Source organism: Lichenostomus cassidix, chromosome 3, assembly GCF_008360975.1.
Source record: "Lichenostomus cassidix isolate B80296 chromosome 3, HeHo_3.0, whole genome shotgun sequence".
In the NCBI taxonomy this organism is placed as follows: domain Eukaryota; kingdom Metazoa; phylum Chordata; class Aves; order Passeriformes; family Meliphagidae; genus Lichenostomus; species Lichenostomus cassidix.
In genome coordinates, this window is record NC_139483.1 from 41,906,875 (window position 1) to 42,195,232 (window position 288,358).

The 288,358-nt window shown below is 39.6% G+C and overlaps 2 protein-coding genes and 2 long non-coding RNA genes across 9 annotated transcripts; 2 read left to right on the forward strand and 2 right to left on the reverse strand.

The window, feature by feature from the left end:
• Positions 1-507: 507 nt before the first annotated feature.
• On the reverse strand, positions 508-1,068 carry LOC146439561 (uncharacterized). Its single transcript, XR_014851275.1, has 3 exons — positions 996-1,068; positions 815-862; positions 508-714 (listed from the first exon to the last, which is right to left on the reverse strand). It is a non-coding gene; the product is annotated as an uncharacterized LOC146439561 (long non-coding RNA).
• A 61,240-nt stretch (positions 1,069-62,308) lies between these two features.
• On the reverse strand, positions 62,309-206,743 carry SIPA1L2 (signal induced proliferation associated 1 like 2). Of its 5 annotated transcripts, XR_014850834.1 has the most exons (26): positions 206,402-206,743; positions 179,780-179,852; positions 151,604-153,307; positions 145,309-145,442; positions 143,748-143,936; positions 138,741-138,915; positions 135,097-135,200; positions 132,445-132,522; positions 128,675-128,832; positions 126,475-127,051; positions 122,304-122,578; positions 111,174-111,431; positions 107,507-107,590; positions 105,903-106,006; positions 105,612-105,715; positions 103,804-104,192; positions 102,117-102,341; positions 99,986-100,139; positions 97,754-97,973; positions 90,880-91,011; positions 84,305-84,358; positions 83,227-83,350; positions 81,492-81,573; positions 70,630-70,766; positions 65,147-65,197; positions 62,309-62,800 (listed from the first exon to the last, which is right to left on the reverse strand). XR_014850834.1 is itself a non-coding variant. In XM_085055478.1 (24 exons), exons 3-24 carry the CDS (start codon positions 153,063-153,065, stop codon positions 80,484-80,486), a joined length of 5,229 nt encoding a protein of 1,742 aa, XP_084911604.1. In that variant the 5' UTR covers positions 153,066-153,307; positions 179,780-179,852; positions 206,402-206,741; the 3' UTR covers positions 79,395-80,483. The 5 variants fall into 5 exon arrangements, 4 of the variants coding, with proteins under 4 accessions (XP_084911604.1, XP_084911605.1, XP_084911606.1 ...); XM_085055478.1 differs by lacking the exons at positions 62,309-62,800; positions 65,147-65,197; positions 70,630-70,766 and adding an exon at positions 79,395-80,630 and having other exon boundaries at positions 206,402-206,741; XM_085055479.1 differs by lacking the exons at positions 62,309-62,800; positions 65,147-65,197; positions 70,630-70,766; positions 84,305-84,358 and adding an exon at positions 79,395-80,630 and having other exon boundaries at positions 206,402-206,741.
• Positions 206,744-206,936: 193 nt separating this feature from the next.
• On the forward strand, positions 206,937-208,044 carry LOC146439563 (uncharacterized). The gene is made up of 3 exons (XR_014851276.1): positions 206,937-207,009; positions 207,364-207,678; positions 207,770-208,044. It is a non-coding gene; the product is annotated as an uncharacterized LOC146439563 (long non-coding RNA).
• A 69,111-nt stretch (positions 208,045-277,155) lies between these two features.
• MAP10 (microtubule associated protein 10) lies at positions 277,156-286,373 on the forward strand. Of its 2 annotated transcripts, XM_085055482.1 has the most exons (2): positions 277,156-279,696; positions 283,248-286,373. In XM_085055482.1, the coding sequence occupies exons 1-2, from the start codon at positions 277,190-277,192 to the stop codon at positions 283,318-283,320; spliced, it is 2,580 nt and encodes an 859-aa protein (XP_084911608.1). In that variant the 5' UTR covers positions 277,156-277,189; the 3' UTR covers positions 283,321-286,373. The 2 variants fall into 2 exon arrangements, with proteins under 2 accessions (XP_084911608.1, XP_084911609.1); XM_085055483.1 differs by lacking the exon at positions 283,248-286,373 and having other exon boundaries at positions 277,156-283,235.
• Positions 286,374-288,358: the final 1,985 nt, after the last annotated feature.

A 288,358-nucleotide genomic window follows, 5' to 3' on the forward strand; every position in this document is an offset into this window, starting at 1 on the left:
CCTCACCTGATTAGTCTGTCGTCTGTCTGTATATTGTCTTTGTGGGACACTGCCACTTGTCTAGCCATGTATGAAGCTGGAAACAAAAAGTCCCTACTAATGTTGCTGTTCATGCCTGTAAATCATGTTGGTTGTAAATAAAAGTAGGCTGCTAGCCGTAACAGCTACTTCCTACAGGAGATAATTGATTACTGTGTGTGATGCTTATAAAATGACCAGGATTCCTTTTAGAAAGTAACTCCATCATGCACTGTGATGGATAGCAAAACAGACTGCTGCTAAAATGAAATTCACATTATGCAGCAGGCCGTGGTGTGCCTGAGAACAACCTTAAGACGGTCATCCTGATCTGATTTTTCAAGTTCATGTTGTTATTTTGGCTTTCTTGAAGCAGAAATCCAAATAGTGTGATTAATGTTGGTTTAGGAACCTTGCTGAGCACAAATTTGTAAGAAAATGTTCTGCACAAGTTGTAGTTTTGGGTAAAATATCACACACTGCCCATGATTTAATTCCTCCTCCATATTCATGTGCAGAACTCAAATGATGATGTCTGTTCATCTGCTTCAATAACTACATCTTCAGCTCTTGCTTGTTTCCAGCGTTGTGAATACACAGATGAAAAAAGACACGCTGTTCCATTTACAACCAGCAATTCCTTTGCTTCTGTCTAAAACAGTTTGCAGGAAACATTTTCGTGTTTCATGACTGAGCCTGGAGCAAGAGTAAAGAGCAAGTGGTGGTGAGGAATGGCAGGCTTTTTTTGACTTTCTGGTGGTCTCCACTCAGTGCAGTCACACAGGCTGTTTCTTACCTACAGTAGAGACCCCATCTCAGTCTCCAAGACGTTTGGGCAATCCTGCTGTGAATTACAGATTAGTGATGCAAAGGAAACAGTTTCAAATATGATCTGACATAAAGTCCTCAGTAAATGCAAAACTTCCCTTCCTCCACCTTAGCTTCTTTACACATAAAAATCTTTCTGACTGAATTACCTATTTCCGATCACGTCCTCAAAATATTCCACCCTCACCTTATCTTGAGTACTGCATCCCACTTGCCTTCTACCTTATCTTCCCACCCAATCTACCAACTTCCTTAAGCCCTCCCAAGCCCCACTCCTGTGACACAAGCTGCTGTGACACAACACACCATTTTGCACACCTGTATTCCTCCCCAGCTAACACCCAGACCCCCCACAGCTGCCTTTCTCCCCAGGCTCCTCTTCTCTCCCTCCTCAGCACCCAGTCCTGCTCTTTGATTCCAGTTTGTTCTGTGCTGGTTATACCACACTGAGCAGGGTAATGCTTCAGGGTGCTTCATTAAGCAGTACAACAACAGCTGTCGTGTGCTTGCTCTCTCATCCTCTCTGCATAGGAAGATGTGTGCACAGCACAGTGTTTGCTTTTGAGATTCTTTAACTCTGTGTATGCACTGATGTGTATATATTTGTGTATACACATGTGCTTGTGTGTGTGCATACTTCTGTATGTAAATGTACTTTATATGTATGTATACATATATATAAACACACACTTCGCCTTGAATTTATCTGAAAGGAAAAAAACAGCACAGAAATGTGCCTTGCCTGTAACCACAGCAGGGAATGAGGGCTGGGAATGTCATCATTTTCCAGGGAGGTTTCTTGTTACCATTTGGGGCTAACTCCTGAGACCTCTATCTCCCACAAGAGTGGGTTTTCTCTTGGTTATGGCAAGTTCCACTGGGCTGGAGGAACGGACCATAGATCGCTGCTTTGTCCCAGAACTTTAGTGATAACATAAATCTTTCAGAGACTTACATCCTTTCCCTGAAATCTGAAAAATGAAAGGCATATGAGAACCTGAGTCCATTTAAGATGGGGTGTGGAACTACTCAGCATACAGAGGACTGAATCCAAAAAGGGTAGATATGCTGTTCTGTGCATTTGACATCAGTTCTTTGAATGACTGATATTTCCACTTAGATATTTTCAGGACTGTGTAAGGGATGAAAGAGCACAAACCTGCTGATTTGGAAGGCTTTGGAGAACAGCTGCTTGGCAAAAGCAGGAGTATTTCTTCCATGCAGTTCACCAATTCCACTCATTAGAGTGGAATAATTTAAGGCATCCCAGCTTTTACTCTTACCTTTTCCTCTGACAATTTATTGTGCTCCACTCAAAGCCATCTCCTTAGCTTTTTGCAACATGGATCAATACAATCCAACATCTCAGATGGTGTCTTGTGTACTCCAGGGCACCAAGAATAAAAAAATCATGCTGGGTCCATGCATTTGCTGCTAGCTGTGTGCAGGCAGGAGTGGGTGTCTCTGCACTGGTACATGGCCTTCCTCTGATATAAGGATTGGCATTTGCAATCAGCCCACATGTGTTTTTGCAAAGGCCAAAACCAAGGATCAGGGAATGAATCCACCCACCTTTTCCCTGGAGGCTCTCTGCATGCCCAAACAGCAAGGGCAGGGGCTGCAGGACCAGGGTCTTTGCTTTTCTTCTATCACATGGCAAGGTTGCATGGGCTCCTTGGCACCCCTATGCCCCTGACACCTGGTGCCCAGAGTGGTGTGTGGACATGGAAAAATAGAAGTGGTGGAAGTCACAAGGTGAAGTTTGGGGCAAGATTTCAGTGTGTGATTGAGGAGCTGGATGGGAGAAAGGCTTTTACACAGTTACAGCCCCAGGTATAAGCTTCTGTTTCCTATTAACTATGCTTCTGGTGGTCATATACAAAATGCCTCATTGTATAGGATATTAAACACAGTTTTATCATCAAGAATAAAATTGGTTCATTTTAGTGAGGTTGAGTTAAAACTGTTGACTGTTCTCCCTTCCATACCCTTTACTGCAGACTAGATAATGATGTGCTCTTATCCCTTAAAAATATCATAAGCTTGGACAGGACATATGAAATTTTCCAAAGTAGAAATAGGAAAGAGAGGAAAAAAAGGATTATCTCAAAAGTACATTTTTGCACACAGGTCTCCAGTTATACAGTGTGGGATAAAGCTAATCCTTCACTTCACTTCTGTTCACTTGGCTTTATTTCTTGGGGGTATATTCTTCCATCAGATCTACAGGTGTATCTTTGTTAAATTAGACAAATAAAGGATGTTCTCAAGATGCAAAGTTCATTGCTGCATGATCCTAGACTCCAAGTAATACTTTCCCCTAGGTGCTTTACCATTGCTGCTCTGGGGTAAATGGATGTCAGAGAGGGTCTACAGTTGCACACAACCAGGATATTTTTAGTTCAACACCAGCTGAAATTTTGGCTGTTTCAAGTACAAAATGCCTGAGGTGAAATAATTGCCGTGCAGCAGTGTCCTCAGATGTGGTGCCAAGAGCCACATCAATGGCTATGCTGGACTGAGCTGTGTTGCTGCAACCTCCTTGAAGTCACAGCCCAGCCATGCCACCCACCATGGCTGGCTCCTCACAGGGGGCATCCTTCCCCACATGGCAGCCCTGATCCCCAGCAGCTGCTCCCTGGCCACCCCAGGAAGGCACTGGCTTGGTGAGCTGCATTTCTTCATGTTCCTTCCAGCAATGCCTTCTTGAAGGCACAGTCCAGTGCTGCCTCATGACACCTGCATGTGAAGGAGCTGGGTTTGGACTCTGACAACATTAGTGGAGGCCCATGAGCTCCCTCTGGCCCTTTTTGCAGTTTCCAGGTGAACACAATTTTATCAAAGAAACTATTTTGGGAGGGAGCTTTTCCTTGTAAATGCAATTCAGTTTAGAGGCTCTAAACCAAACCAGCCCAGGCTGCCCTTTAGCCCTGCCCATCTGGGGAGGAGGAGGAAGCAGTCTGCCCTCACACAGGTTACAAACAAAAATTGTGGGCACCTGAATTGGTTATGGCTGGGGCCAGGTGTTTGGAGCTAGACTGGATTTGGGTTTCCTTGTAGATTTCGTGGAGACACAAAGCTAGTTTTGAAGAGAATTGAGCTCAGCATTTCTAAAGCTGCAGTCATTTAAACCAAGCATTATGTACCAGCACACCTGAGCATCTCTGTGCCTTTGTAAATTAATTTACAATGAAATGCATTTTAAAAAAAAAGTTTTGTAGGTGAACAAATCGCTTTTCATTGATAAAATCCAGAGGCCCCACATCTTGAATAACTTTGAATCAAGACATATGCATGCCTTTGATAGCGACTTGGTATAAAAGGCATGCAAAGCTAGTAAAACATGACGTGACTTAGGAATTGTTGCTACAACTGGGAGCACTTACTGGGGAAAATTGCAAGTTTTGTTCCAGAGAAACAGCAGACTGTGACTGCCTCCAGGCACCTGGTGGAGATGGGCCCTCCTTATTGCAGGACGTGTGGGCTAGGAACTTTCCAAAACTCATGACAGGCTGTGCCTCAACCCCTGAGTGGGGGCAACATGCAGGAACCTCCAGAGGCATCCCTGCTTCCTGAGCCCCTTCCACAGGCTTCCAAGTGGCAGGGGGTGGATTGCCACAGGGGTCACACACAGCATTACACACATGAGTTTAGTTAGCAGCAGGCTATGCTCCCCATCCTCCCTGTACAGCTGTTTGATGGGACTGCCAGCCCAACTCAGGCAGATGCAGAACTATAGCAATTAACAGCATTCATTTCCTCTTCAAGGAGGGGACTCTCCTGGAATCAGCGTATTGTTTTCGGTCAAGTAGAAGCTCATCCAGAGTCTGGTTGCAAGGAAAGAAATTACAGCCAGAGTTGCTTTGGCCAGACCAGTGCAGTGCCTCCGTGCTCCTGCCTTACATCTTGGGTCCCATACATTCTCCAACTCTGTGCTTGTTCACACAGCAGGGGAGCCTCCAAGCACATGGGCTGGGGTTCTTTGGCATGAAGAAAAACCAGAAGACACATGCCAGTTGCTAAGGGAAGCTCAGCCTGCTCCAGAGTCACCACTGCTGCAGAGAGGACATTCACTTCTGGACATCTTTTCTGCTGCTTTGGAGTCTTCCTGCTGTCCCATGCTGGCCAGTGGGGCTAAGCACTGGAGGCACCACCCCTGTGGCCAGCTCTCAGGTTCTTAGTTATTCACTGTTTCTGAGGAAAATGATGCACAGAGTAATATGTGCCAGAAGGACAGCATGGCAGAGCTGGGAACAGAGCCCTGACTATCCTTGCCCAGGACAAGATATCATTCAGTAGCCTTCCCCAGTATCTGTTCAAGACATAAACCTCCATGGACACTGTGCTTACAAGGGACAAGCCCCATCAGGTGGACCACAAAGGCAGTCCTCCATGTGTGCCAGTCCCAGCCTGCTCTTGTCACTTCACCCAGCAAAGGCCAAGAAACACTGGGACACTGACTGACACTAAGTCCCCTTCTGACAGGGAAAACTAAAGGAAAGAGAAAGAAAAAAAGTAGTTGTCTGAACTTTATCATGAATTCTTCAACCTGTTGTCCTAAAGGCATGAATTCTTCAGCTTGATGTCCTACAGAAAAGTTTTGGACAGATGAGTAAAAGCTTAAAAACATTGGTAGAGTGATGGCCTTTGTCTGCTTGCTTTTACAAAAGAAGTTTGTGGAAAAAAAATCTATACTTTTTTGTCCCCAAAGGCACTATCTTTCATTATAGCAATGTGTCAGGTTTGCAGATTTCAGCAGTGGAACAGCTACTCTGCAGTTAATTATCTGTGTTCCTACTAATAGGCATAAAAGTCAAACAAAGGGAACAACAAGCAAGCTTTTGTACACTTTTCAATAATTGTCCGTGACTCTAAAACTTGAATTTGTTGACAGACGACCTCTAAGAATGTGCACATATGTATGTTTGGTTCTTAGCCATGCAGCACTTATTGCTGCATCTGTCTCGGTAAGAAGTGCAAGACCCCAAAAATATTGCATGAAGTACTAATTTTTTAACCTTCTCAATAAGCACCAGCTTTAAGGTGCTGCTTTTCTTTACAAGGTCATTACTCCAGCAACTGCCCTCTGCTTTGATTTCCAGGTAGTACAACAATACAGATTAACAATTATAAATAATCTGCCTGCTCAGAATGAACAAACTGTGCACTGATAACCAGCTTTAGATGGTATCTGTGTTCAGTGTTGCTCAGAGGATATAAGGAACACAGTGTGTGCACCTCAGCTTCTTCTTGCCCACCTCTTCCACCCCAGACTTTCAAAGGAGATTCTCCAGTGTAGCATGTTTGTGATGTCTGATAGAGGTCCATGGGAAGAGGGAAGCCATTGTAATGGCAGCTTACTACTCACCATCATACATCGCTGTCTTGAGCTATTCTTAGGGATGTTTGGAAAGCAGTCAGAGCAATCTGTGAAACCAGGCAGTGATGCTGACAGCATCTTACCACAATTATGATGATGTATACAGTGCTAGCTAATAAGGCTAGGGAAAGAAATATACCAAAACCAAAAGAACATGCTCTGTTTTCCAGGGTTTTTTTTCAGAAGCATTGGCATGAAGGATTTCAGGTAAGGGCGGGAGAGAGTTAAGACTGAGGAAGGACACTAAAAGGACATAAAAAAAATATACTAAACAGAAAACCTTTCTTCAAGATTGCTTCTTGTTCATTATAGATAAATTTGATTGTCAATAATTCTGACTCAAAGGAATGAGAATTACTGGGGTGGATTTAAGAATGCTTAAAATTCAGCATGGCTTCAGAAACAAGAAGTGAGAAAAATTTAACCTTGTTATGCAGGGGGCTGAAATTCTTAGGGAGGTATCCTTGCTGATGTAAATGAGTGCAAACTTAATGCTTGGCAGTGAAACCACACTGATTTATGGCAATTGAGGCTTTGGCCTGGGTAGAGGAATCTGCTGTTGCATTCCTCCCACTGCAAAGGTTTTCAGAGCTTCACATCTCTTGTGATGCCCATTATAAACAGTTATTGTCAAATGACTGTACTAAAACCTAGGCATAGAAATAAGCTACTGGCATGAAGAGAATGCAGGGGAGGCATCAGTGAAAATATAGTAATGATGAGATCTATTAAATTTTTGAATGCTTGCTGAGGTAGCTGCAGAAGCTTACTTGAATCTATGGTCTTTGAGGGGCCAAATGCATATATTCCAGAAAGGAATAATCCTGACCCTGTGTCGTGGAGAAAAGGACATCTAATTTTTTGCACTGCTGGCTTCTACTGTGTGTGGAACAAAGCAGCTGGGAGAAGGGTCAGTCAGTGTGAGGGCTTAGTGAGCCTGAGGCCCTTGAACTGTCAGAGGTGGTAACAAGATGAGCAAAACACAAGACTAATTTCTGTCCATGGCAGTAAGATCTGAGTTCTGATTAAAATGTAGGATTTTTTCAAGCAGTTTGTAGCTGCTTTGGGAGCAAAGGGGATGCCCACCAGAAGTTAGCTCTTCCACCCAGAGATTCCATTGTGCTGAGAGCACAAAGCTCCTACTAGAGCAATGAGTGTACCACTCACCACAAAAACCCCTGTCCTACTACTGGACCATGGATACAACAAGCATATTCTAAGCTCTGTATTGCTCCACAGGAGCTGATCTGATGCTAGTAACAAGCATTTCCCCAGTACAGACAATTTTTGTTTGCAGAAAACAACAACAACAAAAACCAAATTGGTAAAAAGTTAAAGAGAAATTGTTTAAAAAATAATTGGTCAAAAGTTAAAGCTGACTGCTTCTAAAGCTCCAGATGACAACAGTAAAGCTCTGATCAACGGCCTTGCTGTCACACATTGTGCTGGTTCTTCCACCTCAAATAAGTCTGATGTTACAGACCCATTTCTCTGGGCATGAGTAAGAGAAGCACAGGAATAGCACAGCCCAGCAATTCAGTGTGAGTTCTGTCTTGGGCAAAGGTGGTGCAATCTCCTTGAAGATGTGAAAGTTGCACGGGAGTGCCCAATTTTTCAACAAGTAGCAAATGCCTCAATACAAAAAATGTGAAGGTTCATTCTATTTTACTGAAGAGGTGACTCCAAACTAGCTGCCCAGTTGGAAGGGAAATGGGGATGTGTCTTCCCATTTGCATGATGCCAGTACTTAAAAATGTAGTGCCAGGATCCCATTGTTCCAGCTACTGCACAAATGGAACAAAAGACAGGCCCAACAGGCAAACAATCTGCTAGGGAAGAGGCTACAGCTATGCCAATCCCACGAGGACAGACTGTTGTTGCCTGCTGGGTGAGATGTCAGTGTCACCTCCAGCCCTGCTGATCTTTTGCCCAAAGAAGGGCATGAGGGCAGACTGGAAAGAGGAGAAATGAAGTGGCTTTGCAGGTGTTTACAGGGAGCTTCTCCAGAGGGATGAGAAGCCTGGGAGAAAACCTGAACCCTCGAGCCACGCACCAAATAGGACCTGAAGATCCTGTTAGCAGTGCTGGTTCCCTCCCACAAGCATGCTGCAGCTCTCCAGTGTAGTGCACAGCACAGCCCCAAGGCAGGGTGAAGTGGGCTAAGCAGAGGGTGCTGTGCCTTAACCTGCAGCTTCCCAGCCTTTGTGGTGGGTTTAAAACTTTGCTACTGGCTTTTATGTTGAGTATACTAGAGTTTTTTTATTCTAATATATTTTCAGCATGTCTTTGTTCTTTGCCAGCTCTACAGACACACATGTATAATGCAGCTCATCCTCCAACCAGAAAACCTATCCAAACATTTCTCAGCAGGATTGGTAGTGGAGACAGGAGATAAAGCACTCCAAGCAGAAAGCAAGTGGTTCACTACAGCGCACTACTGTGGGAGTGTGAAGGGCACAGCCTGGAGCAGTTAAACTAGCACATGCTACTGAATTGATGACCAACCCCAGTAGGATGCCCTCTCTCTATTCTACACTCTTCTTCTGTTGGTGGTTACTGCTACAGATGCAAGCAACAAAAAAAGCAGTTCCCAGAGTCATACAGAGGCTTTTGTGACCAGTGAGGAACACTGGGAAAAGGGGAGTTTGAATTCTAGAGAAATTCCTGCAAATCACAACTGGTAGGGGACATGGAAACAAAGGAGCTATCAGGCACCACTGTATGGAGATAAGCCAGCAAAATTCCTCATTAATGTTCTGTCATGTTTTAAAGTTCAAGAGATACTGCAGCTTAACTTGTTTCCCTTGACTGGAATTCATCACTGCTAATAGATCAGAGCCACAGGGTAAGCTGTTAGACATGCACTGGCAAGAGCAAACTGTTACTGCATGAAAAATCACAATAATGTCCTTGAAGAGCCAAAGTCTGTGTGGAGGATGCACTTGCCTGCCGTGCCCAGGGCAAGTTCTATTTACTAACTGGCTAGAGGGGCAACAGTGCCTTTTTTCTTGACTTTCCAGTGTTAGAGATTGTCTTTATTTCCCTCTGTTCAGCTGCACCCACAGAAAAATAATGTAAAGCAGAAATCAAAATACTGAAGCTTCGAAATCCCCAGGCAGGGCATTTTGTGTGTGTTTGCATGTGCATTCTTAGAAGGACTGTAACACATTTGAAGGAAGAATTTTTTCTCCTCAAAGAGCAGAACAGTTGTGAAATGATTTTTGCAAGCTTTACTTTTCTGACACATCTAAGGAGATGCAGTGTTATGCCTCCAATCAAACATATACCAGGTGAGAAGCCTTTCGTGTGATTCAGAAACAAACTGTACTTTCAAACTGTGGTGCCTTTTGTTTCCTGTGTACTTGCATTGCTAAGATCATGACTGTGCCACGCCACAGATCACCCATTTTGTCCTTGCTGCTGAAGCCTTCATGTGGTGGAGATGTGCTGTGCTGCCTCACATTGAGACCTAACTTTTGTTTTTTCCACTTCTCTCCTTTTTTCTGAGTTAAGGCATAAGTTAGTAAATAAGGCTGCTGGTTTGTTTATAGAAACTTTCCCTGACAAATCACTGTGTATGTATGAAGCTGACTGTCAGTGCTACAGGCAGTGGGACTGAGCATCCCAGTGCCACCGGAGCCCAGGAACTGAGTGCTCAAGGCTTGTTTATGTACAGTAACTTCCCTTCCTTTCCTGCACAAAGTCTTCTGTGCCATTCAAAGAAAGATAGTGTTCTACCAGGATCGCCCTCTCCAGGAACTGAAACAGCCTCTGAATATCTGATCATCTGGTTTTTTATCCCAATTGCATGGTCTCTTTATACATTAAAAAAAACCTCTGGAAAACATCAACACAAACACTAAGCATACAAGCACTCCTTGAAAACCAACCTCAATTTGTAAACTAATTTTCCAGAACTTGATGTTGCAATAGAGACTCTTTGAATGTGAGTATGTATAAAGGGAAGGGAAGTAAGCTGTGAAACCAAAGCATACATGCATAGAAACCTGATTTGCACATTTATGATGAACTACAAACTCTTGGAGTGTTTTGAAAGCATAATAACATATTTACCTTCAAAGAGCACTTAAACAGTGCATCTAAAACAGATTATGTGCTGTGATTGATGATAAGGCTTTTCCTCTTGCAAGCACAGCATATGTAATTTTTCCTTTAAATTTACAGAAATTAAGTAATTATTTTATCGTAATATGATTTATTATTTTCAAGCCTAGCTGTTAGACTGCAGGCTGAATCTGGATCCACCAACAATATTTCTGATTATGTGTTTGTCCAGCGTGCAGCTTCAAGGAAGGAAAAGCAGCGTGCAACTATAGCGAGAAAAATCATTATTGCCCCCAGAATCTGCTGCAGAAGAGAGTTCACAGGAGATAACTAAGCCAAAGGCTCAAAGATCTTAACTCCTACTTTTTCAAACCATGAGACATCTCTGGATACATTTCCAACTCTTGCTACTAAGAGAGGAAGGTGAAGTCCAGTGTTTTAAAGCTCTACTACATGAGTGTTCCAGTGCTCATAGGACAACGCATGATTGATCAAGAATTTTCTGAATTAGCTAGGGAAGGAAAGAAGCACAAATCAGTGACATTTTTGTGGGCCCATGTACCCCAGTGCCTCAGACATTGTCACAAATCAGGAGTCCCTCTTTCCCTCTGTATTAAATTCACCCTTCATCTCAGGGGAGGATGAGCTTCAAGGGCAAGCAGAATATTCTAAGAGAAAATCCACGAAGAAAGAAAGCAAAAGCAGGGAAGGATTGGTGTCTCCAAGGAACTCAATCTCCAGTAGTTCTTTCCACCAAGAGAAATGAGACTGTTTTCTTTCTGTCATACAACAATATGTAAATCAATCTAATTAGCTGCAAAACATGCTTCTATTGGATGCAAAAGATTTCCTTTCATAAAATGAAAAAGTAATATTTAGAGAAAGACTCACAAAGACAGTGGATTTTTTTCCATCTCATTTGAGTTGTGATTTGCCATTCATTTACAGATACAATGGCTTTCCTATGTAATGTTTTTGTAAGACATAATTAATAATATGCTCTCAAACAAGAAAATAGGTCAAAATGCACATTACTTTTCAATACCCAGGAAATTTAGAACATTTTTTACAATGGAAAGCCAAACTATTTTTTGTAATGATTTGTTTGCTTGCTAATCTCTTCAAGTTCTTCTGCATTTATTAACAATTATTCAACACTGATTACAAGTGGAGTTCTGTTACTTTGTTCAACCCCTTTTAAAACCTTTTTTCAGCAAAATCCCTCACTGTATTGTTGTCCATGAAGGAGTGCAACCTTTTTTCAGCGACCAAGTGGAAATCTGTGAAGTGATCCCCAAGCTGGGGCTTGCCTGTAAATGTGTCACAGAGACAACACAGACCATTTGCAGTGTCACATAAACAGTGGTTTCTGGAGAGAGACAGTGATTATTTAGAGAAGCTGTTCATGTTTGCTCCAAATTGAGAAAGCAGGATTGTGACTTGATATTATTTTTCAGCCACACAAATCATCAGCAACACCACTGGAATTATCAGGCAATGCCTTCAAATGAAGTATGGAAAACTGAGACTAGAGTTCACATTTATAATTAAGCTTGGCAAACAAATGTTAATGATGCCAAGTGCAAAATGCCCAGTTTTGTCATCTTCACTGTGCACATATCACCTGTTCAGATGCTTCCAGATGTACTTTGAGATTTACATTCTCTGTCTGCATATTCCCATCAATTACAGCACACTTCACTCTTCGGTGAGATTTATTATCTTATTGTATCACTGGGGCTTGGAGACTGAAGAATTATAATCCTACAAGCCATTATGAAATTATTTCCACTCGTTGGGACAAGTTCTTTTCAGGAAGAGCAATTATTTCTTGTGGGTTTTCAGTGGCATTCAAACCTTAGCCAGAGGCTGGCCTTATGCTTATGTGGGTACAAATCACACCTAGAATCAGAGGGAGGTATGCAGGATGTGTGCTCAAATGCAATGTTAAGATCATCTCATCTGTGTTCAGAACTGTTTTAAGAACAGCTGTTCTAATCTAGCCTTTCTCTACATTTTCAGAAGAGCAGATGAATAAAAGGGATTGACTATTCAAAGAGGTTATGAAGCTTTGGGGCTTTCAGAGATAGATTTGCAAACTTTGTGGTTTGCAGATACCTTTTAGGACAAATGTGTGTTCTGTATTATCAGGATAGGGCTACTCAGGAAAGAGAAAAAGAATTGACTGAGTGTTTTTATTGTTTGAAAGGCCAGTTAACAAGGTCAAAATGTTCCATACTTTGCTAGTTTTAGAAAGAGTTTTGGCAGAGCATGGATTTGGCTGAACCCTGCTCCATTTTCCACCAGCTCCTCTGCCCACAGGGATGCTGCTCCCTCCCAGGATGAACAGCAGCCTCAGGGGTTTCACTCCAAATCCAGACAAAACCTGCTTTGGAAATACTGAAATCTCCTGACAAAGGGATTAACCTGTCAGCTCAGCTTCCACTGTTTGATCTATGCTAGCAAAGAGTATTCAGATAAAGGCTTTAAATTACAATTCACATCGAAGCTCCACATAGCTCAGTCCCTGGGTGTAGGGGAGTGCTCTGTATTTCATTGTATATCAATTGTATATCAGTACAATGCCAATGTATTGAGGAAACAAACCTCTGCCTTGGGTCAGGTGTCCAGGGTGGCCATGGCAGAGGTGCCTAGGGATGTCCCTGAGCCTCATGTCTTTGACAAGTGGCTTTAGGGCGAGCCATGCCAGGACACAGAATTTTTGCATTGTCCTGGGAGGCTCCCAACAGGGGCAAGAGTAAATAAATTAGCTATTTCCTTGTCTATGATGGTTGTTTCTAAACAGGCACTCTGCACCTCAAGGTCCCAAAACACCTTTGAGGATGGAGGCTGGAACCCATTATTCCAGGAAATGGTAATGCATTATTATGATAATGATATAATGATAAGCTCTTATGACACCTTTTCATCCATAATGGTCATGTAAGACTTAGGCATCTTTGACCTCATTTTACAATTGAGGGAAACCAAGGTTTGGGCATGAAGTGAGTTTTTCCCCAAGGTCACCTATGAGCTAGAGGTAGATGTGCTCCCAGTTCCCTGAAACTCAGGGTGGAGCTCTGTGCTTGAGAGCACAACTTCCCCAAAACCAATTCAGTGCGGAAATCCAAGCTTTGCCCATTCTGTCTGTGTTGCAAAGAGAAGGCAAACAGGGCATCTGCAAATTCCTGCTTTCCATCATATGTCTCTGAGGTGTGACTTTTGCCTGCGTCATCTTTCATGAAAGGATCATAATCTAGTAGAAAAGAGCAAAAGAGCTGATCTGGCTGCTGCTGAAAGATGATAATCCAGAAACAATTAGGTATCTATCCACCCTTCTTTGTTAAAAGAATGAATAGCACATGTGGGGAACATACCCACTCAGATGGCTGGAAAAATAAGTTGTCTATTTTTGCAGATCTTTTATTTAAATCTTGCAAGTAGTAAGAAAAGCAATTTTAATAAAAAATGCCATGCATAGAAGAATTACTGCTTTTCATCTGAGAAGTGAAGAATTTTCTTTATTTTTACTAATTTTGAATTTGATGCAGATGTGATTCCAATGCTAATTATGCCCCCCACTGTCTCTGTGCTCCAGTGAAATGTGACTCCCTGATGTTTCTCATTGTCTTTTGTTTACAATTATGAGAAGTTGATGGAAATCATCTGGTTTTTGCTCCTGTACTGCTGTGGGATTTGTACAGCAGCAACCTGTCACACTAATGACCTCTAGCACGAGAAACTGTGACCAATTCAGGCTGCAGTCAGCTGAAATCTTAGCGTTGCTCTGTTTCTCTCTTATCCCCTACATATCTGTATGAAACTGTTCCTGCATGGAAGGGTGATCTCAGAAATAAGGGTAAACAGTAGGATCTTCACAAGAAAATGTCAATACTCAATTTTGCTTAGTGCTGTCTTGCTCAAGTCTTCTTTTTCTTGTGCCTCAGTTTTCTTCTAGAAAAGAAAAAGAGATAATAATGCAGATGTGCTGTGAACATGATCTCATTAATGTTTCCAGTGCTTTGGGACAAATTGGAGACCAGAGGGCTCTCTCAGCACCTACCTACTGACTCCAGGACCAGGATTCCTTGAATGAAAATTCCTATAGCATAATTTGCTGCTGGCCTGACAATTTCCAGTCTGGACTGCCTGTGAATCTCTTTGCATTTTCTGGAGCTGTGTGGATGTATGAGGCGTCTGTGCATCAATCCTGTATCCTAGGGACAAGCGAAGTTAACATTTTAGGAAGATAAATAATTGGATTCTCTGTTAATTATATATAATATATCTTAGCATCTTGTGCATAGAAATAAAATTACAATCTTTGTACTGGCAATGAAAGCATTACCAGGAAAAGCATTCTGGATTTCAGAAACCACGAGACAAATACTGCTTACTATCTAAAGGGCTTGTTCAATTAATCCTAGTACTTTGAAGTGAAATATCAGATTTCCTTCTACACAGAGGAACAAGAGAAGGTTCTTTTCCCTATTTCCTTGGGACTTTTGTCCTCCTTTTCCTTAAACCCCATTCTCGTTTTTCCATAGTTCTCAGTTCTTCCATTATTCCCAGGCCTCTCAGCTCATGCTCTTGGCAGGGTGATGGTCAGCACAGGGTGGTGGCAATTGTGCTGTTGATGCCATCATTGCAGGGCCAGCAGGTGAGTGCTGGGCCAGGTGGTGGCTGCTCCTCTGCACGGAATGGGAGTCCCAGTTACAGCTGCATGGTGCCAATGGGCCTTTATTCACCTTGCTTTTGCATTCTCCCACTGATTTGCACAAAACAGCTGGGAATTTAACCCAATTTAGTATATCAAATCTACCTATATAGTCCCATCTAAGGTAGCTGAAAAAAGTCTAACTTTTTTTGGAGAGTAAATAATAGCTCTGCAGAGGTGTATCCTGACATTCAACCTGCTGGTTGTACACTTTGTGGTATACACCTCTTTATATGAAGTCCAGAAAGGGTGAAAACTAGAGAGTTGAACACTGGAATTGCTTATTGGTAATTTGTCTCTGTTCAGCATCTTTGGCCACCCCTGATGGGTCACAGCTACTTTAGAGAGAATATGAATATTAATAACATCTAATAATAACAGTAATGACATCACTATCTACATTTCATAGGTGCCTTTGGGACCACAGATAGTCAGCTTGGGTAACAAAGTCAAAACTGGATAAAGCTTGCAACTTACTGGAAAAATGTGGCAGTCGGTGTTCAAAAGCAGACAGACATTCACGTGACCCCCTGTTTTGGCATGTTCTTCCTTTAGAAGAAACCAGGGACTGAGCCAACATGAGGAATGAATCACCTCAAATTGCTACAGGGTAAATCTGAAAAGATTGCAACTTTATGTTGCAACTTGCAATCATCCACACTTTTCCAGTGCTATCCCCCCCAAGACTGAAGGCACAGACCTTAAATTCACTGCAGTGTCACATTGGTGGTATGATTTTAACTTCAATATATATTTGAGATTTAAGCTACTATAAATAAGAGAAAGTCAGACACCCATCTTAAGCATACTAATGTACAAACTTTTATGTTAACTTTTCCATGAACCAATTCACATGTGACAGGAATTTTTTTCATAACCTGAAGTTTATGGCTGTGCATTTCTGAGAAATCTATACTTCTGTGCTATTTTCCTGCCATTTCAACCAGTTAGGAGTAATGAATGGCCAGTTTCCTGCAACCTCTAGCCAGGCAGCATCTTCCTTGCAAGCCCCCAGGATTCAATATTGGTTGAAGGATCAAGGATCAACATTCCCTATTGCCCAGCTGGTTCTTCTCTTCACGTTAACGCTGCTAGAAATGGCAGTATGTGTGTCTTTGCACATATGACTCCCTGGTCAGCAGCTTGAACTTCAGAAGTCCTGTCCCACCTGTCTATAATTGCACCAGGAACCATACTCAGTGAAACTTACTGTTTTGTGCCCCACAAACAAGGATTTGAAGCATCTTCCCTCTCAAAGACAGCGTAGCAAAACTGGGGCTCCCTGCAGTACTCAAGAGCTGCAAGATGTACCCTCTGCAGTCTGCAGGGAGGGAGGTGAAATGAAAAGGCAACTGGAAAAATCAGTTCTGTTAAACCACTCTCCCTGCTGCTGGTAACGATGCAAAATACGTAACCTTTCAGGGAAAAGTGAGTTTCAGTAGCTCAAATATTATCGATCCCTGCTGTTGCATCCACCTGCTGCTGCCCTCCTTCAGGCCTTTTCACCTGCTGGTGCTTTGATGCTTTACCCTGTGGTCTCCAACACCTGCTGGCAGCTGATGAGAACTTCTCCTTCCCTGCTTGCCCTCCCTGTTAAAAAACGTGCTCCATTTCTGTTGGGAAACTACTCTGCTGGGAGCTGCTCACACCAGGGAGGTGGCTCCAGTTCCAGTTCTGAAGTCCTAACATGTTTAGGTCAAACCTCTCCAGTTTTTGGAGGCCTTCATGTTGTCCAACACAAGCCTCCAGCCATCCAGGCAAAGCTCCCTACTGCACTCTGGGGTACAAAGGGTCACAAAGTCAATCCAATTGCAAGAGGAGACAAAGCTCATCACAATCTGTTCTGTAAATGTGTGAAGCAGTGGGACTGTGGCTCCTCTTGTGCTGGTGAGTGGGCATGTGAACCCAGGCCATGCTCCCGGGGGCATCTGAGCACCTGAAGGGCTCTGGGTGTCTGCACAGGCTGTGCAGCCTGCTCAGAACCAGCACAAGGTAAGAAACACAGTGCAGAATGAATGTTTTTTTAATTCACTGAAAATTAATTTTTACTGAAGTTACTGAGCATCTGGAGATCCCCATTCCAGGAACTGACAATGTCTTATCTCGTGAATCTTGGGCAGGACTTCTCCGTGTCTCTGTTAGCAAACATGCTGTGCTCAAGCAGGATACCTGAAATCCATGTCACACAGATGGTTTCACAAAGGACATGGAACACGATGGCTCTCACTTGGCACGGGGGTGAAAGAGCCCCAGAGACTTCAAACCAATCACCCAAGGTCAAACAGCAGCCCAGTGACACATCTGGTACAGCAGATCTCCAGTCATTTAATAATCCTCTATTCACTAGATTGTATTGTCTCCCTAAAGCCAATATAATGATATTCACTAATGAGGTTGTTAAGTTTAATTAAAGCTGGTAGAGCACATTACGTAGAAGGAATGAGATTATTGTTTCATTATTGTACATTACAATAATTACAGAATAACTAGACTTATGCATTAACCACAGAAAAAGACTAACCAAATTCTGTATCATATAAATTTTTTGGACACATGACATAGGAATTCCAATGGACAAAAAACCTCATGTTCTCAATGTCATGCTTAACCACTTGCAGTCTTCTGGCTTATCAATGACTGTATTTTTTAATAAAATTTTTTAAAATAAAAAATTAATTTAAAATAAATTTAGTTCAAAATTAAAAACTACTCACTTAAAAGGCTTATTTCTTGAATTTCCATCTTATTACTGAGGGTCTTCTATGCTCCATCCATTGCCACATGATAAAATACTTGGGGGTGAGAAGACTTCAAAGAACTGGAATATGAGCTATAGGATTCTTTCATTTTTTAATAAAATATTCTGTTTTGTTTCCTATTCAAACTGAGACCTAGCTGGAAAATGTAAATGAAATTTAAGGAAAAGCTGAGGATGAAATGGTTAATATTGAAATAGAAGTTTTCTAAATTACACTATTTGGATCCGTTTAGACCCCCATTATATCTATACAATTGCATTACTATGGAGTGACGTGTGTTATTTCACCAGACAGATATCCGCAAGGATCAGAGTTTAATCCTATATGTGTACTTTCAAAGGAGATAAATGCAATTTGCATAGGAATATCTGCAGTCTTGTCTCTTGCCAAAAGAACCTTTTTCCACAGAAATCCTCCCTGAGACTTTTTGTGCTGCTTTATGTAGGGAAGGGTGTCCGAAACAAATCTATATCTTATTAACTTAACAATTCACTCATCTTTTTTCCCTGAAATTCTATCCATCATGGCAACAGCAATAATCTTGTTCACATATTTTCTCCCTCGTCAAGATAGTCAATGTGATGACCTTGACCTGAGGGGATCAGAAATCATCGCAATGGTCATGCTTAGGTGTAGCCACAGTGCTGAAACAGAGTAATGCAGCTTGAACCATCTTCAAACTCAGTGAAAATGGCATGAAAGGAAACAGACAAACTAGTTTAGAGCCAGCAGCTTGGGCACCATACAAACAGCACCTTTTTTTTCTCTTCCTGTCCCTTGCACACACAAAAAAACCAGGAACAGGCACAACAGACAGAAGAAGCATGCAGAAGAGTATTGCTCAAGTCTCCTTTTCTTCACAGGAGCTAACAGAACAGGCAGCCAGAAACTGCTGACAAGACATTCGCCCTGCACAGTGTCAATGCTCACATACTTCAACCCTCCAAAATAAGGCAAGATCCTTAAAGCCTAAGCATACTTCCCATATTCACTACCCTTAACGTTCACCTCCTTCCTCCCATCTATATTAATGAGACTTCCCATTTCTGTATGACCACTTGGACTCTTCTTGGTTCACAGCTGAGTCATACACATTTGTGGTTTATCTCAGGAACTTGTTTTTAGAGATCCCTTAATTCTCCAAGCACATCAGACAGTTTCAGTCTTACACTGACTGTGGTCAAAAACATGCCAACAGAAGCTTTCACAGTCATGTGAATAAAGAGATTCATATTCCTGGGTTCTGCCTTCTCATGACAGATAAGGAAGTGTGCACGTGTGTCTACTGCTGGATTTAGGTGTGCAGTTTCCTACCAGCTCTCTTGAAAGATCAGATCAAAACCCCAAGAAGCACAGCAGAAAACTTTTAACTTTCCTATTTAGGCATATGCTGTAGTCTCCATTTCCTACAGAGAAGTTGAGTTCAATGTAGATCAACATATGGAACAGAAACACTCCATAAATTACAAGTATCTTAGAGCACCTCACAGAAACTGTGGAAAGTCTGAGAATGTGCCTCCAGTCTCTGAAAGCAACCAGAAAGCCAAGCAGGGACTCTGTATCCAACAAAAGGGTTATATGATGGTGCAACATTCAGGTGTGCTCCTGCAATGTTAGAGCCTAGACTCCAAAGTGCGATTCAGGCATCACACTGATGTTTCCATCATTTGCATCCCAAAGACAAAGTCCCAAAATCTGCCTGATGTCTAAGTCCTGGCTGTTTTTGTAAGGTAATACCATCTCCCAGTTTTCTTGGCACAGACAAGGCTGGTAAACACACCCTTGGGAGGTCAAAATTCTCCTGGAATGATGAAAAATACCTTCTATGTGGTTGCCTTCTTTGGCCATGTGGTATCAGGGTTTTGGACAAGTGCATCTTCACTTCCCGAGCAGTGCATGGCCACAGCTTTGCACAGCTCCCTGAGTTACATGGTGCTGAAGACCCAATGGTATCACTGGCAGTTTCCCCCATGAACCTCATCAGGGAATCCACAGGGACTCAGGAGAGTCAATACATGGTCCCACAGTGTAGGAAACCCAGAGCAAACCAGTACAATTCAAGGAGAGAGAGACCCTGAAAACAGCTGATCCTTGTGAGTGGTGAGGTCCGACAAGCATTACCTGGAAAAAGGGAGACACATGGTGCTGGAGCTTTGGAAGAAGATATTTGTCCCTGGAAAGAGTGCTTTACAGGGAAACAAACACCACTGCTTTCTGCAAGAAACGGTTGATCTAGTTCAAAGGCTGAGCTCACAAATTAGCTTCATGCCAGATCCACCCCCTTTCCTTAGCATTTTGTTTCCTACCATCTCTTTTAGGTAGTGTCTGATCAGCATGCTGGCTTTCACAAACCCCATTTGCAGGCACTCACCTCATTCCATGAGTTCAGACCTCTCATGGAGCTTCTTCTCCAGTGCCAGAGGCTGTGCCTTGGGCATGGGGCAGGAGCCAGGCCACAGCACTGTGCTGCAGACAGGGTGAGAGGTGACCCCAGAGAGAGCTGCAGGGCTGGATGAGGCTCAGAGTCCGACTCTTGCCAGGTCTCTACATCCCAGCAGTGAATTCCAGAAGGGCACCTGAGGTTACAGCACAGAGCCCAACCACCTGCCCAGACTAAACCCTTCTTTCTGCCGAGATCAGTATCAGTCAACACACAGCCCATATGAGTGATCCCTGCATTTAATCCTATTATTAAACACAAGGAGTTGAGCAGTGTGTCACGCTGCGCCAGGAAATGGGGGAGCTTTAACAACTTGTGTTTGTGCAGGAAGTGTTTCTGTGCCGGTGGCAAATCCACATCAACCCACAACCCAAGACAAGCTTCCAAGAATGATGGAGATAACATCTTGTTTGCAGCAAATACAAAGACTTAATTTAATTATGATATAGCAGCTTTTCAAAATGTCTGGGAAACCTTACTAGAAATGAAATACAATACAAATGATAGAACAGGTAAATCTGTAGGTATAAAGCAGGGGAAATTATAGGTATCCACACTTTTCTTGTTCTAACTCTGTTCCTGCCTCCCCTTATTTGCTCTTCTCACCTTCATCTTCTCTTGGAACTGATTGCATGTTACTAAGATGAAAGGGAGAGAGAGGGGGAAATCATGAGGAAGAGATAGATTCCTCATAACCTGTGTTTAGCTTCATACTAAAGTTGTTCGTAATGAAAGTGTTAATCTGTGGCCTGGAGGAAAGCCTGAGAGGAAAACAAGCAAAGCAGGCAAAGAACCAGTAAAGCAGTTTAATTAAGAGTGTTAGAGAAATATATTGAGCATCATTACCTCTCTAAATAAACATCCATACTGGTTCTTATGCTATTCAAGGGGCTGTTTCTGGTTCCATCCTAAGACTGAGAAAAAAACTCTTCTGTCAGATTTACACCTCAAATATTCAATATCTTGTTCTTCAGTGCTTCATATTTATAAAAGGTGCAAAATATTGCGGTGGAGATACACTGTGTGGTAAAGATCCAAGAGGGAATTTAAATTCATGACAGCTGTGATACAAGAAATGTATTTTTCTTTTATAGCTGGATTTATTTTTCTCCTGAAATAAAAAAAAAAAAGCAGAATAAATTGCAGACAAAAATATTTTCCTATAACTGGGCCACCAATAGTTATTTCTTCCAATCTAACCCTTCACTTACAGACATTATTCAAAAGAAGCATAGAAAAAACCTTTTCTTACATTACACAATATACCAATTTCTAGCAAATGGGTAACTTTGCATATAAGACCAAATTCTTAAATCCACGGGGCTAATTCTGAACTGTATCTTCTGCTCTTCTTTTCTATACTGTGAAGCCTAATGATGACAATAATGAAGCAGAACACAAAAATATTATGACATTTGGTAGGCACTTGTTTTTGCAACATGAACCACATGTGCTCTTTTCAGACCAATTTTGGGTAGGCAGCGAGCTTGTGAAATGTCACCAGATTAATGGTATCAGTAGCACTTGGCAAAATAATGAAGGACTCTACTCTCCAGCATACCTGGAGGGCGACTCCTCCAAAGCAGAGTGAAGTCACATTATCAGGGCACCAGCTGCCCTGGAAAAAGCCTGCTAGGCTGTGCAGACTCAGTATCTAAAGGCTTGGGTCTTCAGGCACACACTCAGGGCAATTCAGCACAGTCTCTCACAGAAGATCTACATTTATCTAAATAAATTTCTTAGAATGGTCTCTCACAGAATTGCCACCCTTAGGTGTAATTCAGCAAGGTTTAGAATCAGATCCAAGCTTCTCTCCATCCTTATTATTTCACATTTTCACACAAGACTTCATGATTATTGGTTTGGAACATTAAAATGCAAATGATAGAGGAAGCAATACATATTTAAATGTACAGTGTCAGCTTGGTATAAAAGCTCTTCTGGAACAGAATGACACTGTTTTCTTCAGTTACTTCTAAAAGTGGCAAAATAAAAATGAAAGGAGGGAAAAAAACTTCAGGCCTATTTGCATTCATGCTTTATTGGTCATGCTGAAAGAAAAAGCTTAGTAAGCTTGAAGGGGGAGGCAGAGGGAGAAAAACAGTCATTAGTGTAAATGCAACCGGCAGCTCTCTGAGACTTCCCAGGCAGCACAGGGAGGAGGAGAGCACACCAGGAGTGTTAGATTTGGAACAATCTTCCCTATGGAAAAACAAAGAGGCTCTTTGAGTTACCTTGCCTCTGTCACTTCTGGAATCAATATCCTCTTCATGAAAACACAATCGAGGAAGAGTGAAGAAAGGGCAAAATCCGGGCAGAATACAGAAAGCCTCTCTGTCTCCTATCCCATCCTTGTGGGATGCCCTATTATTTTCCAAATTTAACTTCTGGCTAAGGAGTGACAGAAGGTCACTTATGATGGTTTTTACAAAGCTTGTATGGTTATCAGGGCAATAAAGAATGGTTCTCATTTTACTTTTTTAAAAACATTTCCCCACTGCCATATTCAGTGTTTCCTGAACAGACAAACCGAGACTTAAAAAGTGTGGAAGACATTTTTCATAGCCTAAAGTGTCAGCTCCTAGATGTGTGCTTTTGCATTCCTCATTTTCACTCCAGACTCAGCATTAAGACTTCAGTGTTAAATGCTGTATTTTTGGGTAAAGGATGCAGGTGCTGAGCTATCACTACTAGCCATTTCTGCTCCTCTTTACTCATGCTGCCATAAAATATCCATGCTAACTCCACTTACCTTCATGGGCACACTTCTGCTTCCCATGGAAGGACTGCAAAACTGGGTTCTGTTTTAGCAATAGCAGGTGTGAATAGAGATTACAGACAGTCCCAAAAGGTAGCTCTGTGTTTAGTCTTTAAACTCTGTGAAGCTGCAGAGCATCTGGACACAGGCCTGGACTGGCTCTCTGTTGTGGAACAGCATGTCTCGATGAACTGACAAAGTCAGCAGAAAACCTAGTTCAGACCCCTCTCCTGCATGCACCCACACACTCAGGTACAAACAGTCCCTCTCAGGTAGAGCTTAAATCAGTTCCCAGAATTTAGTCTTAACATGTCAAAAAGTGTTTTTGCTGGAGGACTTGTGTCTACATTAACTTTTGGCAGCATAGTGAGGAGAGATGGGAGAGCAACACCCTTGGTTGAGGGAGCTAATGAGTTGGCAAAACTCCTGTCATGTGTACCAGCCTCCAGTGAGAGCACAATTAGGAGCTTTGAAACTTGTAGCCTTTGCAAGTATTTACATTTCAATTATCACAGGATTGGAATCCAGAAGATTACAGCAAAACAGAGTTGAAAGAAAAATAGGAAAACCTCCTCTCAGGGAACAACCCATTCACGATTTCTTAGCTGCACTTGTTTCTAAGTTGTGGATAATCAAGTCTCAGAGTGAATTAGCTTGTTGGAAGCCACGGCTAGTATTTCCCTTTATTACCACTTAGGCTGCCTTGTGCTCACTCCAAGGATGTGGTCACTTCAGCTGGGCTGCAGCCAGCAGCTGTGGGTGGGTGCCTGGGAGGGGAGCTTTGCTCTTTTCTCTGCTGTTCTTTCCCTTCAGCACATGGAAAGCTGAGACACTTTATGGCTCTTACCCTTCAAAAAGTCATCTTCCATTATGCGGATTTATTCTTTTAAATGGAAATACATTGCAAACAGTGCCATCCACACTCCTCTGCCTCATCCCTGCTCTGGCATTATGCAAGTGAAAGGCCAGCTGTCCCCTGCTGTCTGAGCTCCAGTCCTTTCTGCCCCCAGCTTGAGACAGGCAACACTTGCTGCTCTTTGCCAGTACATGAATCACACTGGAAATTATGATGAGTGTGAATTAAAATAGCCCATGAAAATGCATTAAAAATCTCCTCTTCATTAGCTGAATGTCAGCAACAGGGTAACAGGCACCAAAGGGAATCCAAGGCTACACCCCAAAGGATCCAGCCAGTTACCTAATGTCTTTCTGGAGGAGACACTGTCCCAAAAGCAAGTCAGTTACTCATTTGTATTCCCCTCAGTAAGGGTGAAACTGGGTAATCACCATAACTATTTCCTTTAAAACTAATAACCCCCTTCCAAAATTTGCTTTGGTTTGGCCTGTTCTGGATAACTTTACAGTTAAGTTCTGGTAATAAACTTCCTTCAGAGACCTAATTACAAATAGTACTGCCTAGACTGAAGTTTATCACCCACAGAAGAGGTTTCTCTTGCTTTCTCCATCCTAGAGACTTTTTCCCAACCAGGGTGCATGGTGGTATTGCCCTTCATTTGTACTTACACCTTTTTTCTTCATATGTATGTATGTCCACATGTCTAATGTAATTTTGTTATATGTTCATGTGTCTGACTTTTTTCCTGGATATTCCACAAATTGCCGAGATTTTGTGCATCTACTCTACTGGGTGCTTCTGCAGAATTCTCTCTTCCAGAGGTCAAATCCTAGCCCTTGCATTCACAGCTCTTGACCTCTACAACCACTTTATTTGACTTCTCCAATTATATTCTCTGAATCTTTTTTGGTCTGTTTTATTTTCTGTTTCCTACCTGCTGTTGTTCTCTTCATTCAGTAACTTGCTTTCAATGTAAAGAGTGATGGAAACCGAGAAAAGTCTATCTTGTATTTGGCTAAGAAGCCTCCAGAGGTGCAGTTAGCAGCTGCATTAGTAAAATGGAACAAACTACTGTTAACTTGAAACACTCTGAAATCCCAGGAACAGCGAAGACAGCGAGGTTCACTGACAACCAAAATGTAAAATTGGGATGCAGATTCCTCACAGAGAAGCAGAGAGAGTTAGACTGATACTGTTACATGCCCTTGTTCAGAAAAGTACCTGTTTTCACAGATATATCATTGCAGTTTCTCAAAGAGAGGTATATGTGGATAAAGTGGCAATTCTCATTGTCAGGGTACAGATTTGAGGGGAATATAATTTAGCCAATTATTAAGGATAACCAGAATGCGAATTAGGTGTTTCTTTATAGCTTTCCAGGATATGGGATGCATAGTACATCTGAATCTGATGAACAAAGCATTAATTTTGCAATATGCACAATAATGTGATAAAGATCTAGTCACATGATACTTTGATTTTTAAGGAAAAATATTCTAGATGCATATATGGACAGTAAACCCACTCAAAGTTACTAAAGTCTGGACATTTTAAAGCAGGGATACCCAGGTTTATGCTTCTGTGGATAAGTTCCATTATGAGTAGCTACAGTTCAATGACAGAACACAACAAGTACTTTCCCCATTGTGCCTGAATCCAAGAGGGTAAATATGACAATATCCTTTGTGACTGAGGACCTCCAGGCTTGGACAGTGTGGGGAATAATAATGATTATTATTAGGCTTGCCTGTATTAATCAGCAATGCTGTACTTCTCTGTCTACAGCCTTATGTGGCTTCTGCTCCCAAGTGGCTTGTGGTTCCCCTGGGAAATACTCTTTAGCCTATTTTGCTTTTTATTTCAGGAACAGCTCTGTTTCCCAGACATGTAGGGAATTGGCCCAATGTGTCACAGGGAGACACATCAGCCTACACGTTAGGTGAACAAATGGGTTGGCTCAGCTCCCTCTGCTTCTGCTTTAGTCAGAGGAGACACCCAGGCTCAAGGATCCCAGGAAGGTGTTCCCATGAGCCAGGGGGAGTCTGGCCCCTCAGCCAGCACACAAAGGGCTTCACCTCACCCAAATGTACCTGGCCAGAAATGAAGTCTGTCGGCCAAACTGGTGTCTGCACTGCCTTTGTAGCCAGCGGCGATGGAGGGAGGCAGCTCGGGCTGATTCATGATCCCCTTTTATTCCAGGTATATGGGTAGGTGGGATGAATCATTGTCTGGCACCACCTCCATTGACTGCAGAAAGAATTAGGCAACTAACTTAGGTCAGATGCTTAATTTCTAAATGAGTAAAGTGAGGTTAAAGTAATCCCTCCCTGTAATGGAGAAGGCTAATGACTGCACATTATTTGAAAAGAGAGGCTGCTCTTCACCTCAGTGAAATATAATTACTTTGTTACTTGTTTTCATCTGTGCTATTTGTTCTGATGGTGGATCGCTGCTCTGTAGCACAGGAGGTAAAATGAGAGGAGACATCTAAATCAGTGATACAATATTGCCAATTTCTGGTATCTTGTTGATGGCATCTCACACCATGTTCTGTTTCTTAAAGCCTTAGACACTGAAAACAAGCTAGAATACCATCTTCCTTTTTAAAAATATAAACCAGGACATTATGCTTCTAGTCATGCAGAAAACAGGAGTGAAAAAGCATGAATATGCTGTGCAAAGAAAAAAGTCAAAAACAAATAATAAGTACTCAGGATATACTAAAAAATAAAAACTCTCCCTCATTTTAATGTGTTTTTCAAGTCTGACCCAAGGTTTTCCTCTTTTTGCTTTCAGTAATTTTGCTCTATAATAAAACAGAATGAATCCTAAGCTTTCTTGTAAACTTACAGTTTAAGAAACCAGAAGTCTCGAGCTGAAGTATCCACTGCAGCATGGTCAGTGAATGACAGCGAAGGCATTAGCTTTGCCACCTGCTCCTTCACCAGCTGGACCCTCCAAGAGTTTCCTTCTATTTTCTTTCACACACAGGGGCCACGTGCAAAGCTCAGAGAATGTCTCTAGCTGTTGCTTGTCAATTGGGCTGTTGTGTGAAAATAGAAGAGAGTTCAAAAAGGTTGGACTGCAACAGATGCATCCAAGGTTACCTGGGTCCCCAATCCCATGGAAGGGTCACACAGTAGTGTGTCAGACAAAATACTCCTACTTTGACTTGTTACCTCATTAGTTGTCCATTCCTTCAGGCTGCAGGTCTCCTACAGTCAGCTACAGGTCAAAGTTTTTGTCGCACCCAGAACAAGAAAAGATATTGTATTTCAGCATGTAGCAGGGTTCTTTCCAAATCTTGAGGAAGCCAGTAGAAGTAAGGCTTTAATAATGAGAATTAAAGAAACAATGTACTTTAGATATTGAAGGGCAATTCAAAAAAGCACAACCAGCCCACAACAGCTTCTTCACTTGGGGACTTGGCAGAGGGAAAACATAGAGAAGTGCAGTTCTCAATTTGGAAGCAATGCTGCATAAGCATGGGGATGATGGAGTAGGAGTCAAAAAGTTTCTCTTACTATTTTTCTGACTTCTAAGTGGGGTTGCTGGTACATACATCTTAAAGTGAAATTAGGAAGAGACTCAATGGAAAAGGAGTGTTCATATCACTCAACAGCTGGAGATTCAGGACTCAAGCCTTGACAGCTGCCTTCTGTCTCACTTGGGCAAATCACTGCTCTCTCATCCTTCATTAAGTAGCTACACTTGAAATGGACTTATTCCACTTTGTCTTTCATGGATTGTGGATATTTTAAATCATCTTTGAAACACTCTTTGAAATTCTGCAAGGCAAGGAATTATATGCAGTGCAAAGTATGACTAATGTTTGTGTGAGTCATTGATCGTGTTACCAAAGATAGTTTTCGAGAAATGAATATGCACAAAATTAGGCTGATCCTGCAAATTTCAAAGATCTCCTGCCATGTGTAGGGTGGATGTGAGTACATCAAACAGAGTGCTGGGATTTTCCCAAGCACCCCATGATAGCCTGCTCCAGCCTGCTGCCCAAGAGGGAAAACACTGACTGCCAAGCCAAAGCTGAGTGCATTGGATGCCCCGCCATGACCTGTGGAAAAACAAGGAAGCCTGGAAGAGCAAAAAGGCATCCATAAGCAGACAAAATTTTGGAAGTACTGACCTAGAATGCCCTGCCTCGCCATGCTGCCTGCAGAAGCACTGATGGAGAGCTGACCCAGCCAGCCAGCCATCTGGTACACGCAGCATGCTGCAGTGGGAAGAAAAGGGGTGTTGTGTTCCAGCAGTGCTGTGGCCAAACAACCAGCAGCAGTAACAGTCAGGGAAGTGGCTTTATTCTTTTGGCAAAAGCCTCTCCATGTATACATATGTCTGTTCTCTCACCCACCCCCTGTCTGAATGAGAAATCAGGGCCTTCTTGACATGAGGCAGCACATGCCAGATGCTGAGCAGTCAACAAGACAGATGCTGCCAGGGGGACAAAAGAGGTAATCATATAAATACTTAAAAGCTCCTTTTAATCAAAATGTTCATTGTCCTTTTTAAAAGGAAGGTACTTTTTAATAGCTATTTGATTCCTTTCAGAGGCAAGGAAGGGGTGGAGGAAATATTTCTTTACACAGATGAAGAATGCCCCTTTTTCCCCATAAATATAATAATTTCTTTGAAACTTTCTTCCTTTTCTTTTCATTGTGTTTTTTCCCCATGGGAGTCTATAAGGAAAGCGAACTTGGGACTACTTCTTTGCTCCTACATATTTCAATTTTGTGTACAGCATGAACAGTGTTTATTCTGAGTAAGAGTGTTCTCTGGACAAGATGGCAGAGCCTTGGTAGGAATTGATCCCCCATCATGCCCCCAGCCTTGTGCAACACCCAGAAATTTGCCAGTTGCATCAGACCCGTGACAATCTGCCTAACAGTCTCCACTGTCCCTTTTGCTATTTATTTCTAATACACCTATGGACTCCCAGTCTGGCTTGTAAGGACAAATAAAAGATAAGCCTTTCCTCAATACAGAGTAAGCAGCAAAGGGAAATGTCTGCCTCACCAAGCAGTGCCTAGACCATCAGCAGGCAGCACAGCCACTGCTGCCCTAGATCCTACGAGCCAGTGCTCACTGAAATGGAATTTTTTGCTCTCCCACTGCCAGTTGCTGCTGCAGTCGCTGCCTGGGCTGCCAGAGAGGACAAAGGTTTTAGCGAACGAGAAGTGCATACAACACCTAGGCTTGCTGCTCCAGCACCAGAGCACCTCCTCTCTCTGAGGAAGGCAGAGCAACAAATGTCTGAAAGTTTGGCTTCATTTTAAAACCCAGCTGCCCTCACAGTCTTTGGGAATGGCATCATTGCCTTTGCCCTTTTCAGCTGCGCAGAGAAAAGGCAGAGAGGCATGGCAGCAGGACGTGGCGCTCCCAGTCTCACAGAGGCTGCTTTCTCCCAGCCTCCCTGCTTCCCTCGCCTCTCCCTGAGAGGATGCTGGCATGGATCATGAGCCGGCTGAGGTCCCAGGGGATGGCACCATCTGCAGTGAGGCTGATGAATTAGATTCTGCTCACCAGTGGCAGGCAGCACAGACAGCACCCTGCCTACTCAGCTGAGGCAGAGGTAATGATGGGGGAAGAAACCTTGTTTTGTCATTGTGTCTCTTCCTGAATGCATTCCAGACAAATGTTTCCCTACCTTTTCTCATTTGTGAAGGCAGTCTCTGCAACGACTCCCACAGCAAATTCACTGCTAGCAATGCCAGCTTCCATCTTTAGCATCCTGCAAGGCCTAACCAGGCTCTGTCATACCCAGGGTACATAAATAGTGTAAGAACAGTCATGTCTTTTTTTCTCATAGTCTGTTTCACCCATGAGTTAAGTTCCTCTTTAGTGTGGTGAAAAGAACTCATAAGTAGTTTGGTTAATAATCACAGTCATGTCCAACACTGGTGCTCTTATTCAGGTTTTACTTTGCTTTTCACTTAGAAATTGATGCCAGACTTTTATCTGATGATGGATATTGTCAAACCTGTGGAAAGCTTTGCAATGTGACCCCAGATGATTACTCAAGAGTGTATTCCAAATGCGTCACATCTCCATGACTGATGGCTGCCAGATGGCAGCTTGGGTGAGGGCAGAAAAAGGTACCATTTTAACATGTTTTTGTCTAACTTGACCCCTTGATCCTCAGGAGGAGGCAGACACGTTTTATACAAGAGGTGGTGTTCCTGGAGAGGCCAGATTAAGTACAGAACCTCAGGAACACCTCATTTTGACTCAGACCATCATTGCTTTCTAAGCCCTGTCCCAGATCACAAGGGCTGGTTTTCTGCATACCCAAAAGCAGAAAAGCAGGGAGAAGAGGGAAGCCAGGCTGTTCTCATCCTGATGGGAGCTGAGTCCTTGCAGCACACAAACCCCAACAAAACCCTTTACAGGAATCACAGTGAGAATCACTGCTGGGGCAGATGCAGCCCTCAGGGGCTACATCTGGGTGGTCAAGGGATGTTCCGGTGATGGGACAAGGGTGCTGCCAGCTTGTCAGGGTCCTGCCATACACGAGGGGCATGGCCCAGCTACATGTTCAGGCTGGCCTGAAGGGCCTTGGTCATTGCAGTTCAGGTTTTCTCATAGCATCCCTCTCTCTGTAGGAAATGTCATTCACACCACATTCACAGAGCAGGAAAACATTAGATGTTATTTACTCATCTGATATAAATAACATCTAATATAAATATATATAACATCTAATATAAATAATATCTAATATAAATAACATATTTAACAATTGCTTCTTGATTTCACACTTGACACCCTCTCTTCTGAGGTACTGCCCCTCCTAAACTTCTTAAATTCTACATGGAATAAAAAAAGCAGAAAATTTGGAAAAAAATTATTTCATTTTTATTCATTCCAAGATCTAGAGGTGATATTGTTGGCTAGCAATGCCAATAATGAATAGCAGTTTGTCTTTCTGCACAAACCTCGCTACCAATGACTCGGGTGAAGAGACCAGATTGTTCCAGTAGAGACACCATGAGTTAACAAGAGGTAAACCTTCCTGTGGTAAAATTTCCTGTGCTAAGTTTTCTTTCTGTGCCTGCTAAGTACACAAAGAAAAACTCAACCTGCAATGAACAGCCTGATTTGATAGAATAGCAAAGAGCTGAAAGGTACCTGTTAATAGCAGAGAGCCCTACTGTGTGGAGGTAATTCCCATCAAACCTTCCACAAGGGTGGTCCTTCTTCCCACCCTAACCTACCTCTTTGTGCCAGGGGAGGAGAGGCTCCTACAAAGGAGGCTCTCCCCTCCTTTTTGCCTCCAGACCCAGACTGCTGATTAAGATTCTGGGATAGCTTCTTGCAGGGTCAGAATTCTTTCCCACTAACATGGACTCTCAGGACTAGAGCACTTTTAATTATTTACTGTTCCAATCTATATAATGAATGCAACTTTTTGTTCCCATTCATGAAGTCTCCACAAAGAGGAAGTGCCTTTTACAAGCATGTGCTTTCTTACAAGAGTTTGCATTAGTTCAGGGTTTGTTTTAGAGTTAATGGCTCTGAGTATTAGAAGTCTTTTGCTGTGCAAGCTGCGACAAAAGCTGCCATCCAAGTTCTTTGGTTGGGACAATCAAAGAATTGCAACTAGGACTTGCATTCTCTCCCACTCAGCTTAATTGTTGAGTACATCTACCATGAGTTTTAGAGTTTTTTAAAAACAGACTCAGGGGTGTTGTGTGGGCACAGCTTTTTTAGACTGCTGGTATTTATGATGCTTGGTTTCTACAGTAATTTTGCAAGTCAGAACCCATTCATGCCTGTAAAAGGTAATAAAAGGGACTAGAGGCACCAGCGATGTGAGTCAACAGCTTTTATTTTTACAGGCATTTTTGAATACCCGTCAGTTGTATTAACCAAAGGGTCTCTCTTGCCAACTAAACAAAACATGGCAAGTTGCATGGTAGAGGAAATACTATCAAAGAGGTTGTATGCAAAATCTGTCCAAGCAGACATCCAAGATTTTGTGTACTCAAATTCTTTTGTGCCAGCTGTAGATGGCATTGCAAAGTGAGTGTCCCTCCAACCTTTCTGTCCACTACCTGAGGAATGAATGGGTCAGCAGAGGGGATCCAGAACTGCTGCTTTGCCTTGTAGAGCTCTCGATGGTTGGCCACGCTCTGCCGTAGCTGCACACAAATGTGGAGGAGGCAGTTGCATGCTGCTTCAGGAGTCCTGGTAGAACTGACTGGATCCAATGCAGACAATCCACACTTCTTACTTCTTCAAACAGCACAAGTGATGTCAGTGACTCTTGTAGTGTCCTGACCCAAACACTGCAAAATCTCCACCGAAGTATCGTTGAATTCAGTGGAAGATGGATCAAGTCAGACTTTTCCCTGCTACTAACAGCCTTTCACAGTTCTGAAAAGCATCTCTGAAGGCTTGATTTCAGGTGCTGATTTTCAAGCTAGTGTAAAAACAAAAACTGCAGAATGACTGTCTGCAATAGCACGTAAGATATTCAGCTATTCCTTGCAGTAGGAGGCAGCTGATTCATGCTTCATTAACCTGAACAAAATTTGTAATCTTCCCTCTATCCCTAAGCAATAATTAACAGCTGAGTGCTGTAATGACTTCATGTTTTACTAAGACTTCATTTTTTACTAAATATAAACCAGCACATTTGCTAGCACATTAAGGAGTATTACCATTAATAATTAAAAACTGAACTACAACTGTCCAAATAAATGAAAAGAGTATGTTTCATAATGCATTATTTTTTCTCTTATATTGCATTTAGTCGCTTCCTAATTTGCAGCATCTACTGGTTAACTGCAAATTAATGCTATTCTGATGCACATATGTTTTACCAATGAATTTTAACATCTGTAGCTATTCTCTCTCTATGAGGAGTACCTGTGAGTGCAACTGGGAGAGAAAGGACAGAAGAAAAGAATGAAGGGTGAAGAGAGCAGAGGAAACCCACAAAACAGCCAGGAAATGTCCTACTTCACATCTTGTCTTTTAACCACCAAGACTCACTGGAAGATATTTTGCTTTACAGTTTTTTTGAGATCCTTCACCTTGTGGAAAATTACAACTTCCTTAGGACAAGATCTGACTTTACCCAATTATTTGGAGAGCAAAATATAGATTAACATGTGGACTCAAGAAAAAAACAAGAGATAGAAAAAAAGATTGATAATAGTAATTAAAAGTCTATGAGACACTCATATTTGATGCTTTGTTACCTAGGTAGGTTGTATTGTCTCGGTGCCAGTGGAACTTAACAGCAAGTCATTAGCCATCAAATCACTAATACTGATTTTAAATCAAATAATGTCTCTTTGAGATTTATCTGTAAGAGCTTGGGTGTCTGAAAAATAATGTGGTACTTAATCATTACACCAATTAGGGGCTGCAGGTTAAATATGCTACATCAAAGAGAGTGTTTTCTGTGAGACAGAAAAATCTGGCTCTGATTTCATTTACCAAGGAAACCTCTGCTAAGTCAAATATTTTTTGTCAGATCTATGAGATCAGAATTGGACCTAGCCTTTCAGATTTTTATCTTTTTACTCCAGGAGATTGGAGACAAGACCCCATTACATGTGATCAGCTGCTGGGGTGTATTATTTTAAATGTAAACCTTACAAAGTGTGAGAAAGAGACAAAAACAGAGGATTGAAAAAAAGCTTGTGCCTTTCTTTTTTTACCTTATAGTATAATTTACATACACTCACCTTCCTGTTTATATTGTAAAAATAGTCAAAACCAATGAAAATAAAATAACTCCCTAGCTAGTGCTTTAAAAGAAAGCTTGAGCCTGGAGGGAATTTCACAGCTGAGCTGTAGGCTCATGGGAAAAAAGAGGCTTTATAATACCAGTGCTGCTGACACAACCTTCAGTGCAGAGATGCTGGCAGTTCTTACCATGTGTGCAAGGTCTTTTAGTTTAAGAAGTGATAAAAAAAATTGAAGGCAGTTTTCTTCCAAAGGCATCTCTTTCGGTCTTAGTATGGTGGGGTTGCAGTTAGGGGGATTCATAATTGCAATTCATGATCTCTCTGACCAAACCCTCTTTAACACTTTTTTGTACAGACAGAACTTCTTTTGAAGTGAGTGAGAGGTTCTGAATAGAGTGTTATTATATCCAGTTATACAGCAAGGCCCAAATTGTTCGATATAATGGGGAGGACCACAAAAGCTGCAGGCACCTGCATTAAGGAGGAGAGAAGAGTCATAGATAAAACTGCTCCTCTGCTTCCAGCAAAGTACAGGTTCTCCTATTTGCTACATCTCTATGGAGGACACTATGGCACTGCAGCTGGCCTCCTGTTCTGTTGGGCCATACAGTCCTATGCATCCTGCTGTATGACTCTAAGGTATTTAATGTCACCTGACTGAAAATCCACAGCAGCTCTCTAAGATGCATTTGACTAAACTTTTACAGCCCTTAAGGCAGGGAGAGGGGCAGGAAGTCAGGATGGGTGGCAAGGTCACAGAAGCAATCTTACATGATTTTAGAGCTGCACTGCTGTAATGTCCACCAGCAATGATTCTTCCTCCACCACTGCCCTGCAGCTCCACTCACAAACAGCACCAGCCATGCAGAGATCCCTGTTGCCCCTGGGCTTATTGGTTTAGTACTTTGGCATGAATCATTATGATCATTTCCCACTGGCACCTGCTTGTTTGTGACATGTTCTCATGAGAAGCATAATGAAGGAAATGCACCCAATCCACAGCAATGCATAGCACATGGCATTAAACACATTCCCTTTAATGCCACCTAAGGGACTGTCATCAGAATACCTTGCAATACATCAGCCAGGGGCATTATTCCAGGCCTTACTCTTGTTGGAAGTCTTTGAGTCTGAATAGAGAGCTGAGCTTTCTTAAATTATAGCTACCCACTGCCAAACCCACACTACTTTTAATGATGTGAGCTGTGGGCCACATTTCTAGATTACATGTTTGAAATCTAGAAAGTAGAAATCAAACATCCTCCTTACTTGTCATTTAGCCTGTAGTTTCTAAAACACTCGCTTTTATTCTCTACATTGTTAACTGTTTCCTCACTATTTATCTGTTACAGGATTTTTGCTGTGGGAAAGCATTCATGTTTTGCACCAGCATTTCACAGAAGCCAAAGCAGAGCCTTGAGGCTATGTCTGGGATGCAGGCGATCTCTGCTGTGTCACTTGTTTTCGTATCTCTGCGAAGTCATGAAGCGGCGAAAGCCCAAAATGGAAATGCCCTTTCCATGCCCAGGGGTTATAACCCCGTCTGCTGCCTAGGCCACTGACCTCCAACTCCATGCCATCCATCCCCAGCTCTGCTGGAGCTCCTGCCTCAAGGACTTGACTGCAGATGGTCCATGGGAGCCATCCTGCTTCTTTCCCTTCTTGACTCCATCCCTTCAGGGAGGAAGCACAGACCTAGAGCTGCAAGAAGAGTCAAGGACATGGTTCATCCTTACCTTAATTGGAAAATGATGGAGGGACCCAGCCAGCCAGCTGGCTTCTCCATCAGGTTGTTAGCACTGTTTCACAGAGGAGACTTTAAGGCCAGGAAGCAACCCTGGATCACTGGTGAGGAAAGGAAGGGGCTACTGGCCAAGCATTTCTGATTTCAGTTTCTTGTGACCCCAAGAATACCACAAATCTTTGCTGAGGGTTACAAGTCAACCCATCAGAGAGATAACTTTTATTCAGAGACAAAAGTTACTTTAAAGATCTGCATTTTGGAAAGGAATGAAGGAAAAGTGAAATATTCATTCCTGTTCAGCATTTCTTTCCATCCACAAGAAGCCCAGGAGTTAGTAAATCTGTCAGAGTTGTTTTAATAACTCTCAGCTAAAGCCTAATTCACTAAATCTGTCAATACAGAAAAGCTTTATTGCTGTGGAAAAGTAGATCCACTCAGGGCAAGCATGTATTTTGCTACATGTGGGAGAATTATGGACACAGATAATCTACTTCTGCTGCTGGTTTATATTGTTTATTAACTGTCCCCTGTTCCAGAAGTCTCTCTTTCCATTTGCTGGTATTTTCTTCCACATGTATAATTAGAGAGAGACACCTATACACCCAGAGTTGCACATATATGCATACCTACATGTACAGTTTTCTACATTGCTGAAAATGCTGCTCAGGTATCTTCATTTAAAAAAAAAATCATATTACTTGCTGAAAACTTTCTCAGTCTTTAAACTTTCTGGCTGAATTGTAACAGATCTGAGCAAGTTGTTTGATCTCTCTTCTTAGTTCTGTGGCTGGAAAACAGGGAAAACAGACCCACATATCCAGCTCTTTGAGGTGCCTTAGGAGCTAGAACGAGGACGGAAGCTCCCAGGATAAAAATAGAGGACATGACCTAGGACATGTTCAAGGGTGCATAGAAGTTCCTGATGACTGATGCAGGCATTTCATCAGGCTCTGCACGAGACATTGGGCTATGCATTTTCTGATGAGGCTAGAAAGAAAACCAGAACAGGTACACTGTTCATTGCACAGCTGCACAGTGTCCATCCTTCCAAAGGAAGAGGTAAAACTTCTGACAAAACAATTATGTGGGTGTGAGGTGAAAATCTGTGCTTGTAATGGGTACATGCACATGCACATGCACGCACAGGGTTACTGGTGTAAAAACTCCAAGAGCAACTTTATCACAGTCATTTCCCTGCAGCTGGCCTTGCAGCCTTGAAAACCTATATGTTCTTCTAATATTGGACTTTTGCTATGGTGTTTTATGACTTCATTTTTCATATAGTTTTTTCTTAGGTACTGCCTTTATTTGTGCTTTAAACTGGAGGAAATGCGGAGAAAGGGTGATAACTTGCCTATAATAGGGGGCAGAAAGAACAATTTCCCTGCCTATTTTTGCACAAAACAGAGGCAAAATATTCACTGTAAGAGAGTTTTGATGATACCTTATCTTTCAAGTCTTTCTCATATTTTCCAGTAATGGTGCTATTATGTATCTTTGATTCTTTTTGTGATTACAGCCTGTGACATCCTAGTGCAGTGCATGAATTTATCCGTTTGCAATGATATGGAAGCTTTCATTTCCACTTCACTGCTTCCCTTATCTACCAGCTGCCCATCATTCTCTGTCTCTTTGGCGCCTTCTCTTTTTCCTCACTCCTTACCCCCCTTCTGCCAAAAAGAAGAAATCAATTCTCAGTTGAAAAATAATCTTGGTGTGATAACTTTCTGACCCTGGGTGGAAATACTTGTTATAAATGAGACCTGCTTGCCCCACATCAGTGAAAGGGGAGATGAGCTAGACAGCACCTAAAATGGAGAGTGCATAGAAGTCCAACAGATGTGCAGCAGGACTACCCCATGCAGGACTGGGAAGGCCAGAAAAAGTCTATCTTTTTGGTCATGTTGGTGCTTTAATGACAGTGGCCAAAACAATAAAGTTTTTATTTATGGCCTGGTAAGGACGCAGGTGGCCTGGAAAGACTATTATTTCGGTGATAAACAGGAATAATAATGATTCGTAGATCTGAGAGCTCTGATGTATCCTACCTAAACCCAGATCCCTAAAACCCCAAGGAGTTCTCTGCATGCTGGGAGAGGGGAAGGGGAAGGGGAAGGGGAAGGGGAAGGGGAAGGGGAAGGGGAAGGGGAAGGGGAAGGGGAAGGAAGATGCAGTAGGTACCATTGAAGTGGCCCACAGACATGGCACAGAACTGGGAGCTGGCCTGATGCAGGATGATCACACTCTCTAGCTGCAGGCAGCTAGTGGGAGGGTTTTGGTTCTTTTTTTTTTTTTTTTTTGAGGAAATCCTCTCACCTCTCTGACCATAGACAGAGTCTAGGAACAGGTCTCTAGCCTTGGCAAACAGGTCTCTAGCCTTGGCAAACAAATTAAATCACTGTGAGCATTTACTCTTCCAAACCTCATTCTTCTTTCCCACATGCCTGCACTTCTTTTAAGAGAAACGGTTTATTTTCATGATATGGGATTTTTCTGTTTGTTTAGAGGGTTTTTGGTATTTTGTTTGGCTTTTTTTTTCTTTTGTTTGTTTTTAAAATAACATGGATAAAAATGACTGAGGGAAGAGTTGGGCTCTGTTGATTTCTGCAATTACAGACACCGAGAAATTTAACTCTCCATAGGGAGGTCTGCAGGCCTGAACCTCAGTCCTATAATCTGCCTGCCACGAGCTGCAGAACACTGCTGGTGGTGGCTGGGCTTGTGCCTTCAGGGCTGCTGCCAGTGCTCCCCTGTGTCACTTTGGCCAAGTCCCTAGAAGGCTCCCAGTGCCTCTGCTTACTGCTGTTTTGCTGCACCCCATCTGCTCCTGGCCACAGAGGAAAGACTGAGCTCCACATCTCTCTGGTTCACATCCAGTGCAGTGCCAAGGTAAGAGCAGCCACAGTATCCTCACAGTGGAGCTCCTCTGCTTCTCTGCCCACAAATAGCTGTGTGATTCACTTAGCAGCCTGCAGACCACAGCCTCTGCTGCTGTAAAAGGCTGCTTCATTGATTCCCGTGAGCACTCCAATCCTCTCCACAAATAATTTAACCACAGGTGTATTTTATCTCCACATACTTTCCTGGAGTTACACATGGCCTTCCCAGAAGGAAATTTGGTTTATTGGGTTTTATCCTTTGATATATCCCCTTATGCAAAATATAGCTTAGGAAATATGTATTTATCATGTTCTCAGTAAAAGTAAAGAGAAAAAGCCACAATTTCTTCAGGGGGAAAAAAAAAAGCTGCTCAGTCTTCAAAATTTCCTGGACGAAAATTAAATAATCAGCTTAAGTTCTATTTCCTATTCCCTTCCCCAGAATAATATTAGTTTCTGCTTTCACAAAGCACATAGATCATCCTCAGCAGGAAGCCAGGTAGAGTGCATTAAAGAAGAAATTATATAGTGGAATGGGGTTTATGAAGAGAAGAGCAGTGCCTGGTGGTCTAACCATGAAACATTGTCTGTCTGAGGTAGCTTTAATCTTCTGCTACACAGATACCTTCTAAGCAACTTATCTTCTTATGGGATATTTTTAATAGCTTTTTGGAAGCAATGAATAAGGTCTTTCTCAGTGCCATGCAGTGATCCAGTATACTGCAAATCATTCTAGCTACTAAAGGTTCACAGACCTCAGGAACTTCACATTTAAAATAAATATTTGCTCACTGAGTCTTGCTTAGAGCTAGTCACAAAGCAAAGTACTGCCCCAAAACAGAACTTTGTTACTGCAAGTCCGATTCAGGTAGATATAAATAAAATATATAAAATCTAGAATCCTGTCCAGACAAAAAAACAGCCCAAATTTAAGCATAATTTGGTTTGAAAACATTTTTAAGAACATGCAGTAGTGATAGGCGATAACTCAAACACAATTTCAGAGAGATGGTGGTCAACAAGAGATGTTTATGTCTAATTCAGGCAGAACACCGAGATTGGCCATTTTTCTGATGAAAGGAATATCCGTGTTCTAGTGAGAACTGGAGAGGCTGGGCAAGAACAAAACAGCAACATTTTTAGCACAAGCAAACCAAAAAGTCTATCAATTAGGGAGTATGACCCTGGGCTCTGTCTCTATTTTCCCATCATTTACCTCTTCCAACATAGATCTGAGGACTTTACTCTGAGAAGAAACCTGTTATGCCAGCCTCATTGACATAATGGCTCAGAAGATGACAAAGGTGTTGGGTGCCTCTTGCACTTCTACCTTCAGTTGGTGTGATTCAGGAAGAGACCTTGTGCTGGTGCTGATGATACATGAGCCAGGGGCACAGCACACAGCTGGAGAGCTACAGGTGCTGAGGTGGATGGAGCACAGACACACCTGGCTGGTAAGCTGGTGACCCCCGAGGAGCAGATCTATTTAATTAGAGGCACCAAGCACCCATGGTCTTCATGCATAGCTGTTATCACCCAGTCAGGCCTGGAAGTGCATTTTTTAAAACAAAATTGAGAGGAGAAGTTATAAAATCAGCCTTTTCTCATCTTGCTGCCATTTTGGGCCATGATACAAAATCAACCAAAAAATCACTGGAGTTGGATTCCTCTGAGTCAGTTGCCCTTAACTCGCTTTATGGCCCGGGGAGAGAAGGATCCATGTTAGGTTAGCTAAGCTTCTACTGCTTCCGCGTGTTGACACCTTTGAAACAAACCGTTTGTGACAGGTTACTGCTTTAATTGCCACCTTCAAAATGGGAAAATACTGTTGCCTGTATCCGTCTCCCAAAGGTTTTGCAAGACTTAATTCATCCACTCCTCTGCTCACCCTCTCGTAAATGGCTTTGAGATTCCTGAAGAGTAGGAAATTAGCAGGTATGTGTAAGGTCACGTTAGCTAACCCACCCTTTGTTATGATGTGGCTTTGTGCGATCACGTTTTAGAGGAAATATTGTGCTCAGACCAGCAGTGCTAAACTCAGCAGGAGTGAAAATCTTGTATTGCTTAAAAAGTAATATTTCTCTTTTGGCATACTCTAATATACTCATTCCTCATAAGTGTTCATGTTATCACTTCTGCTTGCCTTGAGACCTCAGCTGTAAGTAAAAACATTGCGAGAAGAAAAACAAAAGAGCTTTCTGGACTGATCTGTTATTTGCATTTTCATTGTTGCAGTCTCTGTGTATTGAGATGTAGAGGTTTTCCCTGGAAGTCGATTTGGTCTGAGGAGTGTCCTTTTTCCTGCACTGTCTTCATCTTCACAGCTTGTTGTGCTCTCCCTGCCAGCCCAGGGACTGCCTGAGTGCTGGCAACACCTCAGCCATGGTTTTGTTCTAACAGCCTCAGAGGGCCTGGTGCTGTCAGCAGGTTGGCAGCAGTAGGACACCTCCAGCAATGCCCCAGGGAAAGTGTTATTGTTAGGAAGCATTTGCAATGTTTGGTTTTTGGCTGTGGTTGGTGGTAGGGACACAGGCACAATGGCAACTGGTGAAGCCAGGCAATGCACCTGCTTCACTCACTCCAGATCCTGTACTTTTCTCTACCTTCCAGTCCTGGTGTTTTTCCTTCCAACATGGGAAATGGGGCTGGAGTGGCTACCCAGGAAGATGTGGGATGCCAGTGACTGCCTACATTCTGACAGACCCTGCAGCTGCCAGCTGTGACGTGCCAAACCCAAACCTGAGCCTGAGTTCTCCTGAGGGGGCTGAGCATGAGGACAGCATGTGCCTTATGTGAGCTGTCCAGGTTCCTTTCTCCCCAAGGGCAGGTGACTGATCCCCCAGCAAAGACCCTTCACCAAGTTTCCTTGGCCCTTGGTGCGTGGTGGAGCTCCTTCCTCCTTCCCAGAACTTAAGAAGAAGGAAAACAACAGCATCATGCTTTCAACCAGGGCAATTCTGCATTGGCATCAAGTTCTGTTGTCATCCCTGTTGTTAGCTTCTTATGATAAAGCCACTGAACTGGATCCTTCACTGCATGCACACAGCCAGCACTGGCTTCACTGGAGCCCTGGCTGGTGCCCTGGGTATGGATGCCACCAGAAGCACAGCGAGGATGCAGTCACAAACCTTTACTCTTTTGTAACTCCAAGATTAGAAACATTTATAACCATTCTTGGAAAATGAAATGCTAACATTATGCTACTTCTGAGGGCTTTGTTAGGCTTTTCTTCCAGCAGGTTCCACATAATGTAGTTAAACCAACATCAGTGGAGCAAGAAAATACAGGCTCACAAAAAATGGCCACGATAGGGTTCATATAGACTATATGTCTCTTGGCTTCCCCTGTGTGGCGGTGCTGGTCTGAGAGCATCCACTTCTCTGTGAGAGCAGGGATGTACTGCCTGGGCACAACTTTGTAAGAGTGGGCTCTGCTTCTTGGCAAAGCTCCTAAAGTTTGCTTGCTTCTGCACAGCAAGCTCAGGGAGCACTGCTAATGCACTGTTTTTTCCAGGGAAGAAAAATCTTTAATCTCTTCAGCTGAAATTGTCATTAGGAAACTTCCGCTGCCAGGCTATATAGGTTGATATGTGCATGTATTTAAGGTACCACCAAAAGCAAATATACTGACATGAGGAAAATGTCTAAGGAAATTACAACGCACTCTAACAATGATCCAATTTATTAATGGTAAGTGACACGGGAAGGAAACGTTTGATGTGGGACCATCTGCTTGGAGCTGTGGCAGTTCTGCAGCGTGGGGCGAGCTGGAGCACAGGAGTCGTGAGTAAGCAAGGGCTCCCCGCTGCACTTTGACGCAGGTGGCTCTGTAGCTGTGAAAGGAGATTTTTGAAGGACATGGGAGTTTACTAATTAAAAAGATAAATCTCCTGAATTGCACTCCTATAATTACATTGTCATTACAGCAAACGCAGCTAAATTAACTTACAGGAGCATGGCTTTTGCCTTGCCCGTTATGTTTATGTACAAATCCCTTCATGTAGCAGCCCCTTGTCTGCTTTGCTGGCTTGTTTAGTACCATATGTTTCATCCTGTATGCTCCAATGGGCAAATACAGTCATCTTAATAATCCCAATAACTATATCACAAAATCCAGAACATTGATTTTGGTCATATGGTGCTGAGCCTTCACAGTGACAGGAGAGTCTGACTCACTGCCTGAATTCAGTTCACCTGTCAGAATTCATCTTTTCTCCTTAAATCATTGTATTTGGTATTCTTCTTCCACAGCAATATGCTCAGACCTTTACTTCCCACAGAGCTCAGCCATGATTCCCCACAACTCAGCACTGTGCCTTGGGATAGCTGTGAAAGGTGGGATGAACTGTGATTTTAGTGAGGCTGATTTGCACCATGGGAAGCTATGCCAGTTTGTGTTGAAGCTGGGGAGGGAGGGAAATGTTCAGACCAGGAGTGGAGGAAAGGAACAGTAATACCAAAGTCTCAGGCTTTGCAATGAGAAACACAATCATGGTTAACAGCCAAGTTTCTCCTGCTCTGCCATTTGGGTGACGTTGTGGGTTGACTGCTGTCAGCTTATGAGCTGGCAGGAGGGCATAAGGGATGTGCTGCAAAGAGCATCGTGTGGGACAGAGAAAGGCTTGTTAAATGTGTTTAATATCGAATGCTAGAAAAAAAAATGCACCTGACTTTCACTGAAATATATACGTGAGACAAAAAACAGTACATTTCTAGTCCTCTTGCCTGCAAAGATAACTTTGAAAAGCTTGATAGACTTCAACAATTATTTAGCACCACAAAAAAGGTGCTAAACTAAAATTGTCTGATGGTCCTGTAAAGCAAGATTCTGCTGGAGAATGCCAAACCCATGTAACCTCTGGAAGAGCTGGGTTAGCTGTGGGCTGCCAGCTCACTTAGCAGCTCACACATGCTGAGCAGGGCAGCACTGCCTGCCCCAGTTCACCAGAGAGTGCACAGTGGATGAAGCCTCTGATGATGCCCAGCATGGCCCAGCTGCATCCCCTGTGCCAAAAGCAGAGAGCTCCCAGCCATTCTGGAGTCACTGTGAAGGCAGAAACAAGCTCTCCAGAGGCTGATCCACTGCCAAACAGAGTGCCAAGCACACCAATGGAATCACTGGCCAGACCTGAGCTGGGAGGCAGGAAAAAGCAGAGCAGAGTTAAGCACTGCTTCCCTGGAGGCCTGAGGGCAGTGGCCCAGCTGCCTGCCACTGCTGCTGGCAGCAAATATGAGGCTTGGGGCTGAATCCTGCATCCCTATCTCCCTTGAGTAGCCTTTTGATGGAGTGGAGAGGGGAGCCACTATTTAAAAGCCTTATTAAACTATCCAGGGTCATGGAATGTAACAAGATGAGGGAATAGGAGTCACATAAATTTCTAATCCCAAGGCTTTTAAAAGGGGGGCACTAGGGAGGAGCCCTTCATCTTATGTCACTTTGTGGAATCAAATGTCAGTGCAGCTCCACATTCTTTGTATGTCTTTGCAAATCTTTCTTTTCTGAAACGAAGCAAAACAAAAGGATGGTAACTCTTGCCGTTTGGCTGGCTCAACATCCAGCTACATGTCAGAAGTAGCCACAGGTCAGCCAAGTCACGTTCATACTGGGGGAGACACCCTCACTGTCTGCACTCTTTTATAGGTATAGGAGTTTGATCCTGGGAGGCAGGATTTTATGCCTTACATAACATGCTGTTAATAATCAACAAGGTAAAATACTCCACTAGGACAGGGCTGTGGATTAATCGTGGCCTTTGGCAGCTGGGTTTCAAGAGGAGTGACGCTGCCCTCCACCCCTTCTGCTGCCCTGCAGGAAACCTGGGTGGATGGAGAGGAGAGAACAACAGGAAGGAGGACAAGGAAGGCACAAAGGGGTCACAGCTCATAAAAGATCTGAACCTGCCACTCCTTTTCCAGCATTTAACTTGCTCTGAAATGGACAATGGGCAAGTTTGGTACTGTCATTCAATGGTTTGGGCTTTGGAGGATCTGTCTGCCGAGAGCCACCCTGGGAACTTCCTTCAGATATTTTCATTCCTGACTTCAGGACAAGAAACAAAAGCTGAGTGTTCTGTTCCACCACTGGTGGCTGCAATGGCACTTTGTCTTGGGTGACTTTTGTCTGGTCCACTGTCTTCAAGAGCTTCATGTTGTGTTCAGTGATGACAACTGAAAATTATTTCTTCTTCCATGCATTTTTTTCCTATGGGACTCAGAGAACAGGATCATCATAAAGAAGAACAGAGAGGTCACCACCTTTCCTTTTAACTTGTGGAAAAGTCTATACATTGCACACTTCACTGACCTTCAGTGTCCACGAGAAAAGTAAATGTATGAAGCTTTGCACTGGAGGTGCACAGGTACCATAAACTGGGTGCTCATAAACACAAATATCAGTTATCCTGTTTCCAGGAGCCACACACAGAAAGCTGACAAAGGACAGCTCTGTCAGCCCCTTGCTTCATATTTCTTCTCCACAAGTTCTGTCATCCAAGCAGGTTAACAACACAGCCCAGCAAAAGCTTTTCAGCACTACCTGTAAATAACCTGGAATTACCAAATTATTCTGCTATACTCGTTCATCACTTGACAAAGCAGAGACCTTTGCAGCTCCTCACACTGCCACTATGATATATTTGTATGCAGTTCTTGTATCTGTGCATTGCCCATTGGCTCTCCCCATGAATCCCACATTTTTAGCACCATATGGATATAAAATAAAAAATGATCTGGCATACAGATACAAATAAAAGAGGCAATCACAGGTGAAAAGTCTGCTCTATAGATAAAATAGAAATAGGATGCTGGGAGGAAAGCAGTCACTGACTGCATTGCTCTTGCCCATTCTTCCTTCCTCCTGTAAGGCATGGGCACATCCCTGCTGGTTCCCCCTGGGCTGTGGGGCAAATAAGGTGCTATTCTGAATGAGGAAGTGCCTCAGGGCACAGTCCACTCCCTAGTTGCCTCTAATCCCTGGAGGACCCACTCTGCAGCTGTCCTCGGCCAGGTGGTGAGGGCTTTCTCCTCTGCCCAGCCCTGCTACCAAGCTCAGCAATGCTGATGGCTGTAGGCAGTGTCAACACAGTGGTCAAAACTTCCACACCCCCTTCCCACTGCTCCCCTGGCCCAGCTGTGTGGGAGGCTCAGGAGTCAGGAATCAGAAAGGCAGGCATCCTCAGCACAGCCACCCTCCAGGACTTTTTCCTACATGGCAGCATGGTAAAGGCTCATGGCCCTGTCCCATCAGCACGTGATGGAGCTGCAGAAGAAACCATGGTGTCTGGCAGTTTGGATGATGGCCAAAACCAGATTCACCCCCATTGCAGACTAGGGAAGGGGAGCTATTCCCTATGGGGAGTGTCCAGGTACTGATGTGTGTGTATGCTTCTATAAATACTCAGACAATGTGGTTACTGTCAGCCACTAAGACTGAAAAGAAAAAAAAAGGGGGATGGGGAAAAGAAAAGCCAAGCCTTTCCATGCTCATCACCATCCAGTCAAACAAGTCCTGCATTCAAATATGGCTTCAGGCCTGGGTAGAGCAGTGTTTTTACTTGCAGCACTTCTCCATTTTTACTCTGCATTTTTTGCACAGTAACCCTGACAATGGAAGGAGTGACAGGTCCATGTTCCTGTCATGCTAACTTGAGCTGTTTCAGAGACCTCCTGGAGAAAACAGCATGCTGTAAACCTTTGCTTTTTAGCATATTTTACTTCTGGGATTTTCTTCCTGAAATGTATTTATGGGTTACTTCTGAAGAGTATATCTGCATTGCTGTCATGCAACAGATGTCCCTGTGGTCTGATCTGAGCAACACCAAGCTCTGTGCCACTCCATCTACACAATTATCACTGCTAAGCTACTTAGACTAGTCCTGGGTCAGGAATGTGCACACTAAACTGTGCTGCCTGACCCAGCAGAGTATTGCAGGAGTGCACTGGGAGCATTCCCACACCAGACTCCTGATAGCAAAGGTGAGAGCAGGGCTATCTCTAGTAGATGTGGCCATGGTGGGAGGTGTTGTCACTTTCCCCCTCTCTGAGGGAAGGAAGAGCTAATGATGCTACTGTCAGACAAGTGGAAGAGGCAAACAATAATGCAGATTCCCATCCCCCTGTCTTCCAGTACAGCCACCCTTGTGTGGAGACCCAACACCACTGCCAGAGCTCCTCAGCACATTGTGGGGTCTTTTAAAAGCCACAGGAGAGGGTTTCGAGTATACACAGCTCTGCCAGGAACATTGTCTCTAGTTACTGCTTGCCAAATCACACACAGAGTCCAGCTTTTCTCAGACCTATTCAGCTCTAGTTTTCAGCCTGTAGGGTCACAGCTCATGAGCATCTTGATAAGCTGTGGTGCCCCTTCTCATAAAGGTTTTTTAAAGACAAAATGTAAAAGCCTGGAATATGTTTGAGACCTGTGCACTTGGAATGTAAAAGGCTAGAGATAGAACTGGTAAAATTTCACTGCCTTGAATTTTTAAAGACAAAACCACACTGTCATGCCCTCATTTTACTTAGCAAGCAGCAGGCTGGAAATTTTTTTTTTTTTTTTTTTTTAGTATATTTGCAGCCAATGTGCAGAGCTTGATAATTAAGAACACCACCATATTCAAGACACATCCACCAAACCTTGATTACTATAGATGCTTCTCCTCAATTTAGATTCAGTTGAATCTATATTTAACAGGTTTTGTGCTATTGCTATTGTCATACAAAAGTTCTTGGCAGCTGCAGGGACCAGGGAGAGCTGGCTGACTGAAAAGAAAGAAGGCGTTGAGCTCTTCTTTCACATCCTCTCCTGCTAACTCTTGCTTCCCCTGCTGCCAGAAGCCCACACACTTCTCTGAGAGGTAAAGTACATTAGTACTGTAGCAACTTAATCTTGCAGAGTATGGGAGGCCTTATAAAATACATTGTATATGTATTTTAGGCTGAACTGGTAGAATTATTTATTGTTGAGACCATCTTATGCTTCATGGTATAAGCCCTTTTTGTCTGCTGATTAAAACTTTGACAAATGCTTTAGGTCCTGAAATTTTCCATGATCCAGTGTCCTTTCCACAGTGAAGGAGAGATTAGGCCAAAAAGTCTTCTCTGTTTTTTGAAAAAGCCTCCAAAGCAGCATAGCCAAGCAAATATCTTCCTCTAAAAAATCACCTATTTTGGGTTTGGTTTAAAGAACCCACAGCATCATAGCTCAAAGTCAAAGCCTGCAGCAGGAGTTGCCTTTTCTGGGGGACAATTTTCATTTTATCATTCCCATCCAAAGCTGCCTCAATTTGACCATAATGTCAGTTTGATGAAGCTCATTAAAGACTGCTGGGTGTTGGTTAGCTGTGGGAGGGCCTGGCCCAGGGAGAGCGTGACATTCCCACAGAGGTTGTTCTGTGCTCACAGCAGCTTTGGCAGCAAACCCTGCCCTCCCCCAGCACGTCTGGCTGCCTTGTGCCAGTGTCGTGCCCCATACCAAGTCCCCAGAGGGGCTGATGGGGCAGAGCTCCTGCACAGCAGGTTTTGGTGTGGAACCTCTGCACCTCTGAGACTCTGGAAGAGCTTGCAAGACCCTGTGGGGCCTCCAAACCTTCACACACCCTTGGTGCTGCGAGGGGAAGCAGATGGTTGGGCTGTGGCAGATGACCATTTCAAACCTTTCTAGTGGCAGCAGGAAAACCTTTGGTGGGGAATGGAAGCTGTGCTGCATCTCCCAGCCTCAGGCACAGGGGAATGACTCCATGTTGCATAGCTGAAACTTTGGTGCAGTCGCTGCTGAGGCAAAGTGAAGGTGCTGCCCAACTCCAGCTAAAATGGACAAGGAAAGTTACTTTGGAGGAACAGGGAATTTAGGAAAGGGAAAAAGGTTGAACCATCCAGCACACCTGTTCCCCTCAATGTGTCTCCCTCAATGCAGAAAAGGGGACTCAGAGAGTAAAATCCAGAAGATGCCTGTGTGAACCCAGTTTTTGGTTTTTTTGTTCACTCATTAATAGCACACAATCTTTATATCCAATGGTTTGGCCCCTGTAGCACACAGTATATGGACTCCTTGTGGATACATCACGGCTGGGTAGGGAGGAAATCTCCTTTGGTGAAGAAGTTGTGTAGTGAATAAGTGAAGGACGGACTGCAGGAGAAGGAGCAATTTCATGGTGGTTAACTGCTCTGAATACTGCCCAGGAGCACTAGACATTAACACCACCTTTGCCACAAGGTTACCACACAAAGCAAAGGTCATCACACTTTCCGGTTTTCTGTGTACCTAACTTGAAATTTGGGCGTGGTTTGCAGCAGAGATGAGCCTTCAGAACCACAAATATTTCCTTTTATTTCCTGTTTCTCAGTCTCACAGAGCTGTTCTGAAAAGATTTTAATTGATGTCTGAAGTCCTCCCATGTCATACTGATGAGTCCCATAGAAAAGCCTGGAGGAAGCAAATAGCTCCCATTTGACATCAGTGCTTACACAGCAAACTGCAAATAAGGCACTGGGCCATGCACAAAATAGTCTTCCTTTTGAGACCACTTCTGTCTTTTCTGTGCACTGAAGCAGGCAGGGGTGTGTAAAAGCAATTTAAAATTTCTCTTCCTTGCAATGCCTGCAGGAAATTTGACAAATGATAAGGAGACTGGTTCTCCAGGCTCCTGGCTTGCTTGCCAAGCTTTCCTCCTCTTCCTCTCCCTCTCATGTTCAGATCCATCGTTTGCTTCATCTACCACTTTGGGGCAGGGAGGGGGCAGGGGATTGCTCTGAGCACAGTGGGGGCCCCAGCTAAAATCAAGTTTCCAAGTCAACTTCAGGTGTGATTCATGGATGCGTCCTGTGCAGGGCCAGGAGTTAGTCTTCAGTGGTCCTTGTGGGTTCCTTCCAACTTGGAATATTCTATGATTCTGTGATTTTTTGCATATCTCAAACGACTGGGACAATATAAGCACGCATCCAAACCTCATGCCAATCTTTTCTCACACGTGTAGTTTCCTCTTTGCCTCTTGTTTTTCCTCTTTGTTTCAGTGAGTCTGTAGTCCTGCAATGTTATAACTTGGATCATCTTAGCACTCTGGCTTACAGCCAGACAGGGAAAGAGTTGTGACAGGAGAGCTGTCAGGGCACAAGGCTGCAGCGGGGCATGGTAGGCATGGGAATGGGGGAGCTCCAAGCATTGCTTACTAGCAGCATGCAGCAAACCCCTGAAGAGAGATTTGAGTCTGATATCTTGAGGAAGATTAAATGAGAGCCTCAGATCTGGGACTAGTAAAACTTAACATCACTTTTTATCTTCAAAGCACTTCATAAACATCAACCATTTCACCCTCATAATACTAACCTGAGCAGGGTGAGAAAGTTAAAGGCTCAGTAAGGGCAGAGCTGAAGGAGCTGGGTGCTTGTAATTGATTGGTAGGGTTTCTAAAGAATTTAGTTGCTCTGAAGGGCCTCACCATGAGTCAGATTTTGAGATGGGCACTGAATGCAGCTGCAGACCTGCACCAGGGCTTCTGCACTGCTTCCTTCCTTCTGCTGGAATATACTCTGGGACTTTGTCTCCAGCTCAGATTTGCACAAGGAGGCAGCATTGCCACCTCTCACAAGGACTGCTTGTCCCTTCTCAGGTACAATTCCTAAGGCTCTTTTTTCCTGCAGTCTTCCCCGGTTCTCAAACTGGGAACCCTCCTGGTTCCCTCCACACTGAGGATCACTGACCCCCGGCCAGGCACTGCCCTGAGCTGAGCTTTATTATGCAAGAGCAGTGCTGACACCAAGAAGGCCTCACAGCATGAAAAACGTGCCCTCTGGCCTCTGGCTCACCCTGCCCTTGCCATCGAAGCATTTCCTCTCCACCACTCTCAAGCTGTTGCACCAGAAAAGCAGAACCTCATGGTTTCCCCCAGTTTCCTGCAGCCTGTCTGCCCCCATGCACAGCTCCCTCCCCTTGTCCAGCCAAAAGAACACTAGCAATGGGAATGTACCCATGCCAGAAAGATCCAAGCCAGGGAAACAAGTGCTTTGCAACCCCTCTCCAGCCTGTGGAGAGGTGAGGAGAAGCTGAGTCCAGGATTTTGGCATTTGGGAATGGTAATAATATCCAAAGGATTTTCCATTTTGTGGAGTGCATCCTGAGTGTGCAGCCCAGCTCAGGGCTCCTCATATAACACCTGAGGCTATTATTTTCTCCCATGCTCATCCCAAGAGTCTCCTCCAAACAAGCAGCCAGGGAAGATTTTCACGAGCCTGAGCACACTCTACACTGGAAACTACATTCTGCAGTTCCCAGAGGTTCAGTGTGTGAGAGCTATCACATTGAGGGGACAAGTAAGTTGGGACACAAAAGGGGCTGCTGGACCTTCCCACAAAAAATAGAAAGACACCAGCAGGAGCTACGCCTCAGTGGGACACAGCAGGTGGGATGGGATTTGGGAATATTGCAATACAGGCAAGGGTACTATGCAGAAGGGGAGAGAGCTTGCCAAGCATCACAGCTTCAGTAGCAATGCATGGATCCAGCAACAAGAGAGGCTCCCATGTATTTTGGGTTGCATACATTGGCCTCTTGCAGATTTGGGAGGAATAAGACTGTCAGACAGAGAGACCTGCCTTCCCTCCACAGTGAGACCAGGAAAACAGCAGTGGGAGGCAGGGCTCTCCTCCCCCCTGCAGGGATCTCAACACTCTCAAGCAACCACCTACAGACAGCTGTGCTTGCTCTGCTAAGGCACCAGCTTAATTGGTGACATGGCTGTTTATCTTTAAAAATACACAGTTGCCCTTCCTGTGCAGCCTGATGTCAAGGAACACAACAGCTCTGACCTGACCCAGAGACTATCAACAAAAAGCCCTTCCCTTGCAGTTCCTCACTCTCTGCCTGCCTTGGTGTGGTGCTTTGTCCTGGCAAGCCAAAGCACAGTCAGCTGTGCTACTCCACAGGGAAAAAATTCTGCTGGCATGCCTCCCATGCTGCACCCAGGCATCACCAAGAACTCTGACAATGCCTTACATAAAAGGTGCTGCTTTCACCCAGCTAAATATTGCAATTTGCAGAAAAGAAGTACAGGTGTTCTTGAAATTCCACTAGGCACCTACCCTTAGGTTGCCTAAATGCTTTTGGAAATATTGGCCCAGAGATGTTTAAACAACATCATCAAACCCCCCATGCTACCCTGACTGGCTTCCACACATTTCTCAAACTGACCCTTGGCAGCTCTCAAATGGACTGAAATGCATTGCCTGGACTCAGATTTTTAAGGAAACAAAACAGCAGCTGAAAACATCAGTCACAGCAAAGCCTGTTTTGGCAACACAGAGAAACTCTGGGTTAGGTCATGTGCAAATGGCATATGTGTGATTGCTCTTTTAGTTACAGACTGAAATTTATGTGTGTCATACAAAAACACCACTTCTCCCCCTTTGCCCAGCTCAGTATTATAGGAGTTTTAAAGTTAAAACAGCAGAAGGGGAGCTGATGTGAGGGGGTTTTCATCATGTAATTAAGTGGTGGTCCTCTCATGTGTCATATGTCTCCTGTGAGAGGATGATGAGAAAGGGAACATGGCAAAAAAAGTCCCAAGAGGAAACGACATTCCCAAACACAACCAGGCAGACGTGTGTGTGCATGTATTTGCCTGTGCATGGAACACTGGCAGGATCCAGCTGTGCTTACTGATCCTCCAAGAGGTAATATTAGAGCATGGTTTTTAACCAGGAAAACTACATCCCTTTGGGCCAACAGAGAGATAGGCAGTCATGGAAGTTAGGCAGGGAAAGGGAGATGCCTTAACACCAGAGTGAAGGGAGAAAAGGGTGTTTTGGTTTCCTCTGCCTTTGCAGGAAGGCTGGCCTTGCATAGTGCAATGTAATGAGATTCTGCACCCCTTCTCTTTTACTTTTTAGTTTTGCTGGGGAACAGCAGGATCCAGACAGCACTACACTTTCAGGTATAGCCATTACAAAGATCCTCAAGGAACAAGGGTGTGCAGTGGTATTTATTAAACTATTGTAGCAACAATGATCCGAATATACACAGAAATCTGTGTCACAAGGCTATTCCTAACAAATGCTACTTCAGTCTCATTGAAGGTGCACATCAATATTCCTGCACTGTCGTGCTGCTATTCAGGAAGGGATCCTGTCTTTCATCCCAGATGCACAGCATGGTGCAGGATCAGACCCACAGGAAGTGCTGAGAGGCAGGGAGGGAGCAGAGAAACAGGGTATGTTTCCAACCCCCACAGAACCACTGCATGGAAAATGCATCTCTTCAAGTCCTGGCAGGGAAAGGACAAAGGAATTGAACTGTTACATAGAAAAGTGTAAGAGAAAAAATTATGAGTAAAATCAGTGCTGTCAGGACACCTCCTAAAATGAGGGGTTTGTTCCATTTTCCTTATTTATTTTTCACCATCCAGGTTTTGTTTTTAATTTACACCTGCTGTGTGGCCCCAGCAGTGCCTTTCCTGTTACAGGGATCAGACTTCCAGCCCCCACAACACACCTCCATGGTCCCACACTTGCACAGAGCTCCTGGGACACACTGCTACCCACTGAGCACCCTATGGGGCCACCAAATTTCCCACTGGGGCCGTGGGAACCAAGTCAAGTAGTGGCCCAGGACAAGCCCAAGGCCAACTGTTTCACAGGCAAAATAGTGGCTCAGCAAGTATCTGATGTGCATAGCTCAATAAACAGGCAGTAAATCTGCTGTTTGGATAATGATGCTCCTCCTTATGGTCTCAGACAAAACACCACTGAACTCTCACAGAATCAAATTACTATCTAGTTTTTCTAGTGCCAAGCTACAAAAAGATCTGAGATTGCTGGAAGGCTGAAAGGACACAGCACTGCAGCCTGTAATGCCTTTAATGAGGAGTTATTTAAGATTTCTGCCATGTGACTCCTGACAGGAAAGCAGGCCCCTCGGGCTGAAAGGTTCCCAAGCATCCAGCTTCTAGGGCACAGCTCCCCTGAGTTCACATATTCAGTAGTACAGCAAAGGAAGGAGTGGTAGGATCACCAAATGGGGACAAAATGGTGAGAAGGGGGAAAACATCAGTCCCCCACCAGCTCTGCCTGTTTCTGTATTTCCCCCAATGCCTTGGAGATAGCACAGCCACCTCTGCTTGGGTCAGGAGTAACAGTCAGGTTTCAGCACTTGAGGTTGGAATTCACCTTTTAGGGGTTTAAGGTTCAGTCTGCATAGGTGCCCTTAACAGTCATGGGAGAACAACAGACAATGACTTGTAAAAGTCAGTATGTGCTACCAATTTTGGCAACCTATTTGATGAAAATGACCCTGGGTGGGCTGATGAGAGATTAAGCTTCAGAAAATAAATCCAAGAAGCTAAAGAGCCTCTGTAGATAAAAGAAGATCAAACATGAGCTATATCTTTCAGACCTTCAGTTTGTCACTGACCAGCAGCAGTATCATGGGAATGTGAGTGTTCAGTAACAAAAGAAGCACTGTATATTGAACTCTCTTCTTCACCTCCTCTGAGTTAAGGAAGAACAATTAAATGACTGAAAATTTCAAATAAATAGAAGGAAAATAGAAGAGAGTTGTTAATTTTTTCTGCTTGCTAGAAGCCTCAGGGACACCTTTTGCACTAGTGACAGACCAAAATGTTTTCTATTTGCCTTGGGAAAATGGCATCACATAGCAGACAAACATAAAAAAGCAACATATGTGGGCTTAGCATTGCCACTGCAGTGACACTGACATGCACAGGAGAAGAAAGTCATCAGTAAGTCTGCTTAAGTGGAGAAAGGCAAAATCCAGGCCAATTAGCTTCTGAGGTAGCTCAGAAAACCTGGCAGCTGCACAAGGAAAGCAAAGGAATCAAGAGAAACACCACACTGTGAGGGATCAGCCATGAGAAACACAAGCCAGGTTCTCAATCCTTCTCTAAATAATACTTATGGAACAGAGTTAATCTGTATGATACTGATCTAATGTAATACTATTGCTGTTCCTAAGCCTATAGACAGAGGTGGCTGTGCATGGGACTGGAAAATAGCTGTGAGTCCACAGCTGTCACAGGGCAGAGCATGGAGCAGCTCCTGGTCTGCACACCACCAAGGTGCTCCTGGGAGGAGCTGGCTCTGGAATTGGAAGATGGGAAAATCTCACAGATGAAGGAAATTCCTGTCACCTGGGAGGTGGCAAGGCAGAAAGATTCTCCTCAAGGTTCCTCTCTGATTTTGGACTCCTAATACTCACTTTAAAGCACAGGTCAGTTATATCAAGTTTTGCTCTCACTGAACCATTGCTGAGTGTAGACATTTACACACAAAAGGCCACCTGTCTTTCCTGGTGGTGACATGGCCTTCCCTCCCCTTTGCTTTGCTCTCACTGGGAGTTTCCCTCTTCTGCACCCTCCTAGGGGTAAGTGGTGCAGGACACTTGGGCTTTTCCTCCAATGGGAGAAGGAGGGGCTACGTCTTGACGTCCTCCGTGGCATCATGGAAACCTCAGTGGCATTTCTCCATCACTGAAATGTTAATCATAGAATAGTTTGGGTTGAGAGGAACATTTAGAGATCATCTAGTTCAATCCCTCAGCAATGAGCAGGGGCATCTTCAACTAGATCAGGTTGCTCAGAGCCTCATCCAGACTGACCTTGAATGTTTCCAGGGATGGGGCACCCACAACTCTGAGCAACCTGTTCCAGTGTTTTACCACCCACATTGTAAAAAACTTCCTCCTTACACTGAATCTCAATAAACCTTCCTTCAGTTTAAAACCATTACCTCTTTCCTATCACAACAGGCCTTGACAAGAAGTTTGTCCCCATCTTTCTTTGTGAAAGGCTGCAGTAAGTTGTCCCCAGAGCCTTCTCTTCTCTAATGATGAGCTGTTTTCTGTATCTCACTCGTAGAAATACTGGATATCTTCAGCTCCTGAGCTGTTATATCACTTTTACAGCTCTCACACTTGTGGGATGCTGGGCTGCATCATCCAGCCCAAGACAGGCACTACACACTGCTTACCTCAGCATGTCAGAGCAGGTGGCGCAAGGAGATATGACTCAGACTGAAATTGAGGTGTTTACCTTAGGGGAAACTGCAAGAAAAAAAGAACACCACCCAGATTTAGAAAGCTTTTAACACCATAAATGAAAGGTGAGCTCACCACAACAGAGCTCGGGGTAGGTGCTGGCTGTGGGAATGTCCCTGGAGGGGAGGACAGCAGAGCAGGGGCAGTATTCCAGCAGACAGGTGCAGTGTTTCCCCACTCACCCCATGCAGGAAGGCACAGGCAGGCTGCAGCTGTGAGCAGACAGCCTCTGACTCCCAGCAGGGCTCCCTCGTCCCTGGGATGATTAGGAAAACTGAGTAAACACATTCTTGGGTGGAGTAGTTGGCTACAGATGATTTCAAGGAAAACTGGGGAAAGCTTTACCCCTTTTTTTGCCAGAGCCTGACTTGCCACGGTGGTGTTAACTCTGCCCAAGGACAGTTAACTCTGCCTGTACCTCCAGCTCTGGATGACGGCAGTTCCTTCAAATGGATCCCCTGAAGAGCCCCAGTCACACTCACCTGCTCCTTGCTCCTGGTGCAGAGGTTAAAGCAGAGCCTGCCCATGTCCCTAAACTCTGCTGAATTAGCACTCTGCCTCATCCCTTTCCCGAGGACTATCTTTGCTGCATTTAGAAGTGCTGTTTCCTTATGAGTACAAACAGCTGCTGTGCTTTCCAGGGGAGAGCAACGAGCTGTGCCTGAAAGCTCTCAGGGGACAGGAGTCTTGTTTCAGAGAGGAGAGGCAGGCAAGAAAGCAAAGCTGTGAGTGACAGCCCAGCCATCAGGCCTGAGGAGGGAGGTCCCTCTGGATCTCACTTCAAAGAAATAGCTGAGAAAACCCCAAGTGGAGAGCAGAAGCACTTATCCAGAAGGTGCCTGGCACCTCTGCAGGGGCAGCATCAGTGGGAACGAGAGAGGAGAATGGCCTGAGAAGAGCTTGGGAAAAGCAGATATTTTCTCACACTGTGTTTAAATGCTATTTGGTGGTTCAGCAGCACTGCATTTGAAATATTCAGGTCTCTGCTAATGTTAATGTCTTTGTCCTCTGTTAATGAGCTTCACACTCGGTTATTGCAGACTTCTCCTACAGCTGAACAAGCACCTTTGTGAGTGGGCTGTGTTCACCTCCCAAGGACAGAGGTGAGCAGAGCTGTGTTGGCTTCCTGGGATGGGTTGGGCCCAAGGAGGTGGAATACCTGCCTGGTGACACCATAACAGAGCAGTGGGGCAAATTTCTGTTTTGCCATCCCTGACCCTACAGCATTGATACCTCTCCTATCTCTAGGAGATACTCAAAGCTTGTTCAGGGGAGGCCTGGGATGTACTTAATGCTGCTCTAAGTTCCACTGCTTTCTTGTCCCAGAACCCAGCAGTTTTGCGGTTCTGCTGAGACTCAAAACTTGCCAGCAGCTGGAGTAGCCAGCTGATGATATTCCCCTCTTTGTGCATGCTTTTATATGTATATTTATGAGCATCCTCATCCCATAATGGATATCATTGAGATGCCTTTGTCAGCCAAGAGAGGGTGAGGGTTTGTACAAATGCTGGGAAAGAAGAAAGCATTCTTAGACTGAAGAAGGATAGGCAATAGCAATTTTGAAGAAAAACAATAACAATTTTAACAGTAGCTGACATTCTGTTTGGAAAGACAGCAGGAATATTTGTTATCTTTTCTGCCAGAATGGCCCAGTCCTGATTTATTGATATTATCTTGAAGATGACAGAAAAGCGTATTAATCTACTTGAAATGAGAACCTGGGCTTTGAGAACAGCAGTTGACACTTTCTGAGGAGCGAAGTGATTGAAATCAATCATATTTTATAACTCACAGCAGTTTCTGTGAGCAACTTGAAGATCCAGCTGCCCCACTAGTACCAGGTTTCCATCAGTGGAAATGCTGGAAATGGCTGCAATCCAGCTGTCAGAAACAGCTTCTTAGTTCAAGTTATCCTTACAGGAATAGTGGCAAATGGACAAAACCACATGACCACTCCACACAAATGTCTGACCAGATGTGCAGTATTGGGAAGATGCAGACCTGACTGAAGACTAAACAGAATTTTTCATCCCAAGACCAAGGCATACAAGAAGGTATTCCTGGCACATGAAGGGTGAGTTGGAGGAAGGAGAAAAGGCTGAGTTATGCAGGCTGCAAGGGGAATGGGAAGTGACAGTCCAAACAACACAGCCATGGAGTAATTTTTTGTGGAAGGAGCTTCTTGGGTTCACCCACCTCTCAAAGAGGCCCAACTTCAAAGTAAGAGCAGGTTGCTGAAAGCTTTGACAAGCTGACCTCTGAACATCTCAGTTCAACATGTGCAGTTGGCACAACAGAAGGAAGTGATGCCATCCAGGGCCACCTGGACAAGCCTGAGAAGTCAGCCCACATGGACCTAATGAGACCCAACATGTCCAAATGTGGTACTGTACCAGGGTAGACACAGCCCCGGATGTGAGTACAGACTGGGAGAAGAACCCTTTGAGAGCAGCCCTGTGGAGAAGGACTTGGGGGCTCTTGGGGATGAAAAGCTGGACATGAGCCAAGAGTGTGCACTTGCAGTTCATCATGGACTGAAACAAAAGTATCGTGGGCAACAGGTCAAGGGAGGGAATTCTGACCCTCTTCTCTGTTCTGGTGAGATCCCACCTGCAGTGCTACATCCAGCTCTGGGGTCTGTAGCACAAAAAAGAAGAGGGACCTGTTGGATGGGTTCAGAGGAGGTCCATGAAGATGATCACAAAGGTCTTCCAACCCAAGCCATGCCATGAAGTCCACCAGAGAAGGAGGTCCAGCCACCTCAAGGGGCAACAGGCTGCAGTGATGAACTACTGTCACTGCCATTTTTTTTGCTGACAATTAACCCAAATGTCCCTTGTTGCATCTTGTGGTGGTTGCATCTTGTTCTTTCTGTACCTTGTAGAAGAGTCTGGCTCTTCTTTCTCTATGACCCCCCATCAGCTCATGGGATTCTGTAGTTATTTCTTCATCTTAACTGCTCTTATCCAGGCTGCACAAGCCCATCTCTTTTAGCCTCTTCTCATTTGTAATGTTCTCCAGCCCCCTAAGTGTCTTCATAGTCATTTTCTGGCCTTGTCTCACTCTGTCCAAAACTGCACCCTGCTCCTTAGGTGGCCTAGAAAGTGCCAAATAGAAAGGCATAATGTTCTCCTGAGCTGCTGGAATGCTCCTGCCCACAGTGTGGTTGCCCTCTGTCTCTGCTGGGAGGTCCTGCTGGCTGCTGAGCAGCCTGAGCTCACAGGGTTCCTGGTCCTTTTCCATAGAGCAGCTCCTGAGGCAGTTGGTTCCCATCCTGTGCTGTTGTATGAGCTTGCTCTGCTCTACGTGCAGGTCTGTGTTGGTCTTCATAAGGCTCTTATCAGCCTTATTCTTATAAAGCCATTTTCTTTGATGGTTGAAGTCCCTCTGAGTGACAGTTCTGACATCCAAGGAGGTGATCTCTCCCCACCACCACAATTTGCGGTCATTCACATCTCTCCCAGTTTCTATTTTCCTCCTGTGTAGTCTTTTACTTGGTTAGTATTGCATGGGAAGGTGGACAAAATGACTGACAGAATGTGCAAATGTATCCCAGCATCACACATTTTTCCTGCAAAGTAACATCTCCATTTGTATGTCTGGCAGCATGGCCTGTGCAATTCCCTTCTGATTTATTAACACTATCAGCAGGAGACATCAAAAATTCCTAAGCAATACAAAAACCAAGACAGTTGTCTCAGCAGGTACCAACCTCACATGCAATGCACATACTCTCCTCTATTGCTAAAGCCAAAAAGTGGCTGATTATTAGTTCTTATCAACTTATTTGCATATATACACACAGACATCCCACTCAAGAGACTCAAAGAACAACATTTTTATTTATCAATGGTCCAACTGCAGCAGAAAACCACCCTCAGTGTTGCCTCAGCTCAGAAACCCAGGGGGTCTCTAAAACATTCAGCTCCACACCACACAGGGTCCCACACTTCCACTGCGGTCATTAATCAATGCTTCACTATCATGGTGATGTGGGGCAGACTGAGGAGAGAGAGTGCAAGATGAAAAGTGCCACTTAGTGCTAGGTGGGATACAAACTCCTGTCTACCCTTACAGGGACTGAGGCTCTATACCTGCTTGCCAGTTTAAAATTTTACTGGTTTTACCCGTTTGCATGGCGTGTGTCTTGCCGGGTGCACTGATGGGGCTGATGGCAATCTGAGCTGTCTGCTGTCAGATGTACAGCCACAGCCTGAGCTGATGGCTCTGATACTATACCTCTGACCCCTCCTGCCAGCAAAAAGTGACAAGGACAGCATCATGGTAAATCCAGAGGGTTAACAGAGAGATAAAACCATGGACAGATATATTTGTGTATGGCAGCTCTTTACCATATAGAGTTACCATGCCTGTGCTTATGAAGAGCAAAGCATGCAGGAATTAAGCACAAGCATTTTGTTATTTCCATAATCTTCTTCTTATAAAAAATACACCTGATTTATATTGGGCTGAAATCAGAGACTTCAAGGAATTAATTTTCAGTCCACACTGCACTCTGAATCAGTTTTGATTGAGCCAAGGCTTCTCATACCAGGCCCTCACCCTGGGCATGCAGGGAGGAATGTAGGAATATGGGAATGAAAGCCTCCCCATGCCTGGGGTGGTGCACGTTCTGCAGCCAGTGGGGTCAAATACAACCATCTCACCAACGGTGTCAGCTTGGTTGGCTTTGAGGCAGCACCCTGGAATGTCAAAGTACTTGGATCAGGAGAAGGTACGTGCAGGGGTGTGAGGAAAGGAACACAGGCATCAGCATGCTGATGCAGCTGCCACAGTAAAAACCTCAGCCAGCTCAAATGTACATGCCAGCCTGCTCACATACTCAGCCTGAGAGCTCCTCTGAGAGAGAGGCATGTAATTAATTAATTAGTCAATAAAAATACACGGTTACTGTCTATTGGTCACTAGCATCTTATGGAGATCCATTCACCCAATACCACTAGAAAGACACCAGCAGAAAGCCTTGACCCCACCCCTGTTGACTGCTGACTTCAGCAGAGATCAGGTTTAGGGACTGCTGCATACTTGTGTGATCAGCTGTTCTGCCTTTTGGGAATGGTTGAACCAATCCAGACCTTTGCTTTGGGGAGATACTTGGTTTGGACAGAGATATTTTTTTCTTGTGCAAACTGGGTATCTTTTCCCTCTGGAAAAGTTGGGTCCAGCCCTTTATTTCTTGTTATGTTGGCAAAGGGACCCCAGATCTTCTTTATTCTCCATCAAGAGGAGTTTAGCGAAGTGGAGTTGATCGCTCATCTGCCCACTGCTCCCTTTCCCACCTGCACAGGAGTGTCAGATCCACTGCTGATAACCCTAGGAGCTTCCTAGAAGATAGAAAAAAATGGTTACTTTTGTGTCCTGATGCCTCACAACTGGGGCTGCAGTAACTAAACATTTAATCCTTGCCATTATCTTTGCCTTGAAGAATGTAGTAGTAGTCCTTAATCCATTTTAATTTGGATAGGAACAACATGCTCCTGGAATGCAATGCTTCTCATGTTTTAATGTGCTCACTCAACTGCAATATTCAGAGAAGTGAGTAATAGCAGCAATGTATAACCCTAATGTATAATCCTAATACAAACTATGTGGTGGAAGAGTAATCTAAATTGTGTTTCTGAACCTCTTCTTCATTAAATTCAGCTAGGAATTCAGGAACAGCCCAGAACATGGCCTTGGGAGTTTTGAATTCCATCTGTCAACACCCCTAGTGAACTGGAATTTGTTGGTCTTTCCAGAGCAGCATTGGTTGTCATCTGCACTCTATGCTTTCTGATGAAGTTATTACACCCAAGGTAGCATTTTTAATATATGACTCAATTTTTTTTTCCATTACTTTGTTTCTGTCTCATCAGATGGACTTGATTACATTATTTATGGCTCAAATCCAGCCAGTTTTCAGTGTGTATTACATGGACTTGTTACACATGTCCCCAGTAATTAATTGCTGTGGATGGAGCAATTCTGCCCACTCTGCAAGCCTCATCATAAACATGCTTTGTCACACCACACATCAGAAACTGAAGATACCCGCAGAAATTTGGAAAAGACATGGCCATATAATTTCAGCCTGGAAGCACAGCAGAGGCTTAAACTGACCACAAGCCATTGGACCCGAGGCAGGAGAAACTCTTTGGCCCTGTTTGACACCAGAGATCAAATGTGGCAGCTGCTGTGCTCCATTTGAGTCTGACCATTTATGAATCAGCTCTGTCTCCCTAAGGACAGCCAGACCTGGTCAGTCTGCAGGGGAAGAGCAACACAAGTGACTCATAAGGGATGATTCACTCCTGCTGAGAATTCAGATGTCCTGATGGAGATGCTGCAAGTGCTGTACTGTGCAAAACCCTTAGTGCACCAGAGGTTGCTGTCTGGATGCTCCTAGAAAGAAATGCCAGACCTTACAGTGCATCTATAGCTACAGTTTTTTCTGCCTTTGTGATCCAGGGTACCATTGAATCAGAGCCAAAGTCTAGCACAGCTGATCTTGTACCTATTTATGTTGTGTTCACCACTTCCCTCCTGAAAATAAAGCAAGGATCTCTTAGCCAGGCACACCTTTCCCCATAAGCTCATTTTTGTGTCCATTACATCAGGTGGCAAAGCAGCATGGCCACCAGTGCCCTGAAAACAGTCTCTTGCTTTGTATTTTGGGGTGTTTCAGGTTCTAAGGCTGCTGCCTCTGGAATTCAGCCCAGATGGCCAAATCGCAGCTCAGCTGCCTGGAAGGTTTGAGAGGTGTGGGCAGGATTTAGGTCTCTCTCCATCCTTCACCACCCCTTGTACCTGCAGGTGCTCAAATCTGCACCTCACAATGGCCATGTTCCCTTATTATTCTCGGAGGCTGCCAACTTTGGAGTAGGTTAATGAACGAAAATAACATCTGTAGTAGCTTATAAGTGAGCTAATTCTAGAACAGACTGTTGTGGGTGAAGACAAGGTATATCTGTAAATCAACATCTCTCCAAATGCCAAATTCTAACCATCTGCTATAGGCAATTACAGAAAAAGAAATCCCTAAGAAAATATAATCTCTTTCATAGGAAAACTGCAGCAGCCCAAAATGCAGCAGCCAAGCTATATAGTTAGGTATCAGCAACCCCCAAGCTGTACTATTTATAGAAAAATTAGGAAAATGGACCTCACATGTCCTTTTTCACAGAGGAAAGCACCTCACAGAAGTCTTGCTTTACTTGAGTTCCTGTGTTTCCAGTACCACTAGAAGAACAGTATGAAACCTGTCAGTAAAGAGTTACTTGGATATTTATTTTTAAAGAAATGCAAGTCAAGCTAGTGAATATGTTGTCTGTGCTGGCATACAGACATTATTGTCATGGTTATGTAGATTTGAACCTTCCTTACTGCAGCTCACTGGCTTTTTTTTAATAGCCTTTTTTTGAGTTTCCTCCATGGCTGTGCATTGACTGCTGGGCAGAAATCCCCACAAACCCTACTCAGGCAGCACTCCTGTGTAGGTGCTGGCAAAACCCTCAAGTGTTCTACAGGGCTTTCACTGTTGCAGAGATGTCTGAGGACAGAGACCACAGTGCTGAACTGGAAAACCGGAGAGGAGCTCTTCAGGCTGGCAGTCAAGGAGGCCAAAAAAAGAAAAGAGAAGCAAAAGAAAAAAAAAGGAAAATATTCTTGTGAACTCTGCATCACTGAGCACTTAACAGTATGTTTAGTAAGGGTTCCTATGACTTTGGGGGCAGATACAGTTTTCTTCATATCCCCCCAACACATACAAACACACACTTTAAGACACTGGACAGTATTTTTCTGTTGTCAGATCGCATTGAAGATTACAATAAGCAACTTTACTAATATATTATTACTGCCATTATTCAAGCAATTCCCTCTTTTGAAGTTATGAAATATGGATAATAAATAGAATCTGAATAAGCACATATTTTCTTTGTTATGTTAATGGCCTGGCTGAAGTCCACCAGAACAAGCTTGTGTGTGTGACTGATTGCTTTGTTTCAAACCTCTGGATACTTTATACAAACAGGCTCAAAAAAGGGCACTGTGCACAGACCTGTTCATTTGGTCCTACCTCAGCTGGGAGAAGCACCCAGTCTGAAAACTGTTTTTTAACCAAGACATTCTTACAGTAATGAAAATAAATTCATAATTGGCTTTTGAAAAAGAATTCTCCTAGAAATAGGCAATGAGAGTAGTGTTTTTGGGCTTCTTCTATAAAACAGTGTATTTCTTACAAAAGTTTATCAGAGCCCAATCCATGGACAACGGATGATTCATTTGGATGAGCCAGTTACTCTCATAAGTCCTAGTTTCTCGGATATGAAAACTTGACCAGACAATGAAAACACATTTAAAGTACAAGCTAAAGCAATGGGTGTAATTCCTAGAAGTGACTAGGAATGTGACCACTAAATTCATTCAAGGTATGCCCACCACCTTGGCTTAGAAAAAGTGCTGTAAATAAAATTTCCTCCAAGATTCACAGCATTTTTTGCCTGATTTGAATAACACAACAATAAGAACATTCTCAGTTTCTCTGCCTCCAATTTTGGTGTCCTTCCATTTTAACCCCATCATCATCATCCCACCTGGATCAGCATCCAGGTTTATAACCATGTTTTCTCAGACCTCAAGTTCTTAAGAACCTGGCAAAAACCATAATGAACAATTTTTTTCCCACAAAGGAGCTGGACAGGCTGTACAGCTAAATCTTGTGCAATGTTCAAACACCTGGAAATAGAGGACTTGTAAGTCGCCAAAAAATTATAACTGCTCTTCAGTCTTTGAAATTTTCCAGGAGGAAGTGAGATCATTTCCTGAAGTGTTTAAATGGCAAGGCCTTTTCATCCACAAAGTAATCCTGTGAACCCTGGCAATTTGCTTTGGAATTTGCTTTGCTTTCATGAGCTGATTGCATCCAGCAGGATTAGCAAGAGCAGCTACCCCAGATAATCTCTCCTGCCACATGATGTTCACCTCTCTACATGCACTTACAATGAACAACCACAAACATCTGATCAGAGCCTCCAGTTCCCACTACTATGGGAATTCAGGCTGGCAAACTCACCAGCAGCCTTCACTTTTGTTTTGTTTTACTGACATGGACATGGAGACTGTGAGAGCCTCCCCACTGCCAGCCCTGACACAGCAGCACTGTCACAGTCACACAGGACATGTGGAGCTTGAGCAGCCAGAGGAGGAATTCCCTCACTCTGTGCTACAATCACATTTCATGTCGGAGCTGAACAAGCACATTTGGGTTGTGTCCTGTCTGCAGCTCAGCTTTTAGCCTCTCTTTCAAGACTCAAAACAGAAGTGCCCACTAACATCAGTTTCAGTGATATTGATACCTTCTAAGTACCTAGTTGGAGAGTGACAACATATTAACCCATCGTATCTAGGCTACCAAAAATCCTGCTGCTTTCTTTGCTCCCTGCAGCTCAGGGAGGAGCACAGGGAGTGGGGTAGGGAGGAGGAGGGAGGACTGTTGCTCTAAGCACTTCAGGTACAACCAAACCCCCGAATCCTCCTCTTTCCCTGCTACTTACTTTATTCTCAAGCCAGAAGTAGTTACTGTCTTTCTGAGCACAATATTAAGTCATCAAAGGTGTTGTGCCTGCCAAATTGTTCACTAAAGATGGAGTTCCTTTGGGTAATACTCCTCTGAAGCTATTGTCTCCTCAAAGCACAGTGCTGACACCACACCAAGTAAACAAATAAGAGAACAAGTTCCCAAGGATCTGCAGGTTATGGGATCTGACTCTGCTTTTATATCCTTTTGTTAATCAACAGTAATGCCTGAGCAACCTTAGATCCCAGCTCCCAAGTGGAGACATTCCACCTTGGCTCCTAAGAAGAGCAGTCACAAACCCCTGAGCTATAAAAGTGCAAAGCATTTGATGAATTTCCCCATACGAAAGTTTCAGAAGACATAAATACAAACCTGCAGTTTCCCCTTGGGGCAGGACAGATCCCATGTGTCCAAGGGAGGCACCTGGAAGTAAGAAGAGAGAAGAGTGAGCCCATATTAGACTTTTCACCCAAAGCAAATGCTGTCTGCTCTGCCGAAACTGCTGTTTCGCCTGCCACATCCTGCCTGCCCTTTTCTTCTTTCAAGATCCCATGCTGAAGCTGGCAGAGACAAGTGAAACTCTCTGTCTGAGCCATCCTGTGGGTGAGAAGCTTTCTTCAAGGAAGTTATTCTACTCAGGGAATCTGGCAGTCCATAAATCACAAGAGTAATGTTCATTGTAAATTAATGCAGAATCAGCCAGGCAGAAAACTCCAGTGGCTATAACATTTCACGCGTTATAAATAGGAGTAGTTGCTTTGTACAACATGAAATAACCAAGAAACAATAGGATATCTCTTACAAAGACTGCCTCCATGCACCTGAAGAAATTAATAGTGTCACGTATTTTATGATCAATGCTTCAAAGGCAAAAATCAACTCCTTCTTCTTGGCCGATCTCAGGTGAAATTGAGTTTGTTGTTTACCTCCTGCACTAGAAAGGGAACAAAGCTTTGTGCATTGTTCATCTTTTATCATCATGGAAAAGAAATAAACAGATTTCAGTATAACATTTCCCTGGTTCCAATTCATATCAAAGTGCCACTGAACCTGCTAACATGCTGAGGTTCAATGACAGACTGATGGAACCATCCAAATTTGAGTCAGGGCTTCTCCAGGGTCAAGAGAGAGCCCTAGGGCTCAGGCTTGGAGCAGCCTGTCAACAGAATATATGGTGGGGTGGCAGAGGCTCTGGCCTGCAGCATGGTCTCCCCATGTCCTGCTCAGTTTAATCCAATTTCCCCTCCTAGGTCTGGCTGTCCAGGGCTCTGGGATAAGCAGAGAAAACACTGGGACAACACCCATTTAAAGACCGTCACTACCCCAGCTGTCTGCAGCTCCAAGCAGCAATCAGCTGTTGAGAAAAGAGATATATCCCTCTGGGAACAAGCTGGATGTCTGGTATTAATGAGTCATGTCACTGCTTTTTCATTCTTAAAACAAAAATTGGAACGCCTTTATGCACAGTGAAGGTGCTTGTGTCACATCTGGCTAATCAAACTGCATTTTGGCTGCTCCTGGGAGGTGTCACAGCCTACTCCACCTGGGGTGGGAAGCCACGTGGGACCTCCAACAGGGAGGTTGTTGCATAAAAGCACATCAGGCCAGAGTTCCAGGAGGAAAACCTGAACAGACCCTGTCATTCCCATGCTCTCCATTGGCTCCCTGTTGTGTAGCTGCACTTAGCCTGTGTTCCCTTAGCCCTTACTTTCTATTTTTAAAAAAGCTCTAGACCTTCACATTCAACTGCCTTTGAAGCTCCCCTGGCCTTCCCATGCTCTTGCTGGTGCCTTAAACAATGAAGTTAACATCAGCTCAGTAAAAAACCAGATGAACACCCTCCAAGCAGGCAAAGTGGAGGCAGAGTGTTTGCATGGCAGAACACCCAGAGAACATGTAACCATGACTCTGTGCTGAGGAATCTGCTTTCATTGCCCACCAGTGGCTCCTCTGGCTTACATCAGCTGCCAGCTTGACCCCCCGTCTCAAGGGCTGAAGTTATTTATGAGGGACCACAAAGTCACAGCAAACAGGGAGGTACCCAACTCCACTAGTCAGTGGGGGTTAGACAATGAGGACCCCAGAGTTCAAATGCTCTTGCTGTATCAGGTGCTATGAGGCTTCATGTGACCCCTCGGGGTCAGCACAGGGAAGTTGCTCTACTGGGGCCACTTGGACTGTGTGGCACTGGCAGCACAGGGGACCCTGCACCCTCCCACTGGACTGTAATTGGAGAGGTGGAGATGGCAGCTCAGCAAATCCCATCATTTACAGATTCCCAGAGCAGAGTTGGTTTTTTGCTCCTTATTGCACTCTTCTTTATCTGTGGGTGTCGTATTTCTCTCAGCACTGGTGTTGCTTACTCCAAGACTATCAATGAGCTCTTCTTGAGGTCTCAGGAGAGGAAGTCACTCTGTGAAATCCTATACTCTTTAAATTGAGAAGGACATTTGATATATTGCTAGGGATTATTATAAAATATACATGTCTGGTCCCAAATCTAGCCTTGGAAAACTCTTGTATTCCTTCCCTGGAAGATAGGAACCTGGTTTAGACTAGAAGTCAGGTACAGTCAGGTTTCCCATTCTCAAAACAGGTCTCTACCATGAGACTTGCAGAGTGTATTTGTACTTAGCAACAAAATGGGTGGGGATGGGGGAGAACCACATGGGTTTCTGCACTAGGAATCCAAAATATTGCATTCAGGCTTTAGCTGGTTCAGTTTTCTTCTAAAGCAGTGCCTGAAAAGCTTTCTGAAAAAGGGAAATAGACATTTTCTCAGACATAATCAAAGAAACTCATGATTCCACAGAAACACTGTGACTTTGGCTGTCATCTGTGTGTAATGAGGCAAGCAATGGAAACAACCTGTCTTTTGCTACTTATGTTTTCAGTGTGTCAACACATTCACCTATCTGTACCTTACATCATACTGTGTATATTGGCTCAAACACAATTATTTAGAAAATCTGTGGAAAGACTGTGTGACTGAAAAACTGAAATGTGGTATAATCCTAGTAACTCCTAGGTAACAGCACAGAGCTCTTATCACAATCTCTTCATGCATTTGATTTTGCCACTAAATCCCTCATGCTCTCCCAAGCTAGTTATCCTCACAGGCTGGAGGTCAGGTTGCACCCAGAATGGATGATTCTTCTCTGATAGCATGTCCAATATGAGGGAGATTCCCTGCCTTCAGCAAGTTTTTTAAATGAGATTATTGATTTCATTTTGCAAGCGAATCAAGGTAGATCACCTGACCAAGAGTGCTGGGATTTCATTTGAGCGGTAAGGACAAAAGGTGAAAGTTTTTCTGTTATGTGGTGAGCACAGTGAGCAAAGAGACTCCTCCAGTTTTGAAACTCTCAGCTGTGCCCTGGCCTTTTTTGAAGGAAACCAAGAGCAACAGAATCCCTGGTTCTTTCAGCAGCTCACTGAGGTGCAGTTGCTTAAAATGATGTAAGTTTTCCCTTAAGTCATTCACCTAATACAAGGTTACCTTCCCTACATTGGTTATCAGATCCAATCTGGAAGTTCAAAAGGACCTTCATCTCTGAAACAGTGCAGCACGTGGGAGGAAGGTCAAATGATCTGAAATACAGGATAGCCCCAAAAGGAGATTCTCCTGTGAGGTTTGGCATGTAAATTGCTGCATTCCCTCATAAACCTGTCTCTGGGTAAGCTACTGGAGAAAGACTCATAAAAGAAGAAATACTTTATAAGCTGAAAGTGGTCTTGCAAAAAGTAACTCATTTCAGAGAAACAAATACGGTCTCTTCACAGGGGATTTCATACACACTGTTTCCATAATTGCTGTTGGATTATGGATCATTTGTGCCTGGCACCAGTGCATTCACCTCTGGGGTAATGGGCTCTATCAGCAAAAACAAAGATGCTCTGCCCTCTGTTTTCACAAGGGAGTGACAGAACTCAGGCTCCACAGAGCTGGGCAAGTTTTCCTGCCACAGCACCAGTTTACATCAAAGGCATGATGGTGTTTCCTGCCAGATTGAAGGCAGTGCTTTTCGATGCCTGTTCTATTTAGGGAATGCATGTAGCTCTCTCCAGGCTCTGGAGAAAGGAGACTAAACTGCAGCAGCCTGGCCTGCCCCAAGCACAGCCCCATTTTACTAAGTCAAAGTAAGTACATTCCCAGCCAAACTCTTCACTGGTATAAATGGGAGAGAGGGTGAGCCTTCAACCCCTCGACATGTTGGTGGGTGAGCCATTCCAGCCTGCTGGGATTCCAGTCCATGACACATATCCCAGGCTTCAGCAAGGAAACCCTGGGCATGAAGAGGGGGAGGCAAGCAGACATGTTGCTCTTTCAGCTACTCTGGCTCCTGTGATCCTGGCTCTGTTCCCCAATATAATTTCCATTACCTTGAAGAATGATCCAAACAATCCAGTAACACAATCAACCGAGTATGAAAAAGACCCAGAGGTGACTCAGTATGTTGGTGCCATGGAGGCATAAATGTAGTGGTGAATCTCAGTAGCTCCTGTTCTCTCTGGCTCCTGAGCAGCCGAAGGGACTCTGAGCACCAACCTGCCTTGCAGAAATCCCCTTAATGCATGTTCTAACTGCTGTATTCAGCCACTGATGGCTCTCTTTGCAGAAAGCCAGAAATGCTTCATTGTTTAACAATGCTGTGTGTTAGAAATAACCAGAGAATTTAATTTCCACACACAGGTAACGTGGTTTGTATATTTTTGCTCTTTGGAGAGTTTTATCTGTGGAGTGTAAGACAAAAGCATAGGTAAAAAATCCCTGTCACTGCCTATTTTTTTGTTCAGTGGCGCTTCTGCTTTGCACTTTGTTTTTGCACTGTCATTTCCAAACTGATCACAACAACAAATTCATTTACTGTTTACTTGAATCATGTAGCATATTGAGTTTCATTACAAGCATCCAGAAAACATTTTTACTCAGATAATCCTTTATGGCCCTAATGTTCGAGGATCAATTTGTCTCACTAGATGAAACAGAGGTCAAAAATTCAATGCAATGTGACAACACTGTTATTTCACTTACTATTATGGCAACATCCTCTGGTACCACAAGCGTTAAGACTTGCATAAACATTCCAATTTGAAATCTTATTTTGAGAGATCTGCAGCTCAGTCACAGAGATTTGCTGTAGGCAGAACTTGTCATACAAATATTCAGCCTAGAACTAATTTTCTTTAACATGTTTTAACATCTTCCAAAACAAACAAAGACTTCAGCACTTTTAAAAATACAGTTCTCTGTATCTTGATCAAAACATAGGACTTGATTCAACAATGAGCAGCTGCAGTTTAAAGCTAACATAAAGTATGGTAAGGTTAAGTGAATTGACTTACTCTGGAAGTAAACTAGAATAGCACACAAGTAGATCAGGCTCAAAGTCACTTTGTTTATTAGATACTCTGTAAGAGCCTCTACTAGATTTTACTTTAACACCAGCTTGAATCCAGCTGAATTCTGCTCCTCAGAATAATGTGTCCGAAAAGGATTGAAAACCTTGTTTATAAAAATCTGTTTCCAGATGATCATATATCATTTACTGAGGCATCCAACAATGTTTCAAACTTGTTTCAGCTAAGATAAGTTGGACGAGTGCATCTCGCATCTCCTGTTCTCATTTACTCAAAATGAAAAATCACCTTCAAGGGATAATACATTGTGTTGAACACAAAACAGGGCTGACTTCAAATAATCCAAACACTGATCTAGCTTGCTAGCTAAAGCAGGTCAGGGTGTTTTGCATTCTGTTTAAGATCTTCATAACATTAATCTAAACATTAAAGGCAACAAAAGCAATGAACAATAAAAAATTCCAGAAAACATACTGTACTGCTGAACACCACACCTGTGCTTGTTTTCTGGTGCTGCTCTCATGCTGAAGGGAGAGAAAAAGGGGCTGTCAGTGGGTGACTCACTTCAGAGGAGCTCTGGGATATCGTCCAGCTGAACCACCTTCTGCAAACCCTTGTTTTCCTTCTCCAGCTATTAAGAAAATACACATGATGAGTTCAGATGTAGCAAGCTTCATCCAGACAGATCTTCCTTGAGAATCTGTAGCAGAAACACAAGTGAGAGGATTGCTACCAAGCACCCTTCTTGGATTTGCAGCAAATAGCAACAGCATGTTTGGAAACAGCCTTAAACTAAAGTTTATTTTCCTTTCAGTAACCACACTCCTCTGGGAGGTTTCAGCAAATGTGCATCTCAGAAGGTGTATGCACATGTTTTTTACTTCAGCCTCTGCCCAACACCAACATTTTTGACTGTCTATCAGGAGGATGTGTGCCTCTGCAGATGTGACCTTGTGGCCACCTCCCCAGATGACATCAATGGCAAAGCATCTCCTTTCCCCAAACTGTAACCAGACAAAATCTCAGATGTAACAAAAGGAAAAAATAACATTGCTGCATCTCCAAAGAGCATTAGGGTTGGTGGGAAAGAGCAGGAATGGGGCAGAAACTACAGTTATGCTGCATGTCCCTGGAAAACATGGGTAAATAACTGAAACAGAGAACTGCTAAGATGGTCAGGGGCCTTAAGTATGTGGGCAAAAATTGGCAGTTGAGAGTAGTGAATTGTTTAATCTTCTTTAATCTGATAAAGAAGGGACTAAGGGCTGATTTAATAGCAGTCTACAACAATTTTTAGAGTACTTACACAACTGAAACAAGCCAAAAATTTGGTAGTGCCAGCTGATAGCAAGGGGCAACATCCACAGAGTGTGGCTGGGATGGACATTAAAAACCTCCAGCTTTATTGGGGGATAATACAGGGTATTCAGGGAGGCTGTGGAACCTCTGTCCTTGGAGGTTTGCAAGACTTGGCTGGACAAAGCCATACCTAACCTGGTAAAGTGGCAGTGTTGGTTTAGGAGGTTGGACATGACGACCTCCAGACATTCCTTCCAGCCAAAATTTCTGTCACAAATTGTAAGTCCTGTTAATTGACAGTAACTGAAACAGCTTCAAAAGGAAATGAGGTCCCTCACGGGGGAGGAGAAAATGTCTCTGCATGTATGAAAAATGGACTCTGAACCTTCCAAATCCGTGTGGACCAAATGATGAAAATGCACTTGGAGATGAAAGAGACGTTTACTTTTCTGGAAATGTTGCCTTAGCAAGTTTAAAGTCATCAGATAATTTTAAAAGAACAAAAAGCAGCCTCATTAAAAACCAGAAACCTCCATATGTCTTGCTCAGAGCTGGAACATAAAGCCCCAGTCATAAAAGGTTCATAAAGAAGGGCATTTTTAAACAGTACAATACCTAATACATATTGGGAGTTAAATATACTTTCAAAGGGACAGCTATTCAGCTGTACAGGCCACTGCTTTGGATGTCAGAAAAGATACTTCCTGCACTTTAAATATAGATATAGCTCCTATGGTTACTTCCAAAATAACTTAGGAACCCTGAATTTATTTGTCTGCCACTAGAAAAAAGTTCTACAGTCAAGTTTGAATAATCTCATGGCTTCTGCAGAAGTTTTGTTAAAACTAAAACCATATATAAAAAAAGGAAAATCATATTTAGCCAGTGAAGATCATGTGGCCAAGAAATAAAAGTATCTGAAGTTTCTTGTGTCACACTCCAGTGTGTAAGTAAGCAGCTGCAGCACATGGGGCAGATGGAGCCAGTGGAGGAAGGGGAGCAAGAGAGCAGGGAGCCTGCAGGCTAGCTGGGGACCCACAACAGGAATGGGAGACTTGTCTGTAACAAAAGGACTCACAAAACAATCTGAAAGATGCTAGAAAAACCCCCACTTTTCTCAGGTGCCAGATGGGACCATGCAATTTAGGAAGCTGCTCAAAACTCCACAACAGGAACAAGAGGGAAAAAATAGCCCTCATGGGTGGGGAGGAAAGATCTGATTGTGAACATTGGGTAAAAACAACCTGTCTCCATCAGATCAGAATATCTCTGTCAGCAATTATGTTGCTCTCATCTGTATTCTGATCAAATCAAGTATTAGACACTAGACAGCCTTTTGATATTTCTGGCATATTCCATTCAAGGAGAAGGTGCAGGTTTATCTGCAGCTCTGATGCCTCTGAGCATCTGCATTTACTGTCAGCACACCTTAGAATGAGCTCTGAATGCTCACTCTCATTCACAACACTGAGGGATTCATTCCATCAACAGTAAGTGAATATTTCCACATCACTCTAAAAAATGCAGCTTGGGTATTTCTGAGAACTTTCCTTGAGATGAAAAATAGTGATTTTTATCGAGGGAATTTGTAGTGTTTCTTGAATACATGGACAATTATCATTATTACCATATTGTTAGCCATTCACTGCAATGGGGTTTGCTGTACACATGGTGTGACAGAGAACCTGGGGTGCATTCAGGAATTATACACTGCCTGTTACACATGCAAGCCTAGTCATTTCTCTCTTCTTCACTCTAAGAGGATTATTAAACCATCTCTGTGACATTATAAAAACATTTTAAATGGGATGCTCCCCTGTGCTAGTCTGTAGATTGAATTCACTTGCTCTCCTTAGGCTTCTTTCAAACTCTCTTCTACTTCATGTTTGATTTATAAAGAAAACCCCAAACCAAACCAAACCAACTAAAAATAATCAGCAGCTGAGCAATGCTGTGTTGTTCTGCAGTAACAAACTAGGACAGACTGGGAAGGAAGGTACTGGCATGCAGTCTTAGCAGGAATTCACACTTCAAAAATCCAAGAGGATTTTATGCATGAACTTTAATAAGGCTATTTAGAGATGATGAAACTCTCCTGTCAGCATCCCTTTAAAGTTTCTGTGTATAAATATCAACAATCCTGCTGGACAATTGGCGAGACATTAGGAGGCTTATGGCATGCTGTGCTCTAAAGCTATCTAGTTTTAAAGAGAAAATTACTCATTTAATAGATATGGTTCTGTTGAAAGGACATTCTTCAGAGCTTAGTAAGAAGTTTAAACCACATTAACATTAGAAATCAATAAGCCAAACCACTGTGGACTACTGAGGTCACGGTTAATAAAGAACGACTTCAATTTTATTTTCATATCCTGTTTTTGGTCTAATCACTTGACCTCATTTTAAAATATGGTCTGGATGTAATTCATTCCACACAAAGAGACTGATTCTTTTCCCAGTTTTACTCTGTTCAGTAATTTCTATTATATTAAATCTGATTTACACCAGAGGAACTGAATACATTTTCTAATATTTTTAAGGAAATCAGCCACCCAGCTCACAAAGCAGAGCTCGATTTAATGGTGCCATTTGGAGTTTTTCTGGCTACATATACAGCTTCTGTTGCCTATGTAACATAAAAATATGTAGGAATGAGCCCATTGTTTGCTTTCTCCTTTGAATGGCAGATTACCCATTCCTCATTGTCCCAGCTACGTAGACTGCAAAGATGGTACAGCATTTCCCCCATTGGAAACAAGGTTGCCTCTGGTCTGCATACAGGCTGAAAGCATGCTGAACATATTTATATATTAATTAGAGCTTATGCCAAAGATCATACTCATCCACAAGCATTTCAGCAAACAGGCTTTGAAGTGGTCGAGTATTAAGCCTCCCTGAAGTTCCTTTCTAAGCTTTCTGACAGGAGAAGCCACAGAAAGCACCAACACAGGATATTTGTACCTTTACAAAACCCCATATATTTCCTAAAAAATGAAGACATTGCAATTCTGAAGGAGCATTTTGTTTTATGCTTGTTTTTACTGAATGCTCTACTGAGAAACTCAGTTCTTAGCAAACAAAAGGAAGACCAAGAATCCAGAAGCTGTGTGGCAGAAGACAGTCAGTCAAATTTGAGCACAAACAGCTTAAAGTTGCACTACTGCAAGCATATTCTTCCTGTTTCTCTGGTCTTACATACAGGAGAAACGTTGCTTGTTGGAAAGAAACACTTTGTCTTGGATTTGGGAAAGGAATATCCATCATCTTGAATAGAATGTCTGTGCAGAAGCAGAAACACAGCACTGATGAGAATGCAGATACCTCAGGTTTCCACCAAAAAAAAAAAAACCTTATATTATCTATCAAATTTATGCCTGAGCTGAAAGCAAGACTACAGTGTTAGTGGTTACAAGAATCTCAGTTGGCCAGACTACTATTTGCTACTGGACAACCCTGGGATCACTTATTTTTTCTATTATTAACAGCTCTTATCACTCAAGGAATCATACATTTTCATCCATTCCAAAATAGGAATTAAAAAAAGAGAAGAAATTAGTTTCTAACACTTTAAATTTGTGTTCAGTATAACCAAGCCCCACAGTGTAAATTCAGTCGTAACTACCTGAGTACTGCAGAGCTTCTCCCAGGTTCCTGATCAGGGCTAACACATGGGTTTTCTCAAGGCAAGCTCACAATTGTTTTCTGGGTTCAAAACAGTGGATTTATGAAATATAAAACAGGTTGGGAAAATTTCCTATTCTTTAAAGTTCTAGTCTTTGGACATGGAGTCATTAGTCAATGTATTGTCATGATTACTACTGCTGCACTTCACATATCCCACTTTCTGACACGGCAAGGTTTTGTCTCCTTACTTTCCCATAGTCACTCCTCAGAATTATTTTAAACACACACTGCTGATGTCTAGACACAAGGGCACCTGAATTGGTACCAACAGCATATTCAGTAATTTTTAATTTTTTAAAAAAAATTTTATGACTTTGGTCAGAAAATCCCCATCAGCTGTTTTTTAGCTTTTGAGATTTAATTATTTGCTATTGTATAGGAAGAACACATTAAATAGATGTACAACCTTTCTGCAAACACATGAGTATCCTTCCTCTATCAGCCCTAGTTTATTCCAGAGAGAACAAGGTCAATATGACTGCTGGGGAACACACCTGATCCAGGCAGATTGAAATGAGGTTTGAGCTCTGTGTGAGACCCTGGGGACAAGAGGCTGGGAACTATCAACCTTTGGGATAACAAAGGCTGTTATCCCATGAAGGCAGGTGACACCAGCCAGGTGAAAGGACACTGAGAAACACAGTGGGAGTGGGAACTGCTGACCTTTTGGATAACCAAAGAGATGTAGACAGGTGAGCCAATGAGATGGATGGACACGGAGAGGGAGGCAAGAGCCAAAGACTCAGGAGGAACAGCAGGACTTGCACCCAGGCAGATTTTGAGGGGATAAAAGCTCAGGGGGCTCATCACTGGAGGTTCCTCCTCAGAGGCAGCAGCTCAAGGTGTGTCTGTGTTACTGTGCCATGGATAAATGGCTTCATGGAATGAGACATCTGAGATTCTGCCATGGCAAGCTGGTCTGACTCTGTGAGTGTGATGTGTGGGGAGCCAAGCAGGGCATCTCTCAGCTCTCTGGAGCCATCCTTTTGAAGGGGCTTTGGTCCCAGCAGTGAAAGTCTCTGGCCTTGGAACAGCCAGGGAATCTCATGAATGGGCAGACTGGGAAGTTTCCTTAACAATGACCACTACAAGAGCAATTCTGTGATGCTGTATAGCAAGAAGCTTTTAAATAGCCACAGTTAGTGGAAGAAAATAAAAAATGAAACAAAAGACATAATACAATTTCCCCCAAGAAGTCAATAAAATTAATGGGATTCCAACACTAATATCTTTGAAGCTTTCCAGTGATTTCTAAACTAGAAGGCTATGAGCAATTTGGTCTCTTCACTCCATTCCCTGGTCCTGCTATGACCCTTTTAAGACCATGTAACAACCAGAGCTGGTTGTCTGTCTGAAAGGAGAATCAAAATAAAATTTAAAAAAAAAAAAATCCTCTCTATCCTCCCTCCCACTTTTTTAATTGCTTCCCTTATGAAGCTTTTGGAAATCTGCTAGATGCAGTTATTATGGAAATACATATTCTTGATTGGTTTTTTTGGTATGAGTTCTTGATGAACTCATACCAGCCTTGCTTTCTGTTCTGCAGCCACTGGATAAACAATGTGAACACAGTGAAATGTTCAGGCCCTGCTGCTCTATGGCTGGCCAGACCATGCACCTATTGCAGAACTTTGCCTTCTGCCACTGGACTCTCCATGAGAGAGAACAAAGGCAACATGCTGAAAGAGAGAAATAAAAGGAGTGCAAGGAATCAAAGGAAAAATACAAACTGTGTGTATGGAGAAAAGACCTGAGATCAAGATTTACATTTGCTTTTGAGTTGAAAGACATTATAGTCTTTGCTGTGGAAGAAAGAAGATGGGATGAAGAATAATTTGTTTCAGCAATAATTAATGGCTCTGATGGCTTCAAATTGCACAACACAAATTCATGAGTTTCACTGACTTCCTCATGTATTAGAACCAGTCAGCACAGAGCTCAAGAAGTGCTGCAACAACATAATGCACGTAGCAATTCTCTTTTTTTTCCCCATACTGAAAATTCTTTTCCTAAACAACTGCTCTACAATTAGCTAGTTTGTATGACAAATATTCTAAAAATTTTCCCACATAACTAGATTTTAGGCACAAAAAAGGATGAACTATTTTGAGTATTTACAACAAGTAAGACACAGAGGATCTAAATAGCTTCTGTATAAAGCTATCACATGCCTAAACCAAGTATGACTACCCTCTCAGGAACAGAAAAAATACTAGAAATTATCCCTTATGTTTGTAATAGTGGTCTCAGAAAAAAACCTCTACATAATAAAATACAGTCCACATTGTAATAAATGTCTCAGTAAGGATTCCGTAAATAAAGATCTGCATATAAATCTTGATATGTCACCTCTAGAGCAGAAGCAAAACATTTTGTAATTTTGCCACGGTTGGTGTTTTTCCCTCTTACAGAAGTAAACATCTGCATTGGCTCATATTTGATTTTGGCATCTCAGCACTGCTGGGAGGACTTTGTTGACATTTTAAACACTTCCATATAACTGTTTTAATTCACATCACAAACACATCTTTGAAGTCAATTTCCCAATCACCCCCACCTACTCGGCTTCAGATCATACAGAATGGTCTTAGAGCACACAGCCTTCTGACAGAGCCAAACTTATATGATTTCAGCCACTGAAAGGCATCCAATTGTGGAAGTGGACAAGGAAGAGCCTGAAAGATCTTAAAAACTGGGTTAGCAATACCCTGAATTTTCTGACTGCTCCACACTAGTTGTTCATGTAAATGTAGTCTTTGCCTTCATTTGTCTAAACTGGGAATTTTTGTGAGCAAAATGCTTTCAACAGGGTTATTCTTAAAAAACCCAGTTAATTAAAATGTCCAATTAAATGTCCTAGACCTATGCCAAAACTGTATTATGGTCTCTGATAAATACTGTATTCTTGTGTCATTAAAATACTAACAGCCAGACTAAGAACTTTTCCCCATGGTGAAGGTTAATTAAGGAAACACCATGTGCCCCCAGTGCAACTGCTTTTGTCAGCAAAAGATATAGGAGATTTGTAGACAGTTTTCTATCAGTTTTGGAAATCAAATATTTTCAATTGGATGGGAAAAATAGAAAAAATAACTACTGAAAGTCTGTTTATGCACAGTTATAATTATTACTGCTGGTTTTCAGTAACTGAGATATAAAGAACTAAAATGAATAGTAGACTATAAACTCTTCTACAAACATAACAGTGTCCTTCAGAACCAGCTTACCCTCAAGTTCATTTCAGTTAGCACAGCTTTTCAAAGGGAGCAGACCAATCCACACAGAAATGTGTTCACAGACAAATTGCCCAAGTTGTTCAGCACTGTTATTTGGCAAGGTCTCCAGCCAGATGGGTTTGCTAATGACTTCTATAAGGTGCTTAAATCAGAAGCTACTGTAACACATGACTGCCATGTTTAATTACCTGGTTAATACAGCTTAGTGAATATTGTTTGGTATGTAAAAGTCAGAGTTTTTGATGAAAAATACAAAGACGAAATGGTCTTTTTAATTTTAATGTAAGGATACCAAAGGCTTGATTATCTGTGCCTATATAACCTTTCCTGAGAAGTCTCTCAGAACAATTGTTACAACAGTGACAGACATTTGTTCAACTTATAAAACATTTCTCAGCCAATGTGCACTAACAATGAGAGTGGAATTTTAGTTGCATGAGTTGAATATATTTTTTAATTATTCAACAATTCTCTATAGGTTTGTCTGAAAGCATTCAGCAGCCAAGAGAAAACTGGGATAAAACTATGATCTTGAACTTTTTCCTTTTTCTTCAGGATAACTCAGATGTGCTCACTAGCTTCATTTCATTTTGCAAAGGTGTCCTTTTTTGGTGTAGACTCTAAGCTCAGCACTGAACACAAACCATCTCACATATGCTAACACTGCAGTCAAGTCCTCAATTGTTGGCACAAGAAAATGGCAAGTTATTTCCTGCCACAACTAACACAAGGTAGTATGAGGAAACTAGACCTCTTTTGAAAATTTTCTCTAGGAAAGAGAATTTTTCAGTAAAGCAGTTGTTTTTCCTTCTAGGCCTATGAACAGTCCAAACAGCTTTTGTTCCAGGTGAAGAGTTCTAGGACTGGATGTACCAAAGAAATAAACTGTGATAATATTGGCAACCCCTCCTTGGTAACAAGAGATCCTGAGAGCTCGGAGGGGTTGGACTGTCTCTGGATGGACAGCCCAGAGATTGGGCTGAATGGAAACCTGAGCTATTACGGAAAACAATGATTACAGATAATACAAGATAAAATAATTCAGGTTTAGCTTTTAAACATTTATTAAAAAAGCAGGATGTATGTTCATTTCAAATTAAACAGTTAAAAATGTTAAAGCATACAAACAAATCAATTGTGTACTAGCAGCATCCAATTGTTAGAATTTTCTAGAACTCCTCAGTACAGTCTTGGCAAGCTAAAAATATTACAACTTGCAACCAACTGACCTCACCATAGTGCAGATAAAACAAACTTTATAAAAACAACAATTTAAGGTTAAATAAGCTTAAATAAAGGTGTTAAATACAAGACACTTGATCAAAGCTTCTGTACAAAGATAAACAAATTTGGCATTGTACAACTGATTGGCTGGCTCACACCATACATGATTTCAATAGTTAAGCAGTGTAACTGTTTAGCTGAACATCAACTATACAAAAGTAACTGAAGTTGGGAATGGGCTAACCCCAGTGAGCCATTTACAAGGCATGTGTATTTTTAGAAAATCAGAACACTGTTTATATTCAGGCACCATTTGTTCCTGCAAATAAATAATCTCTAATGTATCTGCATCCAAACTAGTGTTAAACACATCAGTGCTAACATTTTATAAACACAGCTCTGTGACTATTCACTATACCTCCATTCTTATTGCTATGACAATGTGGACTGTGGAAATAAAACTACTGTACATACAAAAAAATAGAGCACCTTTTAAACATTAAAGTATATGTCTGGTTATTCTTTTTATCTTACAATACTGAAGCCCAAGCTAATTTAAATTGCTTTAACATCTTCACCAGCGCACCTGAAATGCAGGAACTAAAACCCCAAATATTCCTCTTCAGGCAAGCCCCAGCCAGAGCAACTTCTAAAAATGTCTAAAATGACACTAAGGATTTTTTACATTCATCTGCACACAAACAAATATCTGCTATTCTCTGCTTTCTTCATACAAATTTAAAGACAGGTTGCCACAGTTCTCTCTCCTTTTCAAATGAATAAAGCTGGATAGAGAATGTAGCAGAAACACCTAAAATGGATTGTGAACACAGTGAAATTATTACCCCTCTAATTTAAAAGATACAGCTGTTAGGTTGTTCAAGTAAGTATTTTGCAGGGGATTTTTAGGATTTTTTGTCTATCGTATTAAAAAACCATTCCGTAAATTTCCTCAGTTGAGCAGCTGCTGTTTGAGACTCCTCCTGAAGTCTCATGTTATCTTGTCTCAGGTGCTGCACCTCTGCTTGGAGAACTGCCTTGTCCTGTTTTTCCTGGTTAACAAAGAAACAAGTTCAGCAAAGGGAGTAGTTGTGATGACAGCATTTATTTTTGTTGTTAATATTTCTATGCAAGTCATAACAGCTATATTTTGTTGAGCTCCCTGATTCATTCTGACAGCTATCAAGTGTAAGTTAATTCCCCAAATATGCTCCAACTACTTCATTCATTCTGAGAAAATACTGCAAGCTAAAAAGAAAACTAAACGTTACTTTAATAGAAAAGTTATAGTTTACTCTATTTAACAAAAAAAAAAAAGAAAAATCAAGCATTATAAGAAGCTTTAAGCTATAAACATAAAATCATATGTGAGAGTCCAAATTGAAAGTAATTGATTTCAAGCATATGTTAAGGAAGAAAAATATCTTCTTTCAAAACTTTCCTTACATTATTTTTTTTTTTTACTAAAACCAGCCTCATTTCTATCATCCTGGCATGGTCCCCTGCTCAGAAATTAGACACAAATCAAGTCACTGCTACTTGAGCAAGACAGCACAAGGCAACAAGGATGACAAAACTGGAGTGCTACCTACTTTGCAATAGTGCTTGTGTACCTGTCCCTATCCTTTGTTAAATCCAAAGTACCATAAATGAAGATAAAGTGCCTCCTTCTTTCTGGGATGTGACTGTTTGTAGGACAGCTGTTCTGGAGTAAAGACCCATAAACTAGTTAGCTTTGGGCCAATTTCTTCACATAACCATTCCCACAGGACCTTCTACACCTGGGTGTTCTGACCAACCACTGAGCTCTCCTGTCTAGTTCAACTGATACTTCTTTCAAGCCCTTGATGAACTCTGTGTAAAAATGAAACCATTAAAACTGGGGAGTAGTTATGGTGCTAATGGTCTCTTACCTTTCTCAGGTCTGTCTGTAGCTGCCGGAGGATGACTTCTAGCTGGTTTACTTTTCCAGTCAGAGTACTTGGAGCATGTTCCCTGTAAAGTAAACCACTGCCTTCACTCTGAGTTAGTTGTAAACATTTTCTTCCCAGCTTTAGCAGAGTTACACTTTTAGTAATAGCAAAGGAAACCAATCGGTTTAGGTATAGTTAGGAAAATAGAGATGAAACCATCATCAGCAAAAGACTATTATTAGACCATAAATCCAAACCTGCAATTTCTGAAATATGACACTGCTTCTCATGCAAAGACTTTAAGAAGGAATGTTTTAGGAATGATTTGCACATAACCTCACAGTGCAAGTCACACTCATTGCTCTATGGTGTGCAGGCACATTGGTTAACAAGCTGCTTTCTGATAAGGACTGTACCAATCTTAAGCAAAATGCAGCAGCAGTTACTGCAAACCAAAAGAGCTATAAAGAGTTCTTTTGTCTGCTGTGCAGTAGTGTCATTTTCAGTAAAGGATAAACCTATGGCTTAATGGAGACAAATATTTTGTTTAAAGGTCAAAACGCATAAAATATTGCCACAGGTTAATCACATGCATGACTGAAGGGAAATACTGAGAATAGCTTCTGTTTTCTGAATGACAATGAGCACTGTGGGAGACAGTTTCATGTACATTATAGATGCAATTACCCATCACGTGAGTAATTGTGTATAAAGGAGAGAAGGTGAGGAGAGAGGCTTTACATACAAAGCTGAATCAGCTGCTTCATGCAATTGCACAAAGCTGACAGGTTTGCTGAGGCTAAAAGGGGAACATCTTTAACAGTCTTGCAATCCTTACTGATCATTAGCCTGTGGAAAGATGTGGACTTAGAAGTCATTACAATAAATGTGCTTTACCATGTAAGCAAGCTAATTTGTGTAAAATTGGTTCAAATTAAAAAGTGATAGTCTAACAAGTAAGAAGACTTTTCCCTCCATTTCCCATTCTTCCATTCCTGCAACTGAAGAGCAAAACTAATCCAAGATGTGTTTTTCTTTTAATGCATGGTTGTGGGAAGATTATACTGCTGAATCTGTATAACAAGTACAATCTGTAAGTTAACAAGTATAGTCCTTAGAGCAGGAAAGGCTTATGGAGAAAAAAAAAAAAGACTAATTTCTCCCAGAGCACTGGGAAGAATTTGAAGAATTGGGTAGCTTGGCATAAACTCTGCAGTCTTCAGTCACACATTCTCTTGATGAATTTACCTCTGCATAAGTGAAAAATCATGGTTTTGTAACTAGCAAGTAGTTGCAAAGATAGGATAGACCCTGTTCCAAGGTTTGAGACATTTGCTGCAGATCAGGTTATGACATCCTACAGAACTGAGCTCCTGTAATTGGTTCTATTGAAATGAAAACAGAAATAAGCATAACACAAATTATTGGTATAAAGGAGGAATACAGTGAGAAATTTGATTATCTGAAACTCTGCATCTAACCCTGATCTGCATTGCAAACCTATTACAGTGAGAGAACCTTATCTGACTATACTACAAATTTTCTAGACAGAGATGCTCAGAAGTTAATTCCAAGAAACAATATTCTTTAAAATTAATGAAATGATCAGTCAAGGCAAAAAGTCTGCCATCAAGCAGCCATGAAACATGCATACAGGCATTTTGACATGCAACATTAAGAAAAAAATCTCTCCTTAAAATACTTCTGTAAGAAATATGTTTTAATTCCAACATACCCAGCCTCCTCAAGAAAATCTTTTCCATCTGGGGGACTCTCATCCAAAGGTAACTCTTGTGTTCCTTCCAAGCCCTGAGCTTGCTGCATATCATTCAAGGTGCAAAAAGATGCTACTCTCTGATCTGTAAAAAAGTAACATAAGGATACATATAAAACTGGACGAAACAAAAGGCTATGTTACAGTCATTATCTTGGTTCAGTTAGCAAAATGGATGTAGATTCCTACATTTCAGCTTTGAAGATAATCAGCAGATGTATGTACCAACTAGTTGGCTTCCCCACACCTGCATCCAAAGGCAACCCCAAAACAATTTTTGATGTCAATCAGCAGTATGACAGTTTTGTCTGGACCAGTTAAAGCTGATATGAACAGTAAATTGGTCTTGATGAAATCTGCAGAAAACCCTTTCAGAATTCAGGGCCACAACCAATGACAGTAATAATTCAGCAAAAAGATTTGCATTTTTTCCATGGACTTTAAGCCCTCAGATTCCTCAGAATTCTGCACTGCTCATTTCGTACTGCTTTACTGTCTCAAGCATTTGCAGAACCTGATGGTAATCTGCATACTTAAAAACCAATAAATTCATACTATTTTTATCAATTGAGATTTTATTATATATATTGCTAAGGCACACTATTATCTGCATTGAATTTCCCTGGAACATAATCTAACAAGCACAGATGTAATTACCTATGGATATACAGTGTGGTTGCCAAAATACATCAGTCACCACATAATAGAAGTATGCCATGCAGATCATCATTGCACAGAACAGGAGTAAATGATGCATTCATTAGGATTTAATTTGTCTTCTTAAAAAAAAACAAAACAACAAAACAACAAAACAACCAAAATCCATATTCTGTGGAGATTGATTTAGCTTATTTCTGCCAAACAAAATCCATGTCTGCAGGCTTGTGTGAATTCTGGCCACAACATGCCTGCCTTGCCCTTTCTCCCCTTGCTCTACCACCCCACCAGGCCCAAAGCTTGCATTATCATGCAAACGTGCAAACAGAGGAAGTATTAAAAAGTTTACAAAAGGCAAAAGCCATCAATCCCAGACCATCACCTAGAAACGGCGTGTGATGACAGAACGGCCCAAATTCTTCATCTGAGTCAAAACCTGGAATAAGATTTAGAATGTTCCTATAAACAAGACAGTCCATCTCCACTGGAGCAGCTGTGGCCCTGGGGCAGTGCACTCAGTGGGATGTTCCCCGTGCAATTCCTGCTGGAGCTCATTCCCAGCCTTGCCAGGCCATTTCTACACCATCACAGTAAAGCACGAGGTGTCACACCCCACGTCCTAAGAGCAACACCCAGACCTGTGACACAGCACGACAACTTGGCAGGATACGTACGAGGACAACCCTTCAAACTCTTCAGGACACACACAGTGAATACGGGCCAGGTATTTCCAAATAGGAAGGACATTTTAGTTTAACAGCTCCATCAAACAAAAATAGGAAATCCCTAAAAAGCTCTTTGTCACTTTAAAAAATCCCTTCAGTATAGCATAGATCGTCAATTAGTTCTATAATATAATGTACAAAAGTTGCATGTTGTATTTTGCCTAATTTTAAAGACTGCAGCTCACTTCCCCTGCTTTTATCCTTATTTATGACTAGTGATGAATCTCAGCCAATACGGACATGACTTTTCCATATGTGCTGACAATTAGGTAAGAATGTAATTTTAAACACATAATCAATGACATCATTTACAGATTTGAAACCTACTAAGTTAAATAGATTTACTTAGTATGGATAAACTAAAGTTGGTTTCCCAGAAGAAAAACACAGTATGTAGGCCAGGAACAAGACAATGTAAACAAGCAGTCTGAAGTACACAGATAATTATTGGTTTCACCTTCATATTATTAACATTTCCATTGTCACTTGGTAGAAACAAAGGAACAAATGTTATGGTATCGGTATTTTCCTATGGCAAACAAAATGTGACACTGTGTCTCAGAAGAAATTCTGTTGCAATATTAAAAAAAAAAATCCACATTTTTCTCCCTCTGATGACTAAGCTTAATGAGTCTGGCCACTTGTCTGGTTTATTTTGTCAGCTGAGGAAGTGCTTTGTCAGTTTGAGCTCCACAACATCATTTTAAAGCACCTTTTTCTTGATGGATAAAAACAGGTGCAAAACCAGGTACAAGCAGCTATTAATGAAATCACATTATGCCACTTTTAAACACAGTATTTTAAAATATTTTTCTATTATTTCAACACACGCCAAAAATCTAAAAATGTGTGCTTGCAATGAAGTATAATGTGTGGATTAACTTTTCCTCCCTTGTATAATCTCTAATGAAGTTCAACTCCACTTAATTTAAAAATAATATTAATACTTAGAGTAGGAAATAAATTGTAAAACCTTTTCTATTTTTGTAGTATAACTTAGACGTATTTCCCCATACTCATGTCTTTCTAAAATATGAAACCATACTCTCACATTCACAAAGTGAGGACAAAAGTCACTACACGGCCACTTATAATTTAAAATCTCAAATTATGCAACATTCTTGATAAATCCCTGTGTTACTCTTCAAAGATCAGTTCCTTCATTTTCCAAAGCCAAGTTAGTGTCAAAATCATTCTCTGAACAAGTTAATAACACAATAAAATCTCTCTAATAACTAGTACAACTAGTTCCTGAACTAGGAAAATATTTTGCCTTTGAATACTTTTCAAGTATTTTTCTAGACCATTTTTATTTTCAGTAACTATATAATATGTAAATATTCATGCTTAGCAGCAGCTTCACCGATTTACTATTTAATTCAGAATTGTGGCAAAGGCTGAACTTGTGCTTCAAAGAGCAAAATCTTTCTACTGATTTTTGGTTTATTCATTCTTAACAGAATTGGCTTGAGTCCTTATTAATAAAAATGAAAAAGTCACCTTCACCCACAGCTAGTTTTTATAAAGAAAAATCAAGTGTATTTCTGGGTATGATGCTGTAGACCTATGTTCTGCTTCTTCCAAATTACAGGGACCCCTCCTATTCAATTGAGGTGACAAGAATATACAAAACAGAAGAAAATATATGCAAATCTCAGAGCTCCACTTTTTTAACTGAGATGTCCCTGCCAAACTCCAAATAGAGCCCATCCACAGAAAACTGTTTGCAAAAAATATATTTGTCTTTATATCAATAGTTTTAACAATAGCCGACTTAGCAAGACCAAAGATAAGACATAAATTCATGTTTTAATTTACTGTAACAGAGTGGTACAACTGTAACCACTAAGAATTTGAATCTGGATTTCCATTGTTCCAGACCACTAACAGAGGCCAGGAAAAACTCCAGGCAATTTTGGTGTACTGGAAATCTGAAAAGGCTAAAATGAGTAGAGTGCATTAAGCCACTCTCTCATTGTTAAGGTAAAGTCTACCCACAAACATACACTGACATATGCATTGAAGCAAAAAGAGTTACACATGCATGCCCTTGAAATCACCAAATGTTAACTAAATATTTTCATTTTTTTCTTTTTCTAGCAGTTTAACACACTACTTTTGTTAAAATAATTAGCTGTCATGCTAAATGATTCACTTCTTTCTCATTATGTTATGTGTAGCATTACATTTAGCTATGAAGATTTATATCAAAATATTAAAATAACATTAATTATTATAGCACAGATGTTTCTGCAAAGATAAATTTGCATTAAGGAACATTGCATTCTGATTGGCACCAGTAGACGTTCATAAAAATCACCTGGAAAAAAATCAGGAGTTGAAACCAACAATTTTAATGAACATCAGAAGGACTAACCTAGGCTTTTAATGCTCACAATATCACTTAGCAAACACTAAACAGCTTTTAAAAAGCAAAATAAATCCAGTTTGAAGTAGTACCAATATTACATAGTTCTATTAACAACAATATTGAATATTTTTATGTGTGTCAGTTCTCTTTTATAATTACAGCAGCAGGTATGGACATCCAAAAATGCTTCTCCTTTTAGTCCTCAAAAGATGGAAAAGATCTAAAAAGTCATCAGCATCACAATACACACATTGAAGGCCAGTCCTTCTTCCCTAACTTGGAGATCTATTGGAAGGATAATATCAAAAAGAGAATAAAAAATTAATTCTCTTATTTTCCCTTAGGCTTTTCTGAGATTTCTTTGCTCTCCTTTTTCAAATTTGTCTTTCAAATTTATTCTGTAAATCTCCATATCTTTATCTTTACTCAGTCCAACAGGCTTTCTTTCTTTTTGCTTCTTTAACTTTTTCATTTTGGTTTTTTAACTTCTCTTTTTTCACCCCAACTGCCCTCCCTCCTTTGCTGTGCAGTCACATCCAGTCCTATCTATTTTTTATTGCTTGCTTCAGGGGTGGATACAAAAACATTACAACAGAGTATTTCCATCATGTCAACTGCCCCTGGGTTCCTGTGTCTCTGCAGTTCCCAACGAAATAAGAGACAGGAACTGGAAGCAGCCTATCCATGTATGACAGAAATGGAAGGATTCCCCTTGCTAGTGACTGGACCGATGTTAGCATGCATGCAAAATAGCATCTCTGGAGAAACATCAGAGTCAAAACTATGTCCTCCAAAGGAAGGCAGTGTGGGGTGTTAAAATAATGCTGTGCTGTGCTGTGCTCCAGCTGATGGATGCTGACCCTCCACAGAGGCAGCTCATGCAAAACCCCTCCTCTGATGCATCTTCTGGACCCTGTGGAGCTAATGCCTGCACAGCTCCCCATTACACTATGAAGACCTGTCTTAGCAATAATAGAAAATCTTCAGAAAAAAGTTTGAAGTGAACATTCAGCTTCCTACAAAAATTCTTGTCAAATAAAAGCAGTGAAAATTAAATCCTCACAAAGTGAAAAGAATTATCATCATACTTTCAATTAAAAATGAAACAAAAATAATAGCTTCTTCCACTCTCATGGACCAGTTTAAAAACTGCTGTTCTACACAGGACCAAGGCTTCAGTTTAATAAATGCTAATATAAATAAACAACCTTGTCCACTCTTCATTTGAGAGGATGGAATAAAGTGAAAAACGAGACTGCTGCTCTTGTTACACCCATAAGTAAACTCTGAGCACAGATGATAGCAAAAATCTCGCTACTATATATAATTCTTCATGAAATTGATGCCCACAATTTAAGCACACAAAAAGTCTACATCTAACATTAATCTGCTTCTTAAGACAAACTGATGAAGGATCACGAGGCCTGTGTTAGGGATGTTGAACTGATCAAATTATGTAAATTGTCCACATATAATCTGGAGAGATCACAAGAGAAAAACTCTGACCTTGGAATCAGATTGGTAATCCTAACAAACTGATAGTAATAAAAGACATTTTACAAAGAAAAATTAAAATTAAGTCTAGTATCTAGGTTCTAGAAGAGAACACAACTTCAAAATATCAGGCTACTAAAGCCAAACTAGAAAAAAACCTCTAATTTCACAGATTCACTATTAAAAAATTCTTATCTTTTTAGTGAGCCTTTTCATTGAAAGTGGGGGGGCAGGTGTGTGTTTACTTTTGGGTTTTTTTATATGTGCCTACATGAAATGTGATCCCATTTCCACTCAATTAAAAAAAAAAATCAGAACAGTTTTATATTCAGAACTGGATAAACTTTAGAATCATGCACTCTTTTTCTCATTGATAGAATGCAGAACAGTAGTTACAAGCTTTTTTTAAATAGGAAGCTGAAGCAAGTTCTAAGTCAACAACATTAAAACACATATGGAAACTGCATCTGCTAATTCATATCCAACACATTTCCTTACAGTGATTTTTCATGACATGCCTATTAGTTATTCTTTTTTAAACAACTTTCAAATCGCAAGACATAGGATAAAGTTGTTTACGGGTTTAAAAATTCCATTCCTTGCAAAAGTTTCTAATTGCAGCATTATGAATTTAGTCAAAATGTTGTATAAATCATCTAACATACACACATACAGATGTCTTAGTGTATATTCTGTAGAGTCCTAAACAGAAAAGAATGACATCCCTTCATATAAATATAGATTGTTATTTACTACTCAAATTCTTACAATAATTCAAAAAATGTCCAATAAACAGCTTCTATCTCACAACTCAGACTACCAGTTCTTCAGCATTATCTACAGATATAGCTAAGTTATTTGCAATTTAAACCCAACCAGTGAATACCCTTCCTCCCTAGGATAGAGCACTGTGGGTTAGCTACATTGTTCTACCTCTCATTCTCAAATTCTAATGTAATTACACTTACATAACACTTACCAAAGCGAAATTATTTTCACCATGATACTAGATAGTAAAAAAAATGAAAATCTATTAGTTTTCAAAGAAAGCTAAAAATACAGGAGCATAGTTGGTACAGAATGATCTTTCAGTCAGCTGAACTCAAAAATTTTATTAGCTTTTAAAAATATTCCTCAAGTACAAAGTTACAGAGCTAGTCATTTATGATCCAAATCTTTTTTCAGTAGTTTAAGATGTCAGTAATAAATATCAGGGTGTTCCCTGAGCGATCAAACATAGAAATGCATGGGAAGGGCTGTCAAGATTCTGAGTGTCACAGCATTTCCTGCCAGCTACCACAGCCATGTTTGAGTAGTACTGAATAGTAATAAATGCACATACAATTAACCAGGTCAAGAAATGATACAGTTCTTCAAATTCCTAGTTATCACTGTTGGTTTGGGTTTTCACAATGCCATTTTAATTAGTATAGCAAGCAGCTCTGAAGAGCTTTTGGTCAAAGTGAACTTCAATCACTTCAAACTTTGAATCAAGCACCACTAAACTGATTTCCACTGTTGCTTTTAGTTAAAAAAGACCCAAGTCACTAACTTCACAATCAGTTCTCATGAAGTTAAGACCTTCATCTTATCTGATGATGACTGTGGTAACGTCATCCTAATTCACAGATACTTTTGACTTTCCATACATTGAGTAATGCAAGCAACACCAGTTAATAAACGTCAAGACATTTCAGGACAGCACAACAACGTAAAAAACCACCTCTCAGAAGCAACAAAACACAAAACACTCAACTGTGTATATTCATATAAACATGCAAACCAACATCCATTTTCTCTGCTTTGACATTAAGTGTATGAGGTTTTCTAAGCGGATGAAGTTTTCTCCTTAGTTAATCTGGTTCCATAATTGAATAAAGCAAACCTGGTCTATATCCTGCACCTCAAGTTCTGCTGCTGGAACATATAGTGTGTATTTCTGCTGGTCTTCAAGGGATCATGAAAACTGAGAGGGACTGCAACACCATTTGGACTACACATGCCACTTTATTAACAACACAATAAACTCAGGGAAGTGTTTCTCCCAGTTTAATTTTAAATATCTAATTTAAATGCTTTGAATCTCTCTTACAAACACCTGATTTTTCAACTGATTAAAGGAGGAACTTAGGCACTAAAGTGGAGGAATTGCATCTAAAACAGATATTGAAAGTATCATGAAGATTGCAAATTTTCAGTGACAATCTTCCACACTGAGAATTGATACTGCCGAAAGAACTGAAGGGCTACAGAGGCAAACACTGGATTTTTGTAATTCAAAATGTGGCTATACAATATATATTAAAAAAAAAAAAAAAGAAAAGTTTGTGCACTGAACATTGATCTTTATTCAAATTTTCCTGTTACCTTCAAACGCTCGTGCAGCATCTACCAGGTGAGACCAGTCTAGCCCTGTGGCAGTGTCTGGCAGGGGCATCAGGCCAGGATCATTGAATTTGGCTTTATCAGATAAGGACCCATCTGAGAACCAGAATTCATCTAAACAATAAACACAATAATTAGTCTTCCTATAACAATTATGTACAATTAATTTTGAAGCTACTATAATGATCTGTAAAAAATATATAAGCTAAGAGTGCTTATCTTCATTTCTCTAGTGTCTGTGTTTTCCTGTTCAATACTCAGTATGGGTGGAACAATTTCTAAATGTTGGCAAAGTAAGATGGGAAGGTTTCTAAAGGGTTTTTTTTTTGGTGCCACTTTGCATATGATGTGTCCCTCACATTTCCATATAGACACTGTGTGAGTAGGCAACATCCATTCTTAAAGCATAGCATATTAAACCTGAGCACTGAACAGAAAAGTTGCTAGATATACAAAGTTATATTTGTGAAATGACATGCAAGATCTTTACATGCAGAGTTTTACTCTGAAACTGAAAATATTCCTGTTCCAGAAGCAATTAAAAAAATATCACCTCCTTTTATTTTAATGCATTTGTGAATTCAAGCCTATATCCAAAACACCCTTTTACACTGAAAATATTACCCTTTCAGTTTAATATTCGAAGTTGTATCTCTGAGGATGTAAGACTTGTATGAGATTTCAGAGTGAGCTGTAACATGTTGTATACTGTACACAGATAATATATTAAATGAAATGTATACACTATAAATTGCTCAAACAAACCTTTCAGTTTTACAGACTTCCAGAAAGGTATCACAAACATACATTTTAGTAGAGGAGATGCTAATTATCACAATTATCTTGCATAGCTTCACATTTTCCTTATCTGTCCATAGCAGCCTTCACTCTGATCAATGTGAACATGTTAAAAAGAATTCTGAACAGGCACACAGAGTTTCTTAAAACTGAACATAAACAAAAACTACTATTTGCGATCACATTTCATCTTAACCATAAAGCCAGCAATGGAATATAATAATTTTATCACATAGTATAGTCAGGAAAAGAGAATTTTTGCTTCAAACATATCTGCTCCAATTAAACAATAAGATCAAAATACTAATTTTTCTGCAAATATTTCAGAAGGAAATTTCCATCTGGTTATTCCAGTGATTTAAACTATAATATGTAAGACAAGTATTTTTTTCCAGGAAAGGTCAAACATAAAAAACAATGAAGGAAGAAATGGATTCATACAAGTGATACATTATAGTTTAAGGAAACGGCATGCTGTCATTGTCCTCATATTAATATCCATTTGACTTAAAGATCCTGACCTAAAAATCCAAAACCAGTAAGCTGTTACAAAGCATTCTACTGCAAGAGCAATGATTAAAGCATATCATATGCTCTATTCTTTGCGGAAATCTTGCTTAAAAAGAATACTGAATAATGAAGAAAAGGAAAGTGAAAGAGGCTAATAATCATCTGTCAAAAATTAGAAGTCCCTGCAGAAGAGGCAAAAATTCTATTTACTGTGGAATTTATCTTGTTCCACAGTTACATGGCAGATGCAGTATCATTACACAACAGTTGGAAGTGGCTTCACAAAACCCTGTAGAAATATTCTTCTTAATACCTACCCTTAGTAGGTAAAAGTGGATGCTATATGAAATGGAAAATATAATATAGACATATATTCTACTCATATATCTGTACTAAGATTTTATTTTCAGTTCCTTATAAACATATATAAAGCCATATAACCCTTAGGCTACCTTTGTGCAAATGCATTGAAAGCTGAAAGTCAGAGCAGTCTCTGAACTTTTGTATATGACTTGGGAATCATAAGAACCTTATTTATGCAAGCACAAATGCTTCATACATCCCTGTTGTGGAAAACACACAGAATACCTCATTTGAAAGACTGGCAAGCCAGCTTTTGGTTCTAGACCAGCAGGCAGGCCCTAAGGGATAGCCTTTGCTTTTGTGTGATCAGCCTACAGAGGCTGATTGTGAAACCTGTCAGGAAGAAGCCTGCTCCCAGCGTGATTCTGCTGGCTTTCCAAATTGAAGTGTAGGAGTGATATATTCACCAGTAGTCATCCTTCATTATGCATTGTCTCTGTGAGAACCTCACTTCACCTTAGGGTGGATCCTATTCAGTCCTGCATAAGCCCTGACAGAGCCACTCAACTGCAGAAAGCCTGCCAGAGTAGAGATTTGAATATTGATAGCTCTGAAAATGCAAGTGCTTGTGCTGATGGCTGAAATCCTAAGTGGTATAACTGAACAGGCATGAGTATGCCACCACAGAATAATTCATTTTCAAGACATAAACTGTGTTCCTCTGCAATGGAGGAGGGGAAAGAGGGGGAAGAAGAAAAGGAATAAAAAAATCAAACATGAGCTCTAATGATATAGGCCTTGGTGCCTTTGAATTTCAGAGAATATTGTTTGTGTTCTGGGAATGCTCTGGTGAGATAAATTATTTCTAGCCTCCTGTATTTGCATTTCTTCCCTGCTTGTCTTACCTTGCTTTTGCCTCACTCTTTCTGTGCATGACTGCCACATCAGTAGCTGTTGCCTGTTGTCTCCCTTTTTGATTTGTGCAGAGGTGGCAAGTGATGCTTAAGCATGCCCACCTCTGTGTGTCCAGGAGGATATGCCCAATCTAATAGGCCACTGCTTTACTGCACACAAGATTGGCTTTTGAAGCAACACCGTTTCCTTTGAGAAACATTTTCAGTGTTATTTTCAGTTTTAAAGATTATTGTATTTGCTGTACTCCTTTAGGCTCAAACTAATTGATCTTATAGTTTAAGGTCCTTTCAGTTATGTCACTTCCTACACTAAGGAATTTTATTTATTTTTATTATTGATGTATAAAACTATGAAGCATTTTCAAGAGTCCCTATTTTCAATAAAATTACATGGTCAGTTCAATTTCCAACACATCTTTTGAAATTGATGGTTACTGGCCCCATATACATATTCAAAGAGTAACTAGTTATGCAGAAAGAAGATTCACCTGGCTTAACCTTTTTTACTTCCAAGACAATTATCCTGCTTCAGTCGGAACTGCTACTTTCATGCAGAGATTGTAGATCATGAAAAAACTATCTGCTAAGTACTCCTCACTTACTGTGCTCAAACTAGACATGTCCTTTAAAACGTAGATTATCTCCAAAGATGCTGCAGGTGAAGAAACATATCAAATCTCATGCAAACACAAATCCCACTCCCTGTGGGATGTCTGTTTTTTTTTCCTGCAATCAGTAATTGTATCTCTAAAGTCCTCTTAAGCTACAGCTTCTGCCTGCTGAACCTTTTCCTTCTTTAGTATTGCCTAGGTTTGCCCAGAGTCTCCCTTCAAAGATGTCAACCTGCTCATATTGTGGTCCCAATAACTACTTTTTCCTTCTCTTCTGTTATTGAAGATAGTCTAATGTTCTAAAAAGGTAAACTATTCACTGTGTGAGAACATGTAATAGCAAATGTTCTCCTTTGGTTGTGTGAATTAATCAGTAGCCTTTATCTGCTCACTGAAAAACTGATTTCCAAATTTCCCACATCACACATCACCAATACACAGCACTGCTCTTTCATTTTAATAGTGCTTCTTATCAGCAAGTTTAGTCTTGGACTGAAGCTAACATGGGTGGTAAGGCAGTTTGAAGATAAGACTTCCATCTATGAGCATGGTTGCAGAGACAGTTCCTGCACTTCAGGCAGCCTTTTCCCTGTGGCAACTATAATCTGAGCACTTTCAGAATTCATCAGTGTATCACTCTACAATCTTCCCTTACTTTTGACTCTCTTCACTGCAACTATCCTGCACCTTGCTCGTTTCCTCATAGCACAGGAACATCCTGCCAGTTTATCTCTTAGGGAATTTTCTTTCCCCTCTCTTTTTCTGCTTCATAATAGAGAGGACCATGGTGCCTGCAGTGGAGTCAAATTGACTCCATGTGTCTTCAAGGGTTCCTGACTTACGTTACTACTCTAGTTCGGTATCAGTGGTTCTCCTTTTTTACCTTCTTTCCCTGCTCATTCACCTGCCATGAATTTGCAAGAAGGGCACAGATTTGTACCTGTAACTACAAGCTAGAATCACTCAGCATGAACAACACTGTCTCAGTCACGGAAACCTTAATGTCCCTAAGGTAAAATTCCTGATTTCTTAGCTACCCAAATTCTCCTTTCTGGTTTAAGTTAAAAGTAAGATAAAATTAAGTGAATATTTATACATTTGTGTACTGTATGCAATCAACAGCACTCGACAGTCAGACTTTGCATTTCAGACTTTACTGAAAGCAACTCTTTTTTTCATATCACTTCTCCAGTGACAAAACAATAATTAAAAAATCCTATAGCTTCACTTTTCCCACCATCTTCTTACAGTCAACAGCACACACAGATGAAGTTTCTGTTTCTATATTTGCGTGGTCATTCTGTCTCATAATTCTGATTTCCCAGAAAACTGAAACCCTTCAGGGTTGTCTATTACTCCTTGGTTTTGGTACTGCCTTGCTTACCTATTAATCACACTCTTTTCCTTGCCAGAGGGGTCTCATGAGCTTTGGTGCTGCCACAGTCTTTCATGCTGGATAATAACGTGCAAGGATATATCTTTCTAAAATTAATTTCAGCCCAAACCGTGCTACTTCCACTGATTTCTATAAACATTAAATATCAGTAAAATTAAAATGCTTTGAGATCACATAAAAAAGACATTACTATGACAGCTAGGAATCCGGATATCTAAAACTATAACCTCATGTTAAAATTATAAATGAAAAAGAAACGTCTCATATCACTGCTATAGAATGTAAATACCTACTAAGCACCAACTACAGAAAACGTTCCTGAAAAGAGCCAAAGTCAGTTTCTTATATGGAAATACTGACTAATCTTATTTTTGAAACATAGGTGTGCAAGCCATGATATTTTTTTTCAGAGTGTAATTACAGATAACCAATTAAATCTTCCTTGAAACAAACACCACAAAAGATTCTATATAGCTGGCATTGATAAGCACTTTTAAAATACAGAACCAGAAACATAAAATAGAGATTGCATATGAAATCAGCATGAATTGCCTTGGATCAGTTTTTGACTGACAGCATACCGATTCTGTGGGGTTTTTTCCAGCTACATGTATATATAACTTTCTGTATCTAAGAAGCAGCAAGAATGAAATATGAGGTGTCTAAGACAGAGCTAATACAAAGCCCACTAAAACATCAGTGCTGGAGGAGCAGTATAAAGCTTCCATGTCCACGCTTAATTGCCTTGTGCCAATCTCCTGACAAAAAGCAAGCTGAAGATTTGATCCCATTGTATGTTTACATTCACAAGAAAGGGCTCTAAAAACCAAGGCATAACATAGTGGAAAACAAAAAAAGGAAACACAATCAGGAAGCCTAACAGTATGATACACAGCTCCTTCATAGACTACCAAAATCTACTGAATTAATCTCCAGTGAAACAAAATGGCTCTCCCTTTGCTATCCATAAAAGAATAGGATCATCTCAGATTAAATTTATAGTAAAGAGTTTCACTCTGAAAGGAGAATATTTTTAGAGTGGCAAAAGGTACACCAAGCATGCATTCCCATCTGAGACAGGAATTTAGCACTCATTTGAGATGCCAGTTCAAAATCAACCAGTGGTTAGTGACCAAAACTCAGCCTCACAGCTGAGGCCACCCTAACTAGAAAAGTGTTGTATATATAAAGCTTATTTCTCAAAGTTAGGAAATGACCGCTAGTTCCTGAAGGACACAATGAATGACAGAGCCCTTTTTATTGCTACTTCTTTAAGTTACCTGGCTGCATTCTCCCTGGACATGCACCTAAAATGTCCTTAATGCTTTCAAGAAATTCACCCACAGCTTCCTAAGTATGGACTTCAGAGTCCACTTTTTTTTAATCGCAGTCAGCTGTGATGCCATATTAGAGTAGCTATAGAAAAGAGGTTTTTTTTTTTCTTCCAGATTGCATGTTAACTCCAGGTGTCCACAATACATCAGCCTAAACTAACTGAGAAGCATATATTTCAGCATTTTTGACAAAATAATTCACTCTTATTAAGTTAACAAATACAGATATGTAATCTTAATATACATATCTGTCGGAGTAGATTTGGGCTTTTCATTCCATTTTTTTCCAAAAAGAAAAAAAGGACTATAAACTTCATAGCTCATCCTGGAATTATTGCAAGCTATGCATATATAATAAAGGTCTCACGAAAACCTCACTAGTAAATAAACACATTCATAAAATAGTTTAAACTTAGCACCTCAGACTACTCTTTTGCTGCCATTAAAACTGAAGTGTCATTTGTAAAGGTTTTACTAATATGTTAAAAAAGAAGTGTCATCAATTCCAATTTGGAAATTTTATTGCACATTTCCTTCTAGGTTGTTACTAAAAGGATCGTCTAAATAAAAGGTCTTCCATTTAGCTATTATTTCAAATATATTTGTGAATGTTTCAATAATTTGAATGCATATAAAAGTAAAAAAATAATTAAAACAAAACAAGCATGGCATAATTAGGTCACCAGTGGAAAATAAAATGATAATGGGAAGTACCTTCAGACAAATGTTTGTTGCCTATCACTGGTTTCATGAAAATTCTTTGGGAAGTAAAGCGAATGCTGTCTCCAAACATGACAAATATGAATTGAACACTTATGGTAAGCATGAGCATGTACTGCTGACCGTATATCCTTCTAGTAGGATAACTAGAACACTGATTTGACATGTCTTAATTTCACCTTAAAAGTAAAATCTCACTTAATAATTGGTGATTTGTTTGAGTTTACTACAAATATTCCAAAGTCAGCAATGACAGTGACAATCACTTACTTCTCAGATTTCCCATTCCAGGGGTCAGGCTCATTCTGGGAGGCAATGTGCTGTGATACGGTGGAGTAGTGCTGAACAAAATATCATTTGGCAAGGCCTGCTCTATCATTGAGCTCCGAGAGCTGCCATAGGAAGATCCTCTTCGATTGCTACATATACTTTCATCAGAGAGGGTGCGATAAAGTGTCCTCCGTGGGGAGAGGTTTCCATAAAATGAAAACTAAACATAAAAATAAGAGCACACATTGCTGGTTGAAGTGATTCATACAATCATATCCCATCATCAGTTCTTGGGAGTATTTTTCTGGACAGGCACTCTGGAATTCTTGATCTAATGCAGAAGATCAGAGATTTCTTCCACCATATCAGATCTACTGGGGCCTCAAAAGAGTTACTGAATTGGATTATCATACTTCCTCTTGATATTTTGGAACATATCACCATGAATTAATCAGATGCTGTGCAGTTTTATTAATTCTGAAATGTTAAATGAAAACTTCATAGCTTTCTGACAGCAATGTTTTACAGAAATGTATATAAGGTTACCAACTCTGGAAACATGTATGCAAGACTATATATAAAACTGTTTGATTTTAATTCTAAATGATCATGCTTTAATGTTAAACATTCTGAATTGATATATGCTGCCACATAATTCATTGGATGATAAAAGTGACTTGAGACACTGCATCTCTCTGTATATCACAGAACAGGCTTAGCAAAGAGGATAACAGAGTTCAGTGAAAACTGCTTATGCATTTCAAAAGGCTACTTAAACCACAACCCAAATATCTACAGCAAAACAAGATGTTACTGTATTGTAAAACTGGACCATTCCTCTTTGTAAGTCATTCTTCAGCACTGCAAACCCAGTTTTCTTTACACCTACAAAGGACAGGTATTGCCGTATTTATTTTAACTGGCTTGTCCAGCATACAACAATTAAATGTCTCATTTTCTTTGTAATTAATTATGTGCCGCACATTCCCTATGCAGAACAAATGCTTATAGCTTCTGAAAACAGTGAATATAACATAGAATCTCCCATATGCAGAAAATTCCTTTCTGACTTCACTGTCAAAGGTAACTGGCTCACCAATATCAAGATTACTACCCTCTATGAAGGCATAACCAAAGACTGTACACTGCCAAGCCCTATGGCTGGGCTCCCTTGTGAGTCAGAGCCCACGGCCTCTCTTACTCTTTTAACTTTTCTTTAGGTGTCTTGGAGGGGAAGGGGATAGCAGTCATTTATCTCAGGACAGCCACACCTCCTCATTCTTTATTGATTCTTATTTGGGTAGTCAGAAACATTGGCAGTTCTTGAGATCATCACAAAAACCCACCAATTGTTGTATCAATAATAAATTGTAAAAACCTCTAGGACATTACTCATGAAAATTCAAGCACATATAATGTATACTTAACATACCAGATGTTAAAAAATATATATGATCTGAATTTTAAATTCAACTCTGCACTTAGAGGATTCCCATGTGTTACTTTTGTTCAGACATGATGATTATGCTATTTAGCATATCGTATAAACACAGTGGGTTAAAGGAGCATTGAGTTAATATGGAAGTGTGATAATTATCTCTAGTAATTTAATTGCTTTGTTCTTTATTCCACATTAAGCACAGAATTCAGAACCATTTATGCTTTGGGGAGTGGCAAATTTTAAGTTCACTATCCACTTTTTGTGAACTATTAAGCATTACCAGTTATCTTCATACTATAAAGATTAGATCTAGGCTGTTCAGTAGCACTGATAATTATGCCTTCTGAGCAGCTGCCACTGATACCTACATGAAACTGGTATTTGGATTTATAGCAGAATTGTTGGTACTGACTGTTACAGAGCAGAGGAGTGTGGGATACTTTTATTAATGTGTTTTAATACAAAACAAGATGCATAAATTTAGGCATCTTTCATTGAAAATGTCACTTTTAACCTGTCAAATTATAATGTAGTTCCTCAACCTGCATCCACCTCTGGTCAAGCTAAGTAAAGACATTCTTAAACACACACTGGATTTTATACATAATCATCAAACAAACACTTCCCATCCTTGTGGGAAATGATATTTTTGGACTTATGGTCATCCCCATGGAATAAACTTAGCTTGTACAAAACAATATTGTATTCTCTGTAGCAATTTTGGCCATACCAGAAATCCATTTCTAAGTTAATTATGACTGAAACACATAGAGCCAAAGAGAGTAGCCAACCTTTCTTCTCCCTTCCTCCATAGAGAGGCTGTCTGGCAGCATCAACTTTAGAAAATCTTCTTTGGACAAGACTTGCTGGCTTTCAACAATGGCATTCCTCACAGAAGTTTGGAGTGGACTTGAGGCAGACACAGCATCAATATCATCATACACTCTGTTGAGAAAATTGGTGGTTTTAGGAAGAAATTTGATTTGAAAGACTGCAATCATTTTCTGTCAAAGTGAAAATTGTTAGAATTATATCCTGACACAGCCCACTCTGTTTAGAAAATCTTTTGATCATTTTGCCTTTATGAAACTGTTTGTTGGTACAAAATGAGATTCTTAAACCACTGAAAAACCGAGTTTAGAAATTCTAAAGAGCAATTTTAAATAGCATAATCCTTGTTTCTCCTAGCTTGCCTCACTCTTTTTTACACACCACAATTTTCTATCAATATAAAAGTTATATTTATTGCAACATTTCCAAAGGTTCATCACAAAATACTTTAACTTTTACTTCCACAGCAAAAAAAAAAAAAAATCAATATTTGATAGTACAATATTGCCTCCAACTTCACAATCTGGCAAAATTACTATAGTCATCACAGCAATGGTTGAAGTGTATTGGTAATTGATTGTCCAATGTGCTAAGTATATTTTATTATCAGTAATCACATGAAGCTATTTAGATAAATAAAACAAGTGTGTTCGTTAATTATCAGCACATAAAAATCTAGTTACAGTCTACAGCAGACTGCCAAACTGAATTATTAACCTTCTGCTCCTTCCAGTGAGAAAGGAGAGACAGATTTTAAGAGGTTTACTCTGAAAATGTAATCGAAGGAACTGGAGATTCCAGGTCACAGAGAACACACACTGGAAGCCATTGCTTACTGCCAAGTGCAGCCTAATCAGTGACTGTCTTCAACAGAGAGGAAATAAGCTTTGCTATGGTGAAGTGTAATTCTCAGTGAATTATAACCTATAGTGGCACAACATTCAGCAATTGACCTGATGTTCATCATCATTGCTAATTAGAGATGTTATTTTATTTCAACATAATTATCCTCAGAGAGATATTTCCTCTCTGTGATACAGAGAGCTTTCCTAGAAAGAAAGAGGCGAGGCAGTAGTGTATGCCATGGAAAACTCTAAAATATTTTTTGATATATGAAGTGTTGTCGTTTTCAATTAATAGTTCTTGAATAGAAGTATCTCTTGAAGATAATTTTCTAAATTGCCGTTGTTTCAGTCTAAATACCATGATCCATTATGCAATTTTATTTCAAGGCTGTCATTCAAAATAAGGAGAAATTGTTCCAGTACTTCATCAATTTCAAAATCCAAAAATTTGTGGGAAATCCTGAAGTTACTACATTTTAAGTTTAAATGCTACTACAACAGAACAATTTGTGCAATTAAAACATTGCAAGGGTGGGGGGGAATGAAATCACCCATATGTTAACACAAAGAAACACAAATAACCAGGACAGGACAGTAACACCTTCTACTTTTGAAAATTAGGAATTCAAGAGCTTGACTTCAGACTCTTATTTCATAGCATATATATTCTAGCATGTATTTTTAAATATTACTCTTGCCATAAATATGCACACATATGCAATGTTAGGTATCAGATAAAAATAACCCATTCCCATTAAACTAAGAGTAATCCCAATTAAACATTCAAAAATCAGGTACTGCGTGTCATCTTGCCAATTTATAAAGATAAATAGAGGATGACCATGGTTTATTGAGAAACAGCACCAAACAGCTCGTGCACAAAAGGAAAGCTAGGAGATTACACACAAAGATGATTTTGAAGCCAGCAGGAATTTAAACGTTAGTTTTAAACAGCAGATTCAAACTGTACTTATGCACCACTGTGAAAGTATCATCTGTCTGTATTTGAGGTACTGCATGTTTCCTTTAAACTTCAAGCCTTTTTCTTCCACCTAAGGACAACATATTTCTCATGGACTATTCCAGTGTTAAGCTGTACATTGAGCTGTTCATTAGATACACAAAGGTACAGAAAAAACCTCTGAATATTTGAAGGCAAAATAAAATCTGTAATTTTTTCCTATCCTATTTTAAAATTTATTTTCACTACCCTTCTTCCCCCAGTGAAGTAAAACAGAGTGCTTACTCATGACATTCGGAAACTTCTGATTCCTCTGGTGTAGGACTTCCTTCTGATTTTTTCCATCCAATGACATATTTACTCACTGCTCCTTGTCTGTGGTATGGTTTTGAAATCGACCCAGACATCTGTTGACCACTGTTCTGCGACACTATATAGACTTTGGAGGTATCTAGGGAGCCACTCTTTTTAGAGCAGTGTGTTGATGGGCTCCCTGAATGATGTGACCCACTGGAAAAGTGAACAGAACACACAAAAGGGAAAACTGAATATGCTATGCAACAACAGATCAGAAACGCTTCGCCTGGTCTGCAGCAATAATTCTCACTGCTAAGCTTTTCTCAAGGTTAAAATCAATGAGGCAAAATTGGCACAGTAATTTTCTGCAGACCAACTGCATATACATTAAAGCTCTTTGAGAACAGAATTGTGATGAGTTTCTAGATCAAACAATGTATGGAATTCAGCTTGCTGAAATGCCAAGGCAAACTGATGTGAATCAAAACTAAAAGCCTAAATTCAAGATATATATGTTCAATTTGTGTGTGCAATTCAAAGTAAATATGTACACATACATTTACATCAAGAAGTACATAGGGAATTACTAAAATATCTCTCTAATCGTAAAACCTATGTGCTTTTCCATTTCACAATGATTTTGCCAGTTCATGCCAGATTAAGCTGTGCCTTTCAATCAGACACATTATTATTAAATTACCAGCAAATTTAACAGAAGTAAATTTTAGTTCAACAAAACAGTCCTCTAGATAAATTTATCAGCCCCTTTTATAATGAATAATAACACTAGCAGGCACTAAGAAAACCTTTTAGTGAAGACTCTAAAAACTATTTCAAATAAAGTAAAGCAAACACTTAATTGGAGAATAAATTTCTTCAGAATAACCACACAAGACAAATCTGGTCATGTCAGGTATACAAGGAAATTAGAATACAAGGTATTATTTGGTTATTTTCCTCTACTGACTGACACTGAAAACAGGAAAATCAGAGGGAAAGAAGAACAAACAATTTCCTTCTATCCTTTATGGAGTAAAAACCTTAACACATAGACCAAAGCTTCAACTTCAAAGTCACCATAAAATGGGAACTGGAAGATAAAGGCGACCAGCTGTAAAAGTGTTCTTTCAAATCTTGCTTTACAACAGATGCACACATTTCATTGGCAACAAAAAGAAGAGCTGAAAATCAATCAGAAATGCAGATCAACAAACAAAACTATAAAGCATACATCAGAATAATGCAAATTTGGGGGGATGGTATGGAATGGAATTTCACTATATGCAAAAATGGTCGAATATTTCTGATATCTCTCAGCATTAATTCCAAGGTAATATGCCGGACTGTACTGACAAAACAAAAGTAAGTGAAATAAGTTATAGGTGCAAACTTCTGTTTTATTCAGGGATGTTTCCCAACTTTAAAAACCTAAGCAATTTTCACGGGTCACATACAAACCTCCATCAGATCTGGGAGGGGGCCTGGCTATGCTTTTCAGGCAGACTCATTAAAAATTACTTGAAAACTGCTCATATAGGTATTTGAATACAACAGAAATATCAAAATCTTTAAAAGTGTCGTTTCCAAGAAATGTAAACAGAGTAAAAACAACACAAAAGAGTTATCTGTATGTTAATCTATAATCCATAACTCCTAATTTGTAAGGAACGCATACCTGGAATGAGAGGAGATTTCACTCAGGTCTCCCATGCTGCCTTCAGCTGTGTGACTGGTGGGAATAGCAGAGGCATAGCTATGAACAGCATAGATTTTAGCTGGATCATCCTCCGGCCCCGGAGCCTCGGCAGCCTCGGTCCACTGCTCGGCGCGGCAGTGCACCGCAGCCCTGCTGCCGGCCAGGTGCAGAGGGGCCAGCAGAGGCGCAGGCATGCAGGGAGCAGTGTCGATCCCGCTGTCCGTAGAAGCCCCCTTGATGTACGTTAATCCCAGCAGCTCAGGATCCATCAGATCTCCGGAGCCAAAGTGTTTTTCATCACTGTTGCTGGATGTGTTACTGGATAGGGTGTTGCTGCTTGAGTGGCTCGAACAGCTTTTGTCCCCAGTCTTAAAACAACAAGAAAACAAACCAAAAAAGACCCCCTCAAATTAAATAGTAAGAGATCTATTTTCATATAAATCACTGCATTTGTGCCATTCAAAGACCATTTTATTTTTTTTTTACAGTATGCTATCTCATAACTGCAAAGTATGAAAAGAGCCAATTATACCACCAGTTTCTGTGAAATGAATTGCACAGCTGGCTAGACACATTAAAGGTTGATGTCACTGCAAATAAAAAGGCTCTAGTTCCATCTTCTATCACAAATCTTAAGATCAGAATTGAATTTTCTGATTATAGGACCTGCTTAACATCCATAAAATTGCATTTCTGAACAGTTAAAATAAGCATTTGTTAAAGGTAGAAGCCTTGGTAATTATTTGTTTAAACAAGCTCTATTGCAAATCTGAAAAAACACCAAAGACTGAATTATTGTTGGCTTTTTTCAGTGTGGGTGAAATACGCAGCTCATTGGATCAAATCCAATTGGATGTGTGGCTAGTTAAATTGAAGCCAATTGTGATGTATGTGCACCAGATGAAAGTAACTTAAGTCATAAGGCCCGAAACTAAGCATGGCCATTGAAATGGAGTAATTATGTCAGACATTTGTGCCAATAAAGTTTGGCGGTTTTGTTATTTACCTTTTAAAATAAATTTTATAGAGAGTTGGATTAACTTGTCTCTGTGACAGAGCAGCCAGAATAAAGGCAGATGGACTTCTATTAGGTATAATATAATATAAATGGGAAGGGTGACTAACTTTTTTATGAGATCCATCTCCTAGCAGCTGCTAGGAGATGCTGTGGCACACACATAAAATATAAGTTTACAAACAGTGTACAGATTCCTACTACATATAGCAGGATTTTCCATGTAACAAACATTATTATTAGTGTACTTTCCATCACTAGGCTGTTAAGGATTTTGCCATTACTGAAGACAAGCTACTAAACTAGGTAGACTAGAGAATCTGTTCAGCATTCCCAACATACAAGCTACATTTTTATAGTGCTTATTGATAATTACACTCCGTGGGTATTTCACACAAGATGAAAAGCGGTATGGTAAATATAATTTTATTTTCTTTTAAAGGGTAATTAAATACTCCACAGATTAAACAAGCCAGTACAAATGAAGCTGTAAATTCACAGCTGAGTGGAGACTATACTACTTTTATCTCCTCAATGGCTCAGACCCAAACCCTCATGGAATTCTGAATTCGTAAACACAGAATTAAGCATACTTTATTCAACCCACATCTAGGTGAGAGTAATCTTTTGCCTCCCTTTGTAAGTTACTAGAATTTATTTTTAAGATTTATTTCCATAAGTCCAGAGCAGGTTTTGATTGTTGCTGTTTTGTTTTGGGTTTTTTTTTGTTTTGTTTTTAGAGTGCTGAATGACACCCAAGTAAAAGACTTACATGTGAAAGCTTGTTTGGTGACTCCTTGCCACTTCCTTCTTTCTGTAAAGCTCGGTCTTTGTAGGAGCTCAGGACTTTGGTTGATGGTGCATGCCACTTGGCTTCTGCCACAAATAAAGGAAAAAGGCACACGGCTCAGCATCAGGTTTCAAACCTGCACACCCTTTGGAATCAGACACAGTCCCTGCTTTCACTGTCACATCACATGCTCCACATGGGGAGGTGGCTGCATTTCAACAGGAATTGCATTGCAAAGAACATTTACTTTAAAGATACAGTGGGTCTTATTACCAGAATGTCTAGTTCCTTCCAAAGTTTCCTCTCGTTCTCTGCCTCCTTCACACTCCAGTGAGCCTGAACCTTGGTGATGTTCATGGAGTAAAGGGGACTGGCATCTTTTAATGTAAGCAGAAAATTAAGCTGTTAAGGTTTTTATCCTTTGAGATTAGTTACATGATGAACAACACCACTTTTTACTCTTAAAAGCAAGTATTTTGTAAGTGACCTTTTAAAATAATCATCATTCCCAAACATTTCCAAGCCCTGCATAGAAATATTTACATGCATTTCTTTTCAACAGCACACTATTATATCTGAAGTGTGAACATGCCAAGAAGACACTGAACTTTAAGAAGAGCTGCAATTTTGGGGCTATATAGCCAAAGGCTTTTGCAGTGAAGAACCATGATAATATATGCTTAACCTCTTTGTGATCTTAGCCCCACAGAAAGTAATTGTAGTTTTGCAGTTTCACACTGAGAATATGTAAGCTAGTACCAGATCCACTGCCTTGTATTATACTGCAAAAGTTTAAACATTTCACAAAGCAACAAACTAAAACCTAAGCTGCTGTTAGGAATAACTGTGCTGGAAAAAATGACACAAGATGCATTTTGATGAGTTGACTGTCAAAAAAAAAAAAAGGCTATGGTTTTGTTTGAATTATTAGCATCTATTTAGCTGCCAGAGATTTCACTGAGTTATGTGAAATTCCTTGAAGAGTCTATAAGATACTGCATATATATCTGCTACATGGAATATCTTATCCACAATCAATCATGCCAAAGCATTAATAAGCTTCAAGGAGTCAAGCTGATGCTTTCAATATTCACTTTTTTTTTTCTGAAAAGTAGCTTCTGAAAGCCACTTGGCAAGTCTGGAATGATTTTATATTACTCTATTGTAATATATTATCTCTTGTAGATACTGTAATATATTATCTGTTGTAGATACTGCCATAGCTCAACATTTTGTAATGTTTTCAGCAGCTGTATATATACAACAAAGTCATAAATTTAAAGTAGTTTAGAACAGATGTCTCACATTATATTCTTACAACATGAGTTATATTGGGGTAGTCTTCTATATACAGAAAGCTAACTTCTGTCATTTCAGTACCAAGGGATGAACAGGGATGTGAAAGAACCATCTATGTACAGCCTTTCAGGGAGATGAGACATCTGAAATTCCTACTGTTTTGAGGAGATATCCTAGGGAATGGGTGTCACTGAAACAAACATAGCAGGAAATAAAACCTCTGAAGACCATAAAGATTTTTTTTAAATCAAACACCTTTCTCCCGAAGCAGAAGGAGGAAGTACTATTATTTTATTCTAGTTTTGAATTACTAGCTGATTTCTGGCCTGTTTCTGAAAAAATAAACCTAAGAACCATTTCTTATTTATCTGAATTTGAAAATATGATTCTGAAGAGTTAAATGAGGATGACTTTAAAATCATAGTTGCATGCATCTTACATCAAACATAAGTAAACCTGTGTATCTTAGAAGATATTAACAGTGTTTGAAAAGAAGATCTATTTTATTTTGCTTAAGAAAGAAGATGCAGGGGAACTACTGCAAGATTTCAATAAAAGTTTTAAAAAATCACCGATACCCGTCATATCCCACTTGCTGTCTCCAGTGGCTGCTCCCGCTGGGTCCTGGGTCACTGGATGAGGACTGGTTGCTCGGAGAACTTCTGTAATGTTGACCAGAGTCATTAACAGTGCACTGAGGGATTTGTGGGGTTTCATTGCATTTGTTTCATTTGAAATGGGCTGTGCTTCTTCTATAAAATACATTCATTTTCTCAAATAATACAGATGCAACATGAACACTTAGTTACATCTGTTTGAGGAATTTAAGAGGTTTATCTCAGTTTCATAAACCTCTAACAAGAATTTTAAAAGTATAGTATTTATTCACTAATATTTCCGACTGAATATGTAAAAAAGGCACAAAAAGAGAAAGACTAAGTGCCAAATCCTATTTTCCTTAGATCTGGCTTTAGCTCTGAACAAGTGGGATTACTCAGGAGTCAGAGCAGCTGGATTAGGTCTCTAAATTTATGTGTGGGAAGCTCTCATAGTGGATCAGAAATGATTGTTAGTTCCTTGGCACTTATTCCAATTTAAAAAATAGGAAACTTAGAAAAGGCAATACTAGGGTTTTTTTTTAATTTTATTTCATTAATTCTGTGTCACAGAAAAGCAATTAATTTTTTTCATGAAAAGTATTATTTAAACTTTTGAGTCTTGTGTCTTAAAAATTTTGCTAAGCAGTTTTTTTGGATTTCCAGATGGTTGAAATGTAATGCTTAAATTTAGTTTTGATCACTGTCCTTTCCTCCACTACTGCACATATCATTCCATAACTACAACACCATTTCCTTCAGTGACATTATCTGGAATTCAATGCCTGTATTTATATTTTTTTCTTTTCTCTCCCTTCCTTTTTTTTTTTTTTTTTTTTTTTACATGTAGAAATGAATGTAAGTACCTAGGGAAGAAATGAAGAGGTTGTTTTTTCTTTTTGCACAATACTTTCCCAAGGACATGACCTTCAATATGACCTTCAATAAGCAACTTTACTGTTCAGCTTGAAAATTTTAATGACATTAGCTATTATATTTGGTTTTTAAAGACATTAGCTATTGTATTTTGTCTAATAGCCAAGGCACAATAAAGAGTGTAGTACCTAATTTTTCAACATGTCTGTCTCTGAGCAGTATTGACAGGACTGAACCTCTCTCAATTAAGTGAAGTAGTCAATAGGTTACAGCTTAATTCAGTTCCACGTACTTGTTCACGTACCACCAAGAATTTTGCATTTTGTGCACAGATTAAGAGACCCAGCATTAAGGAAATGGCAAATTATAATCCCATGTGTTTCCAGCCTCCAGACTGACTTTTTTAGGACATTGTCCTCAAAACTAGGACATTGCTTTGTGCTGTTCCAAGGCTGAAAAATATTTACTTCCCATTTGTTGGACAAGTGTGAAGCTTTTAGCCTAGTATACGGAGCGGCTACAAAAGGAGAACCACACAAATCTCATCAATGAATGCCTCACACAGTTCCTTCACACAAAAATTCCAGCCATCTGCTCTCAAGAATGGATTCCAGACTCTAGGTATTGGGATGCATTGCCTGCAAGTGTGACTCAGGGACTAAAGTACACAGAGACGTCTTGGTGCAAAAATCAGAAGAGTGAGCCTGACTGAATCTTCACTTAGGCACATGCTATGAGTAGCTGTTACAGAATTAGCCACTTTGTGAAAAGAGGGGCAGAGCTCAAGGATATCCTTGTATTTCTTAGTGACTCATTAGAGGGAATTCCTTTAACAACACAAAAAAACTTGGATGGCCTTCTCAAAGCACTTAATTCTCAGGAACTGTATAAGGAACATAAGTGTTCAGTTTTTAATTTCACTCCAGGGACTGGGCACCTAAATATTATATGTCACAGGAGCTGAATTTTTGCTGCTTAAGTCTTTTACTAGATCTAGTTCACATTTCTTTTGCTTCTTCCTCTTTTTACCTATGAACCAAACAATTTCATTGCTGACTTCACCCTTAGCTCATTTTCAGATCAGCTGTTGAAGTTCCCTGTTTTATCAACCTACTTCTTCCTGCTTTCCCTCTTCAACCAATACTAAGTCTCCAACCCGCTAAAACCTCTTCATCATTTTCATGGCTTGAGTATACACTTTCACCCCTGGAAGACTACTTATAAGCATTAATCCATCTTACTTCAAACTCTTCTATTTTAAGCTCATCTCTCTGCCAAATCATCAACTATGCCTCTTCCCATGTAGAAAGACCGTGCCAGTTAAGCACCTTTCTTTACATGTTTCAAGACCTACATGCCAGAGTCCATAATTTGCTCTCTTTTCATTATTTATATCATGTCTTCCCCAGAACAGCACTTCTCCATTGCACACGTTTTGTTTAAGTGATACAGGAATTTCTTCACGATAAGAGTAGACTCAGTCTAAGCATTTTTTCACATGCTTTGCTGAGTGTTATGAGAGTGCAACTTATGCTTGTGAAGTCTTTTTGGAAATGAGCAGCATGTCAGAAAGCTTTAATTTCTTTTCTGTATAGGCATACAGTCTCCTTAATAAAGCTTCATAAATGAAGTATATCTAAACATTTGATACATTGTCTCCTTATGCTAGATGTTATTGAGAAGTTAATTAATAAGATATCAGGAAAAGCTCAAGTTCTATAATGGTATTTAGATGCTTACAGAAATGCACCTCTCAATTTTTCAGGGGGTAGGGGAGAAGGAGAACAAAATGATCAAATGGTCAGAACTGGAAGTCTTCCTTCCCCAGACCATGAAGCAGCCATATTTTCAAATATGTACTACTATTACTTGCATACATTTCAATGTAAAAAGTCACTAATTCTTTTCTACTAAATAAGGTAGTCAATGTAGCAATAGTGATATTGCATTATTTCATCCAGAATTTTTTTAAACCTATTTAGGACTAGTATTTAAGATTTTTCTTTCCATCCGATATTTTCAACATGCAATAACTATTTCTTTGGGAATTAAAACTGCATCACCCCATAGATAAGGGCATAAGCTGAAATAATTGTAAACAGTAAAGAACAGAGCTCTGCTCAAGACATATGGTTTTCCTAAATAATTCAAAGGTCAAATGTATTTGCAAATTTTTGTCTTTAAAAATGAAGCTTCATCTTATGAAGAATTATGATTAAATTAGAACAGAGCTAACATTTAGGGATACCATCCCATCATCTAAGAAGTGTTACATATTCAAATCACAAGCTCTGCTTTGTTTAATTAAAAGCAAAGCATAAGGGCTGGTAATGAGTTACAGAACCCTTTGAAACTATACCAGTAGCTTGGTAACAAGATTAAATAATTAATTTTTAAAGGAATGAGTTCATTTTATTTACACTCAATATTTGTTTAAGTAGTCTTCCAAAGGTGGGGAACAGAACATTATTAAGATCCAAAAGTCACAAGGCAGTTTCCCACTTCACTGATTCGGGACTGAAGGGAAAGGCCAGCTGTCCTCAGCAGTAGGATCCTCAGTACAGCCCACCTCTATCACAAACACCTAAAGTCACTTGTTTCAAGCAGACTTGTCCAGTGAATGCACCCTAATACAAGCTCAGAATTAAAATTTTACTGTCAAAGCTCAATAAAATAAGGTTTAAAAAACAAGACACCAAAGTTCGAGAAAGCAGAGATTTCAGAAGTAAGGCACATGAGGAAAACGCCAGGCATTAAGCAGAGAGTGAATTACCTTGCGCCATCTGGCAGCTTTCTATCAAAGGAAGTGCTACGAGGAATGGCTGTCTGAGCCTGCTGGAGAAGCTGCTGGCACTGCAGTCTGTCAGATGTTCCTAGGATTGGAGAGGCACGAGAGAGAGGCTGCCCAGCGGGAGTCGGCACCCGATGCCAAGTGGTATTCCTTCTGAAAGGGGTTTTATACTCACATGGGGTGCCTTCACTGTCAAGTTTGTATTCCACCATGGGGATACGACAAAGTTCTGAACAACCCCTGTGGGACAAATAAAAATGCTCATCAGTCTCACAGGAGAGAACAGAGAGAGAAATCTTGCATTCACAGTCAGAAGTATATATATATTTTAATTCCAGGTGCCCAAAGGTGCTCTAACAGCATTGTACTTTAAACACTTAAACACTGTTACATCAAGCAGCTAGAGAACATTTCAAAATAAAAGATTTGCTGTCATGTGCTCAAAGATCTTTGAATTGTCTTCTTGCCCTTCAAAAAGGAGAACATATTACACTTTTACAAATTAATATGCAGCTTGAATTTTACATACTGAAAACTTTTAGAAACAAAGCATTTAGAAGTCCTGAAGCATCAAGTTCTTCTAAAAGAGCTTTGGTTAGTTTAAATTTCAGAAATATGTTTGTTGCTTTGCAGCAAACTAAGCGTTTCTTAGCGGGGTTGAGAACTCTCCTTTAGAATCCAACCTTATCCCCAGCAAATGACAGAGCACATAGACTACAATGCAAATGATTAATTGGCACCTAAATATTTTTCCCTGTGTTTTTAAAGTGTACTTTATAATGTCTCTTTTCTTGGAGATTTGTATGCCTGGAAGAGAAACAGGGAAGTGGAAGGAAGAGACAGCTCAGAAACAGTCTGGCTTACCACCTCTGCTTGAAGTTTACAGTGTGGTTAAATACTAACAGCATTCACAGACAGTGTAAACTCAGGTAAAAGTACTGGTAGTGTTCCACACAAGACCAGGGTGCCTGTGGGATATCTGCTCTACACTCAAACTGGTTTCAATAATTAAAGGTTACTGTTTCAGAAATTGTTTAATAGACGCTTCACACATCCTTTAAGTCAGCACTGATTATCACTGGAGATTATTTTATATTCTCAACATTCCATCTCCATTACTTGTCTGACAAGGCAGTGTGTTCTAAATCAGTATCTATAAAGACAATACCCTAAAGACTTCTAAAGCAATACATTAAGTAAGAAACAGTGAAAATTTGCTTCTCTGTCTCAACTACAATTCTGCTCCATTCCCTGAGCTGAGTCTTGATCAAGCTTTGCTTTTTTTGAAAAACCAACACTTACCATTCCAACTAAATTGAAATCACCTAGAGAAAGTGCAATAGAGTGTAAAGAGTTTACAGTCTTAATCCTGAAAATATCTTCACATAAATGACTTAACATAAATGTGCAGTGCCAATAAATTGTATGAATTCTCACACATTAAATTACTGTGCATTAAAGCTTCTGAATCAACCCCCAAAAGGATATTTTCATTAGTAGTGCTCTGGTAAACAGATTAAAAGAAAAAATATCAGAAAAATGCAAACTGTCTTATTCAAGGTTGTTGAAGAAATCAGTGAGCAACTGTAGCAATTACATTCTAGATACTCTGTATACACTCAGTCTGATCCAACAAAATGCTTCACTCTGCTCAATTTTTTAGACGCAAACAGGCAAGTTCGTCCTGTAGCATTAAATCTCTGCCTCTGGTGGCACTCAAACACATGAAGAAGGTAAAGAATTTTAAAATATAGGGGATAAAAGTATTGAGAGTGGAGATTAATAGCCAATATAGGGTGGAAGGCACCTTGATGAAATGAGCTGAAGAGCTAGAATGCTCCAAAGCAGAACTCAGAATTCCTGGTTTTTCAAGGTTATTGTTTGAGCAGAAATATCATTGTTAGGTTCATCAATAAAATTTGATACATGCAACCTCTCCTGGCAAATCATAGTTGGACACACTGGAGGCATCACAGAATTTCAGAGTCATGATTTTCTAGTTTGAGCTTCCCTAAGGAGGTAAAATCACCCTAATAATCTCTTCTCACAGACATGGAATGGTGCTACAGAGAAAGCATTGTTACAAAATTATCACACCATTTCAGAGGGTCAGTTTGATCTATCTCTAGCCTTCCCCTCACCCTGAAAGTGCCACAGTTATTCAGAACACCACTTCAAACTGCCTCAGCCCATGTATCAATTTTTAAAACTTTTTTCACACTTCTGAGAATCCCATGTTGGGCTCTTTAAATGAGGAACACCATGGAAAGGTCAAGTTAAGCGAATTGCACAGAATTGTGCAAACCCTTTTACTGCTCAAGCATACACAGAATATATTTCTCCAGTGTGATTTTCAACTGCTTATATGCCAAGATTATTCTTTCCTTCATACAAGTCCCTGCCTCATTCATTGTCTGCAACAAAGAAGGTACAGGAGACAACAACAGCAATGCAACCGTGATCCTTTTTTTTTCTAATGTAAGTTTTATCAACAAAACAAACAGATCCAAGAATGAAGAGATGACACAGCAAGGTTAATATTAGTTTGGTGCACTGCAAAACTTCATGTGGTCATATATATACAGTTTTACATTATTGGATGAGGAAGTTGAACAATTATGTAGGCTGAAATTTCAATCTCCCTTCTGCTAATTTCTTAGTATTGTTTCACCCCCTTCTTCATTCCTATAGGCTTTAGACATTAGAAACAAACCACCCCCTCCCTAATTTTTGTTAAGATATCAATTTCACAGTCCATCTTGGTAATTGAGAAAGTTATAGCATGTAATTGTGATTGTATCCCTCATTAGATACTCCCCATAAAGTACTCTAAATGGTGTAAAAATAGCCACAGGTTTTAAAAGCAAAAGGGACTGTCACTACTATTTATTTTGACTTAGCTGGCTGACTAATTAAGAAAAGCATGATTTAAAATAGCAAACAACAAGCCTTCTCAGAATGAGTAAGAATTGAGAACTTTGTAAAATTTTGTGTTTGTTTGCATCAAGAAAACATATTCTTCCTACAAATGAAAAAAAAAGTATTGAGGATACAGTTCCAACAGAAAAAGGCTTACAAAACAACCCTGTTTAAATCACTATAAAAATTAAAGTGTTGCTTATGAATTCAAAATGGAGCCCTAGCAGGCTTGTTTTAACTGGCTCAAAAAAGAATTTCCATGGTTTCACATAGCTTCTTTTGCCACATAAGACTTTTAAATTTTAATTTAAAACTACCAAACCAATCACTTCAACATTTATATGAAAAAATATGCTTCACTGCTTCACAAGCACTGCCTAAAAAACAGATACTGCACTATACTGAGATAGGTAAAATCATAATTGTAGCTGCCTCCTGTATCAGGAAGAAAGAGAATCAATTACTTCATGCCTGCAATACCCACCTCCACTCCCCACCATATATCAAACTGTAAATTATATTGCATGCAAAAAAGCCTCACAAAAAATAAATGCAACTTCCTCTTAAATATGCAATTTCACCTTTATATAACTTCTAGTTATAATATTGTTACTTATTCAACCAGTGCAAGAATACACATTGGTGCTGGTATTGAATGATAGCTTTTAATTCACTTTTTAATTTAAATTCTATATAATTTCTTAAAATTCACTGTAAAGGATACATAAAGACAAATCTCTCTTTTATGGTCTTAAAAAGATACTTAAATTTATGTTAAACAAGTAGAGGATATCAAACATCTTTTGCAATTTTATCCAATATAACATCAGAAAACCAGACTTAAGATATTTAACAAGCAAATGTGACCATATCTTAACCACAAATCAGAAATTATAGCACTTCCCATCCCTTACTATAGTTGCATATTAATTAAATCAATCCTTCAACATAAAGCACAGACTCCTACTAATACCTTTGGTTCAAGAGCCATATTATCCTATAAAAAATTTGGTTAATAAAACCTACTCTGCAATTACAGAGACCATGACTCTATGGTACAGTTAGCAGGTCATGACAGCATAATAAAATTTAAGAGTCCACTATAAAAATCTGCTATATTCAAATGTTCCTGCAAGGAGCATTATGTTCTGAAACAATTATCAAGGAGTCCATTAAATTTTTCAAACTACATTAACCAAACCTTTCAATATTAGTTTCAGATTCCATATAAAGGTTCTGTAATAGGCTCTGTGAAGGGCCTACATTAGGCAGGGATGCTGGTTAAACTAGGCAAATAGCCATCTCCGCGGAAAAGTCAGAAGTTTCCATGCACTATGATCAGCAGCCTGTCATCTTGATAGCTACACAAAAGCCTTCTTTTCTGCTACTTCTTGTGAGTATCAGCTCCTGGGTACAACTTCAGTATTTGGAGCCCAGCTATCTACAGATTTCAGGCCTCATGAACAATTTTTTAAGGTATCAATGAAATTAGAAAAGCTGGTTACAATTTAACATTAGTTCAGCATTAGAATTGCAGGGAGACGTAAGGATAGAGAAGCAATCATTAGTGTGCATTGGTTTACTACACTGATGAGTTATCCCTTTCCATCACCATTCCAAAACAAAACACCTAATCTTGCTCAATAAAGTCTTTACTTAGCAGTACAGTCAGTAATTACATCCTGCCAACTCAAACTTTGTTTTTGAAAACAATCACTTCTATTACAGGGCATGTTTGTCCTAACACTACAGCAGTGCCCACCCAAAGTGTCACAATGAGACTGAGGACTCATTGTGCAATCTATGAAATCCAAAAAATAAAACATAGATTAATTTAATATCATTCTAGGGGCTTAACTGAAAAAGCAGAATTTAATAGATTAGTTTTGCTTAGACTCGAGATGTAGTTAATTAAGACATATATAGACTTTCCCTTCCTGACACTGTGAAGTACCTCCTGGAGGGAATATCTTAACTCCACTGACTCCCTATATCAGTTACAGCACAAGTCCAAGACACTGCATAATACTGACATGGTCTAAGAGGATTTTGGTCCAAAAGTCAAGACAAAAATTTCAAGTTCTGACATCCTAGAAACCTATTAACATTAAAAAAACAAGAAAAAAATTAAATCAATTTTGCTTTTAAATAATTTCATACCACAACAGATGTATGAGATTGCTTACAGCAGCCTCAGACAAGGCTGCTGCTCACCTTATCACTTTGGTTTAAGGCAAATGATAACTCTGGCAGTCCCTCCATGGAGATAAAGAGTTGAAGCTGCCAATCCCTCCTTCTTGAAGATAAATTCATTGTCCTTCTGATCTTTATTACTACTCAGTTTTAAAGAGAAGCTTTGCTGTTGGTGAGCTGACAAGCAATTTGGAGGACTCCTAAAGAACATCTATGTCTGTACTGTTACATGAAAAAGAAAAATACAGACAAGAACTAGATGATTTTTAAGGTCCTTTCCAACCCACAACCATTCTGTGATTCTACGATTCCATAGCAAGAAGAAAGAAGAAAAGAAAAAAGGAAAAAAAAAGAGTCAAGAATGCTTCTTCACATCTTTCCATACAGACAAACAGAGCTTTGCGAGGAATTTCTGGGATTTTTTCTGCTTGACTGTAACAACTGTACACATAATAAACTTTAGCAATGATAATTAACTCCTGCTATTCATTCATAACTCAGTGTAAGAAAAAAATCAAATACTTTTCTACTAGGATAGGAAATACAGTTAAGGATTTTCTACCATTTTATTTTTTGTTGGGTAGAGAGTATTAACTTTTGCAAGTAGTACAGCTTTCAATTAATATCATTACATTTTCTGAGTGACAGTTTTTTCAGTTACCTCTACAAAACATCATAATCTATAGAGTTTTCAGGTATTTTCAGCCTTATTAGATTAGTAGCAGGGATGGTAATTAAAAGGTTTGGTACATCCAAATTCTTCTATTACAACCAAACATTCACCTTCAGGTGCTTCTGCTTCAACCTGCCTCAGCTGATGTTACACCTGGCTTCCTTCTAGCTCAGGTGGCTTAATTTATTAAATAGATTTTTAAAAAATTAAGAATCTGAAGGCCCTATGAACTATCCCACCAGCTTATGGCTAACACCCCTGCGACAATATTCAAACTCCACCACACAGTAACCTCTTCCATTTCCTAAAAGCGTTTCCCAAACAAGCCATACTCTGCTGGTTATCTGGTACTTAAAAAAAGCCCAGAAAGACAATTATTTCAAAGAAATCACCACTGTTGAAGGGGAACAAGCATCAGGACTATAAAATAAGTCATTACATCGATTCTATTTGTAAGAAAGAGTTTGCAAGGCTCAAGAGAATAAAATAACCAGAAGAGAATTGCAGTAGTACTTAAAAACGGCCCACAAGCAGCTTCTTAGTTACTAAAATATTTCCATTTTCAAAACTACTTACAACAGCAGAAAAAGTCTTTTGCTTGTTCAGACCAACAGTAGAAACTACTGCTGATACAGGTCTCCAGTTTCTGTTTCTAGCCCAGCCCTGAACATTTTGCTTAAAGTTTTGTTTGCTTTCTAAATTTCCTAGAAATGGTTTCTTAAGCAGTTCTCAAGCAGTTTCTTTTTTATATATAATTGTAGTTAAACTAAGACAGACACACCGGTAAAATGTAGTAAAAAAAGAATCTAGCAGAATCTACAGTTTAAAATGGATTTAGAAGTGCCTGAATTCCTTGATTGGATGTGGCTGATTAAGGATATAGTGTCCTTGAGCACTACTGTAACACCACCAGCAAAAGCACATTAGAATGAACATCATTACCCTCCTGTTCAAATGTACACAATCCCAGCTACTGCACTGCAGCACCATGGAATGTTGGCAACAACAGAACAAATCAACAATTCTGAAGGGATAGACCTACTACAGAAACAAATTTGACACAAGAATACTTATTCACATCTGAAAACAATGGCCAGCATGTTTGTTCTAACACTGCTTTGTAATTTAAAGAATTCATGTTTTAAACAGCAATTTCTTCTTTCTATCTAAATATCAGCCTGATGCCACACAAATAATTTTGATTTCTGCATCAATTTGTGCATGATTATTTAATTGCTGGAGCAAACTGAAAACAGCAGGAGCTTTGTCTCAAGTTCATTAATTTTACAGGATAGTAAATGAAAGGCCTTATTCCATGATTGCTTTTGCATACACTGCTATCAAGACTTCAGTAGAAGGATCTACATTAAGTAATGGAAGACATTTATTGAACAGAATTTTCCTCTGTAATTTCCTAATCACTCTGTAACATTCCTTTGTAAGCACCTTCAACATTCAAACAGTTTATTTTCATGCTGAAATAAATTAATACAAGACAGTTTAGAGGGAAAAAAATTCCTTGTTAATAGTTTATTCCTAATAGTTTATTCTCAGTGGGTGCACACTTACATACTGTTGGTTTTCTTTTAAAATATAAAGGGCTGATGGATTGAAGATTATTTGTGGGTAAGCTGACAGACAAAAAAAATCAAGCCAAGAACTTGATTAAAGATCTCCACTTCAGCTGATGCTTTTTCAAGGGACTGCTTTGGAAACACCCTTGCACACATAAAATTCATTTTCACTTGAAGGGTACAATTTCCAAGACACTCCATGGCACTCACGTCCAATCTGTGTAAACGCACTTCAGAATTTGATCCCAGCATGGAACCAGTGCTAGTAGGCAACCCAAAGAGAAATTCCTCATTGCTTGCTATTCATAAAACCCAGCAGACAAAGCTAAGCAGAAACTACTCCTTCAAGCAGTGGAAATCAGCTGATTATCTCCGAAAATGAAAGACAGACATTAATAAAATTATACATATGGATTTTTTCATGGAACTATGGATTTTTTTTGCTAAAATTATATTAATATTCTTGTAAATGTATGTAAATTTTAATGCAACTGATATTTTTAGAAACAAAGATGCATGTATTTTTATATCTATGCACTGCGGCCAAAAACTTAGTGTCTGAACTTGAAACCCTAGATTATAGCATTTGAAGTAGAAACAGACAAAACAAACCAACAAACCACCAGCATGTACTCTGAGAAATCAGGTTGAAATACAGAGAAGAAAAGTCTACCCAATTGCCAGAAGATCATACACTCTGTAGCATGAGTCAAACTTTCAAGGCAGTTATTTCAGCCTCCAACTGTACAATCCTACATATGTCAGATAGTCTGATGTATCATTTCTTAGCAGAAAACCTCTAAAACCAACTGTGAATAAAAGCAATAATTACTGGAGCAGAGATGTAAAGCTTTCTCCTGCCTTTTAGCCATTCTACTACACACATGTAATGTGTGGGTCAAGGACTGATGGACCCCCAAATATGACAAAAATATCTGTATGTCTGGTTTGAGTGTTATTTGATAATTATTACAGCTACTTGATACTAAAAAGGTTCTCTCTGGATGAGCTGTCACACCTGCCTTAAATGTTTATCAAGGTATGGGTTTGCAATCACTCACAGAGGCTTGATTCTATCCTATTTAGCCATGCAGGGATTCTTCAAGGACAGAGACATTTCTTGTCAAATGAAGGTGAAATGGATTTTAATTCTCTGGATGCTCCTGTTTTACATCCAAAACTACTACCTGTAAATTTCTGAGTAAACCTGATCCCAGAGTACAAGAGAGACACGAACATATGGAACAAGTCCAGCAGAGGATCAAAGACGATTAAGGGATGAGAGCATCTGAAACACAGAGAGAGGCTGAGAGTGCTGGGATCAGCCAGGGAAAGAGAAGGCTCAGGAGGGATTTTACCAATGTGCATAAAATGCCTAACAGGGTGATAGGGAAAAAAGATGACAGACTAAGAGCTGTATCCAGTGAAAGCATAGGACATAAAGTTCAAAAGTGAAGTACAGTAAATTCCATTTAAGTCACATAAAAACTTTTGTTATTGAAAGGATGATTGCATACTGAAACTGAAATATTGAATTGTTGAATCTCCATCCTTGGAGATACACAAAACTCAGTGAAACATGTCCATGAGCAATCTGCTCTGGCTGACCTCACTTTGAGCAATGGGGTTGGACTCAACAACCTGCAGAGGTGCTTTTCAGCCTCAACTATTCTGTTTTTATGACAAGACACTGCAGAAGGCTAAGAGAAGCAATTGAGTAGGAGATAGAAAGATGGATTTGCGCAAGTTTTAACTAGTAAGTGGCAGTGATGATAGGCTATGTTCTTTCCACAAAATTCTGATAATTTTTTACTTTCTGCCTGCTCCTCTTTCCCTCATTCATTAACATATTTTACAAACAATTTCACAGATCATATTTGTCAACTGAAATTCTCAGACTCCTCACCCAATACCTATATTGCTTTCTGTCTACTCTGTTTAGGTTATAAACATTGCAAAAAGGCAAGCTTAAAACCCTCTGGAGACCAGGCAATCAAAATCTCTGATCATATTTTTGGGGATATAAAGGGAAAATAAGCAGATTTCTGTTTCAGTGAGAAATTGCTATTTGAGAGGAAGAGACTTTTTTTTTTAATACTAGAAAGGTGAAGCTAAAAAGATCTGAAATAAAAATGTTTTTAAAAAAAATTTAGAAAAGACACAGTTTAAAAAAACTCTCTTTTTTTAAGTAATTAGTCACAGTTTTAAAAATGTTTAAAAATTATAAAGAGGAGCAGCTTTTGCAGATTTTTCCTAGTGTGGTAGCACTCAGTTCAAACTCCTCCTACACACAGACTTGGGTGCTATGTATCACACTGATCTGGGATTTAAACATTTTATCTCTAGAAGAAGATTTATATCAAAGGAGATATAAACAGTTCATACAGTATGAATTTTTCTATCAGGGCCTATAAAATACACATTTTTACCTTCAATATAATAGGATCAGCTCATTAGGCTCATATTCTGTAAACAGCTTGGAAATGTATACCAAACAAGTCAGTGAAAATTCATACCCAGAAGCAGATGGTGAGAATAGCAAAGCTAAGCAAAGAGAGGCTTAATTGCAAATTTCTATCCAACTAAGCAAAAGGGTGGTATTCTCCATTCACAGGCATTTTGTTCAGAGAGGAAGGCATCAGCATGCAGGTTGAGGCAGGGGACAGCACTTGTGTGTCATACATCAGGCCAATGACTACTTGGAGAATTGCCACCAATTAAACAGCATTCGTATACAGTTGGCATCGACTTCACAGTGCTGCACGCTACGTAAAATTTTATTGCTTGTTGTCTTGCCAAAAGCAACACATCTAATGTTTTTTCTGTTGAATTAAAAATCAACAAGAGATTTAAAGTCGGCCTGCTACAAGAGGAGGAGTAATTAAATTTACTCTGGTACAGTTCTCATTTAGAATGAGCCAAATTAACACTGACTAGACAAGGTGTGTGAGAAATAAAGTCCCACTGTTACAAAGTTCAATTTTTTCCTACTTCTCTGCCTTGTGATATTCAATAATGGAGAGGAATGTCTTATCAACAAAAAAGGAACACTGATTAAAGAAAAATGCATTTCATCCCTGAAAACAGTGGTAGTCACTGTAATGATTTTTATTACAGTCTTTCCCTGAGTGTGAGCATATATTTCATGTTGCAACAAGATTACTCTGCTTTAAATAATTAACTCATTGATATAATTCACTATTTAATGTGAATAAATTAGATATCTGTATAAAGTGAGCAGGACTCTAAGACTTGATATCATGTATGTCCAGAACCAAGTAATTCACTACTTTCATTAAATTTCAACATAAGAAAAAAATGAAACAAATCTTTTTCAACAGTCAGGAGTCGGAGGCATCTCAAAGACAGACAAGGTACAATTTTAAGAGAAGGATTCCACATTTTTAAATTTAGTATTAAAATATAAAACTCTCCTATGGAAGAAAAGAAGTAACATCAGGTTTCAGAACAGCTCAGTCATGATGCACTAGTTACTTCTTACCCTTTTAAAGTCAGACAAAAGTAAATTTTCTATTTAATTTCTTATAGGGTCTTATTTTATCTTCTATAACCAGTCAATATGGGTTTTGGGGAAAAGACTGCATTAAGAGCCTCAATAATACTATCACAAAAAATGACAGACAATATCCATTTACTGAAGGCCTCGAATAGAAGAGCTATTGTTTAAGGAGGAGTGGAGGGGAAAAAAGCCAAACAGATACAAATGTTACATTAAGAGCTGCTGCTGGTTACCTTCTGGGCGCTCCATCCTCATGTGGTTGAATAATCACCACTTTTACTGTCACCGAGGTGCGTAAAAGGTCAATCATTTGCTCATGAGTCAGAGTTGCCACAGCCACTTTGCAGATCTCAACCAGGCGGCTCCCTTGCCGTAAGCCTGCTTTCCATGCAAATCCAAAGGGCTCCACGTCTGCCACTATCCCTTCAAAGTTGACGTGGAATCCAAGCTGGCCCAGCCCATTCCTCCGCAGGGTCATTTCTGTGGTTTCGCATCCTCTGGTCACTATCTGAGGAAGCACCGGATTGTTACGCCATTGTCAGGACACACAAACAGATCTGTTTACAAACACTATGAAGTCATCTATGGCTTGATATTGAGTATATACTAACATTAAATTATTTTAACATTTATTTTTGAACGGAGGTTTCTGCATAAAATAAAATGAATGAAACAATTCATGATGTTAAAAATCTTACATCTCCAGGGCAGGCAGCTGACCCAGGTCAAGCTCCTCTCCCTTGCCCAACATTAGCACAATGCCATTTACATCTCACTAAAAACATTACAGCTGGTTTAGTTCCAAAACACAAAGCAAGAAAAATGCTGCCCTGTCAATTACTTCATTCTTTTTCACTGACTGCAGGTGTGCAGGCATTTTTTATTCAGTATTAAACAGTATTAAACCCGAGATATAATATGAGCCAAATTGAGTGAAGTGCTTCAGTTTTAGCAGCTTGTTTTCCTCAAGAAAATAGCAATGAAGAAAATATTAATTTATGTTGCTTCATAGGCAGATTCCTAACTACCATCATCTCCAGATGTGGATATCACTAAAATGGGATGAGAGTTTTCATGTCACTGGGAAACTTAGAAACATAAAAATTACTTTCCTCATATTCAATGAAAAGTAATTCTGTCATTATACAGAGTAGCCAAAATCCTTCAAAATCAGATTTTGCTAAGCAGGTTCATTTCTATATACTGTGAAACAAGTTCTCAACAGTTTTGCCATGTAAAACATAATCATGGCAACAGCCTGTAAGCTGGGATACTGCACCAGACTGAGAAGACAAAATTCTAGCCCTCATTACACGGAAGTTTGAGAGTTACCCCAGCCTTCCCTTTTGTCAGTGTCACAAAAACAGTTAGTATTTTAGCTTCATTAGTACAATTAGAACAAAAACTTAACCAACATGAATAGCATTATCAAAGATCTTTGTTTGTAGCACATATCAAAGATCTCCCATAAACACTCCATCAAGGCAAATATCTGCCTTTTAGAGATGCATATGTTACAATACAGACCAAGGGATTTTCCCAAGGTCATGCTACATTAAGAGCAATTCCTGAGGAAGCTGGTGTATACCCATGCTTTTAATCTGTGAGAATGAAATGAAATACAATTAGCCGTCATTCATTAAGGGACCATCTTCTGTGAACCGTGAAATACTGAAGATATTGCAAGGATCTGATATTCTGAGAATCATTGCCTGGAAAATTTAGGATAGCTGAATGGTAGCACTTTGATTCATAATCTTTCCAGTTATTTCTGAAGATGTATGTTTCAAAGTTAAAATGTGAAAGACATTTTTAAGATGACCAAAATGTACTTTGGAGGCTTTGTTTACAAAGTCACATTCTGGGTTTTCATAACAAACAAACAAAAAAAATAAAGCAGCTATTTCCTTTGCCATTTTTGAGCTCTGAGGTTTTGGTATATTTCAGAAAATTTCCTTTTTAAACAGAACTTTCTACTGTGTTTATAACTGTGCATATAGTATTAGAAGTATAAAGTATACTGAAAACTTTAACCTACTGTTAACCTAGCTCTTTTATTTTCAGCTCTTCAGTCATGACTAAATTTCAGTAAGACTCTCATAATTTGTGAACTAGATAAGTGAAAAGGCAATTTTCAGCTCTTCGTTAGCTACACTTCTGTCACTAAATATATATTTAGTCATGCACTGAAAAGAAGAACACGCTATTACAGTCAGGAGCCCATATGAAGGATGGAATTTTATCCTTATTAAGCTACATAATATTCTTTTGGGGGGGGGCTGACACCTCTTTATCATTATGTCACAATTATAGAATACTGCAAAATGAATGCACCAGCCAAAGAGTATGGATTTCCCCAACTCAGAGTACTCAAAATCTCTTCTTCAAATTAGTTAAATATTCAAAAGTTAAAAGATAAGAAAGATAAAGATTTCTGCCAAAGATTCACCAATTCCCAATTGGCAGTATTCCAGGAGATCTAGTCCTCCCCAGGCGTATATCCCCTAAAAGTTAACACTGCACATTACACAGTAATGTCACATTAAACATAGTGCTGCTCCACTTCAAAACAGGGCATTCTGCTCATGTGGCTGCAGCTTCACTGATCTTGTGGCCACAAATGAACTAAAAGCTGGCTTCTCTGAATGCACTTAAAACAGACCAAGTTAAAAGAGAGAGATCCTTTAAGTGTCAGGAAGAAGGTGAAGAGTTTTCATAATATACAGGATAGTAAGGAAATTTTGTCAACTCAGATTCTGGTTTAAAGATCCATTAAGTGTTTCCATTTCATCGTTTATCACTCTGCCATTCTCTGTTACCTTAAAGCACAAAACCACTGCTGTTCTTGCCTTCAAACACAGGCCTGCAAGTTAATCCATAGTTTGTCACTCTTTCTACTTTCTCTAACTAGATACTCTTCCAAAAAAATACAAATTTCTCTAGACTAGCAAGTCACAGCTCTTTTTTCAGTCCTGGACTGATTGTTTCGGTTCAAGCCAAAATCATGGTCTTAGCCAGCTTTTTACATCTTTTCTTAATCTGGATATTCAGATAGGTTTCCTATTTGCCCGCATGATTTAAAACCAGGCAATAAAGTGTAGTTACTCCTTTGACAACCTCATTTAGTAATTGCAACATTTTACTCCCTGGTTTTAAGAAACGCTTTAACTCATGACTGAAAAGGGTTAATCATCTGGTCACTGAAGTCTGATATTACATCACAGTTTGAGCTTTTATGTTTAGCATCTGCTGGTACATCTGGCTGTTAACCTTAGCTGTATTCTGAGTCATTTAAAAGCTTTTAAAAGCTTGTGTATAAAGTGTGGCATCAGAGTTTTAAATAGTTTTAGTGGTTCTAATGGTTCTATACCAAATGTATGTAAGGACTGTAGAAAGCATTCAATGTTATAAAACAACCAGGAAATAACATTATTATGCAGCTTTCAAAAGACAGGAAGAAGCAGGAGAAAAGGAGAGAAAGATTAGGCAAGAAAAAGGGACAAAAATTGTTTTAAAACAAGTAATGATAATTAATTCTTTTAATTAGTGTGAAAGTTGGATAGGTGGCAGGGAAAGGGAGATACTGAGCAATGCTAAATGTGACTGCAGTACTACACAGGCCCTAAATCATCAGCTGCAATCACAATGTTCAGTGTGAAAACTGTAAGCAGACTGGTTTCTTTTCAGTGACAGGCTTTCTAATAGAAAAAAACAACCTAAGACCATCTAAATCACTTAAATCAAGATCACAGAGTGAAGTGCAACCACTAGATGCATCAGCACTTTTACCTTGGAGTTCCTGTCATTTCATTTGTACTGACTGAAGTAGTTACAGGACAGCAGTACTGACAGGGTCATCAAGTGTCTGAAAAACTTTATCCAGTCACTGTTAAAACTGGCATTAGCTGGTCTAGTTTTCTTTACTTCCTGCAGTTGTTCAGTACAGAGGAACAAATCAGCAGAGTCACTTACATAAAATTTTCCACTAATATTCTCATGGATATTTACAAAACGTCAAAGTATATTTTACACATTCAGATTTTATATATTGTTAATTAACGATACTTCTACCTACAAGGGTGTGATTTGAGAACAGGCTACAGCAAGAGGAAGCCAAAGCTTTTCAGTTTTTCAGTCCTAATTTCAACACTGGCACCATCCATGGCCTTTGGCAAGTAATCAGATTAATCATATCTGCCTGATATGAATCCTTACCACTGAAAAACTGATTGATAACATTTATCTCACATGCTGCTGTGAAGATTACTATTTGTAATGCTTTCTGAAGACTGAAAACACTCCTGAACTATAAACATAGAACATTTTTAATTATACCTCGAAGAAGATGAAGACAAATAACTGTTCATAAAGAAACTGGAATTCCAACTTAGAAACTGTACTTACTTCAAGTCTTTGAACAATTTCTCTGATGTCTTCAGTACAATTATCTGCTGCAGACAGAAGAATACATTCTCCTCTTTCATAAAATATTTTGATGCTCATTAATCCAGACGTCCATCCAATAACATCCCTGCAGGAGCAGTTAAACACGACATTTTTCGATTCCTTTTCAATCAACATAATAAACTCATTGGAGATCCCAAGGAGACATTCAATGTCAGCAGACTGGCCAAAATCTCGGGCAATCACATTCCACATAATCGCTCCAACACTGAATAGATGTGCATCTTTCCTTGGTTTCACTTTTTCCTTCTTTTTTGCCCCCAAAGTAATAAAGCTGAACTTGGCTGAAGTATCCACTGTGGCTGTGGTGACAAAGTTTTCTGCCAGATCTTTCAAGTATTCTTGACGTGTCCTTGTGGCCATGGCTCGGAACTTTTCTGACTTATGTGCTGCATTTTCAGCATTGATGACTTTGGCTAAAAGGAAGTCCCTAAAGACTGCAGACTTGGGGAAAGTTACTCCTTTGGGAATGGGTGGACCAAATGGGGGAACATCTTTTGATCGTGAAACACCAACACTGGAAATAGGAAAAAAACAAACAAAACCCAACAAAATTATTAACTCCATTAAAATAAAAAATCATCTGATAAGCAGAACTGTGATCTCTGCAATCCATTTACACAATTGAATACAGCTTTGACATGCCAATTTGTAGATGTTTCAGGCACATCAAGGAAACTGATTGGGCTGTTTTAAAATGGCTTTCTTCTTTTAAATATATAAAAGATATTATGGATGTATCTCACTAAAAAAAAATCAAAGATAACTTCTTAGGGTGTCAATGTCTCTGTTCCTTAATGGAATAAATATAAAAAAGCATTGTGAGAAATAAATGAGAGAAGTATATTTTAAAATTATTTTTATGTAAGTCTATCATTTTCAGCTGTCACTCAGTTGCATCATCTTAAAACTAAAAAATGAATAAATAGAAACAGAAAAAATTTATCCTCAAATCTTTTTCTAAAATAAAGTGTGAATATAAAGAAAAAATATTGGTGTCAAATGTGACTATAATGGAGCATTCTACACACCTGTTTAAGATGCCTACTCTGTGCTCATAAAATTGGAAGATATTTGCAATTCTTACTCTAGACAGTTCACAGCAAAATTTAGAAGAAACAGGAGTATTTCCCAATTGATAGTTATACCTCTAATTGATATCTACGTAATGTATTTCAACTGAGAAAGAATTTCAAAATACTGTGCACACTACCTACAACTACTATTTGTTTGACTGAAATACAGTCACATGTGGGATGACAGATATAGTTAAGTAATACAAAAATTGTAACTTGGAAAACATCATGTAGCAATCAATACAAAACAGTTACTGAAGAAAAATCAAGTTCTAAAAGATAGTTAAAATTCTAGTAGGCAGCTAAAAGACAGTAATATGACCCATCCTCATGACTTATTTTAAATTCATTCTAAACAATGAATATACAACATACATGCATAAACCTGTGTCATTATGCTTCAGGTCTTTAGCAGTATTTGCACAATTCCCAATTAATTCACAACTGTGTTTCCTCCTTGGTTACCTTGCTAAAATTCATTATGCAGTCACTTAAATGTGAGAGTTAAAATCATCTGAAATTTCTGATGTTTTTACAGTCTCCAAAAGTCCTCATTCATGTACTTAAAGGCTATGACTCATCATGGTGTCATATTGTCATACTCAGGGATTCATACCGGTTAATGGCTCTCTGAAATACTTTATTTTAAATCATTTAAAGGAAATCACTTTATTTTAAATCATTTAAAGGAAATCACTTAAAAAGGAAATGTGCAATAAAAATTTTAAATTCATTTTAAAATTAAAATTTTAAATTAATTTCTATTGGTATGGCTGAAAATCTTATTTTCACTAACTTGTTATATCACCATTTTGTGGCCATAAGTCAGCAACACAGTTTTCTGCATTTAAGTCTACAAAGTGTTCTCTGTAACTCTAGATGTGTGCGACAGAGACACTGGAGTTTCCAACTCACAGGAAGCACATCAGAAATTTTAAAATTTTGAATAATTTCTATAAGAAATTCTATTTGAATAATATCTATCAGAAATACAAAACAACTAGAAAACACAGTTCCATTGTAGTCTTTGTAAAAAACTTAAATAGTTATAAGGCTCTACTCACCTATAACACACATTTTCAGTGCAAGGATTATGCACTTTGACTATGACAAATACATGTTGAAAGTGGGAACGAATATTTTTTGGAGTAAAAGGAAGTGCTCCTGGCTCTTGGAAGACAATGGTAACTATGTCATTTCCTATATGCCTTTTCCTTAGCAGCTAGACAAGAAACATGCATTGAAAAATTAGTTATTAAAAATTTTTTTTAAAAAATCACAATTTCATCAGCTTAGGAAAAAAACACAATCAAGCCAAACCAATATAAATAAAACATAGTTTTTTGGAAATGACTTTTATTTCATCATGGGCAAGTACATATAAAGAATATCAGAACTGCAAAAATATAGGGAATGGAAATTGGGCTAAGTCCATAAAAATACTAGTGAATTGTCTCACAATTCCCATATTAGTTCTCCAAGGTTTCTGCTCATTTCTATTTTATTCTATGAGAAAAATGTATTTCTCTTATTCTTAGTAATGCATCACCTCAGTTGTAAAAAATGTTGCATCATTTGATAATTCTCACTATCCAGAAAACTGTACATCAGTTCCCTCTTTACAGTGCAATATTTGTCTTTACATTAAAAATATAATATCACTTCTGTATCTCAATATAACTTACTTTTCCATGTTGCAATTTTATTAAATATTGTCCCTAATATTATGATCTTATTTTTAAAAAACATATAGTCATCACAAATTTTAACAACTGCATACTTGAGGAACAGAGCTAGGAGTCATGGAGAAACAATGTCTATTAAGAACTCTTTAATTGAAAACTTATGCTTGTAATTGGTAGCTTTGATTATCAAAATACATTTAAGAAATATTTTAGAGTAATAAATCATTGTTATAGGCTAAAACATAGTAAAAATTACAAAACATATCCAGAAACAAGGGACTACTACTCTCTCTCCCTAAAAAACCCAACAAAACACAGTACAATGATGGCTACTTTCCTCATGGAAGTATATTGTAACTTTCAAATTTTATATATGAACAGACAGGAAAAAGTAGTCTACCATGTGCTGCATCTAAAATATTTACTCAGTCTGCCAAAGACCTTGCAATGTCAACTAATAGCATACAGACACTTAAACCTGTACCTTAGCTCAGGTGTAATTAAAAAGAATATAAGAATAAATTTATTTGAAAACTTTATGACAGAACAAGCAAAATTTTCTCTATCAAGCTGATTTCACAGAACAGAATCTTTCCAATAAGAGTATTTAGTTGCATTTTTCCAGTTCCACTAAAAGTTATATTTCACCTACCAACAATTAAAAGCAAAGTTGCACATGCTAAAGCCTAGAACCCCTAAGTATGTTTCATTATAGCTCCTAAAATAACATAAAGGATGATATTCTGAAGGTAGTAAGAAGGGCCAAACCCACAATTTTAAAGCACTCAGTGTATCTATATTATTTTAAACATAATCAAAATCCCAAATACAGATTAAAAAATAAGACTTTGTATGAAACTGTACGACAGATGTAAGAACAGAAAGCAGTATTTGGTAAGTCATGTGGCTCAGTCAAGTTTTCAGGCTTTTAAGACTTGAATCAAAATAACTGGTTATTTGAGCCATTCAAGATACACTTGTATCATACAAACTACAGTAGAAGTATACTATGAGGAGCTGGTCACAGAACTAAACGTGTCAGTTATACTTTAATTTGCTCATCTAGTGAGCCATACAATTAGATCATAGTAGTGCAGCACAAGTTCATCTTTAGAAGTTATTACTATCTCACAGGCTAGAATTTACAACTCAGTTAAACTTGTAAGCAACCTTCCAATTATGAGGTACAGGGTGATTATTTTCTGCCCTTGTTATACAACTAAGTACCCAATTACTCTTTCTTGCTGTAGTGGCTCATGGCTATACATTTCCCCAGAGCAGATTGTGAAAACGAGAATGCAACCCTCTTAAGTTATATTTATTTCTCAAGACAATCACTGTTTACAAGAGTATTTTCTGCTTCTGTAGACCCCTTTAGGAGGTTCTGCTTGCCATCATACATAGCTTAAGCAAGAATAGCATTTACTTAATAGGAAGTAAGTTTTAAAAGCGCCTGAAATTTTACTAGTAAATGACTTTTCAAAAGTATGGCAGTTCCCATATCCTATCCCTAGGACATCTTTCAAGAGCAAAAACCTCTACAAGGCACAAAAATAGAAATAGGAAGACAGGGCATTATCTTTAAGATCCTTACCAAGACTGTAGAGATCTTAGTGACTTCTTCAACAATTGAAAATAAAAGCAGTGTAACACTTATAAATAGTTGTCATGCATAAGTGGTCAGTTAACTTCAACACAATGCAAAGGCAAAGCACAGTTGTGGCTGTGCACAGAGGATCATAACGCAAAGAACTTCTAAAGGGGAGAGAAGTAAACTGGGGTGATCTGGAACATGGAAAGAAGTGCTTTGGATAGGATAAAGGAACAGGAAACAAAGTATTGAATGGAGAAGAAGGAGGGAACACATATTTCTCTGGGAAATGTGAGATAAGGATAGCATACTGAAAATGAAAAAGGAATTGAAGGAAACTGGAAATAAGCAAAAAGATCAATAAGAAACCCTTTTCTAGTTTCCATTCTGTAACCTAGATTTTCCTCCCAACTTTTACCTCCTAGTTTGTTTGGGTTTTTTCCAGGTTCTCAGTTTCCCCTTCCTCTCCCATTTTGAGGTCTGCTCAGGTTTGGGGTTTTTGGATGTTTTACAATTATTTTTTTTTAATCTGCCTTTCTAACATACTCTGGAGTCTCATGCCAATGTCAAGCACAATAGGAATTCTCAACTGGGTGCAGAGATTACAGAGAATTACTTACAATAAGGAGGCATCATTGTCATGTTAGAATTTGAAAATGAACCTAATCAAGTACGATTGGCAGTCAAAAGGAATCAGTGAAGTGTTATGTAAGAGTACAAGACACACAAAGGGGAGTCCAGTAAGGAAAATATGTTAGAAAAGCAGAATCCATTAGATTAAAATTATTTGCATTAAATGATAGCTATTATACTAATTCTCAGATTTTAATGACTCAATTCTTAATTTTCAGATATGCATCTCTCAAGGAAAAAACTGTCTTAAAACTTAGCTTGTGCTCAGCCTTAAAAATTTACCCACTTCTGTAGAATTAATTGCTTTGTCAAACTGCAAAACAACAAGGAATTCTTGCTGAAATAGCAGTTAAATACACTCTTTATTCAATTAAATGATGAAGTATTAAGAGTCAAATAAGAAAAAGTTCAAACTTATTTAAGTACATTTCTAAAATAAGTGGTTTCAAAAGTTTTATTTTCAATCTGTGTTCTTAGCCAGTACCAAAACCAGAAATGAACGGCAAAAGATCTTTCAACAGATCTGGTTAAACCAAGTTTGGTATAACCACAGGTCTTGTTACCCAACTATTTTAACAGTGGTTTAAATGCAACAAGCTTATTTCATATTGCATATCTGTTTCATTTTTAAGTTCTCATAAAACCGGGTGAAAACTGATTATTTGAACTGATTTGGATTAATCAGGTCTGACCACGTGTACACAAGCAGACTGCAAACGTGTGAATGGGAAACTTGCAGGGGAATGATTTGGAAAGGGACATTGCAAGGTAAAGTTTGAAAGGGAAAGCCTTGAACTGCTTTGAAGAAAAGGCCAGTAAAGGAAAAGGAACTGGCCACACCAGGGCTGGTAGTCTTCTCTGTCCTAGGGAAGGAGCAGCTGAATTGAAGGTTTCCAGCCTATGTTGCAGCCAAAATTAAAATTACCTTGCTCTTTGGATCTCCTGCTGGTTCTAAAACTAGAGGGCTGTCCTGATCAGGGACCAAGCAGGGCGTAGTTATATCCTGGAAGAAGCAACAAACATTTCTGGTGTGGCCTATTTTTGGCTCACAGGTATTTGGAACACAAGCAATGCTCAGTGCTTGCTCAGTGAAGGTCACCATCGTAGATTATGAGGAGTGACTGAATACCTTGCCCAGTCATTACCAAACAAGGGACACAGGGATAGGATGCAACAACCTCAGCCAGTACATACATAATATGCTAGCAGAAAATAACTATTGAATCGGGGCCTTCATTGCTAACATAACCTAAAAGGAAAATTACCGTTGTCTCTAACTTCCCCTTACTTGGGTATGGAGGGAGCCAAACCCTGAAGAGAGACTTCATTATGTATTTTGGAACTAAACAATAAGAGAAGAAAAATAAACAATTATTATAGATCTGTTTGGCACATTAAGGCTGGCTAAATTCTGGTAATTTGGGTGCACTTGTCACATTTCATTAAGACAGTGTACACGCTGTGCAAACACTGATAGATCTCATCACCTGAAAAATAATGTGGTGGGTCTTCAGATAGGCATACTGCTTGAACTTGGAAAACTGCCACATTATTTTGATCCCACAAAAGGCATGAATAATAACATAGTGCTTCTGTTAAGTATTGAACCTGGTAAAGGGACAATGATGAGAGCTTACTAAAACACTGTGGAAAGGAGTGCTTGTTGCTAGGGAAAACCATGGAGTTAAAATTAAAAGATTTTGCTGTACACGAGAATTGGCACCTGACTATAAAGAAAGACACATAAGGAAATGATAAGAATGAAAGGAAGGCACAGGAAGAAGTGAAAGGACAGTAATAGGGGGTGGCTGAGCAACACAGCAGTGAAGCTGACAAACAGCAAAGAACGACGAAAATTAGTGGATCACAGCAAGAGGATATCCTGTTCTCACAAACAAGAAAAATTCACAAAAGACAACAACAAAAGTAATAAACTCCAAGTAAGGCCATATTTACTGTCAGTGCCTGTGATTTGCTACGAAAATATCAATTTTATTCTTTTAAGGCAAGCTCATTCAGTGTATTATATCTTCTTAACAGGGTATCATTTTCCCTATTTACATGTACTTTCCAGTCAAAGACTGTTATGACTGATTACAGACAGAACAACACCTACTGCATTTACTAAATTAATCCTGCATTTACTAAATTAATCCTGTTCTGTACTAAGATGCAACTGAAAGTTTAGAGAAGCAGAACAATCTGAAATCAGTGATGAAGATCCAATCCGATTACTAGCTGTGTCACAGTTGAGTGTCTGATGTAGCTGAACATTCTGTCTCCTGAAAGCCACACTTTTTAAGACATGAGTCATCTAAACTTTGTATTATTCCTGTGGTGAAAAGTTTGTCTTTTGATTCCTAATTAAGTTCCTTTAAACCACATCTAATCCTCTGTGTAATTTCTTAACTGTTTAATTGAAACAGCTTTTTAAACTGTTCAGAGGTTTACACACTATTTAAAATACGTAAATACATTATATACTTTCTTCCATTTTTATTTTTATTTATCCCTTCTGAAGAATTTCAATACTTTTCTATTATATTTTTCTTCCTGCTTTGACACATCTCTTTTTCCTCACACAAGACCCATTGATAGGATAGACATGAAAGATAAAACTCCTACGTTCAACAATCAAAAGCATATTTTGTGTGCTGTTTTAAACCAAAGTGAGACAGCATCCTTATTTCATGACAACCTTCCAAAATGGCTGAAATTATTGTATCTTGCATGGCAAGGTGAGAGTATTCCAAAACTAACTAAATAAATCAACACTTATTTCTGCATACCTGGAAAAACACAGAGTAGTAGCACAGAAAGTTACAAACTACCATCAGTCTGATCTATGAGCAATTCTACTGCTTTTCTTTCAAACATTAATACTGATATATTATACCAAATGTGCTTGTATGTTTTAATTTAGCCACAAGAAATATCTTAGACAGGCAAGACAGAGTAACCTTACTGGTGCACTGCACCCTTTGGATGCTGTGCTGGTTTTTAGCCATCCTTAATGCTTTGAAGACATTCTGAATTATTACATAAGCAAAGGGAACTCCCTAGAAATTGGAAAAGTGCACTGCAGTTTTCTGTTTTCATAGACACCTTGAAGGATACAGTTAAAAGTTATTATTAAGTGGACACATTAATAAACATTTCAAGATCTGTAATATGAGCATTAAGTGGAATAGTTTTAAAAATCTTATTACATGCATATTTTAACCAGAAGACTATTTTCAAGATTCATTCCATTCAATGTTTAAAAAATACGTAAGATGTGAATTCAGTCCAAACTGAAAATAACTCATTCACCAGAGGCAATATTGCCTTTTAATTATATAATGAAATAGGGTAGATGGGATAAGTTCCTAAATTATATAGAATAAAAATCCTATTTTTATAGGATTTTTATAGTAAGATTTCTAATGTCTTACAATATTTCAAGAAAATATATATATAACTGAGTCATACTTCTTTTAAAACAATTCAATTCTCAACCAGTACAATTAAAAAGCCCCAACACTCAATGTCAAACATTTATAATGTAAAATTACAGTGAAAAGCTAAAAAAACATACCTGTTGCCTGTTACTGGGCATGTATGGAAGCATTGTTGATACATGAAACATTAATTCATAATCTTTATAGGTAGTATAGAGGGAATGAGTTCCTGTTGAATCAGCTGAAAATTAATTTAATCGCAAGAAGGTCAGTAAATTAGAACATTCATACTACTTTTTAGGACACCACTCTTTGCATGCTATGATTTAAATCTATTTAAGCAATTTATATGCTTTTTTCAAGACAACAAAACCAGGTTGCACCAGGTAAAAATCTACTCTTTAGTTTTATATTATGACACAGAGGGGTCCTGCAGAAAAATCCCCAAAGAGTTTGCTGTCTCTGAGACCTAAATAAACTAATTTTGAATGTATTGGCATTTCACAAAAAGCCCCACACACATAGCTAGTTGAGTGTAGTTTTATATGATATGTATTTTCATTATTTAAATATTAATAAGGACAGTTGACTAAACCCATACTTTACCAAAACTGAACTGGCTACTTCAAATCTAACATTAAAACACTTGTTTCAGATCAGACATTTTTAAAACATAAAACATGTGCAAATACACTAAAACTTTAATGGGAATTGTCATATATTTGAAAATTATTTTAATAAATTTATTATATTAATTAATATTTTATTTCTTTTATTTAGAAAGTTTATTAAAAGTTAGCATTACACAATGTTTACAGTAAATTAGTTTTACGCTTTAGTCATAAATTAATCCTTTTTATTCCTTTTCTTCAATTTGTACAGACTATTTAAGTAATTACAATAAACTTTTAAAAAGTTTAACTCTATTGAACACCCTATTGAGTCAAGACAACTCCCAATTTTTCTTCTCTTTTTTCATGTTCACTTATTTTTTAACATAATTTTATGTTATCTACACCAATAAACGTTCTCCAGACCACTCTTTAACACACTGCTTAGGATTTTGGGGTTTTGCTTTGTTTTAAATAGTAGCTATATTCCGAAAAGAATTCAGTTAGCCATGTTAGTTCTTCAGTTAAAGTATATAAAAGTATACAAACATACGCTTCTTTATCTGCAGCCCTAATTCTAAAAATATTTGTGTGGATACAATTAGGAGCACATTCATATTATAACTGGGTTCATCAGTTATGTCTGTGAGATAATTAAATTAACTTCATTTATTAATATCGATGTAACACAGATTACAGTTGCATAAGAAATAGAAAGCATCATTTCCACTGAAGTTTCTTACTTAGATTTTGCTAAAGGAAGGCAACCTTATTGCACTCTTCTACTTCAAAATCTTAGCTGAAAATCTAATTCCATTATAACCTTTTGGTGGCATTTTAGAAAGACAGATTTGAAGAGACAGAAAGATAAAATATGTTCCAATAATAATAGTTTAACTTCTCGTTTCTAGTAGATTGACATGCTTTAAACACATACTAAACAAATTATATAGTACTGCATTGGTAAAGTTTAATTTCATTTTCTTATTTCTTTATCTTGGGGTTTGGGACTGCATGCCACTACAACTGCCCTAAAGAAAGGCAGAAGAGAGTTTATAGTTAATATATTCCATATGTTCTTGACATTTGCTCTGGGTCTGGCTTGGATGCAGCTGCCTTTCTTCACAGCAGCCCATATGGTGCTGCGTTTTCTCTGTGTGATCAAAGTGTGTTGGTAACACACTGATGTTTCAGCTGTGGCTGAACTGTGCTCACACAGCATCAGGGTTTCTCTGCTCCTCACAGCATCCCCTGTCCCGGCAAGTGAGCTAGAGGTGGCCAAGAGTTTGAGAGGAGACGGCCAGGATGGCCAATCAAATTGACCAAAAATGTATCCCATACCCTATAAACTGGAAAACTGGAGCAGGGAGAGTTTTTCATGGTAGCTGTTGCTCAGAGACTGGCTGGACATCAGTCAGCTAATGGGAGGTGGCAAGCGATTGCCTTTGCATCACTTGTATTTTTGGCTGACTGTTGCAGTGGTGGTTTGAGAGGTTTTTGTTGTTTGGGATTTTTTTTTTTGTTTGTTTGTTTGTTTTGGGGGGTGGGTTTTGTTTTTCCTTTCTTCCCTTAACTCATTGAACTGTCTTAATCTCAGCTCACAAACTGGGAGGTGAGTGAGCACGCAGGAGGTGGGGGCTTGTTTGCCAGACTGGTCAACTCATCACAACATTCTACTTTCTCTGTTACATAAGAAACAGACCAATTACTTATCCAAATACTAAATAAACAGGTTTTTAAGAGAGAACTTTATAGAGAAAAACCTCACAGCTAGTCAAGCATTTGAGAATATAAAAACTTAATAAATGTGACTCCTACAAGAACTGAGCAAGATTTATTACTGAAACATTGTGTCTACCAAAAATATAGCTCCCAAAGACTAAATTATTACACACTCCTGAACCTGCAGCCAGTCAAAACAATGCATTATCTAAGTATAAAAACGATGCACAGTAATACTTGTTACATCATTATATTTAAAAACATATAAAACAAAAATGTGATGTGTAGGTCAGTACTTTACATTTAATATAATACTGAAGACTATATCTTTTTAAACCCTTAATTCCATTCTGCTCGTTGCAAACTATGAGAACACACAATGACAAGACAATATAGTTAATGGCACACACTTAGTAAAACATTAAAATCATGTTACTGACTGATACATACACAATGCTGATCAGCAATGTAAGTTCATACTGAAGCACAGCAAATACAGAAACTGAATTTGCTTGACAGACCAGCATTTATTTTCATATCTACAACTTACTAGGTAACATTCAGTCATGTTCTGATTGGGGAAAAAAAAATGGAAAACCCAAACACCCCATGCTCCTTTCAATTTTTTGTCCCTATTTATCATTCATTCCAGAAGTCTGACATCCACAGCATGTTAATATGTATTTCTAGAAATTAATTTGAAAAATTAGTTGTTATTATTCTATACTAAAATAGGATGCTATAGGCTCTAACAAGTCTGAATTATTAAAGTTTTACAAGCATGGACTTAAGTGAAGAGGCAATGATGTCATTGGAAATATATGTGCTGTTTATACAGGTTGACAGTATGTTAAAAAGAAGCAGATGAAAAACTAGATATCCTTAGATCACAGCTCATGCGATCAGTTGTCAAAATCCTGTTAAAACATTGTTAAACTAAGAATGAGTTAAGTTAAATTTAAGGGCAGTGAAAACAGTGCTAATAAAGAAGTGTGTTTATTACTGACTTTTTTTAACAGCAATACTTCAGTTCCTATTTTTGCTACAGAACCCAACCAATTTGTGCAATTAAATTTTTATACTATGGCTCTTAGGGAAACTGAAAGACCTGGTGAAATGGCAGTATTAAAACAGCACTGAGGTAGATTAATAAATATCAACTGACATGATTACTGTGCACACAAGAGAAATTAAAAACTTGATTGCTCCACAAATATAAACATAATGTGTATGTTGGTTAAAAGTAAGCATGAAAGTTTGGCTGAAATAAGGAAAATTACTCCATATTTCGAAATACATATATTTTTTATTGCCTTCTTAAGAATAAGATGTTTAAGTGTACCTGGGGAAATATCACTCATATAGTATGATTTTAACTAAATGGAAACAAACAAAATAAGTTGCTTTGATATCTTACCCTCTGTCCCATAGCTTGAAACATAACTTACTTTTATTATCTAGCTGAGCCCTGTATTTGCTGAATCCTTTTAGCCGTACTCTCTGGCCCAGCAGATCAAGGAACTCTTCAAAAGCTGGTCCTGCCATCTCATTGTTATACATTTCTTCTTCTGTGCTTTGGCCTGCTTTGCAGTAAAGGATACCAATCTTATGTTGAAAACTCAGCTGAAATTAGAAATTAGATAAAGGAAGATTTACAGAAGTGAAGGAAAGGCAATACTAGAACAATTAAAACATAGTGTTGTTATAACCCCTGACAGAAGGCATTTGAAAGTGAAAAAATAAGTGTTCTAATTTGGGAAATTAAGTCACCACAGAACAAAAACAACAACAACCAAAACCACAAAAAACACCCTCCAACTCTTGAAAGAAAACTGGATTGGTGCTATCCAAACACAGATAAAAGCAGTACAAAGACTTTTCACTTTATAATCTATAAAAGCACACTCTACTGTATGCTACAGTATGAAAAATTTAATTGGCATTATTTGTATATTGGTCTTTTTTCTCAGATTTAAAAGGTGAGCTTATCATCCCTAATTTTTACCCTTTAAAGTTCACTGTAGTTCAGTTAAAACAGGCTGTCAGAATGGTAATTTTGTTTATATGTATTCTTTTGCCTTCCTCATAAAATCATGCACTGTTAAAAACTATTTCCCTTTTTCAAAATATACTTTATGCAAGCAATCAGACTGCAGTCAAATAGTTTTGTTAAACAGATTCTCAGTTATGGAACATTAAACAGATAAATCACTTCTATACAAAAATAAAGAATAAAAACTATAAAACATCAGGTATAAAAAGAGATGATTGCTCCTTGAGCAGACTGTTGTCTTCTTAGCTTTTAAACACACTTAAGCTGACAAACAGGAAACCTTCATGTGAATGGATTAGTCCTATTATTCTTAGCTGACAGAGACCATCAGTCACACTCGATTCCCTTCAGACATTTTTCTATATTCGTGACTCAAATCAACTCTCCAGCTGTAGACCTCTCTTAATCAAACCTCAGGATTAGTGTCCAAAATGCATGTTATGCAAAGGCTGTATAAATTTCTGTTAGAGCAAAGGTGACAGCAACAGTCTGCTTCTCCTTGGTCGTAATGAGCTAACTGCTCTATGCAGGGCTGAGCCCCTGTGGATCGTGCTCTGGCAGGATGCCATGGACCAGAGAGCAGTTAGGAGCAAAGGACAGGCTTAGTAAGGACAGGAATGAGGAATGGTGCTGCAATAACGTTTGACCTGGCCAGCCTAGAACACAGACTCGCTATGAGCTGTGCCAAAGTTTGATGTGGAATGGGAGGGATGGCCATCTGGGATAAAAGGAGATTCTGGGTTATGGATGCACTGTAGGAGCTGCCCGAGTGAGACCAATGAACTCTGGAGCAGGGCAGGGTTAAGATACTGGCTTGCTCCTGTCATTTCCTTTTGACTGGCATTAGATGCTATCCCCATCCAGAGTGCTTCTTTGCTTGATCCCTATTTTAAAGAGAGTTAGGAATTTAACCAAAGTCCAGACTGCACACTGGTGACTATTTTATTCAGCAGAAAGCTAGCACGAACAACTCACGGAGGAAATGGCAGGATAACTGGGCATATAAACATTAGATTGCAGGAAGCAGTGCTGTTACTTGACACATCCCAGAAGAGACTTTAAATGATGGTGACCACACTGTCACCTCTATTCCAGCCCTGTGTCAAATAGTTTAACTTAAACCACAGGGGATTTAAATTGATTTCCTTGACTTCACACTAGAATTGAGAAGTAGAGAAGTTAAATGCCAAATTGAGCCACTGACAATAGGGACAAGAACTAAGAGTAAAGAGGCACCTAGCAAAATATTCAGTCTAGTCACACTTCTTCACGCTGTGGATGCCAATCATTCCCGCATTTGTTCATGAATATCAGTAATATTCCAAGCAGAAGTGAAGTATACATCTATCTTAAAGAACAATCTAACACCTCATGGTTTAAACATTGAGCTAAGAGACATTGGAAATGAGGATCTGAAACTCAACAGCCCTAGACATGAATTAATCCTGGGATTTGACTTCATGGACAAGCACTGTAAATGCTATACAATTCTGTATAAAGTCGGTTCTATCAATACCACTATTGCTAAACAAGCTGCAAGCTCATTTGCAGTACTCTGAACCTCCTGCCCCTGTGCTAGAACTCTTCACAACTATGAAATTAGAAGACCTAAGTAAAAGAACTCTCAGCCAAGATCATGGGGGGCTGTGCAGAAGCAGAGATCAAGGTACACTTAGAATGTCAATGCCTAAAAAAGAAATAACTCGATGAGATTTGGCAGGATCTTTTTATGTGATGCATTTAACTGGCATGAAGAACTATCGAATATTTAAAACTGATAAAGTTTGCCAGTTTTGAAATGGTACCACATGCTTATTCGAGTCATTTTAAGCCAATAATTGCAGACAGAGTTCTGATCTCATTATTTCCAAATCAGAAATTTTACATTTAGTTATATTTTACATTGAGAACAATTTAATAATGTGACATCACAACATAATTTCTAAACCGATTTAGATACTTGGGTATGTGATATATACTGAAGGTGCATATCAGTTCTTCCTGACTCAAAATGATTGTGTTCTTGTCAGAATCCCTCAGTGATGAATCTTGGCATTTTGTCAACTTTTTGCACACATTATTTACCATGTAACAACAATTTGCTGACTTTGATTATGGTAAGATTTTAGATTTTTTTCTGTCAAGGAACCTCAAGAGATTAGACACTCAATAGCCACTAAATATCACTGCAACCAATCTTAATTTTTTTGCTCTTTTTTAATCTTCATCATGTATCTTACAGAAAAGTGAACATCCCTAGATGTATGTGAGGGGAACCCAAAAGCATATATAATAAACAGCCAGTAGCAGAAATTAGAAAGGGAAACCAAGAGCAAATTGGAGAAAGGTTAAAAAAACCCCAAACAACAGTAGCAGATAAACAGTTGACTTTCCTTGCAAATTTACAGCTGAATTCAATGACGATCATCATATGGCAGAAAAAATTGGGAAAAGGCAAGTTCTTTATATATTCAAATTAGGTCAACCATTCAATTTACATCTAGTTTCTACTGTCATTTATAGAGACAAAATTTAGCCACATGTGTCCTCCATAATCCATATTAGATCTCACAGAAAAATTATAAAACAGGTGGAAAAGGAAATCAAAATGTCAAAGTAGTCTTCAGACGGCTAAGGACCTATGCAAACATTTAATACTCTGTTACACAAAATTCATATCACTCTGGTGATAGTACTAATCTTCTAGATCATAATTCATATTTTTAAATTCATTATATTCCCACTAGTCATCACCTTTGTTTGCCAAGCATAACTCTTTTTGTATTTACTTGATTAATAAACTGAAAGCATTAAGTACCTAAGAGGATTAAAAACAAAAATGGATCTCATACCAATTCTTTGCACAGCTTTCTGTCTATGTTCAAGTAATTTCTTTGTAATAAGTGGTACATAAGATACTTTAATATTACATTTTGTCAGGTGACAGCCCATTTCATAACAGGACTGAATTTTCAGAATTGATCACACAAAATAAAAGGAAGTGCTATGCACTGCTGTCTCTCAAAATGAGGAGTTGATGATTAAAGAATCACTTTGGTCAGCTGAATGGACAATCTGCATTTCCAATTTTTGGGAAATACCATAAGTAAGTTTGGGAAATACTGAAGTCAGGTCAAACACAGTCATACTCAATACTGCCTTGAACATACTGCCCCTCTGAGAGTGAATATTACGTATTAGATTAACCCAAACTCACTCTGAAGCTCAAACAGCAGAGAGAGAGCACGTCAGGAATTCTTTGATTCAGAATTCAGTGCTTCTGCTTTCCCTGTATTGTTTTACCAGAAAAACTGACAAACACAGAGAAAACAACAACACTTGGCAAAATTAATTTCTAATTAAAAGTCCTCCTCAAACACCAGTGTGAACAAAAGTAGTAAAATTAACATACAAAAACTAGCTTAACAATCCATCCAAAAAAAGCTAATTCTGTTCCTCTAACTACATATAGTTGTTTCATGCAATTGCTACAGGCACAAGGAAAGAAAGAAGAATTTTGGTAGATGCCACCAACATTAGATGCAATCACTACATTCAAAACTGAGTGAGCAATAAAAAATTAACTATAGCACCATCATAATTAACTGGTTCAATCATCAGATTGGACTTCAACAGATGGACACTGACGTTCATCTAGAAAGTAAAATCTTCAATTTAAATGAACATTCTTTTAAAAAACAGGATTTAAAAACCATCATAAGCCTGTCCTTCACAAAATGTTCAGAAACCATAAATTTAACTACTAGCTTTGAATGAAGCAGATTCAATTTTATTAAACCTAATAAAACTTGCCATTTTCTCTCAAAATTTAAGCCATATGAATATTTCATTGCCATGCATTTTACTAATTAGTCTCAATCACAATTTCAATTGTATGAATGCAGCAGTATTCTATTCTAGTAAGAATACAGCAAGTTAATCATAAAATGGTATTGTAAAAAATAACCATAAATTTTAGATGTAGGGACTTAAGAAATAACATGCTTTTGCCTCCTTATCTATGCACAATATTAATAAAGTGTTAATAAATGTATTTTCATTTGCCTACAACATTTGTACACATTTGAAATGCAAATACAGATTGTGAAAATCCCTTCTTACTGATGTTAAAACTTCATAATCTTTCTCTCACTCAGCCATTGAAAGACAATCTCCATAGACCAGTATTTATTGCCTTCAGCTGAAACTATTTTATGAAGACTTTGCTTGGAAAGGCAAACCTAATTTTGTCAGTGAAAATAGACAAGTTTCTCTAAAACCAAGAAAGTGAATGATCTGCATCACAGATCCACATTAATTAGCACTGTCTGCAAAATATTTAATATTTTTTTCTTCTATTTATCTAAGAAACACTCTTTAAAAAAAGCCATGTGCTACATACCCCTTGCTCATCCAGTTTAAGCAGCTGCTCAGGTACTTTGGGTGAGCTGGAAGCCTGTCTCAGGCACTGAATGCTCAGCTCTGGTATTACATACTCCAGCACCTCTTTGAGAGGCAGACCCCTTGCCGTGCCATGACGAGCAGTGGATGGTATAGCATCTTCTAAAATTGCTCCTCTAAGTGTAGTAAGCTGCAGTAAAGGTAGAACACACAAAACATTTTTAGCTCTAATACTCTATACTGTAAAGAAAAAGACTTTGGGTTTTAGCACAAGCATGGAAAAAAGAAATGGAATGAAAAAAAACTAATTTTTTTTTAACCAATAAAAACATTACCAAATAACTTTCAAACAGCACACAAGCTTTCACTGACTAAGTGACAAATAAATTTTTTGCTCAAAGAAATTCACAAACCATGTTAGCAATTCATTCCAATTACTAAGGAAATTTCCCTTTTTTGGGTGGGAAAATATTAAAGACAGTAAGAAAATGAAAAATGGTTAATTTTGCCATACTACCTTAGCAAACACAGTTATCAAATGTGAGACTGGACAGGTGAGATAAACTATAGCTAATCACACCTTCATTTAACCCATTCACCTATTTTTTAATCCATGCTGCTTTATCTTCATTGGATTTGACAAAAAGAGAATAACTTCTTAGAACTGAGTCACCTGGATCACCTCTCTACACATACATACATGGACACCCCTTTTTTGGCTATAAAAGAAAAACCTAGACTGAAAATATATATATATATCTATACCTACATCTGTTTTTACATGTCTTTGCAAAAGAACAAGAGCCCAGTGATATCAGGAGGTCTAGCTACCACTTCTCTATATCCTAATCAAAATAAAAAACAACAGTCCTAAGGATTATGAAATTGTTTGCTGCAATAATAATATTGTGTTTTTTCATACAAATCTAAGGTAGTTGCTGTGATAAAGAAATTAGGTAGCAAGAGATATTAAATTGCTTAAAATAGAAGTTATGGGACTTGTCCTTCCACAACAACCACAAGCAAATTCTTCTTTCAAGACCATGACTTTATGAATGTAATAATATTCCTTCTGCAAATCATGCATGTAGAAGTACATAGAAACATCTCACTAAAAAGGCTTCTAAGAAAGTATTTTGAAACAAAACTACAAAAATACAAATAAGTTATTATACTAGTTTTCATATTTTACTGCTCCTTTCCCCCTACATTTCTTAATCTTTTATTTCTATCATTAGAAACAGCAGCAGCCTGATCCACACTTATCTTTAACTGTGTTCTTAACATCTGTTCCCTTGCTTGCACCTTGCAGTTCTCTACAGCCTACTTACCTCCTTTTGGGTGTTCGCTCCAAAAGACAAAAATTTTATGCTGTACAGAAAAAAAAAAACTTTGTTCAGGAGCAACTATATTTACTAATGGTACAGGAAACATCCTTTCCCATTAACTTTTTTGAAAGATTTACTTTCAAAGGTATCAATGTACCCACAGACAAACAATTAGTATCCTAAGCTCTCAGTTATGTTTTCCATTCCTTTGCAGAATTACTGAACAAACATTACCTCACTTGTCCTGAAAACTATACGATAGTTGAACTGAGATCCTTCTTTCTCCTTAGCATCTTCAACCTTTTCCCTCCGGATGCTGACTGCTACAGGTCCAAGATTTTCATCTATTCCAAAGTAGTTCTGATGCTCTTTTGCAGAAGAATGAATGAAGAGATAAGAAAATAGTAAAGTATGAGTCTCCTAGAAAATGTTAATCAAATTTCAAAAAAAAAAATTCTGCAGCAAGAAAAAAAGATTATTTTTAGTTGAGCTATGAGATCTGTAAATACACTGGCTTGTGATCTCCTAAACTGTACAAGTACATAATGCTAGTTTTGACAAGGGGAATGGTCACTCACACCGCACAAATTACTGCAACTGCTGCTACTATGAAATCTTTTTTTCCTTTTTTTTACTATGAAATTAATCTTTTTGCTTGATGCTGTAGGAAGGTAGTATGAAGAAACTGTATCTACACATAATCTTGAATAAAAGTTAAGAGTCTTCAAACAAATAAGGTTTATTCTTATTTACAACTTTACATTCAAAGCAGCAACTCGGCCTCAACAAGGGAAAACTGAGGCTAGTAACTCTTCAGTGTTTGATGAATAGTGAAATTAATCTTTTAACCAGCTGGTCCAGTCTGGAAGAGTAAAGCACTATCAGCTAGACAGAAAGATCACATTAGAGACCATTCAAGGAGACCAGACACACTCAAATCCATGTGACCAAACAGGACCCACGTTGAGGCTCCTCTTTACCACCTTTGAAAAGTCACAGTGAGCAGTTACAGACACCTTTAAAAAAAGGCAAGAGGGTCTGGGAAGCCACAGAACAGTCAACACAAATCTTAGTTCCCAGGGAGATTAAGGAACAAATTCTCATGGAAGACATTTCCAGGCACATGGAGGACAAAAAGATGCTTGGAAACAGCCTGCATAGATTTAAAAAATGCAAATCATGCATGACCAATCCAGTTGTTTTCTACAGTGATGTGACTGGCTTAATGGATGAGGAAGGAGCAATGAATGTCACCTACTTGGTACTTTAGCAATGCTTTTCACGGTCTCCCACAGTACATCTGTGTAGCTAAACTGAAAAGACATGGTTTGGACATGCAAATTACAAGGTGGATGGAAACTGGCTGGACAGCTGGCCCCAAAGGACTGTGATCAGTAATGCAAATTGCAGTTAGCAGCCAGTTACTAAAGGTTTATCAAAATTTGATAGTGGAGCTGTTATTCTTTTAATAGGGATTTTTGCATTATCTAAATTATGGAATGGAGTGCATCCTCAACAAGTTTATGTCCAAGCTCTAAGAGAAGAGTTCATGTGATGGAGGTCAGGATTGAAGATGGGTGCAACAGATGAAGGGGAATAACCAGCAGGCTTTTAACAAATCAGGACTATGTGCACAGGGCAGATATGGAAATGCATAATCCTTGCAGTTTTAACAAAAACAGCCAAAGGCAGAGCCACACAGGTAGAGTCCTACAGCTGCAGGGTGTCTGTGCTTCACTTCCCACTCTTCCCTTCTCCTGGAAGCAGCTACTGCTGAGCTGTGACAGCTGAGCTGCGTGTGAAGCAACTCCTAAATCACTGAAGTTTTCAACCTGAGACTTTAAAACAAACTCTGATTTTGACAATCCAAGTAAATGGACTGAAAAAGCCTTATGAAGACCAACACAGACCTGCACGTAGAATAGAGCAAGCTCATACAACAGCACAGGATGGGAACCAACTGCCTCAGGAGCTGCTCTATGGAAAAGGACTGGGAACCCTGTGAGCTCAGGCTGCTCAGCAGCCAGCAGGACCTCCCAGCAGAGACAGAGGGCAACCACACTGTGGGCAGGAGCATTCCAGCAGCTCAGGAGAACATTATGCCTTTCTCTTTGGCACTCTTGAGGCCACCTAAGGAGCAGGGTGCAGTTTTGGACAGTGTGAGACAAGGTCAGCAGACAGCTAAGAAGACACTTAGAGGGCTGGAGGATGTAACAAATGAGGAATGGTTAAAAGAGATGGGCTTGTGCAGCTGGAGAAGAGCAGATTAAGGGGGGAAATAACTGCAGGATCTCACAAGCTGGTGGGAGGTTATGGATAAAGGAGAAACAGACTCCTCTTGAAGGTCCCAAGTGAAAGCACAAGATGCAACCATGACAACATGCAGCCTCGTAGTGAGGGGAATCCAGCACAAACAGGTTGCCAGGAGAGTGTGAAATCCCCATCCCTAGGGATAATAAAAAGCTAAAGGGAAATCAATTTTGAGCAACCTATTCAGAACCCACATTTAAAGGGAGCTTTAAAGAGGGAATTAGACTGGATGGCCTCATGAAATGTCTTCCAATACAATTTTTGCTACAACCTCCTATTTTAAATAACAATTAATTGACTAATTTCTCCTTAAATATTTCTGGATTAAAGAAAAAAAAACATTTTTCTAGAATTTTTGAGCCAGTTTTATACTTCTTTTTTATAATGTATTTATAGAAATGTGTAAAGAAGTTTTTTGCAAAATGTCTTTCACTTAGAAGTTATCCATACTCTCAGAATTAATACAAAAGAATGAAGTCATCTCTACATAAATGTCAGTCTTATTTCTCAAATCAAATTTAAATTAGGTTTCCAGTAGTCTTTCAAAAATCTATCTATGAAGTATGTAGGTGGCTACAATCCATCTCCCAGTAGAAGGAAAACGAGCAGCAGCGAACTGCAACTTATTTTGGAAGGAACACCAGGAATCAAAGGGGAACAGACAATAAATTATTTGCTCATGCTCACCAACTACATCCTTTCTCAGTCTGAGCATTCTACCTGCATGGATAAATAATGTACTTTATGGATTTCTCACTGTTAAATTAAAACCTTGAGTCTACATGGACAGTTTTACCAAATGGAGCAGGACTTTAAAGAGAGGACAGAGAGAGGGAGAGAGAGAGAGAAAATTTCAGAGGTCATACACTTCCGATAATATAAAAACTTCTCACAGCTGCATAATTCAGGCTTTGACATAAGGTAAACTCCTCTGTTAGAAGTCTAGAGCTTTCCATTTTGATGGAAGATCTAGAAAAGTAACACAGTTACTAGATTCCTTGGCTGCAGTATTACTGAGCAGAAAAATGCAAGCTTGGCAGGTGCCTACTAATTTCTTGTACAACATGAAAGACACAAAACCAAAGACACTATTTACATGCATTTAAAAAAAACAAAAACAGTTTCAGAAATGGAAAATAAGGCAGCTGAAGTGAATCAAAAAATAGCATGGCTACTGATATTCTGGGATTTGGGGAGAACATTTTTAATTCAAGGCATCTTTTTTTTTAATTTCAAAAAGTACAAACTCATTAAGCTCATTTAAATGTATTTATGTAGGTTTAAAAGAACCAGCTGGGTAGAAAAGAAGAAAATAAGTGCTATTTTCTAGCTGAAATCTATAGAGATGCTAAAATATTTGCCATTTTTAACTTTCTCATTTTGAGGAATAATCATAAATATTTCTTCTAACACAAAGGTCTTACTTGTACAAGACTGAGTTAATACCAATAGCTTGCTAAGCCTGTACATTTCTTCTAGGACACTTTTTCAATCCCATATCAGCAGAAAGACACAGAAACATTAAATGGTTGCAAGCATCCCTCAAATGTAAAGCATGGTAATAATAAACAAGTCTTGAGGTATTATGAGGATAATTGCACAAGGGGAAAAGGACAAATCAGTGATAATCAAAACCATGAGATAAAAGAATATATTTGAGCTTTTACAAATCCCAACTGAAAACTGAGAAGATATATTCAATAAACATATTTTATATCAGTTGCCTTGGATTTGATTTTAACAATAGTTACAAAGCTTATAAATATGCAATATAAAACTACAACTCATTTCAGAAAACACTGAATCCCAAATCTCATATTTCTTGAAAGGGAATGGAATAATTAGTGCTGCACATGCCAGGGTGTTTCTTCCATGCATCTTAAAAGAGAAATAAAACTTGTATGCTGACAAGTGCCAATTATAAAACTGTGAACAAAATCAAATATTCAGAAAGCTATTTCTTTTTTATACATATTTTCTTAAAGGCAAAGAAAATCAGTGGCATTATGTGCAAGTAACTATTGTAGGCTAAATTTTTATTTCATCCTTCCACCATTATTTTGCTAAAATTAAACTGTGCAATTAAATCTACAAATCAATTAGCAATCAGCTAGGAGAGCTCACTGTCATGGAAGAGCAGCAAGTAGACCCATATGCACATAAATGTCCATTTTTCTTATATGGAAAAACAGGCCAGCAGCAAGACATCTTGGTGCCCAACAAAAATGTCTGGATTATTTCCTCTAAGCACAATAAGCTTTGCTTAGGTGAAAACTGCGTTCAATTTGAATTAATGTGGAGATTCCTTACGTACTTGATCCCTCAAGGCAGAAGGTATTAAAAATTAAGTTTTTAGTTTCATCAGTGTGTTTGCCCTGACTTGCAGTATCATAAAAGCCATTAAATACAGATTTCTGTCATGTAGCTTCTGTCACAGCTCTATAAAAAGATAATGCACAGCAGGCCATGGCTTACACATCATTGTAAAGGTGAGAAGGCAACAGTTTATTACCGGATATTAAATACATCACATCATATTTAGTTTTGAACAACTCTACCTAGAGAACATATAGTAACAACTCAAGTTTCCTAGTATTACACCATGTGATATAAAACCTCTGAGAAACTCTGAAACTATTTCACAACAGAAGTTAATTAAAACGAATTACATCCACATCAATTTTACAGAAAGGTCATTAGATTTGTTTATATTATATTATTTAAAGTGGCCTTGAGTATGATCTGCATTTTCTTTTCATAATTTCTCTGACGAGATTTTTCTTCACAGAAGTGTTCTGCACTTCAGCATTTGTAATTCATCCAAGATAAAAGCACTTCACAAACAAGTCCTCTTTCATTTGGCTTAATTCTTGTCTTCCCCCACCATCCCCTGCCCCTCCTGCCACCACCTTTGTCCATTGACAGTCTTCATTTCATTCTCGTGTATGCCAGTCTTGCATTCTCTCTGCCCCTCAAAAAATATGCCACCCTTTTGTTACAAGTTTCCCTTCATTCTCTTGCACTCTGACTCCCTCACCACTTTTTACATATTTTACAACCAGTCTAGCTTGAAATACATTCTGAACCTGTGAATCCACTGCCCATTCCTTGCTTAGCTGTGGATCTTTTTCTTTCTCTTCCATCTCTGATCCAGATTCTTCTCTTCCTTGCCTTTTAAATACAGGGTTTTTTACAGCAAATATGTTCTCAGTGTCTATTCTGTTGTGACCAGCACAATACTGGATCCTCTTTTGAGTCCCTTTTAAAGGGTTACAGGAGAGAGGAATAACAGTACAGTGCTTATTTCCTGATATTCAAATATAGTTAGAAAGCAGAGGAAGTATGATTTCAAGAAGAACAAGAAGAATCGGGCTGTAACAGTTTTTTCAAAACAGAAACAGACTTTTTTTTTCTTTTGGAAAAAACAAAAAGATCTAGCTGTAATTCATATTACAGAAAGGACAGAGACAGGTATTTTGGGGTTCTCCCAGGGATTTCATACACATTGCACAAGCCAGCACTGAATACAGGCTGTCAAAGTTGATCACAAAGTGGAAACACTTTATCTGAATAACGATTCAAGCCAAGATAATTACACTGCAGACAGGAGTATCCTGGCATTTTTGGAGAGCAAACACACCCTAAAAGAAAGGGTTGTAAGACTTGGAGAAAGGCGTAAAACATCGTTCTTTAAGTTGGAAAACTAAATAATGTCAGGAGCTCTCTATTTAAGGAGTATGTGTGTGTGCATACAGTATGAAAGGCCCCAAGACACACACGAACGTAGTAAAATCTAAAAGAGAGTCAGAAGCCTCAATAATATAACTTTCTCCTTTGGAGTCACCTTTTAGGAAATAATGATTTCTACGCTGGGTATGAGTATTTTGAATGCATTTACTGGATATATGTGACACCTTTTCCTCCTGCTGATCAAGAAAGTTTTGGTTGGAGAAGTTAGCTTATGTGTAATTTTACATGACCTTTCATTAAATCACTTAATGAACTCACACAGGTATTGCATAACTATACATAACCCACTGCTTGCTGACTATCCCCCTGAGAGAGCAAGAATAACAGGCTTATTTCAATAAAGAATTTCAGGATCCTCTGGAACACCTACATCTCCCTCTAGAGAAGAAGGAAACAAAAAAGAATCTTTACTAAACTACTTAAATCTAGTGCATGGATATGTCGGAACAGTTGCATTAGAAAAATTTACCTTTTCCATAGAAGAACTTGCGGTAATAATATGCTCCAAGATCAATGTGTTCTATGATGTAACGCTTCACTTTCTCTCGGTGAATGGACTGGTTTTCTCTCGGTACTTCCAGTACTGAAACACCAGCATTTGTGCAATGGGAACTCAGAGAGGACTCAAAAGAACAACTTTCACCTGAAGAAAATGATGCTGAATTCGCCCTAGAAAGTGCAATCCGTCTATCTCCTTCCCCACCAGTTTCATTCCTGAAGTAAGGGCAACTCAGTACTAAATCATTGCTTTTCCCATCACCCTCATCAGCATCTAAATTCTCTTTTGAATTGAGGTCCTCTTTGCTTCCCAAAGGAGATTCACAGTTTCCAGTCTGGCCTGCTGGCATCTGAGTTTGTGATGCAGCTGAAGCCCCAGTGGTTATATTTTTTCTTTTTCCTACATTTACTCTGGTAGCCATTGCTTCATTTATGTTAAACAAAATGCTCTGAACATCATAATGTGCAAAACATTTCTGACAGTTCCAAGAACGAACATTTCTGTCAAGTCTGTCATCCAGCTCTGTTGAAAACTTAAAAGTTTCATGCTCACTTTTAACTGTTCGCAATTTTCTAAACAGAGATGTTTCTACTGATTCTGATTTAAGTCTCCTCTTGAAAGATTTCTCCCTGTCTCGGCCAAGAAGTAGGGCACTATCCATATAATCCAACCCAGAAATCCTGACAAATTCTCCCCTAGAAATCTGTGCCGCAGCATGTAGACTCGGAGAAACCGTAGGATCACAGTGGAAAAACTCAGGAAATCCAAAAGGAGCAAGGCTTTTATGTTCAAAATTTTCCACTCTGTATCCTCTTAGCATTGCAAAAAAATTTTCTCCAGACAAGCCTTGTCTATCAATTGAAGAAGTACTGCCATATTCTCTGTGGAGAGCTGCTCCAGTATTTGGGTTAACAGCATTTTGGTCTAACACATCCTCAGCATCAATATCACTTATTGTCACATCACTGTTGCTTCTTTGCCTTATGGGATGAAGTCCCCTTTGAGGTGAATGAACAAAAAGGTCTCCAATTGAATATTTTCCCTCCGTAAATTCCAGTTCTAGCTCTTCTTGCTGTTCATCACTTTGGTCGTTTTGTCCATTTGGAAGTACTGAGCCAACTCCTTCATAACTGGCTGCAGGTCTGTTTTCCCAAGCAGCTTTACTCAGTTCCTTAGAGCAATCCTTTTTAGGAGGCCATTCAGATACCCTCGCTCGAACACCCATTTTAGGCACGGCTGGTGTACCATTTGTTTGATTATTTTCAGCTTTGCTAGAGGCATTTGAAGAAACAGGAGGACCCATGCTACCGTTCAAGGCTTTAAGTTTTCTAGCAAAATAATCATCAGATTGCATGCTTCTTGAAGACTCCCTGAACTTAGAGGTTCTGCTAACCTTGTGCTTATCTTCTTGCAAAGACCTTTGATCACTCATGTCCAGTGAGGGGGAGTGTAACCACTGCTATTGCATAAATTTACTGTTACATTTGTTATTACATTGTCTTTTATGGGCCAATAAACTGCAATATAAAAGTACAGTCACAGTCTTCCCACAGGTGCAGGCAGAGAACTCAGTGTACCATTTTTGCACAGCTTCTGTCAGGAGAGCAATCTCAGAATACTTCCTTCAGTTCAGATGCATTCAGCTCAGTGTTAATCCAGAAAAGTTTCTTAAATCTGTTCATTAAAAAAAAAAAAAAAGAGAGAAAGCATATTAAAATGTTTATAGTCAATAACAGTAAGTTTCCACTGTTGCTTGTATATACATAACACCCCATGAAACTGGATGGATCTAAAGTGACTTGCTTTGCACCATTCTCTATCCTTGGACTCCTTAAAACCCAGCAAATGCAGTAATTCCAGTTTTTCATGCAATAGCTCAGGATGTGATCAGCTTGAACCTGCCTCTCTCATGCGATCCCCAGTACATGCACACTGAGTAGCAGACCAGGTGCTGCCAGGCAGAACAGCCACAGACAATTCTCTCTGCATTCCCTGCAATGCTGACAGTAACTTAGCTGCCTATTCTCTGTCTAATCACTGGGGTTTGTTTACACAACATCTAAGACACTTTTTTGCAAGCTTTCTGGGAAATGGTTAATGCACACAGGAGGGTTGGTAGAAAACGTAAGCAAAATATATGGAGCAGATAGGACCTTATACAGAAGTGTTTTACCCCATTTAAAAGAACATTTTAAAGGTAAGTAATTGTTCCACTATGATTAATTCAGTGAATTATTGTATTTAATTTCCTTCCTCCTCTCTCTTCCCAAAGGGAGGTTTACTTACATTCCTTTCTTTGGAGTGCAAGGTACTATTTAGCTGTGTAAAACAGTTACAGTTGTCTCTGTTATTTTATATTATATTCCTCTGGTTGGAAACCCAGACTGTTAACGCAGCTATTGTGCTAAAGAACATGTCTGTTTTCTTCTGTAAATAAGAAAAGACAGTAGCCCTACTGATAAGTCTCAATTTGATTACAAAATTGGAACTGTTAAGATATAAAAATATTCTTCAACAGTCTTAAGAATGACCATGAGTCATGCTTTGAAGATTCATTTGCAGGCATCCATTAATCCATTGCATAAAAGCAGACTAAAACAAGACACAAGACTTCCTCAGATTTTATTCCTCGAACAAAAATGCCAACATAATGATCTTTTGAGATGCTGCAAATAAGGATAACGTGTATTTACCAGAGAATAAAAGCAGACAGGTTAAATTAGCCTGAAATATGAATCCTCCCTTGATTTCAATGAAGATATGAGGTAGTAAGGAGAGTTAATGAGTGTTTTTTTTTCCTATATTTAATGTGACAAAAGCTCCTTGAAGGACAGGGAAGAAGGATGAGATGAGGGCCGAAGGAACAATATAAATTAAAACGTGACACCTCAATTTTTTTCTGCTCATCAGAAATCAACAAAAATTGTGTTTGATATAGCAAACTTTAGAAGTCATATGCAATAATGAGTTAACAAACAAAAGTTAGATTTAAGGACTCTCATAGTGGCTATGGTTTTTATATGACTGGTAGGAGAAATTGCTGACAATAACAATGTATCACTGCAGCTTACTTTCACTACATATGAATTCCCTGATGGCTAGCAAAGACAATTAAAGTTTCGGGTTCCTTACAGGAGTCCAAAAGATTATGTAAACAACTGACATGTTCAGAGAAACAGCATTTGAAAAGTGGCAAGTAGAATTTTTAAACGCTGACTTATGAAAATATTACACAAAAAGAAAAATATTGGTCAAAGAATCATAGAATGGTTTGGGTTGCAGGGGGACTTAAAGATCATCTTGTTCCAACTCCCCTGGCAAGGACAAGAGCACCTTCCACTAGACCAGGTTGCTCAGAGCCACATCCAACCTGGCCTTGAACACTTCCAGGGATGGGGCATCCACAGCTTCCCTGGGCAACCTGTGCCAGAGTCTCACCATCCTCACAGCGAAGAATTTCTTCCTAATATCTAATCTCTTTCAGTTTAAAAGAGTTAATCCTCATCCAGTCACTACATGCCCTGTAAAATGTCCCTCTCCATCTCTCTTGGAAGCCCCTTTTAAGTACTGGAAAGGCAGAACTAGATTTCCTTGGAACCTTCCCTTCTCCAGGCTGAACAACCCCAACTCTCTCAGCCTTTCCTCACAGTAGATGTTCCACTCCTTTGATCATCTTCATGGCCTCCTCTGGACTTGCTCCAACAGTTCCACGTCCCTCCCATGTTGGGACCCCAGCACTGGATGCAGCACTGCAGGTGGGATCTCACCAGAGCAGAGCAGAGGGGCAGAATCACCTCCCTCACCCTGCTGCCCACACTGCTTTGGATGCTGCTCAGGATGTATTTGGCTTTCTAAGCTTAAGCACACATTGCTGGCTCATGTCCAGCTTTTCATTCACCAATAACCCAAAGACTCTCTTTGCAGGACTGCTCTCAGATGTGTCAATATGCTCAACGTTTTTGGAGCACAAGTAATATTGCAAAGTTTCACAAGAAAGTTCTGTGTGAATTAACATGAACAGCTGACAGCTTTTTAATAATCTCTTAGACTGTTCTTTACACAATCACAGAAGTGGAAGAAACCTTTGCTAAATAAAAACTCTGAAGGAAAACTAAAGCACTCCTGAATCCTCTTTTCTGTTTCTGCCAGAACACAGAAGAGTGAGAACACAGTAAATTTAATTCCACATACTGGGAAAGATATTTAACTTCTTATTAAAGGTTAATTTAATTTTCTTTGAAATTATGGTGAATTACATCTTCTAGCCTTCCTGCCCTTTTCTACATAAAAACCATTCTTAGAAGTCATTAGTTTATGCATTTTTAAATAAAAATTAGTATTTTAAAAATAGAAAAAAAAATAAGGTAAGAAAAGGCTATCCTGCAAAAATTCGATTTTTTCTTCTCTTGTGTTAGCCCTTTTTCTATCATAAGCATTTGTGCAAAAGCAGTGAATTGGACCAGGAACAAAATGAAAGTTGAAATGAAACTGGAGATGAGGTGGTGGGAGCCAGAAGAAAAGAGCAACTACCACCCCACTTATTTTCAATTCAAATCCACAATGTGATTTGCTGTTTGGCCTCACAAACATCTGTATTTGTGGACAGCAGGAGAGAGCCAGAAGGCCATGGAAAACAAGGCTTTTTTTTCTCTGGTGGTGGAGGTAGCTTAAATACTTTATCAAGTATGGCCTGAGTATTTTAACAGAGGTACATTGCAAAAGTCAATACTTAAATAGAGAATTCATGCTCTTTATAGTGTAAAGATGGTGTGACAGAAGACTAAAGAAATGCCTGTTTGGAAATGCAGATTGATATTTTATTGGAAATTGTAATATTTGAAGAAGTGATGCAGTATATTTCAGATCTACTGTTAATTTTTTTTCTTAATCTGAAATTGGCCTAATTGAAAAAAAAAATCTGCCTGTTTTTCATGTGACAGACCCTTTCTGTAAATTCCTGTAACTCAGTACAGAGGCATGTTCTGACTGACAGCTGACTTATGCTGATGGATAGCCCTATATTCTCCTGTATTTGTTGTTAAGGATTCTCTCTTTCCACAGTAAGAATTTACCAACTCACAAATATTGTACTGTACATATTGATACTATTTATTATAAACCAATTTTTTAGCTGAATTTAATAAACTATTACTTCCATAGAGAATGCTGTCAATACGATCACGAGTACCCTTCAGACCTGTACAGCTCTTATGGTCAAGTTCTTCACTTCCCTCTCTTTTCATCTCATCCTAGCATTGAAAAATGGAATCAGTGACAGATAAGGTCAAAAAAGAAAAGCTGGATGCCTACCCTGCTGTTGTGCTCCTGCCAACCCTTCCCACTAAGACTGCTGGATGTTATGCAAATAACTTAAGTTCCTTCCACACAGCTACAAAGACTTCCTTCTGAGCTCAATACAGCAGCTGGTTTGTTAGCTACAGTTACAGTTCTTTAACATGGAATGATTCCAAGTTTCCTGGGGACCTGGATACATGCCCACAAATGTTCCTGTGCCAGTAGCAGAGCAATGAATAAGAACTGTACTATTGGACTATCCTGTCAAAAGGAGGTTGTTTGGTAACGCTGCCTCATGTCAGCCTTGATAGATGGAAATGAATTATTTAAGAAGTCTTTCTGTGATCATTTTGTTGATCAAGACGCTGGAAATCTGCCCCTATTATTATGTAATGTTATAATCCTAAAAAGAATGCATAATTTGGATGAAAGCATTAATCTCCACTATTTATCAAGATGACAATTCTATACACCATGACTCTCAAGCTCTACTAACCTTAAAAAAATGGGAAGTGCAATTTGATAAAATAGGAGTACAGACAGGAATAATATGCCAAAAGCTGAAGATCAGACATTTAATTTGCATTCAATTGGTTCTACGCAGCATTTTCTGTGTCCCCCTCCAGTCAGTTTCCAGTCTTCAAAGAAACACACAGTGGGCTAGTAGTATTACGTATTTGGCCAGTACAGCAGAGCAGCAGCTACACAATAGCCACTTCATGGGAATCTAAAGTTTGCAAGAAAATTCTGCATGTGGTTTCAAGTGCAATGAAAAGGAAGAGTGCAAAGGAGAAATTAACATGGTTTCTAAGCTGCATCTATTTTTACAGGTTCTGGAACAGATAACTCACTAAACAAATCTGTCACAGGATATTTCCTAAAACTAAGATTGCAAGTAGAAAAAAAAGAGGTGTCTTTGAAAAATGACAAAATAATAGAGAAAAGTTTTTAATGCAAGTTCAAAGTTGTTTGCTTGTTTTAAAAATCAGACTACATTAGCAAATGTTCTCAGATTACATATTTTAATACAGCTATTAATGGCATCTATTTCTTAATGATTTCTTACTAGTCTTAATGGTTCCTAAAAGAAGTATCCTATCCAGTTTTCAGAAGCAAAGTGACAGCTCTGTCTGGTTTTCAAGCAATGCTGTTTGTGTGCTCAAGTCAGAAAATTCTGATCACATTAAATTGTGGTATCATATCACATGACAGTTGATTATGATGTCACATAGGAGAAATATTACTGCAGATAGTAGTATGAAAACGAAAAATGAGTTCTTCATGTTTCTGCCTTTTTTCATGCAAATGTCTTTAGAAAACGATGATATTTAAGCATAATTGTCTTTAAATAGAATATTTCTTTCAAAGTTTTCCATAGGGCTCAGTGAATATTAAAGAATAACACTAACTATAATTGAGCCACTTATTCAGATTGCAGCTGTGGAAAATGGATTGGAAATAATACAATGAACAAATCATGAGCAGAGCTCATGAAAAAAAAAAGGGTTCAAATTATTGTACATCAAATTTACAGCTAAAGCTATAACTACTACAGTATAAATGGTTACTTCTCATATGCATATTTCAGATACTTGATTAATATGCAGACGTAGACAAGAGGCAGAAGAATGATGGAAAGACCCTAATTTGACAAATGGGAATACAGATGAACTGCTGTGTAGTGAATATTTGTTGCACACTTCCTCAGCTATGCTGTATTTCTGTACATTTACAGTCTCTGCGAGAGAAATTTCAGAGCAGAAACTGAAAAATCCTTTGTCGAAGTAACATAGTTACACAAATGTGTTCACAAACAATCCTGGGGAGTAGGAGGGAAGGAGCTATAGCTAAGAGTGACAGCAGCCTACATAATTCTCAGTGTTGGTATGAGAACATCACATTTCTTTATCAAAGCAGTGGAATTGCACTGGTTTTGGACTGGTGCAAGATTTTGGGTAAAAAAGAAATAAAAGTAAAAACTTAAAAAAAAAAACCAAAACAAAAAAAAAACCCCACCAAAAAAACACCAAGCCCTAAAAAAAAAGCATACTCCATTCTTCAAACATACTCCCTTCTCCAACAAAGAAAATGGCAGATGCATAGAAATAGTGAGACATAGATGCAACAGAACATTGAATTCCACACCTGTTTGGTGGTGTTCAGTGAAAGGTGTTTTACTTTTAAGGGAGAGACCCCTCCAACCATAGCTGTTGTTCTTCACTAACAAGCTGAGAAAAATCTCATGACCTTCTACAGGAATAATTATGTACGATGTAAATAGACCCTTCAAAAATGCTAGACTTGTTTATCTTGTGGTCAACATCCCCCACCTGTCATCTTGGCTTTTCCAGAGAAAATATTTTAATAAATCTAACCTTCTAATTGCTAAATACAAAACTCAATGAGTCATTTTGTTTGATTTTAAATATACTGCATCCATTCAGTGAGAAAGAAAAAAAAAAAGCCATTACAAAAGATACACTTTCTTTGGTATAACTCATTATATCAAAGAATATCTATCACAAAGTTCCAGCAGCTTCCCTTTGGCTTATCTTCTATTACTTTTCCTGAATATTTGGTCCTACATGTTTTGTCTCAATTCATGCTTTGTTTAATTGAAAAACACTGCTTAAGCTTTTCAGCAAGCAACCTAGGTTATCTCTCAGTGAATATCAGTGTTTTATACAGACCTATTACTGTATATTATATTATAGCCTTACCATCATTGATTTTAAACTTTGTTAGACATCACCTTCTGTTACTGAAAAATACATTTAGATAAATTTTTGATTGAGTGTTTTAGCACTGCATTTTCTTAGAATATTAATACCAATATTCTATTGTTCCATTAATGCAAGATTTGACAGAGATGCATTAAGGCTAGTTCTATTTCCAGAACCCACTGGATATCCTCCTATTCTTACAGCTCTTACGCAGAATTCAAAGCTGCATCTTACTCAGGTTGAAGCATGTAAAGTAGTGGAGCTTAAACAATAGCAAAACTACCACTGACACACACTGAGAATCTTCCATTTGCATTCTTCTTCAATTCGGTTATTTTTAAATGAAATTATGAAACTTAAAATACAGTAAAGCCTACAACATACCCCCATTAATGAAGTAAAAAGGGAACATTTTAACAGGAAGTCTCAGACCAAAGAATTTTTCCAGAGAAGGATTGCAAAAAAAGCACTGACCCCCTATTATCCAGGGGCAAGGAGACATGCAGGGTGAAGGCATCAAACTCCTCATAGATTATTATTATTAACAGTTACCATTTTTTGGCAGTCTTTAATAATTGCAAATAGAAGTTATATACTTGCCAGTCAAGTTCTAGCATCAGTGAAATTTAAAAAAAAATATATATTCCAAATTCTCTTTGTCTCCCTTCATTCATTCCACTCAAGAATCTGGGTGTCAAAGGGTAGGAATAGCAAAAAGGAACACAACTTACTGAGTTTTAAATAATCTGGTTTCTACAGAGAGACTAAAAAGACATCCAGAATGTCAGACCAGATGATTCTAAGACATTCCCTACTTTAAAGAATTTAGAGGTACTTATGCCTGTTCCTCCAACATTTCACAGTAATTACAATTTCTCATAAATAGATGCATCCTTAAAATACTAATGAAGCAGAATTTTAATTCTAGCTTCATCTTTGAGAATGAAGAGTCTTCTACACATAGTGGTACAGGTATGTCAAACATTCATACAAAGAAATATCAGTCAGCAGATAAACACAAATTTTGTATAATACTTTGTATATTCAGTGTAATTCAAGATCTTCGAAAGAAGGGAGCAAAAATCTGTTTGCATGACATGTGCTTTTCCTCAGCCAGTAGAACCTATTCATTAAGGGAGTTCACATTAGACAAAGCACGAATTATTCTGAAAGGGTAAAGATGACTCATTTTCAGTCATAATACAGAAACACTGCATTGAAGCAAGTTCCACTCAAAACCAACAAAAATAAAAAAAGTAATTTTCAGTAGTCTTCACAAGCAAGCTGGACAGCATCTGAAACCTCAGTAGAAACAGTAGTGTCTACAGGCTCAGAAATTTTCAAAAGTCTTGAATTGCCCCTTCCTGCTTGAACACATGTATTCTCATTTAAATAGCATAATCCACAAGGCAGGGACTATTCCTTTGTCCTGTTGGAACAGTGTCCTCATACGATGACCCCACTGTACAGAATGACAAATATTATGATAATCCACTTGGAAAACAACAAGTGGTGCAGGTCACTGTCAGATGCAAAGCTTAGAAAGATAAAGGACTCGTGCAGCCCATTCCTATCATTCAAAGATAAGAAAAAGGACAAACAATTGTATGTGCATTGGGATAACACCAAAAGAGAAATACAGCATCTGTAAACCGACTACCAAAAGATTATACAGAAAGGAGAATATTCATATTGTATGTTGAGAAAGGAACATACACATGCTCCATGTCAAAACAAAGTTTTTACCTTCACGTTGTTAATAAACATTTACAAATACTACAAATGCTATCTTTTATGCAGTGCTTATAAAATAGCGGCAGAAACAAAAAGCAACTCAACAATTTAGAAGAGTATTGCATAATTTTAAAACAAAGAATATATTCTACCTTTTCCCAGAATTAGTCACATCAGAAATTATCTCTTCTAATTCTAGCTTAGCACAGAAAATGCTTATTGAAATTCCAATTGAAAAGCACTCTGCCCAAGAGCAGGCATAGAGAAAACCAGAGAAAAAAACCCATCAGAAGTAACCCACTTAATGTTAAGGATTGTCTTGTCCATTTCATTAAAAAAGCCACACTCTAAGAATTTTTGTCCTTACAATATACAACAAATTGCTACAGCTGGAATGGTGGGATTGAAAAATTAGAAGTAGTTGAATAACTACTCATAATTATCTTAATAATTCTCTTACTTATCAGTCTTCAAAATTTAAAACTTCATGAATCGAGATAGATTCAGACTGAAAAAGATGTTCAGGTATATTTCTGCCTGAATGCACTAGCGCTGTGTTTTCTACAGAAATTATCAGACACTTTTGGGATATTTATGTAAGGCTGTTCCCACACAGTGCACACAATTTCTTTTGATTATTCTGGAAAAAAAAAAAAATACTGGAGTTGGCACCTCCTTAGCTATCTGAAGAAATGGGTTTTAATTAAAAGTTGATAGGAAAGTAGAGATGTGCTAACATTTTGACTATTATTTCACATCCCAAGGTAGAAATTTGGAAGCAGGTTCAGAAGCTGCACTGAAGTAGAGTAAGGAGTCAAGTACTGCAAAAGGATATATTGTTCAGAAAGAGTACAAGATTGCAAGCTTTGCCTTTTCAGAGTCAGTATGTCACAAAAATTCATGAGGCAATTCCACTTTTCAGAAGTCAAGTACAGTGAGGCCCAAAATAAAGCTTTTTCATCCACTCAGTGAAAAGATAAAACAATACATCTATTAAACAGCTGAGGCTGCCTATTCCACGAAGTAGGTTGCAGATGGTGACACTAGTCAAGAAAGCTTTTGAAATGCACAAAGCCATTTTTAGCCAGAACAAGAAAGTTCTTTTACATATTTTCATTACAACTGCGTTTCACAGTAAAAATGCTGCTCAGGCAGGAGCATGGATTAAGCCTGCCACATTCCCATTGGTTATGTCAGACTGTATGTGTTGCCCTAAACATTCACTTGGCTTCCATGGCATGACCTTGCAAACCTATAAACGGGACCTACCTCTAGAGATCGCCAAATTCCGCAAAACAGCAAACCACTTACAATATTAACGCCACTTCTACCAGAAATTCTTGCTGCAATGTGTACAGCTTTTAAAGGCATCTAATTTTTTGAAGAAGAAAGAAACAACCTCCCTAAAGCAAAAGTACAATCAGTACATTCATTGACAAATGAGACAATCAAAGAGGGTGCATGGATTTTAGTCACAGCCACACAACAGCTTGAAAACTCTGTTTCATTCCAAATATCTTCTGTTTTGACATATTACCACCAGGAAGACTTATTACCCAGTGGGAACAGGCATTGCAAAGGGGTTTCAGTGGTATAAAATGTAAGGACTCTAAACTCTAAGTGATAAAAGGGTGAACATTCTGCTTATGTTCATGGGAAGTGGGTATGTCATCCAACAGGTTTCTATATACTTACATCAGACCTTGCTGACTCAAAATAACCAGATTTTTGCATTTAAACTGTATGTAAAAAATATATATTTTTTCCAGATAGCCTTTCAAATGTCCATTAGCTGTATAAAACCTTTGGTACTAGAGAACACATGGCTAGGAAACTAATACTCAGTGCCTACAACATTACAATATTTTGTTGAATATACTATTTAATCCAATTTCCTGTTGTACATAGAAATTTGAGAGAAAATGTAATTATTAAAATTAGATACGGGAAACATTTGAAAACATATATTTTGTTTATATTTGTCCTCTTATTTACCCTCAAAAATCAAAGATATGTCCATGGTCTTTGTGAGTTTTCCTGTAATAACACTATGATGATACTCAAGTTCGTCAGTTTCTATTTAAGTCTTTCTATTAGGAAGGGTCACACAAAGCTAACATGTTGCAAAATCTGGGTCAAGAGGGAATCAGAAAGTGGATAAATGCAGTTTTAGAAGTTCAAGTTAGTTCACTTCTAGGGGAAAAAAAGTGCTTGGGTGCACTTCCTTGCTAAAAGCAAAGGAGAATTTGAATAACCTCTCCCATTGCAAAAGTTCACAGCAATAAAAAACACCCAAAACCACTGCCTGTGACAACAGAAAAACACTGCTTATAACAACTCAAAACATTCTAATGTACTAGTTAAGGGATCTTAGCTATTCACCAGGAAGAAAGTACACAAATACATTCTAAGGAAAAATGGAAATATTAGCTTTGTTTCTCTTTCTTATGTTTTCAAGAAAGTAATAGGAATAGGTTTTTGGCCATGTCATTTGGCAGTAGAGTGGCTCTGACATCACAGTTCTGAATTATTTTTAGGAGTAATGAAGGAAGTGGTTGATTAAAGTAAAATAAGTTTTAAAGAAAAAGGAAACATGAGCATAAGTCTTTATTGTTTTTTTATGGAAACTGCTTTAGTCTGACCTTGACTCTTTATCAACTGGCAGGAATTGTGAGGTAGCACAAACTGATAATATTACTCGCCAGTTTTTGGAACCTTAGCTTCAAGCTGACTGAGGATCTGCAGTTTCAGATGTCAGCAACTAGTTTCTAGGCACTTCTGCATCACTGTAGAGCTCTGAAGTGTCACTTCACATCACTGTGCATCAAGATCTTTTTTAAAAGGTATATTTTGAGAACAGAGATTTCACTTTTTTCTGTCCTTTCTCTCTGAAACAAAAGAGCAGGAATTCCATCTAGAAAGAAAACACGTTGAAAACCTATGGTGGCCATAATGCACCTGATTCATACAGTCTTCCTACATAAAAACAATTTTATTCTTAATTTTACACTGTAAATTTGGACAACAGGCTTAATAACATTAACAATATACATTAGGTATTTTGGCAGTTATCAAATACCTTGGAAACTTGTGACATTTTCAAGCGCATGCAATTGGGCCTGGACCACCTGGCACTGAACCATAGAGCTTGGACAAACAAGTCCCTCTCTGATACAGCCACTTGCTAGGCTGCTTGTTCCACAGCTCTGTAGAGTAACAGTTCTTTTTCCAATGAATAAAATCTTTTCACATAATTCTAGATATAAAAAGAAGAACAGTAGCTGGAGTGAGGGAGTTGTTAGCAGAATATTGTTCTACATTTTTCATCAGTCCACTCAAATTTGGCACAACTTGACAGCAATAAAATGTCACTGCCATCTGTTCAGTGATCATTTGATATCCTATCTAGAAACAAATTGCTGTTAAGCTAAAACTCTTGTTCTCAATGAGACTTAAGAGGGCTATAATTGAAAATAATTTTGTTAAAGTTTTATGTCAACTTTATGGAATATCTCCTTCTGCTCCCCCCTTAAATTAAAAAAAACAACAACAAAACACAAAAAACAACCAAACCCACCCCAAACAGGAAGATAGCGTAATCATTGCTCTACAGTTTTGCTTAGTTTACTGCATTAAAGTACATGGCAGAGAACTTTCTGGAGTTGTCCTGCTGAGAAAATATGCTATACATACACAATTTAAACAGAAAAAAAAGAAAAACCCAAACTGTCACCAAAAGTACAGTGGGGAAACACATCTTTCAATATTCTGAGTCAGAGAGGCAAGATCACATTTTTCTAGATTGGAAAGAAGACTCCTTGTTGTATTTATGCATTTTCCAGACAAAGTCATCATCATGACTGGGGTTAAGGAATTCAGTGTTGTATTCCTTTATGTTAGAGATACACTAGAGAAAATGTCTATAAGCCTTTCTTGATTCTTAACTATAAGCCTCCATAAGCATGCCACCATCTTCCTAATTTTGCTGCCTTATGATAAAGAGCTAAAAGGCAAATATTTTTGAAGGAGAAGTCTTGCTTTAAGGTGACTTACTGAAATGTTCAGTAATTTATTAATCAGTAATTTACCTTTAAATAGATCTCTGAGCACACTAAGAAGCAGCACCATTAGGAACCACGAAAAACATAACTGTGGTCCACTTTTGGGAAGCATGGCGAATGTTAATTTTAAATTCATATTCATTGGGAATGGTTTGCTTTTATATGGCAAATTTTCTTTTAACTTGTGCTTTTAAAATTCTGATTACATAACACCCCATCCAATAAATCAGACACTGAATTTTGTATTTGATTTATCAAGTCCTGCTCCTTATGTAAATGAAAACATTCAAATAGGAGGGTATAATTAACTGATCCAAAGTGTTCACACACAGGCATAGTAATGCAGTGTAGGCATTGTAAAAAATCTGCTTCTGAATTTCATTATTGGCTTTGATTTAGCACAAAGTTTTGGGTCAGCCAACAAACTGTATATCATTTATACAGACCACACATTTCTGGAACTGTGTTTTTACTTGCTGTCAGTGCATATCTCTCTCTTTTTTGCAGCATATTTGCATTATAGAAACTACAGATTTATTTCAAAATCCAGATTTAGAAAGGAACAATCACATTCACTGTGTTTCTGACTCCTAGAAAGCTCATATTAGATTACAAAAGAAGTTACACATTTGACATATAAACTATCTGAATGGCATTCCCTCTCCTTCCCCATACATACTCAACTACTTACCAGTAAAATCCATAATTATTTTTCCCCAAAATACAGATCATTATCATATAAATCTTATTTTCTTTATAACCTAAATAACCTTTATAACTGACTGCATATTTGTCAACAAATTATGAATTGCTTACAAAAGGTCACAGGTATGCATGTCAACATTATGCATGACCCTTTTAGAAAAATATCCTTACCTAAGGCAATTCATAATGTGAGTGATTTTAAATAATATTCTACAGAATCTGCTCAACTGCCTTTTCTAAACCCCATGAATGCATATGAGGATAAAAAAAATACCAAGTCTTGAGGAAAAAAACCCCAATGCCAAAGTCTCATGAATTTCTATTTCAGCATATAGCACCATTAACCAGGCTGTCCCCATTTCACTGGGAAGATTTTTTAATGCATAGTTATATTCACAAAACAAATAGCACGGATACAGTTTTATTTCCATTCAAGGATAGTGTACATCTGCATGCCATGTTTGGTGTATAACACCAGGAATTTTTTGCCTCTCATGATGTGGTTCCCATCCACATTTATATCCAGTGTGCTCCTTCACTTCCTCTTTTCTCTATTTCCATATACTAGGCACCACATATTCACCAAATCATACCCAATTCATGCAATATTTTCCATCTCAATCCACACGTATATCATCTTCCTTTCAAGGAGCACAAACCACACAAGCGAATATGCGCTAGGATCATGACACTCTTTGGTCTGGAAAAAGAGTGTTCACAGATAATTCTTACTCAAGTATAGTTAGTCAGAATGAAAACAGGCCAATAAGGTAAATTAAGACGCCAGGCAAAGTTAGGATGGATAGTGGTTGTCGTCAACCACCTATTTAATTTGCACACAATTACAGAGATGGCAAAAGTCAGCAGCTTTGCTAATCACCAGTCAAAAACTCCCACACTATCTTCTTTCTGTTTTCCACCCAAATCAATTGGTTTCTGCTCACTAATGCCTAAAACCAACCAAAAAAACCTCAGAACTAATCAAAACCCTTGTTCAAAATAGTCTGTTATCAAGGAGTAATCTCTTTGGCCCTGGCAAGTTCAGATTCCTGTAACATCATGAAAGGAAAAGAAACATCCTATATCATTGTCTTCACCCAAGCCCATTTCTTCCTCATTTATAAATATCCTTTTCCTTGTCTTTTCCAAGGCCTACTGGTCTGACAAAAGTCCAGCTTTCCAACACAGCATTTAAGTTCAGCTGACTTTAAAAGCATGCCTGTGCTATAGCCTTCTTATCTAGAAATACTCACTTCAAGTTCTATTTAATTCTGACATTTCACTGTTCATTTCCTCTCTGAATGTTTTGTCCTCTTTGATATCACTATTGCTCCTCTACTGCCACTTCCTTTATCTCAATATTTTCCCTTCTCATTAGTATCTTCCTAAAGTATCCTTTCCAAGATACATCTTTTTGGTATCCAAGTCAGTCAATCACTGTACAACAGTACTAGTATCAGTTACCTTGGTTTCCTTTATCCTTTCCAGCAGACTAGGAAAGCTATGGGATTTCTATTTAAATGTTCACTAAGCTGTATGACTATTTAAATGCTTTTTTTTCCTCTGAATAAGAAAGGTCTGTACCTACACTCAACAGTTAATACCATGTGTTACTCTTAGGTGATAATCCATTCCTCCACATCCTGTCAAAACCAAGGCAAAACAAATATGTACTTCAATATGTTCCTAAAGTCAGTACATTATCTAGTTCAAACAATAGCCTAGAGAGGATTCCAAGGAACAAAGCCCTTCAGAGAACACCCTGTCATCAACCCTGTCAATTACAAAAGCAAGCAAACAAATAAGATCTTAAAGAAAACAAATTATGTATTTTTAGTATAAATAAACTAAGACAAGACCATAAAAAGGCAAACAGAATATATAGTAGCCTTTGTGGTATTATATCACACTTTTTTAAACCAGAATTATTTTTTAATAATCTATTTCACTTTTCAGCTATTATTTTTACAGTAAATACAACAGAAATATATAGACTTTGCTTTAAAAAAAACCTAATAATTAAATACTTCATAAACTCATTAAAGCTACTTGAAACTGTTAAAATAATATTTGAGTTTAAACACAGGTTGCGACTTAAAAACTTCAAAGATATGCATCAAAGCCATGAAATCATTCAAACAAAGGGAATATATATGAGGAAAGAAAACCAAAAGCACTTGTATCAAGAAGAGCTGAAATACCAGTTCTTGGTCAAACTACTTCATGAATGCCAGAACTCATCTTGCAGATAAAATGGAAATACCACATTATTTTGCCACATCTTCCTGGAAAACTGTGTGACCATTTCCCCTTGGACTACAAGAGCTTCATTGTGCTCCCCATCTCTGTCTCCAAGCTTCACTCTGTTCTTCAGGGTATCCAAAGAACAGCTGGTCTTGCTATTAACGACTGAGGCAAAGGCAGCATTAAGTGCCTCAGCTTTTTCTTCAGCCTTTGTCACTATATTTCCCCCTGCTCCCAATAAAGGCTGGAGAAAGCGTCTTGATGTAAAAGCTTTTTTTATACTTGGCTCTCAAACAAGTTATAACTCTAAGGAGTTGTGTTGGTTTTGCTTAGCCCAAATATCAGCAGAGTATCTTTAGCACCTAAGAGAAATTTAAACCCCTCAAAAGCTGTTGTGGCAGGCCTGAAGAAGTGTCTGAAGGGTTGGGAAAAGACATACCCCTGGTGTTCATGTGTTGGTTTTTCCTAGTCCAGTTTTTGCTGGGGTGGGGAGTGGCACAAAGATAGCTCCTGTGTGTCCTGAGTGAAAGTTCTGGAAGTTTTTCACCAACTCCAGCAGAGCCAATCTCTGATGGCTCTGAAGGTGATGGACATGCTGCCAGCCAAGCCTGGGCCAATTAGAGGTACTAGTTATGCCTCTGTGAAAATATATTTAAGAAGAAATCAAAACAATGTGAGCACACACTTCTTTTTAACTAGAGGAGGAGGAGGAGGAGGAGGTAAAAATATGTGAAGGGAGAACAGCATGGAGACACCAAGGTCAGTGAAGAAGGTGGGGGAGGAGATGCTCCAGGCGCCGGAGCTGAAAATCCTCTGCTAGCCGTGGTGAAGGCCATGGGGGGAGCAGGAGGTCCCCCTGCAGCCCATGGAGTCCACAAGGACGCAGAAATTCACCCATAGCCGACTCCAGAGGAGCAGATGGATGCCTGGAGAGAGCTGTGATCCAGTTTGGTCTCATTGAAAGAGTTAAAGCTACAAAACCCTTGCAAATGAGAGAAAGGCCTTTTCCTTGCTCCTGGCATGGAAGCAGCCTGGCCTCGGCTCAGGAGAATCTGCACAGCACCTTATGGACAAAAGAACTCATGTTGCAGCAGAATTCGGGTGGGATGTTGCTCATGAGATTGGACCCACGCCAAAGAAGTTCCCAGAGGAATGTCTCTTGTGGGAGGGACCCCCGGCTAAGTAGAGAACCCCTCTCCCTGATGGACTGACCAGAGAACCCCTCTCACCCTGCCCCCTGTCTGTGTTGCTGGTTGGAAGGAGGGAGGGGGTGAGCAAAGGAACAGTGTCTTAAGAGCTTATTTTTACTTCTCATTTATCCTCCGACTCTGTTAAGTCAATAAATCACTTTGCAACTTTAAGTTTTCACCCTGTTTTTCCCTTTTTCAATGTGCCCTCCCACCAGCATCTTATCTCAACTCATGAGTCCAGTGTGTATTTAAGTTTATTTTTTCTTCATCTCTTCTGCACAGCTGCAGCAGGAGAGAGAAGAGAGAGAGCAGAGGTCATAGGTGCCTGACATTTAGCCAGGGTCAAACCACGACAGGCATATTTGCTGAATCTCTTAATTTTAAATAAATTTTAATCAACCTAATTTTTCAAGGAGATATCAGCAACATTCATAACTAAGTTAGAAAAAAAGCACATTTTTAAACAAAGACACAAAAAATTGAATTCAATTTGCAGATATACAATTAATTGTTCTTCTACACACAATGGCTCTACATTCGAATGTGACAGAATTCAATGCATGATGCAAACTGCTTTGCACATAAAAAAAAAGTTGGGTGAAACTACTATAGTAGCATATTGTGCTTAAGCTAAACAAGACAGGCATTATTTCCAGTGAACTCTACAGAGCCCCAGTGACAGTGTGAAGTAACTGGGGAAAGAGTACACATTAACATAAAAATTCTGAGTCTACTGGAGAAAAGCAGCTTTGTGGAAACTGTAGAACCAAACTACAAATACAGAAAAAAATATTCAATACTTCTACACAGTACAACACAGAAAACATCTTCCTACCCTGAAATACTCAGATAAAAGTGAGTTTGATTTGTTTTGGTACTGTTCAGGTTGGGTTTTGTGTTGTGTTTTTTTGTTTGTGGGTTGGCTGGTTTGCCTTTTTTTGTGGGAGGGGTGTTTGATTTTTGTTTTTAGAAAAAAAGTTATTTTATTAATTTAAAAAAGAGTCTGTTCAGTATACAGCTTACTTTCTAAGTAACATTTTTAACCACGTATTCCTGTTTTGTTGCAATATCATTTAGATTCCAGTAAGAAATAGGCTCTCACTTCTCTGTTTAATACAGGGAAGTACATTAAATCTTGTTGCAGCAAACCTACAAAATAGAACCTCAGCAATCAACGCGCCAGTGAAATACGGAAACTACCAAGCAACTGGCTAGCACGACATAGGGAGGCATCTTAGAGGAAAGTTTGCATCCTCCACCCTCACCAAATACAGAAACACTTAGAAACCAAATTATTCACATAAAAGGAAAACCAAAAAAATCTTCACAGCTCTAGCTATAATGAACATCTAGTAATTATGGACAAGACAACAGAAGCAGATCCTGAGTCTGGGCAAGGGACAGAAAGAAGGCACTTTACTGGAAATGTTTGCTTCCAGAGAAGGAATGAGTACCACTTGACAAACCACATATGTGGTCAACCAAAAGTTTTTTTAAACATGAATCAGTACCAAAACCAGATGTCTTCTGATTCAATTAAAAAGCAGATTTCATAACAATTGAATAAAGAAGGTAGCATGTACATTATGGAATAAAGCAAGTATGAATGATACACTACAAAGATTCATCCACAGAATACATACAGACACTTCTGTCCTGCTTTTGTAAAGGCATTTTTTATAAGGGAACACAAACTAAAAGTGCTTAATAAAACCTTCCAACCACTCACCCCCAATCCATCATACAGATAGCCTTCACAGAAGGTATGGGATACCACTAATGCCTCTTTCCAGAGGCTACATCTTTCTAGTTCTGTGAAACAAGAGAATTCGACAACATTCTGTAATTTTAACATAAATAGAGAAACATCACTGCTTAGCTCTGCTTCTGGTAACTGGAGAAGACAAGTAAAGGAGGATTTTAGTAAAATCTTCACTAAGCAGTATACCCAACACAGTTGGGCAGTTTCTGGGGTGAACACTTCACGGAAATACACTATGTAAAAAGGACAGAGCATCAAGGTGGTAACAACTGAGTCTAGGAAATGGGGGTTGCTGTCTGCATGCAAATTAGCATGGCTATCAAGGGTTGAAAGGAGATTAAGTATATTCTAGTCTAAACTGACACTTAGAAGTCAACAAGAATAATTAAAAAAACTAAATCCACCAGTTAGAAAACCTAAGCTATATGTTAACATTCGAGGCACAGAGTTGGAAGAAGGTGGGGAAAAGTAGAAGAAAAAAAGTGAATTAACTATAAAGAGAATTTCTAAATAAATTATTTCTAATAGGATTGGAAAATTAAATTAAGCACCATTAATGCATTCTAACTAAAATTACTATTTTCTTATCAGTGTTTCTCTCCACCTCATCACCTACCCATTGATCATATGGCCAGCACTGAGGGGTTAGTATGACGGACTGATTTTTCTCACAAAAGAAATCTAAAATAAATAAATAAATATATAACCCAACCCAGTTTAGTTAAGGGTTTTTTTTCACTCAGCACTACAGTAAAAGACGAAAACAAAAAAAAAACCCAAACCCCAAAATAATTTCAAATCAACCAGAGGAGTGAAACATTAATACTACATCATCCATTTCACCTTGATATTCACAAAGAAAAGAGATGAGAAACCAGGAAACCTGAAGCTTCCAGCAATGAAATAATTACTTTAGTACACAGTTTAGAAGCTATGCACACAACCTCATAGTATACACACACATTCAAAACAATGGAGAATTCTGTTTTAGTTTCCTGTGTGAACTTAATAACAAAAAAATACAAGGGCAACAGGAATACAAACATGGGGGTTCAAGGCAAAAATCACCTTTCTTAATTAAACACATTTGTCAATTACAACATAATTTCAGTATGCAGTTTGTCAATTTTTATATTTTCACAATTACTTCTGTAAAGAGACACTCTGCTAACACCCCCCCCCAAAAAAAAAAAAAGGAAAGCGAAAGATAAATTAAAAAATAGCCTTTTACTTTTTAGCTACACAAAATGTCAATCCCAACAACTCCTTAAAGTGGTAATAATCCTATGATAGAGCAACTTTCCTTCCTAGTTCATCTAGTAACACCATACTTCAGTAACTTGAAATCTATCATGGTTGCAAACACTTACTTATATGAGAACAAAAAAAAAACCCCAAAAAACCCCCCCAAACTATTTCAAACACCTATTTCTAGTTTAAGAACACTGTTTCTAAGTCAAACTATATAAAATGCAAAGTAGGAGTAAGTTTATCTTGCTAAATCTAAAAGTACTGTAAATTCTGTCTGCCCTGGAGACAAAATTAGCTGAAATGCATTCAGCTGGCATATAATCCACACTCTTGCTCCTGCTCAGACAAAGCTAGCAACTGCCAAATATTATCTAATAATTAGCATATGTAAAGCAAAAGGGCTGGACTATGCCCTCAGTTTATCTGTCCTTAGAAAAGAGTTTTGAATTAAACCTGCAGCTCACTCTGACCTTCAAAATTCTAAAAAGAAGGTTTGCCAAGGAGTAAAAGGCAGGCAAAAACCCCTCAAAGAAATCGATTGACAGGTGCATTCTAAATCTCAAAAATGTGCAGGAAGAAATTTCTAAACATTCTCTTCTTAAAAAAAAATAATCCCACTTAGGGAAAGATGAAAAGAGTAAAAAAATCAAAGTCACATTCTTTGTATCTGGTTTCCAAACATGATACAGCAATAACGTCCATCCCTAAGTAAGAGAAATTAAGTAAATATCTGTGAATGATGCTTTGAAGCCAACTGAAAAATAAAGAAAGGCAAAGTAGAAACAGTCTATCTAATCTGTCAGTCACCTAAACATAATTAGCTGCTATCATCATTAACAATAACAAAGATCACTTTTCTATAATTTCCAAGACACAAATGACAAAAGGAAGGATGTCACATACAGAAATGTCTCAACTTCTCTTTTCCCCAAAGCAGTTAGCATATATGCTTAACAAACACTACATGAGATGGAAATATGTGTTCCCATCCCCCTTAGAAATAACTACTTCCAAAAATGCTTACAAATTTAGTTTATATTTTTGAGAAAACTTTGTTGCTGCAGCAGACTTTGATCTTCAGCATTTGACGGCACGTAGCCCTGCCCTTCCTGAAGCTGTCCAAGGCAGTTAATGCCACTAGTCTTAAATAGGAAAAAGAACCTCAAGAAATTTCAGGAATAGAATTTTTCTTTTTAAATAAATTTTACTTTTAAGTATGATTTATTTTCATACATTTCACTTTCCCATATTTGCCATAAGACAAAACAGAAAAACTGTATACAAGCAGACACTAGATGAAATGGAGGACCTGGAAAAAGTTTGTATTCCTCCTTCCCTCTTCTCACAGGCTGCCATGCAAGACAGAGTACACACTCCATTCACAGGTAAGAATTTGACAAGGCAGCAAATCAGGTTACCAGGCTAAATGACAGGAGTGAGATGACAAAAGGAAAAAAAAAAAAGCCTCAAAAAAAGTCTAACAGCTAAGAACTACGAGGTTCACATGATATTCACAACAAGTGAATAGCTTTTTAGAGGAGCATAGAAGATAATTAGAGTACTTGTGAGGTTTCTATTTTTGAAACTAAATGCTTCCTCGCCTCTCACCCCCTCCTCCCCCCTCAACTTTGCAAACAGACAGGGCTCAGAGTGTGCTGGGTTAATAACGAGACCAGGTCAGCCTGCAAGAGATTATTTTAAGCTGTCTGCATTTTTTAGATAGGAGTGGATGTGACAGGCTACCCAAGAGAAGATCAAATATAACAAGAGGTCATCTGTATCATATTATCAATATTTTAAGACTAAAATGTACTGAAAACAACAACTCAAAACTTGCGTAGACAGGGTAAAAAATATTACAGCATTGCCAGTTTCACCAAATTCAAAGCTTTCATAGATTTTTTAGACAATCAATTTTGACCCTGAAAAATGCTTCTAAAACTTCATTAAATTTTTTCCCATCCTAATTAACCGAGCCTGAAAAATATTCTGATGTCTATTGCCCTGCTACCTAAGCTCACTAACCAAGGAATGAGCAACCTGAGCATTTTCCCTACAACTCGATTAAGAAAGAGCTGCAAGTGACCTTGACTTAATCTTTTTAATTAATGGAATTTATCAATGTTGTAGCTTTTTATTTCTGCTTGGAAAATCTACATCAATTCTTCCCCTCTCCTATGTTCTCAGAATCACACAGAGCCTTTGAGGCTGGAATGGACCACTGGAGATTATGAACCCCAACCCCCCTGCTCAAACTGAGCCAGATAGATTAGCTGCTCACGGCCATGTCCAGTCAGGTTTTCAATACCTTCAAGGATGGAGAATCCACAACCTCTCCTGTAAGATGGTTCCAGAGCCCAACCACCCCCAAAGTAGAAAACCTTTCTTACGTTCAGATGGAATTTCATATGTTTCAAATTATGCCCATGGCCTCTGGTCCTGTCACTGGGCACCACTGAAAAGAGCCTGCTCCATCCTCTTTTCACCCTCCCTTCAAGAATTCTTACACTGATGGGATCCTCCTGAGCCTTCTCTAGGTCAAACAGTTGCAGCTCACTCAGCCTCTCTCTCTATGAGAAATGCTCCAGTCACTTAACCTCCCTTGTGACCTGCACCGGATGCTCTCCAATATGTCCTTATCTCTCTTATACTGGAAAACCCAGAGCTGCACACAGTATTCCAGGTGTGGCCCCACCAGTGCTGCCACAAGGACACTTTGCTGGATCATGTTCAGTTTGCTGTCCTCCCAAATCTCCAGGTCCTTTTCTGCAGTGCTCTTTGCAGGTGGCTGACCTCCAGTTCTGGTTCGTGGGGTCATTTCTCCCCCCACTGCAGGAATTGGCATTGTCCCTTTTTGAACTAGGAATGTTCTCCTCTGCCCACTCTTCATCTTGTTCAGGTCCCCCTGGATGGCAGCCCAGCCACCTGGGATATCAAACACTTCTGGTTTTGTATCAGCAGGAAACCTGCTGAGGGTGTGCACAGTCCCAGCCACAGTGGTCACTGAACAAAGACATCAAAGAGTATTGAACCCAGGATCAGTGCCTAGGGTACATCACTGGCCTCCCACTGGAGCTAGTGCTGCTGATCACAACCCTCTGAGCCTGGCAGTTCAGCCAGCTTTCAGACTATCTCACTGTTCATTTATCAAGGCCATCTCCCCTCATCCACCAAGCCAGCTATTTCATCATAGAAGGGTATCAGGTGGGTTAAGCAGGATTTATGCTCACTACTCCCAGTCATATTCTCGTCCTTCATGTATCTGGAAATACCTTCCAGGATCACTTGCTCTGTCACCTTCACAAGGACAGGCAAGGTTTATTTATCTGTACTTCCCCAGACTCTTCTTGGACACAGGCTTTTCTCCAGTCCTCAGGAACCTCTCCAAATTGCATGACCTTTTGAAGAAAATCAAGTGTGTCCTCACACTGACATCAGTCAGCTTCATCAGTATTCATGGCTGCATTCTTATCAAGTCCCATGGACTTCTTTATGCTCAGTTTGTTTAAATATCCCTTAATTTAATCACCCTCCACTGAAGCTAAGTCTTCCTTTCTCCACACTGACTGGCATTCTGGAAGGCCAGTCGTACCAGTGAAGACTGAAGTAAAAACCGTATTGAACACCTCATCCTTTTCTGTGCCTATTGTCACCAAATCCCCTACCCCACAATCAGTGGGCTCACATTTTCCCCAGCATTCCTTCTACTCCTATGTACTTGAAACAGGTTTTTCATGGGCCTTCACATCCTTCACCAGCTTTAATTCCAGAAGGGTTTTGGCTCTCCCTGAACCGTTTTGAAATTCTTGTAACTTTTTCATTTCTCATTTTCCCCATGTTGTTACATATTTTGTTTCTCTAATTTTCTCTGAGAAGTCTCTCCTTCACAAATGTGTAATTCCTTTTTCCAACTTTCTCACTCATCCTGCACAGTTCTAGTACCAACCAGAAACAGGATTTGCTTTTAACCCATTCTGCAGTTTATCTTCAAAAGTATTTGCACTAATTCTTAATTATTTCAAATATTTCATTAGAAGTCTTTTTCTGCATGAGCCAGAAACAAAGGATTTCAATTAAGATAATTTATTGTAATCCTTCACTTTGTATAAAAGAACAATACACAAATCATTTTACTGAAATAAATTAGATTACATTAATTAAGAAATCAGGATGGTGTGCATCCTTTCCCCCCCCCTCCCCCAACAACTTTCTTTCAATTCCTTTTAAGGTTGTTAAGGCATTTGTTCTTTTTTTCTTATATCTGTTTAGTTAGCACCAGGGGCACATCAGCCTCTCCCTCAAAGAGAAAATATATACTACTCTTGCCAAGGGCTAGGGAAAGCAAGTTTAACACTAGCTTCTCCTTTTTTTTTTTTTTTTTTTTTTTTTTTAAATTAGCCATCTCTTTCCCTTCTAAGACTCAACACTCTCCAGCTCCTGACCCTAACTATTCTACCCAACCTGCCTCCTTTTTTCCCCCATGCCCTCTCCAAAACAACTAGCACAAAATGTACATTAGGAAGCTCTTCCATTTTATTAACATACATGTTATTTTACCCTGACTTCTGTTTTGGAGGACCTCGCTAATGCTTTCACAAGTAGTCAACTCATGCTTCTTACTGTTATGTCTTTATTTAGAGGGACGTAGCATTTAAAGAGGTGAGAGATTCCTACCACTTTCCAAGCTCCAGTAAGTCAAATGGAAAGATCCAAACAAACCCATAAACCTTTCCAGAACCACAGACTTCATAAAGCACAGCGCAGAGACATAATCTAGCATAGGTATTTTTTTGGCTCATTACCTTTAGGAACCAAAACAGCCCTCTCCCTGAACTGATCAGTCCTGACAGATTTATGGCAGTCAGAAGGGAACCAGATTGGGAAGACCAACTCTGCAGATCAGTGTGATTTTACAAACACAACCAACCAACCCACAGCATTACTACCATTTTGTAGTATGCGATCCAATAACTTTTAAGCAATTAAAAGTGAACCAATGTTCATTCACCCCATGGCCTTTCCATCTAGGTGGCAGGTGATAGAATTGTTAAGACTATGGGCCATACCAAAACTGAAGCACACATGCCTTGAAAGATAAAGTAGCTTGATATTTTATTTATACCGAAGTATATTTTAATTCTTCTCACAGAGGAAATAAAGGATAAAAATTTGGAGATGGAAAAGGGGTATTTGAGATATCAAACACCATACAGAATTACTGAATATATTTGCATTGCTATTGACAAAAGCATTAGCTATTGACATTGTTACTATTACTCTAAACCACAGAAAGAGGGCAAAATATACAAATTATATTTTTCAGCTTCTTCCAGATCTCTTTAAACATCTACTATGCACTGGCCAACTATACAGCCAAAAGATAAAGCAAATGCATTAGTAGAAGTGGTTAGCACACAATTCTAGACTAGAAGTACCAGTGTGCCCCTTTTATGGCATTAGCATTGTATCAAATGAGGATATTACTGACAACACATACTGCAAAATATGCTACAATATTGTCCTCTCAGCCTATTTCCAAAGCAAAACACATTGTTTATATGAAAAGTAGGAGATAAGATTTTCAGAGATAGGTTCTGCACTGATGTTAATAAACAGGAGCTTCATCAAGCTCAGCAACAAGGGAGTCTGGTGATCTTATTTTGTATAACAGAACTGACCATTTATTGAAAAAATGAGATGAGATCTTCAGATGAGAAGGGGAAAAGAGCTATTAACTTGATGTGAGCAAAGGGAGCCACTTAAAATCTGATAAACAATAACATAGCTATTGAGTATCCACCTAGTTTAACTGCTGTAGCACAGGGATGGCTGAGGGGCTCAGGTGGCTGGACAGAAAATTGGTTTTTTCCTATCATCAAAGCATATGGCAAACATGGCAAGGAAGATCAATTATTCAGACTCTCCTAAATCTATGATTCTTTGAATAGGTTGACAAAAAGCAGTTATCTTACTTCATACAAATCACTGAATGCATAATAAATTTTAAATAAAATTTTTAAGAATTCTTACTTCAGATTTCTTTTCGTCCTTGAAACAATATGTAGTTGAAAATGAAAGTTAAAAGTTTTACTGGTGTCAGAAATATGACAGAGATGGAAAACTACTACACTGAATGTGTTTAGATGACAGATTGTGTTCAGCCAACATGAACTATTTCTAAACCTGGGCCATACCCCAAAACTAAAAACAATCCAGTTGAAATAGATCTAGGAGTTTGTAGAGATAGGAGGCATAAAATGACAACTGCAACTCCTGATTCTGGGTGCAACTCCTGATTCCTGGTGCAGAAAATATTTAGATGTCATAATTTTTGGCAGCTGGAGGCTCAGGATTGTCTACAAGCAGCTAAATTGGCCCTTACAAAGGACATCCTTTCATCCTACTATGCTAGTGTCTATTTCTGGTTGTCGTAGCTCTTCTCCAGAAGAGCAACAAGCTAAGTATTTCCAAATAGCCAAAACCATTATTTTATTTTTAGCTTATCTGATGCATTACAGAAGACAATAATCCTTCTGTATAGTTACAGCTGTATAATATTGATTGTACCATACACTTCAGTATTAATGAGATGCAATCTGCCAAGTTACAGATTTAAAAAAAAAGGCTGAACTTTGTCTGAAGACAGGTCTTGTTCAGCCTGAAGAAGAGAAGGCTCTGGGGACACCTTCTAGAAGCCTTCCAGTATCCAGAGTGGGCTACAAGAGTGCCAGAGTGGGACTTTTTACAAGGGCATGCAGTGATAGCACAAGGGGGAATGGCTTTAAACTGACAGAGGGCAGGCATAGATTGGATATTAAGAAGAAATTCTTTACTGTGAGGGTGGTGAAACACTGGAATAAGTTGCCCAGAGAAGCTGTGAAAGACCAGGTTGAACACAGCTAGTGGAAGGTGTCCTGCCCACGGCAGGGGGGTTGGAACGAGACGATCCTTAAGGTCCCTTCCAAACCATTCTATGATTCTTTATTCACTTGCATGCCAAGTGAAAATAACAGATTCACTTAGGGTTTTTTAGGGTGCTTTAGATATCCCAAGGAAATACGATCTGTGAGATGTCAAACATTAAGAAAGACACTAGCACAGCTGCCTCTTTATTTAAAAGGTAGTGTAGTACTACAAACATACCAAAACTATATTTGCCACAAATTAATAATTATGCTTACCTTTGGCTAGAAGAATTCACAAAGGATGCCAACTTGAGTCACTCTTTTTCTGATATCAACAAAATGGAGATACCTGCAAGTCAAATGAGAAAAGTTTATTGGTTTTTATTGTTTATTGTTGTTAGGTGAACCTATCCACTTATGATATTAAGAGATAAGCTAAAAAAAAAAGAAGCTTAAATGAATGCTTGTGTAAAATGAAAATCTACTAATTTCTACATGCAAATAAAATAGCAAGAACAACTCACTGGCTTTAAAATTCAGCATAGTGCCATATGTATGTGTTGCAGCATAGAATTTAAAGGTGTTATCTGTGCAAGTTCCTGGCAATAACTGGAAAAAAGCGTTGCTAGGGCAAAAGGTCATGAGCCAGTAGGTGCTGAACCAACAGACTGTTTCATTATGGCTCTGCTTCAAAGGTCATGATAAAGGGTCCACAGCTATTCCTAAAACTGTATTGTAAAAAGCAAGTAGCTTAGTAATATTTTCAATTGCAAGGATAAGAAAAAGTCATGAAGTTCCAAAAAATCTTTTGAGAGAAGGGAGTAGCAAGTTGATCCAAAAAGTTTAGAAACATGGTCTGAGATTCTGTGAGATAACTTACAGCCAAGAAATTATCTAACACTGCAAAATTTACATTTGACAATTTTATATTTGCTTCTAAATGAAGGTAAATAAAACCATATGTAATATCAAAATATTTTAGCTAGGTCTGTCTGATCAACATTAGAAAGAGAGAAATCATAGAACTGTCATGTACCAATAAGGCAATTTGGCTATTTTATATCTGAACTAACGAAGTCTGAAAAGGAGTTCATTTTATCATGATCTCAGTTAGTAAAATCTGGCTTGAAAACACACAATGTTATATTCACACCGAAAGAAAGGAAAAAGAACACACACAGCAGGAACAGATGTTATTTCCTGTACTAAATCACCACCATAGGGATAAAAATAATTCTAATAGGTATTTTACAGAATAGTGCATACAATGGAAAAGAACACAAAGCCTCCAAATCCCACGTCAGCTGCATATCTAGGTATTATAGACACCAGTAACAAAAACAACCAAAAAGCCTATACAGATGGAATGCAGGACAGTTTACTACTATGCTCATTTTAGGTCTAGTGAAAACTAGGCAACCACTTAAATCTACTTTTACCAGTATGCTCACAGTATTAAAAAAAACCCGTCTCCTGGTGTAGTTACAGCCTAAAACTTGAGCAAACACATTTGCCAGTGTGGTTGTCATGGAAAAGCTAAAGAAAGCTCTAAACTCTATCTGTGGTAGTGGTGACCAATATCATTAAATAACTAATCTGTTTGCTAACAGAAGACAATTAAAAACCCCCAGGATATTAAACAGAAATTTCTCATTCCTAACCAAAAAATTACATCTGAAGACAAATTTCACACATAAACCTCACCCCAGTAAAATCTGAAACTAAAGCCGTAATAAATACTAAAAGTCAAAAGTAAAAACATGAGAAGAAAGCAACTGTAAAAACGAAAAACCATTTTTTTTTAGAATGGCTACGGAATCTGGACGACTTTCCAAAAGAAACTGCTTTCTGTTTTCTATAAATAAGTTTATGAGAATATTATCATTATTAACATCATTTTTCTCACAAAAAAATGTAATCATACATTCAAATCACTGAAAGAGCAAGCTTAAAATATCTGTCTCAAAGACAGTTTTTACATTGTCTGTTTATGGGAGTAGAAAGTGGAATCAATTGCTCCTCAGAGTAAAGAAGGATTTAGAGGATTATGTTGATCTTTTGTGAGGCATCCAAATGGGACAACACTGGGCCTTGTCCACATACTAATTTTTTTCTTTAAATTAAAGTTCTTATACAGAACACTGCATCAGGAAAAGAACTTAAGGATTAAGAAGAAAAATTATGTTATATACTTAAAAAATAATTTATTATTTCACCAGGATTCAAAAGTTCTCTATAACATCTTGACCCTACATTCATGAAGGTCTACAAATGCAAAAAAAAAAAAAACCAAAAAAAACAAACCCTCAAGATTTCAAGTAAGGTATGTTCCTTTAAACCCACAAGTAACAAATTACAAATCAGAAATAATTGAGCTTATTTTCTTTCGTGTACTTCAAAACTCATTTGTAATACTGGACATCATAACTCTGCTGTGCATTAGGGGATTATCACAGATCTGTTTTGCCTGGAAATCTCCTCTTTTACTACTTGTGGAGTCGTATCTGGGTTGCTTTATTCTCCAGGGAGTAATACATGGGCTCAATTTGCTGGTTTCTTAATCTTTATCTAAATGTCAACTGGAATTCAAAACAAGTACCTTGTTTCTACAGGGATTGTTACCAAAGAAGTCAAGTTGGCCAGAGACAGGGCAAAGAAGAGTTCACATCAAAAGATACTTGAAATGCAGGTAGAATTAATTCCTACATAGGAAAGTCAATCCTGTTTGGCAAAAAGTCAGACATTCATAAATGTGGCCTGCCTTATACTGCACCTCATTTTCAACAACAAAAAATGATTTTTGGTAATACTTGTGTCCCAATCTTTTAATATTTTCTATTCTTATTTTGTTGTTTCACAAAAAGCAGAATATGAGAATATTGTCAGTACAAAATCTTATTTTCTCTGGGCAAGTTTTCTTTCTCTACCCAAAAAATCTTTGGCTATGCAGAAGAAATTGATTCCAGAAAGAATTAGGCAGCATCCTAATCAGGAAAGCCTAGTTCCAAGCAGGCTTCCTAGTGCTCCAAAACACTGTACAGATGGTCACTGCAGAGATAAGCTCCACAGCAAGCTCAGTATGGCCAGAGTATCAACCTAACACAGTCAATCTACCCAGTTAATCTGATGTGCCCTGGATACGCTCGATTTACATTGTAGGAGTCATATTTTTTATGAGATATCCAAGGAAAAATATAAATTTCACAAAGGCTAGCTAATGCCTTGTCAAGTAATTTCTTCTAGATTGTGGGATGCTGTTGATATTTGTGTCTTCAGCACTCCAAACTTTCAAGAAGAAACCTTACACTTTACACCTAGACAAAGTCTGATTCATGACTGCAGTAGCCCTTTTGGTAAAACTCTGCCTTGAACAAAGAATTAGGAAACTACAGAGAGAAAGCAAACAAGCAGACAAACTGTTCTGGTCTAGAAGAACACAAACGCAAATACAGGCAGCAAATGAATAATTCTTTTTCTTCTACTAGGACAAAGACAGGCCACATTCTCCTTTCACCAAGACATGCCAGAAGATAAACCATTCTCAGCTGCCTTTAACAAACACACATGCACATCCTGCAGCCTTATTTGCCAGCCTAGGCTGAAATATCCAGACCTTAGGATTTCTATCTTGAGAGAAATGAAGAACTGAACCCATCATGCAAGAAAAAAAATTTCTTTAGCAGATAACAGTGCTATTAAAAAGTTTTATTTAAGTACCTCTTTTGAAACAGAAATGGAGTTCGGTATCTATTAAGAAACAAGATTCTTTATTCTTTCTCATTCTTAAAACTGCCTTTTCATGATATTCAAGTATTAGGAGTCAACTTGAACTTAACACATGGAGTAAAAGAAACTACAAAAACTGCTACAATGAATTTCCATTTTCAAGTATGGTTTAAGCACAAGAACTGCAGATGAAAGAGATACAACTAATGACAAGTATTATTCCATGCAGATTTTTCTCTACCTGCTCAATTTTATTGGCAAAGCTATTGTCAGTCCTATCATCTTGTATACCTGAGGTTTCAAAAAAGTTACATTATTCCATAATGCTTATGCAGAATTTAGAGTTAAATACCTAATCCACAATTCTTACTGAAGATAAAGATTCTTGCTGGTGCTACAGAAGATAAATGAAAAATCAAGTAGCTATTCACAGAAATTAATTTTATAACATAGGCAAGAATAGGATTACCTGGTTCACGCCACACTTATAGTTAATGTATTTCATATGTAAAGCAGAACTTTGAAAATATATACTCTTCAAGTACATTGGAAACCATTACTTCCATGAAAAATCCAATTATGACACTTGTCTAGAGAAGACAACTGTATTTCAAAGAGATAAAGGGAAAACAGATGTGCAAAAGTAACTTGAACATTTAGTTAAAAGTACAAGTATCAAAAGTGCTTGTTTATAAATAAAAGCCATACTGCATAAGCTCTTAGTTTTATTTTAAAGTGTAGTCTCTCTCTGATCTAGTTCTTACAATGATCACAGGTTACACACAGGATCTGGGATCAAACCACAGCACTCCATGTCCTAGCTCCTGCTCTGATTTCAGCAACTAGTGGGGGAATCTAACACTTTACAGGGTCAAGAATAAAGTGAATACATGTATTTTGCCATGTATTTCCTGTCCAAGTACTAAACTCAGTTTAACTCTATATAACTTTCCATATTCCCAACACAATAGACTGATCTCTGTAAAGGCCTTTTCCTTCCTTTCATACAGAAAATATCCTGTAAATAGATTATTTCCCACTATCTAAGTGACTCCTTTTGTTTACAGGAAGGAAAGGGAACAGAAATCTTGCCATAAAACAGTGAGAGCTAAAAAGTTCTGTTTCACTTCCTACTGTGCAGGTGTTTCATACAAGAAACCTATTTTAATTATTCATTTCAGAAAGAAAATATGCTGCTGCTTTTTGAAATACAGACTGAGAAATAGAAAACAATAAGGTTAAGGAAATACCAGCATGCTTTACTGCAAAACTAACCATTGCTATAAAACTTGAGAAATCCCTGGCTTTGGACACCACAATTATTTTACAGGTTGACTTGTAAATGGGGTTTTTCATCTAAATCCCTAAGTTCTTTCTAATATTTTCCTGCCCAGATAAATGTGTAGAGATCAATGTTCCAGATACTTTTGACCAAAAAAAAACCCCAAAAACACCCAAACAAAATAAAACCCCTCCAAAATAACATAAACAATAATCTCAAACTCCTCCCTTATTTGACAAGGTAATTGATTTTAATACCAATCCTGCCTGAAATGTTACAATGTCTATTTAAGAGCCTAAATGGAATTCCCCAGTGACAGATCCTTCTTCAACTCCATATTCTAAACCAAATCCACAAGCACAATGAAAAATAACTTGTGTTGGTTCAGGATGCACGGTATCTCAGTTTGTACACTTGTTTTTGAGTTTCAGAAATACCAATATCCATCACAATAAGAGTAAAATTCATCTCTCTAAAATCTGTAAATTGCCCGGTGGTCTGCAGAAAAGCCAAATTCCAAAAGAAGCCAAGCATATGAGGGCACTAATCATCTTGTAGGCCACACATTTCACTCAGTTCAAAAGGAAATTGAGAACTTTATCACTATCACATACTATTACAGTACATCTATCACAAATGCTGTCACAATACAGAATTATATCAAATATAAAAATATTACCACAAAGTTATATTTGCCTCTCTATGGAAGGGATCCCTTATTTGATCCAGGCTGGCTGAACCTCACAAGCTCCAGGTCAGATTACAGGTATTTCACCATCACAGTTAATGCTATTCCTAATGCTACATACCAGTCCCTGCACAGGCAGCAGTGGAGGGATGCCTTCCCAGTGGAGGCACTTCCAAACTGTTCTAGCTGAGTAGCACAGAGAACAGCATTCATTTCTCAGGGAGCACACTGCCCAAACACCCATTTCTTATCTTAAAGCAATGGTAAGCCAGCTGGAAGGACTGGATGGGCCCAAGACAGATTGAGGGTCATCAGATAAATCACCACAGTTTCAATCAAAACACCTTCAGTGAAACATGCAATTACTTGGAGTTTGTTAAAAGCAGCTTTCCATACTTTGTGATCAGTTACCTGGGAAAACAAATTACATCACTGCACTGTGGATACTTAAAGAAAGATTTGCTAATTAAGCACAATTAATTACACAGCAGCACTAATTTGAAAAGCAATATCCATTCATCTTTTGTCTGCTTAAGTCTCAGATTGACTGCTGAGAAGAGCTGCTTATAAAATCTACAATTTTGGATGATTCTTTCTCTGAGAAAGATAACAAAGAGTACTTGCTAAGAAACATGTATGGTGAACAGCAAATACACACTACTGACACTTTCTAATATCAGTAGCAGCATAAATAGACCTGTCCTTAGGCCATCGGAATTTTCTTACATACACTCAAACATAACCATAGCTTCATCCTGAATATGAAAAAAATCAACTGGCCCTGCTCTGACCTGTAAGAGTTCTACCACATTTAGAATATAACCCCAAGTACAGAATATTCTTTATTATGACAATAGAAGATGTAAGCTTGAGATAGCTCTACCTTTTGAACATGCTTTTTCAACTGGGAAAGGATCTGTGCATTACATCAAAATGATTTTGACAGAAATTAACAGAACACCCTATGATGCCCCTCATTTCAATAGATGTCTTCTTACCTGCAATAAATCTGCAATTAATATGGAATGTAAGTATCTTTAATAAAAGGTAATAAAAAAAGAGCTTAATCTTTATCATCTTTATTTTCAACATGACACTCTGCACACACTGCTATTTACATACATAATGTGAACATTATCTTCATTCCCACCTTTATTTTTCTCCTATGAAACAATGTTCAGCTCCAGGCATTGCTTTCTCCCTTTGCAATGCCTCATTTTGACAACACAGCAAAAGCATGTAATAAGCAAGATCACAAAGAGAGCACGAAACAATATCAATTCTGGCACTACCAAATGTCACATTTGGACCACAAATTATAGAAAATACAATAGATTATAGAGATTAAATAGTATAGCTATTTAACTATTAAAAAGTTGTTTCTGTTTGTTTGGGGTTTTTTTAAAACTTTGTATTACCCCAGACTTCATTATAGAAGAGATAAAGAGCTTAAATGTGAGTAGGCTGGTATTGATGCCAAACTGATTTTTGCTTTTTTATACTCTTTGTATATTCTTCATATAAGCACATCAGTATAACCACATCAAAGTTGAGTGCCACACTCCACAATGAAAGAGACAGGGGCTCTTAACTTCCCTGCATTTTCAGAATATAGCAGTAAGCCATTTGCAGTGCTTTTGATACCACCTGAACATAAAAAATAAGAAACCTCATGAAAATAAAAATGCCAAAAATATTAACAATAAAGGTGAATTATCAGCCCAGAACTGAAGTTACAAAACAAGGCAGAAATCATTGATTGTATCCACAGAAAAGCAGATTAAAAAAAAAAAAAAAAAATCAGCCAGATGATGAGGTAGTACCCGACTATTTAAATTAAAGAGAAGTGGAACATGGCAATTGACTTAAGGCAACTGCTTAAAAGTAGGAAAGATACAAAAATTATTCAAAAGTCATAAAATGGGTGTGAAAAAACCCATAACTAAACCACAGTTGTGAAAGCTATTCACAGAAATAAGATTAAGACTTTTTTATATTGCTCCCACAGGCCTGCTCAATATTTTATCATTGGCATTTGTCTGGGGTGAAAAAATATCTTTTGTCATTTTTGAGTAGAAAGCAAGTTATTAAGTAACATGGAAAAATCCCAAGCATTTCTTTAACAGCTTTGTTTTCATCAAGCGTGAAAAGGAAGATGGTTTTCAAATACAATCAGTGGAGGAAATTTTTTTTTATTATTTCCTCTCAAAAATGAGTAGAGCTTTGTGAATATCATCTGTAAATGCCTCAATGTGTGTAGGATATGCTTTTTAACAGTGTCATTTTCTTTTTCAAACACACGCATGAGCGACAGTCATTTTAGAATGAGGCAGTAAAAGAAAAGGGCAAAGGATGAACAAAACCCCAATCAGTTTAAGTTTTAGAGTGGCTGAGAGACACTTCTGGAAGTCATGCAGTCAAATCTTCTGCTCCAAGTAGGACTCTCATCAGCGCTGGAAATGGCCAGGCATGGTTCGGTTCTTGCTAAGTCTTCAAGACCTCCAAGGATGGAAAATTCAGCCACTTCTCCAGGCAGTCTGTCCTGGGCCTGTGGTGGCTTCCTGGTAGCGTTCTTCCTCACGTCTGACCTGAACACACCAAATCATAATTTGTGGCCACACTGGTGACAGCGAGAAAAATGCACCTCCATCGTTTTTTGGAGCTAAACTCAAGAAGCTATAGGATATTCTTAGGTCACTCAATAGCTGTTTCTTTGTCAGAGTGAGCAAGCCTAGCTCAGTCAGCCTCTCCTGCCAGCTCGTTTGCTCCAAGCAAGGGCCTTCTACCCTCCTTGGTGCTCCCCAGTTTCTTGAAATGCAGGGAACAAAGTATATATTTAACATAAATCAAGATCTTTAACATTTCATCCAGCTCTCCAACTGAAATATCCAGTAATTTAAACAAACTGGTTTGCAGAATTTAAAAATTAATTCCTCATTCAATTACAATTTCATAGTGCTTTCCATGCACATTGAGCTCATGCATTTGATTGGAATTCCTATCCAAAATTCTGTAGTCCTCTTTTAACCTTAACTCTGAAATAACACTGAAAAGATTGACAATGCCCAGAACTGCATTTGAATGTCTCCCATTTCCATTAGAGTATCAGAGGCAAAAATAGCATAATTGGTCATCAAATTCATTCCAAGAATATGAGTCTCATAATTTAGTACCATTGCTTTTTATAGTCAACACTCAATTACACGTGGTAATAGCAGAGTGAAATAGGCCAGATTAAACACACACAGGGCAAAACTAAGAGGAATATACAAGGCAAATGCACAACAGAAAAGAAAGAATTAATGGAGATCCTTTCAAGCAGTACCAAGACCTGAGCTATCACCCGAGCTGGTAATGATACTATAACACACTGTAAGAAGAACATCATCCCTCTTAGGTCAAGAAGGACTAAACTGGAAGCGGCCAAAGACTTTCAGCAGCCCAAATAACATTAATCCATATCCACAGATCAACAGGATTTTGTGACAGATTTTTGGGTACATGTTTATTCTAGGTTCACATAAGTCCAAGAAAGTTTGCCATAGATAAAAGTCACTCTGGTTTCACCCACTAAGTGAACTGGAAAGAATACCTTTTTTGAAGGTAACACCAGACGTTTCAGGATACAATAGTTGCCTTGTATCAAAAAAATCTGAAGCCCAATCAAGTGTAAATTTTATATAGCAACTTTGATTTGAATAAGCATTTTTGGGAAGTTGGAATGGGACCATAGATCTTTACATGCTTAAAAAAATTATAAATTATTTCTTCTTTTGATTACTTTTGACTAAGGAAACATTTTCACTACATTTTGAATTCCCATTGCAACTAGAGCCCAATATACTTCTACTACAGCCTAGGGTATATTCTGTTTGCCTGACCAAAAAAAAAGAACTAAAATTGTTGTGCACTACTCTTCCACTCATCCAATGTCTGAACTGCTACTAAATAAATAACTGATATTACCTGTTGGGGGGCAGAGGAAGTTGTTGGTTTTAGTTTGTTTTGTTCTGTTTCTCTTCCTCTCCACCCCCCATCTCCCTGATACAGCTGCAGAGAAAGCTTCTCAACAAAGCATTTTCAATATGGGCAATTACAATTACCACCTCTACTGCTCTTTACCTGACCTTTTTTCTTTACTGAATGACAAAACAGAAGGATAGTCAGTGAAGTAACTTAAAACTAAGGCTTAGTCCCACGCCAGGATTACCTAATTTTGATTCCTTTTCCATTTATTTTTGACAGATACTTTTCCATTACAAAAAAAAAAAAATTTGATTGCACACATTTTCCAGTTTAAATTCTCAAGGCCATTGTTCTTGCAATTGAAACTTCAATAACTTACTTCAAATATGTCATAGTTTATATGGTTCTGAAAAAAAACCCCACAGAGGTTGTATTTCAGACATGCATAAATATGCCAGCCTGCCAATCAAACTCCCAAAAGCACTACTGCATGAGAAGAGAGATGAGGAAAGGCACAGATAATGACAGGCATCCTGTAAAACAAAAAATTGCTAAGAACCAGGTTTGTTTGCTGTAGCTGAAATATGTGAAAGCATTGTTTTTCATGGATTTTTTTTCAGATTTGACTGTCTGGGGAAAAGAAAAAAAATACAACACATCTAAATTACTGAATGATTAGCAGGGATAAGTTTCACTTCGCCATGTGCCATACACAGTAGTTTTTTCTCCTTCAGTAGGGTAGACCCTGGGTTTGTGTATTTAAAAAGGCCTTCTGCTTCTGAACTTACATAAATGCCCTTAACTGTGGAGTAGTTACAGATATTCAGTATTTGAGAAACTGGAGTAATAGCCACCTATGAGATCAGGGAAGAAAAAAGTTGGCCAGGAGACAAATGCCCTCCCCATATTTCTACAAACAATTACACAGTTTAGGCATCAGCACACATCACAGCAATAAAAACAGTGTTAAAAAAGGCATTTACAATCTTAATTTAAAATCCACCAGTTAAGATTTAATAGATTTCAATGTGATTCAGATATGACCTAATCTACTTCTAAATAAAACAAAAGTTAGCAGATTTTGGGCATATTTATTTAAGGAAGTCAAAATAAATGAAAATATAAAACTAGGAAAATACATTAAGATAATATGATTCAATATATTCAAATAGGTTTTCTGTAAAAAAAAAATTACCACACTTATAGAAAGAGAGCAACTCACTCTTTTAATGCATTTTTTTTAAATCATAAGTTTTAATTTCTTTTTCCTCTAACATTAGTTATAATAGCTCTCATTTAAAGTTCACACTCCTAGTCCGCATATGAGACAGAAGGCAAATTATAATAATCAATGCTGCATATCTTAACTGTGACCTAAAAAGACTCCAAGTTTTTTGCTGTCTTTTATACCCAAATGTGCAGATACCCTATTTGAGAAAGATAGCAAGGCTCTGCACCTTGGTGCATTCTGCTAGCTGGTGAAGGTTGAGCACAGGTTTGGCCCCAGGCCATGCCACATCTTCTGCCTCTAAACTACGTCTGCCTCATCCATTCAGCACCTAGCTCTGCCATGTTGCTGTCAGCACAGACTTTTGGTCTTGTTAAAAAATTCAGTAACTAAGAATTTAACCTAACTAGAATTTAACCTAAAATTCCTCAGGACAATTTAACCTAACTTGAAACAAACTCAAGGCTGTCAAAGTTCTAGAAACACATCCTTTATCTCAGCCACTGAATCAAAACTAAACCAAGACTAAAGCTTCTATTATAAAGCTTCATCTGCTACTAGGAAGAAGACTGGAATTAAATATTGATTTACAACTGAATTAAAAACTACTCATTTACAAACTACATGTGCACCACACAGTTTTATCTCAATAAAAATTATATATTTATATGACAATTTATACCCATTAAGGATGTATGATGTATTTAATTCTAAAAGCTGCAATAGAATGAAAGAGTAATAAAACCCTGCAGCCAAACAGGATAGCATTTCTGCCAGGATTCGACATCTAGCAATTAAAAAAAAAATTCTAAATCATAAACATGACAGACCAAGGATAAACTGTCTCTTTCTGCTGATTTACAAACCCAAAATCAACAACAAAACTCTCACCAGTGTTGTGTTTCAGATCTGAGAGTGTTTTGCTTCTTTTGCCCACTTGGAACAGACAGTGAAACAGTCACTCACAGTTATGTCTTATTTCTCTTTCTACATTTCAGATGTGTGCACAGGCATGCAAACATACACGCCTGAGTCACTCACCCCCTCTCTCATGTGGCAAAGATTTCCCTGCTCCCCAACCCAAGATCATTACTGTTGTTTTATTTCTTTTCATGCTTGAGACAACTCTTCAATTGCAGTATACACACTTTGCCTCTATCACAAATATCCTAAATATCACCCAGCATGTCTTTCCCCTTCCCAGGAAAGGGATAATATTTCTTGTTTCAGTCATGATTATCATCTATAGGATTTTCAAGCAGCTCACGCTTTTAAGAAAAAAAGCAGGTACACAACTGCTTTTTGCAGAAGAACATATCATTCTCAAGTTTTAAGAACACTTTTAAGAATAATAGACAAAAAGAAAAAAAAAGGAGAACATGAAAGACCATCTAAAATACTTTGGACTATGAAGAAGCAGAATATTTTTGCTTGACAATTTTCTCATCCCCTGCCACAAGATAAAAATAGTATCCAGTGTTCATTATTGAAACAAACATACTTTAAAAACTGACCATGAACTTAGAAAACACAGAAAGGTCAGGATTCTAAGCCCTGGTACTCTGGTGGGACAAATGGTCAATAATCTTGCAGGCATCAGACACTGCTTTAGATAAAAATCAGACTAAGACAGTGGGAGTAAGTTCAGGCACAGGCTTTGTCTCTTTTGTACTGAAAGTGACAGCTGAAAAGAATCTCTATCAGCCAAGCAGAGCAGTGACAGTTCTGTACAAAGAGAGACTCACTTTGCAAGTTTTTCATTTTTTCTCATATATCCCTCAATCACAAAAGACAGCATTAAGTTGCAGGCACATTTTTTTGTTCTGTGAAGGCCACAAGGTTAAGACATTCAGAGCAGTTACTCACTTGAGCACTACTACACAAATAGGCTGTCATTTTGTTATAAACTGCTCACAGTATAATGATGGAAAACTAGTCTTGGGAAAAAAATACAGGGAAAAGATATACAAAGCAAGCTTGACGTTTGCTTAATATACAGCCCAAATTTTCAAATATTCTACTCAAAATATCAGTGATGACAAAATAGAGAGCTGCATTACCATCTCTAATTATCAAAGAGCAGTCAGGAAAGAACTGAATGGGATTCTTTTGATAAAAGGGAAAAAAGCCAAACCACCATCTAAATTCATCTAATCTAGTGCTTAATATACAACAATGAAGCTTGAAGTGATTTATTTTCTTTCAGATGAACAATTCTTTTAATTTAACAAAAATTGAGAGCATTTTGTATAAATGGAGGTATTCATAATGAATATTTTCACATTTCCCAGGTGTTTCTATTCACTTGGTCTTCTTACTCTCCCTCAAGAGCACCTTGAAGGCAAAAATATCCACCTATTCTTCAGCCCATCAGTTTGTGGAAAGAAACTGTTGTTAATATATTAACTTCCCAGAAAACATTGCCTTACACCTTTTCTTGCTTCTTAAACATGAATGTTATCAAGTCTTCTAATAAGGTAATGACATCTTTATTAACTTGGGCTCTCCATGTACTAGAGGTGTGGAGGTTCTACAGATTGCTTATCTTTGATTACAAAAATAATATTAATACATACCAGTGGCTGTGGTAGTCACATAGAAGATAAGAAAAAAAAGTGAAGCTATTTCTGTCAAGGATAGAATTACCATAATGCTTATGAACAACTTCCAGAGTACAGCTACTAACTCTGTGTTTCAGGCAAGATGTTTAAACAAGGAAAAAAAAACCCTGATTCTACATGAGAAAAAAATCCTTCTGTCAAATTATTCAAAATCCTGATGACATAGACACTCAAGAGGTTTTCATTGCCACTATACCCAAATGTTGCACCGTTTATTCATTTCAATACTTCATCCATGTGATAAAAGGTGTTAGTCCTATAGGTATTAAATGGCTGGGGGGGGATGTGGAGAAAAAGGCCAAGATTTGTATCCTGAAGAGTATTTAAACATTTAAAGTCCTATTAAAAAAAAAAACCTCCAGCCCCCTCATCCTCCACCACCTTTGTAAACCATATACAGAGTTTCTGGTCTTTGGAACCACCTGGAAAGTTTTTTACTTCCTTTAACTGCTGAGACAGAAAATCATTTGAAGTCCAAGTTATTTGCAAGGACAGAACATTCCCTATGTCTAAAAAACATACTCCATCTACTCCTCTACTCCATACTGTACAAGTGATGCTTTAAAACGCATGGCTGGAAAAGGAATTTCACTAATTTGCCAGTGGTCAAGGGGCAACCTGTGCTGCTGGACTACTCCAGCAGGGGCTGAGAGCACATCCTCTTGGCAGCAATAAACATGAAACCTTATGGGTAGGAAGCAAACCTAAGCACACACTTCCCAGCCAGAAGGTGCCCAGGAGGTGACAGCCAGGAAGTGTGCTCTGCCTCCAGCCTCCAGAGAGACAAACCACACACTGGGCCCCTTTGGGCACAGTAAACCACCCAGAGTTTCAGTGAGCTATGCAGCTCTACCACAGGCCTACGCTTTTTAAACAAAGAAAAGTCATTTTTTTGTTCCACAAGTGGGTAATGGCAAGTCAGGAGAGGGGTGTGGGAGACAGAATAGAGCACAAGTGAAGGGCATGAAAACTTTTACTGCAGAATGAAAGACTGTATGTGGGAGGAGAAAAGTATTAGGGTAGAAATTATGTCATTACAGTTTAAGGAAAAAATGCATTCTAAACAGATTTCTCTTCTTAATTTATTGCCAAAAAGGTTGAAAGCCGTACACACTTTATTAGAAGCTCAGCTTTTAGGTTTCATAATATCTCATAACTGCAAGGTTTTATTGTGGTCAGCTCAACTATGAGAATTTTTATATTGTTGCCATAAATCAGCTGGGCTACTGGCAATTAGTTGCAATTTTGCTGAAAGCTACTTTAAATGAACAAAAAAAAAAACCCAGTAAAGAAATAGAAAAATACAAAGCAAATATAGCAAGCTGTGTTTTTATTTTGGTGCACGTAACGAAAACAGTGGTATGTGATCACATCTATGAGTCAAACTACTATAGCAAGCAAAAGCCATAACAATTAAACACTGGAAAAAAGTCACCATTACAAGATAGTAATCTGTAATCTTTCCATTAAGAATTTAAATAACAGCCATACTGCCTTCATGAGGAGAAAAGGGAGGATAGGTGAGGGGACAGCCCAAGGGATATATATGTTTTCCACCTCAAGCTGAACCTTAAAAAAGCCAAAAAAAAACCCTAAAGAGCAAAGTAGGGGCAGCTGATGTAATGTTTTTAAACCTGCAGAACAACAGTTCTCAATCACTTTCCTTAATAGTGGGGGGAGGGTTTGTTTAAGTACCCTTCCCATTCAGTAACCACAGCTCATTTACTCAAATCAATTTGAGTGAGCTTGACAAAATGAAGACACGATATTTTTATAATTCTGTCCAAGTCATAGCAAGTTAGAGAAAATATTTACTTCCTGAAGACTGAGCAATAAGTGTTTACTCCATAAACTTTGTTTCATCTTGCTATTTGCTTTCTTCTCAATATTCACCTTAAATTTTTGTAAAATGCATCACCTTCAGCAGTGTTCTTTTTAACTCCCATTTCTCAATTACTGTCACACTGTATAGCATTCCAAATTAGAAATGCAGTTTATGTTAAAATCAACATTTTATTTGGGTTAGTTTCATTTCAAAGGAATATATTTTACATTCTCTGAAACTTCTCCATCATGCAAACAAAATATTAAGTGGAAAGATCAGGAGATTAATTTTAAAAGCTTAGCCCTGCTCTGAAAATAAAATGCCAGTGAACAGACCTTTTAAACTCACTAATGAATTATTTAGTTCTGAAGGTTTTACAAGGCACATGTAATTACAAAAAGCAGGAAATCTACAATGTCTCATTTAAAAGCTGGCCAGCTAAAGAACTAGGTTTGACATTAGGTTCCATGAAGATCTGCTTTCTCCTCTATATCCCATTTGCCACTGTGCCAACCTTGATAAAAATCAAAAGATTAGTTGGACTGCATGAAAGAACACATTTTAGAGGAAGGAAGCTCACATGTCATAGCTATGAAAATTCTAGGCAGATTGTATTTTAAATTACTGTCACTGCTTGGTACATAAGCCATTTTCAACCTATTCAGGAACTCAGCAAGAGCTGCTGCTTCAGCTGGGTTGCCACAAGCATCAAGGAGAAGCTGGTTCAAGAGCTGCAGCTCAAATAGAAGAAAGATTCTTAGATCAGGTCACCAACAGTATTTAAAAGTTGCTTTTGGTACAACCTGGAATTAAGGAAGTATCTGATACAGCACCATACTGAAAAGAGAATAGACACAATTGTAGTTCTTTTATATAGCAACTGGATTTTAAAAGAAACAAGTAGCTCAGTTCAGGGCAAAGGCGGTTTCAGGCTTGGGCTGCGGATCTGTACCAATCATCAGTCTCAATGCAACAATTTTGGGGATTCATCAGTTTAATAGAATTAATGTTTTAATTCATTTTGCTGAAAGTATGGCTTAAAAAGGACATCTGACTGAGCTTTTCCATGTTCTTCCACTTTCAGCAAAAAAATCTTCAGAGGACAAGTCCTAACTTTCCCTGCCAACTGACAAGCACTGTCTATCAGGGTTATTTCAACTTCAAGGAATTTTACCCTAAAGGAAATTCTTTCCATTCCCTTTCCTGTTTGTTTTGATTATCTCAGCATGTATTTGCAACCTCTCTCACACTGAAGCTGAATGTTATACAAACGCCTGAAATTTTAAACACTTAATAAAATGGATTCCAAAAACCCAAACAGGGATCTGAAGGTCTGGTTCATGCTTTGGTAAACACAGAAATACTTGAAAGAATAACCACTGTGAAGCTGGATGAGCAAGAACAGGAATCATCTCAAGCTTCTGAGGTTCTGCTGGCTCTTGTTTATAGCTAATGAAACTAAGAGGTTAAGGCTGAACATAAAAATGCAAACAGAAACTGTTTTCAGAACTGAATCATTTTAATTTGTATTTTTAAATATTCGGACAAATTACAGCTTTTTTTTTTGCCAGCCACATGGGTACCTCTAGCACAGCTTATCACAAGTTTGACAGTACTAAAATTACTGGCCAAAGCAAAAGAACCAAGGAGAAATCTAAGTTTGACTTGCTGAGAGCCAATTTCAAATTCACATCCTGCTAATCCTGTTTTAAAACTTTCAGTGACAAGGTGAGCAAAGTATATCTGAAGCCAAATGTGAGAGGACATGTTACTGTCTTTAAGCACTTATTTTGTTGTGAAGTTCTATAGTTATAAAGTATTTAACTGCCAATCATTTGTTTGGGAGTTCTTGTAAACTGGTTTAAGCAAAGAATATATACTATGAGCCCATAATACAAGACCATAATGAGTCTTGTAAAAAGATCTTCACATTGTAATAGAGAATTATTTAGTACAAATTCTGTATTATAATAAAGAGGAATCACAGTACACTGGAATATCCAACTAAAATTAGCAATTATCAGAGCAACTGATACCATAAAAAAGTTGTGATATTTCACAGATTAATTCACACTGGAAGTCACAACAGCACTGTATTTGGACTAACTTGCTTAGGGCTTTGTCCAGTCTAGTCTTAAATAAAATGGAAAGGATGTAGATTTGACAACCTGTGGTACCTATTCCAATTCCTCAGCGTCCTTAGGGTGCTTTTTATCGGCAAGTGTCACATCAGAACCTCACCTGTTTTAGGCTGTGACCACTGTCTCTCTTCCTCCTGTCAGGTACCCCTGGAAAGGATATGTCTTCTTGATAACCTCTTAGGTGTCACCTTGTAAGGCAGCTGTTAAACATCCCCTGAGCTTTCTGAATCCCAGGCTGTGCAAAAGCACTTCTCCCAGCCTCTCCAAGCTCCTCATTTTGCTGACTTTCCACTGAACTAGACTCCATTCACTCAATGTTTCTCATGTATTTAGGAAACCAAAACTGGGTGGGGTGTATCCAAAGTGGTGGCCCAAGGAATACTGGCTCTGCTTCTGCTTATCCAGCCCAGTCTGCTGCTGGCATTTTTCACTGTCAGTGAAGCCTGACAGGCTGACTCGTGTGTCAGAATGTGTGGTTCCCTTCCAGCAGAGCTGTTTCCCAGGAAGTCACTCCCTGGAAGAGGCAAGGGGTAGGAGCATGCATTTTTCCTTGTTGAATGTCACCAGATTCATCGTGGTCTGTCCCACCAGCCTCTCTGAGCCACAGTGCAATGTCCCCAAGCACGTCAGCTGCTCCCACAATGTGATGTCACATGCAAATTGGATGAGGATACACTGCATCTCCTCCTCCAGGTCATTGATCAAGGTACTAAACAAAACAGGTCCCAGTACAGTACCCCACTTGTACCTGGTCTCCAGGTGGAATACAAACCACTAAGTGCTATGTTTTGAACCTGACAATCATGCCAAAAGCCTAGATAAACTCAAGATCAATGATGGTCCAATATTAAAGCAGTATCAAATCTAATCTAATGGCATTTACAGTTTCATTAGTACGCAGAAAGGTCCCAGGACTATAAATAACTATATAAAAGATGCTCAGAAACTTCATACAAGGCTATTTTAATTACTGCTTAAGGGAAAAAAAGAAAACAAACCTAAACACAAAACCAAAACCCAAACCAAAACAACTCCAGTAGATTTCTTCCTAATAAGGAAGAAAACACAGGACTAAAGAAAAACATGTTTATGTATGAAACAGAAGGGGTTTAAGTTTCAGAATCTGTAAATATAGGCCATGAAAATAAAACCTAATTTCACCACCCAGCCAAGGAAACTGAAGTCATTATCCACCTTACACACGAATCATGAAATGGGAAGGACTTCACACTATAACAAACAAAGCAATACATATAATTACTTAAAGGAAGTTTAAACTGATTTATCAATTTAATTGATTAGTATTATACCTACAGCTGCCACAGATACACTGACCCCTACTTAGGGGATTTCTAGCTGAGCAAATGTTCACAGCCACTGTCAGAAGACAGCATTTGCTGAGAACTATTTATACTGTGGAGGTGTTTTTGCATTCTTATAACCTGTTGTTAAGTCACAGAGAGAAATAACTAACACATTTTAGATATTTCTTTTTATTACTTTCCCCTGCAGTGATTACTGTAGCTGCCATAAAGAATTCATACAATTGTACTGAGAGATACAGTTGAGACAGCTGACATAGAAAAAAAATCTCTAACTTGCAACTTTAAACACCTCTGACCTACACGCACACTGAACACTGTAAAATGAGTGGATAGGAATATTGATACTGTTGGGTACAGCCTACATAAGAAAGAGAAAAACATTACCATTAAGCATCTATTTTCCCCAAGAGAAATAATTATTACTATGCATATATTTAAATATACTATTTTAACACTCAGCCACACAAAGCAAGGGTAGACACTCAATTGTAATTTGTGTATACAAAGACAGAGTTTGTACACCCATGACCAGGCATAAAGGTACACTCTATACATTGATAGCATTGATGTAATCTTATATATATAAGAATACTTTAGAAAATACAGCAGTAAAATACAAAGTAAAAACAAAACACTTTTCCAATGTAGTATCTATTTGGTGCAGATCAGTGCAATGGAAAGAGTGGTCATCAACTTCTACTTCCTAAGGAAACAAGCCTGATGCAGTCATGCAGTGCAGCACCTCCCTCCACCTCAAGATATTTTGAGCCTGTTTCATTCAGCAGAATTTGACAGAAAAAGGGTAGTTATGCTCATGGAAAAATCATTTCAAAGGTTAAACAACCAAAGAGAAGAAGCACAAAGCATCTTAAGTGTGACAGAAACAGACATTAACAAAATTATCAAATGTGACAATCTCACAGACTAATGAAGTACTGCTTGCCCTTCACTCAGAAATCTCTTCCAGAAGCAATGATTTCCAGGGGTCCAGGTTAAGCAGCCTGGCTCAGAATGTCAGTAAAACCCTCTGCTCTATCAGTAGAAACTTCATCCTGTACAGAAAATATTGATAGGCTGAGGTTTTTCAGTGCAGCACTCTGAGCAACCACCTGTACAGCTCTTGACCAACGTAGATAATCTCATCTATCCTGATTCCTTCCTGTAACAAACTGGTCAAATTCTACATTTAATGAGAAGTGGAAATGAGCAAACCTGTTCTCATATTGTTACGGATTACACCAATCACTGTATTTACTCCACCTCATCTTACCAACCTTAAAAATAATCTTTTGAAATGGTTTCCTATGCAAACGAGATTGTGTGATTCAAAGACACGTACAAAGATACTAAGAAAATTGTTGGGGAAGGGGATGGAAAGCAGCAGAGGATCTGAGAGGGGGAAGACACCCACCTCTGGAGTACTGGACTGTTCTCAAAAAAGTGGTATTCAGACAAAGGAGAAAACATTTTGAACACTGACAGGTTTATCCCAATAGCTTCTAATTCTGCCAGGCAGCTTTCACAACTGAATGCAGACGCCTATGTATCTCTGCCAAATTACTCTGTGAATGGACTGTTGTTTCAGTTGTCTGAAAAAGGAACTTGAAATAGAAGGTCACTGTTTTGATAAAAGGATTTTAAGTACCTGGACATCACTTAATTGACTACTATAGCTCAACCCAGATCGAGGAAGTTGGATCAAACTAAGGAATATCTCTATATCAATAACATAAAGGAGGCTATGGAAGTGCCAAAATAAGTCCCATCTGTTGACATATTTCATGAAATAATAATAAAAAATTCCTCAGCTATTTAAAAGCTTTCTTCATGTAATCTTCCCTGCTGAACATACCAACAAGTATTTGACCCCTGAAAATCCCAACCATCTAAATGTTATTACAGTTGAAAATATTTGCACGACTTCCATATAATGACCACAGTCAGAGAATGACTTAGTAGTTATTTATTTCGTTTGCTGTATTTAACAACACGCGTTCTTTTTCTCATTTACCACATAACAAGAACAGAGCGGTAGCCCTTCAAAGTGCCAACACCTCAACAGTTACTGTGTGGCTTATCATTGAACACCAACTTCATCTGATGTTTTTGTCAAAGACATCACAAACTCAACCTAACAGAAATCCCCAGTTGGTTTCACTTGTTAGCTCCACTGTCAGACTGTAGCACACTGACATAACATAGCTTTAAACTAATTCCTACCTTGTCTCAACTCTTATCACAGGTTCCATACTGTCAAACTTCAAACATTTTTCTCTGAGCCTCAGATGGAAGAGAACAGAAGATTAATGACAATAGTGAGGAGAAAACAGGCCATGGGTTTGTAAATACAATGGGTTGTTTTACATTAGTCCAATGAACAAAATTATTCTCACACTGGGTGTGCATTCATCATCAATTAGAATTTTTACATGACAAACCCAGAGCATCCTGCTGAACCCAAATCACAGCTGGCAATCCTGCAGCCCAGTGAGGCGAGACAGCCACTGCCTTTGAAACAGCTCCCTCCATTGCTATAGGGAAACACCACGAGGAGCAAGAATAATAAGCTGTTGTCCTGACAACCTTACAAAGTAAAACCAGGGCTTACTTTACTCCAGCAGAACACCAAGGACAACCTGATCACTGTAAACTGTGCCTAATTCTTCAAGAGCAGCTGCCACTGCAATAAGCAAGACCAGCACATACATAAGCAAAGTACATATGCTTGCTTACATGCTGTAGATGATATGCACATTAGGCATGAGAATGTATGCACAGACACAGCCACGCTGTTCTGCTCTTTCTTCCCCCACACTTCTTTTCCACTCTGTGTCACACTAGTATTACAATGAGATTTCATGCTAAAACATGTCAGGTATTCATTTTCAGTGCTGAGAGAAGCTAGAAAAACACTAGAAGCACAAGAGTGCTCTTTTCCTTGAATGAACTTTAGGTGCCTAAAAGTAGAAAATAATTAGTTTCGAACAGAAAACCACAAATGAAAAGAATCAGAGAAGAAGAGCAATTAAATAACTTGCAACTCTCAGGTGGAAAAAAAAAATCTAAACAACAAACTTGGGAAAAACCCAACTGACTAAAATTTCCTCTCTTTCACAAATACCTTCTTCACAAAACAGAGGAGATAAAGCTGCTTTTCTGTAGTGACAGTTTTGCTAACTATGCATTAATTGCAGCATTTCTTTTTACTCTCCCACATGAAAGGGGAAAAACTAGCAAAAAATATTTTAACAGTATGTGCCCTTGTGACACATACTTTAGAATGCTTTACTCTGTCCTTACTCACCTTAATTGCCATTTCATTGTCACATCATTTCACAATTTATCGGATTTGACTGAAGTGACTGTAAAAATCCAAAATTCAATACAAGGTGGCCCAGAATCTCCAAACTACCAGAAAAATTTTATAAAGGTATTAAACACATTTTATTGCATTTAAATAAACCTGCCACAGAATGTCTAGTGTTCTCAGAGTACCTTTCCTTACAAAAAACATTTTAAGTACTGTAATCTGTTGTTTCTGTAATATGTAAAACAGGTGTATAATTTCATCACAGTTTGTATGAGGTTTAAAAAAGGAGTTGGTGATCCTAAAGGGAAATGGAAGGGCAAATAGATGAGTTTTATGAGAGCTTTGCATCCTTAATCTTTTAGATAGTCTTTGAATCATAGGTATTTCACAATATGACTTTTCAGGAGTAAGTTATGTGAAAATGATTTGATGGGATTTATGTTAGAGGACACATGATACACACAAATGCAGGCAGGCATTATCACAATCCACAGCCACTGTGCCAGTGAGAATTCAGGCAGCAAAGGGAGAGGAGGAGGAAAGAAGAAACAGCAAATAACACAGGAGTATTACACAAATATCTGCAGAGCTGGGTATGGGACTTTGCAGGATCCATGACAAAAAATGAAGATATTATATAAGAAAAGATTCAAAGTCAATGGCAAAACTCCAAGTCCTATGCTCAAAATTTTATTTAAGCTGCTGAGGGGGAGGGGCAGTCATGACAACTTCAGCTACTGCCACCTTCCAGCCTCCCAGCTACTACAAGCCAATTTACTACTGCTCCTCTAGCCTCCTTCTAGATTCCCTCACTTTCAAAAAATAGCTATGGTATCTTTCTATATTCCACATCACAGCTCTAAAAGAAAAAAAAAAAAAGTAGCTACAGGTCGTTTTCCAAAGGAACAGAGAATCCCTGGTTAACAGCAACTAAAATAAATGCCTATTTCATTTCAAACATCGACTGTTCTTAAAATGTCTTTCAAGCATCAAATCCAATAAAGCTGTTTGCTTGCATATCCAAAAAGACAGGACAGCAGCTGCTTACATTTATTACAAGTTCAGAACATTACCTCCATAATGATTCAAGACATTTTTTAAAACAAAACCTTTAATTATGTATGCACTGCTCATTACTTAAGAAATTCCAGAAAACCAGAAGAATCCACTTATAAATCTTGAGTAGCTAACTGCTGATGTAATTACAGTTTCATGATCCAAACAAGAGCCTACATATCTTCTACTAAGAACTATGGTGCAAACTAATCACAATGACATTTCTGCCTACTGCTGTCCTGTCTAACTAAAAACTAGAAGAGTATCACCAATTATAATAATCCTTTTCAATCTTCTGCTCATTCAATTATGCCTAAAAGTGGCTTTAAATCTGGGGTCACTGCTTTACTACAAAGGAAGACAGGTTCTCTCTCATTTACTTCTGTCAGGATAGATCAGATGTTTAACATTAAGTTTGCTCTTTCACAGCAAACTTAAAAAAAAAGACAGCTATTCATGTGAAGTCCCAACAATTCTTAAAAATCTAACCAGTCATATGGCACCATCACTGAATGTCATCAGGAATTAATGTTATTCTTAATGCAATTTATGTGAACAACTAGTGCTTAACAAACAAACAACTGTGAAACATTACAAATTCCCTCAAAAATTCTTCTTATTGGACTATTGGATTTGGTAGACAGTCCTCACAATATTTTCTCAAAATTCAGGTAGAAAACCAGGGTAGACTGTCAGGGGCACCCTACCTTTAACTTCATGAACTGTCCAGATTTATAAGAGGATGAAAATTCTCTTGAAAATAAAGAGATAAACTGAAGTTGGTCTTGACTTTGCAAGAGGCTACATTTTAAAGAATCAGACATAAATCATATCAACTAATACAAAAATTTTCTACTCTGAGCACAGTATCGCAACATACATAAAATAAACAGCCATCTCCACTGATTCAAAACCCAGCTTACCCAAGCATTTTAAAATTGCAAAGCATTTAAAATTACAGAGCAAAAATTGCATGGAAAGAGAAAAGAGCATTTGTCAAACCCTGAGTTCATTTCAAGCTGTCAAAACAGCTACTGTTGGTAATCTTGGATGACTAACGTGAGAAACTAGATAACCCAGTGCCCCACCCTCCTTCCACAATCTGTAACTTGTATTATCATAATAGCATAGCATTTCTCCCTCAATATTACCAAACTAGATCTCTCAGCAGTAAAAGGTGGGAACCTACTGAAAACAATTAACATCCAACCGTCTAAATATAATCCTAACTCCAGCCAAGGCAAGGAGAAAATACTTTCCCCTGCGGTTTGAACTGGTGATCTGCAGATAAAAAGCTTTAGCTGCAATGCCTGCTTCCAGTATGAAGCTAGAAGTGAAAAAATGAACTGCCTCGGTTCAATCATTAAAGCCATAAACAGAAAAGAAAAAGAAAAAAAAAAGAGGTGGTTTTGACCACTGCTTTGCTTAGTTCCTCATTTGACTCTCTTCATTTGCAAGAGTATTTCACAATGCACTTGAGTAATGGCATGTCAGTAAATGCCTACAGAAAGAAGACAATATTATCTTTCTTTCAGAGCAGTGGAATATAAACCTTTAAAAACGCTCTGATATGCACAGTAAGCAAATACCAGCCACAAAGAATTGAGGTTTTGTTTAGTTCTAGGCTTCACATTATATCCTTGGCATATATGAATGAAATGATCCTTAATTGATCCAACAGGATTGGTGAAACAGTCTGGCACCCTTACAAGTATTCCTTCTTGTTACATCTAAGTGCTGCATGACCTGCTAAGGTAACCCACTGAGCATGCAAAACCAAGACAATACTTTCACAGACCTCTCTGAATCTAGCTTTATGTGCATGCTACATAAATTATAAATCAACTGTTGTGGACCCTAAGTGATGTTTAAATATCTATAATGCATTAGAGCTCTTGATGATTTAAACATGTTTGCATTAATAATAAAAGATATTTCAAAGATCAAATTTTAAGATTGAAGTATTTCAGAGCTACCACTGAAGAAGCGAATGGAGGGCAAATAATGCATTCCCACTGACAACAGGCACAGCTTTGAAAAAACACAAGAAATAGAGTAATAAGGCATCAAGCCTAAGCCTTCCTATATCCAGCAGGCTATGAAGCACTGTGTTTCTAAATCCAACTCCAAAATGTTTCAGTCTAAGGTAGCTAGGTACAGAATCTGGGGAAAAAATAACTGAACAAACAATATTAATGAACTAGGGTCCTTTTTAAAATAAGTCCATCAAACTAAGTAACAACTGAGATTGAATTATTGGCTTTCCCCCGTTTTTAAACATCCTGTCTTATCCAGCTGCCTTCCTTTAAAGCAACATAAATATTTTGCAGAGTTACCTTCCAACTAAACAAACTTTCTTTAGATGTTAGTAACACACGTGTAAAATAACGTTTAAAGCAGCAACATGAGCTGATCAAAACAACGAACTGTGTCAGCTAGTAAGCAAGCTTCAAATCTGCTCGTGTCTAATCAGTACAGAACTGACCAGAAGATAGTTTACTATTAACGTGAAGGAAAAAAACCAGACAAATACAGAAATAGCAGGCTGCAGAGACAGATAACATGCTTTCCTTCCCTGCAGGATAGCTGATATAAGAAAGCCATCTAGTGTTAACTTTCAGAAGTGAAAACCGCGCACAAAAGAGCTCGGGGAAATTTACATGTGCAATTTTCTTTAACTTTGCATGTCTTTTGCATCACAAAAAAATAAAACTCGTTTCCTCTAGAAAAGCCAGGCTGAAAGCAAGTACTCAAACTACCGGTGTATTAAAATAATGCAGCACCAAGTACTACGGTAGTTTACTGACCTACTTCGTGAACCTTAACAGCCATATCTGAAATTTGTCAGCTCCGGAGTTGCCTTTGTCAAGGCTGCGCAACACTACTTCCCTCCCCATTGGCAGGGGCTCAGCAGCGCTGCCGCGCAGCACAGCCGGGCTGCGGAGCCACCCGCACGGCATCCACCGCCGAGCTGAACCCGGCTGCTGTGGAGAAGGGACCCCTCAACAGCTATCGGAGCATTACAAGGTAACAAAGAGTGCAAAAGCATGCAGCTTGCGCCTTCTATCCAGGAACCAAATGAAGCAAACAAACAGCGTTTCTAAGTCATTTAAGGAAACTGCACGGGCTGAAGAGCTTTTCCCTCTGCTACCCCAGGCGCTCGGCGGTCCCCGCTGCACCGCCGCGCTCTGAACAGCAGCTCTACCCCAGAGACGTCCGATCCGGGCAAACTTACTCCCTAATTGCCATTATTCTTGGAGTGAGGTTCGGAGAGGGCAGCGGAGTGCCCGGGCTGCCGCAGCCGGCGGCAGAACCGCCCCGCAGGTGACGGGCGACCCGGCGGCCACCCCCGCCGCCCCCGCGGCCATTCCCTACGAGGCGGATCGCATCGCATCGCTATTTATGACGGCGACATGCGGGAGCGAGCCGCCCCGGCCGCAGGCACCCCGCCCGGCGCGCCGGGCACCGTGTGGGGCCGGGGCGAGGACGGGGTGCTGCCGGGGACGGGGGGCCCGCGGCTCCCCGCCGCTTCCCCTTCACGCCCCAGCCCTCCGTCCTCCCGCGGAGCCCGGAGAAGCCGAGACTCCCTCCCACCGGCACCTGAGGGGAGAGGAGATGGATCTGCCCTCACGGCACCCCCGTTCCCTGAAGTGCTCCCGAGCCCTCGCCGGGAGGGAAGGCGCTCGCACGCCCGCGGGGCACGGACGCGGCGGCGGGCGCCGCTCCTTACCTGCTGCTGCCGCGGCCGCCGCTGCTGCCCGCGCTCCGGCTGCTCCGGCTGCTCCGGCCGCGGGACCCCCATGCCCCTCCCCGCACACGGGCTCCGCTCCGCTCCGCTCCGCTCCCCTCCCGCGGGACGCGCCAGCCGCGGGGCGCCGGAGCCCTGCACGGAACCGGGGAGCGTCCGCCGGGGTGCCGCGGGCTGGCGCGGGCGGCTCTGCGCCTCCTCTCGTTCCCCCGCCGCCCCCTTGCCGGCGCTCCCCCGCGCTCTGCCCGGCGCTGGGTCTGGAGTGCGGCTCCGCGGCCGGACGGGAGGGCGGGGCGGCGGAGGAGGGCGGGGGCAGCAGCGACACTCACACCCGCGCCTGCCTTCCCCCGCACGCCCGCAGCCCCGCCCCGCCCGCCGGCCCCGCCTCCATCGGCCCCGCCGGCGCGGCCCCGGGGGAGCCCAACTCCGCTTTGGCCGCCCGGCTGCCGCGCACCCCGAGCCCCGCGCCCCGCCCCGCCGCCTGACACCGCCTTCCCCTCCGCCCTTTGCCGCCGCCGGGGGAAGCGGCAGGGGATCCCCGCGGCGCCCTGGGGACAGGCGGCCAGCTCGGGATCGGAAGCGAGCAACAGGTGGGGTGAGGGAGGGAGGGAGCGAGGCAGAGCGGGAGGCCCGGGAGTGGCCCTTCCCGGCAGCGAGCCGGGTAGCGCCTGGTCCTTCAGCCGGGCCGGGCCCCGCAGCTGCTGCCGTGCCCAGCCGAGCGCGGCGGAGCAGCGCCGAGGCAGAGCGGCCTGCCTCCTGCCCTTGCCCCGCACGGGCACTGCACTTCGCTTTCAAGACCTTGGACAACGCCGCCCAGCCCGGCCGCTCAGCCCCCCGCCCTTCCCCGCTGCCGCCCTCGGGCTCCTGAGACCCCCGGCTCCTTCCCGCGGGAGCTCCGGGGGTGGCGAGCAGCGGGGTGACCGGGACTCTGTGTCATCCTACAGGCTCTGCATTGCCTCAGTCACAGCCTCTCTGAGAGCCTCCGGGCTTGCGGCGGGGATGCTGTGTCCACATCCCGGTAGCGCTTGCATTTACCCACATTTTTAAACCGGGGATACCTATAGCAGTGGAGTGGCATGGCAGCCGAGTCCTCGGAAATGCCCTGTGTGCTCTGTCTCCTGAGTATCACTCCTACGTTTCACATGGTCAGGAGCATGGAGCTTTCCCTCTGTGTTGTGCAGCCCTGAACAGGTTATTTTGCCTGCCAAATAAGCCATGGCTAGGTATCCACATTTCCTCCACCTCCCCCACACGTTCTGGTAAGCAAACCAAAGGCTGTTTTCAGAATTTGAATTTCCCTATTTCTAGTCTGCAGACTAGTTCTGCAAAGAACCATATCTGTAATCATAGGACCCACTTCTACATAGAGGTTGCAAAATAGAAGATGTTATCAGGGCTGATGTGGCTGCTCCCATCTGCTACCCCAAATGACGAGGCCTGCAATACCATCGGAATAAAGTCTACTCCTACAGAAACAATCCAGGATTCTTTTATGTTTTTCCAGTTCTCTCTTGCTTTCTTTCCCCTCCACCCATACCCACCTCTCCGTGGATAAGTAACTTTCTGGTTGTACCAGTTCACTCAGCTCTGGCAAGCAGGTTGAATGTTGACATTTACAAGTATTCCACTGCCTAGTAAGCTTCTCCTCATTGCCTACCTTTTGCTGGAAACAGAGCACAAGGCTTTAGTGGAAAAGAACTGCCACGTGTATGCTAAAGATACAAAGGCCAAATTTTGGGTTACTGTGTTTAACTGTTCCTTTAGTGCACATTTTACATCAAGAAATACAGTCCACAATCACAAATCCAAGCATAGGTTCATGCAGGTTTATTAGAACAAACTTTGAGGTGTCAAGATTAAAAGCACTGGTAAATGTTACATTCATTAGTTCGGGTTTGGATGCTTGCTTGAGTGTTATTGTTCTGGTTAAAATGTTATTTTAGAATGTTATCATTTCTGCCCAAAATCACTAGTCCAGTTAGGCAGCAGACTGTCTCTGTACCAACATGACCACAGGAATAATATTGTTACTGTCCTAACAAAAAGCCTCAGAAAAAACACACCAAATGTGAAAGGAACGGTGTATTTTTCACTTCGTCCTGTTATAGGCAGTGTCATTCCTGGAAGGTTCGTTCCTTTAAAAAGCAATGAAATGACAGAAAATACAAAAGGAAACACGGAATCGGGAGAGGTCTGAGTGTGCACAGAGTATGGCAAGCAGTGCTTGCCTCTGATTTCTGTGCTGACCAAATCCTCAGTGCTAGAGGGCTCTGGCTGCCTGTTCCGACGAGTCCCTCTCATCGGAGGGAGGACAGACTCTGCAGCAACTGCTTAATTTTCTCTCCTTGTTATCATTCCTCTCGCACGCTGCGTCTCTCGCGCCGAAGGGAAGCTGGATGAGCAGAGCGCTACGAGGAGCTGGATGAGCGGAGGCCGAAGGAAGGGAAGCTGGACGAGCAGCGCGTTGCTCCGCAGCCCCCGTGAGGACGGAGCGAGGCTCCGGGAGAGCCGCCCGGGAGAGCCGCCCGCCGCCGCCAGGCGTCCTCTGGCAGCTTCTCGCTCTCGCTCCGCTCTGCCCAGCTCGCCCGTGTAGTGCCTGACCCACCTCTGCTGCGGCTGATTTTCTCCTGCCTGCACCGTCAGTGCAGCTAAATGGTTCTTTTATAAGCTTGGCTTCCTTTCATGTGCAAACTTAGGAAGGCGGTAGCACACTGTACTAATAGCTGTAATATTTTGTATGCTAAGAACAATATTTGCATATACTTACTCTGTTTTCTTTTAAAGGCTCGTTTTATAATGCACTTTGGATGCAAATCGGCTTCCTCCACGAAAATATCAGTGTTTCACCTACTATCCTAAGGAACACTATGCTTAAAAAAACCTGACAACTTATCTGTAATAATGGCGTTTCCTTAACCTCTGAAAAAATGCTACTCAGTCCCTGCCTACTTCAATGGTAAGATTAACTCCTTCCTGCTCATAGGGTGCATTCACCGCTCCTGTCTAAAGGGGCTTAACCTGGATGTGAGAAATGCTTAGGCATACTGCTGTGTGGTGCCTCTGAGGCTGACATCCACCATTAAAGAACAGATAACCTGTGGTATTGCCAGGGAATTTTAAAAAAGAAGTATTTCTCAGCTGTCAGAAAGAACTTTGTGATGGAACTGCGATACCTTACTTAACAAGTCTAAACATTTGCAGCCAACACGCTAAATGGTGTTTAGGTTGTATTCTCAAAAATAATCATTACCTGTATCTTGACAAGATCCAGCATACTGATATGTATTGGGGTTTTGCTGTTAGGACAGTCTGGAATCTTGCTGTGATCACTTTTTCTTTTTTTTTCCTTTTTTTTTTTTTTTTAATTTCTTACCTTTTTTTTTTCTCTCTTACTCCTTTTCCTTCTCACTCTCTCACTCCTCCAGTATCATTCCTTTTGGCTTCCAGGCCACCATCTGTGTACCCTCAGGGAGTCAACAAGAGAAGAACAAGGGCCAGAAACCAGAACACAGGTGAAAAGAGGTAAACAGAAGCTTCTTGCAATAATAAAGGAAAGTTCAAGCCTCAAGAGCACAAGAGCAAATGGGGCAAGAGGAATCTCTTGCCCAAACTAAAAACTGATAAACATACAATTGAAAAGGGTGGGGGAAAAAAAGAGGACACTGACTTTTCATTCAGGTTCTAATTCTTCCAGGATACATGTATTAATTTGAATTGCCTAGTGAAGGAGACTCACTGCAGATTTGGGATAAATCATAGCAGGACAGTTCAGCCTTTGAAAATATGGACCCAGAAGGTATTATAACAGCTCAGCTACACAAACATGCAAGCAGAAATCAGACAGAAGACTTCCCACAGGCTACAGGCTGGGCAGCTAAGATTAAGATGGGTGCCACCTTTTTACTATGGTACCTTTTCTTCACTTCTGTTCATATTTAACTTCAAAGTACCTAGCTCAGCCACATGTGAAGCTAGTCTTCACACAAGAAATTGTTCCAACATCACCTACTAACTGTTTGTTTCCAGTGACGTAAAGACAACTCTAACAACAAAAGTGGATTTTTTCATCTTTAGGGAAGTGGGGTCTTACTAGGATCCTTGGAAGTGGTGCAGGAGGTGGAAAAGACATCCGGTAGCCACATGATGAGGCTTGTTTTGCTGACACAAGGCACTCAGGAACAGGCAAGCTGAAGAAAGTTTAGATTTGTTTCCTCAGCCTTGGGCACAAGCCTAGAATCCAGATGAAGTAAGCGCGTGCTGAGCACAATGTCTCACCAATGCATAGAGATGTCATCTCACTCACAAATCTTTTGCTGAGGTTGCTCAGTATTTCCTGAAGCAGTTAATGAGGTGAGGTGCTTTATTTGGGAATTCTGGCTAAGTCTTTGGAGCAACTGCAACTCCCTCTGGTCAACCAGAGGAAAGCTGTGAGCTGTGAGCAGGGCAGCCGCTGGTTTCACACACTCCCAGTGAATCACCATGCCTTCTGCAGGCTGGTCCGAAGGTCAGCACTGCAGGCAAATCCCCAGACTTCTTGTTTCAGTGGATCCAGCAGCCCTGGAGCCACACATACATAGCCTGGTGAACACAAGAGCTCCTTTTCCAGTAACCACTATGATTTGACAGTTTGTTGTACCTCAGAGTAGGCTGAGGGTGGATTTTGTTCTTCTGACCCCGAGCTGCCCTTTCATTTGGACATTATGTGTGTGAAACCATGTACTCACACTCTGGAAAGTGCTTATTTTACATGTTGCTGTAAAAGTGCAAGCGCAGTTTACCACAATAGTAATATTTCATTCCAGTGGCTTCCCTAAGATATGAGCAATTCAGTGAAACAAAACATCCTTTGTATCCTCTGAAATTGGTTTTGAAAGCCCAGATGGCAGAAAATACTATTGGTTTTAATTAGCAATATCCTTCACATGAATCCCCTATTAACCAAAGGAGCATACTGTATTTCATCTCACTTCCTCTAGTTTACTTACTACTGCCTCTCTTCTCTGTGGTTTACCAGCAGGAAACCACTGGAGGGGGGACATATCCAGATAAGATTAAACAACATAATATTATCATCTTTACTATAACCAGCTTTTCTGCTCGATGCTGAAATGAGATTCACAGCCATTTTGGCTTCCATTCACTGTGGAAAAAAAAAATTATTTTGAGTCCACAATATTTCACTAATTCCCAAACTATCTCACTTGTGACCAGCCTTTTTTTTAATTTTGTTATTTTTTCACTGAAATGCACTTCAGACAATAATCCAGATTCACCTAGTTGAATGTAACAGGAAGCAGAAGCAGGATGTCCTGGAAGTGGATGTATCTCCAAGGGTAACACTATTTTAGAGCAAAGCAGCTGTGGGCTCTGCTCTGCTGAGGAGCTATTGGAAAGTCACCAAGTGGTTTCCTTCTAGTGGCAGTGAGACAAGAGTGTGCCTGGCTCCATACACTTCTACCTCAGCTTTCCCCTGAGGGTCTTCCAAGGGACAGAAAACCTCAAGAGTATGGATGAGAAAGAAGAGATGCAGAGAGAAGCAGGAAAAAAAGGTGTTCTTTTCTTGCATCATGCTGATCTCACTGCACCTGGGATATTCTCAGTCTGAATTTTTTATGCCTTGTCATACTGGGTAATGTACAAACTTCCTGCAGCAGCATGAGTAGCCTTTCATGAAGCCTGTGAAATTTGCAGCCATTGTATACATCACTTTTCACTGAGACTGGAGCAACATTAACCAAAACCTAACATGGACAGTCAGTTTCTACTTGCAAAATATCTCCCACAGTTTTTTATGGGGCCAGTACTCTTCTGCACGTCTGGCAGAATGCTGCTGTGGTCTTTATCAGAAACCTTCAGTGTCTTGAAAAGGCATCTCTAATCCCTTAGCTGTTTCACAGATACTGAGACTGCATTCATTCCCAAGGAATTTCTCCTGCCAGGTAACAGAAAGTTCACCCAGTAAGGGAATCTGCTCACTGTAAATAGGTTGCAATATCCAACTGCTGAGGAGGGAGGGGAAAGGACTGGAGTAAATTGGCATGATGAGGCATGTGAATGAAGTCAGACAGGGAAAAAAGACAGTCTAGGCATCAAAAGACAGGCTGCTTCAGCACTTCTCCAGGGCAACTTCTGCTGGCAGCTCACTTAATGTCTGCATCTTAGGTCAGGCAAACTGATAATATGCACTAAAATTCCATTATAATTATCACTGAGTTCAGTTTTTAATATGACCACTCCTCTTCTTTTTTTTTTTTGGTTGCTATTAATTTGACAAGCTTGTTTTCTGGGACTGACATTTTCCAGACTTCATATTAGCACATCACAGGTTTTGAAAGATGAAAGAAAATCAGCAGAGCTATTAAAGCATGTAAATATTATTTTTCACGTGGCCTGACCAAAACTTTTGCACTTAATAACTCAGAAAAATCTGAAATTAGAAACTGTAAATAAAATTATTTTTAAAAATACTTAGCTTTTGATAGAAAGAAGTCCAGAGCTATTTTTTATGAAGTTTTAAGGTTTTGGCATTTCTTAGTTGGTAGTTTTACTCTGTTAAATTTTCATTTTAAGATGCTGTAGTACGGTATAATTGGGTGGGTTGTTTCTCAAATGGAATAAAAGATCGTATATATTTAGACTAGATAGTTTTTTCAATAACTGAGGTAGGGGGAAGAAGAGAAAGCACTATGAAATCACTATTGATCTCACTACACCAAACTAATTTATTTGGGAAAGATTTAAGACAGTGATGAGAAGTATAGAAAATCCATTGATAGATACAGAAATTGATCTTTGTTAAGGACATTCTACTGGGAGAAAATTTGTTAATGCCTTTTCAATGTTCTCTAAAGTCCTAGACTTTAAAGCTCTAAAGGCCCATTTTTGATAATATGCTTTGACCTCCTGTATATGACATGTCATTGAACTTCTATGAATTAATTTTTCTTTCAATTAGGTGTCTTCTACAAAAATTTCCAGTCATTCTATACATAATCTCTCTAATGGAAAATTCACTGAAGTCCTTGGTACATTGTTTCAATTACTTTCACTGTTAAAAATGTGTGCTTTATTCCTAGTTTGAACTGTCTACCTTTCAGTCCATGTATCTTGTTATACTTTTGTCCACTATGCTGAGAAGTTCATTCACACTGCGTGCTCAGTGCTGGTACTTACTGACAGTAACTGTGTTAGTCCTTTCATAAAGGAAATAGATACAGCGATGAGAGTTTTTTGCTATGATCTGTTTCTCATTTCCCATAATAAGTTTCGTGGTTTCTCTCTGAATTGTTTCCCTTCTGACCTCATTCTAAATTCCTGAAATGTAGGAGAATGTAGATGCCATACTGTCAAGAACCCCAGGGAGATGCCTTCTGCAAACAAGGATCTTTGTTAAGTTGCTATTTAACCATTATCACTATTTTTGAAATTATGCCAGTAGAATCTAAGCTCCCATTCCACCTCACATCTCCCAGTTCTCTTTTTAAAGCGTTCCATTTGAAACAGCAGAATGGCAGGAAACAATCACAGCCTATTTTGTGGGCCTATTATATAGCATTTTTCTGCTGACCACCATTTGGAGCAGAAATACAAAATATTTTAATTCATGGAAGGAATCACAAATCATAGAGAAGTCACTTGTTTTAGTTCACCAAACTATATCTAGTGTAATCAAAATGCAAATTCACTTACTTTTGGTGGTTCTCACATGGCCCAAAGCTGTATTTAATTCTTTATCTTTGTGCTGTGTGGTAGGTGATGAAGCCTTTCTTGGATCACGTACACATGAAATACCTTTCACTGGTTAATCCAGCCCACATGAGAGAAGCAAAAGTGACAATTCTTGAACCTGGGCCTCCTAATAACCTCTGAACTTCTGCTTTAGTTCACTGCTGTGACATCCCACTAATAGCACTGTTTTCTACAGTTTTCTAGCAGAAAACACTTTCTGCCCCTAAAATTCACAAAGTATGCAAACTGAGGATCACTAGAGAATCCATGTTTGCTTTTAATTTGGTGCCAGACACTGCTTGTATCTAACGTACTTACTAGTGGTCTTTGGAGAAGGCACCTGCTTCTGCTCACTGAAAACAATTGGCAAGAATGATAACTTGGATTTAATTGCTCAAATGCTTGAAGAAGTGGGACACACCCTGTACCCACACAGTGTGTCTTCTGGTATTTTTTAATTGCTGTATCATGTCTTTCATCTACCCCACAAGCTGTGGGCATTTTTCACAAATTATCTCTTCTTTGTCATCCACAGCTCCATTTTCTCGTTTTGCAGCCTGCTAAATTGGTAGCAGTATAGCAGGAAAGAAAGAGTTTCTGACTCATCTATCATGAGTCATCTAACAGTTCAGTGAGGTTTGTTTTTCTGCTATGACTCTGCACCTGGCACTCGGAGTACAACCTTACCTTTGTGTTTCTTCTGACACTGCATTAAAACTTGTGAATTCATTGAGTGCTCTGCTCAGAAATGAACAGGCCACAGAAGAAACATTGCAAATACCCTCCGGCTTCTTTGTGCTTAGGTTATAAGTCTGTGTACTCTTTGTGCTGGTTTTGTTCTGCACCAGTGAGTTATTTGCACTACTGTGGCAGCAACGCTTGGCACCCCAGGAGAGCCAGGGCAACATCAGCTTTGCTCAGTTGTGTGCCTGTTCTGTGCAGACTCTCTTTGCAGGGGCAACAACAAGCTTGAGCAGTAAAATCTGGGTAGTCAGCCCAAGCTATTTAGGTGGCCACAGTGTGTAAAATGATGGAGTCACCAGGAGACACACACGCTCTGCCAGGCCTGGAAAAGAGGTTCTCTAGGCTGGTTGCTCCCACTGGTGGGGCACCACAAGGGAATTATGACACATACACAAGGCCTTAGTTGAGCCTTGATATTTTCAGTTGTAGCTACTTATCTTTAATTACTTGTGTAATTGAGAAATTTAAGAACAAATCAACTGTTTTGGTTTTTTTTCTTTTCGCCCTCGGTTTTATCATTTGTTACTGTTGCTTTTTTCCATTTTTTGCTAGCAGCTTATTTCATGTGGATTACTGGATTTGACAGCCTGCCAGTGTGGACATTGGAAAACTGGAACAGCCAGACAACCACATAACCTTGATCTTTTGGCCTGATTGAAAGCTCATTGATGTTGTAGAAATCTTTTCGTTTTCCTCAGTGAATTCTCTATCCGAGTCTTACAGCGAGTCTGGTAGACAGAAAAGGAAAGAGAAGTAAGGTACACAGCTTTCAAATACCAGACATAATTGGTCTTTTTCCTCTCTTCTCCTCTTCACATAAAAAAGTCACACTGGTTCAGAGCTTGGGAACATTTACAAATCGCCATGGAGTTGATGTGAACCTGGGGAGGCTGCCCAAGCACCAGTGCAGGAGCTGTGCCAGCCAGGCAGTGCAGGGCAGCACCCAAAATAAGCCCTGCTGAGGGGTAGGTCTGTGCACTCTGGTAGAGCAACAATCACAGGGCTGTGATGCTTTCAGGGCACAGAAATCCATGCAGGGCTATACTTAGTCACTTGCATTTCTCAGTGCAAATTTGGTCAAAAGTGTGACTTTGCATGGCACCTCAGAACAAAGCAAACAGCTCCATCTCCTTCTTTCATGGTTTTTCTGCTTTTAGTTTATGTTACAAGTCAGATGCATATGAAATTAAAAGGTCATTCATCCTTTTAATAAATCAGTGAAATGGTAACATTCACCATGGGTTTTTGCATGTTTGACTGGTTGGTTGATAATGTAATTACTTTTAGCATAATAGGAAAAAATGAGCAGGCATATGGATTGAGTTTCCAGATAGTTTTTCACAAATTTGGTACATGAAGTAGTGATACTCAGGTAATCTCCTTACTATTGTTGCTTTTGAAAGGTTGGTATTTTGGTAGATACTATCTTATCAATTTTGTTGAGCAAGAATGACTGCATTAGGAGACTTCCTCTGGCCTACTTTCCTTTTCACACACACATTACAAAGGCATATTCTGGCTACTCAGAATATCTCCCTCAGTACAGTGAGCTGCACTGCCTCTCACCTGTCAAAACAATGTCACTCCATGGTGAGTTACAGAAAAGCTGTAAATTGGCTTTTGTTTTTCCACTGCGCTTTTCACTTTTCCCCAAACAGGAACTCCCACCTCATTTTGCATCTGCTCTTATTGTGGATGGAACCAAGCCCAGATACTGCAGGTGATCACCCACTCTCTACTTCCCATTACTCTAACTTGAGAAGGATTGGGAAAACAGCTCTGAAGGACCACTGTAGCACTCAGTAAAGGAACAAAGACAACTCAAAAAAAAAAAAGGAAAGGAAAATGCATTTAGTCTGGCTATTTGTTTTGGCAGTCAAAAGCTAATTTTAATTACGCTTAATGCCTCATGAAGTGCTGTCTTACAGCCAGTTGAAATAGGCCACTGTTGAAATAATGAAGACATAGTAACATGAGATAATGCTTCTGTGCATACTCCTAAATCTGTCCTGAGCAGATCCATCTTTCCCCATGCAAACTGAGGCTCACTCTGGTTAAGTGCTAAATACAGCAAACCAGGTTTAGCTCTGCCATCTTTGGCCACCTTCGTGAACACAGTCCCTTTCACTGGGTGCAGGGTGGCAGCTCAGGTGCCAACCTGCTTTGCACTGGTGAAGAAAAGACAGGAGTGTAGAGGAAGGCAAAAGCATCCTTAGGGGAATGAAGCCTTCTTGCAGAATGGCTTAGCAAACCGCAGCATGGGAGACATGAATTCTTCAATCTGCCCCTGGCTGTGTGGACTAGTCAGAGTATTGTGTTTTCAGACAGAAACATACAAAACATGCTTGCCTTCCCCAGTGCTCTGGAAGTTATTACTTAGCTGGCAGGGTTTCTCTTTAAATATCACAGCTAGTCCACCCCAGACCCATTCCCTGTGAAATTAGGAGGAAAGCTCCTATCACCTCTGCCAGGAACAGGATCAAGCACAGGACAGAGGTAATGTTTTGAATCTTCAACGATATCAAAATGCTACTTTTTATTTACATATATTATGGTCTTCTTTTAAAAGGTTGCACATGTATTTTTGCCTGAAGTTGAATCACAGGAGATCCATGACCAATAGATGATACCCAGGAGCCACCTGTTGAGAGTGCTCTACTGTTGGTTACAATGCATTGGAAAAGCAGAAGAGTTCTCTTTATGAAACTATTTTATTAGGAAACCAGAAACCCTTTTAGAAAAGTAAAGACTACTATAAAAGGAAATTGGAATATGCTTTGTCTTCTGTAGAAATACGAATTTCTATTCCACCCCATTCATAAATTGCGTTACCAGCATCATTATTGATTATAACAGTATTTGAATGTTTCCTTGGATTTACTTTCACTATTATTCTATGAGGAGTTGGATCATGTTCTCCCTATTTTACTGATGGAAATAGTAACAGAAGACAAGGACATATTCAAGGTGACAGTAAATCCCTGACACAGCTGAGAACCAAACACTGGTCCCCAGTGCCTCACTCTGCTTCCTCCCTCTCTCAGGCTGCAGTGCCTGAATAGAGAAATGAGAATGGGGAGAGAACAGAATTAACTGCACTGAGTGAGCCTGAAACAAGTTTACGTAAGGCTTAATGGCGACACACTTATTCAGCAAGGGCTGTGCAGAGGCCAGGGCCGGGCCCAGAAAGCTGCAGAAAAATGCAGAGCCATGTGGCTCTACCCAGTGAAGTTTCCTATGGGTCTAGGCAGCAGACCAGCTGTGTGCTGCCCCCCCCCCACCTTTTTTTTTTTGTTATGTTGTTTTCAGTACCTAAAATAGTTTCTTGGCAATTTCTATTTCTATCATAGTGCATCTGTGTAAGCAAACTTCCACAACTCTCTGCCAGCTTCACATCTGTAGGCTCTGGACACTGGAAGATCAGCCAGCACTGAGGAACCTCGAGGTGATATAAAACCAACATGTCTTGTTTCTCGAATAATACCTAAATTTTACAACTGACTGCCAACAGGTTTCACTACTCTAGGATCCCAAATGGAATGATTTGGAAAGGCAAGGAGCAGTGACTGAGTTGTACTAGAGGACAGAATGTGCTGTTGAAACAACTGACAAGACTATCAGAAAATCAAAGGGGAATAGAGAAATGAGAAAGGGGAGAGAACATAATTAAGTGCACCGAGTGAGCCTGAAACAAGTTTACGTAAGGCTTAATGGCAACACACTTATTCATACTTAATGTTATGTTAGTATATGTAGGGTAAATTATTACTGACTTGAGGGCATCAAAATCAGATCCATCAGACTCTAGAAGCAAGAAAGCTACTGTCTGGAAACATCACCTAAAATTAACAAGTCAGTTAAACTGCTTTAGCATAGTCAAACAGGTCAATCTGCTTTGAATTTGTTAAGCAGCAATGCTTTGAAAGGGCTGATGCTTTTAAGAGTGATTCTCAGATATGCTTTAGAAGCTATGCTTGAATTGAGAAAGAAAAGGTATTGCATATTAAATGTATTCCAAAAGAGAGAGCACACCCAAATTTAGCTTCAAGTTTTCTTTTTCAGTCATCTGGCAGCAATAGGAAGCCACGGTGGGTACAACCATCTCATGTAGCTTAAGCTGCTCGAAAAAGGAAAAGTAAAGGAAAGAAAAAGCTATGCACTGTATTTTGTCTCTGAAATATTCATAGGCAAAGCAGCAAATGACACTAATATCTGGCCATCTGCTATGTTGCAGCTGATGTTCCTCCAGGTAAAAAAAATATTTGTTCAACAAACTCCAGAAAAAGTTGACTCAAACCCTTTAGCAACTCTGATTATGCACCTCTGAATTTTCTGAGATGAACACTGTCTCATTTGCCAGAAGGCTGCAAGAAGTGGAGAATAATGTGTACACGCTACATTTTGTTAAATAAGCCTAACAACTGGCACTGTGGAGAGAGGAAGACATATATGAAAAGAACTGTGGATGCAAGCTTATCAAAACTTGTCATTTCAGCAGCTCTCAGTATGAAGGAATGTACTCTATTGCAAAAGTGATTTGTACTAGGACTACTTATTTATCGTCTTTTGATGGCACCTTATGCAGGTTCATAAACTGCAGTTTACCCAGGATACTTAAAAAAAATATTAGTAGCAACAAATAAGCATAGATGTATTTGTGTTTGTATGTGTGTGTGTTGTCAATTGTTTGATTTGAACATTTCAAGAGCAGAGACCTACTAATTAATGCAGAAACCATTTTCAAACTAGCGAAATTTGAGTTCAAAAGGACAACTCTGGTGAGACAACCAGAGTCTTAAGACTCTGGTGAGACAACCAGAGACTTTTGTTGGAGTGCCTGTCAGAGCAGGGGAGTGAACACCAAGATTCCTTGTCTGCATCACAGTTAAGGCATCATCTACCCATTCTCCCAGGCTGCACAAGGGGGGAGGATGCCAACCCACCTCACAGCACTGGCAGCCCTCTGCTCCTCAAACACAGCCACAAAAGCCATGTTGAGACCAATGGCTGGCACCAGGGGAAAATCAAACAACCCCAGTCTGCCAGACAAGATAAGAACACAGGGGGAAGATGTGGAAAGCATTGCTAAAATGGTTGGGAATGCTCAAAGTGAAGAAACTGGATAATTATTGAAATAAGACTTAATTGTCCTGTCATGCTGGTTTTATGACAGCGTAACTCTGCTGACTATGACAGAGTTGCTTCTGATTCAGACTGAACTAAGCTGAGTGGGAATCTTGATGAGAACCATGAGAAGGTCTGAGCTTGCTGCTGATCTTGGTACATCTCTGTGTATCTGAGTCATGAACTGGCATGAGAATCTGGACTTGAGGATTCTTGGCTCTTCCTCACCCACTCTTCTGACTAGAGAAACCAAGCCTGTACTCAAACTGCTCTCTGCAGCAAGACCAACTGAACACTTTCTGAGAATATATGTGATAGAAGTACACTTCCTTTATTTTCTGTAATGCAGAGCCAAGGCCAAGGCCAATCAGTTTCTTCATCTGTCTCCTTGCTCTCGGTGCCTCCCATGTACCAACACCAGTGTTGGGAAAGCATGTGCAAGTGACCCAGCAGATCGTATTTTCAGGTGAGGCACTTTTCAGCTCCATCTGTTCTCCCATCTGACTCATCATAAATCATATCAATGTTCATGTCACCACAAAAGAGGCAGCAGCAGGCACAGGTGTTTAGTGAGGGTTACGAGATGGAACATGACCCCATGGCAGCACAAATGGCAGCACAAATGGCAGCACAAGTTTATTTCAGATTAAAGCAACCAATTAAAGCAACATGCTTAGTGAAATGTAAACTTTTTGTGTGGTGGTTTATTTTTTTTTTTAATTAGGTTTTGAGAGAATATCTGTGGCTATAGTTTTACTAATATCTTAGAGACACTGAGAAATTCTGCCATTTGGAAGTTCCACAGCAAGGGCATTCCTTTCCTCTCCCCTCCAGGACAGCTGCTTGTATTGAGCAGCAATAACATACATTTACGTATAACTGTGCCATTTTAGTGGGGAAAATACCAATGAATCTCACGACAGTCTTCCAACTTCTCCCTCCCAAGTCTGGCTGACAGACCACAAATTCATAGAGCTAGTCAGCCAGAAAGTGCCATTGCCAAATTCTATACCTACTGCAACAATCTGAACTGATTCTTGTATTTTAAATAGGATTTTCCTGCAGGAATTTAATGTTAATTATTTTAGTCCTCTCTGTCTCTCAATCAACACCACACATTAAATAATACCTATAACAAATGAGGTTTCAGCTGAAAATTAGTGTGCGCTGAATGTGTCACATACAAAGGCAACTAAGATTTTAATTTCAGCTTTAAAAAGCCAGAAATCCTATGGTTTGTTTATCTTGGCATTGCAGGCACATCCTGAGGCAAATAACTCAACCGAAGGATTTCCAAGAGCCAGCTCTTATCTACACAACATGAAATGGAAGTGTTAATAGCACCAATATACAGGTGTCAGTGTCACTGCAATAATTGCACTGCAAGTCAGAGACTGACACTTTCATAAAAGATAATGTCAAAACAGTAGAAATCAGAGCTGTGAAATTTTCTTCACTCTTAGAAAAGGTCTGAAATAGGTATTCAAATGTTCAACTGGAATTTGCAACTATATTTAAGATTACAATTAAAACTGACCTCTTTTCACTGAAAATACAATGCATGTAATTTTCATATCAGCACCAACAGGACAGAAAGAAAGGGAGTAAGTGCAGTAGGTTTATCCGTTGCAGGTGAGAGGTGCTCATGGGCTGTTAGCTACCCATTCCAATGGAGGTAAGGCTCTTTCTCACTATGGGACAAAGATAATTCCAATGTTTCAGGTGGCTTTATTTGGAGACCACCTTTTTTTGTAACAAAAAATGTAAAATAAATGTATCAGTGGTTTGCAAAAGAGAAACATTCACATATCCACGTAAGATGCAATCTTATCAAAATGGTATTTGTAACACTAAAAAGAGGCTCTTTGATTATTTCCTGGTTTTTTGTTTGTTTTCCTTTTTTAACCTGTGTTGCTCTCAATTCCTCTGATCAGATTTGACCAGAAGGCTTAGGATTTACGTCTACCTTCAGTAAGTCTTTCACAAAGAACTTATAGTTGATTTTGTGTGACAGCAAAGAAATTAATCACTCTCTACCTAGAATAAGCAGGTAGAAATTAGGATCTAAGCCCAATTTGAAGTCAAAAGTAAGTATGTGTGATTATCTGATCTTCTTAAGGCAAAATGAACATGATGCACTAAGATAGATTATTTGTCTGATCATTTCCCTTGACATTTGATGCAAACGCTGATTTCTTTGTAAAAGTCCTTTGAATTCGTCTCTTTGGTCTCTGGAAATTGGAATTAATAAACAATGGTAATTTTCTTTAATATAGAAAATAAATAATGGAGCAGATGGGATTATCATGCACAAGCAAAAGGTAAAAAAGTGGACATGTTCTAACTCTCTGCAAACGCAACTGCTGAGAGTAGAGGAGGGATCATCTTTATATCCCCTGCTTAATTCTGCTCTCTGAGGTGGCAAGCTGCAACAGCATTACAATGAGAGTTCATGGGCATGGAGTTCAAACCCAAAGAGCACTTTGTAAGGCCAAATTTTGTCTGTGCTCCGGTAACTGTGCTGTTCACACAGAGTTGCCAAGAGATGTCATTATGAGGCAAGCAGATTTTTAGCAAATGAGCAAGCAACTTGTGAGAACAAGGAAAAAGAGGGAAATAAAGGGGGAAGGTGGGAGAGAAAGGTTGAACAGGGGCCCATTTGCTTCTCAGCACAGTAGAGCATAATGAAATTAGGAGTTCGTGGCATCACTTCAACATCCACATGGTCATGTGCCACGCCTGCCTTTGCTTCCCCCCTGCAGGCTGCCGGGTGACTAAGGGCCTCTTTCTTCATGGCCTTTTATTCCACCCTTGTGCAATAAAAGGCCACTAATTATAAAGGCTGTTATAAAGGCTGAAGACATACAACAGTTACAGACCCAAGTCTTACTATAAAAGCACCGACTTGTGGTATGACAGCATGAAGAAATTCTTGCCTTCAGAGCACTTTGGAAAAGTTCTTCGCAGCCAGGCATCCACCTACAAAATTTGCTTACGCTACAGAAACTTCAGCACATTTGCAGAGCCCCTAAGTCACTGATGCAAGTCATCAGTGTGCCACTCTATGTACATCACCTCCCAGAAACACTATCAAAAGTATGAACTTTTGATAAGTATGTGAGGGGGGTTGCTTTCCTTATTAGTCAGGCAGATGACTTTTTTGTGTATGTCTTTGGCTGGATGTTCAGAAAAATGCAAACAACCCTTACCCCATCACTGTGCTTTTTAATTAAACAGTGCTTGTAGAAAAATGGCTCTCTGATTTAAGAGTCTAGAAGACTCTGAGTGCTATCAAAAATTGAGGGAATACTGTTGTAGCCTGATTCAGTCAGATTGGAACTGGTGAAATGTCCATTTTAATTCAAATTTCACCTGTGCGATTAAAGAAATCAGTGAGCATAACTTCGATTGGTGCAGAAATGGGGGATTAGCAGAAGTGGTGTGTTTTGCAGGTAGCAAAGGTCATTCTGGCCTCTGCACTGTGGAACAGATTGATGCTTTGTGTGAAGGTGACATCATCAAAAGCAGCAAATGGAGAACTGCAAGTGTAACTTGTCACTCCCCTGACCTGGCTCTGTTACTGTACTGGTGAAATAGGATTTATTTCTGGATGTATTTCTAAAATGAGAAGTTGCTCTTACATTTGAATATATATTAGAAAAGAGAGCTGTGAATGTAAAAAACTCCCTAATGTGCCCCCACACTGCAAACGGCCATTAGATTAGCTTCCAAGGATGCAATTAAGTTTCAGCTCAGTCTGTCTTATAGCCAAAAATTCAATCCTGAGGTTTATTTGAATTTAACATTTTTTACCAGCTCTGAATATTGCACTGTGTAATTCTGCAGATTAAAAAAAAAATTGCAGCAAACACTAGGTTCAGTTTCAAAAAATAAAGAAAAAAATAATGTAACTGGCAGGGATTTTCATAGAAGTGCAAGCAGATATTCTGTTATTCAGTGTATTTATATCTGGGATTTTCTATGGGTTTTACATATCTCAGCACTTCATAAGGATTAATCAATTTTTCTTTACAAAGCCATGTGATGCAGCCTGGTTGCCTACGGCTTGTGTGTTCATCTTATTCCTTACAGCAGTTTTTGCCTTTCCTCTTGTTTGTTGCCTTCTGCACCTCAGCCAATGCACAATTTCAGCAGCTTCTAATTGCTAGAAACAAGTTAACCCTCTGTCAACATTCCTGTGAGACAGGTGGCTTTCTTATAACAGTGACAAAGACCCTGACAACTTCTTCAAGATCAGAGGGACCATCTGTGGCCAAGGCGAGTTACTTTGTCTCTCTTGGATCTTGGTCCAGTGTTCTATCCACAGAACTTTGCTAGCCCAGTAAATAATCAGCGTGGCAGCAAAGTGTGGAGAGAGAACAGCTTAAGTCAGTCTCCCTGGTGCTGTCTGTACCAGCACCCCTCAGTCAAAGGAGAATGGTATGGAGGACCAAACAGGCTTACAGATTATTTTATCAGTGTCACAGCCCCAAAACAATAAAACTCAATCTATTTTTAGTGCTGCATGCTTACATGAAGCTCTGCCCTAAATAAACTGGTAGTGTCAATCCAATATAAAGTAGATAAGTGGTCAAGATGCAGAAACTGCTGTCACAACTGGTGCTCCCTGTTACTATTAAATGGTCACTTAAGAAGACAGGGGTGTGTAGACAACTGGAAAGTGGTGACCAAAACCAAAGTGCCAGGATGGAGCATAGAAGCCTGCACCCATGTGGCCAGTGTCACAACCTTCTGTGCATAAAAAAAAGATCAATATCATGGACTAGGAAGCAAAAGCACAAAGTTCACCCCAGCAGAAGTAGGCAAATTGAAGAATTAAAATAAACAAACCAAAGAAGGCAAGTCAAAGTGAGTGACAAAGCTGAGTGAGCTTCCCAAGAGAACTCTGTGCAATGATAGTCACTAGCAATGCAAAAAAACATTAATTTCTTAAAAATCATCAGAAAACAACCCCAAATGTTCTTTGACCCATAGAGTGCTACTGTTAAGATCTCTGTATAGAAAATATCCCATTGATTTGCACAAAGCTAAACAGTCACCATTTTGTCTTCCTCTAATTAGACTATCCCAAACCTGAGCACAGATCTTGAGCCCTCCAGCTTCAACATCTTTTGCCTCTGAGATGCATGCTTTGATTTCTCATGCTCATGTTATTTTACGGTCTCTGCCTTTCCTTCCTTCTCAGCTTTGCCTTTTTTCAAATCAAGTACAAGAGGTATCATCTATAGTAGAAAAAATCTTTAGCTGTCTCATTCATTCCAAGCCATTGCAAATGGTTAGTAATAGTTAAATCAGGACGAGATTCATTGACCTCAAAAAAGTTATGACTTATACCAGTTAAAGCACAGTGCTGTTTCTAGACTATCAAATAGTTTCCAAATCAATGTGTCATTTAACATTTCCTACCTCAGTTCAAATATTTGACCTACTCTGTTGTGGCCTGAAGGACTGCAGCAGTTGAGTATTTATTGTGATTTTAACACAGCAATGCCCAAGGGCCTCTACCAGAATCAGGATCCTGCTCTTTTTAGTGCTTTTAAATGTACAAGGAAAGGAAATGGGTCAGGAAAAGCTTACAATCAAATGAGTAGGCAACATCATTGGGCTTGTTCAAATGAGAGAACTGGGAAGTTTACCCACAGTTCATGCTAAGTTTGAAACACCATTCCAGTTGGTAAAATGGAGAGGAGTAGGAAAACCTGCCAGCTCTTTTAAGGAATTGTATACACTTATCCCAAAAGCAGAGCTTTACATTCCAACTCAACTTATTGAGTAGAAAACTCGTGTAAAAAAGATAAATTAAGATCTTAGTTCTCCCTAGACTTGGCCATTAAGTTTCTTATGAAAAATGCTATAGCAAAATAACTGTACCTCCAAATAGGAAGACTTATTGGTGTGAAACATGAGAACCTTTTAAAAGGGAAGTTTTTGGATGAGAGAGAGACACAGAGGTTAAGGAACTTGTCCTATTATCAGTTGTCAGTTTCCCCTGCCACGGTCAAAGTACCCACTGATATACAGGTAAATACACACTGTCCCTCTTTTTAAAGATGTAGGTTAGAAAGTGCAGACAGTATCAAGAAAATTTCATTTTAAAAGGTTATTTTTTTCAGGTACTTTCCCCTGGATTTCTAGGAGCATTAGATACTTCTGTAGCATATCCTCATGAGGCAATAAAGCAAGCAGCTGATTTTCCTATACCTGATTTTGCATGTATATGTAGCTTGATTTATATACAGGGGAAAACAAGACCATTAAGGATGAAAATAATTGAACATAAGGGCAACAAGGAGAAATAATGCAAACTCACCTGAAAGAGTGTTTTTTCTCTTCTTACAATCCTTACCACTTGCATGAGATTTATGAACTTGAGGAAATAATAAAACCAAGGGTGCAAAGAGAACGGCTACTGGAAAGATGAGAAAGAAGACTTAGGCTTAGATTTTAGCCTTTGCAACCAAACAGCACAGAATAATGATCTTATGTGTTATTTTTCATTTTCAAAGGGATTTGCATCCTCATTACCACCTTCAGGGAAAATAATAATGCAGTGTGGTTACGACAAAGGCTTTGAACAATTGGTTTCAACAGTTTATCTATAACAGTAGATAAAACTACCTTCTACTTACTGCTTGCAACAATTTGAAATTGCTCTACCTATGATGCAGTATTTTATACATATGAGTGTGTGATAGGTTTGGGGTCTGAGTGCTTTGTTCCACAGTCTGCTTAAAGGTGAATAAATCATGTCTAAATCAATAAGACATAGATTCATCAGGTAATTTCAATATATGCCTAGATTTATGTTATGTACCTGACTCAGACTGGGGCTTCTTGAAAGCATTTTTCCTGTCACCTTCTGGCTAGAGGAAATTCGGCAGAAGAACTGGGAAAATTTTAGGGAAGTACTTCATAGCAGATGAACATTGCTACCTTACTCAGTTGCAGGGATAGAACAATGTCTTGGGACAAGAGGTGCAGGGGAAACATTCACTTCTGTTAACTGTAGAGGATTGCAGCATAGACAGGTACATCTCAACTATCCTCCAAGGTCTCTCTGCATTTAATGCAGAAACAGGCTTTTGTAAGTGCAGCTGTGATCAATCTCATCCTAAGACAGATGGTATGACAGAGAAAATCATGACCCTTAGGCCTCTCTTTCACTCCACCTATGAAGGAGGTTATCCCAAAGGCAGCCACCTACACTGCAGCTGTCTAACATTAGGTGAGATTAGATCCTCTTTTTCTCCCAAGGGGAAACTCTTACACATTTGTATTTTTCTTGAAATAGTTTCAGATCCTACTTTTGCCTCTTCATCCTACTTAGGATCCTTCTTCCTGATCCTGTATCATTAAAAATCCCAAAATGTGAGCATGACGCTACCAGTGTGTATTTGCCCACTTTTTCTTTTGTGACAGTGACACTACAAACTTCAGCAGCTGAGACCAGATGTGTGCTCAGTGTTCAGTCAGAAATTCTGCAGCTGCAAGAAAACTTGGTGAAACATATAGAAATAAAATGTCAAATCCAATGAAATGCAGCATCGCTTTTCTAGATCTATACTCTTCAGTACCAAAAATACAATGCTGTCAATAAGTAAATAAAAAAATAAATGGCCAATTAATTCCTATGTGTGACTTATTCCTACTTAGATTCAAAGCATTTATAGGAGTGTCTATTTTATTTTGAGTACATTGTATCCTGAGCATTGAATTTGCTCAATTCAGTCAAACAGTACATTTTCCTTCTGAGATATGCGTCCCAGATAAGGTAACACAATCTAGAGCTGAATGGAAACTAAAACCCAGACTTTGTGGAGTTAAGTGCTGCTTTTAAAATACATGTTTATCAACCTGGAAGCTAAAACTCTGGCTGGCCAAAACTTCTTTACCGTATGCTGGGCATCTGTGTCCAGAGATGTCAAAAGGATTGTGCACAGTGCCTGATGCTAATTGTGGCTATGAATCTTGTTAGATTGGTTCTTAGATTCTCAGTCCCACAAGGTTCTGGGCATTCTGACCCTAGCCTAAAATCAGGAGAACTATTAATGTCATCTAGTCTTTTCACTAAAGTATAAAGATCCAATAAGTACAAAAAAAAATCTGTTATTCAAGGTATCACATGATAATGCTGTGTAGTCAAACAGTAGCTTAGAGCCCATCCTTTATATGGTAAGATTTTCTTCCTGCAGAATTAAAACTGAAATGTATGAAACTCAGGTGAATAAATGAGTTGCTAGCAAAATGAACCATGTACAACAACGTTTATTTCCCAGAAGAAAGTATTAAGCAAGGGAATTGTATCAAGAGTATCTATTTCCGAAAACACTGTTTGGTATTCTTTCTGTATTGACAGAAGTTACATTTTATTCAGTATTCTGATGAGTGTTTTATGCCACAGCTGAACCAAGTTTGTTAAAGTGAAGGCTTTTTTACAGACAACTTATTTTTCTCCTGCCTTGGTGGGAATATTAACTTGCATCCTGCCAATTTAAACATAACTTAGCAGCTTCATCATGTGCAAAATACATGACAATACACAGGTGCACAACTTTATGGATGGTGATTGTATTTGAAAAAAAAAGAGGTCAAATGCGGTCATGGGAATTTCCTTTAAAACTATATAAGGCATCAGCCATATGCGTCTTCTGTGACAATTTTATGCTATATCAGAATTTTTCCCATGTCTAAAAAAGCCTACAGAGAGCAGGAAACATCATGTTCTTTTAGTGCTGAGTGTGATGTTACTAGCAATTTGATGAATTAAGGCTGATTTGTCAGTTGTATCTAATTTCAACAGCTATTCCCTCGTTCTAAGTCTAGGAGTTGGCACTTCCTACAAACTGCAAGTATCCTCAGCTCCCCTTTGCATTCTTAGAACTATCAAGAGTGGGATTCACCAGACCTTAAGGCATCTGTCAACATACATTTACAACTGAGCTAAGCTAAGCTAGGATCTCTTCATAAGCTTTGGAGAGAAATCGATAGTTTTAGGGAATGAGTCATCTAAGCAGTTTGGGATACATAAAAAGAAAACACTTCTTTGACTTTAAAGAGAAGTTAAGGTTATTAACTCAGAGATGCCTATTCAGAGTAGCTCTTTCCTAGCATAATTTATGAACTACCTCTATTGATTTCTCATAGCCCAGCACAAGTTGAGATTGATTCCCTAGAAGCTGGAATTTACTGTCCTACAGACACATGTAAAGTGACATAGATTGAAGGATGACAAGCATCCAGTCTATTTGAACACTGGCAAACAAAGCTACATCCAGCCAGAGTAACTAAAACCAAGCTAAATAGGAAGGTCAGAAAAGGCTTTCATTTTACTGCCTACTACTTTTCTCTCTCCTACTCTCAAGATCCCCCAGCATGACTTGCAGGCCCTGCTTCTTTACCTTCTGAAAATGCTGAAATTTCCATAAGGTTCAAAAGTGCTTTTGCCAAATAACCCTAAACCTGAGCAAGATATGGCAGTCAGAAAATGGCAACACTTGCAGAAATTGGAAATGTTCAGGGGACACCAGAGATCAAAAGGAGCACAGGAAAGGGTTTCTGCCTCCATCACTAAAGAGCAAGGCAAAACTATCTCCCTGGGTGCATAGCTAACCTTCATTGAACAACTGTGCTCCTAAAGAAAAGTGAGTTTTCAAACTTAATGTTCTTCTGGGCTTTTGTCAGTAGCTATTCCACTTTTTCATTTCTCCTTTTCGACAAGGAAAATGTCAGAAACTGTATGCATAAAAACATTCTGGAAGAAATACCCAAAGGCAACAATAGGTTTACTCCAGGATCCCAGAGTTGGTTGTGGAACTAATGAAATAAACAACATTCTTTATATAAATGTCCAGTGATGCAACCATCCTGCTAGGTCAAGTACCATTCAGAATCAGTGCCAAAGGCAATCAGGCCAAATACACTGTAAATGTATTTCACAGAAAGAAAAAGAAGAGGCAAGTCTTGAAAACAGTTAATAAAACAAACAACCCAAGTGCTGTATGATGGAGACTGACCTCAGAAGACACTTGCTTCAAAGCCAAGGGGAGATCTGACAGGGAATAAGAAATATGAGTACTACTAGGAAATAAAAGAGTTTCTTCACATTTGATATTTTAAAAATCTTCCTGCAATGACCTTTTTCCCCTTTCAATGGAGGAACCCATGGACACATCCAGAAGACTGCCCCCAAAGAACCAGCTGCTGTGCATGAAATACTTGATTCCTTCTACCCAAAGGTATGGATATATTTCCCATTTGCATTTTAATTAATTTCCTTGAGTATTCACAGGTGAAACATGAGGCACAGCAACTATTTTTGTAGATTTTGTTTCTTAAGGTCATTCTCTAAAAGCCATCTTTCTTTTCATCCTTTTATCATCATTCCCCTGCAGGGAATCCGAGACCAAGGCATGTACATCTCTACATATTCTAAGTGTGGCTAGCCTTTTCACCCTACCAAGTGAGCAATAAGAAAAAGAAAATAAAGAAATAAAAATAACTTGAAAAACATCCAACCTATCAAACCAGCAAGGACTTTCAGACTGGGACAAACATTCTTCTTGTTTTCACAAATCTGTACATGAAGGAGTGCTGCCAGTGCATTGTGGCTTTATTCCAAACTTATATCACCGTAAAATGAGAGCGAATTCTGGTGCCCAAAGAAAGTTGAACAAAAGTGAAGCAAGCCTGAGGCTCATGTAATGTGCTGAATTGATAGAGTACTGCACTTCAGAGGCAACATACCAAAGTGTACCAATAATAATCAGCCATCAGCAGGTAATATCCATCAACTTAAAGCTTTTAAGGCCTTGAACTGTGTGACTCAATGATGCCCATTGCCACAGCTCCATTTAGTTCAGTGAAATTGCACTGACTTGTGCCATCTTGCAGGTCTGGCCTTCTCTCTTTTCTTGCTGATTCTTAAATCAAGGTGGTGAAATCAGCCAAATTCCTGAGGGCAAGCAGGTTTTATATTTATCACTGGTTTCTGAATATAGGATTTAACTGCTTTTTCAAACTTTCTTGCAATTTGTTGGCAAGAATCAATGTGCCATACTCCTCAGAAAAGGCTTGTTCTATACATTGTGGTAATTTTCATTACACATTTGTACAAGGCTCTGGATGTAGAGATGTGGTCCTTTATCACTCCCCAGAGCAGGGAAACATGCAGGTACCAGCATTCAGTCTTCAAACCACTGTCTGCCGAGGCCTTTGGGCACAGATCAATGACTGCCACCCACAGCTCAGACACCACAGCACACTGAACTGCACTGAAACCTTGGCACTACAGGACAAAGTGCACTCTCCTATACACCACAGCGACTAAAGACAATACAATGAAAATGGTAGGCATCCCTCAGACAAGCATCTTTGCTCTCCCAGTTTAGCTCAATCCACAGTCTCCCTGAGTACAAAAAGTACCTGAAAATTAACAGCAGTCAAAGCCCTGGTCATTGAAACTGGTAAAGGAGGAAGTAAAAATCTAAAGATATCCATCAGTATACATTAAAGCAGACATTACTGCTACAAGATTACTTAAGGAGCAAATCGCCATCCTGAATTCTTCCTCAGTGAAGCTTCTGAATGGGGCCCAGAAACAGTTTTGAGTTGTGCCAACCCTTGAGAGAATTGGACGACTGATGGTGGATCTGCAGGAAGCTCCTTAGGGGGATATCTGGGGGTGAGAACACCAAGCTGCTGCCAGGGCATCCCACTGCCAGGACTGGCAGCTTCAGGACAAATACTTCTTTATATAACCAGATGTAAAAGTATGACTTTCAAGATTAATTTTTTTTTGCTTGACTCAGGTTGCCATTTCACCCATGGGGTGGTTCTGTATGAACACAGCTTTGGAAGCTCCTACCCTGGAATTATTTTCACTAGGATAATGGGTTAGAGTACTCATTCAGAGTCCACTGAAGACTCTGAAGACAGGTCCTGCTCTGACATAATCATAAGTGAACATCTCAGGCAAGCTAAGGCAGGGTAGTGACAGTCACACCAATGTGGATACAAAAGCAGCCTTGGGATTCCAGTTTCTGAGTCAGTGGTGACTGGATGCATTGCACTGGTAATGTGCTTCTTATCTGAGGATGAGCTGCCTTTTGATTGCAGCAGTCCAGTGACTCATACTGAGAATATCTGCACTACTATTTGTCTAGCAGGGAATGCTGATAGTTTGTGGGGGGAAAATGGCCTTATTCCAAAGGAGTGAAGTAATGGTACGATAGTAATAATAATTTACTTCTGCAAAGTACCTCTTATTGTGAAGAATCACTCAACAGATTATATACGTGTATACATGGGAATCAATCAGTCCCCTCTGCAGGGGACAAGGCAACCATTCTGCACCAGCAATGCTGCACAAAAGAATTTTAGAGGAGAAGTGAAGAACAGCTTCTCCAAATATGCACACAGAAAGAGGATGTTGTGCAGAAAAAAACACCAAGACACATTTATCAATACCTGTACCTTCGAACAGGAAGCTCTCTTATCTTCTTTCCTAATTCCAGGGCAATGCCAGAGCAAGGCTTTGTGTGAGCTTTAAAAAACACACAGCACATGAGAAAAACCTGAGGCACAAAGGAAAACAATAAATACATGCCCATTAGAGAGTGCAGGGGTACTTAAGCTGACACAGTACAGCCTTTGTCACCACACCCTCTGCTTTGCAGCAGATGAGCAAATCCACCAACCCTTGGTTCAATTCTTACTCTCGCCTGAGGAACCTATGAGAATACTGTAAGTGGGTGCAAGTCGCCAGTAGCTAGTGGTAAGAGTGCCTCAAAGGAGAGTCATATTTTCATGGCAAACTGCTATTATCTTTCTTCTTTTCACAATAATCACACAGGAATACACACTAAGGTTCAAATAACTGTTTATTAACTCTGTGCAAGGTTTACATGAACACTTTGCTTTTCTAGAAGCCTTTCAAACCACAAAAGGGCCAGGAAACAAGTCCCATACAATTTAAAAGGTGGTCTATTCCTGATCATTAGAAATAGGTTTTAGTATAAGAATTGCTGCAGTTAATGTATATAAGCAACTCAAAACAAAGGCAAAAAGCCAGTTGGCCTCTCAAGACAATGCCAGCCAAGCAAACAGGCATCCAGTGTGGGAATTCAAAGACAACTAACAGTGACCTAATTGTTCTCCTATCAAAGTCCATGGGGGTTTTGCTATTGATTTCCAATATAGCCACTGTTTGCATAGACTGGTATTTAACAGTGGTGAAAAGACCTTTCCTTCACCTTCCTTTTTACAGACTGCCTCTTCCCATTTGTAACTGTAGAGCGCTTTTTTCAGCTCCAAAATTTTTCTATATAGAAAAGTCATAAATATTCAACCATATCGAATTTTCTCTTGGTTCAGTTTGGAAGCTGGAAGTGAGGCAGGAAAACCAGAAAAAAATCAGAAAACACTGCACTGTGCCTCTGCAGAAATCCACATGTACTGTCTGATATCTATTATTTTCAAAGTGCTGCAAGAAATTTTTAACTGGGAAGATATGAGATGGATTAATGAAATGTCTGACTCATTGGGCAGAAAGAATAGGTAGGAGCTTAGACTGTGATACTATTGCAGTCCAGGAACCATTGAGACCAAATCCCATCAGATTACCAACACAGTTTTATGTCAAACACACTCATACTTATGTATGTGGGGCATCATACCCCCAAACCTCCCATGAGAGCATATTAGATATTCATATAGCAGTAACGGCTAAAAACTGTTGGCTCTGGTGTGATTTTTAATTGTTCCCTGCTGATAGGAATGCCATGTTAGATAGTATATGAAAGAATTCCCCCATGACAAGTAAAGGCAAAGACAGCACACCTCAGAAGGACAAGGTGAACAAATGAAGGACATGTGGGTATTGTATTTTGCCACCCCTCTGTTTGCACAGTACAGCTCACCACTCACCCAGCAGACATTTTTCAGATGCTATTTAGAAAATGTCAACAAATGCATGTTTATGTAAAAATGTTAATCATGCCCATGTAGGGGAAACCAAGATGATATTAATGATCCTCTCTGCACTTGCTTTGATTTTGTTTTCATTTGTTTCATTGAGTTTCCTCACTGTGAGTTGCAGGGTGGCTGAGGCTTAAAAGCACAGATGATGGATTTCTCAGACTGAACTACCCAGCAGCCTTTGTAGCCAAGGTCACATCTTAAACCATTCCCTTGCTCGTAATCATGTCAGAGTCAATAAACATTCATACCTGAATACCAAATGTAGCAGTGCTGGTGTTTTAGATTAAGGGGGAAGGAACATAGGTCAGGCAAAGAGACCGCTCTATTGGTTTTCTCTGTCACAGTATCTTTGATCAATACTACTAGCATCTCTCACCACCTGTCCCACCACGTGAGAATATCTTACCTATCTCGGCAGAATAGCCTGCCCAAAGTCTCTTATAGAAAAAAAAAAATGATTACTCTCTCGGTATTTTTACAGAACCTTGAAATGTGATACGTTCAGGTCTTTCTTCAAGGTGAGACCTGATCTTTTCAGCCATGAATTTGCAAAGCTAACAAAACAACTCAGACATGTTCATGAGGCTGTTTCCAATGTCACCAGGACAGATCATAAATTTTGTCGCTCTTGCCAAAGCCAGGAGATAAGCTCTAGGCTAAATTGCAAAGTCAGCGTAGTCAGCTCAAGGCTGAGCCCAAATGCTTTTGACACTCCCACACATATGTTGAAGTACACGTAGTTAGCCTCTGGCTTTCAAAACTGGCATTTAAGCAGCTGAAGTCTGTGCTCCTCTGGGTCTCAAATAAATTTTACTGTGTGGAACATAAAGTAAGTAAATTATTAATCCTAAGATTTGGCTAATTAGATGTTTAGCCAATTTATATCAGCAATTGCAACAACAAACAGAATGCTTCAGCATGCCTTCTGCATCTTTCTGGACCAATTGATACTTAACAGTAAAATTTAAGGTTCACTGCTGACAAGCTTGTCCTCCTGACTGACAGCAAGAGCTTGTCACAGAACTGCCTCCTGTGATTTTTCTGCCAATGCTGTGCACAGGTTGCTTGAAATCTCACCTTTGTGGGAAATGGGGGAAAATGAAGGACTCATAACTTACTGAGTATTCTCAGACTAAATTTTGTTTGAAGCAACATCTGCTTTTAAGTGGTTCCAATGACCTTCTTGGAGCAGCTAATGCAGGGATGGCTTCACTGTGGCAAAACAATAACAATTTTGGAAACCTTTTCAGTACATTTCAGTAAATTTGTGTGTGCTTCTGTGTGCATTTCCTTCTCAGTTTGTTAAAGCTTGGTTCTAATAACACCAAGGTAGCGAATTCAATCCCTGTACAGGCCATTCACTTAAGAGTTGGACTCAATGATCCTTATGGGTCCATTCCAGCTCAGAATATTCTGTGATTCTGAGTCTCTGAAAAAAAAGTAAGCTGAGTTTTAAATTCCAGCACAGTGCAGTGTCTGTGTGCAAGCTGGGTATACCAGACCTAAAGCAAATGTTGTTATGGCACAGCTGAATTTTTCACTGTTGTGGACCTTACAGAAATATTCACACCAAGGAAAACTTGTAAAAATTACTCTCCTACTTCGTAACATCATACAGGATCCCTTCTGTGCTGGTAGAAATATCAACACAAAATACAGAGCAGTAGCAATCCAAGCCAGTCTCCATGATGGCTGTTAACCTGAACTCCAAACACAGCTCACCTGGAGCACACACATCTCTGCTATTGATCACTATTTGTGCACAAGAGAGTCCATTCACCTCAAAGCTTGGGAAGCCCTGGGAACATGGAAGAGTGCTCACTCTTCCATGCTGGCAAAGATACCAGTGACATCTGAAGTTACATCTTTAGCTACCTTGAAAAATCATACCTCATGAAGATTTGCATCCACCCCCGCCCATTACTGGTGTTCTTTCATTTGTTATGCTCTTCAGAAAGTTGTACCCACCAGCACCCTGAAGTTTGGTTAAGCAATTTTACCCAACGAAATGGATAATTGGAACACCATGAAAATTTGATATTTTCTGCCATGTTAGTAAGAGCTGCACTTAGGGGGAAAAAGAAAGGCAAAGAAAAAGTGAAAGAAAGAAATTAGAACTCCGTAACTGATTCACAAACCAAAAGGATCAAGAATGCTTTGGATTATTTATTCACAGTTAACAATTTATCCAGCCCTAATTACAGCCGCTAGAACATTTTCCTTGCTGCAATATTAATTATATTTCTTTCATGGCTGCTATTTATATAAGCAGAAGATTAAATATGTAATTAGGTGGTCAGATGCTGCAGTGGTGTCACTGATAATTTTTTTCACAATAGCTATTATCGTCTTAAAACGATGGTAAAGGTTGGGTGTAATTGCTGCCCATGATTTACCACAGATTTCTGAGAGTTCCAGGAGAACCCTAATGGAGCTGGTGGGTGGGGCCAAGGCATTGCCTGCCCCATGAGCAAGCCCAGGTCTCCCAAAACAAAGACGTGTGCAGAAGGCTTTCTTTATTTGCAAAGGCTTGAATATCAATTACAATCACAAAAAGAAACAAAGAAGTGGAGGGACAAGGCTGCCAAGAAACACCAGATCGGAGTCAGGACAACACAAGGCATACAGTCCTAAAGAAAACTAAACCAAAGAAACTTCTGCTCCTACGTGCTGAGCAGAAAGGGGCTCAACACTACAGGCAAGGGCACCAACCAGCTGGAATCCCTGTGGCACCAGAAAACCAAGACTCTGGCTTGAAAGAGAAGAAGAAATTAAAAGAAACCCCTGATTCCATCACCATTTTCTCTGGCTATGGAAACAATCTATCATGACACTTTATATTTAGCTGAACGCTTGCGTCAGAAAGGATAAAAACAGGAAGAGCACTAATATCTTGATCTTTTATACTGCTGCATGTATACTGCCTTTCATAGGAGGGAATATGCTATTTTAATTTTGTAGGCAGTAAAGTTGAAGTACAAAAGAAAATAAAAATATGCTAAAGCATTAGTGCACAATGCAACAGAAGAAATAATATTTCTATTATAGAAGATCCTATAAAATCTATTAAAGCAATAAGTTTTTAAAATTACTTTTATGGCATGCTAAAAACATTTTTTAAAAAAGGGAAAAGCCAGATACAGCATATTGCATAAAATCTTGGAGTAAATTATCCATGTGAAAAGATGCATATAAATATTCAACAGAACATATAGTGGCATTATATATGCTTATTTTACATCTCATATTATTTGTTCCAATAGAGAAAAGAACTGAGGAGATGTATTCCAGGGCTTCACTCTTCTTACTTGCAAGTGTGAGAAGAAAAGGTTTGCAAACAGTTTTTTACCCCATTCTTTCGTCAAAAGCCTATTTTGGTAATTTCTGTGAACCTGGCTTCTAAGGTTAGTTGACTGTTTGCACTTTCTGTGTGGAAAATGAGAACAGTACCACAGGTTCAAGGACTTCCTTTCAGAAAGAGAAGTATAAATATAAGAGGATTATCACATTTACTATTTAAAGTCCCAGTGACCTGCAGGACTTCTTTCTGTGAGTGCTGTTAATTGTCACACTTCTAGGAAACAGTAAAATTAAACTAACAGAAGGGAAACTGGTTTGCTTGTCTTTTGCTCTTAACACAGAGAATCAAGCCAAGCCAGATGTCGTTATTGCAAGCATGTACAATTTTGAAGACATGAAAAAACTGTCAGCAGAAAGTAGAACAATTTTGGTCAGTGATTTACTGCTCTGGAGGGGCAGCTGTGAGGCTGAATCTCAGCTGGTGAGAGGGTGTCTAACACTTGCCCATTTGTAAGAAACACCATTTCACAGAGTAATCACGAGCAGCCACAATACTGGTAAGAGCACCACGCCGGTGGGACACACTTGTTACCCCAATCTTGGTCAAAAAGTATTTGGTGGCCAAATGTTCCTTTAAAGCTTCTCCAGAAGAGAAACTCTGAAACGTAATCCAGTGATTTGGAACAAGTTTCATATAAGTAAAAGCTTAAATATATTTCCACAGCTTTTACATCAGCAATTCCATCCTGTTAATGTGAAATTGTTCTTGGGATATTAAAGTGTTTACATTTAACTTGATTATTTTGTCTTTCTATTTAAAATAATAAAGCATTACATTTAATAATTGATATTTAACTATTGCAATATAACCAGAATGAGATGATTAAATATTTTCAAATTATTTTTAAAGCAGATTTCATTTTAAATACTTTTAAATCTTTGATTCCTATTTAGAATGTAAGTTTTCAAATGCTTGAATTTCTACTTTCTAACCAATTTTTACCAGTCAAAGTGCCTTAGGGCACTACCTAATTTTCACTGTTTCTTTGTCCATTTAATAAATAATTCCTACAGCTCACTCAGAGTTTATTGCTGAAAGTATATTTCTGTAGGGAGTTCTTTTTTTTATGGCTATTACACTCTTTCTTCCAAAATTTCACTTATTGAATTCCTTTGGTTTTCTTAACTGACTTGGTCTTGCCAGGGAGAAATATGTAGGTTAATATATTTGAGGCAATAACAGCCCTCACTCAGCTGATGAAGTAGCAGCAGTGGCTAACGTTGATGGGGAGAAACAATCCCCTTAGAACATGCTTGGTGTGGTACCATGGAAATCAGAATGATTTCGCTGAGCAAAGATATTTTTCTTTGAACATTGCCTCCTTCAAAGCAAACTTAAGTCCAGTCCCTCTCCTCAGAACCATGCACTACTTTCTAAGGTTGAAACACATGACGGATGGCCCACATTGTTTGAAGACAAAGCTGTTTATAAATATCTCAGCTTCTGACAAAAGGCCTGATCTCACTTATAACAATTTTAGCCCAGCTTTACATTAACTTATGTGAAAGAAGATCCGTAACATATAAACTCTGCAGAGTAAAGCTTCTTCCAGAAACATGATCTGTTTCCTGTATTTAAAAGATATTTATGCTCCCTCTGTGGCAGGCTGGAGTCTGCAGAGATTTTTTTTCCTGAGGAAAGATTGATTTATGATGGTCTGTTCATGTTGCTATGCAGTCAGTCCCCTCTGCATTCAGAAGGTCTTTACATTTTTACCTTCACCAGCAGGACTTATCAGCAAATGCATACAGGAAAAGGGGATTGCCAGGATGTGGCTGTCATCTGATGACCTCAGGGTAGACATTTGTCATGCAAATTTCTGTATCTCATAATAAAATGACTGTGAACAATAACAGGTATGTTGATACAGCACACCCTGCCCTCATTTTAATGAACATAAGTAATTAAAGTATCTTCCCATTTGCTCCTTCTTGCAGCTCATTGCCTGCTTGTTCTCCTTTCCAGGCTTGATGAGAAAAATCCACAGTTTGTCAAATATGTAATAGTCAAACTGGACTCATATGTCTGAAAATCAGTGATGAAGGTGAGCTGGAAGATTAGAGAAATGCTGCAGTAGGTCATCCAGAAGAATTGGCTCTGGAGGGGAAAGCAGAGTCCATTAATAACAGACTTGTTTCTTTCCACTTCAGAGCTCTCAAGGTGCACAGCTTCAGATGTGCAAGACTTGACAGGCCTGTGGCACTTGCAATTAGGGTGTACAGACAGGGGCAATTGGCACCAATGAGATTGTGTGTAGAGAAAATGCACCATTGCAGTCATCTGAAAAAGGGAGCATTAGACATTTGTCACAGGTAGAAGTTGGAGCAAGATGGCAGCTGAAGGAGGGCCAGGACACTTGTAGCCAGGTCACTGAGAAGGCTGGAGTTTAGGCAGTGGGAGAAGAGTGTCCTGGTGATCAGATACCCAGAGATGCAATGCATCTGTAAGGAATGTCCCAAGGGAGCAGCAGTGCAGTTGGAAGAGGGGTCAGTCTGGTTGAGCCAAAATACTAGACTCCTGAGGTGCCAGGAAAAAAGACAGTGAAGCCAAAGTTGAAAAGCAGCAAGCTCCACCTTGGCCAGATTTACAGAAGTAGGGAAATCTGGTGAATTTCAAGCCAAAGGCAGGGCTCAGCCCTTCCATATGTAAGTCTTTGAGTGGCTGCCTATTGAATGTGAAGAGCCCATGCAAAGCTTGGCTTCTGCACCCACTCCTGGGGCAGCAGCATTGGGGTTTTGTGAGAGTCAAGGGAACAGGGGCAATGCCTGATTACTACGGGACTGGTTTCTCCAGCATGAAACTCATTCATGTTAAGCTAGTGCTTAACATTTGCTGATTCAAAAAAAAAAAGGCAGAAAGTTCACACCTCAGACATAATCAATATAATATTACTCAGCTTCCCATCTGAAATACTTCGCAGGACTCAAAATACTTCAGTGAAGCTCACCAATACAATCTCCATAACTAAACAGAAATGAGACCACTCATTCAAAACAAACTCTTTGAATCTGAAATTGTTTTGTTATTGCAAATTATTTTCCCTTTCAGCTCATAGGGGTTTTTTAATTCCTTATTTCAATGTGAAGAGAATTTCAATTTTGGTTGTGTTCTTTTGTTTATTTGTTTCGGGTTGTTTTATCTTTATAATCTCTGCAGGGCTAGACTATTAGATCACCATCCACACTAAGGTTCTGTTGGCCTCATTGGTCTACAAGTAATAAAGTTTACTTTACAAGGGACATGTAGCTTGATCATATGGTTTCCAAAATATTAACAGAAGATGGCTTTCTCTAAGTCAGCTGTCTAAAACTACTGAAACAGAGAAAAGGAAAATAAAATATCTGTCTTTCTACCATTGTTTTTTCTTCAGACCCTGAAGAGATTGAATAGTTATTTTCTCCATTATTTTTTACTTTAGCAAAAGCTATCCTTGTAAAACCCACCACCATGTATACTTTTAAATAAATTACACCATATCAAGGATTAAAAACTCATCTCTTGAATAGGTTTGGAGCACGGACTTGACTTATATCTACTCAACAATACTTACTTTCACACATCTTGAACATACTGGTAAAAATATATCCTGTCTCAGGGAAAACAAACTGCAAGAGACTAGCTGTTGATTTTACCCATGCAATGAGTTAACATAATATGCATGGTAACTGTAGATACAAAGCTGCTTCCTAAAGAAATGTAGATTTATTTTACTACAGGCAGAAAATAAGTGAGCATTATTAGAACAGTCAATGTGAGAAACATAGACTAACAATGTGCTTGGCACTGAAATCACACTGGTGTAAAGCTGATTCACTTCTGATTTACATTAGTGGAAATTTAAACCGGTTGTGACTTTCTGGTTAATGTGATGGTAAAACTCTCTCTCTAGTCACTGATGCGAAATGTTTCCCTCGAGGCAACTGTGACAGAGTGATGATTTCAAGAAGGCTGTTATCATTATGGTTCTGTCACTGTCCATAGAACAAAATGAGCCTCAGAAACCTGAACTATTATTTAAACCAGTGCTACGCAGAACTGGAAAAAAACAATTGTATGAAAAAAATAACACAGAATAAAAGGCCTTGCATCTTTACACAACTGTTTTCTGAAAATAATAGAGAATAAAAATAAGACAGTGTAAAATCAGACCTCTCCATTGGTCTATGTAATTTAGACAGTTTTCTTAACTGTCTTTATATCTGTTATACTGCACACTGGTGAATCAGTTCCTGCACTCCTGCTACACGCTCTTTAGTAATGATGACGTAAACTACTACTGTAAATGACAGAAAAAAGTATTTCCTTTCTTTTGACAAAGAAGTTGAAGTCTTCACGGAAAATGAAAAACTCTGATTATTTGGCACCTGCAGCTATGGCAACCTGCCAGAATGATTATCTAATAAAGTACAGAACAGTGGTAAACCTCTATTGCAGTCTGCCCAAACCAAATAGATTTTCAGCATAGAACAACATGTACCTAAAACTCTGCAAAGTGATGTGAGATTGCAGCATGAGCAAAATCAGAGCAATGTGTCACAAGCAATCACACATTCTGTCCAGCCTGCCAGAAGACAAGCAGACATTTTATCTCTCAAGAGAGCAAAAGTAATGAAAGGGCTTAATCCATTCATTCTGTTCTCAAAAGCAGGGTCCAATTCTAGCACAATACCATGAGTAGCATCTGTTTCATGCTGGCGATCAGTCTTTCATCAGCATTTATGCCACCTTAAATTCATCAACCTTTAACACACCTGAGGGAAAACCCAAGACTGGAAAAGCAGGAATGTTGGTGATCCAGAGGAAGATGCAATGACAGCTCAAGTTAGGAAAAGTCCTGGGCCCCAGTATCAGGACCCCTGCTTTTAAACATGTCCTCATCCAAATCACACAGGCACATGTATGTAAACCATGTAAAAACCTTAGACCCTTTCCAAGACCCCTTTCCAAAACTAAGGCCTCTATATCCAAGGAAAATATGACCTCCCCAGGGCTTGTCCAACCTGAATGACTCTATGGTGGATGGTGTCAGTTTTTGCCACTTTGTTATCTATTGTACAAGGATAAGCAAAACTGGGAACAAGCTACAGTCCACTGCCTGTAGGCAGCACATGGCATATCCACTGCTGCCCACCAGACTCCCCAGAGATCTCTGACCAGAGCAGCAGGCACTGCTCTTGATGCCAGGGTGCCACAGGTTGGCACAACTTTAGCCTTTACTTCTGCTGATATGAGGAAGATGTCCAAATGCTGGAGATAAAAGGCAACAAACACAGTGGCATTCCAGCCCTTTCTGTCCTTAATAAGCACTTACGAAGGCAGGGTGGCTGCACCTTGGCTGCCTCTGGAGACAACTAGGTTTAGTGTCAGATATCTAAAGCAGCCTAAATATTACTTTACTGGAGCTAACATCAGGCACTGCCATATGAGACTGCTGGTCTTAACTCACAGCAATCAGACTGATCACTTACACTCCAGGAAGGTACCACAACCCCTGCTCCAATCTACGTCCTACAATTCCTCCTTTTAAAACAGTGACAGTTCCCAGGAATGCTTTGCTAAAATTAAACTGTATGTGCTCAAGGAAGCAATGGTTTAAATTCATTAAAAGCATGTCAATTACAATTCCTGACTTGTTTCAAATGTTTCCTATGTAGCTGACACTAAGTGCACCCCAGCTAACTCCAATCACAAACCTGGCTGTGAGGCAGTTAGGATTGATCTCCACCTTCCTCTGCTTCACCCTCCCTACCTAGCAAGCAGCAAGCAGCCTGGCCTTCAAACACCACCCAAGTGCACTGCAGGGCACAGCACAGTACTGAATTGCAACTCTATCCCAGCAAATTAGGCCTCAATACATCAGTGAATGCTTTTAGAAACATCCTACTTATCATCTGCACCCCTCACAGTTAATTTTTATAGGAAGCCAAACTACTGAGTAAAAGTCTTTAAAGGTTTGTTTTACTTCAGAGGTTTGTCTGCCCTCTTCTTCTGCACAGAAAACCTAACATCTCCCCATATATTCGTCATTGAACTCAGAATATTTGATTTAGAATTCATATGTATAAAAATTAACTGAAATGCCATTTGCTTTTACTGTTTTTTTTAGTACAAGAAAAAATTACTGGTATTAGGCAGGATGGCAAATTAAAAAGATCATTCCACAGGTGCTATAATGCATTTCTTTGGCTCAAGAAGCAAGCTTTGGATTTTTTCTGCTGGGGGGAGGTATAAAGTATTTTGGACATCTCTATCACCATTTCACACCTCCTAGGACATCCAAGCTACATCTGATGCAAGGCTTCTAGGAGACCATCAATCAGTGGAGAGAGAAGTAAGAGGTTAAGTAGGATACAGTTAGAGCATCTCAAATGATGCTAGGTGATTGCAAATTGCTGAATTGTTTAACAAATCTTGTTTCTTCCAGCGAAGAAAAGTAGGCAGTTTCCTAGCTGAAAAAATCTCTGCTAACTACCCAGGATCCTCCATATCCAACCCCTCTCCTCCTCTGCTTCATTTTAAAGCCAATTTTACACTAGGGACAGAAGAATATTTCCTTAGCTGCTAGGTTTATTTGTGTGTTCAAAAACCTGGAAACCCCGCAGTTCATATAATTTAGTTCTGAGCTGTCACCGAGGTCTTCACCTTTAGAAGAAAATTAAAAATCTTAACAACCTCAGATAGATAATCGATTGTAAATGTACCTTCTCAGATTTATGGACAAATGTCAAAGAGCTCTGATGGGTCTTGGATGCCTCAATGTAAAACAGGCCAGGCCATTTAGAAATTAGACACTTGCCAAAACTACTTAAGGGTTCTCCAGTATATTGAGCAGTAATCTCATATATCCAGCTATTTTTACTATTAAAAAAGCTCTGTTGAAGCTGAGGGCAAATGTTTTACTTTCATAAGCTGATGGCTCCTGGATCTGAAACTCACTTACTCACAGCAATTCACATTTCTCAGGCTAAGAGTATATGATTAAGAGTATAACAATGTCAATGTAACAATGTGTAACACATAACAAACCAATTGCAGTGAAACATTTATACAGATGGATTGCTACCATTTTTAAAATACTTGTCATACTTCCTTATGTTTGGAGTTAGGAGATACCTTCTCAGGGTGTTTGACTAATTCAACAAAACACAGACCTTGTTAGAGCTGCCCTGAGTCTCTGCACAGACAGCAGAACAAAGGAACACTTGCAGGGCACAATGTTCCTGTCCTGATATGGGTGCCAGGACAGAGCAAAGAACCTGGCAAAGTGCCATGAAAGAGATTATTTCTTCCCTCAACAATAACAGGTGTGCAGGGGGATCAGCCTAGCTCACAGAGACTGGAGACTTTCGCATGCAGCAAGAAGACTCCCGCTGGGAATGCCTGCTGCCTTCATTTTGGTAATTGCCCTGGGCGCTAGGACAGATTGAAGGGCAAGATATGCAAACAGAAGGCCAAGGGCTTGGCCTAGATTATCTGAGACATGTTAATGAAGCACCACTCTTCACATACGTTTTCTTCTTTTTGAAAAGGAGAACGTGTGTATCATTACTTTTTTTAATGTCGGTCCTTTCCCATTACACTCAACCAAGCTGAGGAGGACAGCCGAGGGCAACCAGTTACACTGAAACACAGGTGGACATTCTGTAGGCAAGTCTGGGATGTTTGTAAAAAGGAAAATAACTTTGATTTATGCTGTTCAGGAGAAATGCCTTTGTCTTTGTAACTGGAAATACAGCTCTTCGTAAAGTCAAAATTTCTGTGGGTAAAAGTAATTTTTCACTTTTTCATTAGACACAGAAATGAAATGTCTTTGAATCATGTCAGCCTTGATAGAAATGTCTCAGATGAATTTGTGGCATGTCAGTTCAACACTAAGCTGTGTCCACTTGAATTGCTGCAGTGCTACACCCAAGACTGCAGCACAACATAAGCATTCTCTTGGGGAAACTTTCTCATGCTGCCCCTTTGGCTGAAACATTACACAGATGGGCAGTGCATGGCTGTGGTGTGGTCAAGAAGGTTCAATCCAATCAAGACACTCAGACTGCAGAGAAAAGTTGAAAGCAGAGGAGCTGGAAGGAAAAGTCCCACAAGACTCATATTTTCAGCATTCTGGGCATGTTGAAGGTAAAAAAACAAACCAAAAAAAAAAAAAGACTAAAAGAAGCATTTTATTTCAGTCAAACGAGTTCTATTACTGAATGTGAGACTGGAGAGTTTGGGACTTCCCTAAACTGTCTCAACTTTTCATTCCAAGTCACAAAGAAAAATAAGAATTATCAGAGTTTTTCACAGGATGAGAACCCTGGTCTTACACCCACCCACAAGAATGACCTCAGGTTTTCTGCATTTAAGATGGGTATGGATAGCAGGTGAAAAATGAGATTTTTCTTTCTTAGTATTAGTATTTCAATTTGCCAATGGTTCAGGAAGAAGAGAGTCAACTGATATACATTCAGAGGCAGATTTTTCAAAGTAAAAATTGCCAACTTTCATTTTTTTAGAAAGAAAAAAAGGATATTTTAAAATATATTATTTATTAATATCTTATAAAAAGATATTTTAAAATATTTTATTTATTTAGCAGAAAATAAAAGAGAGATATTCTGCAGTATAAATTTCTAGAAGCTGTAATTAGAGTTCATCTCTTTTCAAAATAAATTAAATCCATGATTAACAATGCTTTTGCTAAGAACCAAAATGGTATTTAGACCATCCTATGCCACAAACCCCCTTCTTACCTTGTGTACATTGCTAAAGATGAGACTCTTTTGTATGTGAAAGGCTCCTTGGAGCACATGTGTTTATAATTGAAGTGACAATGAGAAGTTCATTATGTACGTGCTAATTTAACAAATAATATAAAACCATTTAACAGCAATTCTCTTTAATTATAAAGTAAGAACATATTTTTCCTTTGATTTTGAAAACAGCACAAATAGAGTTGTTGCTTTAAATTGATGCTTCAGGCAGTCTCACACATTCCCTGATCACCTTAACATTTTATATATGGGTGCTATGCACATTCACTTGCACTACATGCCCAAGGGTGAAAGTGTGGTGTGGGCTGCCCAATTAGAGTTATCAAATATTTATGTAGATTTATAACTCTGCTGGATATGCTTTAAGTGCTCCAATGCAAGAAACAAAACGTGTGTGGAGGAAAACAATCTGCACAGGACAAAGACTATCCATATGCAACAGTTGCTGGAACTTTGTTCAAATAATACTACCCACCTTCTGCTTTTTTTTTATCCCAGGCTGTCAAAGAAATGGTGTTACTGAAAAAAATTAAAGTAATAGATCCTAAATTTCTGCCTCAATTAATTCCTTTCTAAACACCTATATTCTTAAGTGGCAATATTTTTCTCCTGATTTCTACTGCTGCAACTTGATAAAGTGGTTGCATATCCAGAGACAACATATTTAAGAATGTACTGCCTTGATCATAGGTAACTTCATATGTCTTGCCAAAGGGCAATAGGTTTACTCCTCTGGGATCCAAAGTCAGACATAGCTATTTTCAGATAATTTACAAAATGATTTTATAGTCTCAGGATCCCAAATTAAGGTGTAATGACGTGGAGGAGATCTATGTTCTATCACAGATTTTTGTGATAACTAACATTCAAAGGAGTATTGGATAAAAGGGTCAGATGTGTACTTTTACCTGCATCAGCTCTGGGATCTATCCCCAACTCCCCATGTCTGGAAGAAAGCAATGGTCAAATTACTTGTAAAACTTATTAATGGCAGAAATTAATGCCTGGCTAATGGGCTTTCAAGGGACACCTCATCATGTAGTGGTTTGTAGCCTGGGATCTGCAGACCTGGGGCATGCTAAGGTAACCATGAGAAAAGGTTCAGGAAAACAAGACTATTAATGAAAGAGGCTTACATATCTCAGTACATCCACTGGAGGATGTGTCTGGGCCATCAAATCAGAGTAATGAGCCTTCAGCCTACTCTTAAGTCAGTGTATAGAACAGTACCATCTTATATGGTAAAGTAGAAGGATTGCCTCCAGAAGAATTAGAAAAAAATTTACATTTAATTACAGTTGTTTCTAAAACATTCTCTGCAATAACATTGATCTCATCTTTTCAGATTGCACACCATTGATTGTACTGTCATCTTGCTGCTGTTTTCATTTCAGAATTAACTGTGCAAATTTACTCTTTGTCAAGAGAAGCGATGGACATTTAATTTTGGTGAATAGCTGCAAAGGTCAACGTTTTCACATAAGTGAGAGCCACAGATCCTTTTGACATTGCACAGCTTAGTTTGTAATCAGTAGCTAGACTTCTTTGTAACTACTGTCTGCCATAATCTTCAATATTATAACATCCACTTTATTTTGTAAAAGGCACAGTGACTATTCACTGGACTATATTTTAAAACCTCCCAGACCCTCATCAACTGAATACATTTTCTGGGCTCTCTGCACACATGATTGAGTTCTGCATCCCACCCATACTTCCCTTGAATTTTCACTTGTTTTTAAGGTCATTGCCCACCTGGCTGTTGGCAAGCAAACAGAAAAGCCTAAGGACACAGTGATTCTGGGAGTCACTCCTGAGGATCTGGGTTTGAGTGGGTCTTTGTACCCCTCCAAGCAAGGTAGTTGGTGTGATCAGGTCAGAAGGGCAAAGCTCTGCCTGGGACTTCTCACAGCCACAGCTGGATGGAGTAGCGGGAAGAAACCTTCTTCCACATCACCTCTATTTCCCTTCTCTCTCACAGGGAGCAGAATGGGACTTGTTTCTACTGATAACTAACAAACCCAAGGGATCACTGAACAAGTATCACACCCAGCCCTGGTGTAACCTGTGTGCAATTGCTTCGGCTTGGGCTTGCACCAAAACTGGCTCTCACATACTTCCATGGGACTTGTGCCTGAGAATCAGAACTGAAGTGATGCACATATCCTTTGGAAGAATCAACACTTGCCAGAGTATCCAGAAATGTGTTTCTCTGCCAGAAGTTATACAGTACCAGGTTGAACCAAAAATTCCTTGTTGCTATGGTTGCCACTTGCTGTGAATCTTCTTACTACTTCTTGTTGAAAAGCAGCAAAAGAGAATAAAAACATATACAATTGTAATTGCTTGGTGCATATTTTAACATTTCGCTTTGGTGGCTGCTTTAAATTATGCAGTAATATTGCTGGCATGTCTCTCCAGTCCCTCTTCCCTAAGAGGATACATTTTACAGCAGTGAAATTGAACACTGGGTGTAAGAATCACACATTTGAATAATTTTTTCAGGAGTAGACATGTCACATGCAATGTATTACAACTTAGGCTGTAAAAATTAAGTGGCATTTGCATTCATTAAGCATACATGAAATTTAATTCCATTAGGTCCAGCAGCATTAATGTCTGTCTGTTGCTGCTGATGTTACCGCTTAAGGACATTATATCTTCTGGCTAGATTCTATTTCATAACCTAATAAAGCCAGGAATTACATCCTGGCTTGATGCCTTTGTAAATCCAGCTCAGCGAACATACAGCATGAAAGCTGTAGATGCAAATTATTTATATTCATCGTTGTCCAAAATATTAATTTCTAAAAAAGGTTTAACAGATTAAGAAAACTACAGGCACCGTGCCCACAGCAGAACTAATTTAAAAGACAACAATATGATTTTTCTCAAGCCAAACCTCACATCTAATCTTCCCACATTTTTACAGACACGATACAGAAGAGCTGTGAACATTTCATTGAGGCCAGTTAAAGAATCAAAAGCTTACATTACACTTCAGTCAACTTCCCAGAAATGCTGATCTGCACAACCCTCCAGGAAAATCAGGGATACTTTACTTCTTAGATTTCAACATTCTTAGCTGACATAAAAATTAGGTAAAGAAAAGAAAGGCAAAATATGAAACTATTTGAATTGCTGCTCTTATCATTTGTTCTGCTGAAAGAATAGTTTGGGTTCACTACTAGCCTGAATATAGCAAATAAATTTAAGCTGATTAATCATTTTGGTCTGCATGAAGTTACACAGAAGACATCATAACTGGGAACACAAGTCTGCTCTCCTAACTACTCCTGCATAAAATTACCTTTGTTTCACTTGAAAGCATGTTAAATGCATATATTTTATTTGTATATAGTTTATTTCTATATATAAACTAAAATATAAAATTAAACTAGACTCATGGCAGCTATACTTCCGTTTCAAGACTATTCTGTCATCTCTTAAAAAAAATGTGTCTCAAGGCACCAAAATAGTCTTTGAAATTCTTCAGATCTAAGCCACTAAGATTTCTCCATAGTCAATGGAGAGATATAAGAACTCTCAGAAAACAAATCTTATCTTAAAAGAGGTGGCTTAGATAAAGCACCTAAGCAATTTTGGAGTTTGCCCTCTAGGAAAGTATGAACTGGACAGCTTGGATGAGTAACTCTTAGTAAGCTCAGCTCAACTGAGATCTCACTTGTTATCTGCTTTAACTGGAATCTACTTTGAGAGCACAGTCTCAGCAACGTGTTTTCTCTTAATTTACTGCAACTCTAGGGGAAGAACCTAAGAAGCTATATATTTCTAGTTATGAGTCAACATAAACTATTTCATCCAAAAAAAAAAAAAAAAAAAAAACCCACATGGGATGACTTAGCAACAAATGGCCCAAACTGCATTGTATCTAACTTCAGGAAAAAGATGTAATGTAAAGTCTCAGGCCTGTTTAGGAAGAAATAAATAAATAAATTTTTTATGAAGTTCAGAAAAAAAAAAAAAGAATTGGTATTTCATTTTCTGTTTTCTATTTGTCACGTTTTCACATGGGTGTCTGTCTGGAACTTGACAGACTACAAAATATGAACCTATTTCTCTGACACTTAAATCTGGTGAAATGAAGAAGGCTGTGATCAGAGGCTTTGCACAGAAGTGATACAAAATGTGCAGAAAAGGCCCTTCAGGGAAAGCTGATTTTACTCCTGTCTACAGCTCCTCTGCACCGTTAATCTGCATCATCTCATCCTGACCTTTTCTCCACAGTACTCTGTGTCACACCTGCGTAAAAACATTCACCTCGGCGCAGTGACTCAGCTGGGAGACATTTCAGGCCAAGGCAGTGGTGGGGGGGGAAAGTGATTTTTCATGGGTGCTCATGACTCAACTTATGAAAATGCCCCTCATTTATAGAGTGAACTTACCTTTCTTCCCTTTCCCTCTCTGGCCCTGCACAGAGCTCCTGTCTGCGGCAAGAAAAGCATGTTTTATGTAAATCACTTCCCAGTGGAGTCACTCATTATTACTGTAGACAGCTCTAAAGAGAGAAACCCATGGCATTTAGCAGCAAAAACTGTTAATGAAAATGTCATTAAATAAGTCAATCTGCAAGCCACAAAATGGCCTATTTACCTTTTTTCTTTTCCTGTCTTCCACACCTCTGGATCCCTGGGTATATTTCACTCAAGTCAATCTTTTTTAGCACCAAGTCACAGCTTTCACTGGAGAGAGGCATCACTTTCTGGCAAACTGGTCATATTTGAGAGGAGGTGCTATTTAAACATTGTGGAAACATGTCAGAAACACACCAGCTAGGTATGGGACTAAACTGGAAGGCCAAGGAAGAGGAGACTACAACGTCCAGCTGTCTGTAGGTGAGACAATTTCCCGCAGCACTGATCGGGAAAGTACAATGTAGCCCCTGCTTTGCTATGCATTTTGTAGAGTTCATGACAGCCTCTCACTTAGAACTTGCAAATTCCTCATGTTTGTAATTTGTATTTTTCACTGGAGTATCTTTCTGGTCATATCTATGTCCTACAGATCTACTTTGCTGATTCAAAAAGCCTAATCCAACAACTCTGCTAAAAATATCCTTGCTCCTTCAGACCATTTATATCTCATCATAATGGACTATATTAACCTGAAGCAACTGTCTGATAAACACACTCAGAATGGCAATTGTGTCCCTTTTAAACTTATTTGCTGAGGGCTTTCCATTTCCACATCTGAATGTTGAGGGTTTTCCTTTGGAAAAAAGAGCTATTGGTATCAGGAAGAGGTCACTCTGATCTGGGTGCACATGGCTCACTTTCCTAAGTTATAAAGGAATTCACCTTTCTCCAAAATTCTGATCTGCATTGTATATATGTGCTTATATTAAGTAAAAAAAATTATGTGAATAAAGCCAATATCTTTCATTAAAACATTTACCATATCTATAAAAATACCTAAGATTTTAGGTGCACAGAATGTGATGAAAGCGTTTGTTTAAAGCTCTGGACTTTTTTTTCTAATTACATTATTGGTCTAATAAAAAATGAAACTCCTCTACTCACAAAGCTTTTCTCCCTTCTGTCCTGAAAGAGTTATGGCTATAACAACCTGAAGTCCATAAACACAGGCTCACAGAAGGGTTGAGGTTGGAAGGGACTTCTGGAGGTCACCTAGTCCAACCCCCCTGCTTAGGCATGGCCACCTAGAGCTGATTGCCCAGGACCAGGTCCAGATGGCTTTTGAATATCTTCAAGGATGGAGACTCCACTAGCTCCCTGGGCAACACGTGCCTCTGCTCAGTCATTCTCACATTAAAAAGTATTTCCTCATGTTCAGACAGAAACTCATGTTTAAATATACTGTTTCAAGTGTACATTGACCCTTATTTGTGTTCAGTACACACCATCCTGGTTGGACAGTACATTCCTTTTCACATCAACTTGGAAACAGATTCATGCTTTTACACTTTAGCCTTACAACCTAGCAGAAGCAAAAGGGAAAATTTTGAGTCTGTTTTCTCTCAACACAGAGCAGCAATTCAACATGATGTGACAAAAAAAGGGAAAAGAAAGCAGCATCATTTCCCCATTCTGCAAAGAAGTGGAGGTACAAGGAGACTGTTACCAGCCTAAGCCTGTCTCTCCTCCCCTGTTACTGTATTTGGCAAGAAGAAGGAAAGTGTACTGAAAATATTCACACCAGGCAATAACAGACAGCTAGCGATGGGAAGAGCAAAGCAAAACTCTTTCTTGCTGAAGTGTTAAGAAATAAATGAAAGTCAAACAGACAGACAAAATGTAACCAGCATTTTAGGACACTGCTTTTTTTGCCTTTGAAACTTGCATCCAGTTTGGCAACTGGCACTGGGGGTGGCCACTGGCACATCCTGACTGCTGTGGGATGCCCATGGGAGAGACAGCAGGGCTGTGTGATAGCCACAGTGATTTGCCATAGATTGTCCCTGTATCCAACTGCTATTTATTGTGCAGGACACATTCTGCCTCGGTGGATGTACTTCACTGTTGTGCCTGATCAAAAGTGTTGCCTTAGAGCAATCTTAGCTTGAGAGAACCCCAAGCAGTTTCATAAGTAAGAAGTCACCCCAAGGTGACACTTAAGAGGAATAACATTAAAGTGTACTCATCTCTCTTGTGTCCCTGGCTACTTCAGAGGCTCACAAACAAAGCCTAGCTCTGCTAGCTAGTACTCAGAAGGGGAAAGGACCCTTATGCCCTTGTTCATGTTTTATCAGCACTTCCTAAGTAGAAAACTAACTAAAAATGCTGACTCCGGTCATGACCACTGGAGTTTTGGGTAAAGACAGTTAAGTAAAAGATTTATTTTAAGGATATTTAAGTAAAGACAAAAATATGCAAGCTAGTGAGCTCACTCTTTCTCAAACCCAAGAAGAAACAGACAGCACAGAAAGGACACTTCAGGTGTGATCTCAAGGCACAGAATAATTTAGTAACACACAGAATGGTCATACACCCATGCACACATGCAGGCAATTCTCCTAAGCAATACAAGCTGCAGTCCCCCAAGGATTTTCCTTCAACCCCAAGGAAATGCCTGCACTGTGCACCAAGGTATGGAGCAGAGATGCCTGAGCTAGCTCCAGAGCCAGCAAAAGCACAGGGAGCACAGCATCTGCGCTAAAACGCCTGGTTGACACAAGCCAAGTTCACACCTCCCAGATCCAGGATTGAGGCACCATGCCATCTCTGCCCAGCCATGCTGCTGTTCAGCCCAGAGACAGCCTCAGTGTGGGGAGAAAGAAATGCTCTCCCCTTAAGTCCACTGCATGAAGGCAGTCCTTCTGAAAGATCCTTCTGGACAGAGCTGCTGAAACCATACTTCCTTGCTTCTTTTTTCAGCCTGCCTACATCGTCACTGTTCCACGTAAACTGATTTTCTCCCCAGTGGTGCAGTATCCACAAACAGACAGGCAGATTAAATTCTCCTTATGCTTTTCTCTTGCTGGCTTATTCATAAAAGTAAGGCTCAAGCATTGTTTTACAGCCCTCAGCCAGCTCTGTGTCAAAATATGGAACAGAAATCCCAATAGTGGGCTGCAGCCAGCAGTCAAGAATGGGTTAAGTGAGTCCCTTGGGCAAAATTAAAAATGCCACTTCTCAGTAACTGAGATAGGACTTGTCTTGGGCAAAAGCACTTGGGATGGGGCTGCCAGTGTTATTTATGTCCTCAGTCTGACAAAGAGTTGAAGCGAAGGATTTGTTAAAGATTCATCAACATTTCTCATTTCTTTAAGAGCTGGGAAATCCCAGACAGGAGCCCTCTGAGCAGACCTCTGCTGAAGGCAGAGGAGAGTCCTTGGGGGAGGAAACGAGAGGGGCAGTTTGCTTAGGAGAAACAGAGCTACACTTTTTCAGACTATATCCATTTTCTCTTTTCCCAGCCAGGTCAGCTGAAGAATTCCTGGTCTGTGCTATGCCCGAGGTCCCCACAGACACTAGAACAGCCTCTCTGCTTTTACAGTTGATGCAATTTTTAATCTGTCCATATGAATCTGGGTAAAGACACCAAAATTACCCTTTGTAATCAGACAGCCCAAATGCTTCCATGGCATCAAATCCTCTATTAGATTTCTCTTAATTTGCTCTACTAAAAAGGGGAGAAAATAGCTATTTCCTCCCATTTTTCATCCACAAGTGTAAATTTCTCATGCTTTAGAAATTCTATTTTTTTTTACTACACAGTGCACGAGGGTCTTGTGTTCCAAAGTCCTCTGAAAAGCTAAGATATCAAAAATGTGTATCAAATACTAGCAAGCCATATAAAATGGACCACCCTGGAAAAAAGAGTGTTTGGAAATCTACCAAAAGACTTTGCAGTCCAAAATAGAGTAAAATTAATTTAATTTTTCTGAAAACTTTGAGAGACCCAATGCTGCCAAACACTTAGAGATAGTTCATAAAGTTTTTCAATGAAATGTTTTTTTATCAGAAAGTGGCAAGTGACTGAAACAAGTGTGTATTTTGCAGGCAAACATAGCAGCATTGCCAGAACTTTTGTCAGAAAAGATTTTTCATCTCTAGAGTGTGATTTATGATCAAAACCCAAGAGAGGCTTAGGATCGACAATAGCCTAAAGTCCTGGGCTCTCTCAGACCTGAACTTAGGACCTCTACATACTAGGCAGGTACTATAAATCACCAAGCTATCAACTACCTACCAAAGTTAGCCTCTTAGCCTCTTACTTTCACAGATTGGCACCATTCCATTTAGCATTAAAAAAAAAAATTGTGAAGGAAATCCCTAATATTTCTGTATTTCTATAGTCAGAGAACTTTTCTGGAATGTGGGAGGCTGGCAATGTTGAATCTTTTTCACCTGATGTGAGCTGATTAATGAACTGTTGGCTGCGATATCTTTCTTTCTGCATTTTTTTCCATAAAAATAGAAAGAACTCGGTTCCCATATGAAACAAAGAAGGGTTTGTGGCTTTTTTAAACCTCAAAGTTGTGTACAACTAGAAAATCATCTCTCACACAGCTGTCAGAGATGACTCATCCCTGTGAGATGGCCGTAATTTTCCTTCAGAACACTCAATGGCTTCCAAGGGAGCAGCAGCGCAGCACATAATGGACATGTCCTGAACTAAAGGGGGCTTCTAAAGCAAGCTCAGATTAAATGATGCTCCTTGGAGTTTGGGAATAGAGATACACATTTAACATGTACACAGAGGGAGAGAGCTGCAGGAGCTGAGAAGTTGCAGGGTTTGTACCTAGTTAGTCTTTTTACCAGGGTTCTTCTGCTTCATGCTCAGCCAGGATCTGAAGTCAGGAACAAGGCAGGTTTTTAAAGCAGCCTGCTTTGGATATGGGCAATGAAATGAAACATTTGTTGTAAAGCAAGCACACAGTTTTGCACTTTGGGTGAATCTAGATCCCATTTTAGCATTAAATCAACCTTGGGATATAGCAGTTGATTCTAGTCTAGTGCCCCTGCTTTCACCTTACCACAGGTTAACCAGGGGCCATCATACAACCAGTTATTGTTTCATGTAACCCGCAATAAAACTACCTGTCTGGATCACTGCACACTTATATATCAATAATAGGACATGATTTAGGAGTCCTTGGTCCTGCTGTTCAGATATGAAACTGCAATGAAGCACAGCCACCATGTCAAAAGCTGCTCTTAGGGACAGGGTTTGGGCAAAGTGGTGCTTACCCTGAAGATTCAAGCTCCAGGCATCCAAACCAGCTGTGTCTGAGTTGTGCCATTACAAATACAGTCTGCATGTATACATATGTACACATCCAGCTAAGTGATGTGGGAACGCCTGCCTGCAGCCTGGAATTTTCCTGTGAGCATCCCAGGATGGTTCCAGAAATGGGAAAAGAAGCATGCTATCTTCCACTGCTCATGGGCATCAACATGTATGTGCAGTCCAATTTGCTGTGGTTTCCTTCTAGAGCAGAGCTGGAGGACTCTGTAGCATTAAACTTCTCCAGCTCTTCCCAGAGTATCTGAAATCTCCTCCGTCTCCTCAAGACCAGGCAAACCTTTCTCTCCCCAGGCCCTGAGCAAGATGCCCATGGTCAAGTCTCATATCCCATCACCTCCATGAGGGATATGTCACTTCTCTTGCAACCACTCAGCAGGCATAAGGGGATTTCATGACTGGATGTATATTGTCATTCCTCTCCCTTCACTCTTTTACACCCATTTCCTCAAGCAGTTCAAGAAAGGAAAAAAACCCCAAAACCCAGTAACTTTATTAAAAGTATCTGCTTCACCTGTAGCAGGAGGATATGCTATTGAGGATGTATTCCCTTTGCAGATTAAAAGTCAGCTGCACAATTCGGTAGGATAGAATAAAACCAAGTCCCCTTCAAGCAAAAATGTACCTGGATGTCTAGGGATCTCCTGAAAATCTCCAGCTTATCACAGCACTGAAATAGGCAGAGAGCTGAGAGAAAACACAATGAAAGTTGATGCTAATATACCTTTCCCAGTCAGTGCCCACCTACATCAGCCCCTCAGAAGAGCATGTAGCTGCTCTAGCATTCCTCCAGCAATTACTTACCTTTTTCTTGAAGACCTCAAATGGCTGAAGGCACACACCATACCTTTGAAAAGCTAGTGACAGTTGTCCTTCCCCTTTCATTCCTTCAAAATAACAATCTTAGACTGGCTCCCAAAACCACAAAATACCATTTTTCTTCTGAAAACTTCCTGTGAACACAAAATAATTCTTAAGACCTGGGAGTAGGGCAGAAATGCTCTGGGATATAAACGGTGCTGCCTTTATTTAAGGTGTGCTGGCTGACAGCCAACACATACAGATAGCAAACATGAATTAATACAATTATGATAATCTGCACACACTGTTTAGCTTGTGGCCATTGTCACAATATATAAAGCTCTCATGTCCCATTTGGAGAGACAGGTAAATAGATTTAGCTTAAAATATGAATATCAAGCACCTATATTTCTTGTGTGACAGATTGTATGTGGTTGTACATATGTGTATGACAGACAGTCTTGGAATATTTTAAACACTAAACTGCTGCATCCAGTGATTGGTAAATTAAATAATCATTCATTAGTTACCATAGTGATGCAGATGCAACCACAGCGAACAAAGAAGGAATGGGGTGGGACAGACACAGAACAAATGCTGACAGAGGCACAGCCCTTCACTGATTTTTGTTAATATACTTTTGTTTATTAAATTCCCCTCGCTGCAAGATCTTTTTCTATATTCATTGCTGTTTCACCTGCCTGCAAAGGGAAGTGACATGTACTCTGATACCGCCTGAGAGAGTCAATTCCTGAGCTGGAGCAAATAGGTATAGCTCTATTGCCTTTGGCAGAGAGCAGCCAGTTTACAACAGATGGGAAATCTGGCAAAAAAAAAAAAAAAAAAATAGCACCTAATTCTCTTTAAGTTTTGCATCAACTAAACACTAAGGCATCCTCTGCTACTTTATAACTTCTTAACAGCAGGGCTCTCCAGCAAATGGAGGGAAGCTGGCATTCCCAAAGCCAGCTGGCAGGTTTAGGCGTGCAACTGTCTCTGATTTCAATGGCATCTATACAGCTCAGTCTTGTAGTCAGCCTTGAGGATCTCATCAATAATCCCTTTGCTGCTGATAAGAGACACAGCATGGAGTTAAGAATATCATACAATCATAGAAACCATGGAATCATAGAATCATAGAATCACAGAATCATAGAATCATAATTGTTTGGCTTGGATGTGACCTTAAATATCATCTAGTTCCAACACTCCTGCCATGGGCAGGGTCACCTTCCACTAGACTAGGTTGCTAAGAGCTTCATCTATCCTGTCCTCAAACACTTCCCAGCAGAGGGTATCCACAACTTCTCTGTCCCAGCGCCTGCTCATCAGGCAGGGTTTAAGCAGATGGGGATGTGCCACCTTGCAGAGGCCCCTGGGTCTTCCTGCTCACAGGTAGCACTGCACTCAGGTGCTTGACCAGACTGGCAGCAGCCATGCAGGAAAGCTGAAGCATCTGTATCTGTAGGAGGCTAAACGAGAGAGAGGGGAAGATGAGTCTTCCCTCCTTTAGGTCACTGGCAAACATGTCCATGGTCAACTTCCTGATGACACTGCTCAGTGACCGGCCTTCTGAAAAGCCAATTCAAACTTCTCAATTTATTTTTGCACATGTATTTGGGTAGAAGAGAGTGAGCCAGTAGATTGAAACTGTGCTGAGACTAATGTCAACATCTGGGCTAGAGGACAGGATCTTCCCAAAACCAGGGCAAACTGCTCCAGCCCTGCCCTTTGCCATACACCCCCTCGCCCCAGCCAGTGGCAGTAGGCAGATGAGCACCCAGCCTGCTACCTTGCACAGGAAACTAGCAGTGAGTGGCAGCTCACAATGAAACACCAACACTAGCACCTGATGTGGCTACAGATCTCGTGGCTTGCTCCATCACCACTTATTTGTAGCTGATGTGCTATGACAGAGAAATGGGACTGATGACTGGGACAGTAACAACTCAGATGAAGCAAACACAAGGACACTAGAGGACGTGGCAGAAATGGAGTGGCCTTAGAACTAATCCCCACCACATCCTGAGTTTGTTGCTCAAAGTTTGTTGCTATCTTGTCCAAAGCCAGTGTAAATCTTGCTAAAAGAGTTAGCTTTTGTAACTAGAGTTAGCTTTTGCCTACTGATTCTCAACAAAGTCCATGCAGAATGAGTGACCTACTGTAACTCTTCTTAGGAAGTCAAATATATATCCTGTGTACCAGAAATATTATGTAGATCATCTAAGGGAAATCATTAACATCTTAGAGGCAGAGGTGAAAGCAGGAAACTGGGCAGCATTGTGCCCAGAAGTCTTCCTGCAGTCCATCCTCACAATACCTCAATAATTCTATCCGAAATGACCATCAGAGACTACTACATCAGCTACCACTAACCATTAGGGCCAAATAAGCACATTGTGAGAATAAAACTGGGCATCTTCCTCTGAGCTGTATTGTCCAGATCCCCATTGTGAAATCAGACATTCTCCAAAATGTAGGAAGGAAGGAAGACCAGTTGAGATCCCTTCTCCCAGTTCTAATTCAGTGCTGTAAGAAAGGAAAGCCACAGAGGCATAAAGGAAGCCCCAATATATCCAGTGGCTATCCCTACTATAAATGGTGTAAGAAGCAGCTCCAAGCAGCTCCCCCAGCAGGCATTTGCAGACAAGCCCCAAGCCAGAGGTGCAAGGTGAGATTCTGCGCAGTTCAACAAAGGTTGTCAGAGTACAGCTGATGAAAGGACACTATTTTCTAGCAGCATGAACTAGACACTGGGAGCCGAGCAATCTTGCTGCACTTTGAATATCTCTTCAATCCCTATTCTAACTCTATTAGCCTAAGACATTTGTTCAGTAAGGTCTTAAATCCCTCAGCATCACACAGATTTTGTTTAAAGACCCAGTGTTCTCTAGCCCTTTAGGTAAGATATTAAATCTGCTTAGACATCATGAATACAGTAAATAGTCACCATTTTTACATAGAAACCTTTTTGATGGGGTTTTATCTGGAGGTAAGAGAATCAGTATTAAGCTTTTTCCTACTTCAGTGAAAAAAATAACCACTTCATTGCAACACTGTGAGTTGTGAGAAAAGATTATGTTTACAAATCATATTTTGGTTACATTTTAAATTATTACATACATATATGTAATATAAACATATTACATGCATATGTATGTATATCTATATATACAGCCAAAGTCCTGTAAGCAGACCCTCTGCAGAACAGTCTAAAGTCTGCATTTTTTAATTGCTGCTACATGTGTAAGTGGCTAACAGCCTCAAAACCTCTTTGCATTCACAGCACGCTGAAAAGCACAAAACCTCGAAAATGTGGTTTGTCTCCTCTCTCACTTCCACAGGTACTAGCTGGCAGTAGCACTGCTGAATACAAGAGGAAAAAAGTATCTCCCACATATGACTGCAGCTGCTCTGTCCACACTGCCCTGTGGACACCATCACCCCCTGGGGATATGGCCTTTTACTAGGACTCAGACCTCCAGCAGAAAATGCTCCTTCCCCCACAGCAATCGAGCTGCAGCAGATTAAGTGGCTCCCCATTTCCCTTTGCAGCAAAGCCAGTGCCTCTCCACAGCCAGGTTCCACCCATAGGACTCGCTGTTCACCTCAGGCCCCATCAAAGCTGGTGCTGTGATCACACATGGATTATAATAATTGTTTGAGAGAACAACACGAGAGACACATGACAAATTGGCCTTCTGTGTGCTTCAGCAGGGCTGTTGTCACCATGCTGTACAGGTAGCACACTGTCTCTGATCCTGAGGGATGTGATACTTTCCACAGAGACTCTGTATGTAACTGTATGTAACTGTTGAGCACATGTAAGACCAACACATGCTCTACAGCTGACTGCAAACCCTAAGGCACTGTTGGGTGCCCCTCCTGCAGCTCTGCAGCATTCAGGGAAAGGAGTGATGTGGTTTCAGCATCGCACGTGTCTTGCCTTTGACCTCCCAGCCAAATGGTGAGCTCCTGATTGCAGGTGCTTGGCAGGAAGAGGCCCTCATGCTGTAGCACCGTGTGCTGAGGGGGCACAGAAAAGAAAAGGTGACTAAAAGAAGAGATTTCTCTTCCCATTCAAAACCCAAGGGAGGAGGGGTGGGGCTTGATGGCTTTACTTGTTAGTCCTGTTTCTGGATCTTTTCAGTAGCGGTCACGACTTTTTAATGTTTTTTTGTGATGAATGCTTTTGACAAGAGCATGTCACAGAAAGTGCAGTGGTGAGCCATGGCTTTCATATATATGTTAACCAGCCTTTATAGCATTGCAGAGCCTGGGTGACAGAAGAGTAATTCAGTTAAGCTGCAGCAAAGTACATGAATTCTGTTCTGTACATCAGAAGGCAGAGGAGCATGGAACTGAAAGGTGAACAGCCATGGAGCAGCCAGCTCCATGGGGCCCCACCGCACTCGGTAAATATGGAAATGCCTCTGTGTGAAACACGTGAGACACACTCTTCCGGGCTGGTGCTGCTGGGACTGCTGTGTTGGGAAAACATGCTGTGAAGAAGAGCCTTTCCAGCCAGGGAAGTGTTTATGTACAACTAAATGTTGAAGTGAGAATTTGGGACAGCTTGGGGCACTCAAGAACATCACGTTTCTGCTGCAGATAGCCAGATCTGCCCACAAGCAAAATTCATTCCGGGACATACACGAAGTGAATTTGCTTTTCCTCCTGATAATGTTCTTCCCCTCCGTGTGCCCTGCCCCACCCCCCCATGTAAGAGGAGTCTGTGGCTGGTGTAAATCTGCCTTTGAATGAAACTCATGCCCCTAGACACCTTAAGAGATGTTTTGAAAATCTTTCTTAAAAAGTCCTGGTTTTCACCAAGATAACAGTTGTCTTATTTGAAAATTACAACAGACTCAGTATCTGTCCACATTTGCAGTCTATAAGAAGAGCTACTGAATAAAGGCAAGTATTCTGCCTTGTTAGTTGTTTTAGTTTAGTACTTTCTACAGTGGCTTAAAAGGAACATCTACTCTAACATGGAATTTCAAGATCAACAGAATAGAATAATATAAAATCAAACATTTCTGAATAGAGCAATTTATTGGACTTCTATTTCTAGGCCTAAATTACAGTAAAATTTGTAAAATGGTGAACAGGTAATCAAATTGCAATCAGCAAATCTTCTTAAAAAAGGAGACTGAGAGAGAAAAGACTTAAACAACAAGCATTACAGATAGGAGAAGAAAAGAAAATTCACATCTACAGCCCCATGGGAAAATGTAGATGTAATCAATTCAGGGTAAAATTTAATTAAAACACTGAGCAATGGGATGGGGGACAAAATACAGGTATATAGGAAATCTTTGAGAAATACTCCTGTGAGAACACAGTAAGGTCATTATTATTCTGCTCATACAGCTGTAAGTAATCTGAATACATGCATCATCCCACTAATGGGGAGAAAAATATTTTGTCTCCCTACCCAAGCAACTCCCCGCTTAGAGGGGTTAAAAGACCATAACAACTGCTTGGTAATATTCAAAATATTCCTGTGTCTATCCCCAAAATAGTAGCTGGTTTATCAGTTCTGCTTTATCTAAATCTTAACCCCTCACTGTCCTGCCATGTAATTTTGGTTGAAATCTGTAAATCGTAAAAAAGAGGGAGAAAGACAATGGGCACTCAAGGTTTTCTTTAACTAAAACCTGGTATTGAGCTCCATGGAAAGAAAACCAATTCAGTAGGGCACATAATTCATTATTAAACACAATCTTGTAACTCATAAGGAACATTAGTTAAGGTACAGTACAAGCAGCAAGCTATGTAAAACTGCATTAATTATTATATGCCTATTATAATCCCAAAATTTTACAGCTCCCTCAGAAAACACTTTGGTAATGCTAACTACTGAAAAATAGCATGAGGAAAAGGCAAGAAACATAACAAAAATGGAAAAGAGTTTGATATAGTCCAAAACCTGTTATATTTTATTTGAAAAGCATGCAAAAATCAAGCATAAAATGCCAAGAAATAAATAACTTAAATCCTTCACTGCGAAGTGCAGATTATATGATGCAATTAATTTATCGGACTTTTTCTGCCAGGATACTGCAGCCCATGATGGTCCAGATCCTCATCCAGTGAGAGTTGATAGAAACCTGTGACTCAGCTCAAGTGCTGGCATTGCACACACGAACACTGAGAGTGGACCAAACAATACATAAAAAGCCTTACACCAAGAGCATGTGGAGCTGGTACAAAAGGAACCTGGCAGGTGGGCCAGATACTCTAGCCATCTGAAAAGAGCACACAGCACCTTTGAGGCCATGCTGCAACTCCAGATGATGGCCAAGAAAAAAATTTAGTGTTTCAAATTTTCACCCGAGCAGAGAACATTTTGTCAAGAGAGTAAATACGCATTTTGTCACTTGTAGTAGTGAGGGTGAGAACATGCAGGAAGATTTTCACAAGGCTGCTTGGTTCTGCCAACTCTGTAAGGTCACTCACAGTGTGCTACTCCCTGCAGACTCTTCCAGTGCAGAAACAAGCACAGCCAGTGGTCTCAGACCTCTACACAGTGGGCTTCTCTGGTCACTGCCCAAACTATAAATAGCTCCTATCCATCACTACCACTCCGACGGATTACTAACTCCTCGGTTTATAACTTCCCTGATCCTTCCCTGGTATGTCTGCCTTTACAGAGGCCTCCAAGTCATTTCGTAGCATGCAGGTGGCAGGAGGAGGGAATTTGTGGATGAAAACTATCCCTGCCCACATCAAACCTGTTTTCCAGATAAAGTGCTGTCTAAAGAGTAACCACAAAGATCTTCAGATAAATGAAAACAAAACAAAAAAAGCCTCAACCCTAATTTCAAAACAGTGTTGGTGCTGCACACCTGCGACTCTTGCACATGTACTGGATGGAATTCTGCACCTCTGTGATTAAAACTGGCCTGTGCCCTTATTGGTGGGCAAACCTGGAGGCTAGGTAGTGAGAAAAGTGTCAGAAGGAGGAAGTAAAAGTGGAAAACAAGGAGAAATCTATCTCCCTAAACTTTCAGTGAGTTTCATGCTGTCCTTGTAACACTAGGAGGTAAAACATTTCAGTCAGAAATGTAGATTTCTAAGTTGAGAGCACTCTTTCAAAACTCTGTGTTATGATGATAATGAAGAATCTCCTGTTTGTGTTTTCTTGGCAGAGGCTTCCAACATTCAGAGGGGAAATGAGAGAATTTGTAGAAGACAGAGGAAAAACTCTCTCATTGATAGATGCAAGGAAGGAATTGTTCTGTATTGTTAAAATGGCCTTTATAAAATGTTCATTGTCCATCAACTGATGTATTAATTATTGATAGGGGAAAACCAGCAGGCAGCACTGCACTCACTTTGACTGAAGGTGGGCAAACATCATGGCTTGTAACACCAAATGCAGAATGTACCTGATTCACAGGAAGCTGTCCCAAATGCACAATTATTTTTAAGGGGAAATTTCTACATGAAAGAATGACACTTGTAAGAATAAATTCCACTGCTCTTTCACTCCCACATTCTCTGCGTAAATGCTAAAGGACTTTTACGTCAGCAGAAAAGGTGTATCACATTAGCATGCTTTTTAAACTTGTATTCTAACTGCTAGGACAACAAAAGCAAAAAGTTTAAAACAACAAAAAAAAGAACAGCAAAAACTCTAGCAGTTAACAAGAGCTCTAGTATAAGGCAGAAGAAATACATATATAATGTAGATACATACAGTACTTGCTGGAGGCTAGCTGAAATTATGGATGTGGTAGAAAAGCCACAGTCAGATTTTGCTAAAATCAGGTTACAGTTCAGTGTATTATGTGTTAAACTCTGTGTTACAGAAACCGCCTAAGAGTTTAAGCCTAACTATAACAAACTCATGACACCAGCTATGTATTGGAAATTTCACAGGGATGGGAAGAAGTTCAGCGGAATAAAAAGTTGAGGTGTATGCTGTGTGAGTGCTATATAACCAGTGTGCATTGCCCAAACTGAGATGTGTTTTGTAGTTCACTCCCAAAGACAACGCTGGGGATGGTGGTTTTTCCAACCTAGAAAGTCCTTCTATTGATTTTTTCTTCCATTTAAAGAAATCCCTTACCTACCACATTTCAAAGGAAACTGTCCATCCTGCACAAACTCTTGTTTTTCTGCTGTTGCTTTTCCCTGGGTCTCAGTAGGGGTGCAGCTACACACTTGAATGTGTATACAGCAGGCCAGCACATTGCTCACCCACTGCAGAGATGAAATCCCTGCAGGCAGGCAGGCTGGCCTTACTGCTAACAGCTATTGCAGAATGAGAGATTCTGAAGTGCTAATGAAAGCCCTGCTGAAGAAACCAAAGAACTTTTCAGACCCTATTAGAAAGCAATCTGTAATCAGATGTATAATTACACATCAGGGTTTGCTTAAGAAGTGCTACCAACCTCTGGCCTTCCTGTCCTTCTCTTCACCTTAAAATCTTTTTTTTTTTTTCCCTTTTTCTTTTCTTCTTTTCCTACACAAACTGTGCTCTTGGCCCTTTGAGTAGATTTACAAGATCTACTCCTGACCTACTTTTCCATTGTTAGTCCTGCAGCTCTTGTCAAGAAACTTGGCAGAACCAAAAGGCTTAGTAGCAAAGCAGCGAAGTCCTCTAATGAGCTACACCAGTGAGCAAACCTTCCCTAGCCTCACCCTGCCCTTGTTTCAGTTCCTTTGTTATTCAGGTCAGGAGCAAACTCTCAAAGGAAGAAGCCTGATCTCCCTCATGGAGCAAAGACTCAGGAACTAAGCTCTTGAATTTAACCAGAATAGCAGTCCATGGAGGACCCTAGGAGCAAGCAAGGACATTTTTAACTTTTAGGGAAGAAACCAAACACATTTATCTCATTTGGAGACTTAGTGCTTTGAGCAGAAATATCTGATTTGGGATACCACTCTCAGATAACATGACAAAACCTAACAATAAATGCAAAGGTACAAATACAGTCAAGGACAAGGAAAAAAAGACAATGTGGCTATTTTGGATATCATACTTGTCCAAAGAGATAACAAAGAAAGTGACAAAGAAAATGAGTAGTTTTGGATTTTTTTCTACTCATTTACTTCTTGCATCTGGCAGAACTTTGTTGCTTTACACTCTTTCAACTCTCAGCTGCTCTCCATCTCTGCAAGACCCATACATCAGATGCACACATGTGCATACAGCTCCCCCAGGGCTCTGACAGGCCTGTACACCAGCACAGAGAGGCACCCTATCAGCCAGCAGGCAGGATTTGCAGCATGATTAATATGTTTCACTCTTGATGAAAAGGTCCTTCACAAAGCTCCACTGACCTCTACCATTCCTAACTAATAAAGGGAGGGAAAAGAGCTAAGAAACTGAAAGGAATTTTTACAAGAGGAGTCAGTGCAGGCTCTTGTTTTACAGTGTGTTATACTAGACATGGAAATCTTTTGCAACTTAAAAAGCAGCTAGACAGGAAGCATAACCAACACCAACACTTCTCACACTGGGGAAGCTTCAGCTCCAGATCTGGAGCTTTACTCTATCTCTAGCCTTCACACATCCCATTACAGCATCAGGGCTCCAGAAGGTGCAACCACTGGCACAATATAAAGGAAAGTTTTGGTTGTCTGGGCAAAGTTGATATTTCCAGCCTCCCTACTATTCTTCCTAGGTTACAATTTTAAGTTCTGTTCAGGAAAGCTCTTTATTTTACAGCACAGCTACAGCACAGCTTATTTTCTTCAAGCAAACACAGACTATGTGCAAGTGGCTGAAATTATTGCTGCAAAAGCTAAAGTATATTTTCATCCACAGTATGAGTAGAGTCACTGACACCATGACCTCCACTTGGTACCTAAATTATACTAATAAGTATCTTGACCCTTGACACAAAGGGAACACCTGTTGGAGACACATAGAATTTTTGGCCAGAAGGGTCTATTATGATAATCTAGCTTGGTCTCCTGAACAGTGTTGGCAATGTCCATTCATCCTTTCAAGAATACCAGCAGAGGAACCAATTAATTTTGTTTGTGGCAGAAGTGACTATTTGCAGAATGCCACCTCTCAACTACTAAGGACTTCAGCAGCCCCCCTTCTCTGGGGCTAAGCTCTTCAAGCCCTTCTTTCCCTGGTGCCAAAACCAGCCTTTGGATGGAAGGGATGGAACTACAGAGCCACACACAAACCTACAAACAACAGCTGAAAATCTCTGTAGGTAGTTACTGACATGATCCAGTATGTCAGCAACAGACTGGCTCTAAGTACCTGCAAACTGTGACCTCCTGCTCTAGTAAGAACACATATTCATGGAGCTATTAAGCTGATAGCATCTTTTATTTAAGCTAATGCTGTCTCCTTTTTGCCTGTGTTATTTCAGAGGAGTTTCCAACACTCCGCACCACATCTATACAAATATCCTGTCACAAATTATATTGATGATATATCATCCAGCTTGAAGATCAGATAAGATCACAGCACATTGTTTAAAGATCTGTCTTTGTATGTTACACAGCAACTGTGCCAATCTGCTGTACATTACAAAGCAAAGCCTTTGTTTATTAAAAAAATAACCCCCTACTGAAGATCTTGTGTACACAGGAAACTACAGGAGTAAAAGTAGAGCAGTATAGTTTAATAATTAAGCCTGGCATTTTTCTTGAATTATATACTTTTTCCTGACCCACTTTGTGTTTTGTTCACAGGAATTTAAGACAGAGCATTTTACTTCATGTTGCGTAGCTAGGGTGTAAACATGGTCACTGAGAGATACAAGGTTCATCAGTGTTCCTTGAGGTATCAGCATCCATCAGCTGTCTGTGCTTGTTTGCATGCTCAGGGCTGAGCTAATCACCAGATTTGGAACTGGGAAGCAACCCCCTATCAGATTAGCTCAACAGAGACTGCTGGATTTTGTTTATCTTTCTCTGCAGCACAGTGCAGGGTCCAGAAGCATCTGCAAATGTCACCCAGCAAATCTCCTGCTAGTCGGGAGGACTTAGAAGTGCCCTTGATCTCTCCTGTTCTCCTCCTGTGACACAATTATTGTGGCATTTTGTCTTCTAACACAGACTTGGAGTCTGTTGTGAGAAGCCTGGAAATGTACAGCATCCTGGGGTGATATGAGCCACAGAGCACATGACTGCGCATCTGCAGCGTGCCTTTCTGCATTTGGAGAGGCACTGACTGACCAACTTGGGTGGTGTCATTCAGTCCTGTGTCTTTAGTTTATCTGTGTGGCTGATCCCTTGCTCTGGAAAGACTGCCATGAAGGAAGCTCTGCAGGGAATTGTGGATGCAATTGGAGATGTACATAACTACCCCATAGCTATTGGCTATGGGTTCATTTATAGTGTAACAAGTGAAACAGCATCTTTTGGGGTTCATCTCTGTTCAGCCTGCATTTGGTCAGATGAGCTCCACCTGCAATAACAGTACCACTTCAGGCTTCATATCTAACTCTCAGCATCAATGTGCTGGGCTTTACACTCTGGTTGTGAAAAATACTTTTAAAATTTAGAGTAAGAAAAATAAAGCAACTGACCACTCTGTCTGCCAACCTCACCAAAGATCGAAGTGTATAGATCAAGATCACCCCACTCAATTACAGACTTTTAACCAAAGCAGCTAAACATGTCTTGGTTCCTGTACAACCAACATATCACAGGAGGCTCCTCAAAGAGGCAGTCTGCTAATCTGAAGACCTGACACTTCTGGAAGAGCCTCCCTTCCCCTTCAATAGAGGGTTAATGTGGCCAGGTTGCCTCTGCTAAGTAGGATGAATGCAGGCCTTAGAGCAGAGATGAACAAATGGGGAAGACATACAAATGAGAGGAGCAGAGAGTAAAATGAAAAGTTACTGCAAAGTTGACATCTGCTTTGTGCAGTGTTTTCCACACAGAGATTTGGGGTGCAGGGGTTGCAGTTTGCTCAGCCCTTGCTAAGAATTGCACACAGCCATCCCCTCTCTTGTGGGCTGGCCCACCACAGCCAGGCACTCCCACACCATTACAGGTCGTGGTACCACCTGCCCGGTGCACTCAGCAGAATGAGCACTCTTCCTGTTTAAGATCAGCCTACAGAAGAAGCACAGCCGAGTTTTCAGAAAGAATTTCACCTGCTGCCTGCTTGCAATGATACAGACAGCTTTCAACAGAAGTGAGAAAGTACTGGGGGGAAGGAATCCTCCTCTAAGAATTTCCAGTGTTAAGGCCTTCATGAAAGATGTCATTATAAGGAAATGAATGCTTTTGTCAACCTCTGGGAGGTTTCAGAGTGGCTTCTATTTCTTTCTCTTCTTACCCCTTGAAGGAACAGAGAATTAATATTTGTGATGCCTGACTGAGGATATTAATGTTTTTAAAAGCTGCTATTCCTTCCAGGGTAGAAAAGAGAGTGACCTCTTTAGGCTTTTTCACTGGTTTGCCTCTTGAAATGAAATTCTGGTGACTGTGTTTCCAGTAAGAAGCATCTGCACAACTATCCAAAGCTATTTCCTTTCTATTTATCTGGTATTGAATCTTAACAAATCTGAATTACGTGTGATCAGCTAGTACATGTGCAAAATACACTTATTTTTCTTTTCTTGAAGTATTTTTGCTATGGTATGCACTACTGTTTAGTCTGAACTTACAGACAGCCCAGAGAACACAGGTTTGTGTAAAACCATGATAATGTGTTTACTGAAGCTAAAAGGCTGAGTGGAGAAAAAAAAGAAGAGAATTAGAAGGATGATTTCAGAACAGAAAAATCTCACGGGTAACTGTTATATTGGTACCAAACCCTCTGAGTGTAATGATCTGCCTGCCTGGATAAGAAACATTTTTATTTACAGTCAGCACAGTGAGAAATCATTAGTCCAGTTACTGGTACATTCATGCTTTGAATAACTGTCTGCAAATATAAGAAGGTCTTTTGAAAAACCTTCACCCACTGCTGCAAGACTGGATGAGACTTATCTAAAAGACTGTTGATTTGATGAAGCAGATGGGTCACTGCCGAGCACACACTATTACCTTGCCAGAGGCTGAGTCTATTGTCAGAGCAACACTTTTGGCCTCCATTGCCCAAACAGCACACAATCAGTACAGAAATTGAGACTGGAGATCCCATCAAAAGGAGATGGCAAAGAGCTTGTTTCATAGGGTTATATTCTATGGAGAAAGGATTTAATATGTATTTTCATTCACTGCATTTCAAATTTCACTTGTCACAACATGAAACCATTACCAGCCTAGTCACATGTTCACTGTTTCGGGACTTAGCATGGAGAAGAAGACAAGTCAGTGCACCTCTGAGTGACCTAGCACAGAAACAGAGCAGGCCTGAATTTTTCAGAACTTTTTCTTCTTGATTATTTCCCCTGAAAAATTAAAACAAGCAATTTAAAGGCAAATTTAAATTAGCATATTGAGGACAGTTTATTATTTATGAGATGGAAATCAGGATCTTGGATGACTGAACTCATTAAAGACTCTTTGGAATAGTTCCCATGTATTTCTTCCATGGTACCCACACAACAAATAATTCACACAGTAATTAATGCCACGTCTTCCCAAACAATACATGCTTCCAACAGGAACTGTTCAAATAGGAAATGCAAGAAACTGCACTAAAATAGCAATCAGCTTAAAATACACACCACCAAAACCAGGAAGCTTTGTGTTAGGGCAATACAGATGCTTTAGCTGAACTTACTGGGCCAAAGACATCCCTGAATTAGCTCACAGAAGGTCAGCAGAGTTAACAAGGAGGGAGTTTGGCCAGCCTGTCCTCTGCACTGGCACAGCTTTCATCTGACCTTTTATCAGGGGCTTACAACAGACAGCCCACACAGATTACAAAGTGTAGCATGAGAGAAACAAGTCCATTTTGCTCCCTAGCTGTAGCCCACAGGGCTATTTGCATTGCAGTGAATTAAATACTCTTCCAGCATTGTCAATACATGGAAAAAGTCCCTACAGGCACAGTTACACTCTGCAATGGAGAACAGCACTAGGATCCCTAGACAGGGCCAGCTGAGGAACCAGCAGCAGGACAGCTGTGTCAGCACAGTGCCGTCCTGGAGCAGCCCTCTCAAGAGCTGGGCAGATAATTAGCTCAGGCAGGCTGCCACATTTTCAGTGCCTGAGAGCCCTCCATGGCAACACAGTGAACCTCACTGATGCATCAGCCTCTCGGGACTCCCCTTGTGCTGCAATGACCACTTCTGAAACGCGGGAAAAAGCTGGGTGGGTCTTGCAACAAGGAATTCCAACAAGGAATTGCTTACTGCCAGCTACTCTTGGTTGCCTGTGAAGGGCTGCTGCACTGTGGTACTGCATTTCAGGGGCAAGCAAAACAACCAGATGATAGCCACTTGCCATCACTCCTCAGGGAAGGGGCCTGCAGGGTGGGCAGGAATGCTATGTTCTCAGCAAATCAGATATTTGTTCCCTTCCAGGAGGTACTTATCCACTCAGCATCACTGTGAAACATTGGTCATGTCTTCTAAGAGGAATTCAAGCACAGAGAAACTAGATGTTCCCAAAGAATTTACGTCAAAAGAGAAAATTAAATCTAGATCTATAGATTCCCATATTTATCATCCTAAAAGACAGTTTATTCTTTCTTTCTAACCAATAAAGCCATGTAATGGGCCATGATTTTTCTCTGTCCATACATTTAAGTTTCACACCCCAGCCACCACCATGGTAAGAGTTACAGGCATTAGAAAGACACCAGTGGGAAGTGCTCCACACTTGCTGCCTGGCAGAGCAGGAGTAAGGACAGAAGCTAGAATGGATGAAACATGAGGGAGGGATATCACTGTTGAGATCCCTGGAACAAAGCTGTTAGCCAAGAAAAGGACCTTTTCGACTTTTGACTGGAAATCCCACTGTCAGGCAAGCCAGAGACAAACATTTTTGAGAGAACCATCTCTTTCACAGTCCACCTTATTGAACCATAGAATTTCCATCACGTCTCCTTGGAAAACAAGAAGGGACATGACAAATACAGGGCTAATTGGTTCCTCTTTCTGCAACCTCAACAAGCAGCTTCGTAAGTCCAGTTCACTCAGTGGGATGGAATTTTTCTGCCCCTTCCTAGCAGCCACAGGCACCTGGGTATCACTCAGCCTCATGCACATCCAGTGAGGAGGATCTGGCCCAGCTCTGCACAGCAACATCCCTGTGTCTTTTTATTTTGCTCTCTCTAAAGGAGAGCTCTCAAAACAGTCAAAATGGTTTGAAGTTGTTTTTAAAGGGAAAAAGGGAAACAGCACAGAGGTTGAAAATGTGAAGCAAATGAAACAGCTGTACTGGGAAAAAATCTCTGAGAAAACATACTTTACAATGGTAATTATGACAGATTAAACAATGAGTGTCATCAGTGTGATGGTGCAAAACACACAATACTGTTTCCTACTCAAATATTTGTAGACATCTCCGATTTTTTATTTTAATGAAATCTCATCTAACTATTGAATTGACTTTAAGATCCATCCTGAGGCTCACAAGAGCTTTTGCTGTCAGAAGCTCTGTCAGATATTTGAACTGCAATCTGCCCCCAATGGTTCCCAGCTTGAGCTAGAGAAATGCTGTAAGCATATCCTTTTAGGAGGTGACGAGTCTGAAAAATCACTGCCTGCAAAGGCAATGTCTCTGAGAGTGGCTGACGACCTCTCCTGCTCTACAGTTACAACAGGAATCATAAGAATCCAAACATCTTGACTAAAACTTTTGCTGCAGGTTTTCTCTGCTTCTCAAACATATGCAGACAATTGCTCTGTTCTGTGATTAAGCTGTTCTCTTTGGATGGCTAAACACCTGGAATCCCCTCCTCATTCACTACACATGTGCATGACAAGTATGGGCTGCAACCATGAAGCCCATGAAGAAAGAAAATAAATCAAATCTTTCTGAAAACTTTTGAGAGCTTCACTGCTATTGGATGGGAAGTAACACAATTTAAACAATGATACATTAATTAATTATAAATGAACCCATGCATGACTCAACAAGCATATGAACCCATGGGATTGCCATTAATACCAAATGAATTCATGATGGTTTATAAAAAGCAAAAAAAACTGATTGAAAACCTCCATGTGCTAATAACACCCAGATATTTAGGGAAATCGGCTTTGAATGTTGCTGGGCATTATACAAAGAATATTCAATGAGCTGAATCCTGAGGTTGACCCTTCACTATTGTTTTGTTTTAAGCAAAAATGTCTATTGGCTTTAATTAGAACGCTTTTTAAATAAAGGAAATCACCTCACATGTGACCCTTATGGATATGTTTCACTGTCATGTTCAATATAGCTGTCTGAGCTCCTGTATTTGTGACATCCTGCTTCCTGTTGGCTCTCACAGTATTTGCCAGATTTTCCCATGTTTCCTTTAGGTGTCTACTTGGACTGAGTTTTGCTGCATCTAAGAAAGATGATTATGACTGCTCAGTACAGAAGGAGAAGCTGTGTTTTGCCGCAGTCCCATTAATCCCTGAAGAAATTTGGAACCAGAAAACAACCTGGCATGGGTTGTATTTCTAAGCTGGCTGTGAAAGCCACATGCATCTCAAAGATCAACCATTCCCCCCAGCACTCCACGAAGTAATGAGAAAACAATCCTGCATGCCACTCGTGCTGACTTGGCAGAAGTAGCTTTGCCATAAGCCCCAACTCTCACCACACTGAAAAAGTAAAATACTAAGGACAGCAATGCAATCATTAAAAAGACAGGAAACAGATGGGTTTTTGCCAAATGGAGAAGGGCCACACGTCTAGGCAAAGAATGTTTATTTTAACACTCCCAAAGTCTGCTAAAGATAGTAGAGAGTGAAAATAAACATGAGAGCTATCACACTGAAGTAAGAGGAGATCACAAGCATCTTTAGGGCAGCAACACAGGGGAGAAATTTTGGAGCTGTATGTTTGAGTAGGTTCTATACCAGCTGCTCTGACCACCCAAATGATGGGGCACTTTGTGGACAGGAGGGTACACACTGAGAAGTAGGGAGAAACCACAGTATCCTTCATTTTGATGGATAACAAAATACCTTAGCCAATTATACTATTGCAACTGTTTCTAGAGTGCTCCATACATCACTCGAGCTGGGTCAGCATGACATTAAGGACCATGAAGTAGAATCTGGACACAGGAAACAGAAAAGTTCCCAGCAAAACTCTGCACAATGTACCGAAACATATGCACACAGTAATTTCTGAATAGATTTAGCTTTCTTATTTGACCTTATTCCCTTTCAAAACCTTTTCTAGATTCTTCAAGAGAGAAAACTAAATATATTGCAAAAATCTTAAATGCTTTGCTCATGTATTTTATAAATTTTCTTTTTTTTCTGAAGAAGAGCATTATCGAAGGCTGCCATGCTAATTCCTGAATTTCTTCCTGTTTCATGCTCTTTCACAAGAGGCTGACTCAACAGACAACTGAGAAAAGACTAAATGAGTTTTCTCTGGGTGGCATTTTAAGCTGGTGTATTTTAAGAACTGCTATTATGTTGCAGCTGAATATTCCAGCAGACTGTCTGACTCCTTTCTGAATCAGAGTGCCACCAGGCTAAATATTTGCACAAATTCCAAGCATTGCCCTGTACATTCTGCACACAGAAGAGCAGTTTTCTATCCAGGTAAACAATGGCTCCTTACGCCAGCATTTAATCACTAAAAAATGCAGTCTTTAAAACAACACATGAATAGGTAGATTTAATTGTGAATGTAGTAAAATCAATGCTTTTTCAAGATTTTTATTAAAGTGTCATACGTCTCAACCCATAAACAGACATACAACTGTACAGACAGATCTCTGTGTAGAGATCGATAAATCTGAATGTGTACAGCAATTAAGGGCAAATAAAGACATTTCAGAGCCTTCAAAAGACAGATTTGAAGCAAAGTTGCTGAGTTGCTGCTAATGATACCAATTGTCTAGGTTGGAATTTTTTGAGACTGAAAGTTGGTACTTCAAACATACAAACCTGGTCAGTGAAAGACTTCACTGAATCAGCAAAATTCCTTGGTCCTCCAATCTTTTAGAAAAAAAGCCAGAAGATCTGAAGTCTATTTGTAAGAAAGGAGGACTGAAAAGAAGCAGAGCTGTTTTTAACATTTTACTAAATGTATCTAAAGTAGATCCAAATATGTACCTGCGGTATGTGGGGTGGTAGCAGGTAATGAAACTTCCTCCAAAACCCTACTTCCACAGCATGACTATTTCCTAAATCACTCTTCAGTTACATGCAATCTAAAGAAGTTGTATCACAAGTCTCCTTTAAATGGCCGTTAGTAGAAACTAAAACTATTGGGAAGAAATATTTGGAAGAAGTTCTCCTAACTTACAACGCAAAACCAAAATGTTGTTTTCTGTTTATTTTGAAGAGAAGTATGTTCTCATGACCAGAGGATTGAGATACAATAAATAATAATAAAATACACCAACTGGAATAAGCTTAAAATTCCTTACTTTCTATTTAAATAATTCTTTTGTCACTAACTTGCTGACTGATCTTACAAAGCTTACTAACATCTATAGTTCTCACAAGTATTCGGTACATTTTATTTATATTGTCTGTGCAGAATGAAATACAGGAATTGACTGACTTTCAGGGACATGAAACTGAAAACTTCAGAGAGTGCAGAGGCTCAGCATCTTAAAACAAGAATTCTGTTCCTCCAAAACTGACCGCCTAACTCCAGTCAGAGTTACCACACAAAAAGATGCATCTTTGCCTACAGGAGTTGAGAGTTTCAAATTTAAGAGATTAGACATCATGGACTAAACCTCCAGTAATGTCCAAATTGGCAAAATGCCAATCCATTGTCTTTTTGGGCAACCTCAAGAGTGACTATTTGACCACTGTGAAATCTCTGTCAATTTCAGTGCATTGGGAAGTCCTTCTTCTGCCATTTTTTCTTTATGGAGAATGACTACTAAACTACCAGGCCCTCCTAATGGGGGAACTGGTCAGAGGAAAAGGAAACACAAAGCAAGCAGATGACAGAGGACATGAACCCAGTAGTGAAATGGACTGGCCATTTTTCCTGTCTGCCACAATACCAGTAAAATGCCCACCTGAACACTGGCAGCCTTGATGGCGGAGAACCTGTAGCTCTTAGAGTCATGTGCTTAGAACAGTAGCAGTGGAGGAACTGAGAACTCAATTATGTAATTCTTAAGCCCTGATCACAACACAGAAGTCAAACTCCTCAACTCTCTTCTCAGACATAACAGCTAATGAAAGGCGTCCTTTAAATACTAAAGGGACCTGACCAACAGTGGGGAGTTGGATTCTTTGACCATCTCCTGCTGATTTCTACTTTTCTAAAATATTGTGAGTTGATAGCTGAAGGAAAGTGGAAAAAATTAGGAAATAACCAGAAAGAGAGAGGGGATTGGTCTTTCTTGTAGTTACTTCCCTGCTGGTAAGTAGTGAGGTTGTACTGTAATTTTAACCCAGCAACCTCAGTTTAGGGCACATTGTTTTAGAGTCAACCTTCTAATTGAATCAAATAAATAACACAATTTTCTTTCTATCTCAGCAAGTATTGGATGTGCCTATGGCAAGGAGACTGTGGTGTAAGGGAAGGATGGCCAGAGAAGGAAGGGCACTCTCTTTGCCAGGCAGAAAGCTGAGGAGTGAAATTCTTAACAAGTGTGTTCACTTCAACTCCCACTTCACATGCAGACAGGAGAGAAAATATGAGTTTACCAATGCATATCTGAGATACTGTGGAGAGACTTTTCAGCACGCAGCCCTTGGCACAGACCCCCATGTTCCTCTGGGAGCAGGAACAGTCTGCATCTAGTGATAGGACAAGAAGACATAGTCTTAAGCTGCACCAAGGGAGGTTTAGATGGACATTAGGAAGAATTCCTTGACAGAAAGGGTGATTAGTTACTGGGATGGGCCACTCAGGGAGGTGAGGGAGTCACCACCCCTCGAGGTGTTTCAGGAAAGACTGGACATGGCAACTGAGTGACACGGTCTAGCTGACAGTGTGGTTTGGTCTAAGGTCCGACTTGATGACCTCAGAGGTCTTTGCCAACTCAATTCGGTGATTCTCAATCAATCCAAGGTGAAAATACTTTAAGATCCCTCCCTACCTCCCCGAACAGCAGTACTGCTGCCTGATGGAGCACAAGACCCTTCCCGCCCCCGCTCCTGTCTCTTGAGAGCTACAGTGGGGAGCACACGACGAGCGTGCTCCGAGCCGAGGGCAGCGGCACGACGGCACTCGCCGCGACACACCGAGCACTGGCGAGCAGACACCAGGGAGCACCTGGGTTCCACGAGCTGCGACAGCTGCCCCTCACCCAGCCACCAGGGCAGGCGGCAGCATGGTTGCTGGAGGCACACCGGCGCTGCTGGACACACACTTCCCCCCATGTCGGTGTCCGCGTTCCCTGGCGCTGCGCACCGGCAGGCCGCATCTCCCGGGATACGGCGTACAGCGAGCGGTGCTGCGGCACAGCTCTCGCGAGAGAGCCTCCCGCCTCGCCTGCATCCCTCACTCAGACGGAACTCTCGCGAGAGCTGGCCCCTGCGGGCCGGCATGGAGTGGCTGTTCGCGCTGGAGCTGCTGGTGGAGGCGGTGCGCGTGGCGGAGCCGGGACCCGCGGAGCGGCCGGGACCCGCGGAGCGGCCGGGACCCGCGGAGCGGCCGGGACCCGCGGAGCAGCCGGGACCCGCGGAGCAGCCGGGACCCGCGGAGCACCCCGCCGTGGCGCTGCGCCTTCTGGACTTCCCCACACTCGTGCTGCGCCCCTCCGCCGCCGCGCAGCCCCTGCGGCCGGGGCAGCCCTTCACCTTCGGCCGCGGCAAGCGCTGCCTGTTTCGCTGGCGCCCGGACTCGCTTTGCGCCGCGCTCCGCCACCGCCCGCTCCGCGCCCTGCTCCTGGCGCTGCCCGCCGGGCTCGCCCCGGGGCCTCCCCGCCTCCTCGGCAGCTGCGCCGTGCCCCTGGCCCCCGCCGCCGCCGAGCTGCTGCAGCGGCCCGGGGTGCCCTCCTCCTGCGGCCGCCGCGGCCGCTTCGTGCTGCGGGACGCCGCGGGCCGCCCCGTCGGGGAGCTCATCCTGGGCTACCGCCTCAGCAGCCTGGAGGCCGGAGAGGCGAGTCCCGCCAGCCCCCGCGCTGCCATGCCGCCTGCCACCACCCCTGAACCGCGAGGCGAGGAGGAGGAGGAGGAGAAGGAAGAAAAGGAAGAGGAAGAAGAGGAGGAGCGTGATGAGCTGGAAGGCAACGTGTTTTGCCCTCCGCTGCTCTATTACAGCCGTGAGCCGGCTGAGCCTCAGCGGCCGCCAGCAACAGTGGGACACTGGGAACATGTGGAGCCCCAGAGACCGCAGAAGGACAAGAGCCGGAGCCCACCACGTCCCAGTGCTGGGCCCTCGCTGCTGCACGCCGCCAGCCCTGGACAGCCCCACAGCACCCTGGTGCAGCTGCCGATACTCAGTGCCTTGCTGGCAGAGCTGTCGGTGCTCACCCGCAGCGCTGTGCCTGCTGCTGCTGCCCACCCCCATCTTGCCTGGCTCTCCCAGGCCCCAGGGAGTGAGGACACAGCCTCACGGCCCCCCAGTCACTCCACTGCCTTCAAGCCTGCAGAGGCACCTGTGGGGCCTGGCACGAGCAGTGGGGCCACAAGCCCTCAATTCAAACAAGGCTGTCAAGAGGCCACCTCACCAGTGGCTTCTGGGGCTGGAAGAATACCCAAGAAAGCTGTGCCCCAGGGACAGCCAGCCTCCGAAAGGAACTGCAAAGCTAAAGAGAGCAGGCCTCCCAGAAAGAAATTGTTGTATGGGCTGACAAATACACTGAGGCTACGGCTGCAGCAGACCAACCCTGATAAGCTGATAATTCATGAAAGGAGGGAGCAATGCAGAAAAAAGCAAATGGAGATGCTGAAGGAAAGAAGCCCCTTACCCAAGAGAAAGCTGCTCAGAAATGCTGGAGAACAGCGTGTGGTTTCTTGCAGGCATTGTAGGACAGGAGGCAGCTCAAAGCAGAATATTCAGTTGGATAAAACTGTTCAGACTTCATTAGAAAACAGTGCTTTCCCAGAGTCCATTTCTGTGACAGGAGATGTGTCTCCTGGCCTGCAGAAACAGGCTGTTCCAAGTCCATCCAGGAATGATGCAATTGCGAGCAAGGGACGTCCATACAAAGTAACTACAGCCCCCTTACTAGAGGAAACTCTGTTAAAATCTGCTCATGATAAAAAGTCTGCAAAAGCTCAATTCCCAGCAGCATTCCCATTAGATGCTAATGAAAAAGGAAGTAATGACGATGCAGTACACTTAATCTATCATAAAACCATGGAGCATGATGATGTGTCCATTGGAAGTGGTCATAAACTAAGTCCCAGCAGGAGTGTTGAGAACAACTCTGAATTCATATACTCTGATGACTTTGTTGCTAGTCCAGAGAATACAGTTTATTCAGAAGATTTCACAAGTGCTGAATGTACAGGCAGAGACTCAAAAGCTCTTGACAGCAGTCCTGAACCTCTGTGGCTTGAAAGCCCAAAGCTAGATAGGTCAGATACAGAGCAAGAATCCAGCAGGCCCAGAATTTCAAAGACAAGCCAAAGAGCTCAAAGTACTTCAGATCTTGTACCAGTTCCTTCGGCTTCATCTCCAATCCAGTCTTTAAGGAGAAGCTGTGACTTCAAAACCAGCAAGAGAACTAGTGCTGAATCTGCTGACTCACTTAACCTTGCTGAGATAGAGGCATCATTCTTAGATGAAGAGCAGAAAACCCAACAGATGAGTAAGGACGAGAACTGGGGTGATCAGCATATTAAAGAAATACCCACACTGAGAACCAAACAAGTTAAATCCGATACTGATCTGAGTATAGGAGAGGGGCGGACCTCTGCAGGACAAAAGCAGCCAGCGACTGAAGTTAGCTCTTACCTGACATCTAACATGTCTGATCTTGAGCTTAGTGTCCTGGAAAACAGTCTGTCAGGCAAAGAAGATGGTTTTCTGGAAGAACTACGTGGTCCTAATCAGTACAAAGACATCAGTGAACTTGTAATAAATAAGCTCCCAGGATACACGATGTAATTATAAGTTTTCACTGTCTGCATTGATACAATATTTAAACTTTGTAAGTCCTGTTACATTTAGTTGCACTATATGCAACTTAAAATTTTATCACACACATTTATTACATCAGTGAATTTAGTTACGACGTTTTTAAAATAAACTACTATTTGAACCTCTAACAAATGGTATCCACAGCATGACTTCAGTGTCAGTATCTTAACACAAAAGTAATCCAAACAGCACATGAAACATAACTAACTGTCAAAGCAGAAATAAAGACAGGAGCAGCAAGAGCAGTCAGTACTCAAAAAACTTGTCCAGGGTAGTAGTAATAACATGGTACCAAAACAGCCAAGGACAAAATTCATCCCTAACCAAACATAAGATTTTATTCCTCCTGAAAATGTTTCCATGCTTCCTTTTCATTACAAATAGTTACTTAAAACAGTCACACTGAGTAGCAACACAATTTTATCAGCTAGTCTGTATAACAATGTGTTTGTTTCCCTGTTCCATCACTAAATATAGTGACCAGAACTAGATGAGCCCTTTTAGAGTTTCTTGGGTTGAAGTTTCTCATTTAAGTTAGGTTTTCATGATTTACTGTAGAATAGTGTAAGAATTATTTGCGACAGTAAATCTATATAATCTGGGAAAGCTTTAAGAGGTAGATGGAAGTTACTTGACCTTGAAGACTAAGGGTGTGCAAGGAGTAGGGAAGGGCACAGTAAATCTTCAATGCTTCACAACTCCCTGACTGCATTCTCTGGCACTGGGGAAAGAGGTGGGGTCAGCACCCACAGTCCAGAAACTTGGAACAAATGAGCATATTATGTCATGATGTAAAGATTTGAGGTAATGAGAAATTTGCCATGTCTGCTTTTCTCTTAAGATAGTTGAACTGATGTTGGCTTTTAATTTCAGGTTTGCTTTTTATGGCTTCCGGTTTGATGAACTTAATGTCTTCTGTTTAACTATGGAGATTTTTCTGGAGTCCATATCCCTACTATAAATTACAGATATTTTTTTGACTTGCATTCCTGCCTTAGTTTTTAGTCTTGTGTACCTGCCTTTCCTCTCCCTTTGAGTAGTTAATCTCCTATGTCAGCTTTACATTCCTAACTAGCTCATCTATTAGGACAGTTATCCTCAGGGTTAAATGACAGACTTATTCACTCCCCTTTTCTTTATAATTTACAATCTGACTTTTTTCCACAACTTTTTCATTTCTCACTGTAATTTTCCATGTACTTTACTGCAAGAGCCTGTGTTTACACGTTAACATCTTGGAGGAATTTTTTCCTTTCCCTCCTACTATGTGTTTATGTGTTTATGACAGTACCTTTCCTATTTAAAGTATGAACATCTGTGAGGATTACTGGAGTATCTAATGTTGACTTCTGAGAACACCACTACTAATAGTTTTAATCTAAAGGTAAGCACCTGAAATTACCTATATACCGAAGGAATCTCTGGCCAGAGCAATTCCTAAATGTTATTTAGGGTGTCTCTTCCATCAGCTACATTTTAGACCAAAATATCTTTTTTTCCTTTTTCTTCTAATGCCATGGACTTCTTTGATACACATGGATTGAGACTGTAATTTATACTTGACAGTAATTCTGATTTTTTTTGATAGAATAATGTGTTGCACTTCTCATGAGCAAAACTATCATTAAAATACAATGCTGACCAACCCTCATTACAGTGTGGCTATTTAAATGATTTGCAAATGCTACAAGTCCACAATTTGAAGAACATTATTTAAGAAAATTTTACTTCAAAAATGAAAGTTTATTTTCAACCCCAAGTGGGTTGAAACTGGCAAATTTCCAGTCTTTTTTCTGTCCCCTATTCTATCTTCACTTTTCAATTTCCAGAAGCAAATATAGTAGGAGCAATAGTTCTTTTGTTTAAATAATGAAACTAATCTCTTTTCAGCTAATTTTATTTGGAATAACATTTCTAATGTTTACTGTGTAATAGCATTTATAATTTTATTGGGAGAATGGTAAAAATGATAGAAAATGCATGCTAAGAAGGCAATAGGAGACATTACACAAGAAAAAAAAAGCTGCCGCATCATGCTTGCATGTTTTAGTTTGCTTTTTTCTTTTCAAATATAGACTACAAGTAGTTATTATTACATGGAGAGGTTAGCAGATGGTTTCTACTCTCAGGGATAATAATCATTCCAGATATTACTATGTTGTTGTGAGAGTAAATGAACTTTTACTTAATATTCAAACAGCAACTCTCAGTCAACAAAAATGGGAAAGAACTTTATTACTGAAAATTCATAAACCAATATATTGGCAAGAAATAGCTGCTAATGACAAGAGGATTCTATATGTCAACCCAACAGAACAAAATAGAGATATTTATTACCAATATTTTATATTTTTAAATGGCAGCAACAAACTCCCTCTTGTACAATTCCTGTAATAATCTATACCTACATTACACTAGCTAGCCAATTTTGTCATTATAACTTGCATCCTGTACAGCTGTTATCAATTAGTTAACACCAGAGGTTTAATAAGAGATTTCTCTAATGGAGGTATTACACCATTCTTTCATAAAGACATAATTTCTAAATTGTAAGAGCTGAGTTGCATGGATGATGTTTGTGCAGGGGACATGGCAGTATGCTGGGAGAAGCAAATAATAGTAACATATACATAGAAATTCTTGCACAGCTCTCCCAGAAGTAACATAAATACTTAAGAATATATGGTCTCGTTGACTCATTACATCTAAAAATTTGCTCTACACTATTAAACAGTAAACTATAGTTACTTCAAGTTTTCTGTTGTAAACTTTAAACTTTACTATAGTGAAATTAAAAGGTGAGAAGTAATTACTTAAACTTATATATCCTCACTAAACAAAGCCATTTAACTTCTTTAGACTTCTTACTTTAGCAATATTGCTTTAAATCTGTATGATATTTTAGAAATAAGTTAGATGGGTATTCAAAAACACAGTTTTGTTGCTTAAGTTAAGGGTGGCTAAATCAGCCCAAATAAAATTGAATTTCATGTTTTACAGCAAGACCCAAAATGAGAAATAAACTCGTAGATCTACACATTAATTCAGATTTTATGACTGCTGCTATGACTGGTTTTAAATAGTTATTTCAGCATATTATTTATGAAAATAAATTTAGGTAGCCACTACTGTATAGCTGATGATATGATGGGAAGAGCAGGATACCAAATACTGATAGTTTCTGGCACTTTCCCCCTTCTATTGTAATATTTTCCTGCTGCTAAGTACTTCTTTCACAAGTCTTATTACTTGGTGGCTAAGAACAGTGCTAAGAAGTCCCAGCCACATAGGTTTCCTCTGCTTCACTTTTTTATTCCTCAGCTCTCAGCACTCTGATTAGATGACAGTTTCTTCTCTGTGATTTCTCTGATCATAGTTCCTACCACCTATTTTACTATTTGTAATCCCTTGATCATTTTGGATATCCTTTCCCTCAGTTTTCTGAAATTACATCCAGCCTTGGTAACTGTGTGACTGAACTTTTGACTCATTCTTACTACTTTCATTTTTCTAGGTCCCAGTATTTTATGATGCCTGATATTGTAATAATTTTCTTTCTCTTTGTGCTGCTCAGATTTAAGTGCTAGTCATTATTTAGAAATTTTTGGGACTTTGCTTTCCTTTTCTCAGCATTTGTCACCAGCATCTACTTTACTACTTGCTCATCTTTGTTTGTCTGAAAAGAAGTCAAATCATTGAATCCTGTACTTACACCCTGAAAAGATTTTGTTGGCTTCTACATGCAGGACCTTCACCAGCTGCTGTGTAACACCACTCTTTCTATTGAAAGAGCTATTGAATATATAGAGCTATTGAACATATAGAATGGCCATCCAGGACTGTGAACGTTTGCTCATAGTTATCGTTTGCCATGGCAGATGTGAGATTTCTCTACCTCTACCAAACCCTGCCTTTAATCCTTTTCTAAAGTTTTGATTAAATTAACCTTTCTTGTAAGATGACTGAGGCCATCTCTGTGTGAACAGATGTTGGCTTTAATTGAAGACGCATTTAGAGCTAATGGCAATCACATCTGCTATAGCTAATGTTTGCTACCAGATAGGTGCTTGCATTTTCCATCCTCACTTTCAGTCAGTATACTGCTCGATTTTAGTTTCAGTTTTGTTCACATTGAGGTTCTTCCCTCATTTTTGATCCCTTGTATGCACACAGTTCTGTTATGTTGAAGTCACCCAGACAAGCTGCAGCTTCACTGTCTTTCTCTTGTTTGGCATTGACATTCACCTGCATTAAACTGTTTTTGCTTTGGTTTGGCTTTTATGATTTCACTTGTCTGAATTTTATATGGCAATTGTAATGTAAACCTCCCCTGACTTTACAGAATTGCTTGCATATTCCCAGAAGTGTAGTCAGTGTTCTCTATTGTTTTCTAGAGGATAAATTTGAGTGTCTCGTGCTGGAGAAAACAGTATTAATCTTCAGTTCTGCAGAGACCTCTACAAGTGATTCATTTAACAGTTGTTTAAAATAACTTGGCTTGGTAGAGGAAGTGATTAAATAACATCTGAGATACATATTACTCCTAACTAAATGAACATTTAAAGATTGATTCAGGTACAGATAATAAAAAACCCTAGAGCAAAACAAACCCACCTTCCCTCCTCAAACAACAAAAAACCCCATAAAACTAAAATGTTAAGTAAAACAATTTCCAATGTCTGTTACACATTTTTATTCTAATTATAGACATTTTACAAATATTTTGGGTATTAGCCTAAAAATTTCCTTCATGACTTCATGTTCTCTATGTATTCATTAACAGAAGGTAGCAGGTTTTTAAAAGGCAGTAAAGGTATTTAACTTGTCAAATCCCTTGAAATTCCACGAGAATTAGTCACCTCAAAACCAGTTGCGGAATGGAAACCCATGCAGAGGACTCTAACCATATCATCTCTTGGAATGCAAAAATGTTTTTGAAAGAAGATAAGTCATGCTCCAACAAACATTTTCAGAGGCCTTTGGAAAGTTTAGTGGTATCGTGATTGAAAGAAACTCCCTTGGTGTCAAGGATATTCCAGCTCTTTTTCCCTTGTCTTTAACTGTTGGCAGATTCAGTATTTTTCCTGTCCCTTATGATTATGTACTGAGTACATAACCTTTGACTCCTCCCTAAATTTCAATGCCAAAAGCATATCCAGAACTTTATTTCAGAGACATCCTCCCAATGCCTCCCCCATTAGGCCTTTCATCTTGGTGTCCTGCCTGTTCCAGCTTCTCATTACATATTTCATGCCATCTTTAGAATTCATCTTGCCTTACTCATCATTCAGAAAAATTCCAAACATTTCTCTCAGACACTTTCACTGATTTCTTCTCATGTTTGATATCAAGCTAAAGTTCTGACCATTGTCTGCTGGGCTCTGTGTGGTTTATCCCCTTCCTGCTTCTGTGAACCTTAGTTTGCTTCTCTGTACCCATTTCTATGTAACTCTACCTTCATCCATCAAAAAAAAAATTAAAATATGGAAATTGCTGTACATCTGTGTTTCCTTCCTTCACATCACCCCTTATCTTTCTGCCTGTGAGTACCTGTATTGCCTAGAGGTCTTGTCCACAGGAACATGCGAGACATAAAATTTTAGATAAAAACCATCAGAAATGTCTGATCTTCTCTATATTGTAGTCCTTAACATTTCATATGTTTACTCCTGACAGCTGGGGTCAGCACTGGGATAAGACTAAGGTAATAACCAAAATTTAATGGCATATGTAGTAAAGGAAACTCTTCAGGATGTATTGTCAAACCTTACTAACATCAAACACAGTATGAGGGAAGTTCTAAGTACCATGGGATGCAGTTTTAATTTTCTTATCCATAACTCTAACAAGACTCAGCAATAGAATTACTGGGTATACGAAAATCTGTTTGTTAACAGCCTTTTGATTGCTGCAGGTCTTTCATCTCCTGCTGCTTCTGTAATGCTACTCTACAGCCCTCCCGAACATTGTGTGGCTTTATTTGTAGAGTGGAATATAGATGCACAGGGTTTCTTCAAAACAACCTTCAATAGCGTTCAGGATCCTTCAACAAAAAGGCAAGAACCTGAATTCAAGGCACTTCAGTACATTTCCTACATACCCATGTTTAATAACAAAATCTGGAGCATATTCACCATTATCAAAATCTTTTATCAACAGAAGATTTGGTTTATCTTCAATAAGAACAGCAGATTTGCTAACCCGATGCTTCCCTGGTATTCATCGCTGTTACAACACCATTTTTTAATTGCATCCTTTTTTCAAACTTTTAGTCGTTGATTAAATTCTGTTAAATTACACACATGCCATGTGAATTTAGTATGGCTTGATACAGTCAACAGCTGCATCAAGGAAAGCACTAATTTATAGAGTCCTAACTGAAATTTGCTTTTTGTTTTTCTGAAACCTTATAGCAGCACAGTAGTCAGCCAAGGAAGCATCCCTTGTCAGCTACTGGCATCACATTTATACGTCCAGAAGAGTCATGGCCAGCTTCAAGAAGTGTGTCAAGCTGGGGGTAAGTTCCCGATGTTCCTCTGAAACTTTATTTGCTTCTTTTGAAGCCTTAAAATGGAACTGAAATTTTGTTTCCCCAGCCTCTATGAGATTTCTAACAAACAAAAAGGGAAGACAAAACTAATTTTCTTGAAAGTGTCCCTATCTTCTTAAACACACACCAAACCTAGACACAGGAAAGTTATTCAAAGAATGTTTACAGAAACCATTTGAGAAATATTTCCAAGCACTTTCCCATTCCACTTTACATCCCAAATAATTTGCAAACAGTGTCCTTCACTGTACTTATTATTTCTACTTCTGATCTCAATAGGAAGAACTGTGAAGATACACATTCTGTTTTGGTTTGAGTTTAGCAATAGTGTAGATCCCAGCAGTCCTGCTTTTACTGGAGCCATTTCACACTGGCCTGCCAACGGTTCTGTAACTGGAGTAAATACCAAGGTTATGGATCAGATGTACAGCAGAAAGCAGAGTAAAGCTGTACTGACGCAATAGTAACAAGAGTTTGATTCCTGCACTCCAGGTCAAAGAAAGTATGTGTTTCTGGAATAGCTCCATAGGCCTTGCATTTTGGCCTGCAGGACATTAAAATGAAGACAGATGAGAAAAGGAAGGGAGGAGTAAGCTTTAGGGATGAGTCCCTCTTGGATTGGAACCTAGTTTCATTTGCTTCTCCTTTGGCTAACTTAATCATCTCAAGTGGTCTCTCAATTACCTTCCTGATTGTACAAGGAAGAATATGTCTTTTAAGACAATTTGAATAAAAATTTCAAATATATCAGAAATGACATTTTGACTGTTCCTGCACAACACACCACAACTTGCTGATCTTTTCTTTCTTTTCAGTTTGGGAGTTGCTATGGATACAAACAAGCAGTACACACAGAAATACATGTATCACCACACACCCTTTGATACCCCAATTAAAGACAACAGAGTAAAGCAAAAACAACCAAAGAAGCAAAAAGGAAAGCCCTGGCACATGAAGTGTAGAAATTGCTAGAAAGTCACCAGTGGTGACAGGGATTCCTTGTTTTCCCTTTTTTCGTCATTTTCCTGACAGGAACTGGGGAATGTCAACAAGACTTTCAGGCATTAAGTGCAAATATGTCTCTTGAAGTAAATGCATCAGCTAGGAAACGTCCTGTCCCCACTCCAGCAAGTGGTTAGGAAATCCATCAAACACCATGTCATCTATTATTAAAGTGTATTTTCCAAAAGCTGTCTTTGTGATTGTCCTCAGCTCCTATGGCTAAGTGCGCAGCTGGTTCTGTTTTTCAGTATCATGCTTGTTACTCCTGAAGAGACCTAAATAATTTTGTCCATTTCTCCATGACAGCTCCCTCTTGCCATTTACTCAGAGCAGCCCAGATGTCTGCTCTTACAAGTATCTTCTGCAACCACTTGACTTTCTACTCCTTCATTATCCCACTTACAGTCACAGAACCAGGTACAAGAAAAAGGTCAACCCTACCACTTCTTTATGTGCATGGCCAAAAGGGAAAAGAGCTCCAAGGACATAGGCAGGCAGGGAAGCAGTGTCCAACCCTTGCCCATAAATTTATTGGGCTTCAGTGATCATCCTCCCTTTCTGCCAAGCATATTCCTGGAGCTCATGACACACACTTCTAAGCCCAGCACAGTGCACCCACTTTTCCAGGCCCAAAAGGCCCTAAGCACAAGTTTCAGAAGTATTAAGTGTGTTGATGCACATCCTCGCAGTGTGTATCCTTTCTTGCCTTTCATAAACCTGCTATACTCAGCAGATTTCCTTCAATTGTTTGTCCTGTTAATATCTACTCTAACTTCCCAGTTTGGGTATCCTATTCCATATTGTGGAAAGCATTTGCCTCAGGACAGGTGTTACTTATATTGCACATACTGATATGACGAGACAGTGTGACTTGAATTACCTCCCTGATTGGATTACAGTTTTTACATTCTCCAAAATTCTGATTTTTTAATAAGGATCCACTAGTTTATTGAGGTTAAAAAGCTGTTTGGGTCTCGTGGAAATTTACTACTTTACATGGATTAATACTGAAATTATATTTTTTACATTATTTAAACACTATTTAAAAAAATATTATTTAAATACATATGTGT

Bases quoted from the DNA above. Each gene is read 5' to 3' on its own strand.
- SIPA1L2 (XM_085055478.1), bottom strand. From the start codon at position 153,065: ATGAGTGATCAAAGGTCTTTGCAAGAAGATAAGCACAAGGTTAGCAGA. The intron at 122,579-126,474 runs GTAAGTACAGTT...GTGCTTCCTCAG, and splicing joins AAATTGTTCAAAGACTTGAA to ATAGTGACCAGAGGATGCGA. The intron at 102,342-103,803 runs GTATGCGTTCCT...TCACTTTTCCAG, and splicing joins GAAATCTCCTCTCATTCCAG to TGGGTCACATCATTCAGGGA.
- MAP10 (XM_085055482.1), top strand. From the start codon at position 277,190: ATGGAGTGGCTGTTCGCGCTGGAGCTGCTGGTGGAGGCGGTGCGCGTG. The intron at 279,697-283,247 runs GTAATTATAAGT...TCATTTTTCTAG, and splicing joins AAGCTCCCAGGATACACGAT to GTCCCAGTATTTTATGATGC.